A 286,033-nucleotide genomic window follows, 5' to 3' on the forward strand; every position below is an offset into this window, starting at 1 on the left:
AAAACCATGATCTCCGTGTCTGTAAGAGTTTCCATCCAAGTTGCCACATGGCCAGCTCTCCTCGCCCTTGAATTCCAGCAGCATCCTCCATACCAAATAGCTCCCTTTGCCCTGGTAAACTCTTCCTTTGACTTCCAGTGGAGGTTGCCTCCCGTCTCTGGCCACTTTTTGGTGTTTTCTCCTCGCTTCTCTTCCCTCTCAACAATGGACTGCATCAACCCTTCCTTCTTGGGTCTACTCTCTCCTGGTGATTCCATGCATGCCCATGTGCATGTAACACACACACACACACACACACACACACACACCTGCCTTCTGCTTATTTCCACTTGAGTCTCTAAAAGGTTTATATATATATATGTGTGTGTGTGTGTGTGTATGTGTGTGTGTGTATACATATATACCTACATATATACATACATACACACACATACATACATACATATAGAAGAGTTCACACACATATAGGGCAGAAGGAGAAGTCCCAAGAGTGACCTAACACCTGGTACAGGAACAATTAATTCTGCACTAAGACGGGGAAATCTGGGACGGGAGAAACAATAGCTGGCTGGCTTTGCACGTAGCCTATTATACAAGCTGGGTGGCACGGGCTTGTAATCCCACTTGTGTCCAGGATGCTGAGGCAGAGGGATTACAAACTCAAGGTCTGCCTGGATTACAGAGTAAGTTCAACTTAATGAGATCTTGTTTCAAAAGAATAAAAGAAAATAAAGGGCTAGGGATATAGTTCAGTGGTAGTGTTCGCCTCCTGTATGTGAGACCCTGGGTGCAATCCTCACTACTGAAAAAAAAAAAATACACAGAGAGATACACACCTACGATACAACCAATGCTTACCCCCTCTCCAGCCACTGCCTGGGCCAAGTCATCTTGAGGCATGCCTGCTTGTCCTTCTCATCTCCTCAGGTGTTTCCCAGCTGCTTTCCTTTTATTTTTTTATTTTTATTTATTTGACAGAGAAAGAGGGTGGAAGGGAGGGAGGGAGAGAGAGAGAGAGAGAATGGGTGCGTCAGGGCCTCCAGCCACTGCAAACGAATTCCAGATGCATGCAGCCCCTTGTGTGTGTGGCTAACGTGGGTCCTAGGGAATTGAACCTGGGTCCTTTGGCTTTGCAGGCAAACGCCTTAACTGCTAAGCCATCCCTCTAGCCCCCAGCTGCCTTTCTTTTAGCCTGTTCTTCACACACTGGCAAAAGAGATCTTGTAAATTTTTGTATCTCTCTTCTGTAAGCTTCCTAAAGTTTTCCCATTTCACCTGCACCAGGCTTCACATCCTGACCATAAACTGGCATTTTACAAAAGGTAAGATTCTGTAAGCAGTCTGCTGACCGACGTTCCAGAAGAACCTAACAGAAAGCTGGATGGACCAGCTTTCTGAGTAATGAGTCAGCTTATGAGCAGGCCCAGGCAAAATGGAGAGGCTTTTGTTCTATGGCTCCCGACAGGTTTCTAGTCTCTGCCAAATGCTGCTTCGCTTGAAACTGTCCAGTGGTTTCTGAAAGGGTAATGGAGGTCTGCTTCCTCACCTTCGCCTGCTCCCCTGTGCTCTGGACCAGTAAGCGGCTTAGCATAGAAGCTGAAATCAAGGTCAAGACTGTGTGTTGATCCTTGTGTCAGTTACAGAGGATTATTCTGTTCAGTGGCTGGAGGCCAAGGGCATTCACTTTTGATTCAACATCATGCCTCGAATCAGAAAGCCTGCTTGTAGCTTTATAGATTGTGATAAAACATGAGAACTTATAGTAACAAAATGAAAAACAAGGGGGGGGGGAGAGCTAGGGGGATGGCTTAGTGGTCAAGAGGTTTGCCTGTCAAGCCAAAGGATCCTGGTTCAATTCTCCAGGACCCACGTAAGCCAGATGCACGAGGGGGTGCATGTGTCTGGAGTTTGTTTGCAGTGGCTGGAGGCCCTGGTGTGCCCATTCTCTCCTTCTCTCTTTCTCTCTGCCTCTTTTTCTCTCTCAAATAAATGAATAAATATTTTTAAGAAAAAATCTAATTTTTAAAATATAAATATAATCATAAGTGTATCATTCTAAGCCTGTTTTGATTGATGGTTTATTTTGATCATGTCAACAAGGATGTTGATATTCACATTCTATTTTTTTAAATTTTATTTATTTATTTGTAAGCAGAGAGAGAGAGAGAAGAGAGGCAGACAGAGAGAGAATGGGCATGCAAGGACCTCCAGCCACTGCAAACAAACTCCAGATGCATGTGCCCCTTGGGCATCTGGCTTAAATGGATCTCGGGGAATTGAACCTAGGTCCTCTGGCCTTGTAGGCAAGTGCCTTAACCTCTAAGCCATTTCTCCAGCCCTAATATTCACATTCTAAATGATGCAAAGAATTATATATTCCCATTCTAAACCCAGATTGATCCCTCCTTTGGTAATCTATTTAATCCTATCAGATACGCCTTTACAGATCCATGTGGAATCATTTGCCACTTTTTCCTCCTTTCACATGGAAGGAGAAGGTACCTCCGTGTGCTTTGGGTGGGCAAGGTTCATTAAACTTAAATAGTTCTGGGAATTGAGTAACAACGAAGTGGTGGTTGCCTGGTAATTCAGGCATTATAGAGTCTGAACTTCAACTCTGGGCCTCCCACTGGAACTAGACCATCACACAGAAAAATCTGTGAACCTTCTGAAATCAAGGCCTCATTATGGAAATTACACTGTCATCTTTGCAACTTTGACTTCCCTGAGCTCAGCAATTGGGAAGGAATTTGAAGTCTTCGTTTTCATCTGCCTGCCTCATCCGTATGTTTATTTTGCGTCTGAACCCCACACACATTTAAGCGAGACGAGAGCTGCGTTCTCAGGGAGGACGCGGTCCAGATGCAGATATGTTTCGCAGCTGTGCTCTTCCAAATATTTGGAAAATGGCCTCTCGTGCAATTTCAAGTTAATATCTTAAAAAAAAAAAAAGTGTAATCATGAATGGAAATAGTGGCGGAGGATGAAATCCAATATGGGTATGCTAACAGTTCTCATTTTAAAACAAAGCTGTTGGATTTACGCAGTTGAATGTTCTAGTGTAAATGAAACTGCACTGTCTCCTTGCTCACACCAGTCATTCAGAATCCTAAGCTCTTCCTTATGACAGTGAAGTGTCGTTTTCACCAGCAACTTCTTTCTCTTTCTCTTCTGTCACAGAATGTTCAATAGTTTTAAATGCCTAAAAGTATTTTTATTGATATATCCTACATCTCTGAAACAACACTGTGTAGAAAAATGGAAAGCAGTTTTTAATTTTTTTTTTTTCCAGGGGCTGGGGAGCTAACTTGGTAAAGTGCTTGCTGTGCAAGTATAAGGATACAAGTTGAATCCTCAGAAACCATGATTAAAAACAAAAAAACAAGGGCTGGAGAGATGGCTTAGCAGTTAAGGGCTTGCCTATGAAGCCTAAGGATCCCAGTTTGAGGTTCAATTTCCTAGTACCCACGTAAGCCAGATGCACAAGGGGACACATGTGTCTGGAGTTCGTTTGCAGTGGCTGGAGGCCCTGGTGCATCCATTCTCTCTCTCTGCCTCTTTCTCTCTCTGTCTGTCACTCTCAAATAAAGAAATAAATAAATAAAACACAACAACAACAACAAAAAAACAATAACAAGTGAGATGGTGTGTGATTATAATCCCAACATTGGGAAGGAGAGAGACTTATTGAGAAAAAAAAAAAAAGAAAGGGACTGGAGGTGGTGGCACACGCCTTTGATCCCAGACTTGGGATGCAGAGGTAGGAAGATCTCTGTGTGTTCGAGGCCACCATGAGACTACACAGTGAATTCCAGGTCAGCCTGGGCTAGAGTGAGTGAGACCCTACCCTGAAAACCCAAACCAAACCAAACAAACAAACAAGCCAAAAAACCAAGACACAAAACAGAAAGAAAAGTGAGAGACAGAGACAGAGAGAGAGAGAGAGAATTTCTGGGAACGACCCTCAAGGCTGTGCACATGCCCACAGACACACCCACCCACCCACAGTTCCCATTCAGTTCTGGGACTGTTAGTATCAATAGTTTCTTTTTAATTAATTTGTCATAACTATGATTTAAATTTTATAAATGTTTATAAATTACCACTCACCTTACATGCGACCCTTGCCAAGCTTAAATTGTAGAAGGTGCTCGTCTTCCTCAGAAGTTCATTTCCTTGATGTGTTTGCTTTGTTTATTAAACTGGTCTGTTTTGAATGCATCAGGAAATTAATAGAATTAATGTTTTTGTCTATATGACAATGCTTTAAAAACTTACTCATGTAAGTAAATGCGCAGAAGTAGAGGAAGATTTATTGTAATGAGAATATTCAGTTATTTGAAAATATACCAGTTTACTGTTAACATCACCATAATAACCTATCAGGGAAAGGCACAGAGAGCCCATGAGTGGATCTATTACCAACCAATAGGGGCATTCACGGTCCCCACTTCTGGGAATGGTACCCGGTCATTTTCTGGGGGGGATAAGCTTGGACTCAGTGGAACCTTGTTCTTTCATTTCCTCCTCCGTTGTGGGTCTGCTGTGTCTCTGACTCCCAGGGTCCCTCTTTTTACCCCCCAGAGCCAGTAGCAAACTGCTGCAGCTGCCCCTTGGCCGTGAGAGCAACATCAGAACGCGGGCTGTTTTCCGGAGGAGCGCCAGGGCAGGCAGCAGAGCCGAGGATTCCCCTTCTCTCTGCTTTGCAGGACCCCCCCCCCACATTCCTCTGGCCAGAGCGAGAGGTAGGTTCCCCTAGTCACACCTGCTGAGCATCTCCATGACTTCGCTGCCCTCCTTCTCCTGGCGGAGGTGTGCCAGGGGAAATGCCAGGACACTCACCTCCTTATTAGTCCAGGCTGTCTGCTGCTCGCCAATATTCAGACGTGGAAGATAGTGCCTTTGCTTATTGTGACCTCGACCTTCAGCTGTCATCAGAGGAGATGAGGGTAGCTACTAGAGCTGGCAACTTTGAAATCTCATCTTTTCTTTCTATTGTTTTTTGTTTTTCCCTTTCTCTCTCACTCCTTCCCTCCCTCTCTTCCTTCCTTCCTTCTTTCCTCTTCTCCTTCTTCTCCTCCTCCTCCTTTTTCTTCTTCTTCTCTCTCTCTCTCTTTCATTTTTTTGAGGTAGGGTCTCACTCTAGCCCAGGCTGACCTGGAATTAGTCTCAGACTGGCCTTGAACTCCCAACGATTCTCCTACATCTGTGTCCAGAATGCTGGAATTAAAGGCATACACCATCACGTCCAGCTCTTTCTACCTTTAAGGTAGTAAGATGGACTGGCAGGCAGGCAAACAGTCAAAACACAATGCCTTTGCGGGAGATCTGCAGACTTTACTGTTTATATTGTTTCAATTTTACCCTTTAAGGGAACAGTGCATTCTTTGACAACATTTGAAGGTGAGAAGGTGAGATAGTTATGGGGAATCTGGTTTGAATTGTCTATATGTTTGGGATCCCAGATGTTCTACTGCCTGGGTCTGTGTGCAGTACAAAATGAATAAGACATGTGTGTGGCTTTTTGTTAATTAAAAAAGGGCCATTATGAAAGGGTAGGAGGGAAAGGAAAAATCTTGATGACTGTCTTCACCTTGCTTGTGACTTTAAGTATATAATTCCAGCAAAGAGAAAATTTTAGAATGTGAAAATTGATTCTTGTAAAGCTATCTCTGCCTGGACACACCCCTGGGAAGCCGCTGTTTAATGGAAATGCATCCTAGCAGTTGGCTGTTGTAGTATAAAACAGAGTTGAATATACTGCTGTCCCCCTTCTTTTTTAAAAACTATTATGTTTATTTATTTATTTGGGGGGGGGAGGGAGAGAGAGAGAGACAATGGGTGCGCCAGGGCGTCCAGCCACTGCAAACAAACTCCAGACGCATGTGCTCCCTTGTGCATCTGGCTAACGTGGGTCCCAGGGAATCAAACTGAGGTTCTGTGGCTTTTCAGGCAAACGCCTTAACTGCTAAGCAATCTCTCCAGCCCCTATCTTTTGTGTGTGTGTGAGAGAGAGAGAGAAAGAGGCAGACAGAGAGAGAGAGAATTGGCCCACCAGGACCTCCAGACAGTGCAATCAAACTCCAGATGCCTGCGCCACCTTGTGTGCACATGCAACCTTGTGTGTTTTTGTCACCTTGTGTGTCTGGCTTATGTGAGACCTGGAGAGTGGAATATGGGTCCTCAGGCTTCACAGGCAAGTGCCTTAACCACTAAGCCATCTCTCCAGCCTTTGGCCCTCCTTCTTTAATGATAATCTGTATGTGAAAACGGGCTCTTCTGTGATGAACTACACAACTAATTACATTGATGGAATTCACTCAGAAGGGTGAAGCAAGCCCTAAACTAAATCTTTCTTCTTGGTTTCCTAATAAATGCTAAGAACAGAGAAATGCTGAGTGATTGTGGAGACAAGATAGTAAATGTTAGAGGCTTTTTAAAATTTATGAAAATAGTATTTTGATCAGACATTGTAGAAGGGGAAAATGAACAGATTTTAGATTAAGAAGGTTGCAGAATTTTTAGAAAAAAAAAAAGCGGTGGTCAGAACCTCCAATCTGAATAACTTTCAAAAGTGTTTTATTTATTTGTATGCAGAGAGAGAGGGAAAGAGAGAAAGAGAAAGAGAGAGAGAAAGAGAGACAGAGAGAGAGAGAGATAATAGGCATGTGATGGTCTCTAATCACTGCAAAATCCAGATACATGTACCACTTTGTACATCTGGCTTTCTGTGGGTACTGGGGCATTGAACCCAGGTTGTTAGCTTTTGTAGGCAAGAGCCTTGACCACTGAGATATCTCTCTAGCCCCTGAATAGCTGTCAAATAGTGCTGAATAATCAATATGGAACACATGCTGAATACTTCCTATATACTCAGTTTTGGGTACATTATCTTATTTGCCACCTCAGAGCTACCCTGTGTGGATCATTTTTAATCTGCATATTATGAAGCATATGTTTGTATGGCCAAAGTTCACGTTGTCATACATCCTCAATAGTAATGGAAGGCGGGGCTTGCGGAAGTGATGCTGTCATGAAGTGGGGAGTCTCATGATGGAATTAGTCCTTATAAGAATAAAAAGGACTAAGGCTTACACACACATGCCAGAGAAAGCCAGGCACTCTGACTTCAGAATCCCAACCTCCAGAATTGTGAGACAAAAATGATGCTGGCTAGCCAGGCGTGGTGGCGCACGCCTTTAATCCCAGCACTTGGGAGGCAGAGGTAGGAGGACCATCGTGGGTTCGAAGCCATCCTGAGACTACATAGTGAATTCCAGGTCAGCCCTAACTAGAGTGAAACCCTATCTCAGAAAACCAAAATAAATAAATAAATAAATAAATAAAGTGTTGCTGGTTGAACCACCTGCCTGTGGCATTTTTGATGCTATGGCAGCTTAATCTGGCGGAATCAATGGTAGATGAGATAATCGAAGCTCAGGGAGGTGGAATAACTTGCTCAAGAGTAGCGTGACAGCTACCTTGTCATTGTTTAGGCTAAACACCCTGCCAGAAACAGATGGTAGGAGGAAAGAGTTCATTCCAACTCGCAGTCCTGAGGAGAAGTGCCGTCTTTGAAGGGGAAGCATGGTAGAGCAGAGGCTGACCATCACATCTTGTCATGTCGACTGGAAAGGAACAGTGAGAGTTACCTGACTGTAGCCAGGGGGCTGGATGACTAAACCTCAGGGTATGTATGCCTCCAGACGTAACTCCTCCGGCAAGGCTCCTCCTCCCAAAGTCTCTCGCAGCTGAGGATTGAGTATGAGGCTTAATCAAAAACACATGAAGCTATGGGGGACAGTTCACGTTCAAACCAGTGGATGCCACTCCTGACCCCTATGTGCTCATGGACATCTCATTATACAAAATGCACTTGGTCCAAGAGTCCCCAAAGTCTTCATCAGTCCCAACACTTGTTCAAAAGTCCACAGCCTAAAGTCTCATCTGAGACTCATGATGGTCTCTTTACTGTGAGCCCCATAAAATCAAGATTTCCCAACACCTAACGGCAGCATGAGCATAGCAGCACTTGGACTTGCTTGAAGCTCAGCTTGTCAGAGTTTAAAGACCTGGGACATTACTACTGGAAAAGATAGCACACGTACTTTAAAGGGAGAAAAGAGAATTTTCTGTGGACATCGCTATAATAACAGTGATAACAATGAAAATTATCACAAATGGCGGTGTGTGTACGAAGATTATTTGTCTAAGAATCCTCCTATTTAAACAACATAAATTCAAGGTCAGATACATACACAGGAATGTTTTGTTTGAGAGACGGTTTAATGTGTAATATACGCATCAGCTACTTTTATTGTTGCTGTGACAAAAGACCTGAGAGAAGCAACTTCAGGGAGGTTTATTTTGCCTGACAGCTTTGGAGGGTGTAGTTTATGGCAGGGGAGGCATGGTGGAGGGGCTCCATGGTGGCCAAAACGTGTCATAGAATTCCTTGCAGTCAGACCAGGAAGCAAAGGAGACAGGAAGCAGCCGCCCCCAGTGATCTTCTTCGTACAGGGACCCCACACCTCCTCATGGTCCTGCAGGCTGCGCGTGCATGGTTAGCAGCTGGGGACCAATTCTGGACTCAAAACACCACAGGATGCTTCCTAGCTGACACTTAGCGTAGCTAGAGGATGTCTTGTAATATCACTCAGCTCCGGGTATTATCCCACTCCCCTCCACAAATGATGGTCTGTCTGGGAAATCAGGTACATCTTCGATGAAATACATGAGCTTTCTATTAAAATGCCAGATAAATGTCAAGAACAAAAAGGTGCTGGGTAACTCTGAAGCTGGGACACCTAAATATAACATATATGTATACCATATATATATATATATAAAGAGAAAATGGCATTCATTAAGCTGGTAATTTGTCATTAGAAAATGAATGGTTATCAGCTTTCCTCTTTTCTTCTTCATTGAAATCTTTTCTTTTCCTTATTGGCCTGTTTAAAAATCTTAACACAGGGCACACAAAAATATATTTATGTGGTTTAGCACTGCTCATATCTATAAGAATAAATTTGGAGATTTGCTGTCAGCTATGATGGACACGATCTATCTCTTAATCTAGCTACGACTTTCAATTGCAAATGTCCACCTGGCGGCAGATATATAAAACGCACAACCCATGTTAGGTTCATGTCTTCCCGGTATGTAATCGCAGTGATAAAAATGAAAGTGCCTTAGGATATTTTCATTCCACAAGTCTCGTACTTTGGGAGTCAAATATAGATGTGGACTGACCTTTCATTGCTTATCTGTTATTCCTGGCATATGTGTGCTGTTTTTGTGAAGCAAAACAATGTGAGTTGATTTGACTGGAGACTCAACACCTAGACTCTATGCCTCAAGGCCATGTGATTCCCCCAGCAGGAATGCAAGTCTGTCCTCTGAGCCTTCTCGAGCACAGTCAATTCAAATGGAAGCCACAGAGCATTTTAGACAAACACGTACGTGGTCACTCAAAAGTCTTGAGGGACACTTGACAAGGAACTTCTGCCCATTAAATACTCGACAGAGAATCCCAAAGAGTTAATGCTTTCTGGAATTGCCTAACGCAGCAAGGTGGCCCCACGGGATCTGACTTTTCACTCCATAGGATTTTATGAAATATTGTTCTTTGGGGTTGTTAAGCTGTTTCCAATTTTCTCCATTTGACAGTTCAGAAGACTCCCTGCTAAGTGTGACTTTTGAATAGAGGGTTTTTAAAGAACTTAAAGGATATAATCTGGAGATTGGAAAACATTTTGCCTAACTGCGAAACTCAACAGTTAGGGGATTAATGCTAGAACATTGTAATAAAACAAATAGTATATTGTTCTGATGGAAAACAAAACAATTTCATAGGACTTAATGGCCTTGTTTATATGAACAAATTACAGTGCTATGAAAACCTAAGTGAAAGAGAGTTATTTTTGCATTCTTTTTTTTTCAGAACGCAGCTTAAAGCAATACATTCACTTTGTCAAAATGGAAAAGTTATGACAAGTTTAGTTATTGATCTAATTGGCTCTAATTTTTTTTTTAGTTTTCTTTATTTATTTGAGGGAGGGGTATGGGCATGCCAGGGCCTCCAGACACTGCAAACGAACTCTAGATACATGCACCTCCTTGTGCATCTGGCTTATGTGGATCCTGGGGAATCGAATCTGGGTCCTTTGGCTTTGCAGGCAAACCACTTAACCACTAAGCCATTTCTCCAGCCCTGCTTGCTTGCTTGCCTGCCTGCTTGCTTTCTTTCTTTCTTTCTTTCTTTCTTTCTTTCTTTCTTTCTTTCTTCCTTTCTTTCTTTCTTTTTCTAATTAACAACTTACATGATTGTAAACAGTATCCCATGGTTACTTTAATTCTTAGTTGATGAATTATGTATGTTAGCTCCCACTTGGAATGAGCACCCCCACTGGGCAGTAACAGAGCCCGAGGTTTTATAAGGTGAGAATGAGAAAATAGAATAATGGGGGAAGGCTGGTTAATATCAGCTTACTTTATTTTTTTCTTTGTAAGGATGAAAAGCAGAGGGTCTTCTCTAGGATAGCATTGCCTGTTTTCAGTAAAATACTGCTCTGATTCAGGAACCATCTACTTCTTTAAAGTTTCCGTTAGTTTAGGTAGCCTTTAGCATGCTTGGTAACATTGCGATTTTTAGCCTGGTTCATTGGAGCCAGTCACTAGTCTAAAACAATGGCCTCCCATTAGGCTTTGTCTTGTAGCCCCTCCCTATTGCCCATCTTTCACCCAGGTGGCAGAGTAAACACAGTTAGGGCATGAGCTCCAACCTCAGTGATCATCACTGGCTCTACTTCCCCTGGTGCCCTAGTCAGCCTCAAGTTGCTGGGATGAACTTCCAAACCAGACACAAGTTACAGGAGGAAGGGATCTATTGGAGCTTATAGATCTAGGGGAAGTCCCATAATGGTTGTGTTGGTTTGATTCAGGTGTCCCCCATAAACTTAGGTGTTCTGAATGCTAGGTTCCCAGCTGATGGAGATTTGGGAATTAGCGCTTCCTGGAGGCGGTGTATCGTTGGGGGCGGGCTTATGGGTGTTACAGCCAGTTTCCCCTTGCCATGTTTGGCACACTCTCCTGTTGCTGTTGTTCACCTTAAGTTGGCTAGGGGGTGATGTCCACCCTCTGCTCATGCCATCATTTCCCCTGCCATCATGAAGCTTCCCCTGGAGCCTGTAAGCCAAAATAAACCCATTTTTCCCACAACTTGCTCTTGGTCAGGTGATTTCTGCCAGCGATGCGAACCTGGCTACAACAATGGTGGAGGAAGCTGGCCCCCTTTCACAGGTCCACGCAGAGAGAGAAAACAACCGCCATCAACATCACAGGCAGGCACACTCTGGGAACCTCAGAAACTCAACCACTTTGCATTTGTCTTGCTGGAATTCAGATCTGCCTTCAGCAACAAATACCTTAAGGCTGGACCCCAGGACTGGCCCGGTGACACCTCCTCCAGCCAGGCGGCTGAAGATCCAAAGTACAAGATTTAATAAACTCCTGAATGTATTGGGGGACATCTATTCAAATTCCCACACATAGTAACGGAATACTCACAGTCATGCGAGTGTTTGAGCTTTTTTGTCGTTTTAGCTAAAGGCAGAGCATTTTACATTTGATAGACAGATAGATGTTTTCTGATCATTTACACTTTGGAGAGGCTGCAGCATCTTAGCCTAATATTATGGCTCTCAAGAGGATGGTTTCAAGAGATTGGAGTGTACAAGCATCCCTATAAACAAAGCCAATATAATTTAAAAAAATGACCCAGATCGTGAATCTGTCCAATTAAACCGAAGCACATGCTTGCTGATATTTGCAGCCAGGTCCCAATGTCCCGATCTGTGTGCAAGAAGAAACGTCCTTCCCGCTTCGGTTGGTAGGCAGCGCATCTATCATCTTGCAACTCAGGACTGTGTTAAATTAAAATAGGGAGTGGCTCAAGTGGTTTTTGAAGTCTCTCCAGTCTATAAAAGGGACCACTAGCAAACCATAATGAGTTCCATTAGGGATGCTGCTAAAATTACTCACTGAGGAGGCCAAAGGCTCTCTTAGGTCATGGAAATTCAAGTCTGATGTGATAGATTCAACGCTCCATCCAGTCACCCACAGGAACTACTGATTGTAAAATTTCAAAGAGTGTAATTTTGCTAGTCTTGTGAAAGAAGGGAACTTAAGTGGGAAAATATTAGGAGGCTTATGAGTCTTGGCATGAGAGAGGTGGGCCTCCTGATGGATTAGGAAAGGCAGGCCGTCCACTCGAGACACTTGCACCACCTAGTGGGCAAGTGAGACCTTGCGTTTGCCTCACCTTGGTGCATCTGGCTTATGTGGGATCTGGAGAGACATCAAACATGGGTCCTTAGGCTTCGTGGGCAAGTGTCTAAGCCATCTCATCAGTCCCCAGGTTATTATTATTATTATTTGGTAAGGTTTTAGTATAGAAGAAGCCCTTGTTGCCCTGGCTTCCTATTTGCAGGAAAAGCTTGTCTGTTTGAGCATTTACATGTTTCCCTAATGTTTTAGTTTGCTTATGTGGCATTAAGGATGAGTGACTCCATTTTAAAGTTTAGCCTGGTACTGTGGGGCTCAATGTAGGAGCTCAGTCCCTCAAAAATACATTTTGTGTGTCAGCTGTCTTCAGCAGAGCATTGTGGAACACCCAGCAACATGCATCATGATCATGGATGCTACTAATTATATACAGGTGGCTGTAAAGTGGCTGCTGCCTGCTGGGCATTGCTTCAGGCCCTGGGGATTCAGGAGCAAGAGACGCACCAAGAGCCTCTTTCTAAGGACTCTCTCAGGAGAGATTTGGTGATCTATTGGGGAGAAACAAAAGTGGAAGATATCACAGCTCCCATGCTTTAGCACTGATGGCCACAGATTCCTTCAGCAGCAATTTATAACATCAGCTAAAACTACTAAATGTGGGGCTGGAGAGATGGCTTAGCAGTTAAGGTACTTGCCTATGAAACCCAAGGACCCAGGTTCAGTGATGCACATGGTGGTGCATGCTTCTGGAGTTTGTTTGCAGTGGCTAGGACCTGAAACACCCATTCTCTCTCTCTCAAATACATAAATAAAAATGAAATATATATATATAAAAATTATTTATTTATTTATTTGAGAGTGACAGACACAGAGAGAAAGACAGATAGAGGGAGAGAGAGAGAGAATGGGAGCGCCAGGGCTTCCAGCCTCTGCAAACGAACTCCAGACGCATGCGCCCCCTTGTGCATCTGGCTAACGTGGGACCTGGGGAACCGAGCCTCGAACCGGGGTCCTTAGGCTTCACAGGCAAGTGCTTAACCGCTAAGCCATCTCTCCAGCCCAAATATATATATATTTTAAATCACAGATTTTAATGGACAGCAGATTATGAAGTTTACGGAGTTGCTTTTAAATTTTTTTTTGGTTTATTTTTATTTATTTATTTGAAAGTGACAGACAGAGAAAGAGGTAGAGAGAGAGCGAGAGAGAGAGAGAGAGAGAGAGAATGGGCATGCCAGGGCTTCCAGCCACTGCAGACGAATTCCAGATGCGTGCGCCTCCTTGTGCATCTGGCTAACGTGGGTCCTGGGGAATCAAGCCTCGAACCGGGGTCCTTAGGCTTCACAGGCAAGTGCTTAACTGCTAAGCCATCTCTCCAGCCCCCAAAATATTTTAAAATAAAAAACTATTAGAATACATAGAGTGTGCATATAGTCATTCCAATATATCAATCTTTCATTTAGCATTTTATTTATTTTTAATATATTTTATTTATTTATTTGAGAGAGAGAAAGAGGAAGAGAGAGAGGAGAGAGAGAGGAGAGAGAGAGAATGGGTGTGCCAGGGCCTCCAGCCACTGCAAATGAACTCCAGATGCATGTACCCCTTGCTCATCTGGCTTATGTGGGTCCTGGAGAATCGAACCAGGATCGTTTGACTTTGGCAGGCAAACACCTTAACTGCTAAGCCATCTCTCCAGTCCACATTTTATTTTATTTTTTAACAATATGAAACTGGTGGTCATGCCAATGGCAAAGCACAAACATAGGAAAAGTAACTAAGGAGAAGAAAACATTTGAATATGTGCATTTTCCTGGCTACCTCTCTGGTTAGAATGCCTGAAATTCAAGGAAAGTTGGGAGCTGAGGGAACAAGAGCTTGATGTTTTAGTATATATAGTGGGTTAACATCAGCCCAGGTAGGTCTTCAACTTGTGGTGATCCTGATGCCTCAGCCTCGTAAGTGCTGAGATTGTAAGTATGGGCCACAAGATCTGGCAAGAAACAAGGTTTTAAAATGGTGACAACAGTAATCACTAACTTTGATTGTGTGAAGGATGCCAATTTTATGTTATGTGCTTTAATTATTTATTTTATTTTATTTTTTGTTTGTTTGTTTTTCGAGGCAGGGTCTCACTGTAGCCCAGGCTGACCTGGAATTCACTATGTAGTTTCAGGGTGGCCTTGAACTCACAGCGATCCTCCTACCTCTGCCTCCTGAGTGCTGGGATTAAAAGCGTGCGCCACCACGCCCGACTTATTCATTTAATTTTCAACAAAAACCAATAGGTATCTCCTAATTATCCTTATTTTACATAAGGAAACTATGACTCATCATTTCAGAACAGTTCATTCTGTAGATATTTTTGAATGAGAATGAATGGATATGTCTTAGAAAACAGGAACACTGAATTGAATCACCTATTTACACTAAAACCAAGAGTCTCTCTCTTTTTTTGTTTGTTTGAGGTAGGATCTCACTCTAGCCCAGGCTGACCTGCAATTCACTATGTAGTCTCAGGGTGGCCTCTAACTCACAGTGATCCTCCTACCTCTGCCTCCCAAGTACTCGGATTAAAGACATGCGCCAACTCGCCCGGTCCAAAAGTCTCTTTTAAGATTAACATTAGGAGCCACAAAATCAGTAAATGGGAGACCATGTTTATCACAGAGAAGGGAATGAGCTGGTAGGAGCTATGTTTTGTGTCACCAATGTTGTGTGTCATTTTGGTGTTTGGCTTAAAGTCAGATGGCCGAAGGCAACCTGCCTGGCAGGCTGCTCTGTGGCTACTTTGTTCTCATACTTGGGGTGCTGGAGTTCTTGGTGGCCTTAGATCTCCATAACAATGCAGGAAGCCCTCAGGCTCCTGAACCCCAACTTTGGGTCCTTGTCCAATTTTCACAGAATTGAAAAAAACAGACCCAGAACGGTAAGTGAAAAGAATTTGTTAAAGGCTGGAGAGATGGCTTAGCCATTAAGGTGTAAGCCTGCAAAGCCTAAGGACCCAGGTTTGATTCTCCAGGTCCCATGTAAGCCAGATGCACTAGGTGGCACACACGTCTGGAGTTCATTTGCAGTGGCTGGAGGCCCTGGCGTGCCCAGCCTCTCTCTCTCTTTCTCATTCTCTCTCTCTTCCTGTCATAAATAAATAAATAAATAAATACAATAGATAAATAAAATGTTAAAAAAAGAATTTATTAAGTTATTAAGTATAGGGTGAAAATGGGAGAAAAAAAAAGCAGGGAAGAGGAAAGGACCAGGAATAGAATAGGAGTTTTTCTCTGGGGAAAAAGCCTGTGGGAAGGGAAAGAAAACAAGGAGAGTCTCTCTCTCTCTCTCTCTCTCTCTCTCTCTCTCTCACACACACACACACACACACGCACACGCACACACACTGCTGAGGTCCATTTACATGAATCAGTCATCCAACTCGAACGAGCCTCCTCTCCAGGCTCAGATGTGTGAGGAGGAACCTGACTGACTGCTGAGCTCAGGAGGGACACTGAGTCAGGAAGGGCCCACCCCACAGGGGCTAAGCCCAGGAAATACAAGGAGCTGGGGCTGTTTACAGCCATCTTGGACGAGACTGAATCAGACACAAGTTCTAGTCCCACCAGGGCAGGCAGGGTGGCATGCATTTTTTCTACAGGCCACTTCCTGCCTAACAACCTATTTAAAAAGTTGTGGTGAAGCTGGGTGTGGTGGTGCACGCCTTTAATCCCAGCCTTCCGGAGGCGGAGGTAGGAGGATCGTCATGAGCTCGAGGCCACCCTGAGACTACAGAGTGGATTCTTAGTAGAGTGAGACCCTACTTTGAAAGCCCCCTCCAAAAAAACAAAAGTTGTCATTCCATCACTACTGAGCTTATTGGCTCCCCACTTTCCCCCTCACTCCATACCCTTGTTTCTCCTCTTCAGTGATCGCTTCCAGTTTATTCCTGTAAAACAGGCTGACTGTGTTCTGTCATAGCCACTGCCCAGACCTCCCCAGATTCTTTCCGGTTCTGACACGAACTCAGAAGTGCTATCATTGAAAACATGCACTGCAAGCAGTCATAACATGCAACCGACTACTGTCTCTTCTATTTTATTTTTATCTTTTAATTCTCGATTTTTTGAGGTAGGGTCTCGCTCTAGCCCAGGCTGACCTCAGGGCAGCCTCAAACTCACCGGGGTCCTCCTACCTCTGCCTCCCTAGTGCTGGGATTAAAGGCGTGCGCCACCACGCCCAGCATCTCTTTTATTTTAAATGTGGTGCAGACCTTTTGGTTTTGTTTTGTTTTGTTTTTCGAGGTAGGGTTTCACACTCCAGACCTTTCTTTTACACTCTGTGCCATGCCTCATACAGGTCTGAGTGATAGAACATCAAAGGCAAAAAAAAAAAAAAAAAAGAACATTCAACACATTTCTCCTGTGGAATTCTTATGGTCTTTCACCTAGCTCACATTATCATTAGGGTTCAAAAAAAATACAAATATGCCATGGAAAGCAGATGTGTGTTGAGCCTAATGAGCTCAGCGTGAACCCCGTGTAGAGAGAGGGAGGCTGTTGCCAGCGTCTGATCCGGGGCTGGGAGCTTCAGAAGAGGATGTGAGGAGGACGCGGGGCAGCGAATCAAAGGACTGCATGAAGGATGGCTTGGCTAGAGGAATACAGACCGGTGAGGAAATGAAAGCTGGGAAAACCTGGGGGAGGCCTTTGAAGCCATGGTCCAGGAGTCTGTTCGTGATAAGGAGAACAATCTAGAGGCTGCTGTAGGGGAGCGTGACCTTGTCACCGCTGTGGGTGAAAGAAAACACGGTTCTCCAACTGGTGACATTGAATCTGTACTGGGTTTGTGTCCCTGATTTGTCTATGAGAGCCATTGTTGTTGCTGTGAAAAGAACGTGACAATGCGAAACAAGATGACAACAACCAACGGATGGTTCGGAGATTTCGGAGTTTCAACACAAAGAGTTGCGTTTCCTCCAACCAGATGAAACACAGCCTTTCTTGTTCACGGGATAGCCATCTTCTTAATCTTGGCGATTCATTTTTAAGGATGTGCTTCAGCTCTGACTTGCACAGCGTTCCTTCTATAGGGATTGAGCTAATAATGCCAGTTGCAACTCAGATATTTCTCTACTTTCTTCTATAATAAAGATAGTATGTGTAGCTCCCGTGTATCAGTTTGGCTAATATTTTACTTCTATCATGTGAAAGTGACTTCATTCACAATCACTTTTTGATACTCTTCAAAGCATCACACTACTGTGTGCTCATTGAAGCTATCTTTTTAAAAGTTGAGTAGAAGTCAAATGCGTATTTTATGCTGAAAAAAATGGAGCATTTCTCATAGCTGTACTTAGCTATTAATTATAGTTACATTATAAAAAATAGCACGAGAGAAAAAGTAGCATGTTACATACCTCTTTGTGTTTCAGTATCATATTGAATTTTGATTCTTTATTTTTTTGATTTTAATTTTGAGAGAGCAAGCAAGATAGAGACACACAGAATTGGCACTCCAGGGCCTCAGCCACTGAGATCAAACTCCAGATGCTTGCGCCACCTAGTGGGCATGTGCAACCTTGCATTTACCTCACCTTTGTGCTTCTGGTTTATGTAGATCTGGATAGAGATCAAACATGGGTCCTTAGGCTTTGCAGAAAAACGACTTAACTGCTAAGCCATCTCTCCAGCGCTGAGTTGGGATTCTTTTTTTTTTTTTTTTTAAAGATCCCTAGGATAGCGATATTCTTTTTATTTATTTATTTGGGAGCAACAGACACAGAGAGAAAGACAGAGGGAGAGAGAGAATGGGCGTGCCAGGGCTTCCAGCCTCTGCAAACGAACTCCAGATGCGTGCGCCCCCTTGTGCATCTGGCTAACGTGGGACCTGGGGAACCGAGCCTCGAACCAGGGTCCTTAGGCTTCACAGGCAAGCGCTTAACTGCTAAGCCATCTCTCCAGCCCTGAGTTGGGATTCTTTAATACCAGTTATATAATAAATTTAAAGTTAACTCTTGTCTTTCTATGTAAAAAGTATAGGAAACGACAATGACTGTGTGATACTAGGCTGACAGCTTATGTCTCAGAAAAGGGGAAAAAAAGTGTGGTCAGTACCATCATGTTGACTCAGAGCCCTTGGAGCAGAAGAATTTGCAAACACACAGCTCTCATAGTTGTAACTGAATCTCTCGTTTGCTTGTAAACCTACATTTTATGCTCCCCCCCCCTTTGAATGAATACAGGGTTTAGGTGTGAAACCCAAAGGAGAAATCAAATATTGAAAGATCCTAGCTGTTCGCACTGAAAACTGTGAGTGGTTGCATAAGCAAGCAGATGTTGGGAACAGGTTGGCAGCCCGCAGTGAGCCTGACGCTCATCATGTGCCACCCTTAACTCTTCAGTGTCTCCATGGGGAGATGCGCCTTTTAAATACCCAATTTACTACCAGGAAGCAGCTAAAATCTCAGCAAAAAGCAGACTGCCGTGTTGTGTTCAACTGAGCATGTCAAGTGGCCCTTTGAGTAGCTCCCTCCAAGTTTGGAGACGGAAGTCTTCTACTTCCCCCTCTCTTCAGGGATGATACCTCATGCCAAACAGACGCACAGTTCAGACTTGTCTCAGGGCCTCCAGACAGGAAGTTTGAGCCATGTTCCTTGGCAACCTCATCCCAATCTGTCATGTTTCTTAAGAAGGAGAAAGTGGTCCAGGTCTCCTATTGCAGAGAGGGATTTCTTCATAGGCGTCCCTGATGGCATGGGATTCAGGCATCCTCCTCCGTAGTTCTCTCTCTCTCTCTCTGAACATTCTGATGATGACCATCATGTAGCCAGGGTCATCAGGAAGTCCCGACACAACCATATGGAACTCTGGGTGTTCCTGTTTCTCATAGTTTATTCCTGGTTCATGCATAATACTCCAATTCTGGTTTCCAGGGCAGTCCCTTGGGGAGATGGGTACCGATGTAAAAATACTGCTCTGGTCAGTGAAATGTGTTCTATGTTGTGGTATTCAGATTTGGGGGGAATTTTTACATAATTTGTCTTCTTTTTTAATTTTCTTAGAAAGAGCAAGAGAGACAGAGGGGGGAGAGAGAGAATTGGCACACTAGGACCTCAGCCACTGAAACTGAACTCCAGATGCTCATGCCATCTAGTGGGCATGTGTGACCTTGCACTTGCTTCACCTTTGTGTGTCTGGTATTACGTGGGATCTGGAGAGTCAAACACGGGTCCTTAGGCTTTGTAGGTGAACACCTTAGCCACTAAGCCATCTCTCCAGGCAAATTTTCACATATTTTTAAGGTTAGAATATTTTTATTTTTTTCCTTAGTGCCTTAGTGGTTTGTACTTTATTCAATTTAATAGTCACTACCACTTTAGTTTTTGATCATTAATATTATATGGCTAAGACAATTTTGAATGCCATTCTTGGAAAAGCAACATGCTTTCTGAGAATTTCTTTCTAACATTGTTCTGGTTACTACTTAACACAATATTGAAACCTGGAATGATTCTATCAAACACTATTTTAGATATTAATTGCAGTAGCAGCACTAATGTCATGCTGTCCTGAGTTCTGTTACTATCACTTGGTTTTTCTAAAATATTGGCAATAGTAAATAAAAATTTTTGCTTTGAAGTTATGTGCATCATGCTTTATTTAGAAACTGTCAGCTTATTGTATCTCAGAGGCCAACAGAGTGGAACACACCTTGCCACCTTTTTTTTTTTTTTTTTTTCTCTTTTGGCTTTTCAAGGAAGGGTCTCACTCTAGTCCAAGCTGACCTGGAATTCACTATGGAGTCTCAGGCTGGCCTCAAACTCATGGCAATCCTCCTACCTCTGCCTCCCGAGTGCTGGGATTAAAGGCGTGTGCCACCACACCCTGCAAATCGTGTTGATTCTTTGGTCTTGGTTTCCTCATCAGTGATGGTGTGAAAGAAAAATGTCCTCAGTAGCTACTTTATTTGAAGGCTCAGTTCCCATTTGATTGTGCTATTCTGTAAGGTTGTGGAACTTTGAGGAGGTAGGGTCTTGTTGGAAGAAGTGTATGACTGGGGCAGGCCTTGAGGTGTTATAGCCCTGTGCTGCTGGCTATTTCTCTCTCTCTCTCTCTCTCTCTCTCTCTCTCTCTCCTTCCTCCCTGCTGATGTAATGATGTGTCTCCAGCTCCCTGCTTCTTCCATGATTTCTCTGCCATGACTCCACCCTGTGGAACTTTAAGCCAAAAGAAACTCTTTGCTTCCCTAAGTTGCTTATTGTCAGGTATGTTATCCCAGAAACAACAATGTAACTAATACATCACGTACAGTATGGGAAAGCAGGACCACATCATTGCCAGCCTCTTCTAGAACTTTAACATTCCAGACATATAATTAGTCTTAAAGTACCTAAGATCATTTAAAAATAGATTTTTTTCCCCTTGCAGATTAAATTCAGTGTGTAGTGACCACTTTTGAATATGACTGGTACCCATACAGCTGGCTGCATACAGTCAAGGAAGAAGAAGAAGAAAGAGGAGGAGAAGCAAACTTGCCCACGTGACTTAATACGTCAAGCAGGGAGAGCGCATCTCTTCTGATCGCTAAAATAACTGCGTTGTTGGCAGGCATGCTCTCGTTCCTGTGTTCATGATGCTGAGCATCCAAGCCAGGGTCTCACACATGCTAAGCCCACACTCTCCCACTAAGCTGGCCCATCTCGTTTGAATTTTTTTTTAAATTTTTATTTATTTATTTGAGAGCGACAGACACAGAGAGAAAGACAGATAGAGGGAGAGAGAGGGAATGGGCGCGCCAGGGCTTCCAGCCTCTGTAAACGAACTCCAGACGCGTGCGCCCCCTTGTGCATCTGGCTAACGTGGGACCTGGGGAACCGAGCCTCGAACCGGGGTCCTTAGGCTTCACAGGCAAGCGCTTAACCGCTAAGCCATCTCTCCAGCCCATGTTTGAATTTTAAAAAGGGATCCAAGGCTAAGAGACTCACGTTGGTGGTAAAAGGCAGAGCTAGGGACTTGAATTCAGTTCCAACCCTAATGCCCCATGCTCTTTCCATTATAGCAGCACTGTCATCCCCTGTGTTACCTCTATTTTTTATTTTTAGGTAGAGTGAGGGGGGAGGGCATGTGCGACCTTAGGCTTGCCTCACCTTGGTGCATCTGGCTTATGTAGGATCTGGAGAGTAGAACATGGGTCCTTAGTCTTCGCAGGCAAGCGCCTTAACTGCTAAGCCATTCCTCCAACCCTACCTCTATTTTAATTTTTTATTTATTTGCTAGCAGAGAGGTACAGAGAGAGAGAGAGAGAGAGAGAGAGAGAGAGAGAGAGAGAGAGAGAGAGAGAGGGAATGGGCATACCAGGGAAATCCAGATGCTTGTACCACTTTGCACATCTGGCTTTACATGGGCACTGGGGAATAGAACCCAGGCCATTAGGTTTTGCGGGCAAGTGTCTTAACTCTCTAGCTCCCGCCTCTATTTTAATTCAGTCTTTTGAATATCTCACATATCCGGAGATTGTTTCTCAATTATTATGAACACAGTGACTAGCAAACAATGCAGTCAAGATTAATAATTAAAAGATGTTCGCTTTGCCATTCAAAGAAAGATTCCCTGTGGCTCTCTTACATAGCCCGTGCATTTTTATTTCTGAAATATATTCCTAAAAAAAAAAAAAAAAAAAAAAAAAAACTTGTCCTTTCCAATTTCCCTGATCTCTATAATTAACAACAAGCAAATTGGACCTGGGGAAGGTTGGCGTTACTGCTGTGGAGACATGGACACCAGCAGAAATGGTACTGCTGAGGGCAAACATAATAGAGAAGAATGAGAGATGAAGCTCCATAGCAAGGAGGTATCAGGCAGCCTGGCATGGGTGGCTTCATCCCAGGATCCTTCAAACAGTGCCAAGAAATATTTGCTGCTCCCCATAAGGACCCCAGAGCCTCAAGGAAATGCTAAAATCGAGTGTGCTCCATTAAGATGGAGAAATGCGCTTTCTACTCAACAGAGTTTAAGTAAAATTACAGAGGAAATTAAGACCCTTGAACAGAAAAGGTCTCATTCCTTTCCTGTGAGATGCGTTTCCTTCCCTGCAAACCCCACAGATGACATGCCATCAGGCTCCGATGACTTAGGGTTTTCACCTGTCGCCTCTCACTTCCTGGTTCTGCCATGGCTCTTCTCGTCAGGGCCCCAGTGACGCAGTAATTAAAAACCGGACTCCTCAGCTTCATCTATTGTCAGGTTTAAAGTCTGGCAGATTTTTCTTCCCACCTAATAAAATCTTAAGATTTTCCATTATCTCCCTTTATTCCCTGTTGCTTTGGGGACAGGTTAATTTTCTGAAAGAAGAAGCCCATTTTCCTTCTTTTTCTTTTTTTGAAAGCCCCGTTGTAGTGTGAACTCCCCAAGTAAAGTTAATCTTGCAAAAAGAAGCCTCAATTTTTCTTTACCAGGCTCTGGGAGGAGGCCTCCTGGGACCCCAGGATGAATAATGCCCCTTGTTACTTTGGTGCAGCTTCTTCCTCTCCTGCATCAGTTCATGGACTCTCCTCTCAGATGCATAAACATTTCCCTCCTTCATGATTCCTATACCCATGGCTTCTGGGGATTATTTTAATGTCCCTCACATCTATTATCTATCTATCTATCTATCTATCTATCTATCTATCTATCTATCTATCTATCTATCTATCCTCTATTTATCTATCACTTATCTATCTCTCTATATCTATCTCTCTATATATATTTGAGAGAGAAAGAAAGATGCAGAGAGAGAGAGAGAGAATGAGAATGGGCACACCAGGGCCTCCAACCACTGCAAATGAACTCCGACACATGTGCCACTTATGCATCTGGCTTATATGGGTCCTGGGGAATCAAACCTGGGTCCTTTGGCTTTGCAGGCAAACGCCTTAACCGCTAAGCCATCTCTCCAGCCCTAAGCTTTCTATCAAGCACCGCTCCCCCCCATCTTTGAGGTTTTATATTTTTTTTGCAGTATTTCGGAAAGATCTGCTAAAACTTTGACTTCATGTGGAAAGTCTATTTGAAAACATTGAACTTATCCTCTATGGGTCAGAGGCGAGAGGATTGCCATCTGAGCCAGTTACAGAACATATTGAAATACATGGGTTTGTTGCTAGGTATACGCCACCTTGTGCATCTGGCTTACATGGATCCTGGGGACTCGAACCTGGTCCTTTGGCTTTGCAGGCAAACACCTTAACCACTAAGCCATCTCTCCAGCCCTACAGATATTATCTTAATGTATACTATGATTCTGGGAGGTGGGAACATAATGTAGGTAGCATTCTAACTATTAAACTTGTTATATTTGGACCTTATTTCAAATATGAAAGGCATATCTCACAGAAATAATGTTATGAGTGCATAACACTCTAGACTACTGCAGTCTGTTAGGTTTCTAACAAACATGTAAATGACCACTGCTCTGGAAAAATGCATCCAGAGTTCTTTCCGAGATGTGCAGGGCTCGTCTTGTTCCAGGGCACCTAACTCTCATGTCCTTATTCTCAGATCTGCCTGGGGAACAGTCTGGCGATGGGAAGGAAACCTGTGTAGATTTACATCGTCCATACTACATCACTTACGTTCTATCACGAAACAGCTCTGAAATAGCACAGTCTCATGAAAATAACATTTCAGTTTTCAGTCAAGCAGGAAACCTAAGGCAACCAGCTTGCCAGGCAAGTTTGGCCGCATGAAGTTGTGTAAAGACTTGGTTCCACCCACTTCTTGTTTCACCAGGGTGTAGACTATGGTCCCCACTGGTGCGCCTCTGTCCTGTGTTGCAGCCTGTAAGACAGCAAAGAGATGTTCATGGCGGCCTGTTTCCTTGAAGTGGGTCACATAGGAGAATGATCTGCCGTGCGGGCGAGAATTTTGTCACATGCCCAAACCTAACCGTAGGCTTGGGAGGCGACCAATCACATCTTGAACTACATTATTATGGAAGAGCTGGGCAGGGCATTTAATACAAAAAAACAAACCTAGCAGTTACTACCACATCATGGTGGCAGGTCCCTTGTCTATGCAGTGGCTCCAACAGGATGGAATTTGGTGGGTCGGGCAGGAGAGATGTGGGTGAGCATGGGTACATGGCCAAGAGGTCGGGTTTGAATGAATGTTGGATGCTGGTACCTCCTCCCCTAGAACTTCGCAAGAATTACCCGAGGCTTTTGTCCCAACCCCACTTAAAAAAAAATATATTTATTTATTTGCAAGGAGAGAGAGAGGAGAGAAGAGAAGCAGACAGAGAGAGAAAGGGCGTGCCAGGGTCTCTAGCCATTGCAAATTAACTCCAGAATGTGCCACATTATGCATCTGGCCTACATGGGTCCTGGGGAATCGAACCTGGGTCCTTTGGCTTCATGGACAAGCGCCGTAACTGCTAAGCCATTTCTCCAGCCTCCCCACCTTTTTTTTTTACATTTGATTTTTTTTTTTTTTTTTTTTTGAGAAGGCTGAGGTCAGGCTGGTGCCATGGGTTGGTTACCTACGAGACAGCAGGAGACTCTGCGTTCACCGGCTTGCCTTCTTGTCCCACTCTTGCTGTGTTGTACTTCTACACAATTTCACAGTTTTAAGTTTGTGCTTCGTCGGTGAGGAGAGAATAGCATGGTTATGAGCCTCGGGTATGTGCTGGGTGGAAGCAGGTTCACTGGGACACGGGTGGACTCATGCGGTGGGCAGTGTGGCGCTGTCCAAAGCAGCGTGCGCTCAGGACTGCCTGCCTGGGCTTGCAAAGGGCCCCATAGTAGCTGGATTCAGGCCGTGTCCCCGCTGACAAGAGCAGCAGCGGGGATGGCAATGGTGACCAGCGGGCAAGGGTCTTGAAGATGTCCAGTTAAAGGGCGGCACTGGGACCCAGGGGAAGCCAGCTTGGCCGTTTGTCGTGGAGTCGGCCCCGCTGGCACCTGTGTACATATTAGTTCTCTAGCTTGAACCTGGGGACAGGACCTGCTGGTATCTAGGAAGTAGACTTTGTTAGTAAACTCTTACAAAATAAAAGCATGCCTTGCGAGAAGGTGTTTATCAAGGAGTTACTAGAGTTCTTATATTTTAGACACTGGTTTTGAATGCTAAAACACTGCAGAGGGAATCACCACAGGCTATGGGAAATTGCTTAGTTTTCTCAAGGGGAAAGAACTCCTTCTTAATATTAATTACAGATGGGCCAATCACTAATGAGGAAGGCAATATAAAATGACAATTTTCCTTAAGTTGATAAAAGCTACAGAATATGTAAGTAGGCATCTGAAATTATATAGAGATCATATTAAAATGCTACTGAATATGTTTGCATGGGAAATTAGATTCGGAGTAGGACATGGTGGTGATTCACATCCACAATCCCAGCACTTGGGAAGATGAGGAAGGAAGATTGTGAAGAGTTCGAGGCCAGCCTGAGATACAGAGTGAAATCTTCTTGCAAAAGCACAAAAATAAGTGAAGTTAGATTGAGACCTACAAGCAAGGTTTCATGGGAAGCATTAAATTTTTATTAAGGTGTTTACATAAGTATCATCAGCTTTAGATGCCGTGAAACTTGTATTTTTGAAATCAGAAATTTGTTTCAATATTGTCAAGGTCTCAATTTTTTTTTTTTTTTTTTTTGAAGTAGGGTCTCATGCTAGTCCAGGCTGACCTGGAACTCACTATATAGTCTCACGGTGGCCTCAAACTCTCAGCAATCCTCCTGCCTCTGCCTCCTGAGTGCTGGGATTAAAGGTGTGCACCACCACGCCTGGCTCCTCAATATTTTTTAATAGCTCCAGCATGTTACATTAGACAAAAGAGCTTTGTCAAAATTAAAACTTAACAGAAATTGCTTGCAATCCTATACTTGTACCTATACTGATACCATTTTCAATATATGATAAAAAAAAAAAAGCTTTGCAGGCTGGAGAGATGGCTTAGTGGTTAAGGCACTTGCCTGCAAAGCCCAAGAACCCAGGTTCGATTCCCCAGGACCCATGTAAGCCAGCTGCACAAGATGGCACATGCATCTGGAGTTCATTTGCAGCATCTGGAGGCCCTGGTGTGCCCATTCTCTCTCTGTCTCTCTGTCTTCCTCTCTCTCTCTCTGTCAAGTAAAATATTAAAAAAAAAAAAAACTTTGCTAGAAACATACCCTTTAATGGACAAAATAATGAATTTGCAGAAAAGGGAGTCAGAAAAACTATGAACAGTCAAGATTAGCATTAGTAATTAACGTCTTTTTATCATATTGTTAAATTATAGTACAAAATGGTTTATGCACTTTGTAAGTTTATGCAACCAGGAACAAGAACAGAAATTCTCCCCCTTGTGATTGCTAATGGCCGAGATGTCTTCTACCTGAGCTCCAGGCTGCAGAGTTACAGCCAGCGGCTGAGGTAGAAGAGTCATGGGCTACAGAGTGAGTTCACGTGTAGCCTCTGCTAAAAAAAAAAAAAAGAAAAAAAAAAAGAGTGAGGCTGGAGAGATGACTTGACTTAGCAGTTAAGGCATTTGCCTGCAAAGCCAAAGGATCCTGGTGCGATTCCCCAGGAGCCACGTAAGCCAGATGCACAAGGAGGCGCATGCATCTGGAGTTCGTTTTCAGTGGCTGGAGGCCCTGGCGTGCCCATTCTCTCTCTCTCTCTCTCTCTCTCTCCCTCTCTCTATCTCTCTCTCTGTCTCTGTCTCTCTCTCAAATAAATAAATAAAATATATTTTATAAATATATATATTTTATAAATAAAATATATTTTAACAATTGAGTGAACCCCCACTGGAACCAAGCACTGTGGCTGATGGGAGTATGCTGACCCACTCTTAGAAGCGGGGAGGGCAGGGCAGCAGGGCATGGGAGAGAAGGAACACGTGGCTAAGCCGGCCATTGGCAAGTGGCCCTTTGCATTTGAGAGTGACACCCAGAAATGACTGAAAGCAACTCTGGTATCTGCAGCAGGCAGAATGGTCCACGAAATATGCCCATTTCTTAACTCCTGAATACATTAGCTTAGGTGGCCACAGGGAATTCAAGTTGGAGAAGGAAGTGAGAGTCCTACTTTTCTGCCTTTAAAACAAGGGAGACTTCCTGGATCATTTGAATGGCCTCAGTATAATGATAGGGTCCCTACAAAGACAGAGGGAGGCAGGAGAGGAACATGCGTGGAAGACGTGAAGACAGGCCTGACATCAGAGAGCTGCATGCTGCTGGCTTTAGCAATGAAGAAATGGGACCATGTGCCAAGCGAGGGCCACCTCTTGGGGACACAGCCCTGCCCCCCTTGATGGCAGTCTAGAGACCTGTGTCATATTCATGACAACCAGTAATGCAAGAGCATAGACTCTTGTTTTAGTTTTGCTCTGCATCCCAGGCTGGCCTTGAACCCTTGGTGATCTATGTGTCTCAGCTTTCCTAGTGCTGGGGTGAGAGGCGTGAGCCACTGTGTGTAGCTGGGGTAAACATTTATGCAGTAGCAGGGCATTAATATAGCCCCCTGGAGGGCTTATATTAATATCCGGGGCTCTGAAATCCAACTCTTCAGATTCTTGCAAACAGCTCATCAGCTTTGGATGGGGAATGTTAGCAACATTTTAGAGCCTCCTTTGAGAAATGAAATTTACGGGCTGGAGAGATGGCTTCACAGTTAAGGTGTTTGCCAGCCAAAGGACCCAGGTTCGATTCCCCAGGACCCACATTAGCCAGATGCACAAGGGGGCGCACATGTCTGGAGTTCGTTTGCAGTGGCTGGAGGCCCTGGCATGCCCATTCTCTCTCTCCCTCTTTCTCTGTCAAATAAATAAATAAATCAAAATAAAATATTTTTTATTTATTTATTTATTTATTTATTTATTTATTTATTTTTATTTGAGAGTGACAGACACAGAGAGAAAGACAGATAGGGGGAGAGAGAGAGAATGGGCGCGCCAGGGCTTCCAGCCTCTGCAAACGAACTCCAGACGCGTGCGCCCCCTTGTGCATCTGGCTAACGTGGGACCTGGAGAACTGAGCCTCGAACCGGGGTCCTTAGGCTTCACAGGCAAGTGCTTAATTGCTAAGCCATCTCTCCAGCCCTCTGTTATAGTTTTCTGTCCTCACTTCTTTAACCTCTGCTGACATGACACTTTCTTATTTTCTCATAATTTATCTTTAAAAATTGGTTGAGTCTACATGATACGCATTCACACGTGTTCATATGTATGAGTGTGGGTGGGCTTATACCATAGCATGTATGTGGCACTCAGAGGTCAGAGGGCAACTTCCGGGATCGATTCTTACATCCTACCTTGTCTGAAGCTGGATGTCTCATTTGATGTTCACTGCTGGGTTTATCAGGCTAACTGGCTGCAAGCTTCCATGAAACGCTCCTGTATCTGCCTCCCTTCTCGTCCTAGGCATGTGGGATTATAGATGCCTGCAGTAGAGTCTGGTTTTACCTGGGTTCTGGGAACACAAGCTCAGGTTCCCACGCATGCTTGGTAAGCACCTTATCCACTTAGCTATCTCTCCAGTGCTCATCCAATTTTCTGATGTCTTTGCAAAGAGAAAAGCTACATATATAGTTGGCCCTCAGTATCCATGAATGATTGGTTCCAGAGCCTCCTTCAGACACCAAAATCCATTGACTCCTGCCTCATATATAATGGAGGAATATTTGCATGCAACTGTGTTTTAGCCTGCTGTGTGACTTAAATCATCTTTAGATGGCTGGCTATACCCAACACTGTATCAATGTTATGCACAGCATTATTCTAACATTGTCTAGGGAGCAGTTCGGACAAGGTCCATAGATGTGTCAGTTCAGGCGCAGCTGTCATAGGTCTGACTGCAGTTTTGACTCTTAGCTGGGCGAATCCACAAGCAGCCTGTGGCCACAGAGCTCAGGGATTTCAAGGGCCAGCTGTGGGACGTGCTGTGAACTGACAAAACAACTTTGTGCCGTGTCTGTGACCTGAGCTCCTTTCATAGTCTCTAGCAATTCTGGTTGTTGAATGGATGAGGAATCCTCAGGAACTGCCTTGTCATTGAGAACCTTTGGCTTTGTTGAAATGAGTGAAGCCCCAAAGTGAGGGATTTCTGCCAGGGGAGTGTTTTAGGCAGGGAGACCTCCCAGGAGTCTTCTGAATCAAGCCACATTTTATGAAGTGCTTGGGCCTCCTGTCTGCTTGTAAACTGCTTTGGAATGACTGCCACAAAACTTCCTATTGCGGAGTGCAGGGGGGATAGTTACTGAGAAAAATGGGCCATTTTCTTCAAAGCACTGAGAGTCGAGCAGTTTGGGGTTTATGATACCAGAAGTTTTAGAATTTTACCACAGCTGCTGAGGAGTTTCGTCTCACTTTGGGTGCCAGGGTGAGACATTCTAGCAGAGACTCATAAAGAGATTACCTTCTAATGAGATCCCCACTGAAAATCCATTTAGAGTCCACACACACACACACACACACACACACACCATATTATGTGCAAGTTACAATGGTAACAAATACACAAAGGGACACCCAAAAGAAAATTGGCAGAACCCCATGACTTATGAGGTTATTTATTATTATGAGGAACGTAAAGTGTCTACTCAGAAATCAATGCACAAAGAACGTGTTAGTGGTCTAGAATCACTGCTCTGTATTAATTGATATTTTTGTGCTGCTGTGTAAAATATAAGTTGGCATATTAAAATGTGATATTGTTTGAAAATAATACCAGAAACATACTACAATCATTTTCAAATTCTGTCACAACCTGGGACACTTGTTGAACATATATTGTGGGTTTTCTGCTGCAGTTTATGATGTAGTCTCCCCCTCTGGTGGCCTGTGTTAAGCAAGGTAGAGGCTTCACTACTGACTTTCTTCTCTTTGGTTATTTTGCTGAAACTTAAATCTGGAAACCATCTTCCGATGCCTTTTGTTCTATCTCATGACATCCAGGTCAGTCTATGTGTTGGTGTTTTGGTCAGGTTAGCACTCTGGGAAGCTTGACTGTTTTAATAAAAATCAATTGACCACGCCTGTGCCTTCCTCCTGTGGCCTTGTTTCAATCAGTTTTAACTATTAGGAGATCTGACCTGCTTTTTTTTCTTTTTCTTTTAATCTTTGTGAACTATTTTTTTTTTTTTTGGTTTATTTTGGCAAGAAGAGAGTTCTTAATTTTGGCCACAGTATTTCTCATTTTCTGTTCTACAAGGCTCTGGATTGGACGCAAAACTTTGAGTTCACTATTTCTGACCCCCCACTCTTCTAGGCTGAGTAGTTACATCAGGAAAAAGCAAAGAAGAACTTCACGACTCTCAGGGTCTCTCTGTTATGACACGGGGGTATAGTTTATCAAGACATGACCCATAAAGGCAGCATATTTGACTTCATATGTCTGTGAAACACTGTTACGCTAAAGTAACTATATATTAAAAAGATGGTTGGCAAGAAACAAGGAGCGAAAGATCTCGGATGCATCAGGATGGAAGAATACACAGGGGGAAAATGTGCAAAAGATATGGATGAGGAGATGTGAGCCTCGAAGCTTCCTTCTCCAGAGTCATAGCTGGCAGAAGTAGAATTGGGGATTTCGAGCGTGCTTGGGTGCAGAGACTCAAAGGGTGGGCGTGAGTCTCAGCATCTCTCTTCCATGGTGAGGGGTCTGGCTGCCACCTTGTGATACTGCTGGGAAACTCCACATGCCCTGCCTTTGGGCAAAGGGGCAAAATTGGACCTTTTCCAGGCACTCTCTGACTCTCATCTCTGCACTCATTACCCACAAGCCACCTGTCCTGTCATCTCTTGGGAAAGGTCATGGAGTGTTTTGAGGGGACACTAGTTACCAGGGCGCTGCAGTGAGAGTCTGTAGGGACAGAGTACAGTCTGACTTTCCATTATTTGCCCAGTGTCTCTCCTCCCTCTGGGGATTATGGAAACTATTCTCTACTTGACTCATCTTCACGTCAGATGACCGACCATGCATTGTGCAGTCCCATGTCTCTCTTGAAGCGTGTGCCTCTCCCAACCCCTCACCTCTTGTGCCCTGTGCTCTTCTGCCCTCCTGATCGGATGGCAATGTGTTGTTCACAGCAGCCTGGATATTACACTTGTTTACTCATATGAAGGAACACGTGAAGGCTGGAGAGATGGCTTAGCAGTTAAGATGCTTGCCAGCAAAGCCAAAGGACCCAGGTCCCATTCCCCAGTAACCACATGAAGCTGGGTACACAAGGTGGCACACATGTCTGGAGTTCGTTTGCAGTGGCTAGAGGTCCTGGTGTGCCCATTCTCTTGTAACAGGGTACTAGGGGTCCAGGAAAGTCCTTGAACCCCAAACCCTAGGTTCATTTCTAATTTTAATCAAAGAATTGAATAAAAAAGAAGACAGAAGGATAATTATTAAATTATTTATTGAAGGAAGTACAGAGCCAAGGAAAGGCACCCAATGTGGCTAGAGATCCCGCATGGAGGACCTGGGGAAAACCTCCGAAAGACCCGAGAAAAGTTCAAGGAACTTCTGCCATGTGGGGAGCTGGAGGGGATAAGGAGCCCATGTGGAGAGTAAGTGCTCAGGGGGCCTCCCCAGGCTCAACCTGGCTGGAAGTTCCCAGGTGGTCAGAGAGCCCGCCCTCCCCTTGCAAAGGGATTTATAACCTTATAGTGGGGGCTGTCTTCCAGCTCAGGTGAACCAGGGGGACAGCTGGCTGGTGAGGCTGGGGGCTGTCTCAGGAAGAGGCTAGCCCTGACACCAAGTTCCAGGGGCTGAACTTGACCAACCACAATGTTTAAACCCTATGAACGCCCTCCCTCCCAGGAGGGGACCAGGTTGTTTGTGGAAAAACAGGTCTAGAGAACTAGGCAAGAGATGAGAAGTCAGATGTCTTTTGATTTCTAGCAAGTGCAGACTTTCCTGTACTATTTTTTTTAACCTATACCTTCAGGGGTCCAGTCACCCTAACTGTACCCCCACACGCACCTTTATCTCTCTCAAATAAATAAATAAATAAATAACACATCATTGAAAAAAATAAAAGAACATGTGAGTCCCCGTGAAGATCAGGACGAAAACAAACAACAACCCCCAAAAAAGTTGTCCCCCTCTCCCTGCGCAACAGTTGCCCCCCCCACACACACACCATGCCCTTGGGTGCTGATTATAGAATCTTCTAGTCTTTGCAGATTGGCAGCTATGACTCTGGAAGACAAGTTAATTAAATTGCGCTTGTCTTTTCTTTTAGGAAAGATGGACTCCCCCCCCCCCCCGCCCTTGTTAGGTTTAGTCTGCCTGGCTTTGTTCCACAAAAGCCTCGCAACTGGGGGTACATCAGAGGATTTGTCTCTGTGCTGTGCAGGGCACACAGTAGTAGAAAGAATGCGACTCCCCTGAATGCAAATTGTTTCACAGGGCACAAGCGATTTAACAGCAAAAATCAACTTTTTTGGAACAAATGACTTCCTTTTCTATGAGCCAAAAAAAAACAACAACAAGGAACTAGATCCTAGATGTTGTTATGTTGGTTTCTGTGTATGCAGAAATCTTCCGACCCGTCTTCCCCACCTAACAAGCACCACGTACCCAGGAGTTTACAGCTTGGGGTTCTAGCTGCATGCAAGTTAAGCCTGTAAGCACCCTGCGTTTCTGACCCTTTGGAATGGCAATCTTTCAGAAGCGAATGGCACATTTTCTAGAATTAGTAAACAGGACACACTGGGCCTCACCCAGTTTGGTACCAGGCATCTTTGCTGCATTTATAACTTACTGTACTCAAAGACAGTCTCAAATTGGTGAAAAAGCAATACGGTTTAATTTAAATCAAGGATCACTGTTTATATATTTGTATATAAATATATACATATATATATGGTATATGTAAATGCATATACTACTTATAAACATCTTTATTGCAAGTTATTTCTTTTCTAGTCTTACCTTCGAGTAAGCATTGAGATGGACATTGGGGGTGCCTATGAACTTATTTCTCAGCTTTAACATTTTGTTCTTTGAATTATGACTGTGCTTAGTTAGAGTAGAAATTGATCATTTGGGGCTGGGTTAAACAGAATGGTCAGATTGCCAAAAGCAGTCAGGTTTTCCCAACTCTGCCTTGACCTAGCCAGTGAGTGCCGTTATGAGCTACTGCAAGTTAGCAGCGGTGTGTGGCTCGTGACAGGTGTTAGTACAGAGGAGCTTCGACCAAACTCTGACCTAAGCTGCAGGATTCTGGCATTCAATCACTGGCTGCTTTGTCTTAAAGATTAGGTCCAGCAGCACCTCTATCCCACTCTTGAGAGTGGCAAAGCTTTGCAATAGCCTAAGTTACATCAGCACCACAGAACAGATCAGAAGGTAGTGCGAGCCGGGGCTCATGGGACTGGAAGTGAACGTTTTAGTCATGAGGATAAGAATGCAATCTGTTTTTGAAAGACCATCTTCAAAGTTCTTTTTACAAAGGATGGTAAATACACGTTTATCCTATTCCTGGCTTTCAAGCAATGTAATAAACAATTTATTTTCATTTTTAAGTGGTCAACACAATCAATGTAGAAAGAACTGGGCGGGGGGGGGGGCATATTTGAGTACTGCAAAAGTAAATCTACAAACTGTTAATACACAGAAGGAAGTTTTTTTCCAGCATGTTTAAGCATGATCCTGGAACTGCTCTTCAAACTATCTCAGTCTGGTTTATGTTGCTATAACAGAATATCCAAGACTGCATCATTTAGAAAGAAAGAAGGTTGAGTTGGCTCATGGTTTTGGAGGCTGGGCTGTCTGTCCATGAGGGCCTCTTGCTACTTCAACTCATGGAGGAAAGTAGAAGGGCCAGCAGGCTTGAGTGAAAGAGCGAGAGAAGAGAGGCAGCCTTCTTCTACAACTACATATTCCTTAGGGGTCTAGTTCTGCAGAATCTTCATTAATCCCTTGTAATGACTGAATTTCTTCTTTTAACAAAAAATTAAAAATGTATTTGAGAGAGAAAAAGAGAGAGAGAGAGACTGAGAGAGAGAGCACACCAGGACCTATAGCCACTGCAAACAAACTCCAGCTGCATTCGCCACTTTGTGTGTCTGGCTTTACATGGGTACAAACCTAGGTCCTTTGGCTTTGCCAACAAGGACTCTACTTAACTGCTAAGCAAGCCATCTCTCCAGCCCCTGAATAACTGCTTCTAAAACATATTTTAGGGCTGGAGAGATGGCTTAGTGGTTAAGTGCTTGCCTGTGAAACCTAAGGACCCCAGTTGAGGCTCAATTCCCCAGGACCCACGTTAGCCAGATGCACAAGGGGCGCACGCGTCTGGAATTCGTTTGTAGTAGCTGGAGGCCCTGGTGCGCCCATTCTCTCTCTCTCTCTCTCTCTCTCTCTCTCTCTCTCTCTCTCTCTCTCTCTGCCTCTTTCTCTCTCTCTCTGTCACTCTCAAATAAATAAATACAAATAAAAATATTTTTATTTGTATTTATTTATTTGAGAGAATGCCAGAGGGATGGAGAGAAAGAGAGAGAGAGAGAATATTGGCATGCCAGGGCTTCCAGCCACTGCAGACGCCACATTGTGCATCTGGCTTATGTGGGTCTTGGGGAACCGAACTTAACTGTTAAGCCATCCCTCCAGCTTCCTGAGTAACTTCTTAAAAGGACCCCATCTTCCAGCACTTCCATGAGATGTCAACATGACTTTTGCAGGGAACAAACCAAAGCATGGATTATTTTTCTTTGCTTACATTTCTCCCAATTCTCTCCAAAGATGTGGCAACTGTTGCACATTTAGTGAAAGTCTGGAAAAGATGTTAATATGCATAACTTTTCAGACACTGCCATATGTATTTAAGAGATTGTTGTTTTCTTTCCAAATCATGCATGCTTCCTTTACTCCATATAGCTTTATATTTAGTCATTGAACTTTTATAAAAACCATGCTACATTTGTTTGAAATTTGCCAAAGGTAGATTACATATTGTTCCATTATTGTCACTTTATGGTCACAGTAAATAGCTGTAAAATGTCACTGCAAGCAGCCTTATGTTTAAGGAAAATCTCAGAAATATGTGGAAGATCTGTTAAATGTTAATTACTTAGTTTTTCAGAAGCTTGGTGTTTAGTTTCTAAGGAAAATTCAGAAGGTAGGTGAATGTCGGGTTTTTCACTCAAAACCCTGAATAAATAATTATCATTGGATTTAGAAATATTTGCTAGCATTTGAGAAGGAAGACTATAAGTAATTTGTGACAGGGTCTCATCTTCCTCAGGCTAGCCTTGAATTCACTGTGTAGGTGAGGATGACCTTGACTTCCTGACCTTTTGCGGCCACCACCCAAGTACTGGGATAATAAACCTGTACTGTAAATAAGTAGGTTTTGGACTTTCTGTTTCTGAGAACTTTTAAAATTATGTTATTGCAGCTCTTTGCCCGAAATGATAAATAACGGTCATGTGTACAGCTTACTTGCCAATGAGTTTTGAAAAATAAATGCTGGCTTCAGAGTTGTATTTCAGAAATAAAGATTGAGGGGGCATTCTAGTAAAACAATTTAATAAGGTAACCCTGGTTTGGAAAATTCCTTCTCTTTGACATTCTCTCTCACCTCTTTCCTCTTTTCTATTTTATTATTTGCAAGGGGAGAGAGAGAGAAAAAGAGAGAGAGAGAGAGAGAGAGAGAGAGAGAGAGAGAGAGAGAGAGAGGGAGAGAGGAGGAATATGAATGGGCATGCCAGGTCTTCTAGCCACTGCAAGTGAACTCCAGATGCATATGCCACTTTGTGCATCTGGCTTTAGAAGGGTACTGGGGAATTGAACCCAGGCCATCTGGCTTTGCAAGCAAGTGCCTTTAACCACTGAGCCACCTCTCCAGCCTCTCCTTTCTTTTTCTTTTTATTTATTTATTTACTTAGGGGGGCATGGAGAATGAGCACACCAGGGCCTCTAGCTGCTGCAAGTGAACTCCAGATGCATGCGCCACCTTGTGCATCTGGCTTTGCGTGGGTTCTGGGAAAGCAAACCTGGGCCGTTAGGCTTTGCAAGCAAGCACCCGTAACCACTGAGCAATCTTACCAAGCCCCCTTTCCTCCCTTCTGTTTTCTCTTTGTCTGCTTTTCTCTCACTTTCCCTCCCTCCTTCCCGCCTTCCCTTTCCCCCGGCCTCCTTCTCTCCCTCCCTCCCTCCTTCCATCCTCCTCCTCCTTCCTTCCTTTCTTAGAAGCTGGGTTGGATGAAGGGGTCTTTCGTAAGTGCCTCTTTGCTTCTGTCAGTCTCCACTCTCACAGCTCATCCTCCAGATTGTCGCCGTGTTTCCTGGCACCTTCCGCTCTGTCTAACTCGACTGGAAAAGTCCACCAACTCTATTTTATACAGCAATTTTACTTGAAACCGAGAATGATGACCCAGGATGGCTTTTTAAGTTCTATGTACATACTCCTTCCGCGAGAGCCACCAGTCACAGAAGCATTTCTGTGTTCTGACAATGAGGACTTTTCAGATAACTTCACAATGACTAATCTCTCCGCGGCAGGATAGATCTCTGTCACGCTGTCAGGCAGTCAGTAGGTGCCCTCAGCCCTGTGTGTAGGAATTTAAGTTGAGGGCCAGATGGGAAAGTTTCCACTGAATCAAAGCATACCTTCGTTTCGCGGTGGGAGGGGAGGGATGAATCAAGAGGTAACTCACGCATGAACACACTTAATTTGGGGGAATTGTTTTGGACTTTCTCCGAACATTTGTTTGACAGAGATGGTATCTTACTAAAGAAAAGAGATTGTGTAAAAGGCACCGAGATGTTCTTCAAAGAGCTGCATGTCATCTAGGGCGGGGCTTTTGTTTTTTGCAGCAAAGTGGGTGACACCCCAGCAAACAAGACGTCACCATGGTATTTCTCTTCATAAGCCAGCAAGCCCAGGCTCAGGTTCGCTGCTTTAAAGTACCCATATAAGGCGAGATGCGCAATGTGCATGCATATGGCTTGACAGAGATAATGGGGACATTCTACCTGGTACCATAAGCTCATCAGAAGTTCTCTGAGGAGGACTGGAGAGATGGCTTAGCAGTTAAGCACTTGCCTGTGAAGCTTAAGGACCCTGGTTCAAGGCTTGATTCCTCAGGACCCACATTAGCCAGATGCACAAGGGGGCGCACACATCTGGAGTTCATTTTCAGGGGCTGGAGGCCCTGGTGCGCCCATTCTCTCTCTCCCTCCCCCTCTGTCTCTTTCTTTCTCTATCTCTCTTTCTCACACAAATAAATAAAATAAAGTAAACCAAAATTTTAAAAAAAAGTTCTCTGAGGAACTGAAAACTAGACATCTGTTTTTAATTCTTTCAGGTACCAGGTAGGCCCTACTGAGCCTTACACCACCTCACAATGCCATGTCGCACAAGGGGCCCCTGAAAAACACACCTGAATATTTCTCTCTTTAAATTATTTTAATTTATTTGACAGAGAAAGAGGGAGAGAGAGAGAATGGGAGCGCTAGGGCCTCCAGCTACTGCAAATGAACAACTCCAGACACGTGCACCCCCTTGTGCATCTGGCTAACGTGGGTCCTAGGGAACCGAACCTGGGTCCTTAGGCTTTGCAGGCAAATGCCTTAACTGCTAAGCCATTCCTCCAGCCCCTGAATATTTGTTATCATGGCTTTGCATGTGGAAATGTGATGCAATTTGATTTTGATGACTAAAGTGACAGAATATTTCTTAGACTCTTGTATGAAATTTTAACCCATGCCCTCTGTGACTTTAAGCAGAGTCTTCCAGAGCTCCTTGTGGATTCGGGTGCCACTTCCTGTGCTTCCTACTCCTGGGAAGTAAGATGAGGAAGAGCAAGAACCATCCTATCCCCTTTCTGTTTTTCTCTCCTTCCTCAAAAGTTACTCATCCCATGCACAAGGGGGCGCATGCATCTGGAGTTCATTTGCAGTGGCTGGAGGCCCTGGCACGCCTATTCTTTCTCTCTCTCTCTCATTTCTCTGTCTGTCACTCTCAAATAAATAAATAGAAAAATAAACAAAAAATTTTTTAAGTTACTCATCCTATTCTCAATTATAATGAATAAATATATAATGAATGCTAATTGTAAAGCAAAGGTTACAAAATCAATAATTAAATTCAGATCTTAGTATTAATAGCCACCATAAAAGAATTAACTATGAGAAGGGCTTTTCAAGTTTGTTTTCGGCAGCAAAAGCCCTTCTCAATGAAAAGTTTGCTTCTAGTGTGTAAGCAGCGAGCAGAAATCTGACTGGCAAAATGGAGAAGGGGACACTCCATGATGTGGGTCCCTAAGTCCCTTTCCTCCATAGTCCAACATTTGTCTGAGCTCCCCAGTTCTGACCCAAGGAGGGGATGGAGCCTTAGGTATTACCACAGGCCACTGGGGAAGATTGTGGTGGAAAAAGGAACTTTTCTTGTCCTACCATCAGAGCAAATGCTCCTCAGAAGCCAGGCTGGTCTGCAGGCTTGATTAGGTATCTTACTCACACACAGAAGGTTTTAAAAAACAAAAAACAAACAAACAAAAATCTGGGGGCTGGAGAGATGGCTTAGTAGTTAAGGCAGTTAACTGCAAAGCCAAAGGACCTTGGTTCAATTCCCCAGGACCCACGTAAGCCAGTTGCACAAGGGGGCGCACACGTCTGGAGTTCCCTTGCAGTGGCTGAAGGCCCTGGTGCACCCATTCTCTCTCTCTCTCTCTCTCTCTCTCTCTCTCTCTCTCTCTGTCCCCCTCAAATAAATAACAAATAAATATTAAATATTTTGTCAGTTTATTCTTCTAGTAATGAAAAGACCAATACTATAAGATAGTCAATGTCTTTGAACATCAAGTAACAAATTATTTCATCTTGTAATTTGGACACCTCACACTCTTACTCTTATTCTTTTATTAAATATATAATTTGAGCCAGGCATGGTGGTGCATGCCTTTAATCCCAGCACTTGGGAGACAGAGGAAGGAGGATTACAGTGAGTTTGAGGCCACCCTGAGACTACATGGTGAATTCCAGGTCAGCCTGGACTAGAGTGAAACCCTGCCTCAATATACATATATAATTTGTTTCTGTGGTATGCCAGTTCCATAGCAGTCAGAGACACTGGCACGTTGCCTTCACTGAAGGAGGTTGCATTCCAGAAGGAAGGAGACACACTAAGTGAACACTTTATTCCAGTGTGACTTACGTGAGCTGTGAGGAAGCAGGCCTTCTGTTGTTGTTTCCGGTTGTTCATCAGCAGGCTGTGTTGTTCTGTTGGTCTTGGATGGCAGCACTATTAGAAGCGAAGGGCACAGTGCCCTTTGTTTAATAGATACCACAACTGGGCATCGTGGAGCTTGCCTGATTTTCAACTTGTCAGGATCTGGAAACACCCAGGAGACAAATCTCTGGGCATGTGTGTGAGAGAGATTTTAGATTTGGTTCATTGAGGTGGTAAGGCACATCGTAAACTATGGACAGCGCCGTCCGATGGGGGACTGGGTAAAAAAGAGGATATGAGGTGATCAGGAACGTCCGTCACCCTCCGCTTCCTGCTGTGGATTGAACGAAGCGAGCTGCCTGGGGGCTCTGCCTCCACGCCTGCCCCACCGTGATGGACTGAAATAAACCCTTCCACCCTTAAGATGCATCTTGTCAGGTTTTTTGTGTTGTTGTTGTTTTTCGAGGTAGGGTCTCACTCGGACTCAGGCTGACCTGGAATCCACTATGGAGTCTCAGGGTGGCCTCGAACTTACGGCGATCCTCCTACCTCTGCCTCCCGAGTGCTGGGATTAAAGGCGCGTGCCACCATGCCCAGCTTGTCAGGTATTATTTTTATTCTTAAAAAGTTTATTTATTTATTTGAGAGAGAGAGAAAGAGGCAGATAGAGAGATAAAGAGAATGGTACACCAGGGCCTCTAACAAACTCCAGATGCATATGTCATTGTCAGGTATTTGTTTGACAGCAATAAGGAAAGGAACCAATGCACCATCTTTCATGCCCAAAGACAGAATACTCTCCCCAAGAATTCTCGGAGCAGCTGCTGACAGAGAAAGAGCGCGGTTTCTCCTGAGCATCATAGGCCGTGTGCAGGATGAACCAGTGACAGGTCCTTTGCCAGTGAAGGGCAGGTGGGATGCGTTGTGTCCAGGGACGACTGCAGCCGAGAGCCTCAAGCTTTCCTTAACAAGGCTCAGAGACAGGGCAGTTGAGGGGCCCAATGCAGTCAGTGAGTGGCTAGTGAGTAATTGCTGAGCCAAACTCCAGAAGTCAATCACGAGAGGAGTGAGAACATTGCCTGTGTAAATGATGCAACAGACAGAGCCAAGGGAGGCTGGTGGCCGTTGACAATCTCCAGGTCATTTCAGCCTGTGAAATGTGCGATCAGCAGCCTGTCATTGGACCGTCTTCATGGGCGTCTGCTCTTCAGAATCCATGACAAGCTCAAGTCCAGGAGATACCTCTGGTATAGAAATCAGCATTTTGGGAACATAACTGGATACCGCTGTTCTTGCAGAAAGAATCACTGTTGCAGGTACACATGGAATTCCGCTTTGGTGGCGAACCGCCTTTTAGTTGAGGAAAAGTTTCTTCGATTAGATGATGATCAGCGAGTGCACGCGTTATTAAAGTGGAGACTTTTGTTTGCTCTTCTCCCCATACGGAGTAGATTCGTGAGGCACTCAGTCGGCATTTGTCCAGCTCGTTAATGAATTTTGCACTGGTCAGTTAGCCTTTGGTTTAAAAGTGAACTCCCTCCCCTTAGAATCCCAGATGATGCAGGAAATGGTGTCAAAGTGGCCTAGCGTGGCTTCTGCTTGGGGACCTCCCCATGTCATCTGAATGCTAACTCAAAAACCCTGCAGAAGACAGTTATTGTAAGACAGGAAAATTTATGGTCAAGGGTTCTTTACAGAAATCGTTAAGAGCTCTCATAGGATGTTTTCAAAAAAAAAAAAAAAAGAGCTGACAAGGAATGTCATTTCATCTGGATCCAATTCACCTGAAGGACAGACATCTGTCTTTTGTTTAGAGAGAAAAAGAAAGGCCAGTTTGAACTTTAACTCAAACCTGGTGCCCTTGAATTGGACTCATGCAAGCTGATGTCACCACTGACGGTGTGGCCGGAGCAGAGGGTGGGTACGGTGTGGAGGACTGGGTTGGATTCTGGGAAGATTTTCACCTCTTCCTAGCCATGTGGCTTTGGAGCCTCATTGTCCTAGCTTCCTGTCAATCTGGCTCTTCTAGCTGCAAAGTGTCACTTCTCCCAAGGGTTATCAGGATCTAAGGCCAGCCTGTCTACCTCACAGGGCTTGTAGAAATTCCAAATAAGATGTTTCTAGCACTCTGTTTGTTGAATATTTTTACACAAATAAGTTGCAAATTCTGAACCTAGTCTATACAAGTTATTCTAATTTTATAAAAGTAATGTCAATGGATGAAACTTTGAACTTCTTATACATTATTTTCTTTTTCAGCATTTCACTGATACATATTCACTGTACATGGTACTAGCTTACATAAGGACCTTTGCATGCAGGTGTACAATATGCTTTGAGCATATCCCTCACGCCTTCCTATCTGCCCTCTGCCCTTTTCTCTCCCCTTCTATTACAGTTAGTCCCTTTTTTGACCCTAAACATTTTTATTCCTGCTTTCATGTCATATACACACACATTCTTTTAGATGATTATGTAAAATCTAGGAACCACAAATGAGAAAAAAAAGTGTTGTTTTTTTTGAGACTGAGTTTGCTTAATATGAACCCTCAAAGAAAGAATAAAAATAAAGAAACAATATACAATGTCCTAAAACCAAGAACAACTCAACCTTCAGGTGTGGACCAACACAAAAGAAGTCGCTGTCTGCTGAACCGGCCAAGACAGGAGATGTGCTTAATCAAGACAATGTGCGTCGAGCTGCATTTTAAAATCTGATCCAGATTTGAGATGTTCATACACAAGGAGTTACTGAAGTCAGATCTATGGGATCTTAAAGATGGAAGCTGGATTTTAGAAGCTGTTTCATGTTGAAGTTTTAGCTCCATTTCCTGAGACACCATCAGGGCCGTAGGTGGGGAATGTAATAATTCCTGAGGCATCACAGCTGCTGAAATGTAGACATGTGGAAATTTTTTACTCTCCAATATGTATAATAGAGGACAAAAATCTCCCAGTAGGTGGGGGAGATAGGTCAGCAGTGAGCTTGCTTGTAGAACCTTTCAGACCAGGTTCAGTTCCCCAGTACCCATCTAAAGCCAGCCCCACAAAGTGGTGCATGTGTCTTGAGTTTGCAGTGGCAGGAGGCCCCGGCAACCCATTTTTTTCTCTCTTAATCTCTCCCTTTCTCTTTCTCTCTCTCTCTCTCCCTGTGTGTGTTCGTGTCTCTCTCTCTCTCTCTCTCTCTCTCTGCTTTGCAAATACATAAATGACTCTGTATTGACTCTGGAATTATGTGATATAATGGAAAACCATCTTTCTATTGTTGATAATTTGAACTTATCAAGTCGATTTGAACTTTGTTTTAAGAAAGTTAAAATACTTATTTTTCTTGAGCTTTGGGAAATAATTTCTTGATAACTATTTTTAGATTTGGGGTAATTTATTACTCCATTGGAAATCTATGTGGCTTTTCCCATCAAATATGAATTTGGAATTTCCTTACTGCTGACCACAGAGCTGAGTTTTAGGAATGCTATGGGAAATATGACAGACAGGCAGGCTGCACCACCTGGAGCGTTCAATCTGAATTCTGTGTTTGCGGTTCTAAGTTACAAAGGTCCACGTTTCTTCCTGATTGCCATGACTTAGGCCACAGGGGTCAACTGATCAAGCAGTGCACAGTTCAGGTGACGGTGGCCAGGTGACCAGGTGAGAGCTGACCAGCACACATGCAGACATTAGCAAAAGGGCGTCCAGTGGTTGTGGTAGTGGGGTTACAGAGATCCTCTGTGCTATTATTATTCTCAAACTAGGTCTTCTGGAAAAACAATTTCTGACTAAAATATCAATATCTAATCAGTATAAGAACATTTTTAAAAGAGATTATGAGATGACTAAAACAACATTGGTGGAGCCAGAAGATGGCTCAGCAGATAAAGAGGCCTTACCATGCAAGCATGAGGGCTTGTGAGGGCCTGAGTTCAATCTCCACCACAGACATAAAAAGTTGAGAATGGGGCTGGAGAGATGGCTTAGCGGTTAAGGCGCTTGCCTGTGAAGCCTAAGGACCCAGGTTCTACTCTCCAGATCCCAGGTAAGCCAGATGCACAAACGTGAGGCAGGTGCAAGATCGCAGATGCCCACCAGGTGGCGCAAGTGCCTGGTGTTCGAATGCAGCAGCTGAGTCCCTGGCATGACAATTCTCTCTCTTCTCTCTCTCTCTCTCTCTCAGATAAAAAGGAGTTGAGCATGGTCATGCACCTCTGTAACCCCAATCCTATGTGGGGTGGGACTTGGGAGGAGCAGGGAATCACTGGGATTTTCTGGTCAGCCAATCAAAGAAAAGCAGCTGCAAGTTCAGTGAAAGGAAACAGTGTGGAAAAGCAAAGGAAGAGAAGAATTAGCGTATTTCTGTGGTCTCTGCATGCCAGCGCACACACCTACCCACACACACAGAAGAGAGCGCTGGATGTACTTTTGTGATCTTTCCATGCTTGCATGTACACATCTACACACGCACACACAATGAAATAGAATAAGTTTAAAAAAGAACTATAAGGGGCTGGAGAGATGGCGTAGCGGTTAAGCGCTTGCCTGTGAAGCCTAAGGACCCCGGTTCAGTTTCCCAGGTCCCACGTTAGCCAGATGCACAAAGGGGCGCACGCGTCTGGAGTTTGTTTGCAGAGGCTGGCGCACCCATTCTCTCTCTCTCCCTCTACCTGTCTTTCTCTCTGTGTCTGTCGCTCTCAAATAAATAAATAAAATTTTAAAAAATATTTAAAAAAAAGAACTATAAGGGCTGGAGGGATAGCTTAGCAGTTAAGGCGTTTGCCTGTAAAGCCAATGGACCCAGGCTCAATTTCCCAGGACCCACGTTAGCCACATGCACAAGGGGGCACACATGTCTGGAGTTTGTTTGCAGTGGCTGAAGGCCCTGGCGTGCCCATTCTTTTTTCTCTCCCTCTCTGTCTCTTTCCCCCCCTCTTTCTCTTTCAAATAAATAAATAAATAAAAATTTTTAAAAAGAATTATAAGGAAATAAAATTTGCCTTTAGTTTTTTTTATTTATTTATTTTTATTTGTTTATTTATTTTTTTACCCAGGATTTTTACAACAGTCTTTGGTGGGCCTTGACCTATGACAATTGCCTTTTATTATTTCATATTTATTTATTTATCTATTAGATAGAGAAAGAGGGAGAGAGAGAGAGAGAGATTGGGCATGCCAAGACCTCCAGCCACTGCAAACGAACTCCAGACACATGCGCCCCCTTGTGCATCTGACTAACGTGGGTCCTGGGGAATCAAACCTGGGTCTTTTGGCTTTGTAGGCAAACACCTTAACTGCTAAGCCATCCCTCCAGCCCAACAATTACCTTTTAGAACCAATTGGAGTTAATCAGCTTAAAGTACCTTGAATTTTAATGCAGGATATTGAATATTTTCTACACTATACTTTTTCAGTGGCTATAACCCTATTCCTTACTCTAGAGGTACCACAGTTAAACAGCTCCTTTCTATCTTATAATTGTAGTTTTAAGAGTTAAACTTGTATGTGACATCTTTTATTTCCTTTGTATGAAGCCCAAGAAATAAGACTGTCGAGTCAAAGGTTATGCAATTTAAAAGACATTTGATGTGTCTGGACAAAGAATTAGGTCTGCTTTTACCTTCTTTGTTGAATGGACTTATCTACACACACAGATTGCATTAACATTCATCCATAAAATGTCTTGTTTTCTACCTTCAATTTCTAGTTTACTGTAATTTGCAAGCAATTGAATATTTGTTCAACTTTCAGGAGAAAAAAAGGCAAAAAAATACTAAATGTAACTATGGGTAAAAAAAAAAAAAAAAAAACAATGAAAATTTTATTAGTTAATGTTGCATCACATTTCTTATGCCAAAGCAGACTCTGACATTTTAACTGGCGTTTTTATTAAGACAAGTGCATGTATTTAAATACAGGGCCTGGGGTCACTGTGCCTGTGCTCCCCAAACATCAATTGTCCATTTGACCATTTTTCCTGTGACTTAATCTGCACTCCGCACAGTAGCATTTTAGGAGGGGATTCTTTTGTTTGTTTAGTTAGCAGCACTCCATTTTCATATTATTTTCAATTGTTGAGAAAAATACTCCCATTGGGCATTTTCTCCATAAACTTGAGCAGTTGCTGAGTCTCCTCTATTATTCTCTGAATATCTCCACTTTACAGTGAAAGCCCACTAGTAAATTTTGTCTTGGTTTTCTCAGGCAAGCACTTGGGGTCCTATTCCCAGCTCATAATATAATTAATGTTTTAAAGTAACAAAACAAACAAGCAAGCAAACAAACAAAAAAATAAAATAAAATAAAACCATGGTGACAAGCCGGGCGTGGTGGCGCACATCTTTAATCCCAGCACTCAGGAGGCAGAGGTAGGAGGATCGCTGTGCGTTTAAGGCCAAACTGGAACTGGAGTTTCCTAGGTCAGCCTGGGCTAGAACGAGACCCTACCTTGAACAAAAACCAAAACAAAAATCAAAAAATAATGATGACAAACCAAACTGAGGGTCTCTGGTAACATGTCTGTTGAATAGCAAAGGAAGGTTTTATGTTATTTATTTCTTCTAAATTTGAAAGAAAAGTTATTCTGACTTTGGTTTGTTGTTTTGCCCCCCCTCCCCACTTTATTTTCAGTGTACTGTGGAGGAGGTGAGAGCTTTCTGTGTACCAGTGGCCTCTGTATACCCAGGAAATTGCAGTGCAATGGCCGCAATGACTGTGACGATTGGAGTGACGAGGCTCATTGCGGTAAGTGACTGGCTTTGTGGGGTGTGTCCCAGTGGATAGGATGCTATTCAAGGGGCCTAGGAACCTGAACCATTCCATTGTCAATTGCAAGCAACCCTCCTGGACTCTTTGTAGACTGCCCTGCGCTTGATGGGCCATTCTTTTTTTTTGGTGGGCGGGGGGACTCAAGGTAGGGTCTTGGTTCTCTCTCTAGCCCAGGCTGACCTGGAACTCACTATATAGTCTCAGGGTGACCTCGAACTCACGATGATCCTCCTACCTCTGCCTCCCTAGTGCTGGATTAAAGGTGTGTGCCACCACATCCAGCAATTCTTTTTATTTTCTTTCTATTTTTATTTCATTGTTTTTTAGAGAGTGTAAGAATGAGAGACAGAGACAGAGGGAGAGTGAAAATTAATGTGCCAGGGCCTCCGCCACTGCAATTGAACTCCAGATGCTTTCGCCACCTAGTGGGCACGTGCGACCTTGCGCTTGCCTCACCTTTGTGCATCTGACTTATGTGGGATCTGGAGAGTAGAACATGGGCCCTTAGGCTTCTCAGGCAAGCACCCTAACTCCTGAGCCATCTCTCCAGTCCCTTAATGTGCCATTCTTAAGTGAGCCAATGTTTTTATCTTCCCCTGGAGTCACAGATTTGTTTACATATCTCTTAAGGGCAAGTTTTCATTAGGTACCCAACAGCTAGATATTCCTTGGAACAGATCAGAGATTGAAGCTGTTATTTATTTTTTTCTTTTATGCATAAAGTTGTCCTAAAACTGGGACAAGGTTTTGGTTTATTTTATTTGGGTGAGGATTTTTTTTTTTCTCAAGCTTTATGAGTATAATGGTCAATTTCTTAAAGGATATTTTTAAAGGGAAAAATTCATATTAATGATTCTTCATCCCCATGAAATAGCAGATACAAAACCTCCTGCTTGTTTATGCTTCCTCTTAGCTGGAAGTAATCCATGAAGTCAACTGTTTCCAAGTCGCATATCAGTAGATTCATGCTTCCACCTCCTTAACTTACTTACGTCACAGATTTGATTAGTCATCTTGGCTGAATTAATCAAGGGTTTGTCCGAGTGCAGATTTGAATATCAAGTTGTTTTGCACTTTCTCACCAGGCAGAAGGGAAAACACACTAGCCTAGAGAATGGTGCTTGTGTGTTCTATATTCAAAACAGAGCTAAGTGAAAGATGTGTCCCCTAATTGGTGTTTAACTGGTGTGTTTTGCCCAGCCACAGTTAGGATAGGGAGAGTGTGTTTATTTCCCAGTGGAATCAGCATGGTTTTGCAAGCCAAAAGACCAGCTCTTTTTCCACTGGCGCCATAGGCTGTTCATTTGCCACACTTTGGATGGCAGGAGATTATGCATTATTTCAGGTCACTGGCTCCCCAAAATGACCTTCATGGTACCTGATGAGAAAAAAAAAAAAAATGGGAGGTAGGCTCAGTCTCACAGCAACTTGTTATTTACTATACATTTTTTTCAAGGTCCTAAGAAATGTTGCCATTTTTTTTAAAGAAAGGCATTAATTTTGCTCAATTTGACATATCCTTTTTTTTTAACCTCATGTGAACTCTTGCCTTTATTTATTTATTTTACATTTATTTATTTTGCATCATACCAAGCATACTATGGAACATTAGTTATGATATGTGTATACTGAGAAATATTTTCAGAAAGACATTTATTTATTACTTTTTTTTACAATATGAATTGTCTTTTTAGAAAAGCCAATGGCATAAAATTTCACATGAGAAACATCTTTTAAGGCTATACATGTGTGTGTGTGTGTGTGTGTGTGTGTGTGTGTGTGTGTGTGTTTTACATTGGGGATTACAACTGCAAACTCAACAGAAAATAGTATGCACAATGACCCAAGTAGGAAAGTCTGAAAGGTTCACCTGGATTATGTTCAACCTGTGGGAACGGAGTAAAGTCGCTTGTTCATCTCCTATAGTGGTCAGTGGTAAAACACTATTCAGATTTTGCATGTGACCTTGTAAGGGACATCAGCTTCTCAGCTTGCCTGTAGCACTCCTGCAGGGAAAGAAATACTGTGTCTGAAGTAGGGTTGGCCTGCAAATCAGGGCAGGTGCCCATCTCTGCAGAGAGTCAGGGTTGAGGGGAAGATGTTTTGCTGAGCATTCTCTGAGAACAAAAGAAGGCCCCGTTCCTAAGGCTCTAGCAGGTAGGACAGCAGGAGAACTGCCAGAGGAGACAGTATGTAAAAATCGCCTCTTGCTCAACGTTTGTTTCCTTTTATAAAACATAGGTCAAGTAAGGTATCTGTGGAATTTACCGAATTGCTAATTTTTTTTAAAGGTCGTATCCACAGAAAGCAAGGGGAAAGACATTACTATTTGTTAATCGCTCCACCAGCTGTCCTAGAAACATTTAGTTGCAGGATTTGATTTCACTATCAGCACGAGAGAAATGTACCTCTTTCAGAGCAACAGCTAAGGATTCCAAGCTTGCCAGCAAATCAAAGTACTGGTTTTGAGCCCACTCTTGAATAGTTCCTTTTTGACAACAAATTTTACTGGGAACTTTACTATTTGAACATATTATAATTTGGTCATGTTTTATCTCCTAACTCTATTTTTTCCATACTCCCCTGGCCCCATTCCACTGAGGAGCCTCCTTTTTCAAGGTGGTCATTTCTTCGTTATCTCATTCCTTTTGTCCTCCTCCATCCTTTATGTCAACATGTTGATGGGCTCAGAATGGTGTTTTGCAGTGGGTTTCAGTAGCCACTGTGGGGATATGATGTTCCAGTGGGTTCCTGTTGGGATGACAATGCCTCACAGTACACCTTTTACATTCTTTCCCCCCTCCTTCCACAATGTTCTCTGAGCCTCAGAAGGCATGTCAGAAATCTTCTTTAGTCTTGGCTGTCGACAGCTTCTTGTTTTCTGTCTCAATAAATTTTGAGTCTCCTCAGTGTCTACCACCATAGCTATAGAGAAGACTCTCTGGCCAACAGTGAGAACAGCAATCATGTTCCATCTGCCACTTCCTTTACAATGTTCCTTGGAGCTTGGCAGGTATGGTAGAGATGACTTGTCCAGCACTATGTCCATACAAGTTCAGACTTGGTGATTTATATTATATTTTCCTCATTTATATGACAAGAAAATGCTTTAATCTGGATGATTTCTTATGCCTTTGGAGGTTGTTGACTATTATAGCGCTCCAAGTGTCCATGACCACTTAACTGCTTTTCACCCCTGGCTGATTTGTCACAGTGAGAGGACTGGATGGAATGATTTTTAGTCTTTAACATCCTACGGGTGGCACTTGAGCTTCCATACTTGTTTCTTGAGTGGAGGCAAATCCACTCATGTTTACAGAGTCAGAGAGTCTGAGCAAGCTGAATGGCGTCCTTGGTCAAAAGGTTTGCTGTTTCTTGGCATTCAGCTTTAATGATAATATTTGAGGGACAAAGGTTAATAGTGTGTCTGGGAGATGCCAAGCTGCAATAAATATCCACATGAAAGAGCTTCAGGGGAAACTCTGTATCAAGGTCTCCTTAAGGAAAAAGAGTTGTAGGTAGAAAAAGGTCTATCTTAGGTCATGCAAAGGAATGCTTGGATTGAGCAAGAAAATCACAGCAAGTACCTTTTGAAAATGTTGACTTGTTGGCCCCAAACTGCGCTGACCACATCTCTTTTCAGCTCCAATAAACATTTATTCCAATAAAGGGAAGTTCTGTAATCTTTGCTGTTTGCTGTGTATTTCTGGCGCTGCAGTGTTCCTGGTTCAGATTCTGAGTGTTTACTAATCACACGGACCTTCCTCAGGGAGGAGCGGGTTGTTTTCTGCATGCAGCCAATTTTGTATCTAACTTCTGGAATTCTCTTCTCATGGAGAAGTCCTGACAATGGAAAGCTGCATCTGTACCTCTGTGTGTGTGTGTGTGTGTGTGTGTGTGTGTGCGTGTGTGTGTATGTATGTATGTATTTAAATCCTGGCATCCTTTCCATGCATGTTATGATTTTTTTTTTTTTTTTTTTTTTTGAGGTAGGGCTTCACTCTAGTCCAGGCTGACCTGGAATTCACTATGTAGTCTCAGGATGGCCTCAAACTCACAGTGATCTTATGCCTCCCAAGTGCTGGGATTAAAGGCGTGCACCACCATGCCCCGACTAAAGTAATTTTTAAAATGACAATGCTCAGCTAGGCGTGGTGGCGCATGCCCTTAACACCAGTACTCAGGAGGCAGAGGTAGGAGCATCACCATGAGTTCAAGACCACCCTGAGACTACATTGTGAATTCTAAGTCAGCTTGTGCTAGAGTGAGAACCTACCTTGAAAAAAAATAAAAGGCAGTGCTTATGTTAAAATATCTCTGATGAGGGTTTCAGCATGCATTGCCAAGTGTTGCAGTCCAGTTCGCATTGCGGGTAGAAATCACCCAACCAAGAGCAGCTTCTGGGAAAAAGAGGTTCATTTTGGCTTGCAGGCTCAAGGGGAAGCTCCACGATGGCAGGGGAAAACGATGGCATGAGCAGAGGGTGGACATCATCCCCTGGCCAACATAAGGTGGACAATAGCAACAGGGGAGTGTGCCAAACACTGGCAAGGGGACACTGGCTATTACACCGATAAGCCCGCCCCCAACAATACACGCCCTCCAGGAGGCGTTAGTTCCCAAATCTCCATCAGCTGGGCACCTAGCATTCAGAACACCTGAGTTTATGGGGGACACCTGAATCAAACCACCACACCAAAGGTGGAGAATGAGCATACGAAAGGCCAGCAGACCTCCAGCAAGTCCTGGCACGTTCTGAGGGTGGTCACGTCCTGAAAGGAGTGTGTGATTCCCTCGCGCTCCTGCCGGCAGGAAGAGCAAGGTGCGCTGCTTTGGAAGAAATTCACTCGTGAATTACAATTTGCCCCTGACACTGCTCGACTCCTCCTCGGAAGATGGGTGTGCCCGCGCCTGATCAAGTGGACAAGCCTTAGTTCCCTGGGTATTGCTCATTCTACATCGTGATTCAAATCTTCCTGAAAGAGTAATATCAATTAAACCAAAACAAAAATCCAAAAGATCTTTTCAATGTTGTCAAAGAAGTATGTACATCGTGATACGCAGATCTCCCCCGTCTGCCCAGTGGATACATAAAACAGTGGCATACATGACGTGTCTGGGGCCAGCTGGCATAACGCACCCCGTTCAGTAAGAAGGTGCAGGGTGGGGAGAGAGCACCCTCTGTGGAACAGGAAGAATCGGGACTGTCAAGGGATAACCAGGACCTCTCTTAGTTCTTTGGTCTTTCTTTGTTATAGTTATCTTCATTTGAAAATGTTTCAAACAAATAAGTACTTTAAAAAAATACACAACTTTGAGCCAAGCATGGTGGCGCACACCTTTAATCCCACCACCCTGGGAGGCAGAGGTAGGAGGATCACCGTGAGTTTGAGGCCACCCTGAGACTACGACAGTGAATTCCAGGTCAGCCTGAGCTGGAGTGAGACCCTACCTCAAAAAAAAGGGGGGCGGGGCTTGCCGGGCGTGGTGGCGCACGCCTTTAATCCCAGCACTCGGGAGGCAGAGGTAGGAGGATCGCTATGAGTTCAAGGCCACCCTGAGACTACAGAGTTAATTCCAGGTCAGCCTGGACCAGAGTGAGACCCTACCTACCTCGAAAAAAAAAAAAAAAAAAGGACTGGAGTAGAGAGATGGCTTAGTGGTTAAGCACTTGCCTGTGAAGCCTAAGGACCCCAGTTTGAGGCTCAATTCCCCAGGACCCACGTTAGCCAGATGCACAAGGGGGCGCACGCGTCTGGAGTTCGTTTGCAGTGGCTGGAGGCCCTGGCGCGCCCGTTCTCTCTCTCTCTCTCTCTCTCTCTCTCCCCCTCTCTTTCTGTCTGTCATTCTCAAATAAATGAATAAAAATAAACACAAAAAATTTAAAGAGCAGGATTCTCCCCCAAAAAACCATGTTTTAAAAAAATAGAACCAACAACAACAAAACTTTTGTATATGTATAAGTGTGCATGTGTGTTTGTGTGTGTGTGTGTGTATACACATACACCTCCTAATAAAGACACTAAGGACCCTTCCATTTCTAAAATGATGTGATTCTTATCTAAGTACTTAAGATGAATCCTTTTACAAGAACAGCTTCTTAAAATAAACACTAATGATAAATGTATAAAATAAATGTCATATTTTGCTGTAGCTAACAGTTTAATCAATGACCAAGACTTCAGTTGGCATAATAATTATACACACACTTATAGAATACAGTGTGATAATCCAATAATACATATAATATATAATGCCAAAGTATAATTTCCATTTTAAAAAATCATTTCATTGTGCTTGTTCTTCAGACATCAATCTTTCTATTATTCATAAGGTACAATAGGTTATTGTAAGCTGTGCTTACCCTACCTATGGGACTACAGAACACTAGAAGTTAGAGGGGGGTCAGCCAACAGATTCCAAAGGCTTTGAATGATAATTTTCATCCAGCTAGGATGCTTATTGGAAGGATGAGCCCACTGCCAGTTGCATGATGTATAGGTGATAATCAGCTGGCATTCAGGGGACTCTTCAGGACTTGTGATGTTGGTCCTCACGAGCCTTGAGATGTGCCCTCCCTCCTCGCCTTTTTCCTTGGTTCTTGGTCATTCCCTTCACTTGAAACATGCTAAACTTCTCATTATGCCCACCTTGCTACAATATTGCCAATCTCCCATGATCTTCCCCAGCCTTAAACAGCATATTTTCACTTCTAATTTGTTTTGAATAAGAGAAAAGTTTTGGAATCCAGCTACTACTAAATGCTGGTTTTATTTTGAAAAACATTTACAAATTTTACTTATTTATTTGAGAAAGAGAAAGGAGGGGGAGAGAAAGAGAAAGAGAGAGAGAGAAAGAGAAAGAGAGAGAGAGAGAGAGAGAGAGAATAGGTGCTCCAAGTCCTCCAGCCACTGCAAACGAATTCCAGACGCATGCGCCCCCTTGTGCATCTGGCTTACGTGGGTCCTGAGGAATCAAACCTGGGTCCTTTGGTTTTGCAGGCAAGCGCCTTAACTGCTAAGCCATCCCTCCAGCCTACTCTTATTTATTTTAATGAAAGCATTTTACATTGTATTGAGGTGTAATTTATATGTTGTATAGATCACCTACAAATTTTTACTGAATTTACAGAATTGTGCAACCATCCCCATAGTCCAGTTCCAAGTGTTTATTTCCATCCCACCCATTTGCAGTCACCCTCCCCCTCTTAGCCCTTCTAGACCCTGGCAACCACTGATCCGTGTTCTGTTATAAATTTGAAGTCTTCTGGGAGTTTCATAAATGGGGCATATAATATGTAGTCTTGGGATCTGGTTTCTTTCACTAAGCATAACAATTTTGAGCTTAATTAACGCTGTCACATACATCAGTTCTTTGAATCTCTGCATAGTGTCTGGTTGTGTGCCTGTAACTACGTTCTGCTGTTCATTCATCAGCTGGTGAACATTGGATTTTTTCCAGTTTTTGGCTATTATGAATAATGTTACTGTGAATGAACATTCACATACAAATCTTTGCATGGATACGTGTCTAACTCCTCTTGGGAAGACTTCTAAGAATGGAATTCATGGTTTGTGTGGCGTGGTGATATCTGCCTTCATGAGAAGCTGCTCAACTGTTTTGCGCAGTAGTATTGCTGTTTTACATTCCCACCAGCAATGTGCAAATATTTTAATTTCTCAAAATTCTTACAAGTAGTTGGTATTGCCTTTATAGTGTCTGACTGTTGCCACTTTGGAGTATGTATTATATATAATTCCTTCTTGTGATTCTATGTGCCTTTACTCAATGACCAGTAATGTTGAGTACATTTCAATCATTCATATGTCTTTCAAAAAGACTTTCTGTTCTATTCTTTGTTACAGTTATTATAGAGTGATATATACAGATTTGTTATACACACACACACACACACACACACACACACACACATATATATATATATATATATATATGATATCTGTAAATCATATACAGGGCTTATATCCAGAGCATATACATTTATGTGCTATAGTCAAACAGTATAACATTTATCAAATATTTTATTTATTTAAAAGAGAGAGAGAGAGAGAGAGAGAGAGAGAGAAGAGAGAGAGGGCTTGTATGTATATGCCAGGGCCTCCAGCCACTACAAACAAAGTCCAGACGCGTGCACCACTTTGTGCATGCGGCTTTACACAGGTACTGGAGAAATGAACCTGGGTCCTTAGGCTTTGCAGGCAAGTACCTTAACCACTGAATCATCTCTCCAGCTCAGTCTAACATTTTTTGAGCTTAATTGGTATGGTCACATATATTTGTAGCTTGATTCATTTACTTGCTAATGTCTTCTTGTGTGCACATAAATATGAGAAGAGTGCATATTTCAGTATATGATGCTGGGATGATTCGATAGCAGAGGTGCAGAATGAACTCTTTCATCTCAAATCATATGTAAATATTAACTCAAAATATATCATAAATTAAATATAAGAGTGGAAGTCATATAAGTACTATGGTAAGTGGCTTATATTTCCTCATTTTCATAGATCTATTCAGAGATTCACAGAGTTGAATGTACTAGAAATCCCACAGGCAGTAGGTGTCAGAACCCAGACAGGAATTGAGGTGTCCTCAAAGGCAAGACCTTACCTTCCTAATAGAACTGGGAAATGGTTTCCCTGCATGTGCTTCCTGTCCACATTAAATATAAGCTTCCTGAGATTATATATAGAACTCATCTTACTAACATAATCTTGGGAACGTATTTGCTTACTGGAGGATCCAACCTACTTAAACAATAAAGTTTATATGGGAAAAAATGTCATCTTTATACTATTGATGGCTTTATTTTTCCATTTATGACTCTTCTTACTCATCAATGTAGACTTTTTTTTTTTTTTTTTCCTTTGGATGTAGGGTCTCAGTCTGGCCCAGGCTGACCTGGAATTCACTATGCAGTCTCAGGGTGGCCTCGAACTCACGGCGATCCTCCCACGTCTGCCTTCCGCGGGCTGGGATCAAAGGCGTGCGCCACCACGCCCGGCTGGCTATCAGCGTCGCCTTTTTAAATTTTTTTTTTAATTTATTTTATTTGAGAGCAACAGACACAGAGAGAAAGAGGGAGAGAGAGAGAATGGGCGCGCCAGGGCTTCCAGCCTCTGCAAACGAACTCCAGATGCGTGCGCCCCCTTGTGCATCTGGCTAACGTGGGACCTGGGGAACCGAGCCTCGAACTGGGGTCCTTAGGCTTCACAGGCAAGCGCTTAACCGCTAAGCCATCTCTTCAGCCCTAGCGTCGCCTTTTTAAAAGGAGGCACTCTTAGGAAAGAACTACCCAGTTTCCATTAAAGGCGTTCATGCCGGATGCATATGAACCACCATGGGAGCTGTGAAGGGAGAAGGCCCTTTCTCATCTTCGCCCATCCAGGATTTTCAGGCAGCTTTGAAGCTGGCTGTCAGATAAAGACGTTCAGAAGGTGATTTCAGTACTTGGCTTGGGAGCCCGGGTCTGGGAGCTGATGCTGCAGTAACATAACTCCTCCCTCGGGGAGACGGACAGGCGTGGCGCGGGAGATCCCTGGGGCAGAGCGTGGCGGGAGGCCGTCGGGTGTGTGTGCCCGCACAGCGGCCGTGTCTCTTGTTCGCAGACTGCAGCGAGGGCTCGTTTCGGTGCCGCTCGGGCCGGTGCCTCAGTGACCGCCTGGTGTGCGATGGGTACGACGACTGCGGGGACCTCAGCGAGGAGCAGGACTGCGGTAAGGAGGCTCCGGGCTGTGGCCCGCGGGCACGGGCGCTGCGGACCCAGCGACGTGACCAGCAGGTTCCGTGGCCAAATGCTTAGGTTTCCTACTTTCAAGAAAGAAGAAGTCTGTTCAAACGCTGCTCTCAGTCCTTTTTCAAATTATTCTTTTTTTTAAAAAAAAAATATTTTTATTTATTTGACAGAGAGAGAGAATGGGCGCGCCAGGGTCTCCGGCCACTGCAAACGAACTCCAGACGCGTGCGCCCCCTTGCGCATCTGGCTAACGCGGGTCCTGGGGAATCCAACCAGGGTTCTTTGGCTTTGCAGGCAAACGCTTAAACCTCTATGCCATCCCTCCAGCCCTAATTACTTATTTGTTTATTTATTTTTTATGAGAGAGAGAGAGAGAGAGAGAGACAGAGATAGACAATGGGCGCGCCAGGGCCTCCAGCCTCTGCAAACGAACTCCAGACGCGTGCGCCCCCTTGTGCATCTGGCTAACGCGGGTCCTGGGGAATCCAACCAGGGTTCTTTGGCTTTGTAGGCAAACGTTTAAACCTCTAAGCCATCCCTCCAGCCCTAATTATTTGTTTATTTATTTTTTATGAGAGAGAGAGAGACAGAAAGTGAATTGGTACGCCAGGGCCTCCAGCCACTGCAATTGAACTCCAGGCGTGTGAGGCATCTTGTGCACATATGTGACCCTGTGTGCTGTGTGCTGTGTGCTGGCATCGCCTTGTATGTCTGGCTTTTGTGGGGTCTGGAGAGTCGAACGTGAATCCTTAGGCTTCACAGGCAAGCGCCTTAACCACCCAGCCATCTCTCCAGCCCTCGGTCATGTTTTTGTTTTTGGTGTCAACATAATGCTTCTTACATAAACAGTCATACAAGAAAATGCTAAGGAAGTGAGGTGGGAAGATGGACAAAGTTGTTAAAGTGTTAAATATATTTTTCAATTTCTGTGAGTGTTTTTTTTTTTCTTCCTGGGCTAGAGCCAGTAGATTATATTTGGATCCAAGCTCTTAAGCAAAGCTTTGCAGAAAGATATACTACAAAATCTAACATGGAGCCAAAGAGCCTTCCTCTATTTGATTCCTAACCTTAGGGACTCCTGCACTGAGGGTTAGGATGACACATGTGTATGTATGCAGATGCTCATCATATCTTTAAAAGCAGAACCCCACCTTTCAGAGAGCCTTATTCAATTCTGCATGATGTCTCGTGAATCTAAATCATCAATATTACTCTTGCTTATTGATCTTCATGGCTTTGTGATAAGCTTAAAATTAAAAAAATTTTCATTTATTTATTTGAGAAGGGGGTGCAGAGGATGGACATGATGGGCCTCTAGTCACTGCAAACGAACTCCAGATGCATGCACCACTTTGCGCATCTTGCTTTACATGGGTACTGGGGAACTGAACCCGGGTTATTTGGCTTTGCTTGACCTTTACAGTTTTGAAGTATTCTATTGCTGAGCAACAGTAGAGGAAAGGCGATATGGGGGTGGACACCAAGCAGAGGGCGCGACACAGCAGTCAGCATTAGAACGTATCCACAGGAACGTTGCAAAGGATCTGAAGTGCAATCCAAGGAATGGGATGATGAGCGTCAGAAATAGCCCCGTGCTAGGCAAGTCTCTTGGAGAATTGTCTAACTAATTGTCTCTCGATGCAGAACAAATGAGAGAGAGGGGATGGTAGTCACGCAGATAAAGCACCTGGTGTTCCCAGCCTTGCGCTGTGGGGGTTGGAGAGATGGCTCTGCAGTCAAGAGCACTTCCTGTGTAAGCATGGGGGTCTGAGGAGGCTCTGCGAGAGAAATGTGAGCTCCAGGACCCAGCTAAACAGGTGGGCGTGGACATGTGTGTCTGCAACCCATGTCTCCTGGAGAGCAGAGTATAAGAACAACAGCTCTGGGATCAGTAAGAGACTCCGGTTCAAGTAAGAATGGGCATAAGAGGGCTGGGGAGATGGCGTAGTGGTTAAGCGCTTGCCTGTGAAGCCTAAGGACCCCAGTTCGAGGCTCGATTCCCCATGACCCACTTAGCCAGATGCACAAGGGAGCGCACGCGTCTGGAGTTCGTTTGCAGTGGCTGGAGGCCCTGGCGCACCCATTCTCTCTCTCTCTCTCTTTTCCTCTTTCCCTCTGCCACTCTCAAATAAATAAATAAATAAATAAAAACTTAAAAAAAAAAAGAATGGGCATAAGAGTGATGGAGTAGGATACCCACCATCCCCAACTGGCCTTGCAGGCAGGTGCACAGGGTCCTGCATAGCACATGCATATGCACACATACATCATGCATAACACACACACACACACACACACACACACACTCAAGAACCTCACAGTTCACCTAATCCCCTCCCCCCTTTCCCCACTGAAATAATCAGGAGGCTGCGAGACCATGGCGATGGCTTGAGTTTAGTAACAGGATCCAAGTATGTTAGTAAAGAGGCGCAGAGCATACTGTAACAGTAAAGGGAGCAGAGTATAGTGTTGGGAAAGAAAGGCTCGCTGTCCAACACAAGGCCTCTGAAGGGGGCTGCTGTCGTGAAGCTAGTTCCATCCGTGACCTTCATTGGGCGGGAGTGATCACTACCTTCCCCTGGGCCAGTCTCTGCCCTTGTTCTCTGTCTTCAGTAGACTGGGCATGGGGGGATCCTCTGCATCCCATCCACACGTCCCCCTTTTGTGTTATTTTTCTTATTTTACCTCTGCATTATCTTCTCTGTAGTCATCTATCTTGCTCCCATATACCTTTTTTTTTTTTTTTTGGTAGGGTCTTGCTCTGGCCCAGGCTCACCTGGAATTCACTATGTAGTCTCAGGATGGCCTTGAACTCACAGTGATCCTCCTACCTCTGCCTCCCAAGTGCTGGGATTAAAGGCATGCGCCACCGCGCCCGGCCCATATACCCTTTAAGAGCCATGGTCTCTCGGGAGCCTGCGGCAGTGGCTCTATTCACAAATCCCATAATAGTTTCTCATTATTGCATCTACTGCTTGCGAACCAACATACAGCTCTCTCCTCCACGTCTATGAGGCAGGGTACCATTTAGTCCAATGTGCCCTCAAACTCAGTATGTACCCAAAGCTGTCCTTAAGCCTTTTTTCTTCTACTATTTCCCATGTACTAATATTACAGGGTGCACTAGTGCATCTTTTAAAACGCTGTTTGCATTTACTTTACACTACCTCTCACAGCAAAGAAACAAGGGGCACTTCCACTTAAGACAGTAAAGTTACCACTTAGAGACATTCCTCCCACTAGGGTGGCGGAAAGAAATCGTCATCATAATATTTGTGTTTTTCTCCCGGCAGTTCTTTCAGATGGGAGTTATGTTTTGGATTAGTTCAGTAGAATACACAGGCTTAGGGTCGGGCGTAAGATGTCAGAAGACACTTGCTTTTCCCATTTACTGGGGAGATAATTCTTGAAAACACAGCAGAACCATTGCGGGTCCATCCAACCTGAGGAGTAAAGCGAAAGTCTCACGTCTGTGCATTTGAGCTGGCGTAAAAGTCACGCAGCTTTCACGGGTACAGGAAACAGAATGTGACAATGGGAGCAAACTTAGGGTTCCGGGCAAGCTGAGCAGAGTCACCACACCCTCTGAGAAGCAGACCCATCTGCACCCTCAGTGGTGTGGGCTGCAGGCCTTGGTGGAAGGTAACACTTAACCGTGTGAGACTCATCATAGAGATGTCCGGGAAGGCACCAGGAGGATGGGAATAGATTCCCTTCAACTGTAATGGTGAGCCACACACTTTGTTAAGTGTTTTCCAGGCTGTTTCTTCACACCTTCATGAGCTTTTCTTGTCTTCAGACTGCAACCTCACCAAGGAGCATCGCTGTGGGGATGGGCGCTGCATCCCGGCCGAGTGGGTGTGTGATGGTGACCATGACTGTGTGGACAAGTCTGATGAGGTCAACTGCTGTGAGTGTCCTTACAATTCTCATTTTCCTTGTTCTCCCCCTTTCTTCCTCATTTAGACGGTACTCCAGGAGGGGCACTGAAAGGTCTGGTATCGAAATTTAGCACTTTAAGGGGCCAGAGAGTTGGCTCCGAGGTTAAAGGCACTTGAATGTAAACCCTGACAGCCCCGGTTTGATTCCCAAGTACCCTCGTAAATCAAATGCATAAAGTGGCATGTATAATTGGAGTGGGCTTGCAGTAGCAAGAGGTCCAGTGCACCCATACTCTCTCTCCCCACACGCCCTCTCTCTCTTGAACTTGGAAATGTGTTCTCGGGGGCCATTTGTGGGAGAACATGGGGAGGGTTGCCAGCGAGAAGAGGCTGCTGTGATCCTACATTGACACAGCAAGCGTGTGATAGCAATTACCATTTTTATAGCCTGCTGCGTCTCTGGGCGAATGAAAAACTTCAGGTTGTTTTCACACAACCAATCCCATAACAAGTATGATTATTAACCATGCTTTTACCCCATAGAAAATACACCATCCCTAGAAAGCAATAATAAGCAATAAATGTCGAAAGAGTGCAGTTGACTCGAAAGAATTAATATGACATATCCCATGCATATTTAAACTGTTTAAACTTTTTTATTTCATTTTTTTTTTCTATCTGGATAGAAAGAGTTGGCAGACAGTTTACCCTTGGCATCTGTAAGGCATTCTTTCTGGAACCCTGGATGGGTACCAAATTCTGGGGGTGCTCAAGTCCTTTATCAAAAATGGCATGATATTTGCATGTAGCCTCTGCATATCTTCCCATACATTTTTTTAGTTAACGTTAATTAACTTAAGCCATGCCCCCAAACATCTTTCATTTAAATAGTATACTTACTATAATGTAATTGCTATATAAGTGTCTGTTATTCTATACTGCTTAAGAAATAATGACAAAAGGTTAAGAAAATGGCTCGATGGATTAAAATGCTTGCTACACAAATATGAAGGCCTGAGTCGGTTTGAGTTCAAATCCTACACATAGGCAAAAACCTAAGCATGGCTATGCATATCTGTAACATCAGCCTTGTAGGGGCAAAAATTGGAAAATCACTGGTGCTCACTGATCAGCCAGTTGGACCAGGAAAAAAAAGAGGCAGTTACAGGTTTAGTGAGAGAATTCATCTCAAGGAAACAGTGTGTAAGAGTGATGGAGAACACCTAACACGCTCCTCCGGACTGCGCCTTCATGCACAGGGGCACATGGATCTGTGTACACACGTCCATATGCGGTACATACACACACCACACCACACATACTACAACACACATGCCAACATGGAACCAAAGAAGTAACAAGCAAAAAAAAAAAGTTTGTACATGACTGGTACGTACATACACAGGTTTTTCCCCAAATAGTTTTAATTTGTGGTGGGTTAAATCTACAAGTGCAGAAATGCACAGATATTGAAGGTTGGCTTGTCTTATAATTTGAGGCAAAAAAGCATAGAAATGTGGATAACACAATTTAAATTTTGACACTGGCAAAGTTACCTAAATAAAATCACAGACACAGGGCTGGGCTCTCCCGGCCCTGAGCTGAGCTTGACGTCCTTGCATAGTCAGCTGTTGGTGGTGTTAAGAAGTCGCTTGCTGGTGGTGGATCAAGGGCATGATGGTCAGGTGCATCTGGTGCTGAGCCTGGATTCAGGAATTGGGTCTTCCAAAGGTGCCCCAGTGCTGAGAAGTGACGGAGGGGGCCTTAGCCCTGAAACATCTATCACACCCTCCAAGGCTCTGGGTCCATTGTGGAAGAGGTGGCAGACAGAATCTATGAGCCAAAGGAAGGGTACTCCTCCTTACAATGCAACTGACCAGACAGAAATGAGTCTCTATATCCATGAGCTCCTGGTACTACCTACATAAGACCATCATAATAGGAGAAAAAGATGATGGCATCCAAGTAAAAGAGAGACACCGAAGAGAGGGGATATGATGGAGAGCGGATTTGTGAGGGGAAAGTGGGGGAGGGAGTGAAGTATCATGGTATGTGAGTGTGGAAGCCATCAATTAAAAAAAAGGAATGGGGTCTTAATGTTAAATAACAATTCAGTGAGGACTCAGGTCACATGATGCATGGCATTCTAGAGGACAGTAGGTAGGTACAGAATTTAGAGAAGCTATAGGAATCAAGGCCAAAGGCCACCAGACCCTCCCTTTAAACTATCTGATGTCATGAAGATGTTTGGCACTGGCATATTTATTGTGTGGTATGTACTGCAGAAGCTCCTTCAGACGGACTTCACCAGCTTATTAGGTTGGGTGGGTGCACAACGATGTGTTTATTTGGGTTTAGATTCAGGCAAGTTTGTCTTCATAATCTGGTTCTATCTTTTAGCAGTTTTATCTTTGAAATGGGCACCGTGCTCTTTCAACACCAGTTTCCTCATCTCAAAAGCAAGGACTCAAGGACTATACTATTTGCTTTGCAGATTTTGAGAACTGAAACTCATATACACTGATAGGATGCACCCAGACAGTCTCTTACCATACTATACACCTTTTTTTTTTTTGTTGTTGTTTGTTTGTTTTTCAAGGTAGGGTCTCATTCTAGCCCAGGCTGACCTGGAATTCACTCTCAGGGCGGCCTCAAACTCATGGTGATCCTCCTACGTCTGCCTCCTGAGTGCTGAGATTAAAGGCGTGTGCCACCACCCCCAGCTCATACAATATACCTTTTCTAGATGTCCATTTAAAAATATTTTAGTTTATTTTTATTTTATTTGAGAAAGAGGCAGCCAAAGAGAGAATGGGTATGCCAGGGTCTCTAGACACTACAAGCAAACTCCAGGCGGATGTGCCACCAGGTGCATCTGTCTTACAAGGGTACTTGGGGATCGAACCTGGGTCCCCTTCAGGCTTTGCAGGCAGGGACCTTAACCGATAAATCATTTCTCCGGCCCTAGGTGCCCATTTTTACTACTGGTCATCTTGCTGACAGTAACACTGGTAACAGGGAAAGTTAATTTTTCATCAGTGCTCTTTAACCAGGAAGGAAAAATCCTACATAAAAAGAAGCCCTTCCATCCCAGTGATGCTTACAGTGAACACAGTAACGCCGCATCCATTTGTCTATGCAGAATCCAGCGTTCCTGGTGATGTCTGATGAGGGAATCGGTCACATGACCAGCAGACCACAAGGGGAATTAACAAATAAGGGGGATCTTGTCTGTCCTTTCGCAGCTTGTCTCAGCCAGGGCCTGGTGGAGTGCCAAGGTGGACAGTGCATCCCCAGCGCCTTCCAGTGTGATGGAGATGAGGACTGCCAGGATGGGAGTGACGAGGAGAGCTGCAGCGACAGTGAGTACGGCCCACAGCACAGCGCAGTCTCTTCACTGGTGGAGCTTGCCTTGCGCATTAAAAAAAGTGTGGAAGTTTCCTTATGCTTATATATGATTTCCCCATAAATCATTCCAGACTGCCAAGCGCATTGGTCCACATAGTCCTAGTAATCTTTTCTTTTTGTAAATATAGTGTTTTTAAAATTGTATTTATTTAGTTATTTGAGAGCAGCAGAGAGAGAAGAAGAGAGAAAGAGAGAATGGGTGCACCAGGGCCTCCAGCCACTGCAAATGAACTCCAGATACATGAGCCACCTTGTGCATTTGGCTTACATGGGTACTGGGGAATCTAACCTCAAACCGGGGTCCTTAGGCTTCACAGGCAAGCACTTAACTGCTAAGCCATCTCTCCAGTCCCAATAAATATAATGTTTAAACAACACACGCTGAGTGAAAACCCATTCCAAAGGGTTCAAAGTAGAGGTGAGGTAATATGGTCAGACTCACTTATGGGAAAGAGAAAAGTTTAATATATAGCATCCAACTGAAGTGGATTAGAGTCCAATTAGAGGGAATTACTCCTGAAATTAAATGTAACCACTTCCTAAAATAACCATGCTCAGAGAGGTAACTTTATGTCTCATATTACCAAGAATAAACTTAAGTGCACTTTAAAAGAATGTGGTACCTTTATGGGAAACTTACATGAAAAAAGTAAATCAAATAAGTTGGTTTTATTTTATTCTATTTTGAGGCAAGCCCAAGAGTCTGCCTTTTCTTTATGTGAGAGTGAGAGATAGAAAGAGAGAGAACTGGCATGCCAGGGCCTCCAGCCACTGCAATCAAACTTCAGTTGCGGGCCCTTCTTGTGTGCATGTGCGACCTTGCATCTCTGTGTGTCTGGCTTACGTGGGACCTGGAGAGTTGAACGTGAGTCCTTAAGCTTCACAGGCAAGCACCCAAATAAGTTGGTTTTGAAAATATGATTATTTCTGTAAAAAAAAAAGAAAGAATGAAAGAAAGGAAGGAAGGAAGGAAGTTCCACACTGATCATCTTAAGCCCCAGTATGTATAGTGCCCTATCAGTGTGGGGACTGGCAGGAATCCTTCAAGTCTTAAAACAAAAAATCCCCATAATGGTTTCTTTGATATCAGCATGGCCTAGTGAGAACACGGTCACTACATCCTTGGTGCCCAGCTCTAAGCCCCAGTGCTACTACTTAGTAATTGGTTGGCTTTCGGTGAGTGACTCCACGTCAGTCTCGTTACCCATAAACTTGAAATCATGATGATTACTGTGTCAGGAGGGTGCCTGGTGAAAACTCAATAAATGTTGCCTATTTGGCCATTATGGTAAAACATCTATTAGGCTGTGAATATCTATCGTCAGATAATGGGACTGGACACCTGCAGATAAATGTTTCATTGCAAAGCATATTGCTTGTTAGAATAGTTTCAGTGGAAAAGCCTCCAAGACCCAAAAGATAGAACTTTTAAATCTGAGATTTATTAACATGAAAATACTGAATAAAGAGAGCTTTGTTCTACCAATTCTAAAATGCTAAGGGGAATCGTGAGTTGTTGTGCACATACCAACCAAGTCAGGTTGCTCGTTCCATGTAATTCCAGTTTTCCATGTAATTCTATATAATTGAAAGTAACTTTGGATTCTTACTATGAAGTGGCAGGATTTACACATCATCTCTTGGCATGTGTGAAATGTGAGGAAGTCATAAAAAAAAATAGAGAAGGTGAAAATTTTCATTTCTTCCTGTTATTTATTCTGATGAATCCAACATTAAAAATGTCTATCATGTGGGCTGGAGAGATGGCTTAGTGGTTAATGCACTTGCCTGTGAAGCCTAAGGACCCATGATTGATTCCCTAGGTCCCACATAAGCCAGATGCACATGGTGGTGCATGTGTCTGGAGTTCCTTTGCAGTGGTTGGAGGCCCTGGCACACCCACTCTCACTCTCTCTTCCCCCACTCTGTCTAAAATAAATAAATAGATAAATAAATAAATAAATAAATCTTTTTTTAAAAAAATGTCTATCATGGTGCCCGTAGGGGGCATCACTCATTTAACGGGAGTTCAGTGGATCAAAATGGCTGATGGAGCTTGCAGTCTCCTGGGGAAGATGGACTTGTAGATAACCCCTCAAATCACCATGAGGCCATGAAGTCACATAGTCTACAGGAGAGAACTGGGAGGTCACGATGCTATGTGGGTTGTGCCTTCCCAACCAAGGGCCTCACACAGAGCTCGTGAGGAAAAGCTATTGGAGCGCATCATGCAGAGCAATGAGTGGAACCGGCCCAGCAGAGGGGGCCTTGAAGGACCACCACACCTCTTGGCCATAAGCTTTGCCGCAGGCAAGAGCAATGCATGCTCAGCCTACCGAGCTGTGACTCTTATCTGCGAGTTTTGCCACGCTTGACCTCTTCTTGGAAAAGCCTTCTTTTCTCACCGCGATGCACCCAGTGGGCACGCTACACTTTACGAAGTTTTGCCTTCCTGCCCTAGTTGGCTTCAGCCACTCTAGACATGCCTATGCCACGCAGAGATGCTCCCCGCGCCTGGTGCGGAACTGTCCGCGTTAGAGCTGAAACCCTTTCAGAGAGGGCACCAGGCCCGTTTGCCTTGCAGTGCTTACCGCCTAACCTGTCACGTTGACTTGCTACAGAGCAAGCGTGTAATATTTGCTGAAGTAATGAATGCATGATGTCTTAAAATTTCATGAAGGGTTTATACATAGGAAAATTATTTTGGATTGCCTTGAGGGAAAAAAAAAAACAAACAGTTTTGACCCTGTTGTATTTAAATAACAAAAGATCTCTTTCCTGCTGGGTGGTTAGTATATGACATTTCATGGTCGCGTGACTCTCATGTGGAAGATCCCAGCGTAAGAAACGTTGCCTTACAATCAGAGGTAAGCATGATCACATATAGACGCACCAGGGCTATTTATACAGAAGCATGCTTTGTAAGATTTTCTGCATCAAGATGACATGTCTGAAAGTAATTGACCATAATAATGGAGGGGAGATGGAAAGAGAATGGGCAGTAATTTATTACATTATCCACTTAATCTACCAGTGGCCAGGAACTCAGTGGGAAAAGCAGTTTCCTCTCTACCTACCTGAAGGAAAAGACATTAGCTCAGAGGCCAAAGTTGCTGTTGTCAATCATTTAGAAACAAGAGACCCCAATTTCAGGCCATCATGGTCAGGCTGACGACACTGTCCAGGGGTACGCTGAAAGTAACAGCTGCAGAAGTCTTGTCTCTGATATGATAAAGCACCCTTGTTTCATGAGTATGGATGCCCCGACTTTTAGTGCCGGGGAAAGCATTTTCTCTTAGTGGGGAGGTTGGGAGCAAATGAGTCTTTAGATATCTCCTTGAATATCCAAAACCTTAGTATTTTGATACTAGCCTTCAAATCACACTAATTTTATTTTAGGATGTGTAGACACCTATGGTGGAAAAAACCCCACATACTATCTTCCCCCATTGAAGGCAACAACTGTCTGTTTTCTTTAATTAATTTATTTATTTGAGAGAGAGGGAGAGAGAGAGAGAGGAAAGAGAGGGAATGGGCATGCCAGGGCCTTTAGCCACTGCAAACGAACTCCAGACGATGTACCCCCTTGTGCATCTGGCTTACGTGGGTCCTGGGGAATAGAACCAGGGTCCTTAGGCTTCACAGGCAAATGCCTTAACTGTTAAGCCATTTCCCCAGCCCCCTGTTATCTTTTCACTGTAGCTTTTCTCTTACTTTTTCATCACTACAGAATGCTTTTGGAATAACTGAATGGCATAGCCGCCAGGAGGATGAATCCAGAGCACACCTATTCTTCATGTGATTGATTACACACACACACACATATGTTTTTTTTTTTTTTTCTGGGAGCGGAAGGGAGAGTAGAAGGAAATTAAAGTTGTGCCATTCCTCAGCTTGCACAGACATTTCTGATCCTTTTATTAGGGTGTCAGGAATCTCAGGTGATGAAAGCCACTGGGCCTTCCCCTCCACAGGTCAGACTCCATGTCAAGAAGGAGATCAGAGCTGCCTCTACAGTTCCTGCCTCGATGCATGTGGTGGGAGCTCTCCGTGCGACCCAGACAACAGCCCAGGCAACTGCAGTAAGTCCCGCAGCTCACAGACAGCCGACACGCGCAGCCGCTGTGACAGGATACCCAGCCTGTTCCTTCTGCATTGACATGAAATACTTGCGTTTGGAATCCCTCCAGAAACCCATGTCTGTTTGCTTTCTCTCACCCCCCCCCACCCAAAGGTTGCATGTGGTAGCAGAAAAGAAACAAAAGTGGTCTTAATTAACTTAAATAAGAAACAAATGTGTCATTGGGAATGGGCTATCAATCCACATTGCTTAATATCATTACCATTGCTTTCAACTCCACATCAACTCCTATAAATTATTTTCTTGGCCCCATCTGCAGGCAGATGCTATCTTCCGTCTTAGAAACTTCATCCAAGAAGCAAGTAGGAAATTCACTGAAATAGCCACAGAAAACTTTGGCCGTCTATTTTCTATTCAATAAACTTGTTCTCACTGTGCTAGAAATTCGGTGACCGATAATGGCTTTGGAGTCATTGTGCTAATTTCTTTCATTGGCTTTGTAATTGCTCCAAATGGTGAAGGCAGGTCGCGTTCTGTAAACTGATTTTCAGGAGGGATTTTTAAGGGAAGTAAGGATGAACAGAAGTAAAGATCCTGAATCTACTCTCATGGGAAATTTAAAATGAACCAGAAAATTCTCCAGTGGCCAGTTTCTAGAAGTGATGTCTTCCTCCTGGGCTCTCTCATCCTGTCATACTTGGGGCTTTCCCTTGTGATAATTAATTGTTAATTTTCAGCTTGGGATAAAAAATTTAGAAGCAGGTCAGTCCATTTTCGGTTGGTAAGCAGCATTTCTCAACACACACCTTCTCAGTCTGAGCCAGTGGAAGCTGTGAGACGAAGAGTCCAAGAAGGCTCAGAGCCATTCAGTTGCGGCAGTTTTTAAGTGGCCCTGGGGCATCTGAGGTGAATTAAATCCCAGACCCACAGGACTTCAGTATACATAGGCACTAACAAACTATTTGACTGAAAGAAAACGTCCATCCCTCTGAACTTCATATTTGGAAATTGATCCCCTGTATAGTCCATTTTTCTGTTGCTAACTGCAATACCATAGACCAGGTAATGCATAAAGAAAAGACATTTCTTGTTGTTCATGGTTCTCATCCCAAGTTTGAGGAGCTCCCTCTGGGAATGACCTTGCTGGCGACATATCAAAGTGTCACAGGGTGTCACATGGTGACAGACGGGAGCTCTTTCTTCTCTTAGTAAGACACGAACGAGTGTGTAGTCACGGGGTGCAACCCTGCTGATCTTCCCTAATTCTCATCATCTCCCACATACACCCCTTCTAAGCATCGTTGGTGACCAATGTCTCCACAGCACTTAATACCTCACACTGGGGATTCAACTCCTACGTGGGTTTCAGTGGGGACAAACCCTAATACCCTGTGAATGAATAGCAGATATGCATCTAGCCATTAAGAAGACACGCTGCCATTTTATTTCCTCTAACCTAATTTAAATATGCATAGTATGTGTATACAATCACACATATGCACATATGTATATGTAGATATATGTGACCATGTTCTGAGTCTGTGGTTTCTATTAGCTCGCTTTTTTCTATAATATTTTATTTGTTTAGTAGAGAGAGAGAATGAACACACCAGGGCCTCCAGCTACTGTAAATGAACTCCAGATGCATTCATCCCCTTGTGCATTTGGCTTTATATGTGTCCTGAGGAAGCAAACTCTGGTCCTTAGGCTTTGCAGGCAAGCACCTTAAGTGCTGAGCCATCTCTCCAGCCCCCATCACTTCACTGGGCTTGTCACCGTCCCGCCTGGATCTTTTCCAGGATGATGTCTTTACTTCACGTTCATTTGGGAGAATAATTTTGAAAAGTGACAGTCGTCTAAAAGACGTGTTTATTATTAAAGTTTCAGGGATATATGTTTTTAACATGGAGTAGCACTTACTGTTAGACTTAAAAAAAAACAACAACAAGAAGTAGAAAGGAAAACATTATTCTGAGTCAAATATGAGGAGGGAGGGCTTGGGTATGTTCTAAAATGCAATAGTTCAAAAATCTGCAATTGAGAAGTACGTTTCCACCTTTTGAAAACAGAAGTTGTAGGAAGGGCAGCTAGATAACTCCAGCCAACACCTTGAAGCAGGATTCATCGTGCGTGCAGAAGGTGCCAGGCACCAGGATGGGTCCTGGCTTCTTTGACAAGGAACACAGGAGTCATGTCCCCAGCTTCCTGGAGGTAGCTTTCAGTAGGATGGACACCCTGTCGTTGTCCACTCATATTTATGACACTGTTCTCTTCCTGTTCTCCCAGTATGCTGGTTCCTGTCCAAGCAGCTCCCCGTTTACTATGCACATTACTGTCTGGCTGTCTCCGCACACAGCACAACTATCCCTCGTCCTTCTATTGCTGAAAGCAGTGCGTGAACCTAACTGCCAGCTGAGAAATCCATTATTTCTTATCTTTCTTTTTTTAATATTTTTTTGCTTATTTTTATTTATTTATTTGAGAGCAACAGACAGGCAGAGGAGAGAGAGACAGAGAGGGAGAGAGAATGGGCACACCAGGGCCTCCAGCCATTGCAAACGAACTCCAGGTGCATGCGCCACCTTGTGCATCTGGCTTACATGGGTCCTGGGGAATCGAGTCTCGAACTGAGGTCCTTAGGCTTCACAGGCAAGCACTTAACCGCTAAGCCATCTCTCCAGCCCTATTTCTTACCTTTCTAAGAGCCCCAGGATGAGTTATGTGTGCTTGGTCCTGTATAGACATGGACAGGTAGCATCTCCTCTTAGAAAAGTTCCTCATATACAAGAAAACGTCATTCATTATTTGGTAGTGGGCTGGAGAGATAGCTTAGCCATTAAGGCACTTACCTGCAAAGCCAAGTCCCAGGTTCGAGTCCCCAGGACCCACGTAAGCCAGATGCCAAGGGTGGCACATGTGTCTAGAGATGCCCTGGTGTGTTCATTCTCTCTCTCTTTAAAATTTTTTAACTTTTTATTTTAGAGAGAAAGAGAGAGAGAGAGAGAGAGAGAGAGAGAGAGAGAGAGAGAGAGAGAGATAGAGAGAGAATTGGTGTGCCAAGGTCTTGGTCACTATAATTGAACTCCAGACGCTTGCGCCACCTAGTGGGCATGTGTGACCTTGCGCCTGCCTCACCTTTTGCTCAGCTGGCTTACGTGGGATCTGGAGGGTAGAACATGGGTCCTTAGGCTTCACAGGCAAGTGTGCCTTAACCACTAAGCCATCTCTCCATCCCCAGTCTCTCAATCTGTCTCTCTTTCTCTCTATCTCTCAAAAAAAAAAACTTTAAAATACTTATTTGGTAGTGCACACAATTCTCAATAATGATGTTGTAATGTTTATTTTCTTGACCACACCTCTGTGGTGCTTATTTCTTCCGATTGGAGCATGCAGAGAAAGGGCAGACACTTGTAGATGGGTCAGAAGTAATTCTGAATGAAGCTATTCATTTCTTCCTCTTCCTCTTCTTCAGTGATAAGAGCCTGAGAATCTGGAGGGGGAAATGCATGAGTTAAATCCATAGATTAATGGAATGCATTATTGAAACTTTGATTACTGAGCACAGGTGATCAGCTTTATCTCTACTTTGATGGCCATGAGAATGAGAGTTTGAAGAAAGTGGGCATTCTGTGTGATAGAACCATCCTTTCACTGATGTTACGTGGATTCGAGTCTTTGAAGACACTGGCTCTTGCATTCCATATGCAACTTTCCAGTGGTCCCTGAAGATTCACTGCTTTGAGCTTGGTCATCGCGTCCTGTGTGTCCTGTGTGTGACCAGAGTTGGGATGTATGATCATAGTAGCCTATTTGTGGGTAGGCAGCTGGGGTTTGGGACTTCTCTGAAATTGGATGTGGGAAATGTAAGGGTCCAGGAATCGCTGAGGAAAGACCCCAGACTCAAATAGTATGTAAAAACAAAGAGCGTTTATTCTTTGGAATCAGCCAGCATGCGGGGTCAACCATTCATACAACATGGCAACCGAGAGGAGCGCGCAGGCTCCTGTTAAGCACAACGAGGGGAATTCCAGGCTGGCTAGGTCATCTTTTAACGTGATTGGCTAGGCAAGCAGCGGATACAGTTGCATGTCTTTGATTGGTTGGGGCGAAAGGAGAGAAAGGGACATGTCTGGGCGTGTTTGGACATGTCTCCAGGAACTGACCCAGCCCCTGGGCGGCTATCTTCTCCGGACACATGTCAGGGTCTCACTGTTGATTAACAGCCCTTTGTTCATGGTTTTCCCCCCGGAAGTGTTGCCTGCCTCTCCAGGAAACTGAAACTTAGGCCTAGTTAGTGTGATACCTTACTGAAGCCTGCCATGGTGTCTGTTTGGTCCCTTCAGGAAAGTTTTCATGTCCCTGTGCCCATTTTTCCATGGAGAAGGCCCATCATTTGCTTTAGATTACTCAAAGGTATGCTACTCAAGATAGGAACCCAAGGTCCACACCTCTGGTGAGACAACATGCTGTAGTCTTGGAAGCATCAGGGTTTCCTCCAGGAACAACATCACCGCCTGTGCTACTCTGTCCAATCACAGCATGCATTGCTGATGCCTGTGTCCCACGGGAGCAAGATGCAGGCATATCCTTGCCTCCGAGGGCAGGAGCAGGGACGTTGTGTTCTCTTACTCTGGCGCAGAGGAGCTCACCCATCACTTCCTCCTCAGAGTGTGTGATCCAGGCAGCTGGGGTACCAGGAGGAAAGAGCAGTTCCCGGGCTTGTCTCACTGTCTCCTGTGCCCACCTCACTGTGGCCCTGTGAAGGCTGGTGCGGCTTTCATGCCCAGAGCAGTAACCAGCTTTCAGTGTTCTCTCTGGAGTTCCATGTAGTTCCTCTTGCAGTCTCTAACTCCATGTGCCAAGGCTCTTATTGAACACCAAGGAAGAAATGAACAAGTTATTTCTGAATAACTTCCCACCTATCTATAATTTCCCCCTCTCTTTGTCTGCTCCACTGGGGATGAAGAAAAGGCACTGAGGTGTGGTTAAGAAGTCAAACACCATAGCGGTTATGGATTTTATTTTGTTTTATTTTTTTCGAGGTAGGGTCTCACTCTAGCCCAGGCTGACCTGGAATTCACTATGTAGTCTCGGGGTGGCCTTGAACACATGGCGATCCTCCTACCTCTGCCTCCCGTGTGCTGGGATTAAAGGTGTGTGCCACCATGTCTGGCTTTTGTGTGTGTGTGTTTATGGATTTTAGTCTTTGGGAGCCTACGGTAGATGAAAGGAATGGCATCTTTACACAAGCATTCCTACCTAGCTAATGAAAGCAAATGATTGAGTTAGAATATTATTACCAGAGGCCACAGCACCTTCATGGGTCAAAGCATGGAGGGGCTGTAGCTGCTGATGTCACAAACGAGAAATGTCCCATGTGGCTGCTGCTGAGTGGCCAAAGTCTCAAAGCCTACACAGCTCCCTGGATTTGCCTGCCAAAGGTCGGGAGGTGTGGAGGTTGGGGGAACTTCTGAATGCCATGAGAGGTGTGACCAGAAATAGCCAGACCCTCATGCACTCGCAAGGCATACACTGAGATATTCAACAGTGAATACAGAGGAAACTTAAAGGATAGAGAGGACGGCTTCAGATTTCAAAACACTGCGAGGCCGTCAGGCATTGGAAAGTAGGCAGTCATAACCTAGAACCCTACAGGAAAGCTGTGACAAAACAGTCAGGCAGAGTCTGTGAAACTCGCTGGTCACTTTGGGGAGACTGGCGACGATTAGAGTGAACAGTCAGGCTTCTGGGTTGCTGCTGGATTTCAATTCCTTGTCCCAGGGGGTGTGGACAGGGGGATATTCACCTCATAAGAATCCACAAACTATTACAAGTAATGATACAAATAGGGCTTGGGTGCTGGGGAGGTGGTTTAGCTGTGGAAGGCACTTGCTTGCAAAGCCTGCCAGCCAGGGTTGCTTCCCCAGTATCCACATAAAGCCACACGTACAAAGTAGTGCACGCATCTGCAGCAGCAAGAAGTTTAGCACTCCCAGACACGCACATGCTCTCCTTCTTTCCCCCGCTCTGTCTCTCCCCTTGCAAATAAATAAGTTTGGGGTTTGAGGCAAAAAAATAAACCTGTGAATATCATATATGTCACTGGATGCTAAAAGTAAAATATTTTCAATGGAATAGCCATCATTCAATAATTGGGTCATTTCCAGAGTACTATACGGCAACGATGTAACAACATCTTTTGTGACACAATCCCACGCTGTAGGTGGAGCTTAACGGATCTGGTTTCAGACTTTAAATTCATCAGGCTTTTGTATAATGGATATTTATTAAACCTAATCTACATTCAGGACGCTGGGAGGCAATGCCAGCAACCTGGGCACACTGGACCTCACACATCCGCTCTAACGCCTTCCACTTATGACGCCATCGCCCTCTAGTGGCCTTTGCAAATTGGATGCGAGTGATTTTTCATGCTAAAAATATAAAAACTTACTGATACCATAAATCACTGATCGTGGGCCTGATAGGTATCACAAGACTCGAACTTGCTCAGCAGACTATAAAGAATGCGTTATGAATGAGCAAAATAGAAGATCCATTCATCCCTCCCACACACCGAGACCTTCAGAATACTATGTGGTTCTCACTTAAAATTTTCATCCTCCTTGCCTCTGAAACATTTAAAAGTTACATTTTGGCAAGTCAAAATGGACTCAATTTCCATATATCAAAATAGAAAGACCTTCTAGGTAGTGTGATGTTACGTATCATCTAAATGAACTGCCCTGATACACAGTCAAACTGCCCGGCGTGGAGAAGGAAGGATGAATTAGGGGATTTATTGCATCAGCGCGAACAGTCCTATTTTTGTAAGATTACATTAAAGAAGAAAAAGGCAAAGGGCTAGCTATTATTGTATTTTAATTCGGTTGTGATCAATGATGAGGCTTGCAGCGAGAGCAAATCAAAGAGCTCTTAGAACAGTATTCCCAATGGTATTTCTTGGGTGAAACAAGCACAAATGTCCAAGTGCTTGAGTGCCTATGTGCGTAGACCAGAACAGGGAAAGGAGTAGAAATCTGCATGCTCCTGTGGATGTTTTGAGGGTGGGTGGGAGAGATAGGAATGGGGAGATGATGAGATGTTTATGCATATTTTTTTTGTATTTTTATTGTCACAAAGGAATGGGCTGTTTCAGAATCTGCAAACAAAGTATTGAAATGTGTCCCTTTGTCTTGTTTGGAATGACATTTATCTCTCATAGTCCTGGAGGCTGGAAGTCTGATGACACGGTACCAGCATGGCCAGGTTCAGATGAGGACCTTTTCTCGGCTGCAGATGGCCAGCTTCCCATTGGGTTTCATATGGAGAAAAGAGAAAGACAGAGAATGTGTGTGTGTGTCTCCTGTGGGGTCCCATTTATAGGGACACTAATCCCATTGCACAGACTCTGTCCTCGTGACCTAGCCACCTCTTAAAGTCTACCTCTTGATGGCATCACACTTTCAACAGCGAATTTCCTTTCATCTCAACAGTGAAACCTTGAGGGGACACAGTCATTCAGTTCACAATATCCATCTTTTACCAATAAAGAAGATAGCAAAATGAACCATCCCGTACCACCTGCCTCCTCGCCTGTCATCCTGCACTGTCGCAGAAGCTGACATCAACTTCCTGTTGTCCTGTCTTTCCCAGGAAACAAAGTCCTGCCTCACTTTGGCCATGATTAAAAAAAAAAAAATTATTGAGAGAGGGAGAGAGAGAGAGAATGGGCACACCAGGGCCTTTAGCCCCCGAAAACAAATTCCAGATGTGTGCATCTGGCTTTATGTGGGATCTGGAGAATAGAACCTGGGTCCTTTGGCTTTGCCGGCAAGTGCTTTAACCACTAAGAAACTTCTCCAGCCCCTATCCATGACATGTGTGTGTGCATGTGTGTGTGTGTATTCATGTTCATATGTGTGTGGGCTGGTGTCTATATATGGGGACACACATGCTTGGGCCTATGGAGGCCAGAGGTTAACATCCGATGTCCTCCTCAATCATGCTTCACCTCAATTTCGACACTAGGCGCCTGAATTCCGAGCTCACCAATTCGGCCAGGCTAGCTACCCAGCTTCCTCTTGAGCTCTTTTCTTTCTCCCCAGCGCTGGGATTACAGGCTCATGTTGCAAAGCCTGGCATTCTGTGTGGGTGCTGGGGATCTGAACTTGGGCTCTCACATTTGCCCAGCAAGTGCTTTACTGAGTGAGCCACCTCCCCAGCCCCTGTCTGTGACAATTTTAATCTGGCCGGTGCCAGGCATTTTATATATGTACATCTTTTCAAGGAAGTCCTCAGACTTTAGATTAATGCCTGGTCACCCTCCCCACACTTGTCATTGGTCATCTATATGCATGCATATCACCTTTCAGACAAATAATTTACTTATCTTTCAGTAATTGCTGTTAATAAGGCAAGGAATCTTCATCCCCTCTGGGTTATTTTTTATCATGACACTGGTCTGATTTCCTCTCTCACAAGGACAATGGCACATCTCCTGGGAACACCACAAGGAGCCCCTGCTGCTTTCTTCCAAGCCCACGTGGCCCTGAAGGCTTCTTGTATTGTTTTTTGACCCTCTTGAGTTGTCCCTTTTAGTTCCCAGCATTTGGCTCAGTACCACCGAGTAAGTTCGGGCTGCCCCCACAAAGTTCTGTACACTGTGTGGCTTAAACAGCAAACATTTGTGTCTCACAGTGCTGGAGGCCAGACGTGCGAGGTGAAGGTGCTGGCAGAAGGTCTGTGGGAAGGCTCACTGGCTGATTTGACAATTGCGCTCCTCTTGCTGTGTTCTTATGTGGTGGGGAAAGCAGGGCCGTGAGCCCTTTTCTTTTATAAGGCTGCTAATTCCATGATGTACTAGCTAATCTCATTTAGACCTCCTCTAAGACTGCCTTTCAAAGGTCCCACGTCCGAATACTGTCCCGCTGGGCGTTAGAGGGGCGGCGTGTGGATTGGAGGGTGAGGGAGGCAGAAGCATTCACCCCGTGAGAACTTCTGTTGTAGCCAGTATAAGTTATTGTACAGCTTGCAGCGTGCTTTTCTCTTGGCTGTGAACACTGGGGAGATCTGAAATGGCAGGGACATCATACCTTTTCATTGTTTTTGCATTTGCAGTCAGTCATAGGACAGTTCCTTACAGTTTTTCCCTCCCTCCAACTTGCATGGGCTAGGTGCAGATAAAGGACAGGACAGGAGACAAAGGTCGTCTGTCGAGGATTCTGTGGGATTCTGTGAGAGAGGCAAGTCAATCACAGGAGAAGACAGTGGAATATAGCGAGTGCCTGTGAACCACCTGCCAAGAAAAAAATGCCAGGGCTGGAGAGATGGCTTAGTGGTTAAGGTGCTTGCCTACAAAGTCAAAGGACCCAGGTTCAACTCCCCAGGACCCATGTAAGCCAGATGCACAAGGGGGCACATGCATCTGGAGTTTGTTTGCAGTGGCTGGAGGCCCTGGTGTGCCCATTCTCTGTCTCTCTCTCTCTCTTTCTCTCCCTATTTCTGTATATCTCTCTCAAATCAATCAATAAAAATAAAATAAAATAAAATAATCTTTTAAAAAAATGCCAGGGCATTTGGAAGGGCTGGATTGTTGAGTAGGAACGCAGGAAACCCCTGGCCAGGAAGGATCCTTGTGTTGAGACCTCCAGGCTGAGGAGGGGATGGCTTGGTGGGGAAGATGGAAAAGGACAGTCGCTGGTAGCAGGTCCCAGAAGCACATGACACGTGGAAGCATGGTCACAGGTGAGGGATGAAGGATGATGAAGTACGTTAGTGAGGAGCATACAGGGAGCGTGAAGGCCTGAGATTGTTAAGCAATATTTTTACTTATTTGATAGAGAGAGAGAGAGGGAATGTATGGGTGCGCCAGGGCCTCCTGCTGCTGCAAACAAACTCCAGATGCATGCATCACACATTCTGCATCTGGCTTTATGTGGGTCCTGGGGGATGTGTCATGGGCCGTCAGGCTTTATAAGCACCTGCCTTTGACTACTGAGCCATCTCCCAAGCCCAAGACATGTAATTCTTCAAGCACCAGTGTTGTAGGGGAGGAGAATTCATGGGAGCAGAGACCTTCTGACACTGGAGTTGTAGCCTGGACAGCCAGGCCTTGCTTGAGCAGCAAAGTAGTCTTAGATTCCAAGCTAACGTGTATGGATTTGATCCTCATTAGCGAAGAGCACTGGGCAGATCTCAGCCTCCTCTTGTCCTGATAGATTCAAATTCTTGGATCAGCAATAAAGTGGACAGCCAGAAGCTGCTTAATTGCTGTTTTAATTAAATTCATTGATTTTTCTTTTTAATGGCTGTGAAGATAATGCAGGCCATGGCTGGTTTAGAATTAACTAATGAATAAATCAGAAGAAGGTAAGTTAAATAAAAAAAAAAAGGCTGATTTTTCTTTTCAATTTTTTTTTTTGTTTATTCTTTCTTATTTATTTGAGAGCGACAGAGAGAGAAAGAGGCAGAGAGAAAGAGAGACTGGGCGCGCCAGGGCCTCCAGCCACTGCAAATGAACTCCAGATGCGTGCGCCCCCTTGTGCATCTGGCTAACGTGGGACCTGGGGAACCGAGCCTTGAACCGGGGTCCTTAGGCTTCACAGGCAAGCGCCTAACTGCTAAGCCATCTCTCCAGCCCAAAAAGGCTGATTTTTAAAAAGTCATTTTTGCCAGGTGTGGTGGCACACCCTTTTAATCCCAGCACTCAGGAGGCAGAGGCAGGAAGACCACTGTGAGTTCGAGGCCACCCTGAGACTACATAGTGAATTCCAGGTTCACCCAAGCTAGAGTGAAACCCTACCTTGAAATAACAACAACCACAACCAAAAGTCATTTTCAGATAGAATTGAGTCAACTTGCAAGTTAAGAAAGGATGTTCTAGCTGGGCGTGGTAGTGCACGCCTTTAATCCCAGCACTCGGGAGGCAGAGGTAGTAGGATCACCGTGAGTTCAAGGCCACCCTGAGACTACAGAGTGAAGCACTTACTCAGAACAACATGTAACATTGTCTGTAAATATCAAAAAAACAAGAAAGCTAATTAATGAAGTCCCATGGTGAACAAAGATTCATTCCTGTACATAGAGCTGCTAACATAGGGACAGGCACACACGCTGTAGAACATCCTTTTAGTTTTTTGGGTTTTCGAGGTAGGGTCTCACTCTAACCCAGGCTGACCTGGAATTCACTATGGAGTCTCAGGACGGCCTGGAACTCACAGCAATCCTCCTACCTATGCCTCCTAAGTGCTGGGATTAAAGGCGTGCGCCACCATGCCCAGCTGCTGACACAATTCTTTTGTGTGTGTGTGTTACCATTTATTAAAGACAAAAACAAACTTGCATTCTAATGGGATAGATGAGCTTGTTTTTAATTTTAGATAAAGAATTAAATCTTTGCTAAGTATTTGATTCTAGGTTGGGCTTGGTAGCTCATTCCTATAATCTCAGCACTTAGTAAGTCAAGAAGATCACCATAGTTTGCTTTGTGGGGTGGGGGGGAGTCGACCTGTGCTATGCAGTGAGGTCCAGGGCAGCCTGGGCTACGGAACAAGACCCTGTCTCAAACAACAAAACATCACTAACAAGCATTGACTACCACAAGGCACCCAGTATCATTATGAGTTTTCAGAGTTGATGGGCATTTTGATTTTATAAGCCATCCATGCTGAGAATGCTATTCTGCATAACTAGTTCAAAATGGCAGAAATGTGTTTTGTAACTGCTTCAGAAATTGTTGGAAATTCTGTTTATGTCCAACGCCAAAATCCACCTAATCATTTTTTTAAATATAAAACTCAAGTCAGTAACTCAAATAGCAATTCTTAAAACCAAACATTATCAAACAGTACAATCCAAAACTACACTAATTTGATATGTTCATGCCCAAGAACAGCAGGAGGAAAATGGCTTGGCTTCCTATAATTAAGTTACTATGTTTCTGCGAGAGCTGGAATCCCAGGTTCAGTGACAACTCTGCCGTTCCTAAGCTATGGGACAGGAAACCTGAGCCGAGGTGTTCCAGGTGTGATGTGGCGTGCTGATGTGTGGTGTGTTCAAAACAAGGCTTCAGTGAGGTCACGTGAGGCCACACAGGCAAGCATGGCCAGAAACACCTTGTATTCATGATGGGTTCCATTTGGATTGTAAGTTTTCATTGTTGCTCATTCATAAACCTTCTGCTGTTGTCAATGTTCATTCAGTTACATAAACCTCATATGAGTTCTCAACCCAGGCTAAGAAGTTGTCCGCTAAATAAGGTAACATCGACTTTAGGTATTTAGAGGTTCTTAAAAATATTTTACTTTTATTTATTTATTTGAGAGAGAGGGAGAGAGAAAAGTAGACAGGTAGAGAGCGGATGGTCCGCTAGGACCTCTAGTCGCTGCACACGAACTCCAAACACATGCGCCCCCTTATGCATCTATCTTACATGGGTCCTGAGGGAATCAAACCTAGGTCCTTTGGCTGTGCAGCCAAATGCCTTAACTGCTAAGCCATCTCTCCAGCCTAGCTATTTAGACATTAAAAGAAGTTGCTTCGGGGCCGGAGAGATGGCTCAGTGATTAAAGCATTTGCCTGTGAAGCCTAAGAACCCAGTTCAATTCCCCAGTACCTGCATAAGCCAGATGCACATGGTGGTACAAACACCTGGAGTTTGTTTACTTGAGACTAGAGGCCCTGGTTTGCCCCCGCCCAATCTCGGTCTCATAAATAAAATCAAACTTTAAAAAATTAAAAAGAAATAAAAATAAAATAAGTGGATTTTACATGTGAAACATTCAAATATGTATTTGCATGTGTTTTCTTTCAGGTCAGTGTGAACCAATTACCCTGGAACTTTGCATGAACCTGCCTTACAACCACACAAGCTATCCGAATTACCTTGACCACCAGACCCAGAAGGAGGCATCCGTCAGCTGGGAGTCTTCCCTTTTCCCTGCTCTTGTGCAAACCAACTGCTACAAATACCTCATGTTCTTTGCTTGCACGGTCCTGGTTCCGAAGTGTGACATGAATACGGGCCAGCGTATCCCCCCTTGCAGGTAACATTGCGGTCTCTCCTAAATATCTTCACTTTATCTCAGGGAGAACCAACTAAGTGTAGACATAATCAGTATTCCTCAGGGCTCTGGACTTAACACATCTAAAAGGTAAAGAAGCAGGAGTTGGAAAATGAACACCTGAGTAAAAAATTCATCACTCGGTATGTGGAAGGTGTGAACTGCCTTGCGTGATGGGCCATGGGCTTCAATCAAATGACACCATATGCTTTTCACTTTGGTGGCTATGGAGGTATTGCTTTAAGTGAGGTGAGTCAGGGCTGGGATACGGCTCAGTGAACGTGCATAGGCTGAGAATGTGGGAGGTCGTTGGTGGACTCACTTGCACCCAAATGCAAGCTGCAACCAAGGGTGAGCAAAAGCGGAAGGGACGTATCTGCCTCCTCATCTGGCAACCTTGATGTGTTTAAAATTCTTTCTTTTAGAAAAAAAAATTGCAAGCAGAAAAAGAGAGAGAATGAGAATGAGAGAAAGAAAATGGGCATGCCAGGGCCTCTTGCCACTGCAAATGAACTCCAGGTGCATGCACCACTCCGTGCATCGGGTTTTACATGGGTACTGGGGAATCGAACCTAGGCTGTTAGGCTTTACAAGCAAGTGCCTTCCACTGCTGAGCCATCTCTTCAGCCAACCTTGATACATTTACAATGCTATGGCAATCTTTTTGTTGTTGTTTTTATGTTTATTTATTTGACAGACAGAGAAAGAGGTAGAGAGGGAGAGAGAGAGAGAGAGACAGAGAATGGGCACGTCAAGGCCTCCAGCCACTGCAAACGAACTCCAGATGCATGTGCCCCTTTGTGCATCTGGCGCACATGGGTCCTGGGGAATCGAGCCTCGAACTGGGGTCCTTAGGCTCCACAGGCAAGCGATTAACCACTAAGCCATCTCTCCAGCCCTGCTATGGCAATCTAATGGCACTGAAAAGTTAGATATTACATGGGAGAGAGAACACCAGCCGTCCACAGACTGGACAGTTATAGATAGCACCAGCATTTCTTTTTTCTTGTCTGAGTGAAATACAAGACAGCATTGCAAGGGTCCAGTTTTAACTTAGGGCATGAGTGACAGACAGGTAGTCAATACTGCTGCTCTGGAGTCCATTGTCTGAGTTCAAATCCTGTGCCTCCTCCAGTGGCTCTGTGGCCATAAGACACATTCCTAAGTGCCCTCAGGCCTCCATCCTTCACCTGGTGAAGTAAGTATGAGAATGATTGCCGGGACTGAGTGCACATGAAACAGATGTGAAATTCCTGAAATTAAGTACCAGCCCTTTGATGATGATAGAGGTATGATGATTGTGTGTGAGCTCACTGGCTCGATGGCAGTTGTGTCCCCCTTCTGGGCCACATGTGAGAGGTTGTCATCAGAATTGGCACCTAGAGGTGACTCTCCCAGAGGTCATCGCTGCTCCTCTCTGCAGCACTGCTTTGCATCAAGGGCGACTATGCAGACGTGCTTGCCTACACATTATTGGGAAATACAGACCATATGGTGGGATCCAAGGTCATTCGGAGCTGTAAGAAAAAGAAATAAGATCAACACAGTGGACAGATGGGAAAACAATAAATTAAATACTGAATGTCAAGTGGTGTCAAAGTGGGGCGTCTATGGAGTCAGAGTGGGAGACTATAAAATTTCAACATGACCCCAGGGGAACTGAGCAAACATGCGAAGCACAGAGAATAAAATAATGTTGGTCTACGCAAACATAACCTGAAATTTTGTTAATTTTGTTTGTTTTTCTTAAAAGTGTTGCTAATAGAGCACCTACTGATCTCATGTTCAAAAGTTATTTATATGGGCTAGGGGGATGGCTCCGTGGTTAAAGATGCTTGCTACCAAAGTCTGCTGTCCGGGTTTCCATTGCCCAGGTAAAGCCAGAGTGGCACCTGTGTCCAGAGTTCATCTGCAAAGGCAGGAGGTCCTGGTGTGCCCATGTTCTCTCTCTCTTGCAAATAAATAAAAATATTTAAAATGTTATTTATAAACCTCATTCTACTTGTGCTAAAGAAGGTGGATGGTGTTTGTGAGCAATTATGTCTGATAATACTTCACATTGTCTGATGCTTGACTTTCATATGTACATAAAATTTCCATAATGCAGCACTAATGCAGTACAAATATATCTCTGTAAATTTAAATCCACGTATAGCTTATAATTTCAGGCTTTAAATTACGTAACTTAAAGTGACATATTGATTCTGAGCTGTTATTCAGTCAACCATTCACAAACATCTCAGTACTTTAATTCCATCTCTCAGTTTTCAGATTTTCTTATTTATTTATAAATCTTTTTGACCTCACAGTGGCTGATGCTACCTACACACATAATGGGAGGGAAAAAATGATAGCCTCAGATTAGAAGAGAGACTAATTGGAAAGAAGAAAGGATGCAATGGTGGAGAGGTTGGAACGAGCAATAAGGGAAGGTGTGGTAGGGGATTATGATCATGTTATATTGTTTATATTTCTGGAAGTTGTCAATAAAATGTTTAAAACTTATTTTATCACAAAATAATACACTAAAATAACATACTAGCAAGTTCATGAAGTAATTCATTTTTGTTTTGCCAAGCCTGTTTATGAATCTTAACATTGAATTATTTATTTGCAAACCAAGAGAGACAGAGTGACAGAGAGAGAGAGAGAGAGAGAGAGAATGGGCACATTGGGGACTCTCGCAGCTGCAAACCAACACCAGATGCATGTACCACTTTGTGCATCTGGCTTTATGTGGGTTCTGGGGAATAAGATCCAGGTTGTTAGGGTTTGCAGGCAAATGCCTTAACTGCTGAGCCATTACTTCAATCTAACATTGAGATTGAAAGTTACACTCCTAAAAAACCCCCCAAAAACCTTAACATTATCAAGCCCTACCATCATGCTAAATTCCTGAGAATCATTACACAGTCTCATATTCAGAATATGAATTACCGTTTGATGTCTACATCCAAGCACCTTAGCCGATTTGGATAAGAGAAGTGCCTCTAAAATCTGGGTGCTACCTATTGGTATTTCCATTTTATAGGGGGAAAATATCAGAGGCAGTAGGATCAGATGCTCTGCTGTCTTCTGTGTAGATGAGGCATCAGTGGTTCATTTTACATCACATACAATTGAATTTATATGGTCACTGTAAGTCTGCACTAACTATTTAGTCTAACAGACAGTACTTAAAGACGATTGAATATAACGTTTTTGCAAACTACACATTAGACACTCTTTGCCCATGTTCCAAGCCTAAACTAGCGCTGAGGTTTGTCTTTATCAAAACAAAAGCAGTATCAGTACTGGTCAAAGCAGGAGCCGGTGAGGCACAGACAGGGCCTGGGTGAGCCAGGGTGGTGCATGACGGGGCTCCCTGACTGCTCATCAGAGGAGCTCCCAGGGGAAGTCTCCTGCATGGGTTCCATGAGCCTGGCGGGCACATCTACAGTTCTAAGGTTACAGGAGGTCTAATGACCAGGTTCAATTCCCCAGTGTGGCACATGCATCTGGAGTTCAGTTTCAGTGGTCAGGGGCCATAGCAACCTACCTCAAAACAAGGTGGAAGGCAAGGATAGACCCCCCCAAATTGTCCTCTGACCTCCAGACACATACTGCACCATAGTACACGCATGTGCCTGCACTCACACACACAGACACCCCACCCCTCAAATTAATCAAGAGATAACATATGAAAAATAAAAAGATGAAAGGGGCTGGAGAGATGAGTCAGCAGTTAAGGTACTTGCCTGCAAAGCCTAAAGACCCGGGTTCGATTCCCCAGTTCCCATGTAAAGCCAGATGCACAGTGGTGCCTTCGTGGGGTGTTCAGCTGCAGAGGCTGGAACCACTGGCGCACCCATTCTCTCTTTTCCTCCCTGATTGAAAATAAGTAATTTTTTTTTTAAAAAAAAAAGATAGAAGAGAGAAGGAAAAAGGCAAAGTGAGGGTGTCTGTGTCTTAGTAATGTTTCTTTTTTTTTCTCCCTGTGGTGAAGTCTCTTTGACTGAATGTATGCTATTGAAATGAATCTGTTTTGTAGAGCTATTAACTTGGGTCAATTTCCTAAATACCAATGTTGATGTATATATATGTATGTATATATATGTACTTCTATAGACTTCCTTATAAATATAGACCCAAACAGAATTAAATCCTGTATATTTCTAATATATATATCTCTGGTGGAGCTATTTCCAATGTTTCATCTTTCTGCTCTTTTTTGTTCCTTAGCTGGGTTTTCTGTTTGTTTGTTTTTTGTTTTGTTTTATTAAAGGCAGGGTCTCACTCTAGCCCAGGCTGACCTGGCATTCACTATGTAGTCTCAGGGTGGCCTTGAACTCATAGCAATCCTCTTACCTCTGCCTCCCAAGTGCTGGGATTAAAGGCATGCGCCACCATGCAGGTCTTTCCTTTCTGTTTATTTTTTAAATATTTTTTTAAATGTCTTATTTTTATTTGTTTATTTGACAGAGGGAAAGAGAGAGAGAGAGGGAGAAAATGGGTGTGCCAGGGCTCCCAGCCACTGCAAACTCCAGATACATGTGCCCCCTTGTGCATGTGGTTTATGTGGGTCCTGGGGAATTGAACCTGAACCGAGGTCCTTTGGCTTTGCAGACAAATGCCTTAAGTGCTAAGCCATTCCTCCAGCCCTCTGTTTATTTTTCAGAGCCCTGTGTGAGCACTCCAAAGAGCGCTGTGAGTCTGTTCTGGGCATTGTGGGCCTGCAGTGGCCTGAAGACACAGATTGCAATCAATTTCCAGAGGAAAATTCCGACAATCAAACCTGCCTGATGCCCAGTGAAGACGTGGAAGGTTAATGTTTCATTTTCTTATGGTGGGGCACCTAACATGGAGAAACATGTCAGCTACCACTTGTGGCCCCTGTTGTGGGCGGTTGTTTTTAGTTTCCTACTTAACAGCCATTCAGGCTACATAAGTGAGTCAACACTATCACCTTGATGACCTTGAAGACTCTGGTGCACATCTGTTAGCCATTGTCATTAAGGCTAGCAATTGATCCTCAGCTCATTCAAGGGTTAAACACTTGGATGCCTTGCAATGTAGGGTTGTTGGGTACTGAAATTGAATTGGGAACCAAACCATCAAGTAGAAAGATTGGGATGTGGAAGTGAGTTTAACACAGTGAGCTCTGTGTTAGTTAGGATCATGTATTCTGCCAGGAATTTCAAGCTCTGGATAATGTCATGTGGTCCCTTTAGGATGGGAACTAGTCCCCGCGAAGGGACGATGCTGAGGACGAATGAAGAGAAAGATGTAGAGAGAAGGACCGCGCCGCAGCTTGGTGGAAGACCGTCTTGTCTTTAGCGACAGCTGACTGACCGCAGCCCACACGCAGAGAGATAATGAACTGAAGCTTTTGCAAATCCCTCCACTGAACGTTAACATTGCTTTTTTTTAACAGAATGCTCACCTAGCCATTTCAAGTGCCACTCGGGGCGGTGCGTTCTGGCTTCCAGAAGATGTGACGGCCAGGCTGACTGTGATGACGACAGTGATGAAGAAAACTGCGGTGTGTGTGTGAGATGGCATTTTCCCAAATGTCTGAAGTACATACTGAGGATAAGGAACTGCAGTGAAATATATAAGCTGGTCTTATACTAGGAGGTGGTCTGGCCCAAAGCTAACGCATTTGCTTCTGAAATTACCAAGTTGCAGGGCATGTATGGATATATATATATATTTTTTTTTCCTGTTTGCACTTATTTTCCCTAGATTATACCTCAATTTATAACATTTATGGTATTTATATGTATACATGTCATAGAAGGAGAAATAGTTCATAAAGGTAAGAAATCATTTTGTTGTGAAATGACAAACCCATTATCCAGTATATAGTGGGAGCAATCGTGCCTTGGCATACCATTTCTGTACTGCTAACTAGTTGTCTAGATACACTAAGGCAGAGTCCGGCAACGGCGTTCACATGTAATTGAGATTCCTTTCCACGCCATCTCTTATTTGTCTCTGTCGCAAAGGATAAAACTCCTCTTGACATGTCTGCCACCGAGCTCCAAATCCACCAATAGAAAGCCTGGAAATGCCAGTGGCAATTTCAATGAAGCCAATTCTCATTTGATTACCCTGCAAGCCCTGGTTCTTGCAAGTGGAGAATGTGCCAGGAAACAGACAATGCTTTTCACTGAGCAGTGTTATGGAGCACAGTAAAATGATGGGATGGCTACCCAAAGACACCATTGGTTAGAATTATTTAGCTTGTCATGCCCCAAAATAAAATTGATACTTCATTCACTGGAAGCACGCAAGGCAGCCTGTCTTTTGAGATCGTTTCTTTCTTTTGTTCTCTGAGGTATGAAATATTACCTTCCTTCCCCAAGGGGAATTTCTGTAGTAGAGATTGCCCTTCTGGTCACAACAAAATGCCATAAGCAATCAACTAAAATTCCATCAGCTACAGTAAGTACAGACATGTATGTCTTCTTGAAAATTACAGCATGTCAGAATGAGAGTAAAATAGCCAGGGGTAATTTTGCTATGGAGAAATACACAATATTTTGAGAACTTACTGTTATTTGCTAGTTTGTGAACTTTCCATTAAAAAAAATCAAAATTCACTAATTATCACTTATACCAGTCATCTGTTGAGAATATTAGAGTGGCTCACCTAGTGATGACTTTGGTGAATTAATGGTATTCCCAGATAAAATTTAAGATGGATTATTTTAGATGGTTCAAATAGGTTGCATGATATTCTATTGTAGTAGCTAAGCTCAAATTTGTAGAAGAGGGCTAAATATTTGGCAAATGCTTAACATTAATGGTGGAACATACCTATACAATAATCCTAGCACCTGAGAGGTAGGGACAGAGGATCAGGAGTTCAAGGTCATGCTTGACTACATAGTGAGTTTGATGCCAGCCTTGTCTCAAAAAGAAATAAAACAAAATACAAACCAATAAAAAAAATGGCTTGCTGAAGCTAAATGGTCAGATTCTAGAATATGTTATGAAAAAATCAAAATATTATAGTGTAGAATCTAAATGACCGCAAAACATCAGGCTTCTACTTAAATAATCAGTCTTCACTACATGCTTGATACAATTAAAGGAATAACAAAATGATAAAAAGCAAGCAATCTAATCTCTATTGCATTTTCAAAATATTGGTTGCACCATTGAAAACGTTGGTTTAAAAAGTTGAAAATGAGCGAGCAATTTTATATTTGGAGTTAACTTAATTGTCCTAACAGAATTTATTTATGAGAAAATTCTCACTGAGTTTTCCAAAGGGACCTATGATGTAGCGGTTCCCCTCTGGCACGTACGCATGCACGTGAATGGGCTGTTCGGTGTGTTGGAACATACGGTTGCCTTTGGCAGGAAACCTGATTCATGATGTGTTTGCAAAAATGAGACTTAGAGTGAACCTAAGACTCAGTCTGGAGAGATGGCCCAGCTGTTAAAGGAGCTTGCTTGCAAAGCCTGTCACCTGGGTTCAGTTCCCCTGTTCTCAAGTGAAGCCAGATGCACAAAGTGGCATATGCGTCTGGAATTTGTTTGCAGGGGTATGAAGATTCTGGTGCACCCAGTCTCAATGGATCTCTCATAAGTAAATATATAAAAATACTTTTTTTTTTTTTTTACCAGTACATTAGTGCTTAAACTAGGAGAGTTCTACCAGAAGCAGGAATGGTTCATCATGTGTCTGGCACGGTGCTCTTTTTTGGTGAACCTGCCTGTCCTCTTTGCTGGGCGTTTATTATTTGAACATGCACAGTTATTTGGTTTCATAACTTAAAGCTGCGTGAAATTTCCCAGCTCATCCATATTTGTTTTTAAGGTGTCATGAACTTTCCTTTTAGAACATACACTTAGCACATAATTACACCAAAAGTACCACTTTGTAGGCAGAGTAGTTTCTCCACAAAATAATATCCTACATGTGGCAAATGTCTTGACTGTCTCACCTTTCTTTTTGGTTTGTTTGGTTTTTCAAGGTAGGGTCTCACTCTAGCCTAGGCTGACCTGGAATTCACTATGTAGTCACTTTTCTTTATTTGTACCCACAATCACCAGTCCCAAAAGATGTTTAGTCATAAAGAAAGAATTTACAAGCAGATAAACTAATGCTGATCGCGTACTCTCTTGTTGTGGGGGATGTAGCTCAGGGGAAGATTGCTTGCTTAGTAAGCAGGGGTTGGATCGATGGTTTGGTAGTTAAAGGCACTTGCTTGCCAAGTCTGGCTGCCTGGGCTCGATCCCCTAGTACCCATATAAAGCCCTGCAGACAAAGCGGCATGTGCGTCGTGAGTTCATTTGCAATGGCAAGAGGCTTGAGGACACACTTGTTCCTATTCTCTCCCTCCCCCTCTTTCTCTATCTCTCTCTCTCTTTCTCTCTGATCACAAACTAATCAATAAGTAAAATATTAAAAAAAAAAACCTGGATTCAATCCTCAGTATGCATGCTCACACACACACATTATGTCTAGAATGCTCATTTAATTCTTATAACAATGCTGTATCAGGCATTATTATTGCTGTTCAGAGCTAGCAAATCTGGGGTTCAAGAGAGTTGAATAAAGTTACTGAAATTTACAAATCTGGTCTGCAATCCCGTTATTTGACTGAAAGCCATGTTTCTTTTACTTCTGCCCTTATGCATACAGCGTGCCCACAGTTAACCAAGCACAGTAAGACTGTTCTTGAGTGGACCTTTCCCCAGGGCTAAGAGCTGAAGAAATCTCCTTAATTCTTTTATCCTCAGGTTTTTTTTTTCCCCAAAACTACAAGGATCACTGATAATGATATTAACATTTTGGTGTTATTTAAGAATTCAAACCATTTTCTAGGATGTGGGTGAGCAGTGGGTAGTAAGTACTGTCTCCTGTTGCCATTACTACTCTGTGGGCATATTGTTCTGAAGGCCAGAAGCCCAGACTTCTATTCCTGTGGTGTTTGCTCAGCTCCTTCCAAATGACGGATGTCTTCATACTCTCAGAAAGGTTGCCACATCTCCCACTGCTCTCTTTCATCCCCTCCCAGCACGGGAGCGCTTTGAGAGAAGCCCCGGGGACTGTCAGCCTTCCCTGTCTTTGCTGTGCTCTCTGCTCGCTGGTGACATGGGAGAATTGAGCCCTGTGCCAGGACCCTGGGCATGGAGGTAGAATTTAGGTTCCTTCTCATATCTCCAGAGGACATTGTTTTCAGAACGTTGCAAATGATGTCTGTAGCCTTAGCCAGTTGAAACCCCCAAATACCATGCCCATGAGTTCCAAGAACTGATGTCACCCAGTGAGCAGCTCGCGAAGGTCTCTTTCCTGTTTGTCTCATGTCTTTGGGTGGTGAAACACTCCACATCTAATTTTAGCACAGGAAAAATTTCTATTCTGGTTCCATATTTTGATGTCTGTTTTGAATGAGAATTTTGAAAAATAAGATTTTTTTTTTCTCCTAATGGATTCCAAGAAACCTGTTTCTTTGAATTCTTTGTACTAGGTCAGATGAAAAACAACATTTTTAGAGAACCCTTTTTTTTTTTTTTTGATTATTGCTTTGCATTCTACTTATCTTCAATTATCTTTTTCTGGGAACCAGAGACTCTTGTTCCTTACATGAAGTGTACTTCCATTTGAAATTCCCACAAATTAAGGGCCTACTGTGAGCTATCACTGTCCAAAGAGGATGGTGGGTACTCATAAGTTCAAGGTAGTGCTTGCCTATAATTCCAGTACTCACGAGTTAGAGGCAAGAGGACCTTGGGTTTCAGGCCGGCGTGGACTAAACAGTGAGGCAAACTTAAAACAACATTATGCTTAATGGCCTTAAATATCTTCCTTCATGCCCCATGTAGCCTAGAACACATCAGATGCTTGGCATGTTTTAGCAGACATGCAAAATCTACTGCTCTTATGTCAAATTCCATTTATTAAGTGCAGACTGTTTGCCACTGCAGAGACAAATTGCAATTCATGTTGTGGGCTACATTCACGACTCACAGGAATTGATGAAGTTTTCAACCCTAGAACTCTAAACATCATAGAGTACTGGCTTTTGCACTTGGCTCTTAATCTAGCTTTGCAGGGACTTGGCCTTAGAAGTGCCTCTTCCGTGACACAAACAGATGGCCTCTCAGTTTGTAGACTGGCATCACATTGAGAGTTCTAGGTTTTAGCATCTTCGCTTTAAACATAACTCACTTTATAGATAAGTCTTGCATATCAGCAAGTTGACTCAGAGTGAAAAAAAGAACAACTAAAGATGAATGTAAATGAATAGTTGCTTTCTCAGTTTTTCTTCACTTCCCATATGTTGATTTGGAGCTTCTCCCAGAGAGCAGTACTGTTCATAGTGCAGAATGGAGAGGATTGGGTATTTTTCACTCTCCAGATCACATTCTCCATGGCGCACAGGGAAGTCAAAACTTTTTAAGCAACAAGAAATGATGCTTTCGCATTGCAATTCTTGATATCTTGTTTGATCAAATTTCATTGCCATATTATTTTTAAAAATATTTTATTTATTATTTGAGAGAGAGGCAGAGGAAGATGCAGAGAAAAGCCACTGCAAATGAAGTCCAGACGCATGCGCCCCCTTGTGCATCTGGCTTATGTGGGACCTGGGGAATCAAACTGGGGTTCTTAGGCTTCGCAGGCAACTGCCTTAACCGCTAAGCCATTTCCCCTGCCTTTGTTGCCATTCTCAAAGGTTCATTTATTACAAATGATCTTTTCTTCTGTCTCCAGGTTGCAAAGAGAGGGATCTTTGGGAATGCCCATCCAGTAAACAGTGTTTGAAGCACACGGTGGTCTGTGATGGTTTTCCAGACTGTCCTGATGGCCTGGATGAGAAAAACTGCTGTAAGTGCTTCTGCGGAATTGTCAGCTTGGGGCTCTTGTCTTAATTGCCCTTTGCCTCACTTTGAGTGCCAGCTGGGCATTTGGAAATGTATACCAGAAGCTTCTAGTTTGTTCAGGTCCTATACCAAGAAAAGCAAATGTATGTGGAATTCACACAAATATTATTCTAACAGCATGTATAACCTGGGAAAAAATAAAGCCATTTCAAATATCTAAAATTTGGGGACATAAGATGAAATATTGTGTCAACATCAAAATCAAGCTAGAGGCATAGTTTGTCCTGGGTTTATCTTATGTCTTTAGTTGAGCTGTCAGTTAACTTCCGTTACTTAAGAAAATGCCTGGGATAGGTAAGAGGCAAGGTTTATTTTGGCTTACAGTGTTGGGGATTTCAGTCCTTGGTTGGGTAGACCCATTGGGTTTTTTGTTTGTTTGTTTGTTTGTTTTTATTTTTTATTTATTTATTTGAGAGCGACAGACACAGAGAGAAAGACAGATAGAGAGAGAGAGAGAATGGGCGTGCCAGGGCTTCCAGCCTCTGCAAACGAACTCCAGAGGTGTGCGCCCCCTTGTGCATCTGGCTAACGTGGGACCTGGGGAACCGAGCCTCGAACTGGGGTCCTTAGGCTTCACAGGCAAGCACTTAACCACTAAGCCATCTCTCCAGCCCTTGTTTGGTTTTTTGAGCTAGGGTCCCACTCTAGCCCAGGCTGACCTGGAATGTAGTCCTAGGTTGGCCTCGAACTTATGGCAGTCCTCCTACCTCTGCCTCCCTAGTGCTGGGATTAAAGGTGTACGCCAGGTAGACCCATTGGTTTTGGAAGGAAGCCTATTATGGCAGGAAGGGTAGAGCAGGGAAGGCCCACCCACCTCATGGTATGGGAAGAGAGGAAGAGAAGACTGCGGTGCCAGTGAGTCCTTCAAGGGCACACCTACAGAGCTCCTGCTGCGCTCTCCCTCACTTCCAGCAGCGTCTCAGGCTGCGCACCAGACTTTAAGAAATGGGCCTTAGCCAGGCATGGTGGCGCACGCCTTTAATCCCAGCACTCGGGAGGCAGAGGTAGGAGGATCACCGTGAGTTCCAGGCCACCCGAGACTCCATAGTGAATTCCAGGTCAGCCTGGGCTAGAGTGAGACCCTACCTCAAAAAACCAACCAACCAGAAAGGAAACGGGCCTTATCCCAAACATGACAAGTGAGTAAAAGGAACGCGCGTTGGCCCTCGTTTTGGAAGCGATATATTCAAATATAGGACATCATCCGAAGATCATTAAAAAGCTTATAATTGGGCTGGAGAGATGGCTTAACGGTTAAACGCTTGCCTGTGAAGCCTAAGGACCCCGGTTCGAGGCTCGGTTCCCCAGGTCCCACGTTAGCCAGATGCACAAGGGGGCGCACGCGTCTGGAGTTCGTTTGCAGAGGCTGGAAGCCCTGGCGCGCCCATTCTCTCTCTCTCTCTCTATCTGTCCTTCTCTCTGTGTCTGTCACTCTCAAATAAATAAATAAAAAAAAATTTAAAAAAAATTTTAAAAAAGCTTATAATTACCACCTTAATTATAATCTTAAAGTGGTGGCATTATTAAAAATTCCTGCTTTTTGAATTGTTTTTAAGAACTTTAAAAAAATATTTATTTATGAGAGAAAAAGAGAGAGGCCCTCTTATCCCTGCAAATGAACTCCAGACCATGTGCCACTTTGCTCATTTGGCTTTTCATGGGTACTGGGGAATGGAGGCCAGGCTCCCAGCCTTTAAATCCTATTTTTTTTCTTTTTTACATCTAAATGAAAAGCCATTATCTTTAGAACTAGAAAAATTATCTTTTACTTACAAGTTACAGAAAGCCAGTTTAGATTGACAATGAAGACATTTATTATCTTTTATTCATGTAATATATCATATATATACACATATATATGTATATATACATATATATGTATACATATATATGTATATATATGTATATATATATGTGTATATATATGTATATATATATCTTTTATTATAACATAAAAAGCCAATGTGGAGGGCTGGAGGGATGGCTTAGTGGTTAAGGCACTTGCCTGCCAAGTCAAAGGACCCAGGTTCAATTCCCCACGTTAGCCAGATGCACAAGGGGGCACATGTGTCTGGAGTTCATTTGCAGTTACTGGAAGCCCTGGCACACCCCATTCTCATTCTCCCCCCCACCCCCCGACTCTAATAAATAAATTAATTTTTTTTTAAAAAAAACCAAGGTAGAGTGAAACCTTGAGGCTGCATGTGAAAACTCAGCACCTTGTCTGTACTTCTTTTACTTTAGTTTGACCTTAGGCTGGCTGGTTAAGAGCCAAGGGCACCCGGGCTGCCTGACATTCTTGGTCATATCCTCAGGAGGAAGGAATCTTCTCTGAGGCGTCACTAAGTGATTCCCCCCAAGTCAACACTGAGCAGTCGCAGCTCACAGCCAAGAGCCTTTGTATAGATGAGAGAAATCTTTCCCATAGAAATCCCAGAAAGGAACACTACATGGGGGAATGAATTAGAAGACGCTGTTTCCGCCCACTCCCCTGGCTCCAGGTGAGGGCACCTTGCCTAGTCAGTGGAGTTTGAAGGGGTGCTATCTATAAAACACAATTCATAATACCATAGAACAAGCCCTTGCACTTGGATCACGTTTACTGCTGGGCTCAGACAGTTCCTCCGAAAAGAATAATTGTATTCAGAAAAAAAAAAAAGAATGTCATGGCCAGCTTACACTAATCAAGATCTTCCCCGGGAGCTGGATACTAAGTAAGCAATCCAAGAGATTTACTATAATTTTAAAAAGTTTGAAAAAGGATGATATATGACTCAGAGATGGGACAGACTCTTAAAAAATACCCATTTATGTGAACAGAGCTTGCTTTCTTCCTGTGGCATTTTCCATCTACTTGTCCCTTGACTCAGATCACGTAGATTTCAACCCTGTGCTCTAACCCTTGGCATTTCTGCTGCAGTGGGTACCACAGGAACCCCCCCCAAAATCAATATGATCTTTGCAGCTACAGAACTTGGAGACGGGAATTTACATCCTGTCTGGATGCGGTGACACCTGCTACAGGTGGCACGATAAACTCTGCTATATGCTACCTCAGTGCCCACTGTGTGTGCCCCAGGGAGTGGATCTTTTTTTCCTGCCATGAGCCTGCTGGCAAATGAGATTGTGCATGATAGTGACAGTCATGTTGATTTCCCAAATGTGTCCATCTTCTCCCCTTTTGCCGTTCCCCCCCCCCGAACCCCACCAGCATTTTGCCAAGAGGATGAACTGGAATGTGCCAACCATGGGTGTGTGCTACGTGACCTGTGGTGCGACGGAAGAGTCGATTGCTCAGACAGTTCGGATGAATGGGACTGTGGTAAGCTCTTGTTCCTGCCATCTGCCCCACACGCTCACGCCTGTCAGGCAGTTAAGCTAAATGAATTCCTAAATTACTTCATGGATTTTCCTAACCAAGCTCATCTATTCTGTTTTACTGTTACAAAAGCTGACAGTGGTGATTCATGGATGTGTTTTCAAGTCGCAGAAATGTGCCCCCAGGGTTACTTTTCTATTTGAAACATCAATATTATATGTGTAAAATTTGGGGTTCATGTTTTTATTACCATATGGGTTTTTTTTTTAGACTAGGATTTTTAAAACTTCATTATAGTCACCCAACTTCAGGAGTGATGAATATTCAGGCTTTTGTGGATAATGTATAGCTTCTGCAAGGGTAAGAAAGTGTCCTCTCAGCCTGCTCTATGCTTTTCTCGACATTTGAATGGGACTTCTAACTAGTCCCCATCATGGGCAGGACTCGGAGGCATGGCCTGTCAGTGTGGCCAAAATGGCAGTTTGCATTGTTGAGTTATCTGGGTAATTCCCCCATCCCATTGCTCTGATTTTATTTATTTATTTATTTTTATTTGAGAGAGATTATGAGAGGGATGCACCAGGGCCTTCAGCCTCTGCAAACAAACTCCAGAGGTGTGTGCCCCCTTGGGCACATGTGTGACATTGCATGCTTGCTTCCCTGCATCTGGCTTATATGGGGCTTGGAGATTTGATCATAAGTTCTTAGGCTTTGCAGGCAAGCACCCTAACTGCTAAGCCATCTCTCCAGCCCTCAGCTCTGGTTTTAGTCCTCCTCATGCCCTTTGGTCAACTCACAATTCTCACTGTGATCAGGTTCACAGTGTCTCACAAATGACTTGTGGCGAGTTTTAATTCTTCGCTTTTTAATTTTTTTTTTTTTTAATTTTTCGAGGCAGGGTGTCACTTTAGCTCAGGCTGACCTGGAACTCACTCTGTAGCTCCAGGCTGGCCTTGAGCTCATAGTGATCTTCCTACCTTAGCCTCCAGAGTGCTGTGATTATAGGCATGGACCACCATGCTCTGCTAATTTTAATTCCTATTTTCATTCTTTTGTCACACTGAGAGAGTAGTGATTTGCACAGGATGGGTACTCGCCAAATGGTTTACCTAAAATAAATATGAATGGATTCGTGTCATCAAAGCAAAGGCATACAATATTATCATTTCGTCTCATGAGAAGAAATGTTTTTAACTAGGGTTTCTTGCCTTCCCCCCTTCTAGTGACCCTCTCTAAGAATGTGACCTCCTCTTCATTCCTGACCGTTCACAGAGCTGCGGCTGAATACCACGTGTGTGCTGATGGCTGGCAGGACACATTGAGTCGGCTGGCCTGCAGGCAAATGGGTTTAGGGTAAGGTCAGTAGTTTGTAGAGCTAATGGATTTCTCAGAGGGTTTCGTGGAAGTTGGCAGTAGTATGTTCCTTTATGAATGAGTGTGCACAACTACACAGTGCTCTCCAATCAGAACCCTTGAAAGCCAGGGAAATGAACCAGCTGTGAGAGACTCATTCAATTCCAGACACCTGCTCCGAAGAGCGTGGGCTGAAAGCCTACTTTGATGAAACCCCCGAATGTAAAGGAAGTAATTGTATCCTAAGTACTTCTGAAAGGAAATACTTTCATTATTTATAAAAACATGAAGATAGTTTCCACTGTGGAACCTGGATGGAAAACTCTTGCAATTTTCCCCCAAGAGGTAATCTGAAAAATTTTCTTTAAGAAAAAGCAAGCCAAGAAAGAGAAGTCGAAGTTGCTGGTGTTTCTGGTTATTCTAAGTAATAGAGGAAATGTAAATCGATGAAGAATTCAAAAGCCTATCATTTTAATGGAACGAAAAGTCTCATTCTGGCTTTTATATAAACAGAAACAAATAGGTAATTTGAAAGGTCAAGGCTTGCTATTTTTTAATATTTTATTTATTTATTTATTTGAGAGAGAGAGAAAGAGGCAGAGAGAGAGATAGAGATAGAGAAAGAGAGAGAGAATGGGTGTGTCAGGGCCTCCAGCTACTGCAAACGAACTTCAAATGCATGTGCCCCTTGTACCTCTGGCTTCCGTAGGTCCTGGAGAGTCAAACCAGAATCCTTTGGCTTTGTAGGCAAATGCCTTAACCACTAAGCCATCTCTCCAAGGCTTGCTATTTTGTGAGTGGTTTTTGTTGTTGTTGTTGTTGTTTAGTTCTATTGGGAATAGAGAGTAATAATTTGCATTGTCTCAGAATACACGTGAGAGGCTGTATCTATTACATACTTGTGCCACGTTTTTATTATGAATGACATGTGTGAGATCTAGATGGAAATGTGCAAATGAGATAAGTAAAGGATGAGGGAGTGGGAGGGTTGGAAAACTCAAGAATGACAAGTGGAGGGAATGGCACATCCCAGGGTCCACTGACCAATCGGAGCAATTTGACAGAAGTGACTCGTCCAATGATAGGACGGTAACCAGCAGCACGCTTTTGTTCTCCCAGCTTGAAGGATATCATTGCCGGCAGCTTGAGACCTTCCCTCCCATGTAAGGGCTCATGTCTGTGGAAATTTGAGTAGCAGATGCTAATCTATCATAAAAAGAACTTTAAGTTTTTCCAGAGTGGAAAAATCACAGCTGTCAAGATCTATTATGTTATTGTCCATTTCTTTTTACAACTTCTTTCCTGTGTCTAATGAAATGGGATATGATTTTGATTAGAAATAAATGACAAACCTTTTGAGGGTGCTTATTTTGGGTCTCTCATCAAGACCTAAGATTATTTTGTAATATGAAAATTCAATTATGTAATGAGACATAAACCTATTGAGAGGTCTGATGCAAAGTGAGAACTGCAAGACTTAGCAGTAGAAGGTCTTTTGGACAAACCCCGCTGAATATGACTGTGGAATAGCAGGTAGAAGGGGTCTTATTTATTTTACTTTACATTTTTCTATTTTTTTGCATAATGGATTTTTTCTAAATATTTTATTTATTGATGAGAGAGAGAGAGAGAGAGAGAGAGAGAGAGAGAGAGAGAGAGAGAGAGAGAATGGGCATACCAGGTCCCTAGCCACTGCAAATGAGCTTCAGCTGCTTATGCCACCTTGTGCATCTGGCTTATGTGGGTACTGGGGAATTGAACCTGGGTCCTTAGGCTTTGCAGGCAAGTGCCTTAACTGGTAAGTCATCTCTCCAACCCTGCATAATGGATTTTTTTTTTTTGTGTTAAGATGCCTGACAAATCTGACCATTTCAACCATGTTAAACTGCATGGATCATGTAGTGGAATCACGATACTGTGCAGCCATCTCCGCTATCTATACCTAGAATTTTTTTTTAATCACCAAAAAGGGAAACTATACCTATTATGCAGTTTCTCTCCATTTAACCCTCCCCCAGGTCCAGCCAACCACTAATTTACTTTCCTTTTAAAATATTTAAAAATATATATATATTTATTTATTTGAGAGAGAAAGAGGGAGGGAGAGAGAGAATGGGCATGCCAGGGCCTTTAGCCACTGAAAACAAACTCCAGACACATGTGCCACCTTGTGTATCTGGTTTACATGGGTCCTGGGGAACTGAACCTTGGTCCTTAGGCTTCTCAGTGAAGCAAGTGCTTTAACCACTAAGCTGTCTCTGCAGCCCCAATTTACTTTCTGTCTGGATGAACTTGCCTATTCTAGTTGTTTCAATACAGAAAATATACAATGTGTGATGGTTCTTTTCTGAAAACCACTTGTGAGCATCTGTGTGGTAGCATATAGCAACACTTATATCATTAAGTAGCATCTTGTTGAATGGACATAGCACATTTTACTATCTATTTAGGCATTTGTGTTACTTCTATGTCTGGTTATTTATCACATATGAGATTAAAATTTTTTGTTTGGTTTTGTTTTTCTAGGTAGGGTCTCACTCTGGTCCAGGCTGACCTGGAATTAACTATGTAATCTCAGGGTGGCCTTGAACTTATGATTCTCCTACCTCTGCCTCCCGAGTGCTAGGATGCAAGGCATGTGCCACCACACCTGGCTTTTAAAATATTTTTATTTATTATTTATTTGCAAGCAGAGAGAGAAAGAAGGAGAGAGAGGAGAAAAGGGGCATGCCAGGGCCTCCTGCTAACAAACTCCAGATGTGTGAGTCCCTTTGTGCATCTAGTTTTATGTGGGTACTGGGAAACTGAATCCAGGCCATCAGGCTTTACAAGAAAGTGCCTTTAACTGCTGAGCCATCTCTCTAGCCCCTAATTTTTATTTTTAGCTGCACATAATAGTGCATGCTTATAATCTCAGCACTCAAGGGGCAGAAACAGGATGATTGCCACAAGTTCAAGGCCACCGCCACCCCGTTCTATATAGTGAGTTTTAGGCAAGCCAAGGCTACATAGCAAGATCCTGTTTAAACAGAAGTTTCTTTGCCTCCATCTTCCCCACTTTAGTGATACAGTGTGAAAGTGAAATGTTAATATATTTTTTAAAATTTTTATTAACATTTTCCATGATTATAAAATATATCCCATGGTAATTCCCTCCCTCCCCACCCCCACACTTTCCCATTTGAAATTCCATTCTCCATCATATTACCTCCCCATTACAATCATTGTAATTACATATATACAATATCAACCTATTAAGTATCCTCCCCGCTTCCTTTCTCTACCCTTTATGTCTCCTTTTTAACTTACTGGCCTCTGCTACTAAGTATTTTCATTCTCACGCAGAAGCCCAGTCATCTGTAGCTAGGATCCACATATGAGAGAGAACATGTGGCGCTTGACTTTCTGGGTCTGGGTTACCTCACTTAGTATAATACTTTCCAGGTCCATCCATTTGAAATGTTAATATTTTAAGTATCTAAAACCCAGGTAGTAACCTATGTAGCTGCTGTTTCCATGTCTGAAAATTTACAGTTGTGCTACTGATGCCTCAAAAAAGCTCCAAATTACCCTTTACTCTTGACTCAATGTCCTTAACAAGAGGATCGTTTGGTCCCTGTTTGATCTAAATTCTGAAGGGGAAGGGAGGAATAGCTTTCCTTTAATCCCAGCACTAGAGAGACAGAGGTAGGAAGATCGCTGTGAGTTCAAGGCCATCCTGAGACTACAGATGAATTCCAGGTCATGCTGAGCTAGAGTGAGACCCTACCTTGAAAAACCAAAATAAATAAATAAATAAATAAATAAATAAATAAATAAATAAATGACTTCCTTGGGTCTTCTAGAACTAAGTACTGACAAGAGCCAGTCTTTATCTCTCTTGTCCTGACACCAATACCGTCAGGAACAATTGTGAGTAATAAGATTCGGGAACAAGAATCATCAGTCTCCAGGTCTCTGGGGATATCCAGTTCCCAAGTGGTCATAATGGGCAGAGCATTGACATGGACATGAATGTGAAAGAGACCCAGATAACCAAGGACATATTGTACAGTCTGGGGGATCTCCAGGAATTGACCAAACAGGGTCAGAGCTATTTCTATTGGCAGTCCTTATATGACAACATCTTTTTGAAATGATACCAGGAGACTCCTAGTGAGGACTTAACTTCTGGTCTTTTGTCATCTTCATGTTGTCTTTTTTACTATTTTATTTCTGAGAGAAAGACAGCGAGAGAGAGAGACAGAGAGAGAGGCAGAGAGACAATGGACAGGCCAGGGCCTTTCAGCTGCTGTTAATGTACTCCAGACGTGTGCGCCCTCTTGTGCACATGTGCTACATTGCACGCTTCTGTCACTGTGTGTCTGGCTATGTGGGACCTGGAGATTTGAACATGTGTTCTTAGGCTTTGCAGGCAAGTGCCTTAACTGCTAAGCCGTCTCTACAGCCCCATGTTGTCTTTAAAAATATTATTTATTTACTTATTTATGAGAGAGAGAGAGAGGGAAAGGCAGATATAAAGAATGGTTGTACCAGAGCTCCCACCACTGCAAAAAATTCCGTACGCATGTTCCACCTCGTGCATCTGGCTTATGTGGGTGCTGGGGAGTCAAACTGGGGAAACAAGTGCCCTAACCATTAAGCCATCTCTCCAGACCTTCGTGTCTTTGAAAATTACTACAATCTGCATTTTACTTCCAAGACAGGAGGCAAACTTCTGCCTAACACCCACTAATCAAAACATCTGAAGCTAGGATCTGCATATGAGAGAGACCATGCTGAGTTTGTGTTTCTGAGACCGGGTTGCCTCAATCCTTTCTGGTTTCACCAATTTTCCTGAAAATTTAATAATATCATTTTTCTTTATAACTCTGTAGAACTCCACTGTGTTTATGTAGCACATCTTCATTATCTATTCATCAGTAGATGGGCATCTGGACTGATTTCAGTTCCTAGCTATTGTGAATACATTGGCAGTAAGCATGGATGAGCAAGTGTCTCTGAAGGAGAATGTGGAGTCCTTAGGGTATATGCTCAGGAATTTTATGGCTGGGTCACATGGTAGGTCAATTTTTAGCTTTTTAAGACATCTCTTTCCTCAACCAGTATTTGTTTATTTGTTTCACTTTTCTTTTTTGATAATTGACCAGAGTGAGATGGAATCTCCTGGTGGTTTTAATTTTCATTTCACTGATGGCCACGGATGATGATGCTATTTAAAGATATTTATTAGCCATTTGTATTTCTTCTTTTAAGAACTCTGTTCAGTTCCATAGCCCACCTTTTGATTGGGTTCTTCATTTTCTAGCTGTTTTGTAAGACTAAATTTATAATATGGTGTTTTAATTTATAATGTCAATGTTTGTGATTGGTTACTGACTTAAACTTCAAGTTAAGTACTTATTTTAAATAATACTTTTTATTAACTTTTTAATATTAAGATGCTAATGTGTATTGGCTAGTTATAAGTTGTGAACATATTTTACTTCAGATAGACTTTTTGATTTTTTAAAATATTGAAGTAGATTAAATATTTGTGCTTAATTGCTTTTTTAAGATTATGAAATAGTGAATAATTTAATATTATAATGCAGTATATCCTTTCTCTGCTTTTTTTGCATGATGTAATTATGATACTCTACCTCTGAGGTAGGGAGGTGGGCTATTACTGAAGAAAACTATATATTTTCAATTATAATTTTTAATAAAAATACATTTTAAAAATGTGAACTTATCAGGAAAATAATTGTGGACTTTATGTCCTGCTTACACATCTGTCCTGAAGGGATTATAGAAAGCATACACTGAGCTGTTTAACCAGAGGAATGATTCAATAGTAGTGTTCACTCATGTTTGTCTGAAAACTGTCTGTCAAAATTTCTACCTCATCCTTCTATTTGATGAACTACTCAAGTAGCCCTCACTTGTTTATAGACCCAGAGAGCCAGAGAGTCACATGTTACTTTAAATTTTATCTACACTACAGGTCCCAAGTAAGGATAATGGTATGACAAGATTCAAGAAAAGATGCTAGAAACTGAATTATAAATGACCAGTGGAAATGTTCCAAGTTTTGACCAGGGTATTTAGATTTGCAAATAATTTTTCTTGTTCTCTACACAAAGCATTTGTATTCCAATACTAGCTGTTAGGACCTGAGGTTGAATAGTTTCTTCCCCAGCAACAAACACAAGCGAACAGAGCTTGTCTGTCCAATGAAATGTATTATATATTACTGCCCATATATATATATGTGTGTGTATATATATGCATATACATACATATATGTTGGGGTGGCACACCAGAGCTTCTTACTATTGCAAATAAGCACCAGATGCTTGCACCACCTTTTGCATCTGGCTTATGTGGATGGCATAGGAATTGAGCCTGGGCCAGCAGACTTTGCAAGCAAGCACTTTAAACTGCTGAGCCATCTGCCTTTGCCACTACTGCTGATCTCTTGATGCTGAAGTTCAAATACCTTTGGTCTTTGGAGATCTATGTTCACTTATGTTTTATTTTTATTTATTTATTTGGGAGAGACAGAAAGAGGCAGAGAGAGAGAGAAAGAGAGAGAGAGGGAGGGAGAATGGTAGCACCAGGACCTCCAGCCACTGTAAATGAACTCCAGATGCATGTATCACCTTGTGCATCTGGCTTATGTGGGTCCTGGGGAATCAAACCTGGATCCTCTGGCTTTGCAGACAAGCGCCTCAACTGCTAAGTCATCTCTCTGACCCTCACTTTTTTTTTTTTTTAAAGTAGGAAACCCTACTTTTACTGGGTAGCTGCTATTAAGCACCAAGTCACTAGGTGGAAATAGAGCAAAATTAGGCTGAATTGTCTAGTAGTCCAATGGTCCTCCCAAGCCTTGTAATAGTTCGGTTCAGAATGGGATGACAGGGAACACAGCTTAGTGGTAGAGTGTTTGCTTAGCATGCAGGAGGTCCTGGGTTTAATTCTCGGCACTGAAAGCACAAAAATCCAAGATGATCAGGGTATTTCAGAACCCTGAATATCTTCTGTCCTCCCATTTCAACAAGGGGAAATGACATGTTTCTATATTTGTCTTGTGACCATACCCATCTCAAGAAGCAAATTTGAGGCAAATTATTTCACTTCTAGGCACAGTACAGGTATTGCTCACTATCTATAGGGCATTCCTTTCAGGACCCTCTGAGATAACTCAGAGCTGTAGATGTTCAATTTCTGTTATAAAAATGGAGAATTATTTGCATACAGCCTAGGTAATGGGTAACACCCTATTTGCCAGGGCAAATGCCACATACATATTTCTTATACCATATTGCTTAAGAAATAAAGGCAAAAGCCTGTGCATGGGGCTGGAGAGGTGGTTTAGCAGTTGAGAGCTTGCCTGTGAAGCCTAAGGACCCCAGTTTGAGGCTCGATTTCCCATGACCCACGTTAGCCAGATGCACAAGGGAGCGCACGTGTCTGGAGTTTGTTTGCAGTGGCTGGAGGCCCTGGTGCACCCATTCTCTCTCTCTCTCTCTCTCTCTCTCTCTCTCTCTCTCTCTCTTTCTCTCTGTTTGTAGCTCTCAAATAAATAAATAAAATGAACAATTGTTTTTAAAGCCTGTACATGTCCAGTACAGATGCAAATCTCACCTCAGTACTTTTGGCCCTCTGTTGGTTGGACGGGCACATGCGGTACATTGGGACACAGATGGCAGCTGCTCCTCCTTTAGGCTGTGAGCAGAAAGGCCTTGTCCTGGTCATCATATCCACCCACAGCCAAATTCTCCTCTGGGGAACATTTGGAAACATCTGTACACATTTTTTTTTAATTGCTAGTCTAGGGGCAATGGGCTCGACTTACCTATCAGTGTCTGGAAGTCAGGGATGCTAGGCTTCCAACAGGGTACAGGGTGGAATCACAGTAATTATGTTATTAATATGTCAGTAGAGCCAAGCTTCAGAAACCTTGACTTAGAGGGACATCTCTGGCCACCCATCCCACAGGATAAAGCATCTGTTACCATGAAGTTATGCTCATCTAGAGCCTGGTTTGCATCTGAGCAGTGTTTTCAAAGTGTGGTCTCAGGACAGCAGCATCCGCGCCACTCTTGATCTTGGTAAAGAGGGAAAATTTGGCAGCTGGAGAGATGGCTCAGCAGTTAAAGCACTTGCCTGCCAAGCCTAAGAACGCCAGTTCGATTTACCAGCATGCACATAAGCCATATGCACAATGGGGCACATGCAGGTCTGGAGTTCATTTGCAGTGGCTGGAGCCTCTGATGCATCCATTCTCGTTTTCATTCTCTCACTCTCTCTCTCTCTCTCTCTCAAATAAATAAAAATAAATTAAAAAGAGGGGAAAATTGGATTCCACTGAAAACTTAATGAAGGCCTAGGGAGTGCTTCATCGGATAAAGTGCTTGCTACACAAGGGCAAGTCCCTGAGTTCAGGTCTCCGGAAACCACAGAACAGCTGGACGCTAGCAGGTGTCTGTAACCCCGGCACACTTACGGCTCTGGTAAGAAGGAAGTCAGAGACAAGAGAATACACCAGAAGCTTGCGGGCCAACTAACCTGGTGAATGCAGCAGTGGGCATCCAGAGACCCTGCCTCAAATGAGATAAGAGGTGAGGACCAACACCCCAAAGTTATCCTCTGACCTCTACGTATGCATTATGGTACACATATGCCAACACTTAAACACACATGCCAACACTTACACAATAAATAATGTTTTAATACTTTTATTTATTTATGAGAGAGAGAGAGAGAGAGAGAGAGAGAGAGAGAGAGAGAGAGAGAGAGAGAGAATGGCACGCCAGGGCTTCCAGCCACTGCACATGAACTCCAGACGCGTGCGCCCCCATGTGCATCTGGCTAACCTGGGTCCTGGGGAACTGAGCCTTGAACCGGGGTCCTTAGGCTTCACAGGCAAGCACTTAACTGCTAAGCCATCTCTCCAGCCCGCTAGAAGACTTTTAACAGCTTGTTATCTTGATTTATAGAATCTAAGTTTGTGATCATATGGTCTGTGGGGCCCCATTGCTCTAGGCATCAGATGAGATTGCTTTTGAAATTAGGTTCTCTGGGCTGAAGAGATGACTTAGAGGTTAAGACATTTTCTGGTAAAGCCAAAGGACCCAGGTTCCATCACCCCAGTACCCACATAAAGCCAGATGCACAAAGTAGTGCATGTGCCTGGAGTTCGTTTGCAGTGGCTAGAAGCCCTGGTGAGCCCATTCTCTCTATCTGCCTCTCTCCTTCTCTTAAATAAGTAAATAACTTAAATTGGCTTCTCAGTTGAAGATTTCATATCTGCTATCACTATATCTTCAGCCTGCATCTCCCACACTGACTCTTGGATGGAGACACTTTAATGCTTAATCCCTGGAAAAATTCTTTTCTTTCCTCTTTTGTTCTTTATAAAATAGAACTTCTTTAGCTTACCTCGATATAATATGGGAAAAGAGAGGCCAGGCACGGTGGTGCACACCTTTAATCCCAGCACTTGAGGGGCAGAGGTAGGAGGATCACCATGAGTTCGAGGCCACCCTGAGACTACATAGTGAATTCCAGGTCAGCCTGAGCTAGAGTGAGACCCTATCTTGAAAAAAAAAAATGGGAAAAGAGGTTAAATACTTAAAACCCTAGAGTAAGGTTTTAAATTTACTAAGTTTTAGATACCTGAATTTGGGTCTCTAGACCCCACATGAAAGTCCGGAGCTGTGGCAAGATTCTGTAATTCCAGAATGCCTAGTGCAAGAATGGAGGCAGAATCAAGAGGATCTCCTGGAAGCTTATGAACAGAATGGTTGATGAAGGACATTGGGAGACCCCACCTCACATGAAGTGGAAGACGAGGACCAACCCCAAAATTATCCTCTGATCTTGGTATACTTGCTGTGGCATGCATGCAGGTGTGCACACGCGTGCGCACACACGTGCACACACACAAGCAAGTGGGGCATGTGCTCTTGCGCAGGAAGGCCATGCGATGCTCGCAGAGCACGGGCTGGAACTCCGGCGTCAGACCAGAGGTAATTTGTTACCAGCTCTGCCATCTGGTGACCTTGGGCAGGTTAGCTATTCCTTTTTTTAACCTCAGTTTTTTATTTTTCATCTCAAAGACGGGGAGCAACGCAAATCCATGGAAATCTTGAGAGCATTAAATAGGTACAAGCTACCGTGTGTTAACAAATCAACAACACAGAAGAATGTGTGCAAACTAAAAGAAGAGGTTTCCGTGTATATGACTTACACACAAGCTTGGCACAGATGCTCAAACTCCACGAGCAATAACTGTTTCTCCATAGCTGACGAGGGAGGAAAACATTTTTTCATCTTATATTTGGTGCTATTTTTTTCCATGCGTGTACAAGTAGTACTTTTATAATTTCAAAATTTATTTCATGGTGTGACAGCTAATACCTGTAATCCCAGCACTTGAGAGGCTGAGGCAAAGATGATGAGTTCTTGTCCAGCCTGGGTCCCTACTTCAAACAATATTATTTCATGAAAAAGTCCCATATATACTATATATATGTGTGTGTGTATATATATATATATATATATATATATATATATATATATATATATGTATGTATGTATGTATGTATGTATGTATGTATGTATGTATATGGAACCCAACTAATTCAATCACAAAAAATTAAAAAGCCTGTTTAAAAGTGGGCTTAGGGGTTGGAGAGATGGCTTAGGGTTAAGGCACTTGACTATGAAGCCTAAGGGCCCAGGTTCAATTCCCCAGGACACATGTAAGCCAGATGCACAAGGTGGCACATGTATCTGGAGTTCATTTGCAGTGGCTGGAAGCCCTGGTGCACCCACTCTCTCTCTCTTTGTCATTCTCTCTCTATATATATCTGCTTCTTCTCTCTTTCTCTCTCTCTCTCAAATAAATAAATGAATAAATAAACAAATAAACTTTAAAAAAAAGTGGACTTAGGGCCTGTGTTGCGATTTTACTATAAAATGTCCCCTATAGGCTCATGTGTTTGAATATCTGACCTCTAGGTGGCGCTGTTTGGGAGGGCTGTGGAACCTTTAGGAGGTGGAGCCTTGCTGGAGGAAGTGGGTCACTGGAGCCAGAGCTTGAGTTTTAGCCCAACACTATTTCCCATTCTTTGAGTCCGGAGTTTGGTGTCATGTGAACAGCTCTGCTTATGCCCCTGCCACCATACTTACCCTGGCATGAAAATTCCCCTTGAAACTTCAAGTCAAAAATGAATCCATTATTTCCTCGTCCCAGCAATGAGAAAGAATTTCTGCCTGAATAAGCATTTCTCAAAAGAAGGTCTAGATTGGCCAGTGGATTTTGGAAAAGCTGCTCAACATTAAATCCAGGGAAATTGAAATCACAATGAGATATTATCATTTAATACTTACTTAGATGATAATTATGAAAATATATCAAAAGTATTTGAAGGGGATATGGAGAAAGGGAATTGGTAAGAATGTTATTGGAAGAGCCCGAAAAAACCAAAACAACAACAACAACAACAAAAACAGTTAAAAATAGTACTGTATGATCCAGTAATCCACCTTGTGGGTGTATGCCATACCCAGGGAGATGAAGTAAGTTCTCCACTTTATGATGCTATTGTAACATGATTTATGAATAGCCAATACACGGAAACAACCTGAGTGCCCATTGATGGTGGTGACATAAAGAAATGTGACATACACGCACCACAGGGTAGCATTTAGCACAGGAAATGCAACCCTGCTGTTTGATTCACATGGGTAGACTTGGGGAACATCATGTTGCATACTTGAGATCAGCCAGGCACAGGACAAATACCGCATGATCTCACTTATGGGTGGGATCTCAGCGTGAACTCAAGAATGGGCCTTTAACCACTGAGCTATCTCCTGCTCTAAGAGTCAACTCATAAATTGGGCAGTATGATGGCAGGTGCCAGGGGTATGGGATCAGTTACGTGGGATTAATAAGTTACCAGCATGGTGCCTGCATTAGAACTCAGTGTTGTTTGTTTGGAATTTGCTAAGATTATTCACCCTGGGTTCTCACTACAAAACCAGTAGATAAGGAGTGATGGACGCGTTAATTTCACAGCAAACTATTTCATGACACAGGCATATAGCAAAGCACTTTAAGTATATTTTTAACACTGTCTCAGTAGGGGGTCTATTCAATTTTAGCAGTAGAAATGTATGGATTCGCTGATTTTGTGTTTTAATAAGCCACAAGATGACACTGTTAGTGTTGAAAGATTTATTTTTGTGCATGAGAAGCATGTCAATTCTAACAACTCAGGGAAAACTAATTTTTTAAAAATAATGACACCCCCATCTCCCTAAAGATGAATTTTCTAAAATTTCCACTTGATGTAATTTAAAACTCCACATGGATCACTTTTCTTGTGTGGAAGTGCATAGATGAAATGCCAAAACACCCCATTTGCAGTTCTCTGTGGAGTCCTTCCTCGAAGTATCTGAGAGTCTGGTTTCCCTCGGATATGCATCTGCTGAAGGAAGAACAGATTATATCAGGAGAGACAGAACCTAAATATTTTATGCTTAAGACTTAAATTTTGCATAGTGTAGCAGTTTTGTTTGTTTTATTTTTATTTATTTATTTGAGAGCAGCAGACAGAGAAAGAGACAGAGAAAGAGAGAGAGAGAGAGAGAGAGAGAGAGAGAGAGAGGGAGAGAGAGAGAGAGAGGGAGAGAGAATGGCTGCACCAGGGCCTCCAGCCACTGCAAACAAACTCCAGATGCATGCGCCACCTTGTGCTAACATGGGTCCTGGGGAATCGAGCCTTGAACTGGGGTCCTTAGGCTTCACAGGCAAGCACTTAACCACTCAGCCATCTCTCCAGCTCAGCAGTTTTTATTTGTGTGACTGAATATGACATTCACAAGAAAGTACTTTTGGAGATGGAGTGAGAATATCATTAGCACAATAATCTTATAGTGGTTCTTTCCTAGAGTCCTCCATTATTTTCAGAACGTGAAGATTTTGTGATATGTTGCGGGAAAAAACCCACTTTCAATTTTATACTATCTAAATAGATACTAAATGACCATTGATTCTTCATACTTTTATTTTATTTTAAGGCATGGTTATATTTTAGATTACAATGGGCAAGAGAAGAAGAGACAGTGAAAGCTAAATGAATATTATTTTTTTGATCCCTGCTTAAAGTTAATCCTGATTTCTGGTTGTTGGAATTTTTTTTATAGATGTTAGAATTCTAACACCTTATGACATTCAAATAAAGGTCTATAGAGAGAATGACTAAGACAGCTAAAATCATTTGATTTTTTTTTTTTTTTTTTTGGTATTACCTGTTACCATGGTTTGAATCAGATGTGTCTTATAAGCCCATGTGTTAAGAATGTTTGGTCCCCTTGTGGCGGTAGTTTGGGAGGTGGAGCCTTACTGGAGGAGGTGTGTTGCTGGGGGTGGAACTTGAGACTTACTGGCTCCTAGCTGGCCAGTGTGAGTTCAGCTCATTCTCCTGCGGCTGTTTTCCACCTTCTACGGCATGTTTTACCCAGCCATCATGATTTCCCTGGGAGTCAAAATAAATCTGTAAGCCAAAATAAATCCTATCAGCTGCTTTGGGTTGGGTGCTTTATCCCAGCAACTTGAAGGTAAGTACAATACCTGTGTAGACTTTTTCTCTTTTTTTGGTTTTTCAAGGTAGGGTCTCACTCTAGCTCAGGCTGACCTGGAATTCACTATGGAGTATCAGGGTGGCCTCAAACTCATGGAGATCCTCCTACCTCTGCCTCCTGAGTGCTGGGAGTAAAGGCGTGTGCCACCATGCCCGGCCCTGTGTAGAATTTTAACAGTGTTCCCTACTGCTAATCATGTTTTATGCCAAATTTTCCTAAGACAGGTGCTTCTCTTGAAGTATTGATTTACTATTGGATATTTATTTAATTAATTAATCTTTTATAATGTTTAGAGAGAAAGAGAATTGGCATGCCAGGGTCTCAGCCACTGCAATTGAACTCCAGGTGCTTATGCCACCTAGTGGGCATGTGCAACCCTGCACTTGCCTCACCTTTGTGCATCTGGCTAACGTGGGATCTGGAGAGTTGAACATGGGTCCTTAGGCTTTGTAGGCAAGTTCCTTAACCACGAAGCCATCTTGCCAGCCCTGGATATTTATTTTTAAGAAGCAAGTGAGGGCTGGAGAGATGGCTTAGCGGTTAAGCGCTTGCCTATGAAGCCTAAGGACCCCGGTTCAAGGCTCGGCTCCCCAGGTCCCACGTTAGCCAGATGCACAAGGGGGCGCACGCGTCTGGAGTTCGTTTGCAGAGGCTGGAAGCCCTGGCGTGCCCATTCTCTCTCTCTCCCTCTATCTGTCTTTCTCTCTGTGTCTCTCGCTCTCAAATAAATAAATAAAAATTAAAAAAAAAGAAGCAAGTGAATGCTAAATAGTGACAATGCAAAGATGGTTGTATTTAGAATATTTATCTAGCATTTGCCTTATACCAGACAACCATCTGTGATGGAGTCGATACAAGCACAGAAAGGCCAGCAGCTGCTGAGGTTGCACCCGGACTGGAAGAATCTCAATGAGACCACCTTGCAGGAGCTGCTGGTACGCGGGTAAGAATGCCTTCATCAGAGCTGGAGTCAGATTGTGGGGCAAGAGCTTACCATGAGAGCATACCCTGTGATTTTTAACATGGGATAATACAAATTTGACTTCAGTAAAGAGAGTTCATGGGATGGCAGTTGATCTCTACATTTCAGCATTCGTTGGCTTTATTTCTTCTTTCTAGACATGGTTCTTTTTTATTTCAGAAAATTACATCTTTCATTAATCAGAACGATAGAATACATCACAGTGAGAGGGGAAGAGCATAGGTTCTAAGGTGGTGTTATTCAGTCCTATTTTGAACTCATATCTGCACTTTCTACAGACTCTATGTAGCACTAGTTAACAGAGGATAATGGAATAGTAATACTAAATGTTATTGTCTGAGAAAAAAATAGAAAGTGAGATTAAGTTACGCACCTTTACCAGTGCATAGAAGTCTCCCCCCGCCACCTGATGACATCTTGAACAAGCCTGTCCCCCTTGTTTAAGGGTGGGCTCTGGGAGGAAAGTAAATGGCAAGAATGGCCTCTTATTAAGCTTTTATTACCTTATAGGTAGCTTTATCTAGATTACTCTTGCAATAGACTCATGAAGTATGGATAATTACCCAATGTTTATATCTTAGAAAACTGAAGTTCCGAATACTTAATCAGCTCAAAATTCATAGCCCACAGAGGGTGACAATTTTTGAATGGAAATTAAATTGATTTGACTTTAGAGCTTATTATGATAAGTGCTAGGGAAATTACTTCCTAAGAGCCCCAAGGAAGAAGAAAACTAAAGATGGGTCATGCCCTTGGAAACACTTTAGATGTTCCTCATCAACCAAACTGTGCACCTACATTTCTGAATATTTTTGTTGAGTAAAGCCCCTTTTTATTTTTTTCCAGGTAATGACCTGCATCTTTCAAGTTTGTGATTTTTAGCTCTTCAAGTCAAATGAATGAATAAATAACTCATTCCAAGATGTCAGTGGGAAGACCTGGTTCTGGTCCTGCTTGTTGCAAAGGGCTGGGTTAGATAGTCTTTGATTACTGTTATTCCTAAAAGCTATGGATTTTTAGCCTAACAAATAACAACTAATTATTGAGTATATTTTTGGCAGGTTCAGGCATAGGTTTTTAAGGAATATAAAAGTCAATAACCGTCAGCCAGGTGTGGTGGCACATGCCTTTAATCCCAGCACTCTGGAGGCAGAGGTAGGAGGATTGCTGACAGTTTGAGGCCAGCCTGAGACTACACAGTGAATCCAGGTCAGCCTGAGCTAAAATTAGACCCTACCTCTCAAAAAGCAAAAAAAAAAAAAAAAAAAAAAAAAAAAAAAAAAAAAAGAGTAAGTAACAGAAAAGATGGGCTTTCATCCCAAGGAACATCTATCAATCTATCATTTGGGTATATTGAGACGCTCTAGGATGATACAGAAAATTAATCCCAGATACTTTGAAGTGGTGCAAATATTAAGGATAATGAGGTATAGGGAAAATAGAGAGGGGGGTGGGAGGGAGAGAAGCAGACTAGATTATGGGAAGGTATAAAGAAAATTAGATTTTCCTATATTACATAATTTATTATATGCTAATAGTTATATATGCCCAGATATATTTAAAATGTAGTAACTCTTCAAAATGAAGACTTGGAGCATGCTGAAATGAAGTATACAGGGATAAATGTTTTTAAATGTGACATACCTAGGATTCCAGGTATTTTTTGCGAGTCTCAACATGTTTCATTTCTTTTTAACTTACACTGTGAATCAATGTTTTATGAATAGAAGAACAATTATTGATCACAATTTAACCTGCCCCAAACTGAATTCTCTAGGGCAATCACAGAGAGATCCTTAAACACAGCCCACGCCCTTGCCTTCAAATTTTAACTGAGAGTTTTAGAAAGTTCCTCCTTCCCTAGCCCTATACTTGCAATAAGCCCATCAGCTATTTCTGGTCATGCCATCTAGAATTATATGGGATAAATTCAATCTCCCTTTCTCCTGCAAACTCTTATTATCCCTATAATTCAACTTTGATAGTATGGGTAAGATTCGTTTTTCTAGTTAAGTGTTCCATCATCTTACCTGTTTTTTATATGTTTTTTAAATATTTTATTTGTTTCTTTGAGAGAGAGAGGGACAGATAGAGAATGGATGTGCCAGGGCCTCAAGCCACTGCAAATGTGCAGACAAACTCCAGATTGTGCATCTCGCTTATGTGGGTACGGGGAAATTGAACTTGGGTCTTTGGGCTTCACAGGCAAGCACCTTAACCAATAAGCCATCTCTCCTGCCCACTAGGTTTTTAGTAACATGTTATTCCTCTCAGAGTACTTCTCAGCTTTTGGGAGGAACATACCCATCACCATAAAAATGTGACATGCCCGGGCTGGAGAGATGGCTTAGCGGTTAAGGCACTTGCCTGCAAAGCCGAAGGCTCCTGGTTTGATTGTCCAGGACCCACATAAGCCAGATGCACCCGCATCTGGAGTTCCTTTGCAGTGGCTGGAGGCCCTGGCATGCCTGTTCTTTCTCTCTCTCTCTTTCACGCTCTACCTCTTTCTCTCTCAAATAAATAAATAAAATATATTTTTAAAAATGTGACATGCCCTTTCTCACCACAGATTCTAGGAAGCAGAACACTTCTGCCCACCATTTCTGACCTTCAGAATCATGGGTTGAATCTATGTTATAATGGGACCATCATCTAAGATGATGAGTGAAGCTTCATTACAAAAAATGCCCCTTTCCAAAAATGTGAAATAATAAACATGTAAAACAAGTAAATAAAGACTATGATCTCCAGGATACCCACAATTTAGTATCTGGTCACAAACCTGCCTTAAAGATTCTCGCACTGAGATTATGGTGGCTCAGAGAATGTGACCTCCATTAAGAGTGGAACCTAGGGCTGGAGAGATGGCTTACAGGTTAAGCGCTTGCCTGTGAAGCTTAAGGACCCTGGTTCAAGGCTCGGCTCCCCAGGACCCGTGTTAGCCAGATGCACAAGGGGGCGCACGTCTGGAGTTCGTTTGCAGTGGCTGGAGGCTTTCTCTTTCAATCTCTCTCTCTGTCGCTCTCAAATAAATTAAAAAAACAACAACAAAAAAGTGGAACCTATCATGCAACTTAACGCTGTGCCCCCTCTTGTTTCCAAATCCAGGCAGTCTTGTCAGAGCAGAAGTAAGATTTCTCTTCTGTGTACTACACCAGGTGAGGGGATTGGTGTCGTGGGATAGGACCTTACTTGTGCTGGGCTGGTTTCTGGGGGCGGGGAGTGATCACTTTTGTAGGGCGATGGGAGTCAAGCTCTGAGTCCTGCGCCTTGGTAGACTGTGGGCGTCGCCCTGCTGCCCGGATGAGCAAGAGGATCCTCGGGGGTCGGACGAGCCGTCCGGGAAGGTGGCCGTGGCAGTGCTCCCTGCAGAGTGGACCCAGTGGGCACATCTGTGGCTGTGTCCTCATTGCCAAGAAGTGGGCGCTGACGGTGGCCCACTGCTTTGAAGGGTGAGCTGATTGTTTCTCTTTCTTTCTTCTCTCTCTCTGTCTCTCTTTTTTGTTGTTGCTTGTCCTGTATAAGATCCTTCGTCACTTGGGAATGATCGGTGGCATGTGTGACTCCGTGAAGCCATTTCGTGGTAAACCTCACACAGCTGTTCTCCTCCCCACACCCGGACCTGCAGAGATCTTGCTCCCTTTGTCATTGCATCCTCTGTCTGTGCCATCCACGGGTGGACAATGGATGCATCATAGTCACGAGTTAAGGTCTAAAAGGGGAGGAAAGAAAGACGTTCAAAAGAGTCACTCTGGGGCTGGTGAAATGGCTTAGCGGTTTAAGGAGTTTTCCTGTGATGCCTAAGGACCCCAGCTGGATTCCTCAGGACCCACGTCAGCCAGATGCACAAGGGAGCGCATGGGTCTGGATGGAGTTCGTTTGCAGTGGCTGGAGGACCTGGTGCACCCATTCTCTCTTTCTCTCTATCTGCCTCTCTCTCTCTCTCAAATAAAATAAATAAAATATTTTTTTTTAAAAAAAAAGAATCACTCCCCAGCCAGAACCTACCTCTGTTCTAGAGACACACATGGATTTAAATAGAGATGGCGGATTTGGATAGTACAATGATGTTCAGATTAAAAACAAGCGGGAGGTAGTTTGGGAAGCAGAGTACCTTTGTATAATATTTGCAAGTAGTCAGTGTTCTATGAGAAACACAAACTAGCATGCATCCTAACAGTCCCTTCCTCACAAGAAACCTGACATAGGCATGTAATGAGATAGTCTATGTAAAGCCTTAAGAATTGTGCCTGGAAGCAATCAGTTAAAATCCTGATAGAGGCAAGCGTATCTTTAAAAAAAAAAAAAAAAAAATGTTGCTGGGCTAGAGAGATGGCTTAAGCAGCCAAGGCGCTTGCCTGCAATACCAAAGGACCAGGTTCAATTCCTCAGGACCCACATATGTCCGATGTACAAGGGCGCACAAGCCTGGAGTTCGTTTGCAGCTGCTGGAAGCCCTGGCGCTCTCTCTCTCTCTCCTATCTGTCTCTTTCTCCCTCTCAAATGAATTAAATGTTTTAAGAAATATTGCTACAAAACTCTGGCTGCAAGCCATACGCGCTGCCTTTCTTCCTGTCTCTGTGGTCTGAGTGCTTTTGCGCATTGCTAGGACTATTTAAGTCCTTCTGCACCCCCTTTCTGCTGCTTTCTCATCGTCCTGGAGGTAAGCCCTACATAGCCTAGTGAATGGTGAACATTCCTCCATGGATTGAGACACATTCATTTTCTACAGGGTGTCATTGTTTCTTTTCGTAATTGAAATTACATGTCTGGTAGTTTTTTCCCCTTGTTGTGACAATGTACGTCATTTGTGTACCACCAGGCCAACTGACATAACTCCAGGTCTAGCTCATTCTTTTTTGGAAGCTAAATTCTGTGAAATATAGATTTATCACACATGATCTATTAGTCTTCGGTTGATGCATATCTTGGTAACTTTCAACTTGCCGTTATTTTAACAGCATTACAAAACTCCTCTTATGCAAAGCTACTCTCCCGCTGGTACGTTTGCTTCTAGAAGGTGATTGGGAACACATATTTAGCTGTGAATGAGAAACACAGAGACGGATGCCTACTTGGTTCTGTGAGACACGTAGTGAGAAGATAGACGTTTAAGCATGTACTTGGATGACAGGTGATGATAAAATGGAAATGTGTGTATGAAGTTACTTGCTTGCTCTTTTTTGTTTGTTTGTTTTGGAAAAACAATACATAACAATCAATCCAAACATCAGCAAGACCCAGAATGATTGGACGAGTCTGCAGAGTATGTTAAGAAGTGCGCTGTAATATTAGTGCTCTGGAAGGGGCCAGGTGTTTCCAGATGTTTTTTCCAGTTCTGCTTTGTTACTCCACAATGGGCAGAAGGTTATATTGGAAAAAAAAAAAAAAACACACACACACACAATCATCAAAAGGTGATTACCTCCAACAGCTCTTTAAGGAAACCACACTCCTAATATGCTTATATTAATCCAAGCCACGGGCCGCTTTTGCCGTATTTCGCCACATGTGGTATTAAAGCTTCCTGTCACTGAAGGATCTGTACAGTTAAGAGGAAGGTTTGCAATAAGGAAGAAGTCTGTGCTTATGATGACTGAAATGGATATGGTGTCAGAGGCCCCGAGGAGGTTCAGAGGGGCCTGCCCGTCTGCACATGGCCCAGCTGGGATGTGTACTCACAAAGCCCCTGTCCTGGTTTATGTTCTCTCCCATGGCACTGCGGGGGTTTTCAGAGCTTCTAATTGTGAGGCCTGTTCTGTGTGGGAGCCATCCATCTCTGTAGTTGTAGAGATTTACTTTAAAGCCCTATCCCATGCTTGGGTAAGGCCCAGCACAACCCATCTGTAGGGCTTCTTGGCCTGTCTCTTTTAATTATATTGGTGTTGGGGAAAGTGTTTTGCTCATCCATGGAGAGTATTTGAAAATACCTGATGAGGGATGGAGAGATGGCTCAGCAGCTAAAGGTACTTGCTTACAAAAGCCTGATGGCCCGGGTTTGGTTCCACAGTGTCCACATAGAGCCAGATGCACAAAGTGGTGTGGTGCATGCATCTGGAGTTTGTTTGCAGTGGCAGGAAGCCCTGTGACTCCCATACACACGTGAGCAAACACACACACACACACACACACACACACACACACACACACTCCTTCTCTTGCTTTCTCTCTCTGCCTCTTTCTTGCTCTGTCTCTCTCAAATAAATAAATAAAATATATTTTTTAAATGCCAAATGAGGGCTGGAGAGATGGCTTAGCAGTTAAGGTGCTTGCCTGTGAAGCCTAAGAACTTGTGTTGAAATCTCCAGGTCCCATGCAGCCAGCGGCTCGGTGCTTCAAGTACGCAGTGCTGCACATGCGCCACAAGAGGGCGCACGTGTCTGGAGCTCGTACCCAGCACACTGCAGGTCCTGGTGAGCCTATTCTCTCTCTTGCTCTCTCCTGCTCTCTGCCTCTTCCTCTCCCCCTCTTTCTTAAAAGTAAAACTACCAAATAAAAATGAGGAACGTATTATTATTAAGATTGAGCCATGTATGCTTCAGTACCAATTCAAGTTCAAGGAAGGAAGACTTTGGCTTTCAAGGGTAATTAATCCAGCAAGCAATTTCCCTGCCTTTCAATTCTGGAAGACTAAAAGATGAACATTCCAGACTGATACAGCTCTAGGGAGGCTAAGAAGCATCTAATTCTTTTCTGAAGAACTTACACAGAAAAAGATGTCATCCTGTGGTAGGACCACAGTCCTCAACCCTGTGCCTGCCATAACACCGATGTTGTGATCTCTGTACCACACCAGCTCTTCGACAAGATTTTTCATTGCATGGCTGCATTTCTGCCCCATGGCCTCAGGCCACCAGTCTCCTAACATCTTTCCTATCCCAAGATGACATGGTTTCCAGGGGACATTGAACCTGCCCTTTTGCCAACACCATCAATGTTTCCATCCCTGGATCTTTCTGCCAGACACACTAGGAAGACCTCCAAAGTGCAAAGCACAATGTCTAATTTTTAAAAATTTTACTTATTATTTATTTATTTGAGAGCATCAGGCAGAGAAATAGGTAGATAGAGAGAACGAGAGAATGGACGCGCCAGGGCCTCCAGCCACTGCAAACTAACTCCAGATGCATGCACCCCCTTGTGCATCTAGCTAACGTGGGTCCTGGGGAATCAAGCCTCGAACCGGGGTCCTTGGTCTTCATAGGCAAACGCTTAACCGCTAAGCCATCTCTCCAGCCCCACATTGTCTGTTTTTTTTTTTTTTTTTTTTTTTTTTTTGGTTTTTCGAGGTAGGGTCTCACTCTGGCTCAGGCTACATTGTCTATTTTTTTATGTAAGCATTTATGAAAAGAATGAGACCACTGGTCAGAAAATACAGATTGGAGCCATGTCTGACTTTCAACATCCACTTACGCATCCTTGATACTCCCTGCTATTTCAGGAAAAGTGCCTTTTCTCATTCTCCGCAGAGCAAACCATGTCCTTGCTTGCCCACTGGCCCTGATCTGATGGTCTTATAATTCACCCGGCAAAGGCAGCAAGAACTCTGGTTTGTTTCTCATTGGCTATTGTAGCCATGCTGCGTCTTTCCAGTCACCCCCTGCATCTTCTTGGTGCTTACGAACTAGGCAGCTCATTCATTGTCTGCTTTTCCATTCTGTCTATGGGGAGAGTTTGATCCACACACACCAGCAAAAGTGTCCACTGACACTGAAATTCTCCACTTTGGATCCACAGTACTTGGTCACTGGAAGGTGAGCAACAGTACTTTTAACTGTCCCCCATCCCCCACCATTCCTGGGTGACTATGACCTGATTCCATGCTTCCCAGTGCTCTGCTCCAGATATAAGCATTCTCTATTATTCTCCCTTCTCTAATGAATATAACTATATGTATATAATATAACATCTATATATAAATATATTGTGTGAGAATATCGCACGTCCAGGAGCTACCTGAGCACCTGTCAAATGTATGTTCATGAACCTCAAATGAACATCTGGTAAGACGGACCCTCCCAAGGAATTTTGATAGCAAAGTTATTTTGTATATATCTATTTAATTTAGTTTATTTATTTAATGGAGAGAGAGAAGGCTGGGGGGAGAAAGAGGTAGCAGGGTGTGCCAGGGCCTCCAGCCACTGCAAACAAACTCCACGTACAAGCGCCACCTCGTGCATCTGGCTTATGTGAGTCCTGGGGAATCGAACCTGGGTCCTTAAGGCTTTGCAGGCAAATGCCTTAACTGCTAAGCCACCTCTCCAGCCCAGTAAAGTTATCTTTGACCCCAGAAGATGGTTGATAGTTTATCTCTCCCTAAATCTCCATCACCTTCTTCAAATCTCTCCTCAGTCTTCATGGATAAAATACAGCCCATCATATCTTTCATCTCATTTTATCTCATTTCATTTAAAAAAAAATCCCTTTATCTTCAAACATTTCTTACTTCGCCCTGAGTTACAGTGGGAGATGTTTCTCTTATGGCCAAGAACAATCTGGTTCCTTTTCATCTTTTCAAAGACTTTACTCCTGAAATCGTTATTTCTACTTTGCACCAATTTCTCCCTATGTGCTGGTCCATTCCCTTCACAACTGGGACTCAACAAGGCCTCAACTCGCTCCTCTTCATTTCTGTATTTATTGCTCCATGTTGTCTACTGTTCATGGAAAGCCTCCTAAAAGTACTTACGGTAGTTGCTGCCTCCCCTTTCCACATCTCATTTTCTCACGAGTACGTGATAGTTGGACTGTCATCAAGACCAACATAGAAATGACACTTCCCAAAGTCTTGTGGTGACTCTCACCTTGCCAAATCAAATGAGGAAGTTTTGATTTTCGGTTCACTGGAATCCTCCCTGGTACTGGGCCACTCTACCCTTCCTAGAATTCTTTCTTCATTTTCCTTCTAGGTTAAGAAAGGATTATTAAGAAAGGATTATTTTGCTTTTCTTTTATTTCAGTAGCCTATCACTGTTTCTTCCTTCCTTCCTTCCTTCCTTCCTTCCTTCCTTCCTTCCTTCCTTCCTTCCTTCCTTCCTTCCTCTCTTTCTCTCTTTCTCTCTTTCTCTCTTTCTCTCTTTCTCCCTTTCTTTCTTTCTTTCTTTCTTTCTTTCTTTCTTTCTTTCTTTCTTTCTTTCTTTCTTTCTTTTTTAGGCCACAGAATGTTTCAGGATCCAGTGCCTGACTTTCATATATATATATAAATCATTGACAACTTCTATACTTAAAACAAACCATGATATTTCCTTCCCCTCCCCTGCTTCCCCTTCATAACTCTACTCCCTCTCTCTATTAGTCTCTCTTTTAATTTGATGTCATCATCTTTTTCTCCTATTATGAGGGTCTTGTGAAGGTATTGCTAGGCACTGTAGGTCATGGATATTGAGGCCAATTTCTGTCCGGACGGTTGCATGTAAGGAGTGGTACCCTGCCTTTGGCTCTTACATTCTTTCTGCCACCTCTTCCTCAATGGACCCTGAGCCTTGGAGGGTGTGAGGTGTTTCAGTGCTGGACACTCCTCTGTCCCTTCTTCTCAGCACTATGTTGTATTTTGGGTCATCCCAGTGGTCATTGCCATCTGAAAACAGAAGTTTCTCTAACCAGAAGTGAGAGTAGCATTAATATATGAATATGAACATTAAGTATAGTGCTTTCAGGGCAATTTGGTGAGAGTAATATATGCATTTATACAGACAAAACAGTCTTTATACCCCTAAGGCTCATGACCTCCCTTGCCATAGGCTTTTGATTAGGTTTTCGTTTACCAGACATGTATTCCTTCCCATAGAGTGGGCCTTCAGTCCAACTAGAGAGCAGTTGGTTTCCCCCAGAGCAGACATGCCACTATTGCACCCATTCAGTCATTTGGCCTGTCTGGCCAAACTTGAGGCTTCCAGTGACCACTGTTTTCACCACTGATGACTTCTGTTTCCCAGGAGGGTGCATACAGTACAGCTTTTTCCAGCTTTCAGTTGGCTGGGCTACAGGGAGAAGGTTTTCTGCTCAGCACCAGCTTGATTTCTCAGTGACTCTGCTGCTCAAGTGCCTGACTTTCTTATCTGTCATCACTTCCCAATCCAATTACATGGTGTCGCAGTTGCCTTCCTCTTGCTGGCACAAAGCACCTGACCCCTACCACACACACACACTCACACTCACACACCCCACATAGGCACACGCACACACACACACTTCACAGCTTAGATAAGGCGTCCATTTAAATAAACACTGTGCATTACATGACCTTACAAAACTGCTGATTCTGCCTGACTCTCGTTGGTCAAATAATTGTATGAGTCACAAACTTTCTAGTCTTAATAAATGTATGTTAGTCAATAAGCTGATTCTTGGAGTTTCTTATTTATTACGCATTGGTTCTTTTAGTAGTTGGGGAAACAGTGTTCTAGAACCAAGAAAATTAATTTATCTACAGAGGGTCAGTGGTCTCTCACTAACTTTTCCTAAGTTTTGGACTGTATAATATGTGTGTGTGTGGTGTGTATGTATGGATGTGTGTGTGTATATGCATATGTGATATGGCACATGTGTGTATGATTATATGAAAGATGAATTTTGTGAATATTACCTGTGGAGGGCTGGAGAGATGGCTTAGTGGTTAGGGCGCTTGCCTGAGAAGCCTAAGGACCCAAGTTCAATTCTCCAGGTCCCACGTAAGCCAGATGCATGTGGTGGCATATGTCTGGAGTTCGTTTGCAGTGGCTGGAGACCCTAGCATGCCCATTCTCAGTCTCTCAGTCTCCTTCCTTCTCTCTCAAATAAATAAATAAATAAAATGTTAAAAAAATTACTGGTGGAGCATTATCCTTGAATGAATAAATTGGAATTTTTTTTTTTACTTACCTACCAATATTGAATTATCTGCAGCAGATAGCAATTTTTCCTCTTATTACATATAATTTCAGTCTGAAGCCATTTTAATTCTCCTTCAATATTTTTCCTTTTAAAATAATTTCCCGTTCATGTTATGGGTAAAAGTTTTTCATCACAAGCTTTCAACTTACACATTTACACCTTAGATGGTTCTTCATTTTTCACTTACTGCAATCACATGATGGTGGCATAGGAATTTGGTAGTCAATATTACCATTTCTATTAAGTTATGCTTCCTGTAAGAGGCTGTAGACACATTACCATGCCTGCCTTTATTTATTGATTGACTGATTTTTTTATTTTTTTATTTTTTTCGAGGTGGGCTCTCACTCTAGCTCAGGCTGACCTGGAAATCATTCTGTAAACCCAGACTGGCCTTAAACTCATAGCAATCCTCCTACCTCTGCCTCCCAAGTGCTGGGATTAAAGAGAGTGCCACCATGCCTGGCAAATTTTTATTTTAGTTTTTGTGTTTGTAATCTTTTTTTTGTTTTGTTTTGTTTTGCAAAATCCTCTACAGTATGACTGTCAAAGACTTAGCATGTGCAGCTGATTAAGTCCATCTTGTGTTTTGTTCTGGACCAAGGTACAACAGAACTGCCTGTTTTCTATAGCTTTGTCCCAGAGGACTCACTCACTGTCACCTGTCCAACAAAGAGAACATACCCTCCTGCCACCTGCCGTTGCTTCACTCCCAAGTTAAGCCTCCCCCGGCCGGGCAAGCTCTCCCTCCCGTGGCCAGCACTGGCTCCCAGGTCGACACCTGTGGATGCTTGTCTCCTAGTTCAGCAGAGAAGATGTGGCCCAGGTGTCAAAGGCCCCCATGTCTGGGCCCGTTAGTTGCCGTCGCTTATGACATCACTATGATGCGAATCACTCATATCCTCTGAACGGCTGCTCTCCCTTTTCTAGAGTTAGGAGTCCTGTATGACTCTGTTTCGGATAAAACCTGACTAAAGTATTGCTAATGAATGTTTAATTAAAAGAAAGGAGCAGCAGTCAGTTATTTGGGGAGGGAGGGAATGTCTCTGGGCAGGATGTCTCAACCTGTGGCTCTTACAATCTTTCCGTTCCTTCTTCTGCAAAATTCCCTGAGCTGTGGTGGGTGAATTTTAAGTCTACTTCAGTGATGAGCTCTTAGGAGCCTCTGGATCTCTGCTTTGGTAGGTGCTGAGTGTCCTAAGGGTCTGTCTCCTTCACCCTGGTGCTGACTATCAGGTTTTGCATGGAAGCATCACTCTTGCTCGTCTCCCCGATTCCTCTGTGGATTCAGCTGTGGCTTGGCTGAAGTGTGAGGAGGAGTTGATCTCCTTTGGCCTCGCAACCTTCTGCTGTTCCCACAGCACAAAACCCACAGCCCCAAGGGGAACACCTGCAACCCCACTGAGGAGCGTCCCCAGTGGAATGGGGGCAGGGACGAGGGAAAAGCGGGTAACAACACATGATGTATCCATACAAAATATATTGTAAAGAATAATAAATGAACAAAAAAAGAATCAGAGTTAAAACAAAAAGGGGGGAATCTGAGATTTACCATTGGAGGTTACAGGTGATCATTTTATGCCTTGGCTTTGAAATTTGCAGAAGGCTGCCCTGAAAACTTGGCATTTCTCTGAAGCATTTATGAGTTTTTTTTTTTTTTTTTGAGGGATCCCATAATCCTGGCTGTTTTCTCCTTGTTTCCACTTTTTTCTCTTTCTTCCACTTTACTTTTTTTCCTGTAAAATATTTTTATCTATTTATTTGAGAGAAGGGGAAAACATGGGTGCAGCACAGCTCCAGCTCTGCAAACGACCTCCAGACACATGCGCCACCTTGTGCATCTGACTTTACATGGGTCCTGGGGAATTGAACCTGGGACATCAGACTTTGTAAGCAAGTGCCTTTAACTGCTGAGTCATCTATCCAACCACCACTTGACTTTTAGTTATTGTTTTCTTTCTACATCTCTTTCTCTCTCTCTCTGTTCCCCTCTCTCTCTCCCTCTTTCTCTCATATGGAATCTCACACAGAAGCCCTTGAGGGACTGGAACTCACTCTGTAGACTAGGCTGGCCTCAACATATGGTGATCCTCCTGTCTCCACCTGATGATAGATTTATACCACCCCACTCATTATCTTTCTCATTCAATGAAATAAATAACTGCCCTTAAGACTGAATAGAATAATTCTATTGGAGAACAATGAGTTTTGCTTTCCACAGTAATAATACTTAGCTATTCCTTAGTGAGGTCGCTATGTGAATTTTTCTTATCTGGGTACCTGGGGAAGTAGGCAGGGAAATTGTCATTGTTCACATACATAAATTGTTTTTTTTAAACTTTATTTATCTGTGTGTGTGCATGTGTGTGTGTGAGAGAGAGAAACAGACAGAGAGAGGAGAGAAAGAGAGAGAGAGAGAGAGAGAATGGGCACGCCAAGGCCTCCAGCCACTGCAAACGAACTCCAGACGCGTGCGCCCCCTTGTGCATCTGGCTAACGTGGGTCCTGGGGAATCGAACCTGGGTTCTTTGGCTTTGCAGGCAAATGCCTTAACTGCTAAGCCATCTTCCCAGCCCCATAATTTTTTTTTAAAGTAATCATTAAGACAAAGTGGAGATGAGGATGCTCTTGAATTATTTCAGGAGAGAGAATGCTGCTGCTTGGAAAGTAGTATTTGGCATCAACAACCTGGACCACGCAACCGTGTTCACACAGACGCGCTTTGTGAAGAAGATCATCGTGCACCCTCGCTACAGCCGGGCCGTGGTGGACTATGACATCAGCATCGTGGAGCTGAGCGAGGACATCAATGAGACCAGCTACGTGCGGCCAGTCTGCTTACCCGGCCGGGGGCAGTATCTAGAACCAGACACGTACTGCTACATCACAGGCTGGGGTCACATGGGCAACAAAAGTACGCCAGCATCAAATATATATATATATATATATATATATATATATATATATATATATATATATATATATGTACACATATATATTTTGTTCTTTTTTTTTTTTTTTTTTTTTGGTTTTTCGAGGTGGGTCTCACTCTAGCCCAGGCTGACCTGGAATTCACTATGGAGTTTCAGGGTGGCCTCGAACTCACAGCGATCCTCCTACCTCTGCCTCCTGAGTGCTGGGATTAAAGGCGTGTACCACCACGCCTGGCTTATAGATATTTTTTAGAAAGGGATGAAGCGATGTGGGTTCTTGGGTCCTTGGGCTGGCTGCAGTCCCCTAAAAGCGTCCCAGGCAATGGGGGTGGGTGAAAGCGCAGAAGTAAAAGACTTTCTGGAGATAGTTTCGGTGAATAGCTCTCTCGGTTTATTGTCAGGGAAATGTGTTTATAAGCATCTGGGGGGGGGGGCAGGGGGCGGGAACTAAAGGGATTGGATGCACAAGATTCACTGCTGATGCCTAATTAGCATATGGGGACATTCATTCCAGCACAGGCAATGGTGTGGGAGGCAGTGGTCAGGTGATCTAGGGTCTCAGGAGGATGGGCTGTGAAGGTGCTGGCTGATAAGGAGTTTCCTAGGCAACTGGCCCCAGGCCACAGGGCTATGGGCAAAGCCTAAATTCAGGTGTGCTGGGCTTGGAGAGGGTGTGGCCTCCTGTAGCCGGGGGAGGGGGCTCCTTAGCTGTGCCTGGAAGCTCAGGCCCTGCTCCTGAAGGCTCCAGCCTGTGCCTGGCAGTGTCTGATAGAGAGATGGCTTAGTGGTTAAGGCACTTGCCTGCAAAGCCAAAGGACCCAGGTTCAATTCCCCAGGATCTATGTAAGCCAGATGCACAAGGGGGTGCATGCATCTGGAGTTTGTTTGCAGTGACTGGAGACCCTCGCGTGCCCGTTCTCTCTCTGGCTCACTCGTTCTCCCTCTCCCTCCCTCTCAAATGAATAAATTAAAATATATATATATATTTATATATATGCATATATATATGCCAGCATCATCAGTTTGTGGTTGAAAAGCACTAGCTTTTGGTCATTTTCCTAGTTTTCACTTGTAAAAATATAGCCATACATGTTAAATGTTTGGGTTAAGTGTCACATTATTCTATGAGATGATGCAATCCACCATAACACATAAACCTGCTAACCTTAAATGGAAAGCAAGCGTCCTCCTCCCCCGTCGCCTGGGAGGCACTTAGTAGTGTTTTGGAGCTGACATGCAAGGTGAGGCACATCCATCGCCCCTGGTCGGGCTGGTCACCACCATGATTGGGGCTATCTCTGAGATGGTCACTCAGAGGTACCACGTGGTTAGGTAGTTTCACGTCCAGTCAGGCTGCATGGTCCCATTCTAAATTCTGTGCTGTGTCTTGGTCTCAATCAAATACACCTGTATCATAATTTGCACAAAGAAAATCAATTTAATATCTTACATTTTAGATTTTCTATTTGTAATATATTATTATAATTTATATATATTATACATTGTATATATAGCATAATATATAATATGTATATATTATAATAGATTATACTCCTTTATCTCCTCACTTCTGCTCCCATTGCCCTGGGGCTCTCCTCAGTGAGGTTGTGGCATGCACTGTGGGCTCATGAAGACCTCAGTCTCTATGGTGTGGTAGAGGACGTGTCTCAGGGGATTCCCACCCACTCTGTGGCTCTGACAATCTTTCCACACCCTCCCCTACAGTGTTCCCTGGACCATGGCAGGCCTATTGACAATCTGCTTTAGTTTTGAGTTCTTTGTAGCCTCTGAATTTCTGCTTAAAAGGTTTTGATGGATTTATTTTTTTTAAAAAACTGGCTTTATAGATGATTTAAACACACAAAACACATAGACATGAAAGTTTTATAGCACTTAATTTCAGCCCTCTTAAAAGACATCCTGTTTGGCCTGTGTAAAGTTTATAATAAGAACTGAGTCAAGGAGACATTTGCTTTACCTGTAAGAGCTGGCCATGGTTCTCAAGAATGGAACCCTGCTATTGAACTTATTAATTGCATATGTTTTTTTTTCAAGGTAGGATCCCACTTTAGCCAAGGCTGACCTGGAACTCACTCTGTAGTCCTAGGCTGGCCTCGAACACACAACTGTCCCAAGTAGTGGGATTAAAGGTGTGCACCCCTGTGCCTATGCAAGGGGACTTTTTTCTCCTTGAAATTTTTTTCAGATATGTTTTGAGTTATCTTGTCTATATGATCAGTAATAGTGGAAAGAAAACATTTATAGAAAAACAAATCAGTGACTTTAAAAGAAATCTCGTGTTAAATACTGAAGGCAATGTTACAGTGTGTGCGCCTGGCCTACCACATAGAAGGACCTGCTGGTGTTCCCATTGCCTCACTTTTTTTTAAAATTTTTTTTTTTTAATTTATTTATTTGAGAGCGACAGACACAGAGAGAAAGACAGATAGAGGGAGAGAGAGAGAGTGGGCGCGCCAGGGCTTCCAGCCACTGCAAACGAACTCCAGACGCGTGCGCCCCCTTGTGAATCTGGCTAACGTGGGACCTGGGGAACCGAGCCTCGAACTGGGGTCCTTAGGCTTCACAGGAAAGCGCTTAACCGCTAAGCCATCTCTCCATCCCTCGTTGCCTTGCTTTTGACCACTCATGAGACATTGCCTGCATCATATCAATTTCCGACAAATGATTCTTTGTTTCTATTGAGAGAGAGAGAGAGGGAATGGGCATGGCAGGGTCTTCAGCCTGCTGCAAACAAACCCCAGATGCGTGCGCCCCCTTGTGGTGCACGTGTGACATTGCACTTGCAGCACTGTGTGTCTGGCTATGTGGGACCTGGAGACTTCCACATGAGTTCTCAGGCTTCACAGGCAAGCGCCTTAACTACTAGACCATCTCTCCAGCCCTGATTATTTCTTTTTAATTTACTGCTTCCTCATCGCTGCTTAAGAGGACAATGTGTCTAACGGTGTACATTGCCCCCCAAAGAAGAGGTTTATGATGCTTTGCTTCAAGAAATCCAACTTTCTTCTTCAACAACTTTCACAAAAGAGAGAATTTCCACATTCTATCTGTTGACATGAAGGAATGGCATTGTCCTCATGACATCTATCTGTCATATCCTCTAGGATTAAAGGTTCTTACTTCACAATACTGGCCATGGGAAAAGTAGTGAGATGTGTTTTCACCACCTTTGCCTGTGGGATTTAGTGGGTCTTTTTTTGCTTCCAGACAGTGGGACAGGCAGAGCTGAGCCAATGCCAAGGTGGCAGCTTCCTGTCTGAGGCAGAGCTCTGTCTTGGTCTCTTTTTCCCTCCCTTCTCATTGTTTACTCATTTATTTGTTGATTTGACACAGAACATGGCAGAGAGAGAAAAGTGTTAGCCACGTTGTTATTTAGACAGTCTGGGCCTCAGTTTTCTCATTAGAAAAATAAGGAGTTTCATCAGGTGATGGCTATGAACATTTCTAATTAGAAAATTCTTTTTGGGGACTAGAGAGATGGATTAGCAGTTAAGTGCTTGCCTGTGAAGCCTAAGGATCCGGTTTGAGGCTCGATTCCCCAGGACCCATGTTAGCCACATGCACAAGGGGGTGCATGCGTCTGGAGTTCGTTCGCGTGGCTGGAGGCCCTGGCGCGCCCATTCTCTCACTCTTTCTTCCTTTCTTTCTCTCTCTCTCTGTGTCAAATAAATAAATAAAAATGAACAAAAAAATTTAAAAAAAAGAAAATTCTTTTTTATTTTCTGAGTAACAATTGCCTTTGAAGTAGCATTCAAGTGAACAATGTGGTTCTCTCAATATCAAAATGCTCAGTTCATATTTTTTTTCCCCCAGGCTGATTTTAGATCACTTTGTTCTTACATTATTTGTGATATTTGGGTTTTTTGTTTTTGCTGTTGTTGTTTTCATTTAGTGCCTTTTAAGCTGCAGGAGGGAGAGGTCCGCATCATTTCTCTGGAGCAGTGCCAGTCCTACTTCGACATGAAGACCATCACCACACGGATGATCTGTGCTGGATATGAGGCGGGCACAGTCGACTCATGCATGGTGAGTTGCTTTCTTGCTAACTGGGAGATGATAATCATCTGTTCATTCTATGAGCCCATGGAAACTCGTGATTGTGCCCATGTACCTCTGTGGGAACTTTATTGCACATTGTTGCCAGGAAGAAAACAGTTGTTTCATTCAATCTCATTCAACCATCTTGGTGGCTAGGACAAGCCTGATCATGAGGAGCAAATGGTAACCGTAGCTCCAACCTGGCTGTCAAGGGAGCAGAGAGCCATCAGAGGACATTGTCAGCCCTTAGTCTGATAGCATTGGGACATGCGCCAACATGCCAATTCCCAGAGTGTGTGAAACATGTTGAAAGTGAAATTAGAACCATGAGGGCCCAGGCTATGCCTGTGTGCTTTTAACCCTCAGATACGGCACGTCTGGGTAACTTTGGAAGGAAGGGAAAGGAAACTACTCGAAATTAAAGCTGCAACACACACCAGACCCTGGCATGATCACAGCATGCCATGGAGCAGGAGCCGAGGCCCATCAGCTTCTGCTGGGGTGGAGCTCAGTGCTGTGGCCTCTCAAATGCACACCAGATGCTCTGTACCTCAACCCTGCAAAGAAAGCAAAGCCGGGCACAAAACAAACACCACTTACCTTTTGCTAGATCCGGAACAAATGTCTGCACGAAAACCTCTATTTTAGGCCACACAAGCTCCAGACACATGCGCCACCTTATGCATCTGGCTTATGAGAATACTGAGGAACTGATCGTAGGTCCTTAGGCTTTGCAGGCAAGCGCCTGAACCAGTAAGCCATCTCTCCAGCCCAGTCTTTCTTAACTGCATTAACATGGTCCAGGAGAAGCCACAGGTCCCTCTGTGGAGGTCAGTAACTTAGATGGGCCAATACTGAAGCCAAACATACATATACTTTGGCATGACGTTCAATTATAAAAGAGCAAAAAAAAAAAAAAAAAAAAAGATAAATCACCTATGGGGCAATAATGGTATCTTTAGCCTTTGTCTCACTTGAAACTTGATTACTCTTGACCTATAACCCCATCCAAAAAAAAAAAAAAGACAGTGGTTTTCTAAGGCCAGCTCACAGCACTCATTTCATAAAGGCAATTCTGTTCCTCTCAGCCTGGAAGTGACCACACAGTCTTCTGAAATCCTCAGTCGTCCAAAGGTTTAGTCTTCCTGTAAGGTTATCCTTCGCATCCAAGCAGACTCTCAGCTGACCTGAGACAAAGATTATGTCCTCTTCATGTACGTGAAACTGGCAGCAGAACATGGCTCAGTGACACTATGTGATAATCTGGATAACTCTGTTAAGGAAGAGGTATTGATGTCTACTTGGGTCCCCTTGCCACTGCTCTCTGCTAAAATGAATAGCTCAGCCTATATAACTGAGCATCTTGGTATTTATCTTGTAGACAGAGACATGCATCTTTAAGAAGTGAATCTAATAAGCATGTGTCCAGGTCATTTTACTCTAAAAAAAAAAGTTAAACTTTCAGGCAGAAAACAATTGTTTAGCTCCATTGCTGGGTCTACGCTTAGGATATTGAAAAGACGCTGTCAAAAACTCAATTTTGCATAGAGCATGGCAGTGCAAACTGCCTTCCCCTCACCTGGGAGGCTGACAGAGTTTAAACTGCCCTGAGTTCAAGGCCTACATAAAGTATACAAGACCAGCCACTTCTACACAGCATGATCCTGCTTCCAAAAAAAAAAAGAAAAAGAAAAAGAAAAAGAAAAAGAAAAGAAAGAAAATTAATTGGGCTGGAGAGATGGCTTAGTGGTTAAGCACTTGCCTGGGAAGCCCTAAGGACCCCAGTTCGAGGCTTGATTTCCCAGGATCCATGTTAGCCAGATGCACAAGGGGGTGCAACCGTCTGGAATTCATCTGCAGTGGCTGGAGGCCCTGGCGTGCCCATTCTCTCTGTCTCTCTAACTGCCTCTTTCTCTCTCTGTCACTCTCAAATAAATAAATAAATAAAAATAAACAAAAAATTAAAAAAAATTAATTTTGCTTTCATAGCAGCAATGTCCATTAGCATTCCTGAGAGCAAGATGCCCAAATTGCCCAAGTTCAAATCTGAGGTGAGCCAGTGAACATACTGCCCACCTTGCACTTCAATTCCATCCTCTGCCAGATGTACAGAATCAAAATCAGCATCAATTCTTGGGGCATTCTGAAAGATTGAATGAGCAAATATATGGAAAGTGATTAGCTTACCACTGATAAACACCATTCCTACGATTCCTTAAAATATCACCACATAGGTAGACCACAGACGAGCTTCCAAGGTTGGGTCTCATTCTTCACACAGTGAACACCATGAATTCTGCAGGACATTTGTGGCACATGCTCTTTTCCTTGGAGGCAGGCAGTACAGAATTCATCTCTCTTACTAAATTTTTCCAAGTGTGTACTTAAATATTCATATCTCCAGCACCATAGTGTTTCCTAGTTAGCTGTATTTGGACAAAAGAACTGAGCAAAACTCAACTGGAATATCTAAACTTTGTTAGCAAGGCATTTAAAATCGCACATGGACTGTAAATAAATGAAATATCTCACTATAAATAACAGTAAGTGCTGTTTTCTACCCAAGTATGCCAGATGACAATATCACTAGAACTATTATGAAGATTAAGGGATTTCAAAGTGTGTTATATTTAATGCATTCATTTACACAGCAAGAATATTGAAAACACAGAAATATTTTAGGACATTTTGTAGTACCAATAGTGGGGTAAAATGTTCAAATTTCATTTTGGCAAATTTCTAGTTACGAGATTTGATGATGGGCTAGTCCATGCTGATACATAAAGTTTCTTAATTTATGGCCTCATGACTCACTTACTTACTGGTCAGTGCAAGAAATAACTAAAAATGGTCTTCAACTAAAGGAAAGAAATAACAAAAATCTCTTTCTCAGCTATCCCAATCCTTGTCAAGCTCAGAGCTTATAATAGTCACTTGCAAAAACCTGCTTGTGAAGCAGAAAGCAGGACACCCTCCACATCAGCAGTGGGAGAGTTTCGCGTTAGCTCAGCTGGGCTTGGCTTTATTGCGTCCTCAGGATGATGTGATGCTCTGAGCTCCCATGGCTACCATACATTGCAATTCTTCACAGGGAGACAGCGGCGGGCCCCTTGTCTGCGAGAGACCTGGAGGACAGTGGACATTATTTGGCTTAACTTCATGGGGCTCTGTCTGCTTTTCCAAAGTCCTGGGGCCTGGAGTGTACAGCAATGTTTCCTACTTCGTCCAGTGGATTGAAAGGCAAATGTACATCCAGACCTTTCTCCAGAAGTAACTCCAAGGATGATGAGAGACTTGACTGTGCCTCTAGTCAGTGAAGAGCGCCCCAGGGACAGCTGCACAGACTTACTTCTCACGGACAGGGGTGCCCAAGTTGCATTGTCAATGTCTTGTGTTAGACCAGCCTTTCTGTTTCACTCTTATTTCTCTTTAATTTCACACCAGGCTTCAAGAAACCACAGCCAAGTAGGTTTGGCCCTTTTGCTAGGCTCTCCTTGAATGCAGCATGACATGATCAGGTCCTTTGTAGAGGAGCACACTGTTTCAGCCCCTGGGGCAACTGGTTACAGGAAAGAGCCCTTTCATTCTGTCACCAAAGAAGACATTGAGATCCACACCGCCTAACACCCCCTGTGCTTTCCGCTCGGGAACGGCAGGCTAGAGGCCACATTTCAATATTAACCTTGGAGACTGGCTTTTCCCTTTAGAGAAGGCCCAGACAGCTCCCATCCCTGAATCATTTACCATTACTCTTCCATACACTTCAGAGAACTCACAGGCAGGTGACAGACCAACAGCATCAATAATGCAAAGACCTCCAGATGTCAAGGCTCCGCCTTGGCCCTGTATTCATTTCTGTCCACTGTGTATTGAAATCAAGCTTATAATTCTATAGAAAAGTCTCACAAGACTTACCCCAAGTGCTGGGGCTCTTCCAGTTTGCGACTGTTGGATGATTAAGAGTTCAGTACCCAGGTCAATCCACTAGGCAATATTTTGTTCTGCCTATATAAAAATGGGGTTCAGATTTAACTTTTACCAAAGGAGAACTTACCCTATGTTGGAGAGATGCACTTATTTACAAAGGAACTTTAAAAAATAGTATCCCAACCTCAATTAAATATGAAAATTTAGGTTTCTTGTGTTCAGTTATACCAGTAAAATCATAGAAATGTATTTCAAAGCACAATAAAAATGTTACATGGGCTAAAGAATTTTGTGATTTCCCCCTAATGATGTCTCACATCCGGCATTGCCATTTTGCCTCATTGATAAGTATAACAAAAATTTCAAGCTGATTTTAAGTACTAGGCCACTTTACATAATCAATTTCTGAAGCAATGAGTGATTCTAAGTCTATTTCTCCACAAAAAATAAAGGCTTCAAAACACAAACCTTTACATAAACTTGATTAGCCAGGCATCAACTTTGCAAAATCCAAATGCCTTTGTGAATGAGTAGAATTCACTAGTAACCTCCACCAGCAACCGGACTGCCTCAGCATTCCAAAGAGAGACTTCTGCGATTTTATATGTATGTTTTGTACTTTTTTTTTTTTTTTTACATGTCAGCATAGTTGAAATTCAAAGCTGTCTCCACTCTTACTTTCTTTGTTATTCATCTCCTGTCTAGTAGTTCAACTGTGATCACAACTGTATGAAAGTTTATGAACATACATGTCAGTTTTGTTGTAATTGTAGGTGCATAACTAATGTAACATTTGCTAGCCTCAGTCGATGTTTAGTGAAATGTACATATTAAACTTATTTTAAATAATTCTGAAGTCAAATAAAGTGGTATTACCTATTATTTTTTGGTGAACATAGAACATGGGTAGGATGTGACAGGAAACTGTTTATCCCTCTAATAGTAGCCCAGTTTCACACCAGTGAAAATTTGTGCGTTATATAACTCACTCTCCTGGGTACCTGCTCTTTTAGACAACCAACAGCTTCCTTGTTAGCGAACATGAGAAGTTATTAGCAGTCTCAATTACTCACTGAATGCCAATGAGAACTTGAGCCCTAGTCAGACCACATAGGTCTTTCATGTCTAGACTAAACTTTGGCAGCCGATTTGTGTTCTTTTTATAAGTCTTCTATAATAAAATTATATCCCAAAATGCATCTTATTAATCAGTTTTCTTAGATACTAGGTGTTGCAGTCCAGTTCGCATTGCTAGTAGAAATCACCCAACCAAGAGCAGCTTCTGGGAAAAAGAGATTTATTTTGGCTTACAGGCTCGAGGGGAAGCTCCACGATGGCAGGGAAAACAATGGCATGAGCAGAGGGTGGACATCAACCCCTGGCCAACATAAGGTGGACTACAGCATCAGGAGAGTGTGCCAAACACTGGCAAGGGGAAAGCCCATAAGCCCGCCCCCAACAATACACTCCCTCCAGGAGGCATTAATTCCCAAATATCCATCAGCTGGGGAGCTAGCATTCACAACACCTAAATTTATGGGGGACACCTGAATCAAACCACCACATTCCGCCCCTGGCCCCCATAAACTTATAACCATACATGATGTAAAATGCAATGCATTCTTTTAACTTTAAAAGTCCCCATAGTTTTTATCAATTCCAATGATGTTCATACATCCCCATAGTCCAAGATCTTTTAACTGAGCCATAATATCAAAAAACCCATAATGGCACAGAACAAATATTCACACTGCAAAAGATGGCATTGGGCATAGCAAAGAAACATTCAACCAATACAAGATTTAAAACAACCAGGGCAAACATCAAACTCTGTAGCTTCAAGTCCAACAAATCTAGCCAGTGACACATCTTCAAGTCTGATAATTCTAACCAGCAACAAGTCTCTGGCATTCCAATTCCGCCCCTCCAGCTAGGTTACTCACAGTCTTGGAAAACTTCATCGGGGCTGGCAGCTCCTTGGCAGCCATCTCATGGTCCCGGCATCTCCACTGGGTCTCCACTGCAAGCCACGGTTCATCCTCATGGCCCCATGGGGTCTCTATGCAGCAACCAGCAAACCCGCTTCACACTGCCCATGGCCATTTCCAAAACACAAGACTGTGTTGCAAACTCAATGACCCTCTTTCCAGTATTTTATACTCCACAATATCAGGTAGGTGCCAATTTGTTAATCCAGGGGGGAACAAAGCACACTTTGAAGAACAGGACACTCCTTAAGCACTAAGGCCCTTTCAAAAGAGTCTACATTCTTCTTGTTGCCCCAGCGCAGGTCAGCTAGCCCAGTCTCAAAGGTTGTAATCTCTCAGTTGCAGCTGAATGGGCAGCAGTTCACCCAAAGATTTTTCTTTCTGTGCCATATCCCTCTGCACACACCAGTTCATTTCTACACAAAGCAACCCTGCACAACTTCTCAGGACATGGGCACAAGAACAAGCTTCTCACACAAACTGCTAGCCCAGTCCAGGCAAAGCTTTTTCTCACCCTTATAAGCCAAACCTTATAGTATATAGTTCTTACTGCATTCAAGTCTTGCAGCTCAGACCAGAACAGTCCATCAGGCTGGACTTACAGCACTGCAAGGCATCTCTTAGGCCAAGGTTTCAACTCCTCCCACAGTCCTCTTGAAAATCAGCTCCAAAAGGCCAAAGCCACACAGTCAGGTGTCTAGCAGCAATCCCACTCCTCGGTACCACTTTACTGTTGCAGTCAGGTTCACATTGCTGGTAGAAATCACCCAACCAAGAGCAGCTTCTGGAAAAAAGAGATTTTTTTTGGCTTACAGGCTTGAGGGGAAGCTCCATGATGGCAGGGGAAAACGATGGCATGAGCAGAGGGTGGACATCACCCCCTGGCCAACATAAGGTGGACTACAGCAACAGGAGGGTGTGCCAAACACTGGCATGGGGAAACTGGCTATAAAGCCCATAAGCCTGCCCCCAACAATATACTCCCTCCAGGAGGCATTAATTCCCAAATATCCATCAGCTGGGGAGCTAGCATTCACAACACCTAAGTTTATGGGGGACACCTGAATCAAACCACCACACTAGGAGAACCCAAATTTGGTGAAATATCCTGATTTTTACCAATTACCTGACTTAACTGAATTACCAATATGTAATAGATCATCTCACCCCCTTGGGCAAATGTGTGTAAGATGTTTTGTTGTAAACATAACCCTTCCAAAGCTCACTGCAGATCCCAAGGGTCCTCAGCCTAGAGGCTGGATGTGTTTCTGGTTTCAGAATGTTCTGGATTTTAAAAAGTACAGTCGATCACTATGCAAGGTGTATGTATAATTACACAAAGTATATAAATAGCTTTACACTTGTGTGAGGCATTAAATTTGGGCCTAATTCATATTAAAAAACCCTCTCTATTTTCAGAGTTTTGAGGATGTTGTGATTGTTAAGGATAAGACTGTAGTTCTATAACATGAACCTTCAGTATTTTCCTCGATTCATGTGTACAGATAATTCAAATCTTGGAAATGGACCCTTCTCTTCTATTTTTGACATAGTCTTTAGATTAAAAATCTCTCACATACATAGGGATGTACCTGTGAATTTGTATGGATGAGCATGTGATGGTTGCAAGGAATGAATGACCATTGCTATGAGAATAACAAATTATATGACATTGGTGCTTTTTCCATAGGAGAGGAGGCTGAAAACAATATTCTGGCAAAAAGGTGTGCATTGGGACTTTCTGGTATTAATTCCGTCTGGAGTCAGTGAGCACTTACAGGAGAGATGACAGCTTTTCATTACACATTATTTATTAAATAGTTTATTTAAAAAAACTAAGGAAGCCAAAAGCAACTTCCAATATTCATGTGAGATTTTGAAATTTCTAGAAGCCAGACCATAAAAAATAAACTTATAATAATAGCAGAAGAAAATTATTTACAATAATAACAGAAAAAAATAAGTGTTAGACCGGAATGCAGGTAGCAAGCCAAGATTAAGCCCTGAGAATAATTGTTTAATGGTTATTAACCAGATCCAGACATTGAACATCAGCATAGAAATTTATGAGAGAAATTCCAGATGATTGGTGAAGGACGACTTTCAGACGAATATGGAATTTTTAACAGACTTCAACAAGAATCTAGCACCTGGTCATACCAGGTATGAATCAGCTTCTTGGTACCAAACAAAGCCAGCATACACGATTTATCACAGCAGTAAACTTGAGTTCACATTTCCGTCCTCAAATATGTTAAACGATCACAGTTTTTCTAAGACCCTCCGGGCAACTCCCTGAGAATGAACTGTGTGGGTCTTAATCCGTATCTCATTTTGCAGAGACCAGGATATAAGAGGTACTGTAAAACACTGTAACATTCCAGCAGAGGCCTTCTGGAAAATCAGTGGATGTGGATTGTCTCATTTTGATGGGGGCATTGTCAGTTTTAGAATACAGGAAGTTGCTAAGGAATACAGGAAGTGAGCTGTGGGTGCAGCTGTTTATGACCACCTGACTTATGACTTCTTTTCCCATAGTCCATATCTGTACCCAGTAAACTCAGCAGTCATCCCCTGACCAGAAGTGAGAGGGGAACACGTGCCTGGGGCTGTTGGGACACAGGACCTTCCTTCTCCTTCCTACAGAGGCTGCACTCTTGCAGACAGCTATGCTGGGCACCTTCAGTCAGATGACTAAAGACCTCTTCCAATGGGGGAAAAAAAGCTACTGGGGATATACCTGTGCATTAAGTATATTTGAACATTTTTTATATAAAAATCTCTAAGTTCCAATGAGTCAATTTAAACAGTACTTATTTTTCTTAAAGAAAATTCAGATTGGATTTCACTTAAAGCATTTTCAAAAGGCATGAAAACTACCTATAAAATAAATATATCTCAAACAAATCCCCTTGATAACATATACCTTTCTAAGACAACTAAAATACCTTTACAAAAATCTAAAGTTTCATAAAAAAAAAAAATCTACTCTTGAATCAGATATTTCACTTCCCTAAACTGCCCAGCTCACCCTCCGTCCCTCTCTCACATGCACATCCAGCCATACAGTCAGGGTCAAGCGCTGGCTGTGTGGAAGAGCTTGTTCATATCTTTCTCCCAAGCCTGGACGACAACACGCCACAGCAAAGACGGGCTCTTGCTCTTTTAACTCGTGGAGGGTCCTGCCATCTCGGAGGCCTCAGGTGCACAGTGGTCTTGGTCAAATGCAGTTTCACATGTAGATGAGCTGTCTTGCTCAACAGCACAAGAAGTTGCTGACTTCAGTCCGAAGTCTGCAGGACCAGACGCGGGGCTTCTTCCTGACTCAGTCGATTGCTTGGCACACTTAGATGTCACGGGACCCATCCTTGCGGCCCCTCTCCACTTCTTGAGAGCCTCCGCCCTCTCCTCGGGAGCCAGTCTGTCAAAGTGCTGAGCTCTCAGAATTGGGGATGGGAACATGGATCCCTGAAGAGCTCGGTATAAAAACCTAGGAAAGGTCACAAAGAGCACCACGGAATTACATTCCTCTCCAAAGCACTGCAGGACCCACCGAAAATACTAACCTATTAGAAAATGCGAAAGAGGGGCTGGAGAGATGGCTTAGCGGTTAAGGCGCTTGCCTGCAAAGTCAAAGGACCTTGATTCGATTCTTGAGGGATCCCACACAAGCCAGATGCGCAAGGGGATGCACGCATCTGGAGTTCGTTTGCAGTGGCTGGAGGCCCTGGCACACTCACTTGCACGCATGCTCTCTCTGCCTCTTTCCCTCTCTCAAATAAATAGAATATTTTAAAAAAAAGAAGCTGTGAAAGACTCTGGTGGCCGCTTGGCTCCTGAGATAAAGGGGGTGGATCAGTGAACTATCACATGGAGATTGAAACAATATCAAGCTGGGCACGGAGGCAGACCCTTTATGAAGTGATTAAACTACGAGGGTTCCAGCCACATGGGTACGTTGGCCCTTCCGCCTTCACCAGTGAGGACGCAGCATTTAAGGGGGTCCTCTTAGAAAGTGGGATACTCAACTGGACGGAGCACTGACACGGGACGTCCTCACCTCTAGCTCTCTGAGCCAGTGCAGTTCCGTCTGGAAGTTACCCAATCAGATCTATTCTCTTGTAGATGTTCTGTGATCTCTTCTGTAAAGCACAGACCAAATCGAGGACTTTGGAGATAGCACAGCAAAAAGATAGAAGGATCTAGGTTTTCAGCAATTGTGTGAGGCAGAGCTGTTTTATAACTGGGAACTGTCAATCAGACTGGATTTCTGCCATGAGAGGGGGGGAAAAAATACACCCTCTTATTTGCCTAATACAGTTCTGTTTCCCATTCAGCACTTAAAAGCAATGTTTTAATTAGTACACAGAATGACCTCCTCACTACTAAACACGGCGGCCTGACATCTATTCTTAGTAGCTGCTGGTATTCTAAGCCCCTTGATTCCAAGTAACTAACTCTTTTTTTTTTTTTTTTTTTCTGAGGTAGGGTCTCACTGTGGCCCAGGCTGACCTGGAATTCACTATGTAGTCTCAGGATGGCCTCGAACTCACTGTCTTCTGAGTGCTGGGATTAAAGACGTGTGCCACCACACCGGGCTTTCAAGTACGAACTCTTTTTTTAAATTAATTAATTTATTTATTTCTTTATTTCTTTTTTTTTAAATTTATTTATTTGAGAGCGACAGACACAGAGAGAAAGACAGATAGAGGGAGAGAGAGAGAATGAGGCGCGCCAGGGCTTCCAGCCCCTGCAAACGAACTCCAGACGCGTGCGCCCCCTTGTGCATCTGGCTAACGTGGGACCTGGGGAACCGAGCCTCGAACCAGGGTCCTTAGGCTTCACAGGCAAGCGCTTAACCGCTAAGCCATCTCTCCAGCCCATCAAGTACTAACCCTTTCGATGAGAAGAGAACTTCCATACCTGGGCAGCAGAGCAATGCAGGTTGTGAGCGCGCAGGCTAGGTAGAACACGGGGTCCAGCACGTGCTCCTGCATGATCCAGTAGGGGTTCGAGGGGGGGTTGCAAGTCACACACATGGCGCCGAAGGCCAAGGCAAAGAGGAAGTAGGACAAGATGCTGCCAATGATGACCAGCGTGTGGATCCAAGTCTGTAAGACCAGAAGGGATACGGATGACAGGGCGCTGCAGCCTAGCAAAGCTAAAAGCCGAGTGAAATTGTTTACCGACCTTAACAAATGAAACCCAAACGCTGGAGAGAGGAGAAACGTGCATCTTTCAAAACCAGCCGGGCGTGGTGGCACATGCTTTTTAATCCCCAGAATTTGGGAGGCAGAGGTAGGAGGATCGCTGTAAATTTGAGGCCACCCTGAGACTACATAGGGAATTACAGATCAGCCTGGGGCTAGAGTGAGACCCTGCCTCAAAAATCCAAATAATAATAATAATAATAAACTAGCTCATGCTACTGAATCTGTAAAAGCCTATAACAGCCACAGTGTGGAAGGAACTATCCAGAAGCACTGACCCCTCTCCAATTCACAATCTATGACTGACTGCCGCTCTCACAACTTAAAACCCACAACCTCCCACTCCCCCCCCCCCCCCGAACACCAGCAATCCCACTGAGAACGGACCTCCATGGGATGGGGGTAGGGAGCAGAGAAATGATGTTGACCAATACATGATGTGTCTATACAAAGTTTCTGCTTAAGGAAGAAAAAGACTAAAAGTTAATTCTGATGCTGGTTTAGCTGGTATTGCCCACGGACCAGGAGGTGTTTGAATTTTGTTTGTTTGTTTGTTTTAACAAAATCACTTACCGGTCTGTCTTCTCATTAACGTAGCACTTTAACCAAGAAGTCTTTAAACTTCAGCCACTGGTACACATAGTGCACACTACAATTGCTCACCCATAACCTCGTTCTCCTTCCAGACTATGAGTCCAAGTGGTCTGCACCCCCCCAGTCCTTCTCAGAGAAGCATGGTCATATGCCTTGCTTTGATGAATGAAGGGTGAATGGGAGGAGCTGTGCCCCCTCCGTCCCCTGTGCTGATCAGGACGTCCCCTTCTGAGTACGCCAGCTACAAGAGGCAGCCGGGGCCCCCGAGCCACACTTCTGAAGACAAAGGCTTCTAGAACTACCTAGAGCATCTGCCAAATTTATATGAGCAACAGGCAATCTTTTGTTAATATTATTTTCCTTATTTATTTGAGAAAGAGAGAGAGAGAGAGGAAAAGAATGGGCACACCAGGGCCTCTAGCCACTGCAAGTGAACTCCATACGCATGTGCCACCTTATCCATCTGGCTTCCGTGGGTAGTGGAGAATCAAACCTGGGTCCTTGGGCTTCTCAGGCAAGTGCCTTAATGGCTAAGCCATCTCTCCGGACCAAAGATCAATCTTTCTATGCCACAAAATAAGCTAACAACCTTCATATCTATTGTGCAGCTTGAAATATTCTTTTCCTCAATATCCTTTTCCTTCCTGGCACATTAGTGATAGAACTTCATTTAGAGAGAGAAGCAGCATTCGCAGTCTCCGTTGTAATGGGGCTGAGGCTGGATAGCGTCTGCTCTGTCTTAGCGGTCAGATGAAATTAGCAAGAGTTGTGACAAAACGTAATAGCATCAACCAGGGTTCCAGTTTTGCATAACAAGCCGTGTGACGATGACAGCCACCTCACGTCACCCGGCACACCGTCCTGTTCCGTGCGGCACGGGTCACACCGACAGTTACACGGCGGGTGCACGTTACGCTTCCTGAGGAAGGACCGTCTCTGTTCAACTCTTTCATTGTCCACCACTATACTTTTCAAATATGACCCAATTCCCTCCCCTTCCCTCCTAATCTTACAAAGTACTTCCCACAGTCAATATCTTCACAAAAGTCTGCTCATTTTTTTTTTTAAATAAAATGTAGAAAGTGCTCAGAAAAGAATGACTGACTCTTTAAGGACAATAATAACTCTTTTGTAACTGTCCCTCCTTTTTATTTTTTATGTTTTGATACATATATAATGTATTTTTTTTTAAAAAAAAAGGGTCTATTTTTATTTATATATTTGAGAGCAACAGACAGGGAGAAAGAGGCAGAGAGAGAGAATGGGCGCGCCAGGGCCTCCAGCCTCTGCAAACGAACTCCAGATGCGTGCGCCCCCTTGTGCATCTGGCTAACGTGGGACCTGGGGAGCCGAGCCTCGAACCGGGGTCCTTAGGCTTCACAGGCAAGCGCTTAACCGCTAAGCCATCTCTCCAGCCGATATATATATATATGATGTATTTTTGACCACAATTCCTCCCCATTAACTTGTTTTGTCTCCCCATCTCCCTTCCACTGAATCCCTTTTCTTCCCAGCTATTCTCTCCTCTACTTTAATGCCTTGGGATGTGTGCGTATGTGCATGCACGAGTGTACGTCCCACTGAGTTTAATTGGGGTTACTTGCGTGCTTATTGGTGGGAGATCATTGCTCACGACACACGGAAGTGGCTATACCGTTACGGAAAATACCTCCTGCTCCCCTGTGGCCATCAACTGCCAGTAAGTCCCCGGGGAGGGATGGGTGTCTCATGCCATGACAGAACACTGAGGGGCCCAACAGTGCATGCGCGGGTCTTGTGCGGTACCATCCTCTTATATGAGCCTGATTGCTCCAATTTTTCCTTTCAGATGTGTGTTTGGCAAGCGAGATAGAGATAGCATACAGCTTGCACACGTAACTGAACCAGCATAAGGAAGTGACTGTGGGGCCTGGAGGGATGGCTTAGCGGTTAAGGCGCTTGCCTGCAAAGCCAAAGGACCCAGGTTCAATTCTCCAGGACCCATGTAAGCCAGGTGCACAAGGTGGTACATGTGCCTGGAGTTCATTTGCAGTGGCTGAAGGCCCTGGCATGCCCATTCTCTCTCTGTCTGCCTTTCTCTGTCGCCCCTCAAACAAATAAAATAATATAAAGTTTAAAAATTTTTTTTTGTTTTTATTTATTTGAGAGTGATAGAGAAAGAGGGAGAGAATGAGAGAGAGAGGAGAGTGGGTGCGCCAGGGCTTCCAGCCACTGCAAAGGAACTCCAGATGCGTGCGCCCCCTTGTGCATCTGGCTAATGAGGGTCCTGGGGAATCGAGCCTTGAACCGGGGTCCTTAGGCTTCATAGGCAAGCGCTTAACCACTAAGCCATCTCTCCAGCCCTTAAGTTTTTTATTTAAAGGAAGTGATTGTGGCAAACAGTGGTGGAAACTGACTGAGCGGTGGGAGGAAGCCCTGAGACAGAGAACAAGAGTGTGAATGACATAAACGTCGTGTGTGCTCAAAACACTGACTCCCAGCGACAAGGGATCTACAGAGGTCAGGAGGTCTGGCCATGCATCCTCAGTCTAGAGGGACAAGCCTGCAACAACACAGCCTCCGTGGTGTTTGTCACCAGTGCATTTTTAGCTTTCATCTTCTTGCAAAGGACCCCTCAAGACACTCCTCTCCTGCCAAAGCCCAAGACCGAAGTGCAGGCCTCCATCACCAGGGACCGGGCCCCGAGCGCAGTGAGGCGAAAGCAGAACAGAAAGCCTGGCATTGGCCTAGGTCAGTGTGCCAGCCTGACGGGCCGATGCATGGGTGTCTGCTCCTTGACTCACCCAGCCAGCCGTCCTGGCTTCTGGAAATTTGCTTGTTTTCCCTTGCTTTGATGGACCACGGTGTTCCAGTAGGATTTTAGGGATATTTTTGTTGGCTCGGGTTAGCTAGAGCAGACTGCTTGTTGCTTCTAATCAGTGAGCCCCAGCCAGCACACTTTACGCGTCAGTCCTCTTGGGTCACTCATAAACGTCAGAGCCTGGGGCATGTCCTTAAACCTAAACTGCTTCTGCAATTGCTTAGAAATTAAATGGATGCTAAAATGAGGCCAGACATTATGGTTCGAGAATTTACTTTGTTCAATCTGGCATTTGCATATATTACCATTTTATTACATTTTGGGCTTGATTACAGATGATTACAAGTAAGTAAAGCAAAGAATGCCAAAAATAAATATTAAAAATAATTTGATAATATCACTCCATGTATTTTTTTTTTCTTCTTACATAATGATCTCATTCTGCTGGTTCGTGGTTAGAACTCATTCATTATCAGGATGGTGAATATATTCTCCAAAACTGGCTAGGTATCCAACTCCTCATTCAAGTAGGGTTTTGTTTTTTTTTTTTTGTATTTTTTGTGTATTCTTATTTATTTGAGAGCAACAGACAGAGAGAGAAAGAGGGAGATAGAGACAGAGAATGGGCGCGCCAGGGCTTCCAGCCACTGTAAACGAACTCCAGATGCATGCACCCCCTTGTGCACCTGGCTAACATGGGTCCTGGGGAATTGAGCCTTGAACCAGGGTCCTTAGGCTTCACAGGCAAGTGCTTAACTGATAAGCCATCTCTCCAGCCCTCAAGTAGTTTCTGAACACTTAGTGCATGCCGGTCTTATCTCTGATACTGGTATACAGTGGTGAACAAAATGAGTGTGAACTCTGACCTCACAGAGATTACAGTCAAATGCATTAAGACAAGCACAAATAAGCTCATCACAGAATGAAATTCATAATTACAAATTATCATTAAGATTGAGTAAAAGTAAGAGAAGAAAATGAAAGAATGGATGGTTAGATAAAGGCTCTAGCAGGTTTGTCCAACGTGGTGTGGCCACCTACAAAGCTCACACTGGAGAGCCACACCACTGAGATATTACAAGGGCCAAAGCATCTCAGAACATGTTAAGTAAGCTCACAGTTTCATGCTGGGCCACATTCATAGCTATCCCGAGCTGAACGCAGGTATAGGTTGAACATACCCTCCAGGGAGCAAGAATGTGTTTGCTGAGATACAAAGAGGCTTAGAGTAACATTTGCTTGGGCTGGAGAGATGGCTTAGCAGTTAAAGCGCTTGCTTGCAAAGCCTAAGGACCCAGGTTCGATTCCCCAGAGCCCACGTGAGGCAGAAGCACATGGTGGTGCATGCATATGGAGTTCGTTTGTAATGACTAGGGGCTCTGGGACACTCTTTCTCTCTCTCTCATAAATAAATAAAATATATATAAAACGTTTGCTTGGAAATAAATAAAAAAATATTTTTTAAAAACATTCAGAACTATAAGGGAAATAGCAAAATATTGCCATTGCTAGTCATGGAAGGCCGCAATGTTCTGACATAATAAACTCAATGTTGAGAAGCTGACGGCAGGATACTGTGGTTCGGGTCCTTACATCCGTGAGAATGGGGCTAGACACAGGGGACAGTCCCAATGGTGAGGTCTGATGGGTTACCTTAGGGCTGTCAGAATTTATTCTAAGAAAAACAGGAAACTAATGAAGGAATTTTGCCCAGAGAAAGAAAAAAAAAAAGGGAGAGAGAGAAAGAAAGAAAAAAAACCCACTTTAATATCATGAAAAGGATATAAAGTCCTCACTTACTAAAGTCAGCATGCTGGGGTCATGACACTGAATGTCACTCTGTCATTTGACTTTCACGGACAAGCACCAGCTTGGTCTTGTGTATGCTGGACACAGAAGGAAAATCTTACCCTGGTTGCTTCACAACACTATGAAATACCCATCAGAGATAATCATGAGGGGCAGGGAGACACTTTCCACTGTCCCTAGTAATACATTGGCCTCAGAATAAATGACACTCAGTGGTTACCAAAAGTTTCCCAATTGGCCATTCTTTAAAAAAAAAAAAAATTGATACAGAGAGAAAGGAGAGAGAAAGAGAAAATGGGCATGCCTGGCCCTATAGCCTCTGTAAACGAACTCCAATCCATGTGCCACACTATGCATCTAGCTTATGTGGGTCCTGGGGAATTGAACCTGTGTGCTTAGGCTTTGCAGGCAAGTACCTTAACCACTAAGCCATCTTCGCAGTCCCAAACAGCCACTGTGCCACGGAGTCTTTACTCTTCTTATCAGCACTGACCCTGCATGCACACAGGGCTTGGTGTGTGTCCCCCAAGCGTATAGAGGGTCAGGCTGCCTCAGAGGCGGGTGAAGTACTCACCAAGCTCTTGCTTTCGATGACGAGGTGGAGGAGGATGATGAACAGAGCGGCCGTGTTCAGGGGGTTCCCAAACGTGAAGATGTCGATGTCTGAGCCCTGGTACGTCTAGGAGACAACAGCAGCCGGTGAGCGGGTGGAGCTGTGCGCGCTCGGTGGTGTGAGTCCTGTGGCTTCACAGTTCACGTGAGGCTCAGGTCCTTGGTACAGTGCTCCTGTCTACTGCTCATTCAGGACCAATGACCATTTGAATCAGGGGTCACCCATAAACTCATTTGTTCTGAATGCTTGGTTCCCAGCTGGTGGCAAGTTGGGAGGTGGACCCCTTGTTTCTGGGGCAGGCTTAGGGGTGTTATAACCAGCCAGTTCCCCTCACGTTGCTGATGACCATCTGCTGTGGCAGAAGTCATGTCCAGCCTCTGCTCACGTCCTGCCCTCATGGAGCTGTGAGCCAAAACCAAGGAACTTTCCTCCCATCAGCGGCTTTCGGTCAGGTGCTTTGTCCCAGCAATGCAGGGGCAACCATGGCACTCTCTGACAAGCCTCCGAAGCGCGCACTTTTTCTCCGCTTTAGAAGCTTTCACTTATCTGTCTATCTCCTCGGGGCACACAGGTAGCTTCCAGATAACAGATCACCGAGGCAGGATTTACAGCTTCCCTAAGCTGACCCTTCCGCTGGCTAATCTACCCCTTTGCTCCTATATGTGGTTAAGTCCTCAAACCATTCCTCAAATGACACACTCTGCGGACCTCTCTGCCTCCTGCTCTGCAAGCACTTTAGCCTGCCCTGGATATATTTCTCTTGAGGTGCAGGGTAGCCACAGCGTCCGAGTGAGACTAATTCAGGTAATTTAATTTGAACAAAGAATGAAAATGGTCAGCTCGGTAAGTGATGTTGTTTTTATTTACACTATTGAACTTCTGTTAACCTGTTTTTTTTAAATACTTATTTATTTATGAGACAGAGAGGAGAGAGCAAGAATGAATGGGTGGGCTGGAGAGATGGCTTAGCGGTTAAGCACTTGCCTGTGAAGCCTAAGGACCCCGGTTTGAGGCTCGATTCCCCAGGATCCACGATAGCCAGATGCACAAGGGGGCGCACGCATCTGGAGTTTGTTTGCAGTGGCTGGAAGCCCTGGCGCACCCATTCTCTTTTTCTCTCTCTCTGTCACTCTCAAATAAATAAATAAAAATGAACAAAAAAAAATGAAAAAAAAAATGAATGAATGGGCATGCCAAGATCCCTTACTGCTGCTGACAAACTCCAGATACATGCATCATTTTATGCATCTGGCTTTGTGTGGGTACTGGCGAATTGAGCCAGCAGGCTTTACAATCCAGTGCCTTTAACCACTGAGCAATCTCGTCAGCCCCCCTGTTAACCTGCTTTATAATCACACAAGTGTTTTTTTTCTGGGAAAGGCATATGCAGACAGATGGCCACACCATGCTGCTTTGTGCTTGGCGTTAATCTAAATTGTTTAAAATTAATTTTATACATTTGATGCATAGTCTTCGTTCTTTTATTCCTTACCTGTATTTTTTTTTGAGACAATCCTTACAGGCACTTAAGTATATGCATAAGCAAACACTCTGCATGTCAGTCTGGTAGACTTAGCTCAGCACTCCCTAACAGAAGCGCTCATATTCTCATTGAGCGCTCCGATGATTGATGCATTTACTTCTAAGGTCTGGTGTTCAAATTTATTGAAGCCATTGATAAAAATTAGTAACTAGGGCTGGAGAGATGGCTTATCAGTTAAAGTATTTGCCTACAATGCCAAAGGACCCAGGCTAAACTCCCCAGGACCCACATGAGGCAGATGCGCAAGGGGGTACACACATCTGGAGTTCTGTTGCAGTGGCTCTAAGCCCTGGCAAGCCCATTCTCTCTCTCTCTCTGCCTATTTCTGTCTTTCAAATAAATCAATAAAAATAAAATATTAAAAAAAAATTAGTAGCTAGTTTAAGTGTTAACTAGAGACCCAAGTGGACTCAGCTGGGTACTTGACACAATCCATTGCCTGACATATTTGTAAGGTATAAATTAGTAAACTAATATTCGGCATGATTATCTGAACCACCCACCCTTCCGCGGGCAGTGAAGAACCAAGAAGCATTATTGATTCGATGATAACAAACTCATTGAGCAAACAAGACTTACAAAGTAAGGCACAAAGAAACAGACCAAGCTTTGATAGAAGGCATCCAGCAAGGTGATCCAGAAGGTGAGAGGTAAATATGCCTGAAATGAACCACACACGGGGGAGGGAGGAAGATTAGCAATGGTCAGAGCAAAGTCACAGACAGCACAAGCCAGTAGTATACACTTCTTTCTCTAAGAAAAACAAACAAAACCCCGTTCCTTCATCCTCTAACTTCATAAAGCAGGACTGGTCAATGGTGGTAAAATAATGGCACTGGTTAAGTGAGATCTATTCACAGTTGAATGTATTGGTTAAAGTCCTTATAGGAGCCAGGTGTGGTGGCACACACCTTTAATCCTGGGAGGCAGAGGCAGGAGGTTCCTCATGAGTTCAAGGCCACCTTGAGACTACACAGTGAATTCTAGGTCAGCCTGGGCTAGAGCGAGACCCTACCTTGAAAAACAAACAAACAAACACAAAAATTTCCACATGGCAACTCTTCAAATCCAACTAACCCTGGAACAGGTTACGTGTGTGTGTGTGTGTGTGTGTGTGTGTGTGTGTGTGTGTGTGTTTGCACGCGCGTATGCACTTGGGGTTGAATTCAAGAACTTCACATGTTAAGTACACACTCTGCCACTCAGCTATACCCTCCAGCCTCTTTGGCATCAATTCAAAATCTCTGTAAAACAGGGATAGTCATATGAGCTTTTCATTTTATGAGGACCCAAAAGTACTATTCAAAGACTTCTCCGAATCATGCCTTTGCTTACAGTATTCCCTTTACTTTTTTTTTTTCATTTCTTTTACTATCTCCTCACTAATGACTGCAGAGCCATTGAATTGTCTTTGTTCCCTTTCTTACTCTCAACCCAATCTCCCCATATGTTACCGTCTGAATGTGAAACGTCCCTCACCAGCTCTTGCAGTTTGAATACCAGGACCTGGGTTGGTGGTGCTGTTGTGGTAGATTATGGAACCTTTTTAAGAGTTGGGGCCTGGGGGCTGGAGAGATGGCTTAGTGGTTAAGGAGCTGGCCTGCAAAGCCAAAGGACCCAGGTTCAATTTCCCAGAACCCACATAAGCCAGATGCACAAGGTGCAGCCTGTACTGCAACAGCTGGAGGCTCTGGCGTACCCGTCGTTCCTCCCTCCATCTCCCCTCCTTCCCTCTCTGTCTCTTTTTTTTCTCTCTCTCTCAAATAAATAAATAAGAATAAAATATTTTTTAAAAGTATTTGATTTTTTTTTAAAGAGTTGAGGCCTGGATGGCAGAAGGAGGTCAGTAGGGAACAGCTTCTAGGTTAGACCCAGTCCTAGTTCCCCACCCCTGGCCTAGAATCTTCCTTTCTCTCCGCTCTCTGTCTCTTGTAACCTAACCAGCCACATCACCACGGCCAGAGCCCTGGCCACCATGCCTTCTGAGTCTTGGAATCTGTGAACTAGAAGAAATCCTTCCTCCCTTAAATTGTCCTGGCTGATAATTTGGTCACAGGGATTAAAGGAAAAGAAAAAAGAAATGAATACACCTTACTGGCCACTAGGTTTTCTAAAAATGTAAGCCAGCCCCTGCCATCTCCCTAGCCAAATTGCCTCCTGTCACTCCAGTGCTTCCCACGACATTTTCAATGTGACTGAAGTTTATTGTCATGACATATAAGGGCCTGCATGATCTACCCCTTGGGCATGTTGGCAGTATTATCCCGCAGCACAGACACATGCTAAATCCATTCTTTCCTTGAACTGTGTCCCTGTCAGGAAATCTTTCCTGGGCCTCACACATGATTAGTTCTCATTCTCCAAATCCCAGCCTAAATATCACCTCCTCTAGAGGATAACAGAGTATAGGTTATGCCTCATTCAGTCGCTAACTAGCTAGCAGGCAACTCTTAGAAGTCTCTCACACCTGCTATTTAAAACAAGAAAAATTAACTCAGCAAGATTTTCTGATTCTTTTAATGGATTATGAGATTCATAGCATGGGACTTTAGTTCTTTTATTCAAGTGATTAAATCAATGCCTGACACAGACCAGAGACTCAAGACATATTTAACTAGGTTAATAAGCTATTTTTCTTTAATATCTCATATGCTAAGCTGTTTTCTGCCCAGAGCTTACAGAAAGGGAAGGCTCAGGGAGAAAGAGTAGCTTTCTAACATGTGCCAGGCCAGATGGGATGTAATGTGCATGCACATGGATGTGCTCAGATCTAGCAGGAAGGACTAGGGCTCACCAGGCATGAGGGCCACCGACAAAGTGGAACCGTGGGCATATATGAGCATCGAGGACTTGAACCTGAGGACTTCGCAAGCAAGTGTCTTTAACTGCTGAGTCACCTCGCCAGCCCCTCAGTTTGAATTTTTATCTTTTCCTACTTATCTCTTTGTCTTCTGGAAAATCAAAGCAATGAAGATTCATTACTTCCAGTCTATTTTCTTCCGCACTATTAAAAATGATTTCTTGGGCCGGGCGTGGTGGCGCGCGCCTTTAATCCCAGCACTCGGGAGGCTGAGGTAGGAGGATCGCCGTGAGTTCAAGGCCACCCTGAGACTACATAGTGAATTCCAGGTCAGCTTGGACCAGAGTAAGCTCTACCTCGAAAAAACAAAAAAACAAAACAAAAAAAGATTTCTTGGGATGGAGAGATGACTCAGCAGTTGAGGCACTTGCCTACAAAGCCTAAGGACTATGTTTGATTCCCCAGCACCCATATAAGCCAGATGCACAAGGTGGCACATGTGTCTGCAATTTGTTCACAGTGGCTAGAGGCCCTGGCATGCCCATTTCCTTCCTATCTATCTATCTATCCATCTATCTATCTATCTATCTATCTATCTATCTATCTATCTATCTATCTTTCTTTCTATCTATCTGTCATCTATCATGCCTCTACCTCTCTCAAATAAATAAATAAAAATTACAAAATATTAAAAACTAGCTTTCAATAAATAAAAATAAAATAAAAATAAAAATAAAAACAATTTCTTTATTGGGAACGATGGGATATTCTGTCTGTCAGTCTTCATTCAGGAATGCATAAAATCTCAGCAGAAGTACGGCCCAACAGCGGAACAGAACGAATGTGTCAGAGGCAACCAAAGGGACAACCAAAATGTCACTGAACCAGACAGCAAGTTAGGGATACATTAAATTATGACTTCATGCTTCTGGGGGAGTATAGCCTACTCAAATAGACATAACACTCAAAAGGTAAAAGATACCATTTACCCACAGGCACACTGTCATGGTCTGAATCAGATGTCCCCCATGAACTCATGTGTTTTGAATGCTAGGTCCCCAGCGGGTGGCAATTTGGGAACTGGAGCCTTGCGCTATTGGGGGCAGGCTTAAGGGTGCTATAACCAGCTCCCCCTTTACAGTGGTTGACTCGTTCTTCTCCTGCTGCTTCCACCTGCGGTGGCAGAGTCTCTGCTCACGCCATGCTTTCCCCTGCCAACACGAAGCTTCCCCTGTAGACTGGAAACCAAAATAAACCCTCTCCTCCCACGAGCTGCTTTTGGGTGGGTGTTTTGTGCCAGCCACCAGAAGGTAACTGTAACACACTCATATAGAAGACTTGCAGAAAGAAAGAGACAGAAGCGTTGGGGGTGAGGTAAATGAGAGGATAAAGGGCTGTCTCACAGAATCTCGTGGAAACGGAACCAAAAATCTGAGCGAAGCCAAAGCCAGAGAAGAAGAGGTGTGGGAGATGAGAGGTGAGCATAGGTGACTGTTTGTTGGAAGAGAGACCTGTAACGACACACTTCCAGACTCATCTCCTGCAGGGGAAAGGGATGATGTAGCTCTAGAGACCCACAGAGAGCCGGGAAATAAGCCACACATAAAACAAAATTTGTTAGGATGCCAAGTTCAAAGAAAGGACAAATTCTGGAAGGCAAAGTCGATGAAACTGCCCTTTATCCATAACCACATGCTGGGAGTCTGCATGTCATTATGTGTCATAAACCTGGCTGGCTCGATAGAACCATGTGTACACAGACAGGACCACAGGATTCAACAGCGGGAAACGGTGATCTCAAGCCTCTCGAGAGTCCGACCCATGATGATCTTTCCGTACAACTGGCCTTTCAAACTCGGCTTGAAACACCTCGGATCAAGAGTCTCCATTCTCTCCTCTCCCCCCAGTGGACTTGGAACTTAGCTTAGGTTCTTAGAGTGGGATAATCCTTGCAGTCATTCCTGCGTGCAGGAATTGAACTTTCCTGCAGATTGCACTACTTGAGGGAAACCCATGTGGCTTCTATTTTTATTAAATACATATTTATTTTATTTTATTTTTTGTGTGTACAAGACACAGTGCAGGCATGGAGGCCAGAGGACAATTCGGGGGCCAGTCCTCACCTTCGATCTCATTGGAGGCAGGGTCTCTAGTTCGCCTTTCTGCCCATAAGCTTCTGGGGCATTCTGTTTCTTGCCTTTGGGGTCCCGGGGATTACAGAAGTCTGCCACAGCTTCTGGCTTTTAAATAGAGTCTGGGGATCTGAACTGAGGTACTCAGAGGTGTGTGGGGGAAGCACTTTATCCACTGAGCCATCTCCCCAGCCCCACATTGCTTCTTTTTTATTTTCTTTTTAAAATTTTATTTATTTATTTGACAGAGAAAGAGGGAGAGCGAGAGAGAGAAAGAGAGAGATTGAGAGAATGGGTGCGCCACGGCCTCCAGCCATTGCAAATGAACTCCAGACGCATTGTGTATCTGGCTAACATGGGTCCTTTGGCTTTGCAGGCAAATGCATTAACAGCTAAGCCATCCCTCAAGCCCCTTATTATTTTTTTTTTTTTAATTTTCCAGAGTAGCTTCTCACTCTAGCCCTGGCTGCTCTGGAACCTACTGTGTAGGCCCAGGCTGGTCTTGAACTCACAGTGATCCTCCTCCTATCTCTGCCTCCTAAGTGCTGGGATTAAAGACATGCACCACCATGCCTGGCTTTTCACATAACTTCTTAATTTGTGTGGACGTTTTTAATAACAGAGAGAGAGAAAGAGAGAGAGAGGGAGAGAATATTGGCACGCCAGAGCCTCCAGCCACTGCAATTGAACTCCAGACATGTGCACTGCCCTGTAGCATCCACACATGCATCACCGTGTGCATCTGGCTAACGTGGGATCTGGAGAATGAAACATGTGTCCTTAAGCTTCACAAGCAAGCACCTTAACCATGAAACCATCTCTCCAGCCCTGGATTTTAAGGGACAATAAGGATCTCTTCCCCCCGAAAGCTGCATGTGTGACTTCTCTGTGTGGGCTGCTCCTAAATCACCCTCCAGGTCAGAAAGGCTATTTGAGTCAACATAAAGTTTAATCGATGAAAATAAACACATGTGTTAAGATCTCCTAGTTCCTCAAATTTCTGTTTAATCTTCAACGGCAAAAATAAAAGAACTGAGTTTATACTAGTCAAAACCGTTCTGTGCCTTATCTTTCTTTGGGCTCACATCATTCTTGTAAATAAATAAAAACCACGAGCAAGCAAGTCAGAGAACTTAACAAGGTTGACACAGCAGCCAATCAGAATTAACCTCTCAGCCGGGCGTGGCGGCACACACCTTTAACCCCAGCACTCAGGAGGCAGAGGTAGGAGGATCGCTGGGAGTTCGAGGCCACCCTGAGACTACACAGTGAATTCCAGGTCAGCCTGAGACCCTACCTCAAAAAAACAAAGCAAACAAACAAACACACAAAAAAATGAACTTCTCATTAAACACAACCCATTGTGCCTCAGAGCCAGTGGAGAGTAACACATGGACTCTCCTCATGGTGAATGTCACACTGGGCTGTCCAGCTCTACAGAGACCCTGTCACCTCCGTTCTGTCTGCAGGCTTCAGCTGTCCCTGGGAACGACACAAGTGCTACAGGTGGGCAATGATAAGATGGTCTTCCTAGCTGGGGTAATAAATGCAGGGGAAGGTATGTGACAGGTTCTAGGTGAATGAGTCAAAGCCAGGCATTTATAATTGCTTGAAGAGTAATAGCATTCTGTCACCATTTCCCTGGATTTTATAGCCATGTGGGCTAACACATTAATTTTTTTATTTAACTCTTTGCTTATTTGCATATGTGTTTGTGTGTACAGATGTGCCAGGGTCTTCTTGGCATATAAATGCCCGTCCTGCTTTATGGGAGAAGTTGGGGGCTTCAACTTAACCCAGTAGGCTTTGAAAGCAAGTGCTTTTAACCACTGAGACATCTCCCCAGCCCTCTAACTATGTTTCAATGGCCTACAAAGAATTAGGTCTCTGGGCTGGAGAGATAGCTTAGCGGTTAAGCGTTTGCTTATGACCCTGGTTCCAGGCTCGATTCCCCAGTACCACGTAAGCCAGATGCACAAGGTGGCACATGCGTCTAGAGTTCTTTTTTAGTGCCTGGAGGGCCTTGTGCACACATCCTCTCTCTGTCTGTCACTCTCAAATATATAAATATAAACAAAAATTAAAAAAAAAAAGAATTTGATCTCATGATATTTATTTCATTTTTTTAATTTTACTTCTTTGAGAGAGAGAATGAATGGACGTGCCAGGGCCTTCAGCCACTGCAAATGAACTCCAGATTCATGTGCCACCTTGTGCATCTGGCTTATGTGGGTCCTGGGGAACTGGACCTGGGTCCTTAGGTTTTGCAGCAAGTGCCTTAACTGCTAAGCCATCCCTCCATCCCTCAGGACATTTTTATGATTTTTTGTTGTTGTTGTTTATCGAGGTAGGGTTTCGCTCTAGCCCAGGCTGACTTGGAGTTCACTTTGTAATCTCAGGGTGGCCTCATGGTGATCCTCCTACCTCTGTCTCTCAAGTGCTGGGGTTAAAGGCGTGCGCCACCACGCCTGGCTGTCATGGCATTTTTAAAACAGGTTTTGCTATGTTTCCCTTCCTCTCTCTTTCCCTCCACCTGTCTCCACTCTCCATACCCATAATCCCACCTTAGCCTACACTCTACTTTTATGTTACCAGAGTCCTTTTTACCCACTCCACAGCAGCCCTGGATCCCCTACCTAGTTTCACAGGCTATCCACACCCCATAGCCTCTATTTACACACATAGAGACATTAACACTTAGGATCCACATATGAAAGAGAACATGAACATTTTTGTCTTTCTGGGCCTGGGTTGCCACGCTTCATATAATTTTTTTCCGATTCCATCAATTTTCTTTGAAATTTCACTTCTTCATAGCCAAAGAAAGTTCCACTGTATAGATATGTCACATTTGCTTGACTTAGTCATCAACTGATGGACATCTAAGCTGGTTCCATTTCCTAGCTATTGTAAATAAAGCAGCAACGAACAGAGACTAGACGTTTCTGTGGTAAAGATAAAGAGTCCTTTGGCCATGCGGCTCTGAATGCACCCAATCTTCTAGGATGTTAGATCAGGTTTAGGCCTGGTTCGTGCTTGGATGGGAGACATTTATCTTTTTCATTCTGTTACCCTGAGCTGTTTCCTTTTCTTTCCTTCTCTCTTTTATCCTTTCTTCTCTCTCTTCACCTCCCTCCCTCCCTCCTTCCCTCCCTTTTCTCCCTTCTTTCCTTTTTTTGCACTTACAAGTATTAGTTGACCTCTGACTAACAAGTCTTTTCAACACCGGAACATCAGCTCTGTCCATTTACAGATGCCTCAGGCTCCCGACCTACTGAGTGCAGCCCTGAGACTCTGAAAATGTTTTTAAAATAGCGCTTGACACCTCTGTCCGTCAAACACCACCACGTGCACCTGACGACTAAAGGGCACATCGGATCTCTTTCTGCTGCAGACAGCTTAGGCGCTGGGATTCAATAGCGTCATCCACTAGCCCAGTGCCCAGGGCACATTACCAAAGGTTGCTCCTTGAGCCACTTCTCTCAACTACAAAATACAGATAACAAATAGCATCTTCCTTGAGGGACATTTTGAGGAATATATATACATATATACATATATATATGTACATATATATATCGCTTAGAACAGGGTCTGGCATTGTGTAACTGATGCTGAGTACTACATTCGTATTGATCATCATTAATTTGTGAAAGCTGAGTTAACAATAAAGAGGTATTTAGACAGCTACCCCATGCAATGGACTATTTCCTGTCTACCACCCAGAACCGTCCAGCTAACAGACAAGGGGATGGCACAAGCAAGGATATGTGGAGAGACATGAGCAGAAAGTGAAAGGACCCAGACACCAATGAAGGTGAAATGGGTCTGCTTTGAGAGAGGGGTACACTGAGATCGCTTCTATTTCCCATGACATCAGAACCTGAAGAACTTACCTCAGCCTTTGGAGCCAGACTCAGGCAGTTTTTACATCCCATCCTACCCTTTATTAGCTCTATAAAGTCTGGAAAATGGCTTCATGCCGCTGAGGTTCAGATTTCTTATTTTCGAGCGGGGAACAATATTGGAATCTGCCATGGTGTTTTCATGAAGATAAACGAGGCAAGGAATGCCTACTGGGTAGCCTCAGAGGTGGCACAGTGGGGGTTCAATAAATGTCAGATACCATTAGCTAGATCGCAGACTCCGGGTTTCTTCACGTAAGTACCTGAGAGCTTTTGCAGCTGTCTCTGGGTTGATACTGTAGGCCAGTCACTTAATACCTGCCGTGTGAGTATAGATGTTTGGAAACAACCAGACCTTTCAAACAGTCCTGGGGTGCAGCAGGATCTGGGCTGGGCCGATGGGGACAGGCACTGGCTCTGGACGCACATCTGCCACCGCCCGGCTGCCTGCCCACCTACCTGTGACTGCTGGCCGCTCCGGTAGAGCTGCGGCAGCTGCAGGAGGGTCTCGGCGGACACGTCTTTCTCCAACACGCCATAGATGACGGGCGGAGCAGACGTGAAGAGGAGGTTGAAAAAGATCAAAACCCAGTAGTCAGTCATAGAGGTTCCTGAAAACCCACAGAAGAACTGGTACCAGAAAAGGAGGTTCACATAAGCCTAGGAAGAGAAAGACATGCATTCAGGTCTTAGGAACAGCCATGCATAACTCTGGCTGCCCATCCTGCAAACTGCCCTTCTGAGCTCTGTGCCTGTCGGCCTCTCTATGGCTTTATCGTTTATAACACAGACCACAAGTTACCCTGGGATTTTTGTTTTGTTTTGTTTTGCAGAAATGTCTTATTAAATTACACACACACACACACACACACACACACACACATACACACACACCACAGTGCTGGTACAATTCTAAGTGCTGGACGAATAATTTATTTAATCTTCATAACAACTTGAGAGAATCATTTTGTTGCTTCCATCTTACAGATTGGGAACTAGAAGGACTAAATATACTTTGCACCCCCCAAAATACACATATTTAAATCTTTGTCCCTATGTGATGACATTAGAAGGTAGGTCCATCGTGACCTTATTAGGTCATCAATGAGGCAACCTTGGTGAATGGAATGATGCCCTTAAAAAAATGGATCCTGGGCTGGAGAGATGGCTTAGTGGCTAAGCTCTTGCTTGTGAAGCCTACGGACCCCGGTTCGAGGCTCGGTTCCCCAGGACCCACGTTAGCCAGATGCACAAGGGGGCGCACATGTCCGGAGTTCGTTTGCAGAGGCTGGAGGCCCTGGAGCGCCCATTCTCTCTCTCTCTCTATTTGCCTCTTTCTCTCTCTGTCGCTTTCAAATAAATAAAAACAAACAAACAAATTTTTTTTAAAAATGGATCCCCAGAAACTCTTTAAAGACCTTCACATAAAACACAACTGTGAGAAATAAATTTTGACTGTGTGGAGACCCCATGTGTGGCACTCTGCTGCAGCGGGCAGAACACACTAAGACACCGAGGCACACAGAGGCAAGGGAGTTTGCACAAAGCCACCCAGCTTGTACGTGGCAGAGCTATGTGGTCATTTTCAGTCTCGGTGGCAAGAGCAATACCAGTAACGGAGCAGGCGCATGACATGTGTTCATCCTTTTGCCTTCTGTGTCCTCGGTGATCTCACAGTGATGTGGGATGGGGCAGCAGAGTGGCCTAGCAGCCAGTGTGCTTGGGATGGGGAGGTCTACAGGCTAGGGGATGAAAGCGGGCCACTCCAGGCAAGCATGAGCAATGGTCCTCCTAGAGGCCGGGCACATATATCTTACCTGGTTGCTTCCAACCTGTGTCTGAAAGTTAGCCCATGACAGAGGAAGCTCCTTGCTCTCAAGCCAGACTGACCAAAGCAGCAGAGCTTGGACTGAAGTCCTGAAGGTTTGTTTCAAGGCCAAAGATTATTGACTGACTTGATGGTGTTTTCCTAACCTCTGTGAATTTTGGTTTCCTCCTATGTCTAATGAGAATTTAATCACCTCGGGAGTTAGCATCAAGATCAAGGTAGAAAGTGAAGGTGGTTTGTGAAGTGTCGTACCAATATTAGGATCTGGCATCAGAGATTTGCCACAACATCCCGAGACATGGACCATAATGTTCAGAATAGACATCTTAGTCTACTGTCCAGGGACAGGCATTAGACTCAGTTCTTGAGCCTGTATCCATTTTACATACATGTGGTTGGGGTGTGAAATCACAGTCTTCATTTGTAGATCAAAAGTTGTCCTACAGCCTAGGACCACAGTGTCATAAAGGTAAGCTACTTTAACGTCTTCTGGTCCTGGCTCATTTCCCTGTAGCTTATAAAATGATTACTGTTTAGCTAGGTAAATAGCAGGTTGAAGTTAAATCTGGAGCAGGAATGACTCTGGCTTAGAGAGCAGAAAGACAGCGTACTTAGTCCTGGGATGCCCTGTCTCTCTCTAAGCGGCCCTCCATTTCCAAGAGCATCTAGATTCTTTTCTTAATGTTTGTGTTTCTCAAACACTGTGTTTAATCTGAGGTTAAAGTTGAGAGGGCTTGGGGTGACTTTTTATCACAATGAGGATGAAGGTATGAAAACTAGGAAAGAACATACAGACCACGAATTCCTAGAATTTTAAGTGACAAGCCACAGCATTCCTCAGCGTCATATGCTCAATACAGGCTACATACATTTCATATGTTTTTGTAAGGTATCAGTTTTCTTTTTTCAATATTTTTATCATATTTATTTGAGAGATAGCTAGATAGATGATACATACATACATACAGATAGAAAGAAGGATAGATGTATAGATGTGTAGATGACAGATAGATAGATAGATAGATAGATAGATAGATAGATAGATAGATAGATGGTAGATACATACATACAGACAGACAGATAAACAGACAAACTGACTGATTGACTGACTGTGGGCATGCCAGGACCTCTTGCCCTGAAAACGAACTCCAGATGGAAACATGCACACTTTCTGGCTATACATGGGTACTGGGGAATCAAAGCCAGGCTGCAGACTTTGTAACCAAATGCCTGTCACTACTGAGCCATCTTCCCAGCCTCTTCAAGTTTTCTTAAACTTAGATCAAATATGAAATTTAATATCATAAAATACTGAGAGCTTCCAGAAAGTTCATCTTACTTTAAGAATAAGACTCCGCCCCACCATAGATAGAAATTCCATATTAGGGATATCTATCAGGGATAGATATCTAAAGATAACCTATCACATGTACAAAAGATGAGATTCCAAGGGTGAAACAAAGTATGTCTACTACTATGGAGCTATATATATAAAGACCAAGAATAAATCTGGCTAAAAATCATGATACAGTTACATGATCATTCCACCCAGAAGAGATTTAAATAAATCGTCAACCTCCAATAAGTATGAGTTCATAAGAAAATTGAGCCGGGCGTCGTGGCGCACGCCTTTGATCCCAGCACTCAGGAGGCAGAGGTAGGAGGATTCCCATCAGTTTGAGGCCCCCCTGAGACTACATAGTGAATTGCAGGTCAGCCTAGGCTAGAGCGAGACCCTACCTCAAAAAAACAAAAAAACAAAAAGAAAACTGATGCTAAGTTTCCTGAGAGGCTGAGTCAGGAGGATTGCTGAGAGTCTGAAGCAGCCTTGGCTATACACTACATACCAGGCTAGTGAAGGTTACAAAGAAAGATGCTGTCTTTAAAGAAAAATATCTAGAAAGATATAAAAAGGAAGAAAAGGAGGAAGAAAAAGAGAAAGAAAACTGAAATTTAAACAAAACGATGAAGATTAGATACCAGTGTTTCTAATAAAATTCTGCCCTTTTAAGAGTTATATAACTGAAGTTGAGTCATAAATTAGCACAAAATACCTACTAAGCATAGAGGGTTTTTTTTTTTCTTCCATAAATAGATTTTTATGGGCTAGACAGGCAATCCTTGAAGTTGTATGAACTATCCAGCTCCAGCTACAGGCTGACATCACATTGGGTTTTTGTCTCTTGGTCCTCAATTTACTACAGGAACCAATTTGGGGACAGCAGATATATTTTTGCTATCTGTGGAAACAGGGAGCAGACCATTTCTTTTTCTACTGACAGTATTAAACATCTCATAATTCTGCTTGTCACAATCTTTTTATAGAAGGTCAACTATTGGATTTTTAAATGAACCAGACATGACTTAATTGAATTTAAATGCACAGGGAGTAGAAAATTCTAGCAGATGGACAGGCTGAGCAATTTGCTGTCAACAGTTCAAACACATACAGTCCCAGATTTTTTTTTTTTTTTTCTGGAAAAACAGCAGGACAGCTCCCAGCTGTTCCCCAAACACTAACAAATGCAGTGAGTTTCTCACAGGACGTTTCTCCTTGACCCAGAGGCCAGCGGGAGTGGGAGCTGGGAAGGAGGACAGGGCAAACGCTCCACAGCTTACACACCACATTCTTGTAGAAGAAATAGAGAATCATGTTGGAGAGCCGCGTGTAACACCAGTGTCCGTGGACGAGAAGGAGCTTGCTCAGGTGTCTGAACTGAGAAATGGCGAAGTCACTGGCCATCACAGCCTGCAGAGGCAAAGGAGAGAGATGGCCCTGAGCCACAGAACATGCTAGAATACACAGCCTAGCAGGCATAGCATTGCCATCACTACATTCAAATCCATCAACTTCCCTTCCAAGTAGATCGTAAAAGAGAAAACACACACACACATAAACACCACCCCCCAAAAAATAGGGTCCCAGGAAACAAGATGCTCTTCAGTTATTAATCAGGATGTCGCTTCAGCAAATGCACTCTCCCTAAAGAGTGGGTCCCCCAGCAAGAGCTCCGCACGACTGCATACTTTTGCTTCTCCACTGAGAGGAGTCTTTGGGGACGGGGCCACATGACTCCAATTGCTGTGTCGGGCACAGAAGTGTCCAAATCTACCATTTTGCTTTGAGATGACATTACACGCAACACTAGCCAAACCCTCGGCCTCAAAGCCCACCTCTCTTTGCCAGCATTGGCTCCATATAAAAAGTGGTAGTTTAGATTTTAAGTCTTTATCTGAATTTTGTGCTTAAAATAATATCCAACTTCCATGCATGCATGCGTGTATACATGCACACACACAGCCACATCTTCTTTTTTTTCATTTCCTTCTATCCCTCCCCTTCCCTTCCTCCCCAGCCTTACATACTGTTATGTCCTTTATTTAAATCCTAGAAGGGCTGGAGAGATGGTTTAGTGGTTAAGGCACTTGCCTGTGAAGCCAAAGGACCCAGTTTTGATTCCTTAGGACCCACATTAGCCAGATGCACAAGGGGGCGCACATGTCTGGAGTTTGTTTGCAGGGGCTGGAGGCCCTGGCACGCCCATTCCCTCTCTGTCTGTCTTCTCTCTCTCCATCTCTCTCTCTCTCTGTGCTTGCAAAAAAAAAAAAAAAAAAAAAAAAAAAAATCCTAGTAGAGTTCTTCAGTGAGAATTTACCAAGCTATTATAATCCTACAAAATGAAGCCCTATGATCTAAACAAACTCTATTAAAAAAAAAAACACTTTTTAGCCAGGCGTGGTGGCGCATGCCTTTGATCCCAGCACTTGGGAAGCAGGGTATAGGAGGATCGCCATGAGTTCAAGGCCACCCTAAGACTACATAGTGAATTCCAGATCAGCCTGGGCTAGAGTGAAACCCCAGCTCAAAAAAAAAAAAAAATTCTTTTTAATTTACTTATTTGCAAGGACAGAGAGGGAGGGAGAGAGAATGGGCACACCAGGGCCTCTTAGCCACTGAAAAATGAATTCCAGATGCATGCGCCACTTTGTGCATCTGGCTTTACATGGGCACTAGGGGATCAAACCCAGGCTGTCAGGTTTTGCAAGCAAGCAGTTTTAACTACTGAGCCATCTCCTCAGCCCCAATCATCTCTATTTTTAAACAGAACAAGTGAACCACATGGATAAAATTATGCATGAACATTCTATAATATCCACCAGCAGACAACCAATACTTGAGTAGAAGAAAGGCCTGCCTCTCACTCCTCCTAACCACAGAGTCTCACAGAGCCTGATTTTGAAGGAAAAGGAAACCCAGACAGGTAGATCAAGGCTACGGTGTGTGGTCTTAGCATCTCCTCACCTGCATGCCTTCCTGACCGGAGACCCCTATCCCAACATCAGCCACCTGTATCATGCTTACATCATTGGCGCCATCACCTTCAGGAGGTAGGAAAAAAAAAAAAAAAAGAATGAGAAAGAAATGAGGACTAAGCATGGAAATCTGCAAATTGATACAGATGGACCACTCACGTGGAATCCTTCAAGGTTCACCTCCTTTCTCAGAGTTACCTGGAAGTTTGCTAAGCTCCAACCTAGGGCAGAACCCCCACCATCTCTGGTCTGAATGATGTCAACAGGCTCCCGGTGGCTTCCTGACTTAGATCTCGGTGGACCACCGTGTATTCTCACATGTGCTGCCTGGGACAGAAATAGTCTACTAACTCCCAATCTCTTCAGAGGAAAGCCAAACATTTCCAACGGCCTTTCCGCTCTAGCCCAGAGTGGCCTGGAATTCACTATGTAGTCTCAGGCTGGCCTCAAACTCATGGCGATCCTCCTACCTCTGCTGGGATTAGAGGCATGTGCCACCATACCCGGCTGACTCTACTTTTTAAAACAAGTTTATTCTATTTAATTGAAACACATCAGGAGACAGAGTAGGGAGGGAGACAGAGAGAGAGAGAAGGAGGGAAAGAGAGAATGGGCATGCCAGGGCCTCCTGCTGCAGTGAATAAATTCCAGATACATGTGTCACTTTGTGCATCTGGCTTTACAGGGGTACTGGGGCATCTAAATTGGGCAATGAAGGGACAGGGGAAAGGAGAAAAGAGGTTCAGAGAAAAGGGGGCAGGTGACAGAAAGTGGGGAAGAAAAAGGACAGGCAGAAGTGCACACAGACGTACGGCCCCTGGTGTGCATTCGAGGGAGAAGTTCAGGCAGGGCTCAGCCCCCCACCCTCCAGCCTCCACGCTCACCAATGGCCAGGGTCATCACGTGGAGATGGTTCCGAACTAATTTCACCACCTCGCTTTTCTGCAGGGGCGTGGCTCTGCAGCACACCACTGCTTGGCACCGGGCACTCAGCTCCAGGAACTGTCTTTGCAGATCCTCCCGCAGGACAAACTCCAGGGTCTTTCCAGTGATGACCAGTCCAGCACGTGGTCCCAAGTCCTGGGTGTCTGGGGGCTGAGGACGACCCTTTCTGCATGACGTCTGCTCTGGAGGGGTCAGGGTTTTCTCCTGAAGGTCTTTTAGAATGGTGCTTATCAGTACCTCGCAGGCTTCCTGGAACAAAGAGGCCAAGACAGTGATCCTGAGGGTCCAATGGAGAGTAGCCTACATATTTGATTCCCATACTTTAACGATGTCTAAGTGAAGTCTGTCTTAGTGGTAAACAGTCAACACATCTAGAAAGTTCTGTGTATGTGGGGATGAGTTATAAGGATGTGGGTAGGGGCTGTAGAGATGGCTCAGTGGTTAAAGCATTTGCCTGTGAAGCCTAATGACCCAGGTTCGATTCCCCGGTACCCTCATAAGCCAGATGCACAAAGTGGCGCATGCTTCTGGAGCTCGTTTGCAGTGGCTAGAGGCCCTGGTGCACCCACTCCCCCCCACCCCATGCCTCTTTCTCTCCTTCTTTCTCTCTCTCTCATAACTAGGGTATGTAGACATGATACAACAGTGACTTAACGACCATGTCAACTCAACTGGAAATAGATTTGCTAGAGTTTGAATGTGGCTTATTGTCACCCAAATTCACATTTAGATTGAATTCCCTGATGTAATGTTTATCAAATGGTACCAGATCTTTTTTTTTTTAATTTTTTTGAGGTAGGGTCTCACTCTAGCCCAGGCTGACCTGGAATTTACTATGTAGTCTCAGGGTGGCCTTGAACTCATGGTGATCCTCCTACCTCTGCCTCCGGAGATCTGGGATTAAAGGTGTGTGCCACCACACCTGGCTTGAAAAGGTACCAGAATATTTATGTAGGCCCCGAGGAGATGTGTTCAGTGGTCATGAATTCTGCTGAGAAGGAACTGATGCTGATATTCCAGAGTGGGTTAGATCTCTTAGAATAGATTCATTCCTCTGTGAGCAGATAGTTTTAAAGGAGTCAGCCTATCTTCTCCTTACTCTCTTGCATTCCTTCTGGTCACACAAGCTTTCCTACACCTCCCCTCAGCAAGAAGACTCAGGAACCACCAGGAGGGATGCTCCAATTGTTAGCAGAGCCTTTCTCTAATAGAATTTTAATTTTTCATCCTTTTTTTTTTTTTTTCGAGGTAGGGTTTCACTCTAGTCCAGGCTGATCTGGAATTCACTATGTAGTCTGAGGGTGGCCTCGAACTCACGGTGATCCTCCTACCTCTGCCTCCCGAGTGCTAGGATTAAAGGCATGCGCCACCACGCCCGGCTTAATTTTTCATCTTTTTATAAAAGGTTTCCAGGGCTAGACAGATGGCTTACCGGTTAAGGCACTTGCCTGCAAAGCCACAGGACCCCAGTTTGAATCCCCACGTAAGCCAGATGCGCAAGGTGGTGCATGTGTCTGGAGTTCGTCTGCAGTGGCTGGAGGCACTGGCACACCCATTCTCTTTCTCTCTCTTGCTCTCTCAAATAAGTACGTTTTTTAAAAAATTTAAAAAAGGTTTCCATAATGCTTGAAAGTTTAGGGCTGGAGAGGTGACACAGCACCTATAACTACACTTCTTGCACAAGGGCTTTAGGGCGAGTGTGAAACCACCGGAGTTTGAATCTTCAGACCCCACATAAGTCGGGGGGCATGGCCACGTGCACCTGTAACCCCAGTCATACAGGCAACAGAAACTCGAGAATCAATGGTCCGGAATCAGTGAAGAGACGCGGGCTCAAAATGAGAGTGGGTGGAACAGCTCTAGAGCCAAATACCCGTTGTTCTGTTTTGGCCATGATAGGCAAGGGAGCTCCCTCCCCAACCCACCACAGGTGAGCCTATGGCATGCCCCACCAGCCCCTCCACACACACACTCACGTGTGCCCCCAAAAAGTTTAATGATGACCGTGTATTAAAATCTTATGGTAAGCTGGGCGTGGTGGCGTATGCCTTTAATCTCAGCACCCGGGAGGCAGAGGTAGTAGGATTGCCATGAGTTCAAGGCCACCCTGAGACTCCGTAGTGAGACCCTACCTCGGAAAACCAAAAAAGAAAAAATAATCTTATAGTAAGGGCTGGAGAGATGGCTTAGTAGTTTTAGGCACTTGCCTGCAAAGCCAAAGAACCCAGATTCGATTCCCCAGGACTCATGTAAACCAGATGCACAAGATGATGTGTATATTTGGAGTTCATTTTCAGTGGCTGGAGGCCCTGGTGCACCCATTCTCTCTCTCTCTTTTTCTCTCCCTCTCCTCTTTTCTTGCTATCCTGTATCTCTCACACAAATAAATAAAAATTAAAAATTAAAAAAGAAAAAAATCTTATGGTAAAATTAAACATTTTCATGTTTCAAAAAATAATTCCATGTAAGCCGGGCACGGTGGCTCACGCCTTTCATCCTGGACTTGGGAGACAGAGGTAGAAGGATCATCATGAGTTCGAGGCCAGCCTGAGACTACATAGTGGGTTCCAGGTCAGCCTGAGCTACAGCGAGACCCTATCTTTGAAAACAAAAAAATTTCCATGTCAAATTCAGGCAGCAATAATTAATGACTTCTTTTTTTCTATTGGACTTAAACTCTTCACATTGTTTCATTCAATGCCCACAATCACTTTTTAGCATAAGCATTACTTGCCATTACCAGCAAAAAGGAAGAGACTCAAAGGGTAACTTCCAAAGGTCATGTTCTTGGGCAGCAGCTGGCTAAGCAGTTGACCAGCTACTCAGACCACACCCTTTGTTTTTGTTTGTTTATTTGGTAACTAAAATGACAAACGTTTTCTTGGACTCCACCTGCTGCTGGCAAAGGTGCTGCTGGCAGTTGTGACTAGGGGTCTAAGGCCACTGCCTGCTGGAAAAGAGATCCCACTCTTGTTTGAATAAAGACAATTTTCTTTCCTTAGAACCTATCATTCAGGTGAGTCCGATGGGAGGCCTGTCCCTGAAACCACAGCTGACCAAACGTAGCCTAAGACCCTGGGGCAGCCCCGAAGACTACAGTCACAGACATCAGGACACAGTGACAGAATGATGCTATTGGTTACTCCTCATCCCAGAGGGAGGGAGGTTTTCCAAACACAGTAAGAGATATGCACAGATCTTGGAGGAATATCACTCTACCAGCAATCTTCTGAGAAACTCAACTCCTTACCAAGCTTGTGCTGTGGGGGTGGGGGGCGGGTGTGGACATAGACGTTCAAACTCTTTCCACTTCCTTTCCCTTGAGCAGCAGCTCTTCCCTAACTGCCTTAACCTCTTCTACAGACGTGGGGTTTTCTTAGACGCATGAGCTAGGAATGACCACTAGAGGGCAGCACGATGCTAGCAGCCAAGTTTCAGAACTTGCAAACTGTACTTGATTTCAACAGAAATTATCACTTCCCTTCAACTTTAAAGGGGCGCGTCGGGTCGGGGGGGGGGGCGGCTTAGGGGGGTATAGATTCCTGCTTGAAGACCTTGTGTATTTTGACATTTAGGTCTGTCTTGTCAAATCCCTGGTAATCCACTGAAAGGCAGGGGCAACCTTAAAAATATGAAGGAAACTTTCTCCCAAAGCTCATCATTGACTTTTTTTTTTTTCCTGAATCGGTATGGGTTTCCATCATATCCTCCCAATATGAGCTAGGTCACTCACTCGGTGAAGCTAAAGACTACCAGCTTTTCTTTCTCCTTTCCGTCATCCAAGTCTAACCGCCCCAGGGCTTTGAGCAAACAAAAGGTCTGGCTTAGTCCCATTATGCATACTTTAGTCTGGGTATTCAGAATAAACAGCTTGTCTTCTGGCTCCAGAAGTTTGCATGCATAAGCTATGTTGACAGCTGTCTCCTGCTTGTCCCCTGTCAGCATCCAGATCTTGATACCAGCTTTGTGAAGGGCTTCTATAGACTCAGGGACACCCTCCTGAAGACGGTCTTCAATGCCAGTAGCACCTCAAAAAAAAAAAAAAAATTAAAAACCCAAAATGGATGACTTGTAAAACACCAAAGCCAGTTAACACTTACCAACTCTAAGTGAATCCTATCCACTAGCCAATTCAACCCTGAACTATAAAAACTGCTCAGTAGCTTCCATAGATCCAAAAGAGGTGCAGAGACATAATGTGACATACAAAGCAGCGCTTTGGAAGTAAAAAATTAGGGATCAATGAATTTATCACACTTACTTGTTGTTTTGGTTGGTATCTTATCTATAAGTGTGTGTGTTTGATTTATTTAGGTAACCTTGCCCTTATAAATTTTCCAATGCCAGGATACGCCCAAGGGCTCTTACAGAACGCTGTTGCCAGTGAGATGCAACGCATGTTTACAATAAGTCCACAATTTCCTTTTCTGAAACACTGCATCCAGATTCACTTTCCTACAGGTAATTGGTACATATACTCTATTTTGTAAATACCTGTTAATCAAGCATATTAATATTGCTACAGGAAAACTTGCAGATTTTCATGCTAATGACAAGGGTAATAAATGCTAAAAATAGTGCTACATCAAATCAGCCTTGATTTTGCTGCCAAATGAGTTTTGGCATCAAACCCACAGAGTGTTTTTGATTCTGGAATTGCAAATGAGGTAATGTGGACCTAAGCTGCTTCCACTATCGCAGAGGAATGGCTCTGGAGGAGGCACCATTATCCTATTTGATAGCTACTGAACGAGGTCACTGCTCTTCTCCTAAGCAGAGGAACATGGCCAGGAGCCAGCCTTGCTGCTGTGTGTTGGTGTTGATATTAGAACCTGGGTATCCATGTTTTAAGCCAGTGTTTCTCAATGCCTTTTTTGTTTTCTTTTTCTTTTTTTTAAAATTTTCTTTATTTATTCATGAGAAAGAGAGAGAGGCAGATACAGAGAGAGAGAGGGAGAGAGAGAGAATGGGTGCATAAGGGCCTTCAGCCACTGCAAACTCCAGACACATGAGCCATCTTGTGCATCTGGTTTACAGTAGAACCTGGGGAATTGAACCTGGGTCCTTTGGCTTTACAGGTGAGCACCTTAGCTGTTAAGCAATCTCTCCAGCAACACTTTTCAAATTTGACTGACCCCCCCCCTCCCCTCAGAATTACTCAGGAGCCCTTCAATCTCAATGTCAAGGTCACACACCAGACCCACTGTGTCAGAGGACCAGATGTTGGCATCAGTACTGGTTCTAGAGAATTCCATGATGTAGCTCAATGTGGTACAAGAGGTGTCAATTGCACAATTTTCATTGAAACAAGGAAGGTAGAGAAGAGAAATAAATTATTTAAATCGGTTATAGGTGTGGAATAATGACACTGGACCTTGGAGTTGGGAAGACCTGAGTTTCTTGCTTCTCAGAGTAACCATCACACTTCCTAACATGTGACCTTGAATAAGTCATGGAACTAGTTTGTGACCTGGTCGAAACATGATGGAGACTTGTCATAGGACTTGCAGAAAGCACCGCAGTTAATGCCTTATTTAATGTCTGCCATGTGTAGGTGGTTGGCTTGAACCAAGATGTTTATTTGGCTTTGAACTCTGATGGGTAGAGGGGTATAGCAAACAGCTGCAGGTAACTACAAGCTAATAAAACACTGAATATATTGGGGGCCATATATTCAAACTACCACAAGGGGTTTTTTAATGATCCTTTTAAGAATGGCCACCCTGCTCCTACTGCAAATGAAGTGAAATTCAGTACAGTGGAAAACAGACCAGAATGGACTAGAGTCTAGTAAGAGACAGGACTGGGCAGGTCAGGAAGAACCACATGCCAAGAATGCATTTAGAGGGCTGAAGAGATAGATGGCTTAGCAGTTAAAGGTGCTTGCCTGCAAAGCAAGGACCCAGGTTCAATTCCCCAGGAGCCAGGTAAGCCAGATGCATCTGGAGTTCGTTGGCAGTTGGTTAGAGGCCCTGGTGTGCCCGTTCTCTCTCCCTCTCTCTCTTGCCTCTCTGTGTCTCAAATAAGTAAATAGAAATAAAATGATTTGTTTTAAACAAAAGAATGCACTTAGAGACAACCACTATTGCTCAAAATTCCTTACCCAGGCGCACACAATCTACCTACCAAGTAACGTGAGTTTGTTCTCCAGCCTCGTGGCCGATTCAAGTAGCAATTCTTCCCTGTTGTCAATGCTGGTTTCGGCTAAGAAATGACTCCTCAGCCACTCCGCGTATTCAGCGTCGCTCATGACCTAGGAGAATAAGAAAGAGAGCTGGGAGGCAGGCCACCTGACCTCCCAGAAAGCTAGCTAGCTACCGGGACTGACGGGACTGACCTCCGGCAGAATTGCAAGCCATCAGTTTGGTCCAGGAAAGCCTCCCCCTGGGCAGTCTCAGCAGGTCCACACCCTCCTGCCACTTGGTCACAAAGCTTCCCCAACTTCGCCATCAAGTGAGGGTGACTGGATGATGAATGGACCCTATAGCTCAGGACCTCTGGGGAAATCTAGGCACTACCTGTGGTGAACGCGAGCTAAGCTACTGAATTCAAGCCAGGCATATCCAGTTGGGACAGGCCTCCACTTGGTACTGAAATTCAGGGTGAATCTAAGGGCATGGCTGGGAAAGTGTCCAGTGCAATGGAGTCTGTAGCCAACAGCACCATTGGTGTTTTTTGTTGTTGTTGTTGGTTTCAAGTAGGGTCTCACTCTAGCCCAGGCTGACCTGGAACTCACTCTATCGACCCAGGCTGGTCCTGAACTCAGAGCGATCCTCATACCTCTGCCTCCCAATACCTCTGCCTCCCAAGTGCTTGGATGGTTAGTTCATGTGGTTAATCTTTAGTAAAGATGAAGAGAAAGTAGCTTTAAAGGTGGGTTAAAAAAAAAAGTCTTATTCGCAACAAACATAAGATAGAACTGTGGAAGAAGAAATATTTTCCTGTCTCTCATTGCTTTAAAGGATAAAATACACATGCAAGGTCTTCCAAAGTGGGTAAGGTGAAGGGGGCGAGGCAAGTTCATTCATTAACTCATTTTTGCCCACAAAGGGATCTGATTTGGAAGAATCCGACATCTACTTTTACTTTTTATTTCTTGCCTGTGTGTATATGGTGTAAGTGAATTTCTGTGTGCTTATCCATGTGTGCAAGTGTGTAAGTGTGTGGTATGCCCGTGTGCACATGTATGTGTGTGCCCAGAGGTGAGCTCTCAACACACTGGGTGTCTTATTCAATCACTCATTTTACTTTTATAATTTTTTTTGAGAAAATGTATTTTTTGATATTATTTATTTATTTATGAGCAGACAGAGAAGAGACACCAACAGAGAGAATGGGCACACCAGGGCCTCTAGCTGCTGCACACGAACTCCAAACACATGCGTCACGTTGTGCATCGGGCTCTATGCGGGCCCTGGGGAATTGAACCCTGGGCTCTTTGGCTTTGCAGGCAAGTGTCGTAATTGCTTATTCATCTCTCTAGCCCCACCAGCCTTCATTTTGCCCTTTCAGGTCCTTGGTAGTTACTATTTATTTATTTTTCTTGCATGCTCATAAGTGGATCTTTAAGTAGGGGGAAGTTTGTTGGATTTTATCTGTGTTGATTTTTCTTCATTGAAAATAATGTTATGACATAGTACTTAAAAAGCTAAGTAATAGGAAAGAACTGGAATGCCAGGAAGCGATTTGAGTGAGTGGCCTACTACTATAGCCTCTCGGTGAAGACCCACATTCTTTCTCACAGGAGGCTGTGAGGTAAGGGGGGGTTCTGTTGTAGACACCAGGGAATTCTTGTTTCCCTGCTGTTTTTGTTTCTAGATGAACAGCAGTTCAAGTACAAGGGCACTTGCAGAAATACTGAAATATGTGAGAATTTGGAGAATGTAATATTCAGGAATTGGACAAAACACGTTGAGGACCAAATCCCACTCAGCCATCCACAGAAGGGAAAGACTATAAGAAGGGCCCTGGCTGGAGGACCTTCCCAGGTGCCTGGATTGGGAGCTGACGTAGACACTTAGAGCGGCAAAGAGTGAAAAGACGAGGCGCCCTGGGGCAATCTCACCTTCTTCGCGATGCATAAAGTGCGCAGTCCCTGCTTGGCATACTCGTCCAGGTGTTTCTGGGTTTTCTTCCTGATTGTTATCTGCTGTTTTTCCAGCTCTGTTCCGTCTGAAATCAGGAAGGAAACAGTAGCATTCCTACCACTCCGCCCGATTACAGTTGCATTTTTAAACAAAAATTTTATTTTATTTACTTATTTGAGAGAAAGAGAGAGAGAGGCAGGTAGAGAAAGAGAGGGAATGGGCATGCCAGGGCCTCTAGCCACTGCAAATGAACTCTAGACGCTGTGAGCCACCTTGTGCATCTGGCTTGTGTGGGTCCTGGGGAATTGAACCTGGGTCCTTAGGCTTTGCAGGCAAGCACCTTAACTGCCAAGCCATCTCTCCATCCCTGAGATGCAGATTTAATATATATATATATATATATATGGTTTAATACGTGGCATTCCAAATATCTGTCTGTGAAAGGAATATATCAGCATAAATCTTCCCCTTGGTTCTTGCTCCTTGGACAGAGGAAGTGACAAAACTTGTTAGGAACACTCTTCCTGTACCATCCATGGTAACAGAGACAACAGTGTGTCCCTGCCACCGCTCCTCTCTTAAACACTTGGTCAAAGGCTTGTGCCACTTGGCGCACACAGAGACATTAAGCTGCTCAGGAATCTCTAAAAGAGGGAGCCTGATACCCGTTGTCCTGAGCAATTAGGAAACTTGTCAAGACACAGCCGGGTCACTGAGCCCACCCCCCCCCCCAAAAAAAAAACAACAACTCATTTGCCTTCCCACCAAACCGTGGGCGGCTCACCCTCGCTTTTCAAGCGTGGCTTCTTGGCCACCGGCGCCCTCCTTGTTCGCCAGCCCGGCGGTCTGAGTGGACCCACCTGGGGAAGCGCCAGAGAGGATCTCCATGATGACCGAGTCGGCTCCCTTCGTGTACACCTCGACTTGCCGGGACAGGGGATGCCGGACCACCACGGACATCCTCTTCCGCACCGAGTCGAAGGGCAGGATGTGCAGGACTTGGAACGTTAATGGCCCCAGGGCAGCGAAGTCCACCACGAGCTGCCCGGGCGTCCGCGACCGCAGCGCGCACTGGTAAGCCCTGGCGGCGTGGACCAGGGCCGCTTCGTCGGGGCTCTCCGCTTCGTAACACAGGCCGGAGCGCGGCGCAGCCCCGCGGTCTTCCCGGACGAGGGGGCGCCCCGCGCCGCGGTCCTCTTCCTCCACGTCCACGCAGCAAGCTGCCTGGCCAGCCTGGGCGCTCTCGCTCATCCGAGAGGACTCTTCCTCCATAGCAGAAGACAGTTTCATTCGGCCAAAGAGGGGGAGTCTGCTCACGAAGGCACAGGGGACCCCAGAAGTCGGCTCCTTCCCACCGGCGAGGGATGGCGAGCTTGACCTCCGGACAGAGAGTCTCTGGAAGAGGCTTTTGATCTCTTCCAAGGACTTAGTGGGCATTCCGTTCAGTGAAGAGAGGCCGATCTAGGAAACACAATGTGAGAAGGGTCTCAGCGCCGCATCAGAAACAGTCTGAAGTCCAAGCCGGGCAAGAAAAGGCAGGAAAATTACCACTGTCTTAATTAATAAGGCAGTCAGCTTCTGACTTACAACTGCCACAGAAGACATGACTTTCTTTTTTTTTAAACCATCATCCATCAAGGAAAGGATGTACCAAGAGTGGTGACATCATAAATTTCTATAAGCATTTATGAATGAATGTGACAGCAACAAATACAACACAAAATGCCTTCCACAGGGGCTGTGTTTTTATGCACAACATTGAGGCAGTCAGTAGAAGGCCATGGGTGGAGGAAGGGCTCGCGAGAGCCCACACATCCCGGAATAGCTAGTCACAGCTAAGGGCTGCCGGGGGAGGACGAGTCAGGTTCACCTGTGGTGTGGCCATGGCTGCATTGCCCATTCTATGGTAAATAGCCTTCCACCCATGACCATAGGAGCAACTCTAATTTGACTCAATGGGTTAAAAAAAAAAAAGGCATGAGAAGTTTAGATGTTGATCAGTGGGGAATAAGAGGAGTGTTAATCAAGGGAGGGATAAGGGAGGGAAATTGTGGGAAGATGATCAAAATCCATTATATACAAGCATGAAAATATGAAAAATAGAAAAAAAAAACCCTGAAGTTAAAAACTACAAAATACCAGGCTGGAAAGATAGCTTAGTGGTTAAGGTTCCTGCCAGCAAAGCCAAAGGACCCAGGTTCGATTCCCCAACACCCATGTATGCCAGCTGCACACGGTGGCACACATGTGTGCAGTTTGTTTGCACTGGCTAGAGGCCCTGGTCCACCCAATGTTTTTTTGTCTCTCTCTCTCTTAAATGAATAAAAGTAAAAATATTTTTAAAAAAGAGTTATTAGTTTCATTACAAGAATCCGAGTTTCTGCTACAATATAATTGTTTCTCATCTGTACTTTCTTTTTAATTCAGACATTTTTTTAAACATCAGTAAACTTAGAATTTAATACCGATCCCACACGATCACTTAAGTGGACTATAATTGAATTTCTTAATTGGACTCATTCAGAAATATGTAGGGAATATAAAAAGTTTCTCTTAAAAGTTCCTAATTTTGGGCTGGAGAGATGGCTGAGCAGTTAAGCACTTGCCTGTGAAGCCTGAGAACCCCGGTTCGAGGCTTGATTCCCAAAGACCCACGTTAGCCAAATGCACAAGGGGGCGCACACGCCTGGAGTTCGTTTGCAGTGGCTGGAGGCCCTGGCACGCCCATTCTATCTTTCTCTCTCTATCTGCCTCTTTCTCTGTGTGTGTGTTGCTCTCAAATAAATAAACAAAAATAAAAACAAAAAACTCCTAATTTTATGATAGTTCGAGGGTCTCATCCTAGTCAATATTTGCAGTTATTAACAACTCAGAAATAAAAATATAACAGCTACCTGGTCATAGCTTGGACACAGCAGTTACCTTCTTGTTGCTGGGATAAAACACCAGGAAAGGGTTTAGTTTGACTTACAGATTATTATTAATTATTGGTTTTACAAGGGAGAGTCCCACTTCAGCCCAGGCTGACCTGGAATTCACTATGTAGTCTCAGGGTGAACTCAAACTCACAGCCATCCTCCTGCCTCTGCCTACCAAGTGCTGGGATTGAAGGGGTGCACCACCACACCTGGTGTTGGCTTACAGTTTTAAGGGGACAGTTCAACATGGAGGGGGAAAACATGGCAGAGAAGAAGCCAGGGTATCACGTCTTGTCACAGCAGCCAGAAGGAAGCGGCCTGAATAAGCTCAGCAGTACACTCGGTGGAGGAGGACTAATGCATCCCAAGGCTCTTCCCCAGTGACACACCTCCTCTAGCGAGTCTCCATCTCCACAAGGCTCCACTAGCTGGGGACTAAGAATGAGGCTTAATCCAAGCACTTGAGGCTATGGGGGACATTTTGAATTCAAACCACCACATGCGGTTTCCACTTCACAGGCGTTCTGACCATCTTCCACTGGCCAGCTCTGTCATTCCCTGGAGACACCATGAAGTGGTGACTACGCCTTCAGAGCTCGCCTTTCAGGTAGTAGAATATGGGGACAAAGGCAGCGATGCTTGGTAAACAGAAAACATCAAGAGATGCCAACTTTGGAAACAGATGTATAAGTTCTAAGTGCCAAATGAAACAGCCTGTGATTTATTCTCTAACTACATAAACATTTTTTAAAGAACAATGTTCTAGGGAATACATTGTAGAAATACAGTTTCTGATTCAATGTAGCCTCATTGTTAGTAAATTATTTTTATGCTAAACTTGACCACCTCTGAAGTTGCCCAGAGGAAATGATCTGATGGAAAATTAAAATTTAATTGGGCTGCACTGCAAATTGAATGTTTAGTAGATGTGTGCACTGGGGATAAATTTATGCATCAGGAAGTTAGCACAGCCAGGCAGAGAACCCTCAGCCTCTACAAGTTTTCCTTCTTAATTGGAAATGCATTTTCTATGGGTTCTGAGCTACAACTCGACTTCTTTTTATGAGCTAGGAAGAGCACTGGTGTGAAAGGGCTTCCAGCCACTGCAATTGAGCTCAAGACACATGCGCCACCTTGTACACAAACTCAAGCTTGCACATGTGTTACCCTGTGCGTCTGACTTATGTGGGATCTGGGGAGGTGAACCTGGGTCCTGAGGTATCGCAGGCAAGTGCCTTAACTACTCACGCATCTCTCCAGCCCTAGACCTTTTATAGAACTGCAGAAACATGGACCATTATACACATATTGGATTTTATATAGACTGAGTTAAAACAAATCAAACTGGTACATGAATAAAGTTCACCATAATTAATCATCATAATTCATCTAACAGTTAATAATATATGTATTATAATATAATTAATATTAATAATATGATTAATAATTATATAATTAATCATATTATTAATAATATAATATATATTATGCTATTTTGCTGCTTTTATCACTTATGATAAACATATAACAAACCAAGTCACAGATTTATGGGAAACCAAAATTGCCCTCTACAGAGAAAACCTTGATTTGCATGATGAATTTTACCTTTTGCCGAGGTTGGTTGGGAGCAGAAACCACCACGGTGTTGCAAATCGCCAGTGCCACGAAGAAGTCCATGATATACAAAGTCTCTTGGGGTGGATTCTGGAAGGTCCCATCCAGTGGGGTAAAGAGCTGAGGGGTGATCTGACTGAATTTGTTCAACAGCCTGGTATCTGGTACCACATCAGTTTCCTACAGTCCAAAATGACAAAGTGTTATTATCAACATGAGAAGTAACTTCTATAACCAGTAATTAAATGAAATGGTAAACTTAATTTTTAGAATGCTTATTGCACATATATCATGAGAAATGTAAATAAGAAAATGAGCCTCATACAAATAAAAGAAATACATTCAATTGTACATTATTAATAGAGACTATCTTAAGTATTCAACTAAACAGGAATAGAAACACCACTTTCTGCCAAAATCTAGTTAAACATCTCTCTCATTTTGAAATACACAATGCCAGCCTATGTTTTACTGTGCCTGGAACTCCTCCTTAGTTGTATTTTACCCAACAGTAATTGAGTTCATTTAAAAGGAAGGCTGGCCAGGTGTGGTGGTGCACGCATTTAATCCCAGCACTCGGGAGGCAGAGGTAGGTAAATTGTCATGAGTTCGGGGCCAACCTGAGACTACATACTGAATTCCAAGTGAGCCTGAGCTACAGTGAAACCCTACCTCAGGGGAAAAAATAAAAATAAGATGTCTGGAAAGATGGCTTAGCAGTTAAGGTGTATGCCTGCAAAGCCTAAGGACCAGGTTGATTTTTCCAGGTCCTATACAAGCCAGATGCACATGGTGGCGCATGTCTCTGGAGTTCGTTTGCAGTGGCTAGAGGCCCTGGCATGCCCATTCTCTTTCTCTCTCTCTGACTCAAAAAAATAAATAGTTTTCTTTTTTTTTTTTTTTTTACAAAGTGAAACTGTTACTCATCACAGATTATCTAAACAGAATATTATATTGCTTAATGCATAACTATCATAAAAATCAACTTTCTTTAACAAAAAATATTAAAAACAGTCTAACAGGTTTAACCAACATTTCCCCATAATGCCTTACAAGACATCAGCAAAGATGTTGACAAAGAAATTCTTTTGACAACATTTATTATTTGAAAACACAGAGAGAAAGACAGACAGGGAGACAGAGAGATAATGGGTGTGACAGGGCCTCTTGCTGCTACAAATGAACTCCAGATGCACTGGCCCGGGCTTTAGGTAGGTACTGGGGAATTGAACCCTGGGCCTTCAGGCATTGCAAGCAAGTGTCTTAACAGCTGAGCCATCTCTCTAGCCTAAGAGATTTCTAATTTCCAAATATGTTTGGCTTTACAGGCAAGTGCCTTAACCGTTAAGCCATCTCTCCAGTCTCTGGCTTCCTCCTTTTCTCCCCTTAGGCAATTATGCCTTCTTTTTAAACATTATTAACAATTTGTTTTAAGAAGTCCTATTATTGGTAGAAAAAAATATACCCCGTTTTGTTTAACACTACTTCTCAGATTTAGTTTAGAGCAAGAGTTATAATATATATAATACATAACATATTGTAGTAGAAATGTGATTATCATCCAGTGCCATCCAGTGAGCTACTTTAAGAATGCATGAAGCCAGTTGCAGTGGCATGTGCCTTTAATCCCAGCACTCGGGAGGCAGAGGTAGGAGGACTGCTGTGAGTTTGAGGCCACCCTCAGACTACATAGTGAATTCCACGTCAGCCTGGGCTAGAGCAAGAACCTACCTCAAAAAAATAAAAATAAAAATAAAGGTCGTGTGGGAGGAGGACTGCTTGGATCCAAGGTCTTACAAAGCTTTGCTGGATTACAGAAGAGTCCTGGATGCTGGCCAGCAGAGGACACTGACTTCAGGGAAGCCAGGAGAGGGCACTTAGGGAAAAGAGCACAGCAGAAGTGTGTGATTCTGCACTCAGAAGACCACATGTTGTGGTTAACCTTCACTGTCAACTAGACTGGGTTTGGAATCACTTAGGAAATGCACTTCTGTGGGTGTCTGTGAAGGTGTTTCCAGTGAGGCTGAACAGAAGAGAACAGCTTCACTCGGATTGTGGGTGGTACCATCCTAAAGAAAAGGAGGAAGCCAGGGGCTGGAGAGATGGCTTAACGGTTAAGGCGCTTGCCTGCGAAGCCAAAGCAGCCAGGTTTGATTCCCCAGGGCCTACGTAAGCCAGATGCACAAGGGAGCGCATGCATCTGGAGTTTGTTTGCAGTGACTGAAGGCCCTGGAGTGCACATTACTTCTCTGTCTCATCTCTCTCTCTCTCTCTCTCTCTCTTTCTCCCTCTCTCTCTCTCACACACAACCACACACACACATTCTCTCTCTCTCTGCTTACAAATAAAAAAATTACATAAAAATTATTTTAAAAAATAAAATGAAATAAAGAGGAAGCCAGCTGAACATTAGTTTCCCACTCCCTGTACTTCCTAATTGCAGACACAATGTGATCAGTGGTCTCACTTCTATCACCATGTCTTCCCCACCACGATGGACTGTAACTCTTCCTAAACCATGAGCCAAAACAAACCAAACAAAACAAACCCTGTTGGGTCGAAATGGGCTTCCCAAAAAGGGAGTCACCTAAAGAAAAACAGGATGGCTACAGAGAGATATAAGATATAATCCTCAAGAATGATGCCCCAAGGACAGGACTTACTGCCCCTCCTTAACTCTCACCAGGTCACTTCTGGTCTTACCCTGAGATGAGAGATTTACTGTCCCCCTATCTCTCACCAGGTCACTCCGTAGGGCTAATGTAAAATAACAGATTTGCTGCCCTAACAAGAAAATTCCTTCCCCTTTCTCACCTTCTCCCAATTGTAAAAACCTCTAAAGCCCACTATCTGTAACCCCAAGCTGACTGCTCCACCCTTGAGAGTCAGTCCCAGCAGCTGGTGTTTTTCCCCCTGAATAAAAACTTCCATCTTTGCCTCAGAGTAGTCTCCGTGGTCTTGGTCACTCCTGCACCTTACAGACCCTTCCTTCTCAAAGTTGCTCTTGTCAGTATTTTGTTCCAGTAAGGAAGAAAGTAACCGACGCACCATGGCTGGCATCCACACTTCAGAGTCTGTGGAGAGTGAGCAAGACTCAGTAAGAGAAGAAGAGGCCCCCGAAGTTACAGGGGAGACCTGTCTCAAACAAGGCGGAAACTGGGGACTCACACGGGGAGGTTGTCCTATGCCTTCCACTCATGTGCAATGGTATGTGCACGTGCACACACACACACACACACACATACACACACACACACATACACACACACACACACTCAACCTGTATCTAGAAACTCAGGATCACAGGAGACCCAGAAATCACCATAAAACATCTATATTGACAAAGAAAGATCCCAGACAACTGAATTCCTCGTGGCCGAGATAATTTCTGAATTAGGAGATGCTACGAAGCTGTCATGGATAAACTTTATCTAAATGACTATGCTCACAGTTGTTATCCCCAAGACCCGAACCTTCCTTATTGGGAGCACGTTGTACAACATCAGTGTTAGTTCTTTCTCTGCGGTGGGCAGCTGCTGGCAGCTCAGATGAAAACCTGGCCCACATATCTTTGTGTTAGATAACTCCCCGTCCAGGAACCTACCCCCTCCCCAAGTGTGGCATTTTCTTTAAAGCAATGGCTATATATTACTGATCCTTGTATTCCTTACTCGGCACCTGGTACATGATAAGCTATCCAAATTCATGTGGTCCACCACTGTGAAACTCTTGGTGGCCTTATTATCCTCTACAAAGAAAGAGACATAAAAGCAAGCAAGGTAAAGACATTATTCTTTGGAAAACAGACACACATCCTCTCCCACTGGGTCTCAGCCAAGCAGCTAATTACAATTCAGAGAACATTTATACTGACAATTAGATTACAGAATACGGAGTACTCTGCAGACAGCATCCTGTGTTGACAAGACCTTACTGACGTCATAGGGGGATCACAACTCTGTTGCAATCTTATGTGATCATATCTGATCATTTCAAAGTCTACCTACCTACCTGGTGGCAGATTTCACCCTTAGGTCTAATTTCTTTCATTGCTTGATGTATCCCCAATGTAAATCTAAGTGAAGTAACTAAAATCTGGCTAGACTCCCACTGCTCTCCCATGGTATGTGCTGAAGCTATTGGGTACCTTCAGATTTAAAAATTAAATCTGTTTTATTTGGAGAGGGGGACAGGGAGAAAGAGCACATCAGGACCTCTTGTCACTGCAAATGTATACAGCACTTTGTGCATCGGGCTTTATGTGGGTAGTGGGGAATTGAACTCTGATCCTTACGCTTTATGGGCAAGTGCCTTAACTGCTGAACCATCTCTCCCGTCCTAAATCTGTTTTAATGCTGAGAATGGGTTTGGAGAGATGTCTCAGAGGGTAAGGGCTCTTGCCACACAAGCATGAGGGTCTGATTCATCCTGAGTTGGATTCTCCAGCACCCACTTAAACACCTAGACACGTCCCTGCATGCCTGTAACCCCAATCTTGTAGAGATCAGAGGCTGAGGAATGGTTGGGGCTTGCTGGTCAGCCAGTCTGACTGACAGAAACCCAGCAGCTCTGAGTTTATTGAGAGATTCTGTCTTAAGAAAACACATGGGCTGGGCGTGGTGGTGCACACCTTGAATCCTAGCACCCGGGAGGCAGAGGTAGGAGGATAGCTGTGAGTTTGAGGCCACCCTGAGACTACATAGTGAATTCCAGGTCAGCCTGGGCTAGAGTGAGACCCTACCTCAAAAAAACAAATAAATAGGGCTGGAGGGATGGCTGAGCAGTTAAGGCATTTGCCTGCAAAGCCAAAGGACCCAGGTTCGATTTCCCAGGACCCACATTAGCCAGATGCACAAAGGGGTGCACATGTCTGGAGTTTGTTTGCAGTGGCTGGAGGCCCTGGTGTGCCCATTCTCTCCCTCTTTCTCTGTCAGAAAAACAAATAAATATATTAAATTAAAAACAAATAAATAAATGAAATAAAATAATAATAATAATAAAGAAAACACATGGAAGAAGACACCTGGTGTTCTCTTCGGGCATCTGTACACACGCACTTGAGCAGTACATCTATACGGATGTGCCCATGTCGCACTCATGAATACACACACACACACACACACACACACACGCACGCACGCACACACACACACGCACGCACATAAACACCGCAAGTACCGGGAACCCACTTTGTTTATGCAAACCTGTTTAATAATGGGCAAAGATCCTCTCTGCGGTGGGGAAGAGGGTTGACCAGGCAGCTCCAGGCTGCTCCCCCCTCTAGATCTACCTGCAGCTAAGACCTCTTTCACCTACTGCTGTCATTGCGGTACCAGGAATATCCACTCCTTCCCTGCACCGTTGGCTTATGTGTGGAAACAGGAGCCTTTTCCTGACTCTTAAACCACAGAGCTCCAAGGAAAAGTACAAAGGTTGACCGACGCTGATAATTCTCCCATCCCATCCAGAAACGCTCCCATGATCCAACAGCTCCGAGTGACTGACGTACCCTATGCTGTTGCTCCATAGCCTTTCCCTTCCTGACTTTAAAAAAAATTTTTTTTGTTTATTTTTATTTATTTATTTGAGAGTGACAGAGAGAGAGAAGAGGCAGAGAGAGAGAGAATGGGCACGCCAGGGCTTCCAGCCACTGCAAATGAACTCCAGATGCATGTGCCCCCTTGTGCATCTGGCTAACGTGGGTCCTGGGGAATCGAGCTGCGAACCGGGGTCCTTAGGCTTCACAGGCAAGCGCTTAACCGCTAAGCCATCTCTCCAGCCCCCCTTCCTGACTTTTGTCTTAACTTGTTTTAGCTTTTTCTTGTAGCCCTTCTTGATCCTTCCTGACACCCTTTCATGTTGATCAGTCCCTTCTCTGTGTCCTCACCATGTTGTGGTTGAACTTCCATATCTTTTTTTCAATTTATTTATTTGAGAAAGGCTGATAGAGAGAATGGGAGAATGGGTACACCAGGGCCTCCAGCCACTGCAAACAAACTCCAGATGCAGGCGCCACTTTGTGCATCTGGTTTGCGTGGGTCCTGGGGAATTAAACCTGGGTCTGCAGGCTTAGCAGGCAAACACCTTACCTGCTAAACTATCTCTCCAGCCCTCTTTAAAAATTTTTAAATAATGCTACGAATTGAACTCAGAGCTTCCTACTTGCTAGACAAGTGCTCTACCATTGAGCTCTATGTACACCCTACTCCTGAATCTTCAAAACAGGAGTTTTACTATGCTGTTTCCTCTACCTAGAACAAAACTGAATGCTGGGAGTAAGGCTTTACTTATTTCATATGTTAGTGTCCAGTATTATGCCATGTCTTCCACTAATTAATTAAGGGTTACTCATCCCTTAAATGTTTATTGTTGATCAGTGGTGTCAGTTAATCTTTATGGACTAGAGTGAAATCCTACCTCAAAAAACCCAAAAAGGTAAAAAAATAAAAAAGTTTCAGCTGGGCGTGGTAGTGCACGCCTTTAATCCCAGTACTCGGGAGGCAGAGGTAGGAGGATGCTATCTATGAGTTCGAGGCCACCGTGAGATGAAATAGTGAATTCCAGGTCAGTCTGGGCTAAAGTGAGATTGTACCTCGAAAAGCCAAAAGAAAATTTTAAAAAAAAAGAATAAATGTTTCATCATCCTAAACAAATCAAGGGGTGTAAAGGGACAATATATTTCATGCAGAAGAAATGATATAAAGACACAGAAGCTGTAAGAAATATTTGTTTGTTCTAGTAAGGGGGTGAGGCTTGACCAAGCAACTGTGAGGAGGGTTAGCCACAGCCTGTCCTGGCTGCCAGTTGTGGCCAACAAAACATCAGTCACCTTGCGTGACTTTTAGGCGAGTGAAAAATGTAAAGTTCAATAGAGAGCTCTAAGACAAAGTACAGAAGAAAAAACAAATAGAGACTTTTGATGTAACCTTAAAATAAGTGCAGAAAAAGGCTGTACGCATTATTTCCATATTGCTTTTCAAAATATGGAGAAAAATGAGGTCGAGATGTCTGGACAAGTTGCTGGTGCACACCGTGAGAGGCGCCCCGTCCTTGGTGCCACCAAGGGACTTGGAAGTATTCACACCAGTGCCGCGACTGTACGCTTACTGGAACTTTGCCAACAGCTACTTACATCATGTACCTCCCACAAAAATCTACAATGACTGCAATGACGTCTTGTTTTGCTTTATTTTGTTAGCTCATCTATTTGGGGTTCTTACTGATCTCACAGCTGGGAATCTCCCTCTTCATAAAACATAAGCATTAATCAAGTGGAAAAGGCTGGGAAGCAAGTTAAAAGAGTATATAGAAAAAAATTCTCTTACACCAGGATGTTTCTGTTTTCCATGTCTTAAATGGTGTTCAATGTTTTTTTGAGGCAACTAAGTTTATTAGCAAGAAAATATTTCATCAGTCCCAGTATTGATCAACAAAGTATAAATAAAGGATAATAAACCTGGCATATAACTCGTAAAACACATCTCAAACAGGCACAACTACAAGTAAAAATAAAATTTGATTTTTGTTTAAGTTAAAAGCCTCAAAAAAATAACAAGCGGTTTATCTTCTGTCTTTTCCCTGCTGTGGTAAAATGGGTTTGTTCATGGGTACGACTGGTCATTTCCTAACAGTTCCCAGTGGGACTCAAAAACACAATCTGTTGAACTCCGAAATGGAAATATTAAAAAAAAAAAATCCTTCTTGGGAGCTAAACATGGCAATGCGGACTCCGTTTGGGTAGAATATGGAGTAAGATTACAAAGGGATAAACAGGTCTTTGGGAATATCAAAAGGGCTATGAATTTCCGAAGGAATTAAGACATAGTTACCTACCTGTCTCCAAGAACTCTGGTGGGTTTTGAGGGGTTCTGAGAGGGAGCCACAGCCCTTAAATCCAGGCTCTTGTATGATCAACCCTGACCAATGACACTATATGTATGTATTTTTTTCTTTTTTGGTTTTTAGAGTAGGGTCTCACTCTAGTCTAGGCTGACCTGGAATTCACTCTGCAGTCTCAGGATGACCTTGAACTCACAGCAATCCTCCTACCTCTGCCTCCCGAGTGCTGAGATTAAAGGCGTGCGCCACCACGCCCAACTCAGAAATTCTCTATTCTTCAGAAACCACACATGCTTTCACAACAGTGAATTATTTCAAAGCTTGGAAAGTTGTATTGTTTATGCCAATGTGCCACGATCACAGGAACTCTCATAGTTATGTCTCTGTTGGGTGAACAGAAAGGAGAATGGCACTTGGCGCTACTGTAACTGTGAGCCTGCTGCGTCGTCATCACACACGGTAGCCGGCGGGACTGTGGCCGGGCCCGCACACTTACAATGGGGCTACTGAAAGCAGCCTGTCTGCAATGAGGCACTTCGCTGGCTCCTTCTCCGTTTCCCACAGCGAAAGCGCTTCCCGAAAGAGGAGCCGAGGACTTGCTTCCCGAAGGCCCGGCGTGAGCGGTCCTGCAGCCGCGGGCTCTCGGTTTCGCCATGTTGCTAAGGGAGCCACTGAGAGTGTCTGCCCCGTCTTCATCTTCGGAGAGAGCGTCCTGGTAGGACTCGAGCCTCTTGGCTGAAGGAGAAAACATCACACAGCTGTGAGAACTGTCCCTTGCAAGATGACCATGTGACACTGATGTTTACACCCCCCTTTCAATCCTGGCCTCCCACTCCTCCAGGCCTTAGGGAGGAAAGTCCACACAGCTGGATGAGCAGCACCTTACGTGCACCTTTGTCCACACTCTGCCTGTCACCCTACTGCAATGGGGAAAGGTAGCTCACCTGCTCTCAGATGGCAAGCTTTGGATGCTACCCCGAGTTCCTCAAGGACGTCATCTTCCCAGAACCTAGTGCACTCCACCACTGAATCTCTGACCCTCCCTTCATGCTGGGGCTTGAACCCAGGGCCTTGAGCGTGCTAGCTAGGCAAGAGCTCTCTCACAGAGACACACCATCAGCCCTTGGGTTTTGAGACAGAGTCCCAATGTGTAGCCTGGGCTGGCCTTGGAAGGCCCAGTCATCCTGCCTCGGCCTCCTGAGGGATGGGGGTCACAGGCCTGGTCACCACAGTCAGCATTTATCCTTATCTTTTCTAATATAAACTCAGAACACATTTTAAAGCCTAATTATAATTGTAAGTTGCTCAGTGATTGGGTGTATCAGCCTTCCTATGCATTCCTTATTGGGTAGTTATAGCTTTCATGGGCTGAAGTTACAATATCTCAGGCATTTGCTTCATTTAATCACTACGACACTCCATAGTTATAGGTACTATTAACACCTCCATTTTCTAAGGAAGGAAATAAACGTTAGTAATTTTTCATCTTACAAATATTATACCAATTAATATTAGCACCAGGACTATTGTATGCCACATCCAAGCTTCTGAGACCTAATGCTATATATAACCACATGAGTTAGTATGGCCAATGTTAATAGATAAGCTCTGTCTGATTTCTATGAGATGATGTTGTAGCTTAAATAAATATTTACTGAAGGAAGAATGGATAAATAGATGTGTGAATGAAATATTTCTAGTGTTAATGGAAAGTTGAGGGTAGAGACATTAATTGAGCTTTTTCTTTCATCACAAGTCTATCTAGGTCACATATATATGTTTGTTTTCATATTCAAAAGCAGGTCAAGAGGCAGTAGCTATCACTGTTCCTTTCTGAAGTTGAGGAAATCAAGACCCAGAGGAGACACATGCTCTGACCATGGTGAAAGAGCTGCCTGCAGGTAGAGCTGGGATTTAAATTTAGTCTTCTATTAGTCCAAAGCCAGTAAGTAGCTCTCTACATTACAGCGCCTCGGCCCTGATTAATATATAAGAGGTTTGTTTGCTGAGCTTTTGAAAATATTTTATTTTTATTTTTCAGAGAGAGAGAGAGAATGGGTGCACCAAAGTTTTCAGCCACTGCAAAGCAACTCCATATGCACACACCACCATGTGTGTCTGACTTACATGGGTTCTGGGGAATTGAACCTGGGTCCTTAGGCTTCTCAGGAAAACACCTTAACCACTAAGCCATCTCTCCAGCCCATGTTTGATATTTTTAATGTGGGGTGAGTTGGTTGCCTGGGGAACTTTTGACATTGACTAGGTCCATTTTTGGTTGTTATAACAGGAGAAGGCGTACAATTGGTGTTTGCTTCTAATGTACGTCTAGCTCTTAGTGTCTAAACATTTTATAGTGATGATGTGGCACTGCTCCACAGAGTAATCCAGCACCCAAGCAGGAATAGCACTGAGACTGACAATCTTTGATTATCTCAAGAAATGCACAGATGATGTGAGAGTTAGACACCTGCTTGCAAAGCCTAATGGCTTGGGTTGGATTTCCCCAGCATCCACATAAAGCCAGATGCACAAAATGGCACATGCATCTGGAGTTTGTTTGCAGTGGCAAGAGGCCCTGGTGTGCCCATTCTCTCTCTCTTTCTCTCCTTGTAAATATATAAGTAAAATATATTTAAGAAAAAAAAAAACAGCTAGGGAAAGAAGTAACAGGAGTGCTTGGCACTGCAATATTTCTATCACACCTTCCAAGGCTCAGGGTCATTGCGAAAGAGGTGGCAGAAAGAATGTAAGAGCCAAAGGAAGGGTAGGATTCCTTACAATGTGCTCCTCCAGACACAAAATGGCCTGGACATCCATGACCTCACAGTGCCTGACACTACCTACACAAGACCATCATAAGAGGAGGAAAAGATCACGACATCAAAATAAAAGAGAGACTGATTGAGAGGAGGATGGGATATGATGGGGAATGGAGTTTCAACGGGGAAAGTGGGGGGGGGGGAGGGAGGGAATTACCATGGGATATATTTATAATCATGGAAGTTGTTAATAAAAAAATAAATTGAAAAAAACAGCTAGAAAAGTGCAAGGCCCACAGAAATGGGTTCCGCTGGCTCTCTTTAGCCATCCTCTGGAGAGTCCGGCACCATACCACTGGGTGATGAGTGTGATGGCCGCAGCTCAGCTACCAATGTAGGACGAGCTTGCTCAATAAGCAGGACTGAAAAGGGCAATTGGAGAGATAAAGAATGACTCAACCTTTACTCATTCTGTGGAAAGCTCTGAGATGCACACAGGCCAAGGAAATTATAATGTGATTCACAAAACAAGGCCACCGCCAAGGCCCACTGAAAGTTTTATAGAAGTTAGAGATGGAACATCACCATTTATAGCACATTGATACACAAAATTTAATCCAAATGGCAATGAAGACTTTTACTACTTTTCTCTAAGCAGGTTCTAATTTAGCTCTATGAATATCGCAAAGCAGAGCATAACCTCTTGTTTTCTGACTCACGAGGGGAAACATAGAGCCTTTAGTCTTTCTGAGTCCAAAGGTACATCATGGGTTAAACAAATTATTTTATTTCTTAACCATTACTTAATGTCTAATGCCTTCTTTTGCCATTTCTTTCCTAAATATTCCAAAAGGTCCATGGTCTATGGCTTGCACTGATTTACTATCTCAAAGAAACCAGCCTGAGACTATGGAACAAAAAGTTGACCATCCTTTTTAATGTGCTCTCCATAGGGCCACCGAGGGTCAGCATAGCACAGTCCATACATTATCCGCACATCCTCCATCAAGCCCTCCACAGTGAACTAACTCCCCAAACAACTCCAGCACCCTAACTTTTTTTATTTTTCAGAGAGAGAGAGAATGGGTGCACCAAGGCTTTCAGCCACAGCAAAGCAACTCCATATGCACACACACCATGTGCGTCTGGCTTATGTGGGTTTTGGGGGATTGAACCTGGGTCCTTAGGCTTCTCAGGAAAATGCCTTAACCACTAAACCATCTCTCCATCCCATGTTTGATATTTTTAATGTGGGGTGAATTGATTGCCTGGGGAACTAACTTTCACCCGAATAGCACACCCTGCTGTTTCCTTAGAACACATCATCTCTATACCATTAACAACCAAACTATGGGAACAAACTATGAGAATGAAGCATGGGAATTAATGATGGGAATGAACGATAGAAATATTTCCTGTGGACCTGACAAAGAATAACTTTTCCGAGATTACTCTGCAAGATGCTAAATTCCTTATTTGTAACCTGCTGTAAAGTTAATCTTACAACTATGGGATCTGCCTGCTTAAAGCAGTGAGACCTGGTCTCCTGTGCCTTGCTGTACCTTTGGCCTGAACAGCACAGATGGCCGATATTGACAAGCAGTGCTCAGAGACTGACTGACCTTCAGATGCGCTCTCTGCTCCTTTCCTGCTGATCACAGCGTGTAAGGCAGTGAGTTAGTGACTACAGGCCCGCAGAGCTGTTGAAGGCAACAGGTGGGCGTGATGTGAGTGCTCCTGAGATCCGAGCGTGTGTGTCTAGCAGGCCCCACCCCTAAATCCCTTCCTTTAACAAAGGCTTAAGGGTTATCCAAAATCAAGATTCCGCCAGGTGTGGTGGCGCACACCTTTAATCCCAGCACTCGGGAGGCAGTGGTAGGAGAATCACCATGAGTTCGAGGCCACCCTGAGACTACATAGTGAATTCCAGGTCAGCCTGGGCTAGAGTGAGACCCTACCTTGAAAAACAAAAAAAAAAAAAAAAAAAAAAAAAAAAAAAAAAAAAAAAAAAAAAAGGAAAATCAAAGTCAAGATTCCTTACCCTTTGGTCATACAATATTCAATAAAAAATGCCAGAGAGTTCCTGTACATGGTGGAAGCCACGGCCACGTCAGGGGGCGGTGACCGCAGAAGCAGCTCAAACTGAACTTCCCCTCAGCTCTCTTCCTCCTCAGGCTATGGCTAGAGGCAGCCACGGCCTCTGCTGGGTAGAGTGAGCTCTCCCACTCCTCAGGCTTTGCTCCTAGAAGCAGTTTGTCCACTTCTGGATAGGAAAATTCCAGACATTAATCTTCTATCAACTCAAGCCTGGGCCCTGCAAATAGGACACCAAACATCTGTTCTGAACAGACTCTTCAGGCTAAATTTTCTAAAGGACTGGCCCTTAGCTAGTTCCACGCATTTTGTGTGTGTGTGTGTGTGTGTGTGCATATGTGCACTTGTGGAGAAGAGGCAGGCGCTCTGTATGAGCTGATGGTGAAAAGCGTTCATGGGCAGCATCAGCACCTTGTAAGGGCAGCGGGAGATGCCACAGTTTCCAATCGGGTATCTTATTTAATTTTTTTTTTTTTGCTCATTTTTATTTATTTATTTGAGAGCGGCCAACAGAAAGAGAAAGTGGCATCTTTTATTCCGGGCATGGTGGCGCACACCTTGAATCCCAGCACCCAGGAGACTGAGGTAGGAGGATTGCTGAGAGTTCAAGGCCGCCCTGAGACTACATAGTAAATTCTAGATCAGCTTGGACCACAGTGAGATCCTACTTCAAAACAACAACAGAAGACTTTAAAGGCTCAGTGGTTAAAGACCCTTGCTTCCCAAGCCTAATGGCCTGGGTTTGAGTCCCCAGTACCCAGAAGCACAAAGCCTCACTATTTTCTGCATTGTATGCAAATTTCCACTATACTTTAGAGGACAATGTTCAAAACTTATAAAAATGTTAACATTTTTGTTAACAATTCCCTAGTACCACACATAAAAGCCAGATGCACAAGGTAGCACATGCATCTAGAATTCCTTTACACTGGCTAGAGGCTTTGGCCTGCCCATTCTCTCCCTCTCTCTCAAATAAATAAATAAATATTTTTTAATGTGCTAAAACTTGTAAAATACTTTCACATATTTACATGTACAGCAAAGTATACTAAGTGCTAAATTGTCTCTCATATATCTGTCACAATTTAAAATCTTGCTTGTTGGGTTGCAGAGATAGCTTAACAGTTAAGCACTTGTCTGTGAAGCCTAAGGACCCCAGTTCGAGGCTCCAATTCCCAGGACCCACATAAGCCAGATGCACAGGGGATGCATGCATCTGGACTTCGTATGCAGTGGCTGGAGGCCCTGGCATGTCCATTCTCTCTCTCTCTCTGCCTTTTCTCTGTCAGTCACTCTCAAATAAATAAATAAAAATAAACAAAAACAATCTTGCTTGTTTATCTCCTTGCCTTCAACCTGAAGCTCCATGAGACCATGGGCTCCTGCTATCTACAGGAGGTCATGAATTATTTGTTGAATGAAGAAGTGATGTCAATTGTAGGGACGTTTATAGTACAGGTTGAACATTCCTAAACAAACAAAAATGAGCCAAATGCTGAAACTTCTGGAACATCAATATATCTCAAGTGGGAAATCCCACACCTTGAAATGTTGTTCCATGTAAGAAATTATTCAGGAGGTTGTATACGCTGATTTTCAAACTCTGTATGTAAGATGCATATGAAATGCAAATGAATTTCATATTCAGACTTGGTTCCCATGCCTAAGACATCTCAGTATTTACATGAAAATATTCCCAAATTCAAAACAATCTGAAAGTATTTTTCTGATTTCAAACATTTCTAAATCTCAAACATTTTATTTTATTTTATTGTGAAAGGGTGGTTTTGGAATTCACGATGTAGTCTCAGGATAGTCTCCAACTCACAGCAATCCTCCTACCTCTGCCCCTGCTGAGTGCTGGGATTAAAGGAGTATGCCATCAGGCCCAGCTTGATCACAAACAATTTATACAAAGGATATTCAATATTGGACTGAAGAGATTGCTCAGCAGCAGTCAAAGGATATTCAACATGTAACCAAAAAAGAAAAAAAAAAGTGGCCAGCACTAAGGAAGCAGACTAAACTTGTCTACATGTTATGTAAAACTAAAAGACCTATGCATTACCATGACCTTAGAAAACAATCCGTGCTACACTATTTAGTAAAAGACACAAAATTCCAAATAGTACCACATAATATGCTCTAATGCTTATCAGGGAAATAAATGTAAATACATATGTTGACATGTGGAGAAATACACATAAAGAAATGGTTTCATATTCACCAAGAGGTAATTGTGGTTAATTTCTAGTGAGTAGGGCATTTAATTTGTTTTAATCATTTATCTGAGTTATCTTTACAAGAGCACATATCTTACACAAATAGAAATTAGTGAACTTAGTTTCTTTAAAAAAAAATTACCTTAGAACTTAAAATTTTTCTTCCTTAGAATCAGAAGTTGGGTTCATCCTACTAATTCTCAAGCCAGGTGTTCTTAAACATCAGTTGATGTCAAGGGTCAAAATAATGAGGCTAAGAGAAACCCAAGCCCTTTATAATTACTTTCACAATATTTTTCAAAGAGATGCTCTACTGTATCTCCAGTGCCTTACATTGTCCTGCTCCCAATCCTGACCTTCTACCTCCCCTACAAATTTACCTTTACAGAATCCAAGACAATAGACCCTTGACTTGACCTGATTTAAAAAAACTGTCTAACATTTATTTGTTTCCCTACCATACCAATGATTAGACATTGATACTGAAAAATGCAATGGTCCTAACAGCAAATGATATAATAATATGAAATGATAAAAACATTATAAGTTTGGGCTGGAGAGATGGCTTAGCAGTTAAGGCACTTGCCTGCAAAGACAAAGGACCCAGGTTCGATTCCCCAGGACCCAGCTGCACAAAGTGGTGCACGTGTCTGGAGTTTATCTGCAGTGGCTGGAGGCCCTGGCGCACCCATTCATTCTCTTTCCCTCTCTCTGCATCTCTCTCAAATAAATAAATAAAAATGAAACATGGTCTTCAAAAATATTGTAAGTTTAATAAACCTATAAATACTAGAAAATGAAACAAATGTTACGTAATGCAAATATTCTAAAACAGAAGCACCAAATGAAACCCAGCAATGCGAATATGAAAAGATGCAGTGAGCAAGCAGAAGTTAGCGTCTGTGTCACTGCATCACTTGGTACCAGGATATCTTGGGTCTCAAATCACCATATCCCTTAGTGTTCACTCACTTAAAAGAAAAGAACGCAGCGTAAGGCCCATGTGCTTAAGCCAAGTACTCACTGCTTAAGCACAGCAATTCACTGCCAGAATTATTAGGCATTTACATGGTTGCAAAAAAGGACAAATGATACAGTTTTGTTTTTGGAAATCCCATTCTCACCATTTTCTTCATGGCAGTAATCAAATCCGGCCACGCTACACCTGCGAAAAACCATCTTATTCTCAGTGAGGGTTCCTGTCTTATCAGAAAAGAGGTACTGAATCTGCCCGAGATCCTCAGTGATGTTCAGGGCTCGGCACTCAACAGTGGAATCGAGTTTTTCATTGTAGAAATCCACATCACTCTGAATGAAATATATCTGTCCAAGCTTCACAATTTCAATGGATACATAGAGGGAGATGGGAATCAAGACCTAAGAAGATGCAAACAATTAGAAACCATTAAGGTAAGTGAACACTGGGGACTGGAAGGACCGGCACCTGCATACACGTATTCCCACATGCACACATGAACACACACACACACACACAACTTGCACACCACACACATACATGTACAAAAATAAAAATAAGATGACTATATCTAATTAAAGCCATAAAGGAGTAAAGGTCTTAAAATTCTATGCCAAGTTTGGTGGAAATTACCTGCAACAAAATGATCATGGTCCAAAACATGTAGAATCCTGCTAACACTGGCGATATAACATGTCCATCGGGCTCAGGGATATTAAAAAAGAGAATGTTTTCATATCTGTTCAACCAGATTCCATGACCTTTCATAAAACACACAGACATCAGAAGAATGTTATATGTACAGCAAGCAAATATAGAACTTTATCCCTCAAGAAAGAAAAATAGGTGTTCATTTTGATTGAACAGTGGCTGGTTTTTCTTGGAAAAAAATTCAAATTCAAAGGGCTACTTGACAAGCTTTCTTTCTTTCTTTCTTTTTTTTTTTAATTTTTGAGGTAGGGTTTCACTCTAGCCCAGGCTGACCTGGAATTTACTGTGTAGTCCCAGGCTGGCCTCGAACTCATGGTGATCCACCGACCTCTGCCTCCTGAGTGAGTGCTGGGATTAAAGGCGTGCGCCACCACACTCAGCTCGTGACATTCTTCTTTCTAAACCTCTTTCAGAGTCCTTCAAAACTGTGACAAAGTATATGTGGAGATAGCCCACACTGACATTTGTTACGGCGAAGGATAAGCGGTCACAACGTAAGAAACAAGAAAGAAAAAGCCCCTTACAGAAAACAAGAATGTGTATCATTTTGAGGGGAAAATAAATAGTTAAACACCTTGCCAAAAGGATGTGAGCAGACCATTAAACGTGACCTACCCAGTGCGCCTGTCAGACACATCACGACAAGAAGGAGAACACACCACAGCACATCCGTGTTTGCTCGTCTCTCTAACTTGCTGCGCTTGTACCGCGGCCCGCTGTTGTTCAGCATCGCTTTGGTCTCATGGCCTGCACAGAACACAGATGTCAGACAGCAGAAGCTGGAGGCCAGCATCATGTACAGACCTTCAGAGGAACAGGGTCGCATAAGACATTTTGTCAGTTTACCCTGCCTTTGAGGCTTATTTAGGAAATAAAAAAGCAGTGATGAAGTTTAGCAAGACAAAATTTCCTTTCGGGTTCTTGGTTGAGTAGATGGCTGATGGCGACACCTAGCAAAGCACCGAGAGGAGGACGATGAAGAAGACGAGAACAATTCCCAACCTGCATAAACCACGATGCCCACAACGGCCTCCGTGTTCCTAATGGTGCATCCTCGGAGCAATAAATTCTCCTTGCTGAGGCCCACGCGGTCTTTGTTGGGATGTTCTCTGAAGGAAAGATAGCATACGGACTTATTTTCACATGGCAAACGTGATGAGAGAGGGCTGGAGGGATGGCTTAGTGGTTAATGCATTTGCCTGCAAAGCCGAAGGACCCAGGTTCGATTCCCCAGGACCCACATTAGCCAGATGCACAAGTGGGCGCACGCATCTGGAGACCGTTTGCAGTGGCTGGAGACCCTGGTGAGCTCATTCCTTCTCTCTCTCTCTCTCTCTGTCTGTCTGTTCATCTTTCTCTGTCAAATAAATAAATGGATATTTTTTTAAGTGATGAGATAGACACAGAAACCTTGGTCCTTGCTTGTTTTAAACTCCATGTGGTTCATTACTTCACAGGGAAATTCGCAAGTCTCTGCCGCGCTGACTTTTGCTGTCTCCGTGACCTAAGACTTGGGTAGGAGGGCGCAGCAGCAGGTTGCTAACTCCCGTGGTTTCTAGCAGCCGCTTCTCAGGACCTATCACTCCGAAACCTCCAAAAGTACCTAAAATAAAGACCCTACTCTTCTGCCACACAGTTTATTTGGGGGGAGAACATAATAGTTGAAGAGTCAAACATTCCTTAGAGAATAAGAAATTACTGGGCTTGAAATCAAGAATCGTGCTAGGCAATGACTGGTGGTCCTCCAGCCACTGAGTGAGAGACGGACGGGGCACTTCCTGATGGCAGTGAAGGCAGACACTCCTGATCTGACAACGAGACAGGGGACATCAGGGGCATTAGAACTTATGGGAAAGAAAGTGACACATCTATGACCAATCAGGGCATTGCAGCCTGAGGTCTGGGGCTTCCGAGGATCTATGAAGCCTCTGTAATCACAAGCAACATTGCATCTGAATGCATATGCATTTGTACATCTAAGTCTCTACTTCACAGGAAGATTCTCTTTCATCAGATTCTGAATGCGTCCTGTGATGGCCGACAAAATAAGAGGACCAGCGAAGAATGGACATGATGTCAACCAAACCCACAGTGTGGTCAGTGCTTCAGGCAAAAATCCCTGGTCCACTCAAGCAACAGGTGGCATAGGGGAAGTTGGGGTGGCTCAACACAAGGAGGCAATGAGGTTAGTCCAGAGTCTGAAAATTCTGTAAGATAAGTGACTTTTGGGAGAGGAAACTTACAAACTAATCTGCTAGATGGAATGTGTACACCCTCTTTTGTTCCTAATTTGAACAAATCAACGATTAGAAAATATTTTCTTCATCAACAGGAGAAATTTGAGCACAGTCCTGGTATTTGTATGAGATGAAGAATGGCTTTCATTTTCCTTAGTGTTTGGTAATCATTTTTAATATCCTTGTCTGATGGAAGTCGAAGTGAAGTCTTCACAGCGAGTCATGTGACAGGGGCTGGGGAGACAGCAGGGAGAACATTCCAGGAGCCCGTGATCTGCTTTCTGTCAATGTAGATTAGTTTTGACTTTCTAGAAATTCACTTATGTCCAATCATAATAGCACAGGCTTGCTGCCCTGGCTTCTTTCATGATAACTTAAAGATCTGGTCAGGTTGCTGTAGTGGACTTCAAGCACAGTGACCTGGTTCAAGCAAGCACTTTCACATGTCTGTTGCTTTTCTAACATGCTGTGGCTATGACACACCTGGTTCTGCCATCCATCTGCTAATGGAAAGTCGGCAACTTCTTCCCAGCTTGTGCTGCCACAAATGAAGCTGTTATGGATATCTCCGTGGCACTCATTGTGTGGACAGATTTCTTCTTTCATCCTAAGTAATTAATTAGTTACTTTGGAGTAGAATGGCCTGATCATATGGTTGGCATCTATTTGACTTTTTAAGGTATTTTCAAACTATTTTCTAAAGAAGTTGTATCATTTGACAATCCCACCAGAAGTATACAAATGTTCTACATTAAGTCTGATGTTAACAGCTATTGCATTTTCACATCAATTGTTAAATTTGCATTCTCACACAATTATTTGCCAGTCTTTGGTGAAGTGGCTATTCAAATTTTTAACCATGTAAATTTTTTTTTCCTGTTATTGAATTTGAAGACCTTTTTTGGACTTATTTATTAATTAATTTTATTTTTTGAGATGGCACGGCATTATGTAGCTCAGGCTGACTTTGAGATCACTGTATATCCTGGCCTGGAATTCATGGTAACCCTTCTAATTCACCCTCCTGAATACTGAATTTAAGGGCATGTGCTTCCCAGCATAGCACTTGGGAGGTAGAGGTAGGAGAATCACCTTGAGTTTGACGCCACCCTGAGACTACACAGTGAATTATAGGTCAGCCTGGGCTATGACAAAAACCAAAAAAAAAAAAAAAAAATCTAAATATAAATATGAGTTCTTATGATGGTTAATTTCTACTGTCAATTTGATTGAATCAGGAATCAAGAGATCCACCTCTTGGTTATGTTTTTGAGGAGAGTTCCAAGATAGATGGCCTGAGTGAGGAAAGACCCTTACTCAGAGGGGGCAGCCTTCTAGAAGCAGTCTCCCTCTAACATTCTGGAGAACTGTGAGTTCCAGGCAAGCCTAAGCCACATACTGAGTTTAAGGCCAGCCAGAACTACATAGGAAGACCTCATATGAAAAAAGAACAACAAGAAGGAAAAGAAATGGAGGTAGAATAAGATATTCTTTGTATTTTATTTTTATTTACTTATTTATTTATTTGACAGATAAAGAGGGAGAGAGAGAGAATGGGCACACCAGGGTCTCCAGCCACTGCAAATGAACTCCAGACACATGTGCCCCCTTGTGCATCTGTCTAATGTGGGTCCTGGGGAATTGAACCTGGGTCCTTTGGCTTTGTAGGCAAATGCCTTAACCGCTAAGCCATCCCTCCCGCCCTACTGTAAGATGTTCTTATACTACAGGAAGTGATTGTAGGATTAAGAACAAGGTTTCATTGCTTTCTTGTGTCTATTCTTTTAAATATACATAGAGAGGTGACTATTTATGAAAGTTTTAAGACAAGTCAATTTACAGCTCTTAATGATTTAAATTGGGTATGAATACACAAAAATTTTACTGAATTAAGTACAGTTTCACTCTTGCCCAGAAAGTAAGTCACAGGTCACTCACAGGAAGCCTCGGAATCTGTTGAGGTCATTATTTGGACTTTCACACTCTATCCTACTCGAAAACGTCTCAGGATCGACATCAGGGTCCTAAAAACATTTTGTAAAGATTACAAAAAAAAGTCAAGATTAAACTTTAAATAGTTAAAGATTCGATCAGTCTCACTATTTATGTGAGTGTGTATGTGTCCACATGCTATAGAATGTGTGTGTGTGCGTGTGTGTGTGCGTGTGTGCAGGCGTGGGCACACATCGCATATACTGCCAGTGCGAACGTGCAAGTGCGGAGGCCAGGAAAAACAAAGCGTCAGCATTCGCCTTACATCTTGCATTGAGGCAGTTATTTTTTTTTTTCACTGTTTAAGTCAGATTCACCAGGCTAGTTTCTGAGTGATTCTCCTGTCTTCTCCTCCCGTTGTGCCGAAACTGTGCTAGGATTCCAGATGTGGTTGCTATTTGCATCTCACTAGACACAGGTTCTGGAGATCCAGTTTCAGGTACTTATATAGTAAGCATTTCATCCACTGAGCCATCCCCCAGCCCCGTTTTCACCAGTATGCATGATTGTATATATTTATAGTTATTATATTATATATTACTATATATATAATATATGTTACATATATTATATTATAAATATTATATATTTATGTATGTGTCAAGTAAGGCTTTGTTTGTTTGTGATAAAGTTCATGTGAGTTTCTCAGATCTTGAAATATGATGTAGGTATAACTGGGATCCAGGGCAAGGACCACAGCATTCGCATGGAGTTCTAAGAGTTCGGAAGGGAACTTTCTCAGAGTAGGCAAAGCAAATCATGTATGAGAACCCACGCAGGCTGTGTGGAACATGAGTAGAACTTCTCACATTTTTGGGTCAATAAGGCACTGAAGACACTATAACATGATTGATAGCTTCCAAGATCAAGTTTATATTAAGTCTATAACATGATTGATAGCTTCCAAGATTAAGTTTATATTAAGTCTATATATATTAAGTCTAAATATGTAGTACATACTTATTGGATCTTAGTCAGTTTATAAATAAAAATTCAAAAATAACCAGGGCATCAATATTTCTCATAATAGACCAAACAGATGGTTTTATGATTCTTTATGAAATCAATGGATTTGTAAGCAAAATGCCTCCCCCCACCCCAAGGTAGGGTTTCACTCTAGCTCAGGCTGACCTGGAATTTACTATGTCGTTTCAGAGTGGCCTTGAACTCATGGTGATCCTACCTCTGCCTCCCGGGTGCTGAGAATGTACCATCATGTCCAGATTGCAAAATGCCTTTTAACAGTATTCCTTCTATAAAGCATGGACTTGTTTAGCATAACCTTTGAAATTGGGCATGGTGGCTCATGCCTGTAATTCCAGCATTCAGGATGCTATGGCAGGAAAATTGCTCTAAGTTCCAGGTGAATTTGAGCTATAGAGTGGAGTCCTATCTCTAAAAAGGAGGGAAGAAAGGGAAGAAGGTAGGGAGGGAAGGAGACAGGGAAGAAGGAAGGAAAGAGAAGGGGAAAGGGAAATGAAGGGAAGGAAGGAGGAATTTTATGTGTGTGGTAAAAAGAAGGAAACTTTAGGTATTGATAAGAGTTCATAAAAGAGTAACACATTTATATAACAACCAAAGCAAACACGGGGAATGTAAGCTTATGATAATATGGTTCATTAATAATTGTATCTATTGAGTTATTTTGATATACTAGTCTGTAGTATGCATTTGATATACATTAGCTAATCTCATCTCCACAATCCCTTGAGATAGGTGCTTTATCTAGAAAGAGAGATGCAAAGAGGGTCAAATAATGAGCCAAAGTTCTCAAAACAAGAAATGGTTCAGACCAGAATTACAGCAGTGGCCATGGGTTCTAAAGTGCTCATTCTAAACCCAAAGTGTACTTGCTAATCAACTGGCATCAGCCTAAAACAGCTATTGAGTGGTCTTACAGAACTCCAAATTGTGCCAGGTTTTGCCATAAGCTAAGGAGCAGTGCTGTTTATAAAAGTGGCAATGACCCTAAGCTCGGAGGCATCTCAATCAGATTGACCCAAGTAGAGGAAGCCACAGAAAGGAACGAGGGGTCCACTGTGATAAGATGAAATTTACCAAAATCACAGGTGTCAGGAGCCTGATACATTTTCTGATTGATGAGGACAAGATTAAGAAATACCAACTTCTGGGCTAGAGAGATGGCTTAGCGCATAAGGCACTGGTCTGCAAAGCCAAAGGTTCAATTCCCTAGGACCCATGTAAGCCAGATGCATAAGGGGGCAGACACATCTGGAGTTCATTCGCAGTGGCTGGAAGCCCTGGAATGCCCATTCTCTCCCTCCCTTTCCCTCTCTCTCTCCCTCTCTGTCCCCGCCCCTCTCTCTTTCTGTCTCCCTCTTTCCCTCTCTCAAATAAATAACTAAAAATAAAATAAAACAGAGAAGTTCTAAGTCTTTAAAAAAAAACTGATTGTAGATTGATGTGCCTGAACACCAGTCATTTTATCCTATTACCTAAAAACATAATGTACATCCATTAATAACCTAGATACAGATTAAACCTTCTGTGATTCTCTTTTGCTACTGGTAAAAGAAAAAAAATTAAATTAAAATCGATTTTTATCTGTACTGTGGAAATGAGTTCAGTCTTCTCCTGAGGAAGAAGAAGAAAAAAATCTTCACAAAGTACCAGCCAGGAACATGCTGTATACCTGCTCTGCATATCCCCGGACCACCTGCCTCTGCTTTAAGTTGCTCTCCCCATCCAGGCTGGAAGTCTCGATGTGGCAGACCCCGTCTGGATCAGTGGAAGAGAGGAGCACCATGTCTGCAGGGATGATCTCGTTACAGGACAGGCGAATCAAGTCTCCCACAGTGACGTCTTTCCAGCAAAGGTCAATGTATTTTTTCTCTTTCCTAAGATTCATTAAAAAAAAAAAAAAAAGGTAGAAAAGAATACAGGGAGGAAACATATAATCATATAATCACTTCTTAAAATTTTAGTGGGTAATGTATTATTTTTTAAGTATTGGGATGCATCTTACTGTATTCAATGCCAAAGGAGAAGCTATGGAATTGGTAAAAGACAATTTAGTTGTTAAGTCGCTAAAGACGTATTGTTCAGTTCTTTCTCTACCTTGTGTAATCCCTAACCTTTATACTGTCTGCAACTCCAGGATGAAATAACACTATTAGATGGCTGTATTCACATGTAGGTCAAAATTCGTGCATGTATCTCTGTGGTCTGGTACCCTGGGTGCCACAAGACACATCACCTGCTCTCAGAGAGTTTTCTACTGGGCAGATACATTTGATAATTAAGTAAAGATTAATGAGATGCAATACATACAGCATATAAACAAAACCATTATCCCACCATATTAACAATTCTGATGATCACCGAATAGAAGCAAAGCTATCCTTCCATATGCATAGGTTCCATATCTGAGGATCCCACCAACTGCAAATTGAAAATATTTGGCAAAAAAAGAAAATAAAAAAAACCAAAACACCCTGTACTGAACATGTACAGACTTTTCTTTGCTGTTCTGTGAGCAATACAAACAATCACCATTTACACAGCTTTTCCATTGTATTAGTTATTGTAAGCCATCTGGAGATTATTTAAAATATGTGGTAGGATAGTGTAGAATTTAAGCAAATAGGATATGAGGGACTTGATCCTTTCTGTAAGGGTCCCGAATCCCTAACCTCACCCTCATCTTCCAGACACTGACCCACAATTACATGGCTTAAAACAGTCCTGAGTCGGCTATCGCTCATTCCTTGAAATGGAACCACACATTTTATCCCTTCAAAAATATTATTTTCGGGCTGGAGAGATGGCTTAGTGGTTAAGGCACTTGCCTGCAAAGCCAAAAAACCTCGGTTCGATTCCCCACGTTAGCCAGATGCACAAGGGGGCACATGCATCTGGAGTTCGTTTGCAGTGGCTGGGAGCCCTGGTGCACCCATTCTCTCTCTCTCTGCCTCTTTCCCACTCCCAAATAAATAAACAAAAATAAAAAATATTATTTTCCATCCTATGTATATATTTAAAGGGAAGATATATAATCTTATATATTAACCTGTCTTTAAACAGTTTGTGTTACATGTAAAGCTTTTACCAAATTTCTCATACATTTCAGGCCAACAACATCCAGTATTCTCAGAGAGGAGCCATGACTTCCATTTCCCCTTCAACAGCACACCCCGAGTGCAAACTCCCTTCACAAAGCATCATGGACTAGAACTGCTCCTTCAACTGAAGAGTCTTTGGGGGACTTTTACCTATATAATAGCAAGAGATAAGCAAAAACTAGATATAGCACATGGCCTCAAAGGGCAAGTATGATTTCCTGGCCTTTAAAATTTTCCATGTTGGTGATATTAGGAGATTCTCCCAATTAGCTATTTCATATTATCAGTGTTTTTCAGATTAGCAGGTCTCCTAATGAACAAATACTATAGGCACTCTGCTCTTTACTACATAGGATCAATTTGTAATTTGTGGCTTTTCTTGTGTGTGTGTTTTTTTTTTGTTGTTGTTGTTTGTTTGTTTTGAGGTAGGGTCTCACTCTAGCCCACGCTGACCTGGGATTCACTATGTAGTCTCAGGGTGGCCTCAAACTCATGGTGATCCTCCTACCTCTGCTTCCCTGTGCTGGGATTAAAGGCGTGAGCCACCATGGCTGGCTTAATCTGTGGCTTTTGACTGTGATTACTCCCTCTTTGACATTTTTCTGCTCCCCTGGTATTTTCTGAGCCTCACTTCCTTTTGGGTCTTCAACTTCTCTGCCATCTTGAAGTTTCTTTCCCTAAGAAGTACCAGTCCTAAGGTGTTCCTGGGAGCAGATCTGAATTCTAGTCTAAAGCCATGCAGAACGCCTGAACTCTGCCTGCGGCTCCCGCAGTGAACTTGCTTGTGGTGCTGGTGGTGGGATTTCTCTCTGCATGGGTTTCGTAAAGGGACTGTGGTGGTTTGATTAAGGTGTCTCCCATAAACTTAGGTGTTCCGAATGCTAGGTTCCCATCTGATGGAGATTTGGGAATTAATGCCTCCTGGAGGCAGTGTATTGTTTGGGGGTGGGCTTATGGGTGTTATAGCCAGTGTCCCCATGCCAGTGTTTGGCACACTCTCCAGTTGCTATTGTCCATCTGATGTTGGCCAGGGGGTGACATCCACCATCTGCTCATGCCATCGTTTTCCCCTGCCATCATGGAGCTTCCCCTTGAGCCTGTAAGCCAAAATAAACCTCTTTTCTTCCCAGAAGCTGCTCTTGGTTGGGTGATTTCTACCAGCAATGCTCAACCTGACTGCAACAGGGGGCTGGCTTCTTCTGCCATTACGGAACTTCCCCTGGATCTGTTAGCGTCAATAAATTCCATTCCTCCCATAAACTGTATGACTGTGTCTGGTCTGGAGGTTCGTCCCAGCAGCATAAACCTTAAAATTGATCATAATCTAAATTTTTCCTCATTGTGTATTATTTTGGGTATATACATGAATGTATGTGCATACATGTGTACATGCATGCTTGTATGTGTGTGGGTGCATGTGTATATGCATGTGTGTATGACGGAGAGAGAAAGAAAGAGAGAGAGAGAGAAATAAAGAGAATAGGGACCATAGGTTGCTTTCAATGTCTTCCTTAGCTGCTCTCCACCTTATTTATTTAGATAGCTTATCTCTGCACCTAGAGTTCACTGATTTGGTTACATTGGTGTGGTGGTTGGAATAAAATGTTCCCCACATGCCAGGTGTGGTGGCACATGCCGGAGGCAGAGGTAGGAGGATCACTGTGAGTTCAAGGCCACCCTGAGACGACATAGTGAATTCAAGGTCAACCTGAGCTAGAGTGAGACCCTGCCTCAAAAATCCAAACTTAAAATTTTTTTTTAAAGTTTATAAAATATTCCCCATAAACTCATGTGTTCTGAATATTTGGTTCCCCAGCTGATGGCAATTTGGGATGTGGAGCCTGGCCGGAGGAGGTGTGTGTCCAGAGACAAGCTCAGGGGTGCTATAGCGAGCTTCCCCTTGTCAGAGCTCAGCTCACTCTCCTGCTGCTGCTTTCCACATGTTGTGGTAGAGGCGATGTCCAGTCTCTATTCATGCCATGCTTTCCCCTATCACCATGAAGCTTCCCCTGGAGACTGAAATCCAAAATAAAAACCTCCCTTCCATCAGCTGCTTTATATCTGATGCTTTATCTCAGCAACATGAGAGTAAGTACAACAGAAAATTGGTACCTGTGGAGTGGGGTTTTGCTGCTAGAAACCTGTCTGTGTGGCTTTTGGCCTTCTGGAACTGATTTGGGTGAGGAATGTGAAAGGATATTGAAACCATGGCCAAGAGATGCCCTGCAGTGCTATAAACAGAGTTTGTCAGACTAGTCTGGTCAAATGCATAAATAACTGTGTAGGCTTGGCTTAGGAGGGGAAGAATGAACTTTGTCTGGAATGGGCTACAAGCAGCTTGTGTTAGAGGCTTGCTGAATTCTGCCCATGTCCTAAGAACTTGAGCAACACTGAGACTAGAAGAAATGGACTGGTGTTAGCAGATGGATATGGCACAGAAAGAAAAAGAAAATTGGACAGTAGGTAGCAGCCTGCTTCAGTGGCAATCACTTGAGAGGTTACCATCATTGATATTGGGCCAGCTATTCTGCATTAGGACAGGAGGGAGAATGCTGACTCGTTTACAAGTAGCAGGTCAGGGCTAGAGAGGTGGCTAAGCAGTTAAGTCATTTGTCTGCAAAGCCTGGGACCCTGGTTCAATTCTCTTCAGTACCCATGTAAGCCAGATGCACAAGGGAGTGCATAAATCTGGAGTTTGTCTACGGTGGCTGGAGGCCCTGGTGTACCCATTCTCTTGTGCTTTCTCTCTCTCTCTCTGCTTGCAAATAAATAAAATATTTTTTAAAAGAGGCTAGAATACCGAAGGAGTTTTCCAGTTCTTCAAAGTTGGCTTTATCCCCACTCTAGATTAACAAATTTAGTTGCTCTACTGGTACTATAGGAATATAACAAATGCAGGAAATAAAGTGTCATTGGCTGGACGTGGTAGTACATGCCTTTAATACCGGTGTTTGGAGGCAGAGGTACGAGGACTGCTGTGAGTTCAAGGCCACCCTGAGACTACATAGTGAATTCCAGTTCAGCCTTTTTTTTAAAAATGGCCACTAGGCAATGTGAGATAGAGTTGCTGGAGTCCCTGCATGGATACCAGATGGAGCAATAAGGACAAACCATGGGTTGAAGTGGAGACTGGAAATACCAGGACTGTGGGATGGCTGCCAAGGACAGTTATTGCCCCAGGATGGAGTTTTCCCCAGGCTGTGGGCAACCCAGGTGGAGGGGTGGAACTGGAATGTAAAACACTTCATTGTAGGTCCAAGATGGACAAAAAGATGCAGGGTTTGGTATTTTACCTGGTTGTTTTAGATCTTGCATTGGTTCAATCTTTTCTTGCTATGTGCAGTGTCATCTTTCACAGTGTGAATGTTCACTCTGTGCTATTATTGTGTTTTTGGTTTTGCAGGCTCATAGTTAAGAGACCTTGGACTATGGGGATGTTAAGATGTTAGAACAGTGTGGAGAGTTTTAAAAAACTATGGGGAGTTTTAAAGTTGGACCATATGCATTTTACATTGAGATAGTCATGAGTTTATAAGGGCAGGAGTAGAATGTAGTGGTTTGAATCAGATGTCCCCAGAACTCCATTTTTCACCAAATCTTTCTTCATATGCAGCTCCTAACTTCTTTTTTCATATTCCCCTATCTTTTTTTTTTTTCTAAATCAACTCATCTCCTTCTTTCTTTTTTTCAGATACGATTTTGGTATGTAAGTTAGGCTGGCCTTGGGCTCTTGGCAATTTTCCTGCCTCAGCCCTCTGAGTACTAACATTATAGGTATGTGCCACCACAACCACCACCCTATATTCTTCTTTAAAAGAATATATATTTAGGGCTGGAGAGATGGCTTAGTGGTTAAACGCTTGCCTGTGAAGCCTAATTACCCCAGTTCGAGGCTTGATTCCTCAGGACCCACATTAGCCAGATGCACAAGGGGGCACATGTGTCTGGAGTTCGTTTGCAGTGGCTCAAAGCCCTGATGTGCCCATTCTCTCTCTCTCTTTCTCTCTCTCTCTCTGCCTCTTTCTCTGTCTGTCACTCTCAAATAAATAAAAATTAAAAATTAAAAATTAAAAAATATATTTATTAGAGAGAGAGGTAGATAGAAAAACAGAATGGGCATGCCAGAGCCTCCAGCCACTGCAAACAAACTCCAGATACATGTGCCACATTGTGCATCTGGCTTTTGTGGGTACTGGGGAATCGACCCTGGGTCCTTAGGCTTCACAGTCAAGTGCCTTAACTACTTAGCCACGAAGCTACCTGTCCAACCCCCTCCCCCATCTTCTTCTTTTTTATTATTTATTTGAGAGCGACAGACACAGAGAGAAAGACAGATAGAGGGAGAGAGAGAGAATGGGCGCGCCATTCTCTGCAAACGAACTCCAGACGTGTGCGCCCCCTTGTGCATCTGGCTAACGTGGGACCTGGGGAACCGAGCCTCGAACCGGGGTCGTTAGGCTTCACAGGCAAGCGCTTAACCACTAAGCCATCTCTCCAGCGCCCCCATCTTCTTCTTAATCCTGAATGGTAATATCTAGAATTTTACACCACCTGCTGGTTTCTTCCCTATCATTTGCAGTTCACATCTCTTCCATTCTTGCATGCATGGGCCAGCTTTTGCCTTGTCAAGTCTGTGATTGACAATGGCTTTTGTTGCCCCCCTAACACCTGAATTAAATTCACTGCAGGACTTTAAACAATCTTGCTTAAAAACAGTGACACAAACAATACAAACACAAAAAGAGTCATGATCATATCATAACAGTGAACAACTCACATTGCTAAATCATAGGTGTGCATTCCTTATTGAAGATTCCATGACACTCACCTACTGTAAACTTTAGTGATTAAGTTGTTGATCTGCTTGTCAATTTTGTATTTTCGGTAATCTTCCAAGCCATCTTTAACTGCAATGATTGTGAGGACCACCGCCAGGGGCAGCATCGTGATTTCCTTTTGGAAGGCTTCTACCAAAGGCACCCAGTTCAACACAACTAGGAACAGGAAGTACAGATTGGCAGCTCTGCAACCCAAACACACACAGGGTTGAAGTGAAGAGGCAAGAGACATTTCTGGACTTTCATAGAAGTCTGCATTTGCTGATTTTGTAGAATTTAACAAAATCTGACAAATCCAAATAACTACTGATTACCCTTCTAGACATCTGGCTTGGGTCAAGTTTGAATAAATGGAAGGTGTTATTTATGCAATATGCAATGTTGAACCTTTGAGTGGGATAGTCTCTAGTTATTTAACACTTGGCAACAAGAAAAAAGTATTACACATTCAGAGTGATATTAGATTCAAACAAGGCTCAAAATCAATAGGAAAGTTGGAGTTGTTTTTTTTTTTTTTTTTCCTTCTAAGGACTAACTGTACTAATAGTCCATTCTGAATATTCAGATCCACATCATTCAGGAACCTCTTCCACATCCCTAGTTACAATATTTTTCCCATTCTAGCAGATGGCTCAGCAGTTCAAAGTACTTGTTTTCAAATACTCCCCTCTGGTGTTGCTTACTACTTGTTATGAGTAAATTCAGGATGCCCTTTGCGTCACAAGAGAACTCAGACTTCAATCCTGCAGAACCACTTGAATTGTCAGTATTTTCCCTTGAAACCCCTTGGAAGAATGTACCCAAACATCTCCTTCATCACCTCTAATTCCTTTGGTGCTAAATTTTGTATTCTTTCATCCTTTCTTCCTGGATGTGTGTGTGTGTGTGTGTGTGTGCCCTTATTTCTATACAGATCCCATCACTGATGAACTCTGGGAAGTAACTGTAAGTTTCAGATTATTTTTCCATCAAATGCACTAGATTACAAACTCCACGGAAGACATACATATCCATAGTACTTAAAGCTCTTAATTCAACCAATTTAAGCCATCCTTTAAATATAAACACTACTCAGTAAAAGCACATGAAATATGTATATGTGTGTGTAATGAATCATGAGGATAAATGAAGAATGAATAATTAATATTGAGAATCTCTGTACTTATCAACTAAGCACGGCACTTACAAAAGGAACATCAGACAAGCTTCTTTTTCTTCTAATTATTCTAGCCATCACAATGATCATATACCCATTGGATTCATCTTTTTCTCTTGTTTCCCCAAGTTTATGTTTAGTAATGAGATGTTCTTCTCATCCCCACATTGCTTTGAGCGCAGGTCTCTGTGCCCATTCACCAGGATGTACACCAGCGACTTCCTAACTGCTCACTTGCTTGCCTCTGTAGCTCTTCCCTCTGCCCCACCGCACCTCCGCCACAGAGGAAGAGACGCAGCCATGCATGTCATTCTTCTCGTCAGGGCATGCCTTCAGTTCTAAGTCTCCACTCTGATAGCAAGACTGCTCAGGAGGGGCGGTTCTGATCTGTCCACCATTATTTTCTAAGTATTATCAGAGAAGACTACTTCTCAGGCTTCAAGTATGACTTCCATGTCAGGATTGTTTTCTCAATATTTTTGTTGTGTTTATTTGCAAGGAGACAGAGAGAGAGAGACAGAGAGAGAATGGATGTGCCAGGGCCTTTAGCCACTGCAAATGAACTCCAGACGCATGTGCTGCTTTGTGCATTTGGCTTTACATGGGTACTGGGGAATCAAACCTGGGTCCGTGGGCTTTGTAGGCAAGTGCCTTAACTGCTGAGCCACCTCTCCAGCCCCCATGCCAGGATCTTTATGCTTTTAACTCACACTCCCTCCTTCACATGGAATATGCCTTGTTCACACCTCTGCCTGGAACATCCTAGCTTCCACCCTTAAATCAACTGTCACTCTCCTTCACTGCTCCAGCTAACAGTATGATTTCTCCTTGAGGTTTCGTAGTCAATGGCATTTTATAACAATCATTAATCCATTGTGCTTTCTCCTGTTTTGTATAGATACCTTGTGTCCATGACTAAACTGCAAACTCCATGAGGGAAGAAACAAACAACATTTGTATTACACACATGCATGCATCTTCAACTGAATTACAACACTATTTCACTTAATAACATCTTATATATGCACTCTCTTTCCATATAATATCATGTAAGGAGAATCTGAAATTAATACTCAGCAAAGTGTTACCTAATAAACACTAAAAGAGCAAGAGTGAAGAGACTGCCCAGTGGCTTGCTCATGGCTTGGCATTGGCTAAACTACAGTTCACTTGTTTCCTGTTCAATAGCACTTTAAGGATGACATCATCTCCTCTCACAAACAGAAGACATCTTGCCCACTGTCAAGAGTTATGTGAATGGAAAAGACCCTCCATCCATTGCAAACTTGGATCCAACTGACCTTGGATAATGTCACAAGTCTTAGGCTTTGTTGCCTCACAATAATGTGAAAATGGACAAATGTGTCAGCTAGAATAGCAAAGAATACTTTAATGTTTTCATTTGCTATAGAAATATGTAAGTCGGGGCTGGAGAGATAGCTTAGAGGTTAAGGTCCTTGCCTGCAAAGCCTAATGACCCAAGTTTTATTCCCCAGTACCCATGTTAAGCCAGACGCACCAAGAGGCACATGCATCTGAAGTTCATTTGTAGTGATTTCAGGCCCTGGTTTGCCTATAGCCATTTTTTCTCTCCCTTTCTCTCACTCCTTGAAAATAAATAAGTGCTGTGTGTGTGTGTGTGTGTAAACAGTACCTGTGAAACTGTTCAAACAAATTTCTCGGCACAAAATTCAGAAGTGTGTATTTTGTTGTCCGTATTCGATTATTCACGTAGGTTCCAGAGAACCTCTCATACTCCTCCTTGAAGCGCTGCAGGTGGGGAATAACAACTCGGTGCTTGCCTGCCAGCTTGGGGGTCTGGGAGGACTTGCCCCCGCAGGCCAGCAGCGAGGAGTAGTCGTACGGCCTCTCATCTTCACCCCGCCTTCTCCCACCCGCCAGCTGCTGCCAGTGGTATCTGGCCCATTGAAGAGGCTCAGTCATATCCAGGACGCAGTGACACCCAGTCCGGGTGGTGCAGGTGACCTAGAAAACAAACAGAAACACACTCCACATGAGTCTGAGCAGCACCGTAGAGGACAGCATAAACTTAATCTCTGTCTACACCAAACTAAACATGAACCACTGGTTCATGTAAGTGGGAACGTAAGACTCCTCGTCAAAACTCCATTTGGGGCTGCAGAGATGGCTTAGCGGTTAAGTGCTTGCCTGTGAAGCCTAAGGACCCCGGTTCAAGGCTCGATTCCCCAGGACCCACGTTAGCCAGATACACAAAGGGGTGCATGCATCTGGAGTTTGTATACAGAGGCTGGAGGCCCTGGTGCGTCCATTCTCTCTTTCTCTCCCTCTCTCTGCCTCTTTCTCTCTCTGTCTGTCGCTCTCAAATAAATAAAAAAAAAATTTTTTTTTAACTCCATTTGGGGCTGGAGAGATGGTTTATTGGTTAAGGTGCTTGCCTGCATAGCCTAAGGACCTAGGTTCAATTCCCTACTGCCCTTGCAAGCCGGATGCACAAGGTGGCGCATGAGTCTGTAGTTCATTTGCAGTGGCTGGAGACCCTGGAGTGCACATTCTCTCTCTTCCTCTTTCTCTGTCTGGCTCTCTCTTTTAGATAAATAAATGAACAAACAAACAACACCTTCATTTTAACCAAATCTTTGCTAAACAAAGTACACGCCTTCTTCTGCATGGGCTGATCATCTGTTCACGTGAACAACAGAAGCACCTAGAAGGACATGGCCTGACTCAAAGCACACACTGTGACCTTACTGTGTGTGCGCCTTAACGTCTCTGTTCACTGACTTTTCCTGTTTTGAGACTGGCTGAATGAGATGGCCCATGGCACCTGTATCAGGAAGTTGGTTTATGAGATGAGTAGCATGTGAATCCCTCCGGAAGGTCTGGTAGAAAATAAGGAGTCAATGCAAGCCGTTTTGTGTAGCTTACAAAAGTGGCCACAAATTCTTCCTGCCCCTGGGATGGTGCATGCCTTTGTTCATCTGGAAGTGGATCCCACCTCTGCTTGTTGGGTATCTTTTTCTTGACCGTGTCCACATGCCTCACTTTGGCTAAAGGAACTCTTAGAAACAGGACACAAGCAACCACTTGGAAAGTACCTGCTTATTGGAAATTTCTCACTTTCATTGTCTCTCCAATGAGTATCCATCTACCTACACCACCCATGGGGACAAACACGTAAGACCCACTGATGCCACTGCTCCTGCCCATGGGTATGTTCGAGGCCACAGGCTACCAGCTGACCACCAACACGTGAGTGTGCCCAGAGGTCACAACCTTGAACAGAGATGAGCAACCTCCGCCAAACTCTGCTCAAATGGCCAATCCATGAAAATGAGTCAATACGTGTTATGTCACTCAATTCTAACATACTCCCTCCTGTATTTTCAAGGGTTCCTTATTATGCAAGAAATTTAATCCCACCTGGAATGTGAGCCCTATAGTTATTTAAAAAAATAAAGAAGAAGAAGAAGCAGGAGGGCTAGCGGGATGGCTTAGCAGTTAAGTGCTTGCCTGTGAAGCCTAAGGACCCTGGTTCGAGGCTCGATTCCCCAGGACCCACGTTAGCCAGATGCACAAGAGGGTGCATGCATCTGGAGTTCGTTTGCAGTGGCTGGAGGCCCTGGCATGCCCATTCTCTCTCTTTCTCTCTCTTCCTCCCTCTTTCTTTCTCTGTCAAATAAATAAATAAAACTGAAATATTTTTAAAAAGAAGTGGGGAAAAGTTAGTATTTATTACAAGCACACTACCAAGCATGTTGCAAAGCCCTTTGAGAGTTCTGTCTTGCTTAACACTGACCATCGTCCTATAATACAAGTAGCTATAGCGGAATCAAACCATATCCTTCTGACACAAGGATCAACTATTAACTTACCTTATTTGAGAGTGTATCTAGTGGGCATGGCACTTAGGAGACACTGCAAAAAGTTCACCTGGTAATAGCCTTGTTACCAAGTGCGTGCAAAGCAAGGCTCGGGGACCGTGGTTACTTAATCACTACCATCACTGTACTGAGTTGGAGTGACCTCCAAAGATTCTCACTTAATAAACCTGTAGATGTATCCTAAAAACCGATTTCACCAAATCCCACAAATGAGCCTGATGTGGGTGCCCAAGGTTTTACCTGGAGAAAAGCTAGATTATGCCTGATGCTATATTAAGAGATGATGACCACCTGGTCCTGTTCTTTGGAAATGGAGGCTCTACATGTGCTGACGGCATGAAAACATCCCAGTGCAACGCTGGTACAAATAGTATTTAAGGCAGGGAAATTGTTCAGGCAAATTATTTAAGCTTGTTTCCTTTCTAAGCTTCACTCTAAGGTTATAACATAAGTATGGCTTCACCTATGTAGAGTATTAATGAATCATAAATTAATAGTCTCCCCCTAAGGACATCAGGATGATACCCAGCTATCATGAATCTGAAATCATAAATCATTGCCTAGCAATGCTGTAAGATTTATCCAACTATTCTACTTATTGTACAGAATCGATTATTTTTCTTTAAAAATCCATTCTTGCTAGTACACTTGTTCACTCTATATCTGGCCTTAAGTAATCAAAGATTTTACAGTTTTGTCATCACTTTATCACAATGGAATCACAAATAACCTTACAAAAATCCACCCGGTCTTTAAAAAGTATATATGTAGCAGTTTGAATAGATGGCCCCCAATATATTCAGTGTTTCATTAGTTTGTAGGTTGCAACTGCAGCCACCTGGCTGGAGGTGGTGTCACTGGGTAGATCTTAAGGTGTGATGGTGGGTTTCAGATTTCAATCAAAGATATGCAAAGTGTGCCTAGCTGGAGTTCCTGAAGCGTGCTGTGTTGTGTGGCTTTTGACTTTTAGGCTTGTGCTTCTCCCTCTGTGCTTGGACCTGTGAAGGCAGGCCAGCTTCTTCTGCCATTATGGAACTTCCCCTGGATCTATAAACTTCAATAAATATCCCTTCCTCCATAACTGTGCCTGGTCTGGAAGTTCATCTCAGTGGACCTGAAGCTTATCACCATGTAATCAAAAATAACCTTACAAATATCCACCAGGTTTTTAAAAAGTATATATGCCTAAAATAAGATAATGAAAAAAATTAATAAGAGTAGAAAATTAAATTATTTGTTCATTTAGTACTAACAATTATTTATTCATTTAGTACTACTAGAGATTGAACATGAGGCCTTGCACATGTTATGCAAACACTGTGAGTTATATCCCCCCACTTTTTTTTTTTTTTGTAGTTCTTATTTTAAAACAACATCACAAAGTTTCCCAGGCTGGCCTTAAACTCACTCTGTAGCCTAGGAAGGCTTTGAATTTTCCATCCTCTTGTCTCCTGAGTAACTGGGATTACAAGGGGGTACCACAAGGGCTGGCTCAGAATGTCACATTTAATTGGAAGAGCATAGCCTCCAAGGGTACACACTGCTCTCTGGGTACTGGACACACAACATGTGCTCCTTTTAGAACATAAGTCTTGGGCTGGAGAAATGGCTTAGTTATTAAGGCACTTGCTTGAAAGCCTGATGGCCCAGGTTCAAATCTCCAGTACCCACGTAAAGCCAGATGCACAAGGTGACAAAGTGAGGCAAGAAACTCTAGTGTACCTATTCTCTCCCTCTCCCTTCCTCCCTCCTCCTCCTCTTCTCTCTCTCTCTTCTCTCTCACTCCCTCTCTGTGCTTGCAAATAATAAAAAATAAATTTTAAACAAAAAAGGGCTGGAGAGATGTCTTAGTGGTTGAGTGCTTGCCTGTGAAGCCTAAGGACCCCGGTTCAAGGCTCGATTCCCCATGACCCACATAAGCCAGATGCACAAGGGGTCACATGCATCTGGAGTTCGTTTGCAGTGGCTGGAGGCCCTGGTGTGCTCACTCTCTCTGTGTCTGCATGTTGTTCTCAAATAAATAAAACTAAACAAGCAAACAAATGAAAAACACAGAAAATATACCAGTTTTGTGCATATGAAGGAGGAAATTCCTACCCATGTCAGACCTCTGTCCCTGAAGATGTGTCCTCAAAAATCCTTATTCAGGGGGCTGAGGATATGGCTGAGTGTTAAAAGGCACTTGCTTGCCAAGCCTGCAGGCCCAGGTTTGATTCCCAAATACCCATATGAAATTGGGTACACATAAAATCCTCATTTAGATCAACTAAATTAGTAAAGATTGACTAGCCAAAATAATGCTCACTTTCTTTTCAATGTAATTTTTTTAAATGTCTACTTCTGAAATACATTACAAAACCAAGTTTTTACTTTATTATATAATAATAGCTCAGCCCTTTTGCAACTGTAACTTATAGCACAGCTCGATTTACTGAAGTTGCTACAATGTACCCCAAAATCTCCCACAGGACAAAGACAAAAGACAAGACAGTTTAATCATCAGACCACAGAGAGGAAAGTAGCGAACACAATATATAGTGCTTTTTATGACGTTCACACTGTCACCACAGGTGGTTAGGTGGCCACTATGACAAATTTCATATGTTTAGAAAGCTGAAGTCAGCATGATTTTCTAGTACTTCTGGAAACTTCCATTTGCAATTCAATTCTTTTTTTAAAAAAATATATTATTTTATTTATTACAGAGAGAGAGAAAGAAAAAGAGAGAGAATGGGTGTGCCAGGCCCTCCAGCGACTGCAAATGAACTCCAGATGCATGGGTCACCATGTGCATCTGGCTTGTGTGGGTTCTGGGGAATTGAACCTGGGTCCTTTGGCTTCACAGGCAAGCGCCTTGACCACTAAGCCATCCCTCCATCCCCTGCAATTCAATTCTTATTAAGATATAATGTGTCCACATTCTCACCCAAAATCTAAATTGTACTTGGATCTTTAAATTTTCAAACGCCATTTCTTGAGAAAGCAAATGTAAGATTAATTAAACAAACACGGAAGAAATACAGAAGGCATTAACTTCTGAGTGTACCTCACACAAACAGAAGTCCTTCTGGCTCACAGAGACCTTCAGGTTCCACTGACCCAGGGGGTATGCAGGTAAATATCAAACATTTGCAGTTCAAGTCCAACATCCATAATCAGTGATGACAGTTTCTGGGTTTTTTTTATTTTTAAACAAAATCCAGATGCATGTGCAATCTTGTGCATCTGGCTTATGTAGGTCCTGGGAAACTGAACCTGGATCCTTTAGCATTGCAGGCCAGCACCTTAACCACTAAGCCATCTCTCTAGCCCAAGTTTCTGCATTTTTTAAAAATATTTTTTGTTCATTTTGACTTGTTTATTTGAGAGCAACAGAGAGAGAAAAGAGGCAGAGAGAAAGAGAGAGAGAATGGGCACACCAGGGATTCCAGCCACTGCAAAAGAACTCCAGACGCGTGCGCCCCCTTGTGCATCTGGCTAACGTGGGTCCTGGGGAATCAAGCCCCGAACCAGGGTCCTTAGGCTTCATAGGCAAGCACTTAACTGCTAAGCCATCTCTCCAGCCCAGCTTCTGGATTTTTAATTTCCGTCCCTCCAGCTGGGCTGAGTAACATGGAAAACTTCCATCAGAAGCCAAGAGCTCTCCATGGTAGCCTCTGCACAGTTCCGGTATCTCCAAAGCCCCTTCAAGGTCTCCGGCGCAAGCCATGGTCCATCTTACGATGGCCTCGCTGCCCTGCCTAGATGGCTTATTTCAACCTGTTTCCCATGCCACCTGTCAGTAGTGGCTCCTGGAACCATGTGCACCTCATGACCTGCTTCCATACATTGTTCATGCTTCCAGTAATATACCATGTGTGCAATGACAAAGCCATATTGTTAATCCAAGGAGGAAATAAACTGTGACCTTGAAGACAAGGTTTCTGCCTTTCAGTCATCTCCTTTCCAAAGAGTTTGCATTCAGTCTTTTCCAGTGGAACCCTCCCGTTCTACTGTTTCAACGTAAGGCAGTTAGGCCAGCCTCAGTCCTGGTAATCAACTTGACAACATCAGCTTCTGTGACCTAAAACTTGTTTCTGTGCCAGTAGTTTTAAACTTCCTGGAGTTTTTCCAACTTTAAATCTTATTTCATCCAGTTTTATATCTCTGCTAAGCACCATCAGTCCATTACTTTCAAAGTTATCCTTAATCAAACTCTCTGGATACGGACAGAGAAGAGTTAATAAGTCACAGAGTGACCAGTCAAGGTGACCTCGGTGGAGGTACGGAACTGGTCTCCCAGACAAGTGTCTGGGCTGCAAAATACCTCAAATGTTTTCTCTGATAAGAACATCTGGTATGCAGAGACCCTTGACCCCAAAACATAGAGAAGATAGTCAACAGGTGGAACAGCCTAGTTCCCCCCTTCTTTTCCTCTATCCCTGTTTCTCTTGTTCTTTTTCTCCCCTGCCTTCACCCCCACCTCTGACCTATAAAAACCGAGGTCAGCTGTGTCGAAGCACTCAGTCTCCATTCTTCTGGAGACACACGTTGCCCTTCTCTGTTCTTGGCTTGGAATAAAGGACAATCTTCTGCTATTGAGGTCAGTTCCTCTTTCTTTCATTTTTAAAAATTATATATATACATACACATACACACACACACACACACACACACACACACACACACACACACACACATATATAATTTATTTATTTGAGAAAGGGGGAAGAATGGGCATGACAGGGCCTCCAGCCACTGCAAACAAACTCCAGATGCATGCACCCCCTTGTGCATCTGGTTTAAGTGGGTTCTGGACAGCCAAACCTGGATCCTTTGGCTTTGCAGGCAAATGCCTTAACTGCTAAGCCATCTCTCCAGCCCTCTTTCTTTCATTTTTTACATCACCTAATATGGTCACAGTCCCATTCCAGGTCCAACAGGCAGCAGAATGCAGCCAGCCTGTATGCCACTATCCCAGCTCCAACAAAGTTCTCTGTTGTCTCCCCTTCCCCTTTGAAAGTTCATACACAAAGCCTCCAGACATTAATTCTCTCTGCATTTAGTATTTTCAAACTCTCCCCAGAATAGCCCATATAATTTAGCTTACCACTCTGGAAGGCGTCTTCAGAGGCAAATACAAAATACATGCAAATTCCTCCAATGCACAAGTTCCAAAAGACCAAAATCCATATGGTCGGATTCATCCATAGCTACGCACCACTCTTGAACGTGACCTGACCCCTGCCCCTCCCCCACACACACACATTTTAAGCCCTTATTTCCCAGCTGACAGTGCTGTTTTGGGGGTTGTAGAAACTTTAGGACATGGAGCCTCACTGATGGAAGTAGGCCACCAGGGGCAGCCTTTGAAGGTTACTACTCTTGCCCTGTGACCGGATGCCCAGAGCCACAGGAACAATCCCTGCTGTCCACTCCTGCTGCCACGAGCTGAATGGCTCCTGCATGCCTTCCCTGTGGTGGGGATGGACCAGGTCCCTTTGCAACCATGATCCAACTAATTATTTCTGCCCATAAGTTGTTTTTTTTGTCAGGTATTTTTGTCATAGTGTTATAAAATTAATGAATCTGCCAGGTGAGGTGGCACATGCCTTTAATCCCAGCACTGGGGAGGCAGAGGTAGGAGGATCACTGAGTTCGAGGCCACCCTGAGACCCTACCTCAAAAAACCAAAATAAATTAATTAATTAACTTAGTGAATCCAAGCAGCTCTACTGAGTTACCCCAGCTTAGTATCTTTCAAAATGTGTTAGCTTCCAGCACTGGAAAACATATACTCTAAGATGTAACACACACACTCTGAAGCACATGTTCTATCAAACAGTTCTTGCCCTTACTACTTGCTATGCATACATTTTCTATTTCCTCTCTCCTCATGTTAATAGCCATGTACTGAACGGGTTTCCTGATTCACTAATGTGTTGCTTGCATTCCTGGGAATCCACTGATTGCATTTGACTCCACACTGAACTGACAGTATCTATAGAGGTGGATATACACATATGCCCAGCCCTACAGATATACAAAGAGACCCTTTTTATTTGTTAGTTTGTTTTTGTTTTTGAAGCAAGCCCAACAGACTGGCCTTTTTGCTTCATGCGAGAAAGCAACAGTGAGAGAGAGAGAGAGAGAATTGGTGCACGCGGTCCTCCAGCCACTGTGATCTAACTCCCGGCACGTGCACCACCTAGTGCACGTGTGTGCAACCCTGCACACTTTTGTCACCTTGTGTCTGGCGTATGTGGGGCCTGGGGAGTTGAACATGGGTCCTTAGGTATTGCAGGCAAGTGCCTTAACCACTAAGTCATCTCTCCAGCCCCACAAAAAGGATCTTACGGTATAAAGATGCCGAAAGACATCAGAGAACCAGAGGCAGAGGTGGTAGCACCTTCCCAAGTCTAAGCAAATGTTCAGTTCACTGCACCTGTAGGCACCTTAGAAGTAACTGACAGTAATTAGGCAACACTCAGAAAACCAGCAATCGCAGATGGCAGACATGCACAGAATGGCTTCACGCCAGCCAATCTCACCCTCATCCATTCTCTCCACAGCTCACGCTGATGATCACACTGTGTTCCACTTGTTTTTCTTCTGCCAAGACCCCCCACCCCTGTAAGGATGCCCTGGGCCCTGTTCATCAGTGTCCCTGATCTCTTCCCTAGACATTATTGTTTCAAGAACCTAGCATGGACCCCAGGTATGCGTAGTTTTTACTAGTACCCCAAAGACATAGCCAGGAGTTTGAAAGCACTGCCTGGCCTCTAGACTTCTGCAAATGCTGCCTTCTTTGTCCGGAGAGCCAACCAACCATACCATCCGTTCACCACATTGACCCCTGTTCATGTGCTGCTGACCCGTTAGCTCTTGGCTGTGGAGCGAGGAAGGCTGGGGAGCATTCTCACGGGAGGCGCCCCTGCTCAGGCATTCCGCTCTCCTCCCGGCGTCAGCTGACAGCCCGGCTCGGTCGCCGCGCGTGGAAGTGTGCTGGGAATGGCTTCCTTTTCCCCATGCGGAACACAGACCCTTGCTCTCCATATGTCTGTCTAGTGCTTGGCCAAGGCTATATATCACCAACCAATCTGTGATCACTGTATGTTTATATAAAATAAGAGGCAGCATGGGAAAAATAAATAACAATCCAGCTGGGTTCTCCTTCCTTTAGGAGTCAGAGTAAAAGATCCAAGTCTGAGGAAACAGAAGCATGCACTTTTAGCTTATGATTGCATCGCTCTGCCTCTAACAGATAGTAGGTGCTTTTCCGGGCCTGAGAGAACGCTTTAGACAAGATTTTATTTTATTTCTGCCTAGGATTGGTTAAGTTTAGTAAATAGTACGGTAGTGTTAGGAGCACAGCCATTGGGACCAGGCATCAGGTCCCTGGCATCTCCACTCATTGCCTAACCTTGCTAAGAGGGTTGCTGGGAAGACCAAGTCAATGAACACACTCAAATCCTTCAGAACAATGTGTGAACTATAACCAGCAATAAGTAAAGGTCAACTACTACTGAATTACCTGATATGTGTTCTCTCAACTGGAATATTTATTTATAAATATTAATCAAGAATTTGTACATGCATAGGATATTTTTATAATCGTGGAAAATGTTAATAAAAATTGAGAAAAAAAGAAAGAAAAATATTGAAACATACTAAAATAGAGGACTATGCTACCTATGTTCACAGACTTTTACATGCTAATAACATATCAGTTGTCCTATATTGTACCAATGTAATCCTAATTTAAAAATAAAAAGAAAAAAAAAGAATTTGTACGTGTAAGTGATACAACCATTCTCAAATTCTCACCCATGTTCAATATTTTTTTCAAGCTCTAACTCAGGCTCCGTCACGTGGGTCATGCTCATCGTTTAGGAAATTGACTTTTTAGTTAATTGGGAAAGTGTCTAGGCAACTCTGTGGGTAGGGACAGCAGCATCCTTCTTCTCTTCCTCCTCCTTCTCCTCCTTCTTTTCTCTTTCTCTCTACTATTCCCAGGAGCAAGTCTAGCACCTGGACACAAAAGCTCTGAAGAACAACTTGTGTGAGATGTCAAATGTGAAACACTTAAGATATTTTTCAAGAACATCATTCATATCCAAGATTGATCCATATCTCATAAAGCCTATTTGCAAATTTTTTTTTTCTGAAAACCACCCAAAGGGTTGCATTCTTTATTTGCCCTGATTCTCTGCCACCGATAGGCACTCTTAACTTGAGAACTAAGAAAACAAATTTCAAAGCCAGACAGTGAGGCAGGTGCTTAAGGTCCAAAGGCGAACACTGAGGACTGGCAAGCCTTTGAGTATTAGATCCTCTCATATCCTGAGTGAGTCCTTGAAGACTGCAGGGAGTTAGTATTCCATTTAGAAAACATACTGGGGGCTGGAGAGATTTCTCAGTGGTCAAAGCACTTGCCTGCAAAGCCTAATAACCTGGGTTCGATTCCCCTAGTACCCATGTAAAGCCAGATGCACAAGGTGGTGCACACATCTGGTGTTCATTTGCAGTGGCTAGAGGCCCTGGTGCACCCATTCTCCCCCTGTTCTTCCCCGTGCAAATAAATTTTAAAAAATTTAAACCTGCCACTTATCTAACATTTTATGAAAATCTTCATCTCAATTTCATTTTTTTAGTATTTTAACAGAAAATATTAAAGTCAAATCCTTGATCAGTAAAACATACCTACATGTAATACAAAGGACTAAATTATTATACACAAATCACTTCAAAACAGGCTAGGTTCTCAAAACCTTTGCTCCCCTTAATGAATGCTTAACGATAAGTTGGAAGTGGTACAGCTTTCCAAAAGGTAAATGCAGGGTAATGAATTCTCTTGAGCCCAGTTAGTGTTAAAAAATGTCTGAGGTCATCACTAGCCCACAAACAACTTAGAATACCCACATGAGCTCCCTTGCCTAAAAGGAAAAACATCCTCATGCGTAGTCAATTCAAGATGCTGTGCATTTGTGTCTTTCAGGCTTCGGAGTCTCCTAACTCCTTGTTTGGTGGCTCTTCCAGGAGGGTGGAGCGCAGGAAACTGCCTGTCTCAAAGATACACAGGTTGTACTGAGCACTTGACTATTTAACGTACAAGTTATTGGGCAGTCCATATCCTTTGAATATATAGTCCAGTATCTTGACAGCTGATATAATAGTGAATCTTCTTGTCCAAAAGCTGGTATGAACTAAAAGAGTGAAGGTCAAGTTTACATTTAAAAAAAAAAAATTGGCTTGACAGATGGTTCACTGAGTAAGGCACTTGCCTACAAAGCCTAAGGACCGCAGTTTGATTCCCCTGCACTCACATAAAGCCAGATGCACAAAGTGGCCCATGCATCTGGAGTTTGTTTGCAGCAGCTGGAGGCTCTGGTGCACCCATTCTCTCCCTCCCTCTCTCTCTCCTTGCAAATAAATAAATTAGTAAAATAAAAAGAAAAATAAGAAAAGCTGGGCATGGTGGTGCATGCCTTTAATTCCAACACTTGGGAGGCAGAGGTAGAAGGAGTGCCATGAGTTTAAGGCCAGCCTGAGATGACATCGTGAACTGCAGGCCAGCCTGGGCTAGAGCGAGACCCTGCCTCAACCACCAGGTTCGTATTGAGGTCTTAAGGCTTGATTGTTTCTGTAGTACTAACACCATTGCTACCAACTTCAGCTAAGACTTCCAAAAGCTTCGCACCATGATAGAATTATAGCCTTCTTCACAACTAATGTGAGAAACCATGCAGTTCTGATGTGCTCCAAACCTATGAGACCGCGAGGTTGTCGACCAGGGTCAGTAACAAGTAGAGTAGATAAATTCATAGCAATAGATTTCTGAGAAGGAGATAGGAACTCCTTCATAGTGCATCCATGTTTCTTCTTTGTTCTTTTTTTGTTTAAAGCAAGGTCCTCCAGGCTGGTTTGAACTCACAGCCAATCTCCTACCTCAGGGTCCTGAGTGCTGCACTCCCGTGCCTTGCTTTACAGTAGATTCATGCCAGGGAAGTCCCATTGACCTGTACAACACAGACAGCCCTGCCCAAATCACAAGGCATCCTGGGAAAACTCAGACTTGCTCCAATCTGCGTGATCCCTCACACATTTACCCAACACCCCCACTTCCCTTCCCCAATGACCCTCAAATTTTCTTGGAGACCACATCCCTAAAAGAGTCAGTTCTTTTTTTGTTGTTCTTTTTTTTGAATGCTTAGGTGCAAAGTTAATTTGAGCTTGCCGAAAAATGCTTCAAGTTGACAGATGATGTGCCTCTATGTGATGGTTTGAATATAATGGCCCCCCCCATAGACTTAAGTGTTTGAATACTTAATCTCTGGTTGGTTGTGCTGTTTGGGAAGGTTATGGAAACCTTAGGAGGTAAGTCTTGAGGTGTTATAGCCCAGCTCCATTCGTTGCACCCTCTGATGTCTCTATGTCAAGGTGATGGTGTGACACCAGCCTCTGCCCCTGCTATTCCTCAACTTTCGGAAGCAAGCGCCTTTAACCACTGGGCCATCTGTCCAGCCCCAAGTCTATCTTTTGGAACTGTGAGCAGCAATAAACTATTTTCCTTCTATAAGCTGCTTCCAGTTGTTTTTTTTTTGTTTGTTTGGTTTTGTTTTTCTAAGAAGGGTCTCACTCTGGCCCAGGCTGACCTGGAATTAACTTTGTAGTCTCAGGGTGGCTTTATACTCACAGTGAGCCTCCTACCTCTGCCTCCCGAATGCCAGTTCTGTATTTTTTTTTTCCAGCAAGGAGAGAGAGTAACTGATACACACCATGCTATTTAAAAGTACAAAATTAGCTCATTCTATACTTATGAGTTCCTGGTTGCCTCCATCTGTTTTAAAGCTGAATAAACACAAGCAAACATTAAACTACTACTAGTGATAATGCTGATGTTTATTCAATTATTAATTATCAGTTAGGCAGACTCTAGAATCACACAGGAGACAAACCTCTGGGTATATTTGCAAGGAAGATTCTAAAACAGGTTAATGTAGGTGGAAAGACCCACTTTAAGTGTGGCCTGAAACATTCCAGAATCTCCATTCCTGGGCTGAATAAAATGGAGAACGTGAACGGAGCACCGGCGTCTCCCTCTCCACTTCCTCACTGTGGATGCACTGTGAGCGGCGGCCCTGCCTTCCCTGACATGGGTCGGACGTAAGTCCTCCCGTGAGCTGCTTCTTGTGAGGTATTGGGCCACTGAAAAGTGAGTGAGGCACTTGAAATAGGATTCAACATATGTCAATACAACTTAACTTTTTAATAAGTATGTCACTTTCAAGACGGCTTCAGTATCCTTTGACTTATTTCCCAGTGACAGACCAACCAACTTTCCATGGTCTCTCATTCCCACGTAGTCTTACTTCTTTCCTGACTCAGTTTAAATTTCATGATCAGGGGCTGGAGAGATGGCTTAGCGGTTAAGTGCTTGCCTGTGAAGCCTAAGGACCCCGGTTCGAGGCTCGATTCCCCAGGACCCACGTTAGCCAGATACACAAGGGGGTACACGTGTCTGGAGTTTGTTTGCAGTGGCCGGAGGCCCTGGAGTGCCTATTCTCTCTCTCTCTCTCTCTCTCTCTCTCTCTCTCTCTCCCTCCCTCCCTCCCTCTTTCTCTTTCACTTTCAAATAAATAAATAAAAATAAAACAAAAAAATTTCATTAAAAAAACAAATTCATGATCAGGACTCTAACCCTTCCCTTGAACCTCGTAATGCTTCTCTCATTTCCTTCTTGGCAAAACTCATGCCCTGCTTATTATATTCAAAGCAGTTGTATGTAAGTCTCCATCTCTTTTGTGTCAGTGCCTATAGGGCTGAGAGGGGCTGGAGAGAAACACATCACTCCGGATTAGCGTCACTTGACATTTACAACGACAAAGCACAAGTCGGTCATTCGTGTGGACTGCGATCATACTTCATGGGTCATTCCCACTCCCATGAACAACTGTTTCGTACCTTTTCTTTTCTCCTTTAGTGTCCCACATTTCCCTCCTGATTTAACAAATACATCTAAACACTTGGATTTCCTTATTTTAAAAATATTCACAAGCGGGCTGGAGAGATGGCTTAGTGGTTAAGCGCTTGCCTGTGAAGCCTAAAGGACCCTGGTTCGAGGCTCGATTCCCCAGGACCCACGTTAGCCAGATGCACAAGGGGGCGCACGCGTCTGGAGTTCGTTTGCAGAGGCTGGAAGCCCTGGCATGCCCATTCTCTATCTGTCTCTTTCTCTCCCTCTCTCTCTGTCACTCTCAAATAAAGAAATAAAAATGACAAAAAATATTTTAAAAAAATATTCACAAGCCAGGTGTGATGGTGCACACCTTTAATCCCAGCACTCGGGAGGCAGAGGTAGGAGGATCGTCGTGAGTTCAAGGCCACCCTGAGACTATATAGCGAGTTCCAGGTCAGCCTGGGCTAGAGTGAGACCCTACCTTGAAAAACCAACACATATATATGTATTTTTTTTCCACTAAATGCAGTCAATAGAAAACTTTTCTCCTATTGTATTTATTTATATATACTGAACCCACTTTCTTTCTGTTGGTGACCTTGCTTACTATTTTACTGAGGAAAACAAAGCCATCACAAGACAAAGAGCTTCTCTAAGTTCTGTCACCTAATTGTACCCATCACGGGCCTCTTCCCAGAAACTGGCCTTCAGCATCACCTACCAATTATGTGACTGATGTCCAGATTGTTACAGGTCAAAGTGAGGTAAACCTAGTGTGCACTGACCAGCTTCCACAGATGGGCCCTGTCAGCCTTCCGTCTGGATGCTCAGGCCTGTAGCCTTGGAGCTCTCCCTGGGCCCCGTCTTTCTCTTACAGCCCATATCCAGTCAGTCAATTCTGCTGGCCTCTCCCTTATGGTCTAAATCTCGGGACACCTCATTGTCTCCCTCAGTTTCCGTGTGGTATATCCCCATCAGCCTAGTCTTGTTAAAACCAGAGTTAGACCCAAACATCTCCCAATTGACAATGTCTCGTGAGGGCTGGAGAGATAGCTTAGCAGTTAAGGCACTTGCCTGCAAAGCCAAATGACCCAGGTTCAACTCCCTAGGACCCATTTATGCCAGATGCACAAGGGGGTGCACTCATCTGGAGTTCATTTTCTAGAGGCCCTGGCATTCCCATTCTCTCTCTCTTTCTCTACCTGCCTATTTCTGTATCTCTCTCTCTCTCTCTCTCTCTCTCAAATAAATAAATAAAAATAAAATACGTTTTACAAAATAAAGAAAATGACTCCCGAGCTGGACAGATGGCTCAGCAGTTAAAGGCGCTTGCTTACAAAGCCTGGAGATGTGGGTTCAATTTCCCCAGTATCCACATAAAGTCAGATGCACAAAGTGGTGCAGGCATCTGGAGTTTATTTGTAGTGGAACCCATTCTTTCTCTCTCTCTCTCCCTCCCTCCCTCCCTCCCTCTCTCAAAGGAATATAAGGAATATAAAAATATTTTATTTTTTAATATTTTAAAGGGCTCCCATGTTACTTGTAGTAATAACATTCATCTCCCTATGACATGCTCACATTATCCCTCTCCTATTCTTTATTTTTCATTAACTCTCATTGCCATTTTCTAAAAACAGGTAACTACTGGTGTATTTTAGTCTTTGTCTGTCTCCCTCTTCTATCAAGATAGGAGTTTCTATTTTTTTAATTCACCGAACAGCCTTGGCTCAGAAGAGTATCAGGATGAAAACCCTTTCAGTGGATGTGTGTGGAAGGAACAGGAGAAGGAGCGGCCCACAGCTACCTCACAGCCAGTGCAGGCACGTTTTTCCTTAGCAGTCTTAGTGAGAATGAATGATCAGCTTCAGCATTCCCCAGCACCTTGCTACAGCTTTTCTTCGCTGTGCCGGGGTTACTGTAGCTCACGTCACGATCTGGGGCATGTATGTGACCCTAAAATAGACACCAAGCTGATTCTGCAACAGGAAAGCATAAATAAATAAAAAAGTGAAACCAATGTCTTAAAATAGCCGTGGTATTTGACTTTCCTTCCGTGTTCTACCTCTCAGGAAGGAAGTTCTATTTTTTTCAGACAGCTTAAGATTTATCCCTTAAAGTATGGAAATAATTTAATTTGGGACAGAAGTCATGATACAATTTGTATTCAATTCTCCTGCATTTGATATAGTATTTTAACTACATTTTCTTCTCCGAGAAGAGTTGTTCTCTGCACAGTGACATCTTCAGGGTCTTCCAAACACTCCTCCTTATTTTAAACAGCTCCATACTTTAAATGATCAAGTCCGGCTTTGTAGGCATCCCCTCATTGGTTGTTCAGACAGCTGGGGTTATAAAGATTTGGCTCTTTCAACTTCAGCAGGGGTAGAAGAAAAAAAAAATCAGCAAGACAGACTGATTGGAATTATTTCTGCTGCTCAGAGAGCTTGTCCTCATATTGGTTTAGAAAATAGGTATCGAAAAGTGGGCTGGAGAGATGGTTTAGTGGTTAAAGGCACTTGCCTCTAAACCCTACAGGTCTCAGTTCGATTCCCCAGGACTCTCATAAAGCCAGATGCACAAAGTGGCACATGCATCTGGAGTTCCTTTGCAGCCCTGCCTCCACCCCACCTCAAATAAATAAATAATATCTTCAATTAAAAGGCTACCACATACCTCAGAGATTAGCTACCATCAGATAGACCGTAGTCACATTGCAGAGCAGAACAGAAGAGCGTGGAGATGCTAGTCAACACAGGAATAAGAAAGTTCTTTACTGGAGCAAGCACACAGCTAAGTGGTCATCTTGAAAACTTTAGCGCAAATGTCTGGTCAAACTGGCAGGACACAAATCTACTGCCGGACTATCTTTATGTGCTCTTGACTCATTCATACTGAGAAGGGCAAATTCCTGCTGCATTGATACGTGTGTGTACTCTTGTAAAACATGGTAAATATGTTAGGCTGCTTAGAAGTTTGTTAGAGGACTGTGGAGATTGCGCAGTGGTTAATGCGCTTGCCTGCAAAGCCTAAGGACGTGGGTTCGATTCCCAGTACCCATGTAAACCAGATAGATGCACAAGGTGGCGCATGCGTCTGGAGTTTGTTTGGAGGCCTTGGCTCACCCATTCTCTCTCTCTCTTTTTCTCTCATAAATAAATAAAATATTACTAGGAAGATAAAGGGGGAATGAGCTAAAATTATGTAATGTATCAGTGTCTCCTATATATATAACGATCACACACAGCTGGCAACTGAACAGTGCCTGGTACACAAAGGGCACTCGAAGACTATCTTCAAATGAGGTAGCTTCCATCAAGCAGGTTTTTTGGAGGCATATCATGCGCATGATGGAAATAAATTTCCTTTAAACGAACAACTCTTAAGAGAATGAGCACAAAAAGAAAACAGAGAGAAAGATCAAGTTACACCTAGTATTGTTGAACAAACAAGCAGGCTACTTTACTGTGGGTGTATTTGGTGAATTCCATCTTGTTCCTTAAGGCGATGTAGGCCAACTCACCATTGCCAGAGATGGCCATTATGTTCACTCTAAGACTGTTGATGTCCCAAACTAGAGTCACTTTTGCACTATCTGGACATATTTTGGTTGTGGGAGCCAAAGGGCAAAGATGTTGATAAATATCCTACAATGCACAACAAAATAGTGCCTCACAATAAGGTGACACCAGACTCCCAAATTCAGGGATCTATGGAGCAGCCCTGAGTTAGGGCCAATTATCCTTTTCTTGTTCAAGAACGAGGGACGGGGCTGGAGAGATGGCTTAGCGGTTAAGCGCTTGCCTGTGAAGCCTAAGGACCCCGGTTCGAGGCTCGGTTCCCCAGGTCCCACGTTAGCCAGATGCACAAGGGGGCGCACGTGTCTGGAGTTCGTTTGCAGAGGCTGGAAGCCCTGGCGCGCCCATTCTCTCTTTCTCCCTCTATCTGTCTTTCTCTCCGTGTCTGTCGCTCTCAAATAAATAAATAAATAATTTAAATATATATATATTAAGAACGAGGGACGTAGAAGAATAAAAAGAATTAATCATTTTTTTTCTTTTTTTGGGGGGGTTCCAAGGTAGGGTCTCGCTCTAGTTCAGGCTGACCTAGAATTCACTATGTAGTCTCAGGGTGGCCAAGAATTTATGGCAATCCTCCTATCTCTGCCTCCCGAGTGCTGGGATTAAAGGCGTGCACCACCACGCCTGGCAAGAATTAATCTTTTTATTCATTCACTAGGTCAAATTCTGACTTTACCCCTCAGCCCCAGTGGGATTGCTTACAGCCTTCAGTTTCCCCATAAAAATAAATGGCAATAATAACACATAGTCTATAGAACTGTTGAGAGCTCATGAGAATTTGCATAAGGTATGTGAACAGAGTAATAAATGATAGCTGTTTTCACTATTATGGAGTGCTTATCAACTGTTTTAAGACTGACAGGTCTGCTGGGCTTGTGGGCGCACACCTTTAATCCCAGCACTTGGGAGGCAGAGGTTAAAAGCATCGCTGTGAGTTCAAGGCCAGCCTGAGATGGCATAGTGAATTCCAGGTCAGCCTGGGCTACAGCAAGACCCTACCTCAACCCCATCCCCCTCCAAAAAAAGGAGTGACATGTCTGACAAGGTTTGGAAACTTAAACACTAAACACCACACTCAAAAATTTGAAAGTGGTTGGGGCTGCAGGGATGGCTCAGCAGTTACAGCGCTTGCCTGCAAAGGACTAATGACCCTGGTGCAATTCCCCAGTATGCACATAAATCCAGAGGTAAAGACTAGCGTATGCATGTGGAGTTTGTTTGCAGTGGCTGGAGGCCCTGGCACAGCCATATTCTCTTTGTTTCTCTCTCTCTTCTTGCACATAAATAAATTAATTAAAATTTTTAATAAAAATAAAAAGTGGGGCTGGAGAGATGGCTTAGCGGTTAAGCGCTTGCCTGTGAAGCCTGAGGACCCAGATTCAAGGCTCGGTTTCCCAGGACCCACGTTAGCCAGATGCACAAGGGGGCGCATGCATCTGGAGTTCGTTTGCGGTGGCTGGAAGCCCTGGCACGCCCATTCTCAATCTGTGTCTCTTTCTCTCTCTCTGTCACTCTCAAATAAATATATAAATAAAATTTAAAAAAAGAAAAAAATAAATAAATAATGTAAAAGTGGAAAAAATAGTCAGCAATAAAATATTTCATTCTATACAGGAAAAATGATATTCAGAGAGACTGGCTTGCCCAATATTACATAGCAAATGAGCAGCCAGCTGCTCACATAAACTCTTTCAACCATACCCTCTACTACTGGTTTTTAAATATTTAATATTTTATTTATTTATTTATTAGAGACAGAGAGAGGGAGAGAGATAGAGAAAGTGAGAATGGGCACGCCAGGGCCTCTAATCACTGCAAAAAAACTCCAGATGCAAGAACCACCATGTGCATCTGGCTTACATGGGACCTGGAGAATCAAACCTGGGTCCTTAGGCTTCACGGGCATGTGCCTTAACCACTAAGCCATCTCTCCAGCCCTCTACTACTATTATATTCCTGACACATGTGTAGAAGGGCCTTCTGTATTCCTAAACCACATCTTTACTTATGAATGTGCCACCAGTAATTTAAATATATTTGAAAATGACATTATTATCCCCACTAAAATGCTGTGAGTATTAGACTACAAAATAACCATGGTTCAGGCTGGCCACGGTGGCACCTGCCTTTAATGCCAGCACTTGGAAGGTAAAGGTAGGAGTGTGGAGGCTAGTTTGCGACTACAGAGATAGTTCCAGGTCAGCCTGGGCATGAGTGAGATCCTATCATGAAAAAACAAAACACAAAAATAAATAAAAAGTCACTATGATTCATTCACATGCGCATCCACCTTAAAGTTTTTGTTGCCCTTCTAGTTCATTGGGGCGGAGTCCTCCTCATTGTTTCTACGTCACTCTAAAAAAAAATTCTATTATGGGCTGGAGAGATGGCTTAGCGGTTAAGCGCTTGCCTGTGAAGCCTAAGGACCCCGGTTCGAGGCTCGGTTCCCCAGGTCCCACGTTAGCCAGATGCACAAGGGGGCGCACGCATCTGGAGTTCGTTTGCAGTGGCTGGAAGCCCTGGCGCGCCCATTCTCTCTCTCTCCCTCTATCTGTCTTTCTCTCTGTGTCTGTCGCTCTCAAATAAATAAATAAAAATTAAAAAAAAAAGAAAAAAGAAAAAAATTCTATTACTAACACAATAGTTTACTTTATCAATCCGTAGTTTATAAAATCAGTATTAAAATTAATAATTTCTGCTTTTCATATTTATATGAGGAACATACTTTGGAAAAGGCCTTGAAAACACATAAAAGTTGACATACAATGAACAAATAGGAAAAAAAAACAAAAAACACTTTACTTCATGCATAAGCTAAAAGAAAAGCAATTAAGGCAGCATTATGTCCCGGTTTTTACAGTTCTGGAGCCATAAGATACCTTTAAAATATTCACCTCTTGAAGAAAAAGATGCTCAAGTCAGTACTAGAAAGAGAATGGTCCCCATGTTCAGAAATAGGGAAAGTCACTAAATTATGACATAACTAAAGGGAAGAATAATGCATCCATTAAAAATGATGCTAAAGGCCGGGCGTGGTGGCGCACGCCTTTAATTCCAGCTCTCGGGAGGCAGAGGGAGGAGGATCGCCATGAGTTCGAGGCCACCCTGAGACTCCATAGTGAATTCTAGGTCAGCCTGGGCTAGAGTGAGACCCTACCTCAAAAAACAAACAACAACAACAAAAAAAAAATGCTAAAGGAATTTTCACTAAGTGCAAAATGGTAAAAGTTTGTTAAGTTTTAAAGCATGATTTAGATCTGCATTCAAGTAAATCTCAACTATGACTCATATAGCTATAAAATTTACAATAATTTTTTAAAACAATAGTGGTTAATTTTGTGATATTATATTAAATGACTGATTTTAAGTATCTTCTAATGGTTTTCTTTTTTTTTTTTTGATTTTTGAGGTATGTTCTCACTCTAGCTCAGGATTACCTGGAATTCACTATGTAGTCTCAGGGTGGCCTCAAACTCATGGCAAGCCTCCTACCTCTGCCTCCCGAGTGCTGAGATTAAAGGCATGCGCCACCACACCTGGCTGGTTCTCAATTTTAATCAGGCTTATTTTAGAATCAGAAATCGGATCTTCATTTTAGTTTATTTTTCTTTTTTCATTTTAATTTTTTTGAATATAGTTTTATTTATTTACTTGAGAGAAAGAGGCATTGAGAGAGAGAGAGTATGGGTGCACCAGGGCCTCCAGCCACTGCAAAGGAACTCCAGATGCATGCGCTCCCTTGTGCATCTGGCTTACATGGGTCCTGGAGAGTCAAACTGGGATCCTCTGGCTTGGCAGGCAAACACCTTAATTGCTAAGCCATCTCTCCAGCCCTCCATTTTAATTTTTGAAGACTCTAATTAGCTTGAATTGAAGGTTTACTACTTCAAGTAGTTGTAAAACCTACACCTAGGGAGGAGAAAACCATACATAGAAGTTAGTATGTTGTTTACATTTAAATGCAGGAAAGCAAGGTCGAGATTGAAGAAGCTTATTTCTGAATTATACTTAGGCTTTCATAAAGGCAAACACGAGTGTTGCTTCCAAGAAGTCTTGAATGTAATCATGTATGTTGTAACTCCAATTAAAGTAATTTTTGGTCAAAATATTATCACTAGAAGGTTACTCATAGATATGGCCCGTTACATTTAAAGAGCTGTTTTTAGCTTATTTAAAAGCCAAGATAGTTCTATACCGCTCACTGTTTTCTATATGAAAATTGGTCAGGAAGACAAACTGTCAATCATAATCTGCAACAGCTAACAGGTAACCATTGCAGTGACTCCCTCACTCATCTGTAGGGCATGCATGGCTCCAGCTCTCAAAGCAACCTCAGTCTCATAAACAAGTTGGTGACGCAATCCCATCACCTTAGAAAATTAACCCTGGAGGAGGAAAAAACTGGTGACGTTAGATTTTCAATTCCTAGGTAAGAACCCATTTCAAAATTTCTCTACTGCCTCCTAATACCTTTATAACATATTCCATGTTCTTTTTGTTTTGTTTCTTTTGTTTTTCGAGGTAGGGTCTTGCTCTAGCTCAGGCTGACCTGAAATTCACTATGTTGTGTCAGGGTATCCTTGAACTCATGACAATCTTCCTACCTCTGCCTCCCGAGTACTGGGATTAAAGGTGTGTGCCACCATGCCTGGCTTTCACATGCCCCATGTTCTGAGGGACCTTATTCAACACCACCTATGGGTAAGCTGGAACAAGCAATCCAAACGCTCCAGCAATATCTAAGAAAATTCATTGTTAACACAGTGAAGTCCAAATATTAAAAAAGAGCAAAGCCTATTTGATATACAGATGCACTATAAAATATAAAATATGCCAGGAATCTAATTTCACTGGGTAAATTAATGACAATTTTTTTTCTTTTAAACTCATTTTGTGGGGGATTTTTTTGTAAATTTTTTTTGTTTTATTTATTTATTTGAAAGTGATGGACAGAGAGAAAGAAAGAGGCAGAGAGAGAGAGAGACAGAGAGAGAGAGAATAGGCGTGCCAGGGCCTCCAGCCACTGCAAACGAACTCCAGATGCGTGCGCCCCCTTGTGCATCTGGCTAACGTGGTTCCTGGGGAACTGAGCCTCGAACCAGGGTCCTTAGGCTTCACAGGCAAGCGCTTAACCGCTAAGCCATCTCTCCAGCCCAATTAACGACAAATTTAATGAATGGCAGAAATTTATATCATTTCCTATATCTTTGAAGATATGAAAGGTGTCTAGGAAAACTTGCTTCCCTACCCACATGCTCTCTTTGAGAGTCATAAGATTCAGATTTGTTTTTTGTCTTTTTAAAAATCATACCCTTAACCAATGGATGTTGGGGGGAGGGCGGAAACAAGCTCTCCCTTCTCTCTTTATCAAACACTTAATTCTGTTGTTAAAGGCAATCTGTCACCAGGAAGCAAATGACATAAAGCTGACCTGTATTTTGACTGCTTTTAAAATGCTGTGTCTTAAGTGAGCTGCATTTGCTGCCAGTTCAGTGGGAACACACAGGTATTAGAAGCAGAAGTCAATGGTGTTATCTTCCCTGCCATCCTTGCAAGGTAAGCCAGGCCTGCCTATCAAAGGCCAGCGAAGGGCCAGCAGAGGAGCCTCCCTCAACCTCCCTCTTGGATTTATCACAGGCCAGACTCCCAGGGAGAGCTTGGTACACACAGGCTCTGCTCTCCTGCCTGCCAAGCACGGTCTCCCCAGAGTCTGATTCAACAAGCAGGTCTGCAGTGGGGCCTCAGCATTTGCATTTCTTTTTTTTAATGTATTTATTTTTTATTAGCATATGAAGAACTAGGTAGGTTTCATTGTATCAAGCTCTAGTGATATGGATGTTCCTGGTCCAGAAAGCACGCTTTTTAAAACACCTACACATCTCAAATCGACTGTCATGTTTTAAATATAATGATCCCCAGGCTGGGGAGATGGCTCAGAGGTTAAAATGTTTGCCTGAAAAGCCAAAGGATCCAGGTTCGATTCCACAGATGCACAAAGTGACTCATGCATCCAGAGTTCATTTGCAGTGGCTAGAGGCCCTGGAGCTTGCTTGTGCTCTCTCTCTCATTCTCTCTCTGCTTGCAAATAAGTAAAAATAAATTATATTTTTTAAAAGAGAGTAATGAAATAATAATAATAATAATAATAATAAAGCACACACCTTTAATCCCAGCACTCAGGAGGCAGAGATAGGAGGATTGCTGTGAGTTTGAGGCCACCCTGAGAATGCATAGTAAATTCCAGGTCAGCCTGGGTTACAGTGAGACCCTACCTAAAAAAAACAAAAAATAAAAGAATAAAACTAATGATCTCCACATCCTTGTGCAGGGCCAAGCTTAGGAGGTGTAGCCATGGCGGAGTAAGTGTGTCACAGGGGGCGGGTCTTGAGGTGTTACAGGCCAGACCTGCTTCTAATCTCCCTCTCCCCATCCCCTTCCTCTCCTTCTCCCCTACTGCCTGCTGGACATGAAGCGAGGGTTTTCTGCTCCTACCATGTTCTCCTTAGCACGATGGGCTCTATACTCTGGAACTATAAACTACAAAAATCTATTTCCTTCCCTAAACTGCTTCTGATTGGGTATTTTTGTCCCAGCAACCAACGAGAACATAACTGACACAAAAATCTTACCTTTAAATTATAAGCATGTTTTCTTCATAATGATTATTTAATAATGCTTTTGTGCAGCTAATCATTTCCATCCATTTTTATTTAAATGATTGGTGAAGCTGCTTTTTTATACAACAGAACCAGGGCAAATATTTTCTATATAAGTAACCATAAAACGATATATTTGTATGTGCACATGAGTGTTCAGTGGAGGGGAGAGGAGCCAAGGCTTCTTGTCATTGCAAATGAACATCAAGTGCTTGTGACACTTTTTGTGTCTGTTTTACTGGTTTGCGAATTTAGCCCAGGTCCAGCAGACTTTGCAAAGAAGTGCCTTTAACCTCTGAGCCAACTTCCCAACTGCATAAAAATGTTTTTAAAAAGCAAAAGAGCCAGGTATGGTGGCGCACGCCTTTAATCCCAGCACTTGGTAGGCAGAGGTAGGAAAATTGCCATAACTTGGAGGCCACCCTGAGACTACAGATTGGGCTAGAGTGAAACCCTACCTGGAAAAAACAAAACAGAGAAAAATACAGTAAAAAGGAGGCAGAGGGCTGGAGAGATGGTGTAACAGTTAAGGCATTTGCCTGCAAAGCCAAAGGACCCAGGTTCAATTCCCCAGGACCCATGTTAGCCAGATGCACAAGGGGTGCATGCGTGTGGAGTTCATTTACAATGAATGGCTGGAGGTCCTGGTGCACCCATTTTCCCTCTGTCTCCCCCCCCCTTTTCTGTCAAATAAATAAACAAAAATAAAATATTGAAAAAAAGGAGGCGGCAGAATTATTTGTAACTAAACTGGAAAGCATTCAGCCGCTGAAAGGCTTTATGGACTTGAAAAATCAAATGTTATAACAATGAGCGATATCAAATATTTTCTAAAGACTGTTCACAGATCATTACCCTGGGCTACAAATATGAATCAAATAAGCATATTAAGATTCAAATTCTGAAGAATGACCTTTAAAGTATATCACATTCCTAGGAAGATGATGAAGATGGACAATCATTTACATCACTGATCTTGGATGAAATAAAGGAAGGGCTTACCAGTGTACACTGGGTGAAAACTTAAATTTCTAAGACCTCAAGATTTATTTCTGAAAGCTACTGGATGACTTAAAATGTTATAAATAAATCCGGGTGTGGTGGCACACGCCTTTAATCCCAGTCCTCGGGAGGCAGAGGTAGGAGGATCACCGTGAGTTCAAGGCCACCCTGAGACTACATAATGAATTCCAGGTCAGCCTGAGCTAGAGCGAGACCCTACCTCGAAAAAAGAAAAAGGTTATAAATATGACATAAGTAAGTATTATTTCTTAGTGACTAAAAGTTACTCCAGCACATGACAATATAATATAAGCATAGATTATTATATGCCAATTACTTAAGTTGCGTCAACATACATGTTTAAATTACCCTGAGGTCTGTAAGCTAAGTATGACTACGGATAGTTTATAAGCACCCATGTGGGACAGATCAAACCATCAACAATATTACAAGGAAGCCAGCAAGAATGATCGAGCGTCCGGGTCAAGAGCTTCCTTTGATAATAAAGTCATGTCTCCACTTGTAATTTATTGTGACCCCTTTTCACTGTTCGTGATTCCTATGTCTAAAACTTATTTCAATACAAATTAAATTGTTCTTCCTTCATCCATATTGTTATATCTACCAAGTTACTGATATAAAATCACATTGTACAATGAAAATCTCTCCGGACTTAAGCAGGTTTAAAAATGCCTTGTTGTACAAGTTCATTTGCAGTTAAAATTCTTTTTGAGCCCAACCGTCTGCCTTCTGTTAGACTGAGGTGACTCTGGATGCTTCTGTTGTCCTTGCCCCATTACAGATAATAGAAATACATCAGATAGTTAAAAAGAAAAAGATGAAGAAGAAAAAGAACCCCCCCTCCCCAGTGAGATGGCTTAGAAGATAAAGGTATTTTCTTACAAAACCTAAAAGTCTGGATTTGTTTCCGAGGACCCACATAAGCATGATGCACAAAGTGGCACATGCATCTGGAGTTCATTTGCAGTGGCAGGATACCCTGGTGCACCCATCCCCTCCTCTCTCTCTCTCTCTCTAATAAAGGAAAATATTTTTAAAAAATTAAAACAAGTCAGGTATGGTGGTGCACACCTTTAATCTCAGCACTTTGGAAGCAGATGTAGGAGGATCACCATGAGTTCAAGGCTGCACTAATGCTACATAGTGAATTCCAGGTCAGCCTGGGCTGGAGCGAAACCTTACCTCTGAAAATCAAAAAGATTAAAAAATAAAATAAAGTAAAATAAGAAGCGCAGTTCAAAACTCGTTTTCACTTTATTTCTTATAGCTGAGAAACTTGCGATTTCTCTTACCTACCCTACACAAAGTGAAAAGCTTGAAAACTTGGAAGGATGTAGTTGGATTCATCCTCCCCAAGCAAAAAGGCCTTATACTGAGTAAGTAGATTAGAAAGATAAACTAAGCAGTATTTAATTACTGCCCATTAGCATCAGGTCCTGGCAGATGTGACCTACAGGAAACGAAAGTGAGCCTAGCTAAAGTCAGCCACTATTATCTCCAGAACAGGGAGGAAGGAACAGAAGAGGTCAGGTGAGCACCATTTGGTTCCACATTGTAATTTCCCCTAAGTCCCCAGGAGCTCACCAGCAAACACAGTTTAGAAACGACACTTGACTTGGAATTACGTGTCACGTGGGAGAGATGATAATACACCCATGTGTTCTCCATTCTGGGGCAAGTTGTGTGTCTTCAGTTTTTGTTTTGTTTTTAATCAGGAAAGTGACTATTTTCTTCTGATAACTAAAAATGTATGCACTAGAGAAAAATTTTAACATACAAATTAATACTACAATGCTAATACTAATAGAAATAACATAAGAACCACTAAAATCTGCTTTATTTCTCACCTACAAAATAGGTCAACTTTTTTTTTAACCAGACTAGGATATAATTTTGAAACTTTATTTTTACTTTTCATATCAGTTGCACTGTTCAGTATCATTTTCTAATGACCCACATATTTTGGTTTGCTTGCCCATGTTGTGTCTATGATAAACTATATATTACTAGTCTGAAATAATTTGATTATTGGAAGGTTTACACTTATTTTCCCTCCCACAACTTCAGGTATAATTTCCTTTGTGAAGTGTCTACTTATGTCTATTTTTCCTTGGAGATCATTTAAAAAAATTTTTTTTGTTTATTTTTATTTATTTATTTGAGAGTGACAGACAGAGAGAAAGAGGCAGAGAAAGAGAGAGAGAATGGGCACACCAGGGCCACCAGCCATTCCAAATGAACTCCAGACACGTGCGCCCCCTTGTGCATCTGGCTAATGCGGGTCCTGGTGAATCTAGCCTCGAACCGGGGTCCTTGGGCTTCACAGGCAAGCACTTAACTGCTAAGCCACCTCTCCAGCCCTTGGAGATCATTTTTTTAGAGTTGTTAACTTATCTCTGTCTTAATCTATGTGAGTTGCTATAACAAATTAGCCTAAGCTGTGTGGCTTATTTAAAAGCATAGATATGGGCTGGAGAGATGGCTCAGTACTTAAGGTGCTTGCCTGCAAAGCCTAACGATCCAATCCAGGTTCAATTCCCCAGTACGCACCTAAAGCCAGAAGTACAAAGTGACTCTTGCATTTGGAGTTTGTTTGCAATGGCGGATCAGTAAATAAAAGGGGCACCAACATCCCAATGACAGCAATATTACAAACTCACTACTTTAATGATGATCCTTGGAAAGGGTGTGCTATTATGAACAATGACAGCGCCTAGCAGCTGTCTTTTGGTTTTGCTTATAGTATTTTATAGATATATTTTTTGAAATAGTTATTTGGTGGTAATAAAAGTAACAGTTTCCATTGAAAATTTGGGAATATTGAGAAAAATATTTAAAACACAAGAGTACAACTCTACTCCATAGAAATTTATTTATGTGTGTGTGTGTGTTTCAGCATATGTTATAATAGTAAATATACTCATTGATACCAAAGGAACTTATAAGCAAACAGGATGCCTTGTTTGGCACTGTCCAAAGCTTTTATTTAGAACAATGCTTGATGTATGGTAATTAGTTGATCTTTAGTGAGTAAATGAATGTTGTCTACATTGATTTTATATTCTATGCATTCAATATACTATCAAATATTGCTTGGGAAGGCTGGAGAGATGGCTCAATGGTTGAAGGCACTAGTTTATAAAACCTGTTGACCTGGGTTCAATCCCCCAGTACTCATGTAAAGCCAGAAGAACAAAGCAGTGCATGCAGCTGGGGTTTGTTTGCAGTGACAAGAGGTCCTGGTGTGCCCATTCTTTCATTCTTTCTCTCTTTTGCAAATAACTAAATAAAAATACTTAAAATAGATATATTGCACCAAGAGTAGTAGGGCATGTTTTTAATCTCAGCATTCAGAAGGCAGAGGCAGGAGGATGACTGTGAGTTCATGGCCAGCCTGACACTACAGATGAGTTCCAAGTCAGCCTGGGCTAGAGTGAGACTGTATCTCAGAAACAAAACCATATATATATGGTTTTGTTCATATATATATATATATATATATATATATATATATATAAACATATATAAACAAAATCATATATATAGAATGCATATGTAGAAAAGTAATATATATTGCTTTTCTACTCAAGTTTATTTACATGTATATTTTCAATCATAAATCTTTTAAAAAAAATTTTAGCAACTGAGTTTTATCAAGATCAACAGAGGGACAGATTGAATATTTTATTGAAACATTTACCAATGAACAGATTCCAATTTTTTTCATATCATAGGTAGCAATATAATGAACATATTTATAAATCTTCATCCAGAATGCATGTTTCCTTGTTATATGTCTCTAGGCCTAAGATTACTGTGTCAAGGTCTTTGAATAGTCATAAGATTTACTATGTATAACCATATTAATGTCTTAAACAGCTGTAGTAATACACTGAGTCATGATACATCCTCCATTGAGCACCTGGAAAGGTAGGTTCCATGAAGGCCACAGCTCATTGGCAAAACTAGCGTGAAGACTTCTTCCCCTATAAGTCAATGGACAGTACGGCTTCTAAGGCTAAAATATTCTCTGAAATGCAACAAACCCACACAAGATAATAGTGAACAAATAATATGTTCAGGAACACACAACAGGGCTGTGGCAAGTGACAAGGAAAGCTCTCTCGGTGACTAACTAGTAACCAGGTGAGTGGCCATGAGCCCGGCACACACACCATTGCTGCTGAAGAGTTAACAAATATATTCTCCTTTACCCAAACACCAGCAGCCAGTTATTAAGTTTATCCTTGTTAATGCAGTTTTGAGAGTCCCCAAATGACTTAAGTGTGCAGTTTGTTTTAAAAATTGTGTCATTGACATGTTCTCCCTCATATGGGGATCCTAGCTACAGATGACTGGGCTTCTGTGTGAGAATGAAAATACTTAGTAGCAGAGGCCAGTAAGTTGAAAAGGAGACATAAAGGGTGGAGAAAGGAAGGGAGGAGGATACTTAATAGGTTGATATTGTATATATGTAATTACAATGATTGTAATGGGGAGGTAATATGATTGAGAATGGAATTTCAAACGGGAAAGTGTGGGGGTGGGGAGGGAGGGAATTACCATGGGATATATTTTATAATCATGGAAAATGTTAATAAAAATTAAAAAAAAAAAAAAAAAAAAAAAAAATTGTGTCATTGAGCCAGGTTTGGTGGCGTACATCTTTAATCCCAGCACTCAGGAGGTAAAGGATCGCCATGAGCTCAAAGCCACCCTGAGACTACATAGTGAATTACAGGTTAGCCTGAACTAAAAGTGAGACCTTACCTCAAAAAAAAAAAAAAAAAAAAAAAACAATTGTTTCATTGAAAATAAAATTTCCACTCCAATAAGATAATAAGCAGACATGGAACTGAGGTATTTTTATGTGGATATTTTTTTAAACTCTTTTTTAAAATTGACTCTAAAAAGTACATTTGTCCAACAGATTAATCATTAGCCCTATAATAAATTATAGTCAAATTCCGAGCATTTCTCTTTATTTTACTGGTATCAACAAAATAAATGATACTCTATTCAGCTGTCTGGTCACTAAGTATGAGAAGTATTCAGTTTTTGTTATGTCAAGGTCAAACAATCCTCACATCCAGTTTCAGAGCGTTTAAATTCCCCCTTTTTTTTCCACACACATTTAACAAATGTTAACAGTTCCTGTGTCATTTTTAAACACTGAAACTGATTGTTGCTAAATTGTTTTTCAACACAAACAGTTTGATCTCACTTTGAGATAAGCAAGTTATCTCAAAGCAGGTATCTAAGATACATCTTACAGAACAAAAATCCAGAAACAGCCCTTGTCAATGTCTTTTCTAGTAGAATGGAGTCCAGGCTCAAGCTACAATAATCACGAGTTACATCTCCACGCTTGAAGTAAAAAAAAAAAAAAAAAAAGAGTTTTTTTTTCCTTTGAGAGCAGTCGTCTAGCTAAGGTGAAACCCTAACACCGGTGATAAGGACCCCCCCAATCCTTGGGGTATCGTGCAAGGTTAATTGGAGTCAGGCTAGCTCTTAGCACACAGAACTCGCTTCCTTACAAATGGGTGTGTTGAAAAGAAGCCAAAAGAAACCTCAGCCTCTCTATTATTCTAAGAACCTGAGCTAGCATGTTCTGACGAGTAAGAACAGCGTTTCACATTCTTTCTAAAGGCACATGGTCCCAAGTCACCGGTAAAACGTCCCAGATTGGGGGATCCTTAACCACCCCACTTCCCTCTCTCTGCTGCACGGGGTGAGCTAGAGCGTGTTCAAATAGCAGCTACGTTTTGCAAAGTTTGCATTTGCAGGAAGAAGGCAGTCCCTCTCTCCCCCCCCCACCTCTCTCTTAAGCATTCCTTCCAAAAACTATTTCACCCCAAGTTCCAGCGGAAAGACACAAACTCCTTTCTTAATTTCTCTTTCAAAGAACTCAAACCCGTGGCTTGTACACTGGATGAAAACACACACCCGGGATTCCCTCTTCGGGGGAGGGGCGCAGACAGACAGAGCTGTCCAAAATCACTGGGTTTCACGACGGAATGACCAAACGTGGCGTGTGTGCGTGTGTGTGCGTGTGTGCATGTGTGTGCATGTGTGTGTGTGTGTGTGTGTGTGTGCATGCGTGCGTGCGTGTGCGTGTGAGCACGAGTTTCACAAAAGCCAGACCACTCACGTCCCCGAAAGAAACACAAGTAGCTGACGGGGTGTGAAGGCATCCAGTCGGAAGCCAGCCCCGAACCCCTTACCTGTCCCCTCCCCGGGGCGAGCCCGTCACAGCACGCCAGCCAGCGGCCCCGGGGTCCCGGCGGGGGTCCCCGCGCGCATCCCGGGCGGAGGGGCCGCGTCCGCTCCCCAGCCAGCCATTGGTGTTGGAGAAAAAGGAAAAAACAAAAAAAAAAAACCCAAAAAGCAAACAAAACAAAACCAAAACCCACTTCTCAGGTCCCACACTCGGCTGCCACGGCCCAGGAGAGCCCGCGACCTCCTTCTCCCAGGCCCCCTCCTCCCCCTCCCCCTCCCCCTCCCCCTCCCCCTCCTCCGCCCCGCCCCGCCCAGCTTCCCCGAGAGCCAATCAGACGCGGTCCCGCCCCATGACGTCAGAGGCGAGGTCTGACCGTCCCCCTGCTCCAGCTGTTGCAAGGGATGTGCAGGCGACCCAGAGCCCAGAGGTCCCCCCTAAGATGTTCACGCCCCCAGGGGCAGCTGTGCCCGTGCTTGGTGGGAAAGAGCTGTTCTCACTTTATTCTGACTTTGTCCAACCGCTCACCCATCTGCTTGAAACGCTTGGTAATTAACTTTTGGGAGATCAAAAATATATATATATATATTAAATAGAAGAAACGTAATGGTAGTAACCTTTTACAAAAAAAGACCAGAGTTCTGATGTGGCCTTCTTGTTTCTTTCCTTTCTATTCCTTCACTCCGATTTAACGTGGCCTTGTCTGCGCGCGCGCGCACACACACACACACACGCACACACACACACACACACACACACACACACGCCCACCAGGGGCTGTTTGCTGAAGCCTTCTTTTTCCTCTTTTCTTTCCCTTTTTCTTCCGTTCTTTGCTTTGCCTTTCTCTCCTTTCGTGTTCTTCCTTTTATTTTCAGATGCATTCTTAAAGTCAAAGACACGAAACAGCTCAAAACTTCTGGCCAAACTAAGTGCGGTGAGAAGGTGAAAAAGGGCCGTTTACAGGCGACAGAAGTTTCTAAGTAATTTCAAAACTGAAAACCTGCTGACTGGGCTTTTTTTAAAATCCCACTAAAACATGTGAGAAGCGGGGCCACATCTCCCACAGCTCTGTGCTGTGTGCCCCGCCCCCCACTGTCTCGCGTCCCTCAGTTGTGCGGTATGAGTGAGCCAGCTAAATGAACATACCTGGACAGACAGGCAAACAGGCTCGGGAAGCTTGCAAACCATCCCAATCCAAGACGCCAAACAAGTTTTTTTTTTTTTTTTTTTTTTTTTTTACACCCACTGAGAAGGCACTTCTGACAACCAGAGAGGAACAAGGTCTGGGTGTGGCTTCCTGTGATGCCCTGGGGAAGTCTCCTTCTGCCCCAGCAAGGGCGGATCTCCAGGGCTTGGCCAACTCCAAGGTTGCAGGGCCTTAATCCAGGATTCTGTCACTGACCTGGCTTCTGAAATTCCTGGCCCTGGTAAGACTTTCTGCAGTGGTTTGACAATCTGTAATATGATTCAAGAAAAAGAAATAATTTTTTTTTTCAGTTAGCTAATTTCCTAGGGATACTTAAAAGTTCAGATGCGCATCCCGGGTCTCCCCTGCCTGGCACAGAGGGAGCCTCAGTAGAGGACCCTGCTTTGAGGTGCATGCCAGGACCACTCAGGCATGCCACTGGCCATTGCAGCCCATTTGGGTTGCTTAAATCAGTGGTTCTAACGAGCTACACATCAGAGTCAGCCAGAGAGTCAGATGCCAAAACCCCACCCAGGACAAGTGAACCGCAGTCCCTTGGAGGTGGGGCTCTGACAACATCTTTTTTCTTCTGTTTTCAAGCTCACCTTATGGTTCCAGTGTGCATCAAGGCTGGAGAATCGCTGGCTAAAATCTACATTTTGGTCTTAGAAGAAATTATATTTAAGTTTAAAAATGCAATTCCTGGGGCTGGAGAGATGGCTCGGCTGTTAAAAAGTTGCTTGCATGTAAAGTCTGATGGCCTGGGCTCCATTTCCAAGTACCCAAAGCCAGGTGCACAAAGTGGCACATGCATCTAGAGTTCATTTGCAATGGCAGGAGGACCAAGTGTACCTTTTCTTTTATATCTTGTTCATTCTCTCTCCTCTTAATAAATACCTACGTAAATGCTTTTAAAAGGCAGTCCCTGAACATTGTGAAAGTAATATAAGTTTTTTTCATATAGAATGTGTATGGTTATACATTATGCATAATATATATTCTTTAAATATTTGTATGTTTTATTATAAGTACAGAAAAATACGTGGCATAATACACACCAGACCTGTTCACTAGAGAAAAGAATAGAGCTCTGATGCTTTCCTAGCAAGTATGAGGCCCTGGATTCCATCCACAGAACTACAAATGAGTGGATGGATGGATGGATGGATGGATGGATGGTTAGATAGATAGACAGATGAATAGATGAATGAATGAACAAATAAAACGGAAACATTTTAGGGAAACCAAAAGGATTGCTCTCTGTTTATGCCTGTATAATTTGAATGAACAGAAGGAATTTGCATCTCTTCTGTAACTTAAATATATAACCAACATTTAAAATTAATACATACAAATCAAGGTCACTGGGAGTGATCACTGTTAAAGCGGGTTTTCAATTTACTTGCTAGGTTTTGCTTTGTTTTGTGTTTTCTGTGAGTTTCATTTTTTTTTTGCCTATTTATATATTTTGCAAATGCTTCAATATGTAACTTTTCCCCTGATCACTTCTGCTTTAAGAAAAATCCATAGTTTTAACTTGAGTCATTTGCTACTTAAATATAAGTGTTAGTCCCTGTCGTTATCTCTAGAATTAGAATATATTTTCTTACGGTCTCAAGAACACATTTGATTCTAGTGTGCATCTCATGAAGCTTGTTAAAAAGTACTATATAACATACACGTGTAATTTTGTCTTTTCCAGATGGAAATTTATTTAGACTCTCGACACAATTAACCTCATAACTAATGGCTGATGTGAAATCTATGGCATGGGAATTCTAGGTTTGATATGATTCTGAAGGGTTGCTCTGAAAGGCTTGCGATTCAAGATCACTGAGCTCCAAAGGAAAAAAATGGGTCTAGTCAGGTCTAACTCGGCGTTCAACTTGCATGAAGTCAGAACCCCAAGTGGGCAGCACCCGGGCCTGCTAGGAGCACAACACTAACATGGACTCAAAACACAGAAGACGTAGCAGAAAGATTGTGTAAGAGAGCCACAGACGGAGAGGGATTATCCAGAGGCTATGTCCCCCTTTCCCCCCCACAACCACACACAATGACTGCTGCTCTCACAACTCATAACCCACAACCCCATAGGGAATTCCAGCAATCCCACTAAAGAGGGCCCTCAGTAGGGTGGGGGCAGGGAGGAGAGAAATGATGGTACCAACACATGATGTGTCCATACAAAGTTTCTACTGAATAAACGAATAGGTAAATAAATAAGACATACAGATGCTGGGTGTCGTAGTGCACGCCTTTAATCCCCAGCACTTAGGAGGCTCAGGTCTGTGAGTCTGAGGCCAGCCTGAGACTAGAGTGAGACCCTACCTTGTAAAACAAACACACAAACAAGACGTAACAGATGACTAAAAATTACAGTGATCAATTCACTGGTTTGATTTTCTCCTCTCTTTTCTTAAACATGCACAAGAATTACTATGGAAGCAGCAAACCACACATTCAGCATTGCTTAAAACCACGAACATGGACTAGAGAGATGGTTTAGCAGTCAAGGCGCTTGCCTGCAAAGCCAAAGGACCCAGGTTCAATTCCCCAGGACCCATATAAGCCAGCTACACGAGGTGGCGCATGTGTCTGGAGTTCGTTTGCTGTGGCTGGAGATCCTGGCACGTCCACTCTTTCCTCTCTCTCCCTCAAATAAATCTTTAAAACCATGATCCTGATTCTTTCTATTGTTAGGGATACTCCTTGTTCCATTTTATGTGAGAGAGAAGCATTTTCCTCCTTTCAGCTCAGTCCAGTGCTTTCACATGTAAAGTGACAAGGGCGTTTTGTTTGCTTCAAAATATTTTACACATGCCAGTGTCTGCTCAGGCGGCTCAGGGATGATGGCCCATGATTCATACCCAGACACTTCTTTTTCTCTGTACCTGCTAAGGGGACATGACTCAGGCAGGGATCAGGAGATTTCTGACAATCAGGTTTCTGACTAATTTGGGAAGGGGAAGAAAGAGAGAAAGAGAGATAGAGAATGCCCACCACAGGCTCTCCTTTTTTTTTTTTTTTTTTTTTTTTTATCAACTTCAATACTTGATGAGTGCTGTGTGGGCTCAGCTCTTAGCTGCTTACAGCTATCTCCTCATCGAATGTGCTCTGCAGCCTCATGAAATCATCCTACATTCAGAGCCGAAAAGCTGAGGCAAGAAGGAAAGCTGGAGCAGATTGTCCAAGGTGGCAAGATCACGAGATGGAGCCCTACAATGACAACTTTCTTCATCCTGGGGAACAGTCAGATGTAACCCAAGTGACCTTTGGTGCCTGGAAGAAAGGGTTCCACTCAGCAGACTGGGGAAGGACAACAGAGCATTTTGGACCTAGACCAGAACTAAGCAATACCATTAAAAGTCTCAGTTTGAAGGGCTGGAGAGCTGGCTCAGTGCTTAAAGCACTTGCCTACAAAGCCTAAGGACCCAGGTTTGATAATCCAGTATCCACGTAAGCCAGATACACAAGGTGGCGCATGAGTCTGGAACTTGCAGTGCCTGGAGGCCCTGGAGTGCCTATTCTCTCTATATATCTGCCTCTCCCTGTCTCTCCCCCTCTCTCTTCCTCTCTCTCAAATAAGTAAACAAATAAATAAATAATTGAGGTAGGGTCTTGCTTTAGCCAAGACTGACCTGGAATTCATTATGTTGTCTCAGGGTGGCCTCGAACTCATGGTGATCCTCCTACCTCTGCCTCCATAGTGCTAGGATTAAAGGCATGGGCTCCCATACCAGTTTAAAATATTTTTTTAAGCTGGGCGTGGTGGCACAGACCTTTAATCCCAGCACTCAGGAGGCAGAGGTAGGTAGATCACCATGAGTTTGAGGCCACTCTAAGACTACATAGTGAGTTCCAGGTCAGCCTGGACTAGAGTGAGACCCTACCTCAAAAAACAAACAAACAAAAAAATTTAAGTAGTCATTAGAATGGGACTTTTGGGTAAGATGACAGCATAGGAGTGTCACTAATCCAACCTAGGGTGGGATTTGAGCAAAGCCACAGCAAAATACACTCTTCCTCTGAAAAGTGAAGGTGTATAGGTTTTTTTTCCCACCAGGGCAGAGAAACAGGAGACACTAAGATCTATCAGAAAGGAGGAAATCGACCAGAATCTCTCACCAAGGAGCTTGTGGATCTGTGCCCACTCAGCACCCAGCTGCAGGGGCAGAGACCAAACAAGGAGATTTTCCAAGCTCATCAGTCTCCTGGCAAAGTCGAGCAACCAGAATGGGAGGCAGCGCAGCGAGGCGCGGTGGGGTGAGCTGAGCAGTTTCAGTACAACGCCAGGCTTCCTGCACTCTCCTATCCCCCAGCTGATAGAACCCCAACCCTCCGGAGAATGCATTCAGCACAGCTGGTCAGAGCACCAGATTCACCGCACAACTTGGAGGCATCAAGGTGGGCACTCAGCATTGGTGAGATTTGAAGCCACCCCAAAAGGCAATGGGCCCACTGACAAAAAAGCAGGCATGTAGGCCCGCGCCGGAAGTGCTAATCTCTCTTTCCACTCAGGGAAGGTTTTGGGTTGCATATACTTGGTCGGATTTACCATTCTCAATTAAGCTGTATTTTGGGGGTTGACTACTGTTGCCTTTAATGCATTCCGACTCTTAGGGACTTTGTCTTTTTCTTCTGTCTTTATTGGGGGCAGGGTCGGATTTAGACCCAGTCTGAACTGGAACTCATTTCAGAACAGACATCTCAAGCTCCCCGCTGACAAGATTAAGGGTGTAGAGCAACACACACCCTGAGGGCCTGTGGCTTTGTAAGGTTATCTGTTTGTTTCAATCCCCACACTTGTATGCCCTGTGCTGGTTTTTATTGACTCTGTATATCCTGCAGTTGAATTTTAGAATTTGCCAGTAAAATGCTCCACTCAGCCCACTAGAATACTTGAATAGCAGTTGTAGCAGACAGATTCAGGTTTGCTGAGATGAACTTCCAGACAAAGCACAGATATGGAGGAAGGGATATTTACTGAAGCTTACAGATCCAGGGGAAGTTCCATAATGGCAGAAGAAACTGGCCTGCCTTCACAGGACCAAGCAGAGAGAGAAGTACAAGCCTAAAGCCAAAAGCCACAGCGCACTTCAGGAACTCCTGCTAGGCAAACTTTGCATATCTTTAGATTGAAATCTGAAACCCACCACCACAACTTAAGATCCACCCAGTGACACTACCTCCAGCCAGGTGGCTAAAGATGCAAACTACAAACAAATAAGCAACTGAATATATTGGGGGCCATCTATTCTATTCAAACCACCACAGCAGGGAAAGCCAGCACCCATGATGACTTCTGTGGTTAGATTGGAGAACAAGAGCTACACTTGGCACCTTAAACTCCTACCCTGACAGTGCATAAAGTTGGACTTCTGAATGTAAAAGCACCACAGATTATTAGAAAACCCAAACATCAAATCAACTCACAATGCAAAACTCACAACATTATAATACAGGGAACACAAAGAATCAAGACAATGTAATCCCATCAAAAAATTATAAATCCATCAGAAATAGCCCCTAATGAGACTGCCTTAGATGAAATGCTTGAAAAGATTTCAAAAAAAAAAAAAAAAAAAGATTTTATCTATATTCAAAGAAATCAAAGGAATGAAAGAAGAAAACAAACTCCTGAAGAAATTCCAAGAGAATATAGTAAACCAGCTTAATGAAGTAAGGAGGTCATTACAAGACATGAGTAAGGAAGTAGAAATACTGTAGAAAAACCAGGCAGAAATTCGAGCTCGGAAAAGCACAGTCAGTCAAATAAAAAAATGTGGAAAGTCTTACCAGTAGAATGGATGAAAGACAATATCTAAACTAGAACACAGGTGGCAGATCTGTCCAACAAAGAGAAAGATAAGCTAATAGGAAGGTGTAAGTGGGAATTTCAAGATATCCAGAGCACTATGAAAAGGTCAAACATAAGAATTCAGGGTACAGTAGAAGGCGAAGAATTTCAATCCAGAGGCTTAGTAGTCGTTTTCAAGATAATCATAGGGGCTGGAGAGAGGGCTTAGCAGTTAAGCGCTTGCCTGTGAAGCCTACGGACCCCGGTTCAAGGCTCGATTCCCCAGGACCCATGTTAGCCAGATGCACAAGGGGGCGTACACATCTGGAGTTCGTTTTCAGTGGCTGGAAGCCCTGGTGTGTGCCCACTCTTCTCTCTCTCTCTCTCTGCCTCTTTCTCTCTTTGTCTGTTACTCTCAAATAAATAAATAAAGATAAACAAAAAAGATAATAAAAAGATAAATAAAAATAAACAAAAAAAGATAATAAAAAAGATTTAAAAAATTTTAAAAAGATAATCATAGAAGAAAAATTTCCCCAAATTGGGAAAGAAAGGCCAGTGCAGATATAAGGTGCTTGTAGAGCACCAGACAAAACCTGAAAAGAACCTGTCCTTGCCATGTTATAATTAAACTACTAAACATGCAAACCAAAGGAAATATATTGAAAGCAGTTAGAGAGAAAAAAAATAAGTCACCCACAATGGCAAGCCCATCAGAATAACAGAAGATTACACAACACAAACTTAAAAAGCCAGAAGGGTTTGGAATGATGTACTACAAGTTCTGAAAGATAACAGTTGTCAACCAAGATTACTTTATCCTGCAAAACAATCTATCCAAATTGATGGAGCAATAAGGACATTCCACACCTAAAGATGCAAACTTTCAGTAATAACTCTTAGTATCAATGGCCTCAATGCCCCAACCAAAAGACACAGGCTTGCAGACTAGATTAAAAGGCAGGATCCTGCCATTTGTTGCCTCTAGGAAACTCATCTCTCAATAAAAGATAGCCACTATCTTAGGGCAAAAGGATGGAAAACAGTATTTCAAGCAAATGGGCCTTGGAAACAAGCAGGGGTTGCTATCCTAATATCTGACAGGATAGATTTAAAACCAACATTAGTGAGGAAAGATAAAAAAGGTCACTTTGTACTGATTAAAGGAACACTCCAACAGGAGTATATTACAATCCTAAACATATATGCACCTGACATAGGGGCTCCCAATGTCATCAAACAAATACTATTAGACTTAAGGTCACAGATAACATCAAACACAATTGTAGTGGATGACTTCAATACCCTGCTCTCATCAATTGATAGGTCATCCCAGCAAAAAATAAACGGAGAGACATCTGGATTAAATGATGTCATGGAACAAATGGACCTAACAGATATCTATAGAACATTCCATCCAAATGCTGCAGAATATACATTTTTTTCAGTAGTACATGGAACATTCACTAAAATAGACCATATAGTAGGACACAAAGCAAATCTTAACAAATATAGGAAAATTGAAATAATCCCTGGTATTCTATCTCACCACAATGGGATTAAACTATAATTACCAACAAGAAAAAACTATAGAGCATAAGGAAATTCTTGGAGACTAAACATTACACTATTGAATGAATGGGTCATTGAAGAAATCAAAAAGGAAATCAATAAATTCATCAAATCAGATCAAATGATGATGATAATACAATATATCAAAACCTTTGGGACACAATGAAGGCAATCCTAAGAAGGAAATTTATAGCTCTAAGTGCCTATATTAAGAAATTAGAGAGTTCACGAACCAAAAATCATAGATGGGAAGAAATAATAAAGATTAGGGCAGAAATTAATGCTATACAAACAAACAAAAAAATCCAAAGACTCAGTGAAACAAAGAGTTGGTTCTTTGAAAGGATAAACAAGATTGATAAACCCTTAGCAAATCTGATAAGAAGAAAGAGAGAAGAGAAAAAAATTAATAAAATTAGAGATGAAAAAGGCACCATTGTAACAGATGCCAAGGAAATTCAGATAATCATAAAGACATGCTTTAAGAATGGATGATTTTGTTGATTCATATGACATACCAAAATTAAACCAAATGAGGTAAACCAATTAAATAGACCTATTACAAGTACAGAGAGAGATCCAAGCAGTTATAAAAAGTCTCCCAACTAAAGAAATCCCTGGCCCAGATGGATTCACAGGTGAATTTTACCACACCTTCATGGGGGAACTAACATCACTGCTTCTCAAACTTTTCCATAAAATAGAAAAAGAAGGAATTCTATCAAACTCCTATGAAGCCAGCATCACCCTGGTACCAAAATAAGACAAAGACAGAACAAAAAAAGAAAATTACACACCAATCTCACTCATGAACATAGTTGCAAAAATTCTCCACAAAATATTGGCAAATAGAATACAAGAATAAATCAGAAAGATTACACCCTGACCAAGTAGGCTTCATCCCAGAGATGCAGGGATGGTTCAATATATGCAAATTGATAAATATAATACATTATATAAATGGACTGAAGGACAAAAATCACATGATCGTTTCAATGGATGCAGAAAAGGCATTTGACAAAATCCAACATATCTTCATGGTAGAAGTTTTACAGAAACTGGGAATAGAAGGAACATATCTCAACATAATAAAGGCTATTTATGACAAACCTAAATCTGACATAATACTAAATGAGGCAAAACTTGAAGCTTTTCCACTAAATTCAGGAACAAGACAAGGGTGTCCACTGTCCCCACTTTTACTTAATATAGTACTGGAAGTCTTAGCTATAGCAATAAGGCAAGAGACACTCATAAAAGCCATACAAATTGGAAAGGAAGAGGTCAAATTTATCGTTACTTGCAGATGATATGATTCTATACATAAAGGACCCTAAAGACTTTACCAGCAAACTGATAAAGCTAATAGACACTTTTGGCAATGTAGTAGGATACAAAATAAACACAGAGAAATCAGTAGCCTTCCTATATACTAACAACAAATATGTGCAGGATGAAATCAGGGAATCTCTCCCATTCACAATTGCCTCAAAAATAAACAAATAAATAAATAAAGTACCTTGGAATAAACCTAACCAATGAAGTGAAGAATCTCTACAATGAGAACTGTAAAACACTCAAGTAAGAAATTGCAGAAGACAGTAGGAAGTGAAAAGACATCCATGTTCTTGGATTGGAAGAAAAATATTGTGAAAATGTCAATCTTACCAAAAGTAATCTACATATTTAATGCAATCCCCATTAAAATTCCAATGGTATTCTTCACAAAAATAGAAAAAAAAATCCTAAAATTCATTTGGAAGTACAAAAAACCTTGAATAGCCAAAATGATTTTGAGCAACAAGTTAGGCTGGTGGTATCACCATACCCAATTTAAAGCTATATTATAAAGCTATAGTAACAAAAACAGCATGGTACAGGCATAAAGACAGACACATAGATCCATGGAACAGAATAGAGAACCCAGATGTTGACCCAGGCATCTACAGCCACCTGATTTTTGACAAAAGTGCCAAAAATATTCACGGAAGAAAAGGCAGCCTCTTCAACAAGTGTGGCTGGGGAAATGGTATATCTATATATCGAAAGATGAAAATAGATCCTTGTCTTTCTCCATTCACAAGAATCAAGTCCAAATGGATCAGAGACTTTAATATCAAACCTGAAACTCTGAAATTGCTAGAGGAAAAGGGAGGAGAACCTTCTGTGAGGAGCTGAGACAGTCGCCATTACAAGATAGCGCTTACTTCCTGCCAAGGGGCAGGACAATCAACTCCTTACTTGGTCATGTCTTAGCGGTAGTCGTGCTTGATGCTGTGCATGTGCGTGATGTAATGCACCCTGGGCCTATCCCGTGGCCCTGGGTGGTGGGTGAACAGGTGGCAGCCAATCCGTAGGTGCCTCGTAGTGCTACACCCTATAAAAGCAGCTACACTCCCGCGCCCCGGCCCCTCGCCATCAGCTTTCCTGTTAACCAAGAGGCTCTCCAATAAAGTGTGATCAAGAAGGATCTTCATTTGCTGGTCGTTCTTCTCCTGCTGGTCAGGGGGTTCGCCGCAACCTTCCATCATATTAGGATAGGCAATGACTTTCTGAATATAACCCCAATTGCTCAGGAAATAAAAGTTTTTGTACAGCAAAGGACACTGTGTATAGAGCAAAGAGGCAACCTACAAAATGGGAGAAAATCTTTGCCCCCTATACATCTGATAGAGGATTAATATCCTGAATATACAAAGAACTCAAAAACAAAACAATAAGAAACCAAACAACCCAATTAAAAAATGGGCTATGGAACTAAATAGAGAGTTCTCATCAGAAGAAATACAGATGACATATAAATATCTAAAAAAGTGTTCTACATACTTAGCCATCAAAGAAATGCAAATTAAAACTACTTTGAGATTCCATTTCACTTCTATCAGTGTGGCTACTATGAAGCAAACAAATGACAATAAATGTTGGTGAGGATGCGGCAAAAGGGGAATCCTTCTACACGGTTGGTGGGAATGTAATCTGGTACAGCCATTGTGGAAATCAGTGTGGAGGTTCTTGAGACACCCCACCTAGAAAAACCAAAAACCAAAAACCAAAAACAAAAAAACAAAAGCCTATGGCAGGGAGGTCATGGGCCTTAGGGGTATAAAGCCTGCTCTTGTTTGGCTAAATGCACATATTACTCTCACCAAACTGCTCTGAAAGCACTACACTTAATGTTCTTATTCATATATTAATGCTACTGTCACTTTTGGTTAGAGACACTTCTCTTTTCAGATGACGATGACCACTGGGATGACCCAAAAGGCACCATAGTGCTGAGAAGAAGTGACAGAGGAGTGTCCAGGACTGAAACATCTCTATCACGCCCTCCAAGGCTCAGGGTCCATTGTAGAAGAGGTGGCAGAAAGAATGTAAGAGCAAAAGGAAGGGTTCCACTCCTTATATTCAATTGTCCAGACAGAAATTGGCCTCAATATCCACGACCTCACAGTGCCTAGCAATACCTTCACATGACTCTCATATTAGGAGAAAAATACAACACCAAAATAAACGAGAGACTAATGGAGAGAGGGAGGGGATATGATGGAGAGTGGAGTTGTGAAGGGGAAATGGAGGAGGGGAGGGAAATATCATGGTTTATTGTTTGTAAGTATGGAAGTTGTCAATAAAAAAAATTAACAACAACAACAACAAAAACAGCCACAGGATGGACCAGAATGATCTACCTGTTCTACCTGGATCAGTGTACTCACTGAGACTACTTCACCAAGACCTCCTCCCCATGACAATCAGTGGTCCATTGCCTCCTACTTTGGGTTGTTTCAATTCACTTGCTGCCCGCCAGTGACGGGGCAGAATTGAGGGTGACCTACCTCCTCATCAGTTCACCTTCAGCAATGCTCTTTGCTTCTGAAAAAATTCTGGTGTGGGTTGGAGAGATGGTTTAGTGGTTAAGGCACTTGCCTATGAAGCCTAAAGACCCAGGTTTGATTCTCCAGGTCCCATGTAAGCCAGATGCACAAGGTGGTGCATGCGTCTGGAGTTTATTTGCAGTGGCTAGAGGTCCTGGCACACCCATTCTCTCTCTCTCTCTCCCCTTCTTATAAATACATTTAAAAAATCTGGTGTCATAATATTGGTTTCTACAGCACCAGGCAGTGACTCGCTGGATATCAATGGTGAATGAAAGAACTGATCTCAGCTGTGCTCTTCCTACTATGAGCTACATGGATCTGAGCTTCCAATGAAGTGCGATGGCAAATTACCGTGCAGGAAGATGGCAAAGCCATGCTGTGATTGTAGCTGCCTTCTTGAAAACAAAAGTTCTGTTCTTGGAAGCAGCAGGAATTTACTTTACTACTAGTAGTTGTAAATTTAGACTTTACTTTCATGTGTGTGCATTAAAAGGAATTTTAAAAACTTTAAAAATAATTGCCTTTTCTTCTTTTCATATCAGTCAAGTCCCTTTCTTTCATGGAATAGGTTGGTTTTTGGTTTGTTTGTTTTTATTTATTTATTTGAGAGCAACAGATAGAGAGAGAAAGAGAGAGAGAGAGAGAGATACAGAGAAAGAGAATGGGCATGCCAGGGCCTCCAGCCACTGCAAACAAACTCCAGACATGTGTGCCCACTTGTGCATCTGGCTGATGTGTGTGGGTCCTGGGAAATTGATCCCCAAAATGGAGTTCTTAGGATACACAGGCAAGTGCTTAACCGCTATGCCATTTCTCCAGCACAAATAGGTTGTTTTTTAATCTTCGAAAAAAAAATATTCAAAATATATATATATTATTTTATTTATATACATACATATACATATATACATACATACATACATATATATATATATAATTTTTGGGGGGGGATTTTTGAGGTAGAATCTCGCTCTGGCCCAGGCTGACCTGAAATTCACTATGTAGTCTCAGGTGGCCTTGAACTTATGGCGATCCTTTTACCTCTGCCTCCCGAGTGCTGGGATTAAAGGCATGTACCACCACGCCCAGCCTGGCTATATTTTGAAAGTAGAGTTAATAGGATTGTCATGTGACAGAGGGAAATCAAAGCTAATTCCCAGTTTGGGCCTGAAGAGCTAGAACTGCATTTGCATAATTCTTCTGGTTGTCGCTTATCTCTAGGATAATTCGCTGCAACTGTTCTGCTCCTTAGCAGAACTCTGATCGAGGAGGAAATGAGTATGTGCGTCAGAGCGCAGAGGTAGTTATTTTGCTTGCATAAGTGCCTCCGTACCTAATAATTGACTTCATGAAATAAATAGATATGAAGCATGATATTTCTTTAAGGTTAAGCCTACGAGGACATTGTCATTCCCTGATAATACTGCTGCCAAAAGTCTATGAAATAGTGATATACTTTTCCTTCATTCAATTATCTCCCATTTCCTTTTTATTTATTCGTTGGCAAGGATAGAGAGGAAAAAACTGAGCATGTGGATGTGTCAGGGCTTCCTGTGACTGCAGACACCTGCCCCTGGATTTATGTGGGTTCTGGGAAACGGGACGTGTGCCATCAAGCTTTGCAAACAAGGGTCTTTGATTGTGGAGGCATCTCTCAAAAGCTTGTGTAGTAGAGACAGGTCAGAGTTCAGCTGGAAAAGAAAGGTAGAGAGAAATGCAGGGAAAGAGAGAGGCACAGGGGAAGAGAGAAGCCAGGGGAAGGGAGAAGCACAGGGAAAGGGAGAAGCACAAAGGAAATGATATACGACCTTGTCAGTGACAGAAAGGCTAGGGGTCGATTTAGGAGCTTCCTGGAGTGTGGTACAAATCTCCATGTGGAATGTACTGCATCTGCCATCTGCTAGGCAAAATGGCAAATGTCTTCCTTGAGAGCTTGTCTATCACCCAGCATTTACTCGTGGATTCAGGTATGGATATAGCATAATAGAAAGTGAGAGTGACAATGGACAGGCAGAGAGCACTTGCAAGGTGCTGGTGATGATAAATTGTCATCTTCTGGGCTGGATATTTCAGTAGGGGATCTCAAGACAAACAGAACTTACAAGTTGTGTGTGTGTGTGTGTGTGTGTGTGTGTGTGTGTGTGTGTGTGTCAGAGAGAGAGCGAGATTGAGAGAGAGAGAGAGATAGACCAATGATTCATAGCAGATAGATGATAGATAGATAGATAGATAATAGACAGACAGACACATGCACATACATACATAGATGTAGTGTTACACTTATGAACTGGCTCATGTGATTGTGCAGGCTGTCAAATCCAAATTCTTCAAAGTAGGGCAACAGACTGGAGACCTGATGAAGAACTGGAGATTCCATGCAAAGGCAGCCTACTGCTGACAGAGTTTTCCTTCTATCTAGGAACTCAAGTCGCTCTAACTTAATGTTGACTATCATATGGGTACATGGGCTTTCTTTAAACTTCAAACATAACTTAAAAGCAAAGTTACGACTGGAGAGATAGCTCAACAGTTAAGGCACTTGCCTTCAAAACTTAAGGACCCAGGTTCAATTCCCCAGTACCCACTTAAGTCAGGTTCCCAGGTAGGAACATGCATCTGGAGTTCATTTGCAGTGGAGGGAGGCCCTGGCATGCCCTTTCTGTCACTCATAAATAAGTTAATAGAAATTAAATGAATATTAAGACAAAAAGAAAGTTAGAGTTCTCCCCTCTTAGAAACTGACATTATAGTTTAAACTGTATGATCCCTAGTTTGGCTATAATAGCTGTGGAAACCCCTGTGTAAAAATAATTTAAAATTAGACTGAAAACAATAAAGGTCCTTTGAAATACAGTAGGATCAAGTACATAAGCTAAAGAACTGACAGTAACTTTGGGGTTTCTCATCGATACACCAATATGCCAATGCACCAATAAATTTAGGTTAACCTGGATTTTTGTCCTATGAATTTAAAAAATTAAAATCCATCTGGGCATGGTGGCACATGCTTTTAATCCCGGCACTTGGGAGGCAGAGGTAGGAGGATCGCCGTGGGTTCAAGGCCACCCTGAGACTACATAGTGAATTCCAGGTCATCCTGAGCTAGAGTGAGACCCTACCTGGAAAAAAACAAAAAACAAAAACAAACAAACACAAAAAAAAGAATTAAAATGCATATATCAGGGCTGGAGAGATGACTTAGTGGGTAAGGTGCTTGCCTAGGAAGCCTTAGAACTCATGTTTGAATCTCCAGGTTCCACGTAGCCAGATGCAGTGATGCCAGCATGCAATGTTGTACATTCGCCACAAGAGGGCGCATGCATCTGGAGTTCGTTCGCAGCCCTTGAAGGCCCTGGCACACTCCTTCCTCTCGCCATGTCGCTGTCTCAAGATAAGGAAAAAATAATAAAAATTAAAAACAAAACAAAACACAATCCATACACCAGAGGGCAAGGTTTACAGAGACTTTATTATATTAAGAGAAGGAAAGAGGAGGAAGTACAGAGAACTACTTAGCCTGCCTAGGCTGATACTAGGGAAGGCTTACCAGACCCTGGAAGTCCAGAAGCCAGCCACGAGAGAGACCACCTGATAAGGGCCTCCACTTCTCGCACCCAAACACGTACGGACACACACACACACACACACACACACACACACACACACACACACTCACACAAAATAGGCGGGAGGGTACAGGGCACTAAGAGTTCAGAGAGTTTGCTGAATTGTTAGTCAAGACCTAAAGGAGGGAGGAATCTAAAAGAAATAATAATTGCCTTTGTCTGCCAGGCAGACAGAGTTGAAAAGCAGAGGAATACCCCCGGGGGCTGGCTTCCTCCCTGTGCCTGGAATTACTTTGCCTGGCACATGCTGGCACTGACTACCCCTCTGAAGATTTATTGCCTAAAGCCACCCAGAGTGTAATGTTTAATGTTCAGGCTAATTTGCACCACCTGTCACCTAGAAGGCACGTTCCCTGAACCCACCACGTCTTCAAGGTGCAGCAAATATAAGGTTTTCCCTGTGGCATTGTGGCTTACGTAGAGTGGAAGCAGTAGTCAGTTATTTTTTTTTTTTTTTTGTGGGGGGGGGATGCCTTTGGACATGATGTCTCTTTTAAGGGACATCATTTTGTTCAAAACTGAAAACCCTACTGAGGAGGGTCCCCAATGGAATGAGAGCAGGGATGAGGGAAAAAAGGGTACCAATACATGATGTATCCATTCAAAACATGTTGTTAATAATAATAATGAAAAGAAAAGAAATGAAGCATTTGCCAGGTGTGGTGGTGCATGCCTTTCATCCCAGCACTTGGGAAGCCAAGATAGGAGGATCACTGTGAGTTCGAGGCCAGCCTGAGACTACATAGTAAATTCCAGGTCAGCCTGGGCTATATTGAAACCCTACCTTGAACCTCTAACTCCTCCCCCAAAATGTATTTATTGAAGTACTGTAAACCCTTTCCTCCTGGAAGCTGCATCTGGCCAGGATATATAAAAAATGTATTTATTATTTGAGAGATGGAAAGAGGGAGAGAGATGCGGGGCTCCTTCCCGGTCAGGTAGGTAGTGCTGAGGGAAGGACCAGGCCTGCTGGTTCCTCCCTAGAAGTTGAGGAGGATGATGAGCATTGGACGACCCAGACCTCTCCTGGCCACCGGAGAAAAACCACACTGAGTCGGGAGTCTTTTCGATGCAGGAACTCACAGAAACAACTCGTTTTATTACTCTGAGCAGTTGCCTATATCATGTTGGGGACCAAGGCGGGGATTTTAGGATTGGGGGGGCATAGAGGTAAGGGCCAATAGTAAACTGTAACTATTGAAGTGGTAATTACAATTGCCGCATGGAGGTGGCAGGCCAGAAGCCATTAGGCGTCTTGCTGAGTCCTAGCTGGCCAGAGACAGGTCACTGAACTTTAGCTAGACTCAGGAAGTTCCACTAGGCCTCACGCCTGGGCCTTTCAGAGCCCAACAGGGGGAGAGAGAGAGAGAGAGAGGGAGAGGGAGAGAGGGAGAGAGAGAGAGAGAGAATGGGTGCACCAGGGCTTCTAGCCACTGCAAACAGAGTCCAGATGCATACACCGCCTTGTGCATCTGGCTTACGTGGGTCCTGGGGAATCAGATCGAGGTCCTTTGGCTTTGCAGGCAAGTGCCTTAGCCACTAAAGCATCTCTCCAGGTCCTGGCCAGGATTTTTGCTTCAGCAATGAGAAGGTAACTGCAACAACATCTATTAAATCAACTTTTGTAAATGGTAAGATAAAAGGCATATGTGTTTATGCTCTTGATCTCATTTGGATAGATCTTTCTTTGCATAAAACAGTATTAGCCTAAAATTGATTCACTAAAATGAATTTTCACAGGTATGTGTATTCTATTTATGTATTTATTTATTTACTTATTTGAGTCAGCGAGTGAAGCAGAGACAGAGAGAATGGGCACAGCAGGGCCTCCAGCCAGTGCAAACAAACTCCAGACACATGCACCACCTTGTGTATCTAGCTTACGTGGGTCCTGGGGAATTGAACTGGGGTGTTTTGGCTTCGCAGGCAAGCACCTTAATTGCTAAGCCATCCCTCCAGCCCTGCATATTCTCTTTTTTTAAAAAAATATATTTTATTAATTTATTTGAGAGAGAGAGAGAGAGAGAGAATGGGCACGCCAGGGCCTCCAGCCATTGCAAACAAACTCCAGATGCATGTGCCACCTTGTGCATTTGGCTTACGTAGGTCTTGGGGAATTGAACCTAGGTCCTTTGGCTGTGCAGGCAAGTGCCTTAACCACTAAGCCATCTCTCCAGACCAGGCATATGTATTCTTTATGTAACTCTAAAACTACCGCAGCATGTGCTCATCATTCTGACTACATGCCTGCATGGGTCAAGTGGATGTTATGTTTTGCTATCAGGGAAATTTAGACATGCTTGGTCTTCTTGAATTATGTGTTGGTGATGCTAATGTTATGCTTGATGCTCAGTCTGGATTGGACTTGACCTTGTGTGACTTTCACATCTGAAAGCCTGCATCTTCTAAGGAGATGTCAGATGAGAAGTCTTAGAGGATTCTACCTGCTTCGTGTGCATCTAAACATTCCTCATGGTGCTGTATGTAAATTTTTCTTTATTCTTGGCTTCCACATTTGATTTTATAAGTTAGTGACATTGGGTTTTATAATCTGTCTTTTGGGTTTGTGTTACCTCTCCCAAGTAAGTTACTACCTACATCTATTCCTGTTTACAAACACTTAACCCAAACTCCAAACCTTGCTTTTCCTTCACCTGAAGGTCTTTAATGCTGATAGTGGCACCCACCTCCTCTGAAGTTATAGTTGAGTTATAATGTGATATTTGCTTTTATCTATGAAAATTACCTGATCTGGTGAAATACAAATGACAAAAAAACAAATTTATATTATCTTACTCTTTACAATGAATTCCAGGTATCACTTTGAATTACATCCTCTCAATCTCTCATTTCTTTGATGAAATATTATCATCCTAAAATGATGTCATGTGTGCATGTACAACTTCCAGATCTTTTTTAAAACTACTTTTATGGATAACTTTCATAATTACAGACAATAAACCATGATAGTTTCCTCCTCCACTTTCCCCTTCACAAATCCACTCTCCGTTATATCCCCTCCCTCTCTCCAGTGGTCTCTTTTATTTTAATATCACCATCTTGTCCTCCTATTAGGAGAGTCTTGTGAAGGTAATGCTAGGCACTGTGAGGTCATGGGTACTGTGGGCAATATCTGTCTGAACGATTGCATTGTAAGCAGTCCTACCCTTCCTTTAGCTCTTACATTCTTTCCACCACCTCTTCTGCAATGGACTGTGAACCTTGGAAGCTATGATGGACATAGTTCAGTGCAGAATGCTCCTCTGTCTCTTCTCAGCAGTGGTGCCTTTTGGGTCGTCCCAGTGGTCACCATCCTCTGAAAAGAGAAGCTGCTCTGATGAAAAATGAGAGTAGGGTTAATATATGGGTATGAATGTTAAGTAAAGTGCTTACAGGGCAGTTTAGTGACCATAATATATGCATTTAGCCAGACAAGAGCAGGCGTTACACTTCTAGGGCTCATGACCTCTCCCACCATAGACTTTTTTTTTTTTTTAATGTAATACTGTCTATTTAACTTCAAAACCATCTCAGCATTCTAAACATACAAAAACTAACAGAATGGTGCAAGTACAGAGGTCCCTTGTTCTTTGCTTTACCAACAAAGACAAGTTCTAGTTTAGAAACAAAGTTTGAAAATCTATTGCACTTAACTAAAACAATAACTCCAAACACTTCTTCTCATGCCGGCTGACCCCACCCCCCTTTTCCATAGCTCAGAATGTGGGCAGAATTCTATGTCACTATTTACAAGACAGCCTGAAGCTAAACGGATGCTTACTACGGTGTCAACAGGTCCCGCCTCACAGTGCACGCCCTGAGCTACAAGCCCCTCCAAAAGGCATCTCCCCCCCCCCCCCCCCCCCCATTCTCCACACCACACAAAGAGCACCAAGAGTTTGTCTCCGTTGTTTCCCCCTCTTTACAAACAGCAAACAATTGACAACTCAGGATTTCTAGCCAATAACCATATAGTGAACACCACCTTATAAGATGCCAGAAACATCTCCAAATGCCTTGTCGCCCCAACAGCAAAGTGCACAGAGTGAGGAGAATATGAGCTTGCCTTTTCATTGTAAAAATGCTTGGAGGAATGTTAAATTTTGATACACTGTCAGGGTGTTCCAAACACCCATGGCTACTTCATGTAAACCACTGACACTTTGGGAGACTACAGTATGATCGTGGTCAAGTTTTGTGCTTAAACCGAATGAGGGCAATAGACACGGCTCCAGGGAGAGATGTGTCAGTCACGGCGCATCCTACTCTAATGTATTCACAAAGAGACAGATAAACACTTTAAAAAAATTATTTATTTATTTATTTATTTGAGAGCAACAGACAGAGAGAGAAAGAGGCAGATAGAGAGAGAGAATGGGCGCGCCAGGGCCTCCAGCCACTGCAAACGAACTCCAGACGCGTGCGCCCCCTTGTGCATCTGGCTAACGTGGGACCTGGGGAACCGAGCCTCGAACCGGGGTCCTTAGGCTTCACAGGCAAGCGCTTAACCGCTAAGCCATCTCTCCAGCCCCGGATAAACACTTTTTATTCATCCCTGTTCCTCCTCCTCTTCCTTTTCCACCTTTCTCCGGGCAACTTTGGCAGGGAGCTTGGCGCCATCAAACTTCCCTTTGGACTTAGCAGTCTGTAACATCCCTGTCGTACGTTTCCTTCGGCTTGGCCACCTTGGTGACATACGGCTGCTTCTCGCTGTCACTTAAGTTATTCCACATCTCGCCCAGTTTCGTGGCCACATCTCCAATAGAGATGCCAGGGTTTGTGGATTTGACCTTGGGGCAGAATTCTGAACAGAATAAGAAAACTCCAGATGGTCTTGGGGGGGGGGGCATTGGGGTCCTTTTCCTCCTCGCCTCTTTCAGCTGGTCCGTGAGCTTTCATTTCTCGAGCGTAGTGCACTTTATCCGCCTTCGCCACTTCATCAAACTTGGGTTTCTCCTGGTGGCACGTCGTCTCCCACCTCTCAGAACTCTTCTTGGAAAACTCTGCAAAATTGACAGGGACCTCTGGGTTTTTCTGCGAACGTGCTTCTCTGCAAGTCTGCACGGAGAAGGCGCAGCAGACGTCTTGCCCTTTGGCTTCTTGGGGCCACCTTTCCCCATCCTGGCTGTGCTGTTCGCTACTCGATGCGCTCAGCACTCCCCCCAACCTGCGCTAGCTGACTCTGCGCCTGCACCATAGGCTTTGAATTAGGTTTTCAGTACCAGGCATGTATTTCCTCCCATGGAGCGGGCCTCCAGTCCAATTAGAGAGCAGTTGTTTTGCCCCATAACAGATATGCCACTATTGCACCCATTGGGTCATTTGGCCTGGCAGGCCAAACTTGAGGCTTGCAGTGTCCACTGTTTTCACTGCGAATGACTTCTGTCTGCCATAGGGCTGCATGCAGTGCAGCTCCTTGGAGCTTTCTGTCAGCTGGTCTACAGGAAGGAGGTTTTCAGCTCAGTTCCAGGGTGATTTCTCGGTGACCTTATAGCTCAAGCATGTGGAGTCTTCAGCAATAGGATCTTACTATCTCTTTCTGGAGGGAAACTGTTATGCCCAGATCACAGATTCCCCAAAGACCACCAAGAGAGTCAGACACGTATGCAACAGCAAAGAGCTTTATTTTGGGCTTAAGCTCAAGCTCCAGACTTTACCAACGCAGTGGGTCTGTCCAAGAGCCTCAAATGGCGCCTGGGAGGAGCTTCATTAGGTTCAAACAAAGAAAAGGGGAATTTCCAACGTAGCAGTACATGATTGGTTGACATTTAGCAAGAGCATATATGTTGCAAGCTGATTGGTTACATAGTAGCTGAGGACCGTTAAGCAAACATCTACAGTCACAAGAGCCAAAGGAATGTATAACATCTACTTGGTCCTTTTTTTTTTTTTTTTTTTTTTTTTTTTTGCTTTTCGAGATAGGGTCTCACTCTAGCCCAGGCTGACCTGGAATTCACTATGGTGTGTCAGGGTGGTCTCGAACTCACAGCGATCCTCCTACCTCTGCCTCCCAAGTGCTGGGATTAAAGGCGTGCGCCCCCACGCCCAGCTACTTGGTACTTTTTGATTTGGCCCATTACAGGGATTATTTTGGGTACTGAGCAGTTTGTGGTTGTTTTTCCCAGTACCTGCAAAGTGCTCTGTCAGTAATTTGGACCCTGCAGGGCAACAGAAACTTAGGCCTGTTACTGTCTTTAAAGTCTGTCATGGCATTACTTTGGTTTGGGCTCTTCAAAACCAAGAGTCTTGGCAATGGCCTGTAATGTTTTGGGGACAACAGGGACCTGCCTGGCCAACAACTCTGTAACTTCCAGATCTTTTAAAATGATACTGGTATTATATGTCTTCATTTTGTGTTATGTTTTAACTAACGTGCAACTTTGATAATATAACATTCCACGTCTCTAAGTTATAAAAACGTCTCTTGTCATGAAGATAGAAGGAAGTTTCCTTCTATTGTGGGTAGTCGATTCATAAACACGAATGGCTCATGGTCTCTAAACCCCAACACACCCGCTCATGTCTTTCAGGTCAGGAGTGTCAGGGTGAGGGGATGGGGTGGGGGGGGATGGGGTCTCGCCTTCTTTCCCTACTGGCACCATGTTGACCAGTGTCTTCTTTGCCTGTTGAACCTTGTCCAGTGAATTCTTGTTCTTATACTTTCAACTCTTCACCCAAATGAATACTCCTAGTTCAAAATGGTTCCCCAAACGGGTTATCTGAAAGTAGCCCAGCCAGTAATTTATACCACACCCGTCATCGGCACTCCTTAAGGAGCCCAGTGCTTTTTCACATGTTTTAAAAACAGATGATGTCTCACGCAGATTTCTGAGCTCTTTTCAACTAATTTCACAACAAATCCTAAGTGTTTCAGGCAATCAAGTATAAGTATTTTCTGTTAAGGAGGCAATCGTGGACCATCTTTTAGGCTTGATTACCTGTGGTTCTTTAAATTCTGCTATACATTAAAATCACCTGGAGAATATTACAATAATGCTGCCAAGTCCCATTTGTAGGGACTATGGTTTCCTTCATTCAGGCATTAGCTGATAAAAAGGATTCTTCTTTTTTGGTTTTTTGAAGCAGGATCTCACTCTAGCCCAGGCTGACCTGGAATTCATTCTGTAGCCCAGGCTGGCCTTGAACTCATGGCTGTCCTTCTACCTTACCTTCTCAACTGCTAGGATTGATCACACCATGCTGGTCTAAAGGATTGTTTTATTTTATTTTTTATTAAGAACATAATTTGTATGGATACATCATGTGTTGGTACCATCTTTTCCCTCCTCCCTACCTTCATCTGGCAGGGAGCCCTCCTCAGTAGGGTTGCTGGTGTTCGCCATGGGGTTGTGGGGTATGTGTTGTGGGAGGAACAGTATAGGATTTTTTTTGGGGGGGATAGGGTCTCACGCTAGACCAAGCTGACCTGGAATTCACTAAGTAGTCACTGGATTCAAACTCACAGTGAACTTCCTACATCCTCCCTAGTTCTGAGATTAAAGGCATGCCCCACCATGCCAAGCAAGTCAAAAGGATTTTTAGCTGGGCATGGTGGTACACACCTTTAATCCCAGCACTTGAGAGGCAGACATAGGTGGATTGCTGTGAGTTCAGGGCCATCCTGTGACTACATAGTGAATTCCAGGTCAGCCTGAGCTAGAGTGAGAGCATACCTCAAAACAACAACAACAACAAAAAGGACTTTTAAAAGTACCTTTGTTGACTCTATTTGTGGTCAAGATTGTAGTCACTGCTTAAGATGTCCACTTCTTTCAGTGCATCTCTGTGTGAATATGTGTGTGTACTTGTGTACCTGTTTATACATGTGTGTGGGTGCACATATGTGTAGAGGTACATATGCACGTGTGTGTGTGTGTGTGTGTGTGTGTGTGTGTGTGTGTGTGTGTGTTTGGAGGACAGAAGACAACCTTAGGTGTCTGTCCTCTTGAGCACCATGAGATACAGGGTCTCACTGGCCTGGAATTCCAAGTAGGCTAGTCCTGATGGGTGTCTTCTTTTCTCTACCTCTTGAGCCCTGGGACTAGAGTGTGTACCACCACAACTGTTTTTTTTATTTAATATTTTTATTTATTTATGAGAGAGAGAGAGAGAGAGAATGGATACACCAGGGACTCTAGCCACTGCAAACGAACTCTAGATGCATTCCCCACCATGTGCATCTGGCTTACATGGGTTCTGAGGAATAGAACCTGGATCCTTAGGCTTTACAGGCATGTGCCTTACCTACTAAGCCATCTCTCCAACCCCACAATTGGCTTTTTTTTTTTTTTTTTTTTTTTTTAAGGTAGGGTCTCTCTCTAGCTGACCTGGAATTCACTCAGTAGTCTCAGGGTGGCCTTGAACTAATGGTGATCCTCCTACCTCTGCCTCCCGAGTGCTGGGATTAAAGGCATGCGCCACCATGCCCGGCTCCACAGTTGGCTTTTCTATGTGGTTCTAGGGGTCAAACTCAGGTCCTCATACTTGTGGATCGAACACTTTACTGACTGAGCTATGCCCTGAGCCCTGATTTTCCAGCTATTTCCCAGCTCTGATTTTCCAACTTTTAATTAATTAATTAATTAATTTTCATTTTGTTTTTTTGAGGTAGGGTCTCACTCTGGCCCAGGCTGACCTAGAATTAACTATGCAGTCTCAGGGTGGCCTCAAACTCATGGCGATCCTCCTACCTCTGCCTCCTGAGTGCTGGGATTAAAGGTCTGCACCACCACACCCGGCTCAAAGTTTATTTATTTATTTAATTCTCCTATCTGTGAGTTTAAAAAACACTGATGGAGGAGTCCACATTGTGCCAGACACTGTCTAGTATTAAAGTAAATATGGCGTGGCCTGTATCATGCAAGATCTCAGGACAATGGGAGGCTGAGAAAGAATGCTGCTGTGCAATAGAGACGTTCATTCAAGGAGTTTGGGGACACAGGGGAGCAGCAGTGACATTTCCAAGGGGTCCTGTCGCACCTCATTAGGCTGGCGTGATAGGCAAGGAGGATGCTGCCAGGTGATGAAAGGAAGATTAGTAAAGTGAGCAACAGCAACAAATCCCAGCGGTCAGGAAAGCACCTCTGCTGTGGAGGCCGCCTGGGTCTCTGCTGACGTCCTGTTAGTAAGGGTTCACACTGACATTTACAAAAATGTAAAATATTTCTTTTTAAAATTGTATTTATTATTTATTTGCAAGGAGAGAGAGAGAGAGAGAGAGAGAGAGAGAGAGAGAGAGAGAGAGAGAGAGAGAGGAACACCAGGGCCTCTTGCCATTGTAAATGGAACTAGAGATGCATAGGCCATTTTGTGCATCTGGTTCTACTTGGGTACGGGGGAATTGAACTCAGTCCATCAGGCTTTATAAGCAAGCACCTTTAACCATTGAGCCATCTCTCCAGCCCCCAGATTTACTTACATATAGGACTCTAAAAGAAAGACAAGGCTATTAAATTTATTAAGTTCATTCACTTGTCTGGGTTTGGTGGCACACACCTTTAATCCTAGCACTTGGGAGGCAGAGGTAGGAGGATCGCCATGAGTTTAGGGGCCACCCTGAGACTACACAGTGAATTCCAGGTCAGCCTGGGCTAGAGTGAGACCCTGCCTCAAAACACAGAAAAACAATAAAACAGAACAAAAGTTCACTCACTTGGATGAAATAAGACATTTATCCAACAGACTTTTAAGAATTTATTTTTATAGGCAACCAAATATGCTTTGGTGTTTAGAGATAGGATAAAATTAAATACCTTCTTAAATCTTTGCCAGTCAGCCACTCAAACTTCTTAAAATGAAGTAGAACCCATGGCAGTGTAACATTAAATAACTCCTGTGTAACCACAGGATAACAATTAAGTTCATTTGAACTTTGGGCCTCTTTTCTCATGATATTTTATGAATAGGCATAGTGTCATATAGAATGCAACACAAATGACTAATTATATGTGTATATTACAGCATATCTAATTAAGGGAACAAATCTGTCCACATCAAGTCATAGCAAAACTTGTAAGACAGGTTTGAATGGAGAAACCCAATGTGGAAACCAGAGCCAGGGAGATGGCTCAGTGGCTGAAAGTGCTTGCTTACTGACCTGAGGTTCAGCCCCCCAGTATCCATATATGACCAGATGTGTTGGCAGTGGCAAGAGGCCCCAACATGTCTATATTCTCTCTTGTTTATGTATTTATTGAGGTAGAGTTTCACTGTAGCCCAAGCTGACCTGGAATTCACTATGTAGTCTCAGGGTGGCCTCGAACTCATAGTGATTCTCTTACCTTTGCCTCCAAAGTGCTGGCATTTAAAGGTGTGCGCCACCATGTCCAGCTTCTCTCTCTTTTAAATTTTTATTTATTTATTTATTTGAGAGCGACAGACACAGAGAGAAAGACAGATAGAGGGAGAGAGAGAGAGAGAATGGGCGCACCAGGGCTTCCAGCCTCTGCAAACGAACTCCAGACGCGTGCGCCCCCTTGTGCATCTGGCTAACGTGGGACCTGGGGAAGCGAGCCTCGAACCGGGGTCCTTAGGCTTCACAGGCAAGCTGTTAACCGCTAAGCCATCTCTCCAGCCCTTCTCTCTCTTTTAGATAAACAAACAACAAATAAAGAAAGAAGGAAAGTTCAAACTTAGAATTTTTACTTTAAAAGAATGGTACAAACTCTGAATATAGAGGAAATATCTTCTCTTGAGTCCTTGAACATTTGTCAGAAGGTATAATTATTAAGCTGAGTGTGGTGGCTCATGGCTTTAATTCCAGCACTTGCGAGGCTGAGGTAGGAGGATCACCATGAGTTTAAGGACACCTGGCATCTGGACTACAAAGTGAGTTCTAGGTCTGCTAGGGCTAGGTGAGAACCTGCCAAAAAGAAAGAAAGAAAGAGAAAAAAGGAAGAAAGAAATTGTAATCATTGAAGCTAATGCCATGTTGCAGGTAGTAAAAGTATGAAACGTCAGAATTTTGAGAAAATAAAAAGCTTTCATCTGAAATTAGTAAAATTAAATTTATGATTATGATGAGGAATAGAAATTTCTACATTAACCCTTTGGGACAGAAAGTTCTAGTTATTTTCTAAATCTTGTTCATGAGTTTCTAGGATGAAATTATAAGGGTGTAGCATATAGAAAAGTTGAAAATCAGAGAAACTGATTTTTCTGCCTGATCAAGAGGCAAGGATGCTTTATTTATTTATTTTCAATTTAGACAGTAACATCTTTGGAATGAAAAGGGGCCATTAGATCATCACAATTTAAGGAAGTATAATTTAGGTCTATTATGTTTAAATTCATTCAAATTTTAAAAATATTTTATTTATTTATTTATTTAGGAGAGAGAGGCAGAGAGAGAAAGGAAGGTAGAGGGGGAAAGAGAAAGAGAGAGAGAGAGAGGGAGAGAGAGAGAGAGAGAGAGAGAGAAGGTGCACCAAGGGCTCTAGCCACTGCAAACGATCCCCAGACACATGGTCCACCTTGTGTGTCTGGCTCATGTGCATACTGGGGAATTAAATCTCGGTCCTTAGGCTTCATAGGCAAGGGCCTTAACCACTAAACAATCTTTCCAGCCCTCATTCAGTTTATATCCAATCCCAATGATGTTTAAACATATCATAGTCTAAGAACTTTTAAGTGAGTCATAATATACATAAAAAGAAAAAAGCCAACATGCATTATGGCACAGGATAAACATTCCCACTGCAAAAGATGGCATTGGGTATATAGCAAAGAAACATTCAACTAATACAAGATTTAAGCCAGGCGAATATCAAACTCTGTAGCTCCTAGTCCAACAACTCTAGTCAGTGACAAGTCTCCGAGTCCAATAATTCTAATCAGTGATAAGTCTCTGGATTTCCAATTCCGCCCCTCCAGCTAGGCTGCTCACGGTCCCCGAAAACTTCATCCGGTGCCGGGCATCTCTCGCTGGCAGCCACCCCATAGTCCTGGCATCTCCCGTGCAACCCATAGTTCATTCTCACGGCCCCACTGGCTTCCATGCAGGTTATTGAACAAGCCTGCTCCACACTGCCCATGGCCATTTTCAAAATATAAAACTGTTGCAAATTCAATGATCCTTTCTTTCCTGCATTTGTTATATTCCATAATACCAGGAGGGCTACCAACTTGTTAATCGGGGGGGGGGGGGGAGGATAAAGCTGACTTTGAAGAACAGAGCACTCCTTCAGCAACATAACATAACACCCCTTCAAAAATCTCTGCATTTGAACTTCTGGGTAAGAGGGCAGCATAGGAGCCATGCTAAAGCAACCTGGTAGGGAAGGGGGGGAATAAGCAGAAATATAGCAAAATATAAGAACTGTACATAAGTGTGTATAGGAACTTATCAACCATGGCAGAGAAGTAGGAGAGATCCAGAGTGTCTGCGGAGCACAGAAGCAGGCAGAAGTGGCTCCAGCAGTGGCACCGGTCTGCGTGGCCACAGCCGCCAAGCTCTGCCTGATCCGCAGGAAAAGCCAGGTGAAGGGATTTTCCGCTCACACCGGCCTCCTCGCAAAGTTAAGCAACCAGAAGGAGAAGACAGAAGGGACCAGCTGAGCGGTCATGAGGAAGAGGATCACGGGGACCAGCCGCAAGGCTTCGGCACAACTTCAGGAACACTTTGCAGCCTCCTCTCCCGCAGCCACCAGTACCAGCAACCACCGGAGACGTGGGAAAGGGAACTCAGCTACACAGCACCCAGCACAGGTGATCAGAGCAGCAACCCACCAACCCAGCCAGCTTACCTGAGCCCACAGTGCAGTAAAAGTGGGCATGCCGCATAGCTGAGACAAAGCCATCCCAAAAGATAACAGGGCCTACTTATACCAGGTCAGTACCAGCCACAAAGCCTGGTATGTAGACCTGAAATGGAAGTACTAATGCAACTTCAATGCCAGGGCAGATTGTGTGTTAAATATGCCATTCTTAAAGAAGCTATATTTTGGGGTTGTCATTTATTGCTGCTTGATTTATAGTGCCTTTGTCTCTTCCTCAGTCAAGAATTTTAAAAAATTTTTATTTATTAGAGACAGACAGAGAGAGAGAGAGAGGGAGAGACAGAGAGAGAATGAGCACACCAGGGCCTCTAGCCACTGCAGAGGAACTCTCAGACGCATGCGTCACCTTGCGCATCTGGCTTACGTGGGACCTGGAGAATCAAACCTGGGTCCTTAGGGTTCGCAGGCAAGTGCTTGGGGTATGAAACACCATCCACAAAATACCCCTCCCCCCACCACCAAATCAAGGAAATCCCCTGGGAAGAAGCGTCAAGCCAAGGTCCCCATTAGCAAGCTGTGGTTCCAGCTTTGGCTCAGCTGAATGAGCATTACCTGAGGGTTTTATTTACTTATTTATTTTTCCATATCTCACCACTGATTCATACATCTACAGAGCAGGTTAAATGCATCTAGGGGGCTGGTCATGATCCCAAGATAAAGGCTGTCCAGCTCTTCACCAAGTATGGTAACGAAGGAGACACCTTTCTGGAAGCTTCTAACCCTTGGCCAGATAACAGGAGATTAAAGAGAGCTGGTTAGCAGGGAATCTTGTAATATTTTTACATGCCAGACTGGGCTTATTTCAAACAACTTTATACATAGCAACTTAAAACAATCCTATAAACCCTCTGTTGTCTTTTTAAATGATACAAGGTGTAGAGACAGAGATAGGAAGGAGGTGAGCTAACTTGCCCAGTGTTACAAAGAGAATTGTCTATAGAGCTGAGGGTTGAACTTAAGTTTAGTTCTGGAGTCCACATTCTGAACCATTATTGTGAATCAGGTTAAGGAAATGGGTAGAGATGAAGCTAGAAGACACAGATAAACCTTTTCTTTTTAATATTTATTTATTTTAGAAAGGGAGATGTAGCGAGTGGGGGCGGGGGAGAATGAGAGGCAGAGAGAGAGAATATGGGCATCCCAGGGCCTCCAGCTCTTGCAAAGGAACTCCAGATGCATGTGCCACCTTGTGCATCTGGCTTTACATGGGTACTGGAGAATCGAACCTGGGTCCTTTAGCTTTGCAGGCAAGCACCTTAACTGCTAAGCCATCTCTCCAGCCTGGATAAATGGTGTAAAATGCCTCTGAATCCCCATGTAAGAATAGGATCTGGCTAGGAAAAAGGCAAATGTTAAGGGCTGTTGTTCCTCCTCAATCTGTGAACTATTTTAAGAGCAGTATCTGTAACAAATTAGATTTTGTTCCATCCCTATTCCAAAGGAATAGAGCCACTTTTTGGTATCCAGGGATGCTGGAAAGAAAAACCCACATTTAATTATGGGCTACCCTTCATTCACTGGTGGGTGTGGTGTTTTTTTTATCATTAAGTAACTGTGTTGTGGCCTTCAGGAAGTTATACCAGGCAGTGTGCCCTCCTGTCTCAGCAGAGGCAGTGTGGCCCTCAGGCTGAGGCCACTAGTTCCCCACTCAGACTTCACAACTACCAGCCATGTGACCTTGGTCAATCCCTGTATTACTTCACCTGGCTTGTGTCCTCATCTTCAGTATAGGACGAAACACCCCACAGAAGACTATAGTGAGGAATTATTAAGAGGAAATAATTGAGGTGTGTGGCATACAGCATGTGGTGGTTTGATTCAGGTGTCCCCCATAAACTTAGGAGTTCTGAATGCTAGGTTCCCAGCTGATGGAGATTTGGGAATTAATGCCTCCTGGAGGGAGTGTATTGTTGAGGGCGGGCTTATGGGTATTAAAGCCATTTTCCCCTTGCCAGTCTTTGGCACACCCTCCTGTTGCTGTGGTCCACCTTCTGTTGGCCAGGGGGTGATGTCCACCCTCTGCTCATGCCATCGTTTTCCCCTGCCATCGTGGAGCTTCCCCTCGAGCCTGTAAGCCAAAATAAATCTCTTTTTCCCAGAAGCTGCTCTTGGTTGGGTGATTTCTACCAGCAATGCAAACCGGACTGCAACACAGCAGATTCTAGATAAACACTTTATCCCAGTCATAACACTATTTAAAATTCAGTTTCCTTAAAAGACTGTACCTATCAATAGATTGACCAACAGATAGGCTTAAGTAGATTTGGAGGCACATACATACTTATTTAAAAAAATTTACTTTTATTTATTTATTTATTTGACAGAGAAGGGGAAGGGGGAGAGAGAGAGAGAATGGGTGTGCCAGGGTCTCCAGCCACTGCAAAAGAACTCCAGACACATGCACCCCCTTGTGCATCTGGCTAATGTGGGTCTTGGGGGAATTGAACCTAGATCCTTTGGCTTAGCAGGTAAATGCTTTAAACACTAAGCAATCCCTCCAGCCTTTATTTAAAAATTTAAAAAAATTCTATTTATTTATTTGAGAGAGTTTGTGAGAGAGAGGCAAATAGACAGAAAGAGAATGAGCATGCCAGGGCCTCCAGCTGCTGCAAAGGATCTCCAGATGCGTGCACCACCATGTGCATCTGGCTTTTACGTGGGTCCTAGGGAATGGAACCTCTGTCCTGTGGCTTTGCAGGCAAGCACCTTAATTGCTCAACCATTTCTCCAGCCCGTACATACTTATTTTAAACAATTACCTGTGCAGACTTGTCACTGACAGGGTTGTAAGACAATTACATTTCAGCTAAGGTATGGGAGCTGTCTGTTTAAACCCCTGGAAGGTGGCAAATACTTTAAGTGAGAGACACATGGACATTCAAAGCAGGAAGACATTACTCTCGCCTCCAAGAGCTGAGGTACAAAGGGAATTTGAACTTGACCCTTGAAAGTGCTACTTATTGGTTATCTCTGGACCGCACCCACACTGGACAATCACTTCTTCGTGAGACGCCTCACCAGTTTGCTCCACTTTTATGATCAACTTTACAAACAAGGACACAATTCTTGCTTCTGTGTAGTTATGATATTCTTTTGTGTGACAAGGGTCGTCACCAAATTTTAGGACTCTGATGAAAACAGCAATGACATAAAGGATACGTTTGGTGCCTTAGTCCTGTGGTAAAAGTGTGCCTGTAGGCTCTGATTCTATTTATGTAGTGTCTCTTACTTACACTGGGTTAGTGTTGTTTTTCTTTTTTTTTGGGGGGGGGTGGTTGCCAAATGAAATACAAGTGACACAGTTAAATTTGAATTTCAGATAAACAATAACTTTTTTAGCTTTAGTGTATCCCATACAACATTGAGGATATATTTAAAATATGAACCATGGTTTGTCTAAAATTTCACATTTCGCATTTTGTTTTAACCTATGAGATAACCTTCCTGACCTCTTGGGCTCTGTCTGTCGTCCTGCAAATAGTAGTGAAAATAGCACCTTTTTACTGCAAGCCCTGAACTTCCCTTCCAGATCAGGCTACTGATAGGAGACAGAAACTGGCTGAGCGGTCAGGGTACCAGAACTCCAAAAGTGAATGGTTTTTCATTCCTTGTCTCAAAGCAGGAAATGTCACAAAGCTTGCAGAAACCTGCATGTCACAGCCTCCAGGAAAGCTCTCTAGATCAAGCTTGTGCCCTTCCCAGAGGGCAGAAACTCTGATCCTTACCTAAGATGTCTGGCAAAGCTGTAAAATCTGGTCTTTGTCCACAGCAACCTGCTGACCTGGTTTTCCTCACGTAGCCACTGCTCATAAAAACCCAGATCTGCGTCTCCGAGGTGGGCTTCTAACACCCCCTCTTCCCTCCCTGGGCAAGAGCTCCATCTTGCTGCCTTCTCTTATGTTCTAGGCTTAAGCTCCCTTCTCTTCGTCCTCCTAAAGCTTTAAACTGTAATAAGGTCTATCTGAACCTTATGCCCCGGTCGGTGGATTTCATCCTTCCAATTCATAGAACAAGGATCCGGAAGTCCCCAAAATGATCAGCGGACTGATGTACACAAGCAACCCCAAATTCCTGCATCACTACCGCATTAGGACGAGGCCCTGGGTAATGGTGACTTTCTGTAGAGAGGACATTCAATAGATCTCCGCAAACTGCCTTGAGATCTGTGAATCATCAGTCACAGGCCGGAGTTGGGACGGGGACAGCTCAGCCGGCGGGACACTCCCGCGGTCTCCATAGGAAAGGTGGCCTCGTCTCTGCGCACGCGCGCAAGCACCTCGCTCCGCCCCGCCCACAGAGGGGCGGGGCGACGCAGTCACGTGGTCGAGAGGGGGCGTGGCCGGGAGCTCGCCACGTGACCCCGCCGGCGGCGTCGCCCAGGGATGGAGCCGGAAGAGGGCTCGGCGCTGTGGCGGCTGCACAAGCTGCCCCCGGAGCGGGGCGCGCCGGTGAGAGGCGCGCGGGGCGGCCGGGGATGGAGGAGGATGGGCGCGAGGCCGGGGGCGCGGGGTGGCGACCCCGGGTCTGGCCCTGGGCACCGTGCTCGGTCGCTCGGGGCCTGGTCGGGGTCGGGGTCGTGGTGGGCCGCCCGGGCTCCCTTGGGCGCGATCGATGGCGCGCTGCAGCGCCCCCGTCCGTTCCCCCGACCCGGTGACCCGCGTCCGGAGGGCGGCGGCCGGGATCCAGCTCCTTCCGGATCGTCCCGGGAGCAAGCAGCCTGGCCGGGGACGGAGGTTGGCATAGTCTGCGGAGGGCACTGGCTGCGAGGGTCTTGGGGACCTCAGTCTCACTCAAGGGCTCACTCAGGCTTTCCCCTCAAATAACGGGGATTAGGGGAATGGTACCCTACCCAGTTGTGCCCTGTTTTAGCATCTGGGGATAAACATCACTTCTTTCTTTTTTAATTTTTAAATTTTATATGCAAGCAGAGAGACAGAGGGAGAATGGGTGCTCTAGGGCCTCCAGCCACTGCAAAGGAACTGCAGAGGCATGCGCCCCCTTGTGCATCTGGTTTACCTGGGTGGGTCCTGGGGAATCGAACCTGGATCCTTTGGCTTCACAGTCAAGCCTTAACTGTTAAAGCCATCTCTGCAGACCCAACATCACTTCTTTCTTAAAAGGGCTGGTCTTAAAGGGCTTCGGTTTTGGAGCGACTAAAATGAACTCAAAGGCTGTGAAGGAATCACTTGGGAAACGCCATAACTAAAAAAAAAAAAAAAAGCTGACGTAAAAATAAACAAGTGAAGTCTTAAAAATGTTATTTCCCAGATATTTGGGGTTAAACCCAACTCTTAGACGATGCTGGAGAGATGGTTCAGTGGTTAAGAGGCTTGCCTGCTCAGACTAATAAAATCTTTCCCCAGTGTCCAGATAGGCACAAAGCGGGGAGTTCAGCCGAGTTTGTTTGCAGTGGCTGCAGGCCCTGGTGTGTCCCGTACTCTCTTGTCTGCCTCTCCTCTCTATCTCACTGCTTGTAAATAAATAAAAAAATGTTAAAGAAAAAGAGGATGAAATATCTGCCTGGTGTGGTGGCACATGCCTTTAATCCCAGCGCTTAGGAGTCTGAGAGGTGGAGGTAGGAGGATCACGGCCAGCTTGGGCCGGCATGAGACCCTATCTTGAAAAAAAAAGCAACAACAACAAATGACCAAAAATGCACATATGACCTGAGCAACATGGTGTGAGTTCTAGGAATATGAGTGTGTAGCATGTAGTGTATGTAGTGAGTACTCAGGTAATTAACGTTGAGGGGAGAAGTACTAGCGGCAATATAATAGCTTAGTAGTGCACACATATTTAGTATGTGTTAAGGGAGTATACTTAGCCTTACACAATTACATCATTGTGGAAAGAAATGGTATCGTCATGTGACATTGGAGGCAACACAAATGCAGAGCACATAGTGAAGCTAGAACCTGGGATCCGTACGGGTCAGCTTGTTCCGGCTGCTCACCTCTGTCTGTGTTACGATTTGCACCACAGGTATTAAGGTAGGGTAGTGCAAAAGCAAAGCAAAAGAAAGAACAGTGTGAGGGGTTTCTTAGAGCAGAAGAAATGTGAATGCCTTGGAAATGGAGTCAAAGCAAAATGAAGTTTTTATTTACTTATTTTATTTACTTTATTATTTTATTTACTTATTTACTTATTTATATATTGTGATTTTTCTAGACCAGGCTGACCTGGGATTCACCGTGTACTTCCAGCTGGCCTCAGACTCACAGCAGTCCTCCCCCCTCCCTCCCGAGTGCCTGGGTTGCAGGTGTGAGGGGCCAAAGTGAAGTGTGTACAGCTTCTGTAAAAGACTGAGGGAAAAGTCATGCCCCTTTGATTATGGGTATCGGTATGGTGTCTAGGGACCCAGTGGGGAAAGCTTTTACACTTAACCATTTTTCTTTCAGAAATGTTGGTAAAGCAAGTATGTCTTTAAAAGTATTTTAGTTGCCAAAGGTGGGCATAGTAATGGACACCGTGGCATTTAGCCAGATATGGTGGCTCAGCACTTGGGAGGCTGAGGCAGAAGGATTGTTCAAGGCTAACCTGTGAGTTCCAGGCCAGCCTGGGCTACAGGGTAACACATGGTCTGTGAAAACCAAAGTAATAAAACATAATAGTGATTAAAAATCTTAAACATAGTTACATTCTTTTTTTTTAAGGTTTTGTTAATTTATTTGAGAGTGACAGAGAAAGAAGCAGATAGAGACAGAATGGGCTCACCAGGGCTCCAGCCACTGCAAAGGAACTCCAAAAACATGCCCCCCCCCTTGTGCATCTGGCTTACGGGGGTCATGGGGAATCAAGCCTTGAACTGGGGTCCTTAGACTTCACAGGCAAGCGCTTAACCTCTAAGCCATCTTTCCACCCCACATAGATACATTTCTGTTTCTTCAGTGTTCTTGTATATAACAGGGACATCTCCTGCCATTTGTTAGGAATCTAAATCCATCTTAAAAAATTTTACTCATAACTACATGTATTTCCTTTTTCTGTCTAGCTTCTTCACAAGATAATCGATGGCCTTTGTGGCCGAGCGTACCCTCGACACCAGGATTATCTCAATGTTTGGAATTCAGCCGAGTGGAGGAATGTTATTGAGGATGTGACCAAATTTTTCAAAGCTGTTGTTGGTAAAAATTTTTCTGATGAAGAGGTAACTTCACACCAAATTTCTTGACCTAGTCATAAATAAGTTGCTTTTAAAGTATTAACAGCATACACATCACTTCCTAGTGATAGACACATGGTCTATCATTAGGAAGTGATGTGTATACTGTCTAACAACTAATTGACTTCTTAATATTTTGTGATTTTTTTTTTTTTCTGTGTAGAAAGTTTGAAAATACTTGGCTACATTTATTTCTAAGTAAATGGTGTGTTAGTGCTCTTTAATTTTATTTTTCAGATGTTTATTCCTAGTATGTAGAAACAGTTGGTTTTCTTTTCTTTTTTTCTTTTTTTAATTTTTTGCTTTTATTTTTACTTATTTGAGAATGAGAGAGAGAGAGAGAGAGAGAGAGAAAGAGAAAGAGGCAGATAGAGAGAGAGAATGGGTGCGCCAGGGCCTCCAGCCACTGCAAACCATACTCCAGACGGGTGCACCCTGTTGTGCATCTGGCTAACGTGGGTCCTGGAGAATCGAGCCTCAAACAGGGGTCCTCAGGCTTCACAGGCAAGCGCTTAACCACTAAGCCATCTCTCCAGACCTTTTTTGGTTTTTTGAGGTAGGGTCTCACTCTGGTCCAGTCTGACCAGGAATTAATTATGTAGTCTCAGTGTGGCCTCGAACTCATGGCAGTCCTCCTACCTCTGCCTCCTGAGTGCTGGGATTAAAGGCATGCACCACCATGCGTGTCTTAAAGCAGTTGATTTTTATGTACTTGCCCTGTGTTCAGCAAGCTTTCTGATTTTACTGCCTGTAATTGTTACAGATTTTAGAAGTGAAGGGTATTTGTATGCATTATTTCTCTTTCTTGCCTTATCTCGCTAGCCAGTTTAGGATAGTGTTCACAAAGAAAGAGGCTGAAGAGATGGCTTAGTGGTCAAGGCACTTGCCTGCGAAGCCTAATGAACCAGGTTTGGTTCCCCAGGACCCATGTACGCCAGATGCACAAGGAAGCATGAGTGTGGAGTTTGCCTGCAGTAGCTAAAGGCCCTGGTGCGCCCATTCTCTCTTTGTGCCTCTCTGCCACTCAAATAAATAAATAAATCCACAAATAAGTAAAATCTTTTAAAATAAAAGAATAAATAAAGGTGTCATAGTAGACTTAGGCTTTATTTATTACTGATCATAGGGAGAAGCTGTTCACTATTTCACCATTTAGTTGTATGATTTTATAGATACTCATTGTCATATTAAACAAGTTTCTGACATTTCCAACTTTACTGATAATTTTCTTTTTCATTGGTGGGTATTAAATTTTATCAAGGTGTTTTTAGAATTATATTTTTTATCATTTGTTAGTGTGATATTTCAGTTACATTTCTCATTGCTCTAACAAAGTACCTAGTAAAAGCAATGTAAAGAAGCAAATTTTTTTTCCCTTTGGGATTCACGGCGAGAAGGCCTGACAGCGGGAACAGGAAGCAGCGGGTCTCATGTACCATGGGCAGGAAGCAGCGAGAGGAACGCTGGTGCTCAGCCAGCTTCCTCTTCCTGTGCAGTCCCACGCACCAGCCAAAATAACCTAATTGAGAAAGTCCTTCACAAACATGTGTGCCCACATATGTTTCCATGGTGACTCTAAATCCTGCGGACAGCCAAGACTGACCATCACAATTTTATCTCTTGTCACCTTAAGCTATAACCTCCTACCTCTTTTCCTCATAAGCTTATGGCTTTTAAAACACATTCTGTTCAACTTCAAAAACTCCCCATAGTCAGGCCCGGCATGGTGGCATATGCCTTTAATCCCAGCACTCTGGAGGCAGAGGTAGGAGGATTGTAAGTTCGAGGTCACCCAAGACTATGTAAGGAATTCTAGGTCAGCCTGAGCTAGAGTGAAACCTCCTTACCTTGAAAAATCAAAACAAAGCAAAACAAAAACTTGCCATAGTCTTTAACAACTCCAGCTCTGTTCAGATTAGTAAGTGTGGAGTCTCTTCTAAGAATCAAGCAAACTCTTACCTGTGATCTCCTATACCACTGAAAAATAAGTTATGTGCTTCCAGCACCCAGTGGCACAGAGTAAACATTTCTAGTTCCAAAGGGAGGAATGGGGGCATTGTAAGGAAAGATCAGATAAAACAAGACTGAAAACCCAACAGGACAAACTCCAGATCTTGAAGCTCAGTGTCTGGCACGTGGGGCTTGTGGTGGAGTCCTCTGGGCTCCAATGAGCTTAGGTATTCCTACCCCGCGCCTCTGCTTCCTGCAGCATGTGTAGCTTCCTGTCTTGAGGCGCCCCGACCCTGTGTCTGCAGCTTCCTCAGTGGACAGCTCACAGACCTGGCACCGTCACCATCTTGGGGTCTCCATTGCAACTTAGGGTTCACCTTCATAGCTTCTTCACACAGTGGCCCCTCAGGAAGAATTCCTTGGATATAATTCCAACCCTATCTTGAACCAAGAAGAAAGACTCCGTGACTCCTTCATGCTTGCATCCGCCATGCCTCCAAAGCTAGTACCACGTGGGTGGGGCTGTGAAGTTTGACTGTCATCTTAGGATGTAGCTTGTCCCCCTTGGACCACAGCTCTACAAGCCTTGATATGCCTTTTATATTTGCCTTCTATATTTTTGTTTTTAGGTAGGGTCTTGCTATAGCCCAGGCTGACCTGTAATCATTCTGTAGTCTCAGCTTGGCCTCAAACTCACAGTGATCCTCCTACCTCTGCCTCTTAGTTCTGGAGTTAATGGGATGTGCCTCCATGCCCAGCCACCTCTATGTGCCTTACAGGTTGATTTTTGAAACACTCCCGTAGGGGTTGTGTTTGAGCAGGGTGCCCCCAGGTTTATGCTCTCTTCTTTCAAGTGATTTTGGGTTGCCACAGGATGTATCTTCTGACCTTTAAGGTCCTGCCCACAGGGCACTTTTCCTACTGTCCAGTGCTTTGAGTGAGTTTCTCTTTAACAAGTGCAGCCTTTTGGTTTTTCGAGGTAGGGCCTCCACTCTAACCCAGAATGGAATTCACTACGTAGTCTCAGGGTGGCCTCAAACTCACAGCGATCTCCCACCTTTGCCTCCCGAGTGTGGGGATTATAGGCATGGGCCACCATGCCTGCCTGGCTGAAGTGTTATTTTTTTTGAAAGGTGTGTAAAAGGTGGCTTTATATTTACATTTTAAGCCTGAAGGCCCTCTAACTTTCTATTTTCATTTTTATAGGCACTTGAACAGCTGAGTCAGTTGAATTCATGTCATCAAGAAACTATCTTGAAATGCTTGAAAAGTAGAAGAGATGAAATTAAGCAGGCTCTTTTAGGAGAAATAGTGGCGATTTCTTCTGCTCAGCTACAGGATTTTGATTGGCAGTTAAAGGTAAGAATCTCATAGCTAGGGAGGCCGAGGAGATGGCCCAGTCATTCAGTAATGTGCTTGCCTTGTAAGCATGTGGACCTGAGTTCAGTCCTCAGAACCTGTGTAAAAAAATCAGGCATGGTGGCATGCATTACTATTATTATTACTATTATTATTTCTTTTTTTAAAATTTATTTATTTATTTATTTATTTGAGAGCGACAGACACAGAGAGAAAGACAGATAGAAGGAGAGAGAGAGAATGGGCGCGCCAGGGCTTCCAGCCTCTGCAAACGAACTCCAGACACGTGCGCCCCCTTGTGCATCTGGCTAACGTGGGACCTGGGGAACCGAGCCTTGAACCAGGGTCCTTAGGCTTCACAGGCAAGCGCTTAACCACTAAGCCATCTCTCCAGCCCATTATTATTATTAGTTCTTTTGGTCTTTCTAGGTAGGATCTTGTTCTAGCGCAGGCTGATCTGAGATTCACTATGTAGTCTCAGTCATATGTTGGCATGTGCCACCACGCCTGCCTGGTGGCATGCATTTCGTTCTATTTTTTTAAATTATTTTTTTCTCTTTTTAATATTTTATTTTTATTTATTTATTTGAGAGAGATACAGTGGCAGGCAGGGGGAGAAAGAGAGAGAGAGAATGGGTGCACCAGGGCCTCCAGCCACTGCAAACAAACTCGATGTGTGTGTCCCCTTGTGTATCTGGCTTACATGAGTCCTGGGGAGTCGACCTAAGTCCTTTGGCTTTGCAGGCAGGCACCTTAACTGCTAAGCCATCTCTCCAGCCCCTTAATTTATTTTTTGACCTGCTCCATTTCCAACCTGTGCTGGTTCACCCGTCCTTAGGCAACCCTGCTCCCAGGAAGTCACTATGTTGATGCTAAACTTAGTGTGGACAACCGATTGGCATAGCTCACTGCAGCCCAGAACTCCTGGACTCAAGTGATCCTCCTGCCTCAGCCTTCCAGGTAGCTGGGACTACAGGCATGTACCACCACATCTGGCAATTTTATTTTTTTATTGACAACTTCCATAACTGTAGACAATAACTCATGGTGTTTCCCTCCCTCCCCCCACTTTTCCCTTTGAAACTCCACTCTCCATCATATCCCCTCCCCATCTCAATCAGTCTTTTATTTTGATGTCATGATCTTTTCCTCCTCTTATGATGGTCTTGTGTAGGTAGTGTCAGGCACTGTGAGGTCATGGATATCCAGGCCATTTTGTGTCTGGAGGAGCATGTTGTAAGGAGTCCTACCCTTCCTTTGGCTCTTGCATTCTTTCTGCCATCTCTTCTGCAATGGACCCTGAGCCTTGGAAGGTGTGATAGAGATATTTCAGTGCTGAGCACTCCTCTGTCACTTCTCAGCACCATGGTGCCTTCTGAGTCATCCCAAGGTCACTGCCATCTGAAAAGAGAAGCCTCATTTTCTTTGTGGTTCAAGAGAAGAAAAAGTTGGGAAAGTAAATGGGCTCATTCCATCTTTTTGTTATTAGTTGTGGCTTTTAATAGATGTTTTCAACTATTAAATCTCTTATGTTATTATTTTAGTAATCTGTTTAGTTTTAGCCTCTGAACTTAAGAGGTAAATGATTTGGAACCCAACAGAAAAGAATAACCAGGAATTTAAAATCATGGCATGTGAATTTGCTTTGAAACACATGAGACTATGTACCTGGACAAGATAAAACCAAACAGAACTGTGATAGTTACAGTCGCAAGCCTAAAAGTCTTTTGGATGATACTTGATATCATGTTTATCAACAAAGTCTTAATTTTCTGAATGTTTCTGAGTAGTTTGTTTTGTTTTTTATTAGATGGGAGTTGTCAGTTTAGTAGCTTCAACTCTAAGAATGTTGTTTCTTGTTGCCTTGGACCCATTCATTCAGCTCTTCCCAGAATTGTCCGGTTAGACTATTGCTATGCTGGGGAAGGGGCACCTGTGTAGCTGGACCCACGGAGCTCTAGACGTTCCCTTTGCTCTCGCTGTCCTTTGTTCCCTCCCACTTCGTGCCTTCTGTTCCGAGTCTCTCAACATACATTGTTTTGACAGTTCCGTTTATTCTGTTCCCTGGTATTTGACAGCAAGCAGTAGTACTTTTAAATCACTCTCACCTGGCTTTGACACGTACTCATTGTAGTCCATCTTCCTGTTTATTTACTGTCTTTTCCCTTTGAACAGCTGGCACTCTCTAGTGACAAGATTGCCACTTTACAAATGCCACTGTTAAACCTTCATCTAGATGTGAAAGAAAATGGTGATGTGAAGCCATACTCTGTTGAAATGAGTAAGGAAGAGCTGCACATGCTCATAACTTCATTGGAAGCTGCTAACAAGGTAGGTTTGCCTTGTTTCATGCAGGGCGGCAGTCACCTTCTTGTTGCTGGGGAGAAACATCCGGCCTGATTCAATTCATGGAAGGAAAGGGTTTATCTCTGGCTAACAGTTTTGAGGGGGAAGTTCGACCATGGTGGGGAAAACATGGCAAAAGCAGTAAGCTGGCACTTATCCTCACATCACTAGCAAGAGTGAGCTAGCTAGCTCAGGCGTGGGGGGTTGGAATATAAGATCTCAAGGTGCCTCCCCCCCCCCCCAGGACACACCTCTAGCAAGGCTCCACCTGCCAAAGGCTCTACCAGCCTGGGATTACAAACGCATGAAGCTGTGGGAGACATGTCACATTCAAACCATCGCCTGTAGCTTACATGTTTAAGTGTTGACAATACTCTTAAAGCAATAAAAGGAAAACAGGCTATGTTTTTATTTTATTTTTATTTTTATTTTTTTTGGTTTTTCCAGGCAGGGTCTCACTTTAGCTCAGGCTGACCTGGAATTCTCTACATAGTCTCAGGGTGGCCTCAACTCACAGTGATCCTCCTACCTCTGCCTCCTGAGTGCTGGGATTAAAGGTGTGTGCCACCACGCCTGGCTTGCTATGTTTCTTTTCTTAATGAATTTATTTGAGAGTGAGTGAGAAAGAGGCCTGGAGGGATGGGGGGAGAGAAAGATAGAGAAAGAAGAAAAAGAAAGAAAAAAGCAAGCAAGCAAGCAGGCAGGCAAGCAAACGGGCTTCTAGCCACTGCAAACAAACTCCTGATGCATGTACCACCTTCTGCATTTGGCTTATGTCAGTCCTGGGCAGTTGAACCTGGGTCCTTTGGCTTTTTTTTTTTTTAATGAGGACCTCACAAGGGATAGTTGACTTAGCGCTTTTTGTTTTGTTTTGTTTGTTTTTTGTTTCATTGAGAAAGGGTTCTTGCCACTTTTTTTTTAAGATTTATTTTTATTTATTTATTTATTAGAAACAGAGAGAGAGGGAGGGAGAGAGAGAGAGAATAGGCATGCCAGGGCCTCCAGCCATTGCAAATGAACTGCAGATACATGCACCACCATGTGCATCTGGCTTACATGGGACCTGGAGAATCAAACCTGGGTCTTTAGGTTTTGAGGCATATGCCTCAGCCCAGGCTATGTTTTAGTTTTTAGGGTTTTCTTTTGCCTGATATTTTATGTCAAGCACAGATATTTATTGATAATGCCTTCCCTGATCCCTAGTTATAAATGCTGAATTAATTATAATTTTAATACTCAATTACCTATTTTTGGTCATGTTACCAAGTAATGCTTGAATGAAGAGAAAAATGCTATTCTAATCGCTAGATTTGTTTGCTTCATTGTTCATTAATATTGATATTTTTAACCTTGGGATTGTGAGATTAGTCGATTTTGAGGTTTTGGATTTAAAAATAGCTACGATCTTGAGAATATACCTTATTTGAGCAGACAAATGGTAGAAAGTTGTTTTTGCAGGGCTAGAGAGATGGCTCAGCTATTAAAGTCACTTGATTACAAAGCCTGCTGGCCCTGATTTGATTTGATTCCACAGTACCCACATAATAATGCCAGATGCACAAAGTGGCACATGCATCTGGCATTCATTTGCAGTGGGTAGAGGCCCTGCCACACTCATAATCAGTCTCAAATAACTTTTAAAAAAATAAAAAAAATTGTTTTTTCAGTCTAAATAGATGTAAGGTATAATTTGTCGTTAGTACAAAGTCAGGCTGAGATGAGACTGATTGTGGAATGTTGAAAAACTTTGCATTTCCTAAGCAGTGGCTAAATGTCCGGAACCATGCCTGGAGTCCATATATGAGGAAAATAATAATAATTAAACAATAAAAACTTGCGAGGAAGAAGCAAAAATACTTTGCCCTTCATTTTCGCTCGGCCTCTTCCCAAGTGGTCTGGTTTCGGTGATTCGGTCCCAGCGTCTCTCACCCACCTGCCCGGCCACTGTCAGTCTTCTTGGCTCCTTGCCCTTGTTAAAGCCCTGTGGCCGTGGTCAGCGTCATGTTGCTGGGATGAACGTCCACACCAGGCTCATATTAGGGGAAGAAGGAATTTATTTCAAGCATACCGGTGGCAGCGGAAGTTCCACACATCTAAGCAGAGAGAAAACCAAACAGCCAATAACAACCACCAGCTCCCAGCACAACCAGACAGCAGGCCCCTCCAGAGCTCAGGCTGCTCTGCTTGCCTTTGGGCTGGAAATCAGATCTGCCCCCAAACACAGTTAGGGCTCCACCCCAGGATCTGTCTGTCTCCAGGGCCACCTTTTCAGCCGGGTGGCTGGAGATTCAAGTTACGAGCTTTAACGAAACAGCTGAGTCTATGTGGGCACACATTCAACCAGCCACACCTGGCAGATGTCAGCTGCTTCCCAGACTGGGCACTTGCTCCCATTTTCCTTCAGCTTCAGTGAGAGGTCCACAGCCCAGCTGCAAACTTGCAGCTGAAGCCCAGCAGGCCTGTGGATGAGAGGGTGTGGCAGCTGAGCCCCAGGGCCTGCTGTAAAGGCTCAGTGATCCGAAACACACATCTGGTGTGCAGGCGCTGTGGGTTACTGTGGTCCCTTCTTGCTTGTTTGGACTTCTTTGTACCCCTCTTCCAAGATTCCAGAACATTTCACATATCCTGTAGCAACCTCATTCTGATGATATCCCCCCCCCCCCACCGTGTGTGTTTTAAGGTGGTCCTACAGTTGAAATAACCAGAAGTGATGAATACCAGCGCTGTGGCATTTCACCGCTACAGCCGACTCGCTCCCTGGGCTCTGGTCCCCGGAATGATGGGCGGCCGCACCGGGCTGATGCTGCATCTGCGGGACGACAGTGACGCACATCCGCAGCAGCTACGAAGAACGGGACATTGCGTGGTTGACAGGAAATGAAAGATGGAAAGGCCATCGTAGCAGTTAATATTTTCATAATGATGTTTCGTCTCATTTATAAAGTATTTGAGAAATCTTTGTAGATGAAGTTAATAAAGCTTTCAATAAGAAAGGTAAAAATCGGTTCTACAGTAATGTAAACATAGAAAGCACAGGTGTACATAAATATTGCGTAAATAATTCTGTGACACACAAGGACACATTATGGATATGTCATTTGTAACTTTTAAAATGTGTTAAAGAATGTATAAGCCACATATCAGGAGGTTCTGGATCTTTCTCAGGTGTCAAAGCAAAGATGATAAAGGAAAAAAATTCATAGAAGAAAGTGCTTCATCAGATAGGAACAAAATTCTAAATTTATGTGAATAATTTTGTGTGAATAATTTATGTATTTTAGAAACTAAAATCTGAAATGCATAATTTGAAAATAACATTGTTACTTCTGGATCTGATGGGGAAGCCATGGTCTGGTAAAAAGAGCAGCTGTCATTGTATAGTGTATATATTGTTACTCAAATTATCAGGTCAGACCACCTGTAGGTCTGTTTTTATAAGTTTTTGACCTTGAATTTAAGGGATATTAAGGAATTCAGTGGAAAGCAAACCATTTTAACCTCAGCTACCTTTAAAAATAACAAAAACGTCATATTTTATTTTTCTGTCTGGATTTATTTCCAGTGACCTTGCACATAAGTCAGTAGTCAATGCGTGATGAATTGGTACGTGCTATCTGCAAGCTTTGTGGCTCTGTGAACTGCCCTGCTTGTCTCTGCATGCCTGGAGCAGTAATTACTATTCCTGTCTTGCTCAGAGATCTGCTCCATGCCTGTGTGGGCTCTGAGCAGGGCCACTCCTCCTCATGGGTCTGCCTCAGTGCTGCCCTGCCGGCGGTTGATTGCTGGTTGACAATGAGAAAAGGAGGCGGGGCCAGAATGTTCTTCACTATGGGGCTTCCTTCAAGATATTTTGGCTGTGAACAATGTGTCCGCTGCAGTAAGCAGTGTGCTTCGTGTGGTTGTTAATGCACGTGTGTGCACCTTCCACGGTCACTGGGGAGCTGTCCGCGCTGTCAGTAGCCCTGACCTCGATGCCTCTGAACTGTAGCCTTCCCTGCCGAGGAACCTCCTTTGCAGGGAAGATACCTTGCTTGCTGCTTGCTGTACTTCGCAGTCCCCCGGCATCGCTCCACTGGTATTAGCACCATTATGGAAATTTGATTGCCTGCCTTGTTTGAAGGAGCGCTGAGATGCCTTGGACAAATACTCAGGATCAGGCAGGGAGCTCTGGCCCCTCGGGAACGTGTTCTGTCATCTCTGGCCCCGAGTCCTTCATCCCGGGTTACCATTGATCGGCTTCTCCTCCCCACTCATGAGTTGCATTTTCCAAAGTTTATTGGGATCATACTGGGTGGACTCTGGTTATTTTCCACTGCCACATGCTGGGCATAGAAGCCAGCGACTTGTGCATGCCAAGCATGTAGCCTCTCTTGAAGCAAAAACAAAAAAAAGCTGTGGCTCTTTTCAACATCTTTTATTTTTTTTTCAAAATTTTATTTATTTATTTACTTGAGAGCGACAGACACAGAGAGAAAGACAGATGGAAGGAGAGAGAGAGAGAATGGGCGCGCCAGGGCTTCCAGCCTCGGCAGATGAACTCCAGACGCGTGCGCCCCCTTGTGCATCTGGCTAACGTGGGACCTGGGGAACCGAGCCTCGAACCGGGGTCCTTAGGCTTCACAAGCAAGCGCTTAACCGCTAAGCCATCTCTCCAGCCCTCAACATCTTTTATTTTTATTTAATCAATCAGTCTGTGTCTGTTGTCTGTCCATCTATCATCATCAATCACTTATTTCTTTAGAGACAGGGTCTCACAGTG

The 286,033-nt window shown here is 43.4% G+C and overlaps 3 protein-coding genes and 1 pseudogene across 3 annotated transcripts; 2 read left to right on the forward strand and 2 right to left on the reverse strand.

The window, feature by feature from the left end:
* The first annotated feature begins 16,993 nt into the window (after window positions 1–16,993).
* Window positions 16,994–132,397, forward strand: LOC101603302 (atrial natriuretic peptide-converting enzyme). Its single transcript, XM_045161242.1, has 20 exons — window positions 16,994–17,120; window positions 23,817–23,986; window positions 26,544–26,677; window positions 46,095–46,153; window positions 55,807–55,979; window positions 59,453–59,576; window positions 59,734–59,844; window positions 63,061–63,177; window positions 80,119–80,350; window positions 85,026–85,171; window positions 85,782–85,889; window positions 91,083–91,196; window positions 94,464–94,574; window positions 95,795–95,924; window positions 110,395–110,508; window positions 113,656–113,705; window positions 113,825–113,999; window positions 124,062–124,333; window positions 128,266–128,399; window positions 131,503–132,397. The coding sequence occupies exons 1-20, from the start codon at window positions 16,994–16,996 to the stop codon at window positions 131,683–131,685; spliced, it is 2,784 nt and encodes a 927-aa protein (XP_045017177.1). The 3' UTR covers window positions 131,686–132,397.
* Window positions 132,398–136,132: 3,735 nt separating this feature from the next.
* Window positions 136,133–239,778, reverse strand: Atp10d (ATPase phospholipid transporting 10D (putative)). Its single transcript, XM_004658844.2, has 23 exons — window positions 239,630–239,778; window positions 208,002–208,333; window positions 205,182–205,376; window positions 198,925–199,129; window positions 196,218–196,303; window positions 193,045–193,151; window positions 192,658–192,789; window positions 191,965–192,092; window positions 191,480–191,732; window positions 183,774–184,012; window positions 175,430–175,618; window positions 171,767–172,367; window positions 170,885–170,991; window positions 168,946–169,072; window positions 166,663–166,847; window positions 162,759–163,068; window positions 161,864–161,940; window positions 160,184–160,309; window positions 156,192–156,392; window positions 147,475–147,555; window positions 145,314–145,418; window positions 139,250–139,437; window positions 136,133–137,816 (listed from the first exon to the last, which is right to left on the reverse strand). Exons 2-23 carry the CDS (start codon window positions 208,289–208,291, stop codon window positions 137,492–137,494), a joined length of 4,257 nt encoding a protein of 1,418 aa, XP_004658901.2. The 5' UTR covers window positions 208,292–208,333; window positions 239,630–239,778; the 3' UTR covers window positions 136,133–137,491.
* A 20,452-nt stretch (window positions 239,779–260,230) lies between these two features.
* Window positions 260,231–260,801, reverse strand: LOC123464401 (annotated as a pseudogene).
* A 12,015-nt stretch (window positions 260,802–272,816) lies between these two features.
* Commd8 (COMM domain containing 8) lies at window positions 272,817–284,811 on the forward strand. Its single transcript, XM_045161742.1, has 5 exons — window positions 272,817–272,905; window positions 275,449–275,604; window positions 278,776–278,928; window positions 281,104–281,259; window positions 283,955–284,811. The coding sequence occupies exons 1-5, from the start codon at window positions 272,840–272,842 to the stop codon at window positions 283,973–283,975; spliced, it is 552 nt and encodes a 183-aa protein (XP_045017677.1). The 5' UTR covers window positions 272,817–272,839; the 3' UTR covers window positions 283,976–284,811.
* The last annotated feature ends 1,222 nt before the right edge of the window (window positions 284,812–286,033 follow it).

Source organism: Jaculus jaculus, chromosome 11 (assembly GCF_020740685.1).
Source record: "Jaculus jaculus isolate mJacJac1 chromosome 11, mJacJac1.mat.Y.cur, whole genome shotgun sequence".
In the NCBI taxonomy this organism is placed as follows: domain Eukaryota; kingdom Metazoa; phylum Chordata; class Mammalia; order Rodentia; family Dipodidae; genus Jaculus; species Jaculus jaculus.

Excerpts from the sequence above, each read along its gene's own strand:
- LOC101603302 (XM_045161242.1), top strand. The coding sequence starts at position 16,994 with ATGGTCCAGGAGTCTGTTCGTGATAAGGAGAACAATCTAGAGGCTGCT. Across the intron at positions 17,121-23,816 it reads TGACATTGAATCTGTACTGG|ATCTGCCTGGGGAACAGTCT; the intron begins GTTTGTGTCCCT and ends CCTTATTCTCAG. Across the intron at positions 110,509-113,655 it reads CAGGAGCTGCTGGTACGCGG|GCAGTCTTGTCAGAGCAGAA; the intron begins GTAAGAATGCCT and ends TTCCAAATCCAG.
- Commd8 (XM_045161742.1), top strand. The coding sequence starts at position 272,840 with ATGGAGCCGGAAGAGGGCTCGGCGCTGTGGCGGCTGCACAAGCTGCCC. Across the intron at positions 278,929-281,103 it reads ATTTTGATTGGCAGTTAAAG|CTGGCACTCTCTAGTGACAA; the intron begins GTAAGAATCTCA and ends CCCTTTGAACAG. Across the intron at positions 281,260-283,954 it reads CATTGGAAGCTGCTAACAAG|GTGGTCCTACAGTTGAAATA; the intron begins GTAGGTTTGCCT and ends GTGTGTTTTAAG.
- Atp10d (XM_004658844.2), bottom strand. The coding sequence starts at position 208,291 with ATGACTGAGCCTCTTCAATGGGCCAGATACCACTGGCAGCAGCTGGCG. Across the intron at positions 205,377-208,001 it reads TTGTTTGAACAGTTTCACAG|AGCTGCCAATCTGTACTTCC; the intron begins GTACTGTTTACA and ends TTTGGGTTGCAG. Across the intron at positions 160,310-161,863 it reads CCGGTCAGGAAGGCATGCAG|GCTGTGATGGCCAGTGACTT; the intron begins GTGAGGAGATGC and ends TTGCCTCTGCAG.